Source organism: Betta splendens, chromosome 3, assembly GCF_900634795.4.
Source record: "Betta splendens chromosome 3, fBetSpl5.4, whole genome shotgun sequence".
NCBI classification, from domain to species: domain Eukaryota; kingdom Metazoa; phylum Chordata; class Actinopteri; order Anabantiformes; family Osphronemidae; genus Betta; species Betta splendens.
The window spans coordinates 18030277-18318634 of NC_040883.2; the positions used below are offsets into that span (position 1 = coordinate 18030277).

Here is a 288358-nt window from a genome sequence, read left to right on the forward strand (position 1 = left end):
ATTTTGGGTTCATTATGAGTTGATAAAGTCACATGTGTGATCTTAATAATGTAATAATTTTGTTTTTATCTAGGACACGGTCGCCTGCAGCGTTCCCACCTTTGACTTTTCTTTAAAACAACCTTTCTCACAGCATTAGGAAGAAACACCTCTCAAAGTTATATGCCAGGTGGAGTCAATATCAGGTGACACATGGGTCTTCCTCAAAAACTGGTCAGGAAAGTAGGGTAAATAAGGAACAAAGTCAGTCCCAAAATAAACTACGTGCACAGAGTCCAAAAAAAAAACAAACCGTGGCATTAAAATGAGGTATAATTCATAATTCAGGCCATTATTGCATTCAGTGCCCAGAGGAAAAAATCTTCAACACAATTGTCTTTTCTCCTGAGAAAATAAATCATATTCTTATTTTGAAACGACTGAATTCCAAGTTGTTTGTCCTACTCCACCCTCAAACACCCCTAGGAGAAACAAGGAGCTAAAACAGAACTCAATCTACGACGGATGATGGCGGCATAAAGAGATGAAGAGAAAAGGCTCGAGACAGAAGAGAGAAAACACTCCGACAGTTAAAACTGGTAGTCAGGGGAATTGAGTCTGGTCCCTGGGGGGTGATGGGCAGCTGTTTTTGTCTGCTCACTACCTGCACTGCTGAGCACTGATGGGATTTATATCCTGCTATCTGTTATGAATCAAGAGGCCACCGAGAGATCCGTCCTGAGAATTAAGGTGGAATCAGCTTGGTAGGCAGCAAAGGCCGCCAGTGTTTCAATAACAGTTTGGTCACTTTAGCCATAGTGAATAAAAGGACAAGCGCAAATGAAATAACTCATGCACAAAAACAAGCCACTAAAACACTGTTGGGACACGGTACATGGTGACTGCAGTATTGTAAAATCACTTAGCCCTGGTAATAAATATTAATAAAACATAGCAACATTAATTGTTGATGTGAGACGGAACAAGAACCCTGCTGTCAGGCAGCATCAGGCATTTTCCACCGTACTAATAGAAACAGGAAGATGAGCCTTGTGTTCAGAAGATTGTCTGCTTTAAGCAAGATTGCAGATTAATTGTGCTCAACACAGTTGTTTATGAAATGTCAGACATAACGTTGCTCAACTACAGGTTGCAGACTTCCTGAATTTCAGACTACCTGACATCATCTATACCGTTTTCCCATTACTTGTACAGTAAGAAGCTAAGAAAAACCAACCACTCCCTCATTCTTGCTCTCTCTCTGCTGTCCAATCATTTCTGGGTCTGTTCTGAAGCCTCAGGAAAGCTCCACTTCTGTCTGTACCAGAGCGTCTTTCTGCTAGGCTTCCCTAACGCAGACTGAAAACGTACACACAAATGCCATCAGTGCCCACACGCAGCCAGATTGGCCCTGTCAAGCAGACACACTCAGCCCAGACGCTCTCGCTTACTGGATGCGAGGCAGACTTGAAAAGTGAAACGATTCGGGGATATTGCGACCCATAAGAGACGCCGCTTCATGAAATCTTAAAGGAGATGTGTTATAGCCTCGGCAAAGATAGCATCTCGGTTAACTGAGCAGCTAACCGAGAACTGTTGTCCTTTCTAATATGTACACTACGCACTGCTATACAAAAGCTATGTTACGAGGATCAAAGCTCTTCTTAGTCTGGAAGTTTGAAAGTAAAAGATTAACCAGTGTGACACTTAAATATGAATTTTAGTAGATTTAACACCTTCCAATTTACAGTATTTTGTATGTCAAAATACAAAAATGCCCAATTTATTCATGCCCTGTATTCACATTGGCATGATACAACATAGCATATAAATTCATTGCATCGTAAACGCATCATTAGTTTTCCTGTCTCACATTCAGCCACAACGTTTCCTCCTCATGTCTTTGTTTCCAGGTCAGTGAAAGCGGGCCACCACACATAACCATCTCTCTCACTCATTAATTAGCAGCGATGGCACCTTTCTCCACAGGATCAATCAGTGTGTCTAATACAGTCATTGACCTAAGACCCTCTCCAGCTGCGCCTCCCCTTTGTGCTCCCACCAACCCTCTCCAGCAGGAGGGATGTCAGCCTGTCAGAAATACTGCGCCCACCTTTCCGCTGGGAGATGAGTTTATGTTGGCGTCAACCAATAAGCAGCAATAAAAAAGGGAGGATTTTAGATGAGTGGCAGTCTCATCTGTGGCTGTGTGAATAGACACTCAGGGTGTTTGTGTAGTACATATTTTTTCCAGTATGTGAATCTGTCATTATTTAAAGCCTAATATTTTAACACTTTCTTCTAAGCAAAGTGAGACATGAGTGTAGATGTGTCGTCTCTCAGTTATTCTTGCTCGTTTTGTGTTTTCTAAATCTAAGCTTCTTATTGTAAAGCACTGTTCTGCTGTATAGAGGGGGCTAACAGCTACAGTAAACAGCAGAGGGACACAAGGCTGTAGAAACATGGTGGGAGAGGCTGTGGTACAGTATATATTCGTAGACAAGCAGTGTTGACCTGGGGATGGTTTGGTTCTCATGGGGCCATGTGAGGTTAGTTATTGGGCATTTAAAGCAGAATCCAAAACCCTGTAAGACTTCATCATCTCACCACCTTGACTCAGAGCTGAAAGTGTTACTTTCTTTACATCAATAGGTCTCATAGGTCTCTAATTGTTCCTCCAGCTAAGCATTATTTTCTACGAACAATGTAAAATATAGTGTACATCAAATTGACAAAGTCAGTCAACAGGTGTTTGTCACACGAGCCTTTCTTCATTATTATTAAAAGTTTATCATTCATCTTTTCCTTTGCCAGCTTCTAATCTTTACTTTCACTCTTTGTGTTTCTCACATTTTCTCTTCATCCGCTGCTGACATAGCCAAGTGGACATGTTGAGTTATTGTGCTGGAGGCGATGCTACTCTGCTGTGCTTCACAGATGATCATTTCCCAATTCCACAGCCGAGGAGCGTAGGCCTGCAGTAATTGCTGCAATGCATCCAGCAGCCGGTTCTTATCTGATGCTGTGACAAGAATAGGCCCCATTTTATTGGTCTCACACCCTATGTAATTCAGTAGAGCTTGCATCATTTTCTGCAGTAGAGATGACCATGATGGTGTCACCCTAGGGTGCTTGATGCTGATTGGATGCACAGTGTGGCCCTGAGCAAATAAATCACTTCTCCTCTGTTCAGAGTAGAAACATAAGCCCTATGGGCAATGGGCCACTCTCGTCTCATGCACACACACACACACACACACACACACACACACACACACACACACACACACACACACACTTTGCTTAGAACAAACAATTACCGACTTGATTCCCTGAGCACTAATCAGAGCCAACACAAGGAATATGCAGCATACTGGTGAGATCATAATTAAAAACTCTCTCTTGGCATATTATGTGGCACATCCCAGAAGGAAGACTCTGTGACTGTAAATATACATCACAATAAACAACCAAACCACCACGGGATAATAATGCTAATTTATACGACAACGTAATATTCATTGTCAAAATCTGAAAACACACCTCACCCCTAGCAGTAAAGAGACAGACAGCCTTCCCTCTGCACTCACACACACTCACTCGCTGGAGTGTATTCAGAAACTATATCTGACATGCAACCTACACCCTCAACTCTGCAGAGTTTGAATCTTTGCGACCTTGAGTGCAAAAGCCTTTTGGATGAGAAGTGAAACATCTTCAAGGACCTGAAGAAAGCGCAGCTGCCACTGAATGGCACCTTTGAGATAACGTTCTGCACGGCCTCCTGTATAGCCACTGTACAGCATCGTGTCCAGCATCGTCGGTCATCAACAGAGAACAGAGAGAGAGAAGTTATTGGTAATGTTATCCTCCTGTCTCACCTAGCTCCATTTTATTATTAAGATGGACTTTGCTTACAAGAACTTACCCTTAAGCGAGCTCAACCCTTGAGACAGTGGCCAGACATGTACTAACGAGGGAAGGACCCATATACACGACCTACAAGACAAGACAAGACATACTGTAGTGACATAAATGATTTAATGAGCTAAACACAATTAAAAGTTAAAAAACTTAACAGGAAACAAAAGTTAACACTAAATAAATATCACTGCATGAGCAAGAGACCAGGGTAGAAGCAATAAAACACTAAATGCAACTAAACTAACAGCAGAAGTCACTGCTGAGAGGAATAACAGAACTCACACACAGGTGTTTGACAATAATCGTATCAGACACATGAGACAAGAAATGACACGAGACCAACAAAGAAGACAGGACCACAACAAAGCAAAGGTCCCTCCGACAGGCTGGAAGAATGAACTACCACATGTTATTGAAAGCATCTTAGAAAGCTGGATGGAAAACCTCCTAGAACTAATACATATAGAATACATCATTTGGGAATGTGGTTACGAAGCGTCTGGAAGCTGGAAGTCCAGTCTTTTCAGAAAAATTTTCTTCTCACACGTTTTTGTGTGAATTTTGACATTTTAGTTGTCCCACCACTATATCTGCACAAAAGCCTAAATGAATCATCAGTGCCCAAATAGATTAACATTTTTCAAATGCACATCATTGCTACAGTACAGCTAACATGTTGCTTGCTCAGTCCTCTGTGCTGGTCAGGTTGTCTTTAAGGTCCAAGGAAATCGTATTGCATTTGATGTAATTCCTTTTGACAGGTTGATGGGGCGAGGCATTAGAGAGAAAAGGGTCTCAATTACGTTTAAACCAGGGGTGAGCCTGTTATGTAGTGAAGACCAGTTACCTCTGATAGGACAGAATGGAATCGCGATTGTTAAAAACTGGTGAACTTATTGAACTATTTATAGTCTCACATCCACTGGGCAGCACAAAGCCCCTTTGTGTTCATGTCAGGGAGTCATACTGCGCTGGACTGTGCTTGATTACAAGTTGTAGTAATTGCTAGAAAGAGCTTCTACTTCTCTTGAGCATATTCAAAAAATGGCATCTCTGAGGTCCAGGTACAGCACGTAAAAACACAATGGACTGCTTATCTATTATAGCAGTACCTGTCAGTCAGGTCTAGTCCTTGGTGAGGAATACTTGTGTAGCCTTGTATGTCAGTAGGATTAGTGAGGACAGCTGTACTATACATTCATAGTATTTTAAGTGTATTTTATGTACATGCACACACACACAAACCCACGGAGAAGAAAGAAAAGAAAGAGCAGTCTAACATAGTTGAATATCAGCCCAACACGCCTAAAGGATTAGACTGCTCTCGTTTGATCCCTTTTGCACAACATGTACCAATGTTAAAATATCATTCTGGTTTCCTGGGCTTTTTTTAACTTTTGATTGAAAAAGATTGTCCCTGTATCTTTAAGGCTTATCATGGCTGAAAACAAAGAAAGGCCATTTAAAAAAATGTGTCACATGATAAGCTTCCACACTTAAAACAAAGTCTATGGTATGAGCTCAAATTTAAATTGCAATGTGGAGAATAATATGACAGCCAGATGAATACAACTACTAGACATACAATTGTATGTCTATGTATTGTTGTATACGTACAATTTACAAGATATATTGTATTCCCTATAATATAATCTACCTGTAAATGTGATTATTTAACAATATTCCAAATTCTTTAGCTGTATATTGGAAGTGAGAATCAGACCATCACTTGTTTCATCATCACAGAACCACTAAATTTAAGATTTTGGTTAAAGTTTTGCCCCACACAAGCTTTGCTATGTCAGTCAGTACAAGCTTGTTCATTTTAATAGCCTACATGTTCTGATTTGAATGGTACCAACTCAAAACTTTTTAGTGTGGCCTTGGTGTCGTCTCACAAGACTCAAGACATTCCCAGTCCAGATGTTCAGTTTAACAACCAACAGGGAACAATCCAGGAGGAGGTGTCCTACACACATGACTGATCCATGTCAATGTCCTTTGTTTAATTTGAAAAAGCAGCAGTTAGACAAATGTGCAAATGCCACCGAATGGGAGTTGTCGTCTGCTCTTATGCCGAAACAAATGTGAACAGCATCTGGCAGCTTATACTTTGTACTAAATCACTTGTACTAAAAGTAGTGCAATTCTGACATAAAAAGAAGCACAGATGTCCTAGGGAGAAGTGGACAGAGTGACCTGCAGAGAATTTTAGAGCAAAGCAAACTTCAGCTACCTGTTAAAATGATTTTCCATATATAGCGGGTGCATTATCATTATTATCATTGGGCGGCTGCTCGACATGCTGTCCAAATGCAGGTGCAATAGCCACAATTCTGAGTTCTCTACTGTACTGTACTAGTGTTACTGTAGAAATGATTGGGTCACAAAGGAGACTTCTGAGGTTAACGTAGGTTACTATGTCTCCTTGTGTATTTTTGTCTGTTTTGGCAAAAATGGCATCGCTTTCAAATTAGTGGCTGGTTCTCATTTTCCAAAAACAGGATGAGAGAACGAAAAAAGCTCTCTAACCTTTAAGGACTCTCATTATTTAGCCTCCTTAGTAAACCTATTGACAGAATGGAAACAAGAATTTATGGACCTATACATATTTATTTTACTTTACTCTCCCTGTTCGAATGAGCATTTCATGTGTTTGTAGAAAGGGCATTTAAGCATTAAGTATGAGGGTTGTTACTGTTAGACACATTGTTACCATACAAGAAAATATTAGTGGCTGACAAATATGCACATTTTCCTGTTTGTGATATTCAAAGGCAGGATATGAAGCCACTATCAAGATAGTGGGAGTTCCTGTAAGTCATGTTGCGATGGCATCTCTGCAGATAATGATGTCATCAGACCGTGATCTCAGGTGTAATATTGATTTATATCTCCTTTTGTGAGACCTCCGCAGAGGAACAGTAAACAGTCATTATTTTGGGATTTTTTAGGGGCAAAGGCGTGTAAGAAAGGAAAAGAAGCAAACAAGAAGGGAAATACAGTACATTAGAATGAACAGGAGATTTTACTTTGTTCTGTCTCATCAGTGTCGAGAAAAGAATCACTCTGACATCCCCCCGTTAATGTCCTGCAGTCTCCTCCATCAGTAGCACCCGAGATGTGCCTATCCTCTCTACTCTATAAACCTTTTATGAAGAGGGAGGGAGAGAATGTGGCTACGAGAAAATAGAGAGAGGGGAACTGCCAAAAAAAAGGAAAGATAAATCAAATGTGAAGCAGAACCGAGGGAGAGACAAAAGAGACTTTGAAAATAAAGATAAGGGAAAGGTGAAGGGGGGTGAAATAAAGCAAGAGCCCAAAGGGAGAGAGGCATAAAAGCAGGAAAATGAAAAGGGAAAAGAAGTGAGAGAATAAACAAAAAGGCGGGAGATTTAGAACAAAAGAGACGGACCAGGTGGGTCATAGTGTTCCAGCCGTGTCTGGAACTACATATCTTTTAAATGAGAGAGCTAAATATGCTAATACTCTAGCATATCATCCTCACAGCGGAGCCTGATGTACAGTACCTTGCTATCCAAACCTATTTAATTGTTAGTTACAGCGCGTTCATGCTAGTCCTTATGTAAATCAGACTGCTGTGCTAGCACCGGACAGATGGGGAAGAGGGCCGCCAACAACCGCACAGTCCACTTATAAATATGCAGAATGTGCTTCAGCACAAGATGCATGATTTCTACTGTATGTGAAGTGTTGTCATTAAACGTATCAGCGAGTGCTTGCTCGCAGTTTTCTTCAGTTCAAATACAGTAAAATGTGTTCTCACTAGGTGGCCCAGATGCTTTCAGAAGGAAAGTCTGCCTTATTTCTGCTGAATTTCCTCAGTTCTCAGAGTATAGGTAGAAACACGCCACAGTTTATTATGTTCAAAACAGATGTGGCTACAGCATAGGCAGCACTGGACATGACGTAATTGTTTTGATTGAGGCAGGGTTGTAAATTAATCTGAATGTCTGGGAGGTGGATGGATTTTCTGCTTCCTCTAAAAGCCGTGGGACCAGTATTCTCAAGAAAAATGCGTCATTTTCAAAGGAAGTTTATAATAGAAGTGCTTTTATGACATTTGCTCCCATGCTGGCTTACAAATGACTCCTGCTCGCTTCTGATATAACTTGTATACATGCTCTGTGATTAATACTTTACTGGAAATAGCAGATGAGGTTGTTTTTTTTTGAGATGTGAAAATCAGATAGAGGCAAGCAGTGGCACTGGTGCAATTTTTTATGCCCATAATGTATAAAAGATTATCTAATCTAGATAACGTAGAAATAAATTATCACAAATGAATCTACTTGGAACATTACTACATCAAATAACTTGTGGAAATAATGTCTTTTTAAGAATAGGAATCTCGGGCATATGTAGATTTCGTACATATTGCATCAGTCCATAATTCTGCTGCCAGGGACTTTCATTTTTTGTCACAGAAAATAAAAGAGTGAGATCTAATACAAAGAAAGGGCATACATCACACACAGAGTCAGGTCTGATCAGCTATGAAGTTTGGGAAAGTCATTAAAGTATTTAAAATATGTTAACTCTGAGCAATTTGATTTTTAAAACTTACTTAGACATAAAGATAAATACCAGTATTTTAGGAGCTGCATTGGACACATTGATTAGATGCTTAAGGATAAACAGGCGGCACTCATTTGTATAAACAAGAACCATATCATCTGCTTTAATAAAAAAAAAAAAAAGCTCCTAGGCTCAAACGTCCCCCATTACCTCTCAGCAAGTAGATAAAAACGTAGCACCTTTCAAGTTCCCTCTGGATAAATGCTTGGTTAAATGTTCTTTCAACTAGTATTTTTTATTTTTTTACACTATACAGCATGCTACTGTAAGAACGGCAGGCTTCCTACTTGTTGTCTCCTATCACTTGATTCTTGCCTGTTTAGGACAGAGGGGAATAAAAGAGCACGACACACTTTCTTTGCCCTCTGTTAAGCTTCGCCTGGAGCCTTTCTGTCACATCTGATAACGCGATTTAGACCACGCCGTTGCCAAAATGTGAATTTGTTCCTTTTCTTAGTATTTTTGGCCGTATAACTACAGTATATGTTTTATCCATGTGCTGTTTCCCGTTCCACAACCTTGATGCTATATTGTCAGCCAGAATATCTTGAAAGACAGACTCGACGCGTCACCACCAAAACCTTAAACAAAAAATCTCATATAAAATCACAACCTTTGTGCTCGCTCGCTTTGTATCGTGAACACGTGATGTAGAACAGCCAAACTGCAGCAAACTTAGGGTGTAAATCACAGATCATGCATTACCTTCACATACTGTACGTAAACACCAGGAGCATCTCATCCTGTGAACGTTACAGGTCAATTCAAGCTGATGAATCTGTTATGATGATCTCATCGTCAGTGCACAAAAACAGCTGTGTATATTTACCCCATTGTTCCAGCAGCGAAGACAAACTCACTGGACTCAGCACTTCTCATACAGTAAAACTAATTTGTCTCTAAGTGAAGTTTCAACAAAACAAAAATCAAAACAATTTTAGTCAATTGTGTCTGTATACAGATCACTGCAATATACCGCTCATACATATTCTCTGCAGCCTTTGGCTCCTTGACTGACATGCTGTTTTATGTGGTGTTTATCACCATGGCGATTCTCTAAATAGACCTTTGAATACAGCATGGACATGCCAAAAGTGACAATATAGGATATGACAGCTCTATGAAAATTTCAGATGCTAAAATGCTTTTAGAGTAAAAACCGATGTCGCTGTATTAAAATTGTAAATACGTTTGCTGAATGAGATGAATTTGACATGTACTTGCAGGTGAGGTAAACACAGTATTTGACCCTGATAGACTGGGTAAACTAATAAGCATGAGCTGTGCGCGTACGCTGGAAACTTCCCAGATTACAAGGAGCTGTGTATTTCTTTTATTGAGCGGAGCCACTGTGTCAAGGGCGAGTTGCTGAAATGCATTGTTCTGAATGTGCCACGTTAAAAGGGATTGATTTTTGACAATGCAATAACTTCATATTTAACCACTCGAGCAAAATCCCATTTCAAAGGCTTAGCCATTAAACACTTGATCATATATGCATGCAAATTTGTGTGAATATCATCAGAGGGCGACCGTAAACAACGCGGGACAAACAACAGCGCAGCTTCCCAATAAATAATGTGCCGTTAGAAAGACTTTATTTTATTGGCAGCTGCATCGGTCACAATAAAAACGTGCTAAGCTTTCATCTTGCAGCAGCCAGGCCACGGTCGTGCACTCCAGACCAATCAAATGGCAAACTACACATGCGAGGATCAATTTCATCTTCAACAAAATGTCCCAGTAGCTGCACGTAAATGGAGGATTCATCCCGCATCATGTTAGCTGATCCTACGCAATAATCCCACTAAGGCAACGCGTCCTCGGAAACCGCAGTGACACCAAGTACTATGGTTTTCCATTAAGGCTGAGTTTGACTGGGACTTTGTGGTTCAATGCGTGTACATGACAAACTACTTCTAAAAGCTTTGGTATATTCAGACAGTTGGGGTTTCTGAAACCAACGCTCCAATACAGCAACATCTGGCTACATGCACCCGCCCACCCGCGAACACACTCAACATCCTCTGTGGGCTGACGTGTGATGAAACACTGATAATGACTAATGGTTCAATCTTACATTTTCTTGTGTGCCTGATAGGTGCGGCAACACGGACGACACGCACTAGACGGTATGTGTGGTGAATCATTAATATTCACCATGAATACTAGATGGCTTTGCCACCCAGTGAAGTGGTACTAATACCCCAGACAGTGACGTTGGGTGCTTTGATCAGTGTGTCTTTCTATCCTCAAATGCTGTGAAACCACACAGCTATTCTGTAGCAGGCTGTCATTTTCCCCACCACGGCAACATATCACAAGTCTTTCAATAATACATGCTGCTTTTAAATTTTGCAGAAGGGTGATCAGCCCGGATCAGCATATTCTTTAAAATGGAAACAATTCAATGTCTTATACTTTGACAATAATTGGACTTTTTAATGTCAAGCATTTTGCATTTAGAAGGGGATTCATTCTCTTTAACAAGCTTTCCTCAGTTACTTAGCATTTAGTCCGTGTTGAGGTTTATTGTTAATACGCCGTCCTTAACCCCTCTCCTTAGTTGAATGTCATGGGTTGAGTGCGATGTTAGAAATAGCCACAGGATGTTAATTTGAAAAATCAACAAATTAATCAAGACTGAGTGGAGCTTTTGTCTATCGGAGAAGCCTTTACTGTACATTTATCTGGACAGTAAAATGCCAGTGAAAACGCAGTGGAGAGGGGCACACTGGAGCAGATGGTTAACACCCCCCTTTACTCGCTTTACTTGTGCTATGCCAGGCAGACAAAGCTACAGGTGTTACAAGATGTCCAAGCTGGATGAAGGCCCAGTCCCCGGCGTTGCCGTCCTCGCTCGCTCGCTCCCTGGCCTCTCTCGCTCTCTCTCCTCAGCTCTCTTCCAATTCAAACTCCCCGGCCTTGCCATTTCCCTCTTTTCGCTTTTACTTCCTTCTTCACTTGCTTACCTCGAGCCAAAGATCAGCTGGCTCTGTTCACAGGCCAGGTGAGGGGAAGTCAACTGCAGCCAAGGAGAAAGCTGACATATCTGTTAGCCTAAGGGGCCTGTCCAGGTGGCTGCTTCTGTCTGTAACAGCCAGCTGCTGACGGGAAGCATAGCAAATAAAGAAGACGTAATGTGGCTGTGATGTGCTTCCAAAGCAGCAGACTGGGGTGTTGTCAAAATAAGCGACTGGAAAAGAAAATGGTTTAAGACATAGATGAATGGTGTTTTTTTCACTCTGTCAATCTTCGTATCTTACAAGCGAGATCCAACAAAAAAATGTATTCACTTGAATGAAAGAGCCCACATTAGGTTTACACATTAAATAGATGATACTATTGAGTATGATTACTGTACTGCACTGTCAGTGTGTGTGTACATGCTGACAAACGCAAACACGGAGAAAGTACGGCTTCAGATTGTAATAAAGTACAGTTTAATCTGATGACAACTCCATCCTGTTGGGAACATAAATGTCCAGCATGTTTTCATTCCAGCTGTCATCTCATAACTAACATAAAGGCTTTTTATTCCACACTGCTTAATGTTATGGCAGCTGACATTAATCAGATTTGATCAATGAAAAGGTGGAAACATTAGTTTACGGAAAGTTACAGATAAATTTAACAAATTAAGGGTTAGACTAATGTGAAGTGCCATAATGGACCTAAACTCACGTTGTACGCATCTGCAGTCTGGTTTGTGCATGCAGTACAGTATATTTGAAAGGAACATTGAGCTTCAAGGAATCTCACATCTCGCAGGCCTTCATGCCTCACTATGTGCCCAACACTGTCCCATAAAATATCTTGGGGCCCATTTTCATGTTGGTGCAAATCAAGTGCAGTGACCTCGCACTGGCACAAGTAGCGGTTTCATTGGCTGAAAGCAGATTTCGCTTAAGCCAGCAGCCACTTATGATTCTGCTTGCACTATCACGAGCTACAGATAATACAACAGTGTCTTTAGGGAGATAAACGCGGCTGGCTTGATGTTGGAGACCGATGCAGCCTTTGCCTATTGTTAATATTACTTACATCATTTCCACTAAATATGTGCCACACTTAAGTAGCCTACACATTGACCTTTTGTCATTGGCTGCACTTGATGCATTGACAAGAAAAGGGCCCCTTCAGGGAAGAGGCTTCGCAGTTTTCACAGTCATTATAGATTAAATGCTACAGTAGTATTCTCACAATGAACGCTATTTTAAGAATTTAATATTAGTCCAGTCACATACTGTATCTCAGAGGAAGGAAAGACCTCACACAACACAGCCTTTGTCCAGAATTCAGAATGTATTAAGTATGAAGTATCTGAGAGAGAAGTCACTGAGCAAAACAGAAAGGAAGGCATCAAGAGAAGCCTGCGGGACGGAATCAAAATGGTTGTAAAACCACTTCTTATTTGGGATCCTCGGGGAAATTGAAAAATTGATGAAAACTGTATTCGTTTATGGTATTAACACTACTGAGGAAAGGGTTGTTGTTGCCAAACAGCTCTCTGCATATTCCTTCATTCAGTGAAAATATGAAACAGGCTTTCTTCTCATACATTTTATTCATTCTAAGTGTTCTCTCAGCACTGTAATGCCACCCATAATGCCCTTAATACCGTGGATAAATACCAGCCAAACCCAAGACAAAATACAACATCTGCCTCTTTGGCCTTGCCCCTTCCTGCAGTAATAAGCATACATGCATCTGAACATTGGGTCAGTGCCCACAAATTACCTTCTTTGTGTTCGCCTGGCTGAGACTCAGAAAGCACCAGGGCCACTGCTTAAATACAGCAGGTGTGGAAATCCTGCTAGACCTTCAGAAGAAACGGACCAGTGCTGTAGACGCATAAGCTGTGAAACCCCAGGGCTCTGAGTGGCATTTCAAACAGCAACTATAGGTAACAAGGCTGAGGATCGTAAAAGTAGTTGGCCGGTAATGGAAGCAGCGATTTATGTTTTGATGTCATCAGCTGTGGTTGGATGTTGCAAGTATTTTTGCTTTTAGGTTCAGCGGAAAAGCAGGTTTTAAGAAATACATATATTATTTTTTAGTTATATTATTAACTATTATACATTGTAACATTCTTTTAAGGTGTCCCATGGTTTGTAATTTGTACACATGCATAATTACAGCCATACTCTAGCATAGAGTGTTATTTGTGCCTTGGTGGACTTACTGAGGCTATGCTGGTGTGTGTCTGTCCCTCAGCAGACTTGAACACGGGCAGCTGCCAGCTCTATGGCTTGTTTCATTAACAGGAGACATTTTCTCTGGAAAATAAACATGACACATTGAGCCAGAGGGTATAGTGACCCATTCGCATGGCAGTGCATGTGTGCTCATTGACGAGGGATTCATCATCTCTCTCATGTAATGCCAAGTTACGGTAACAGCGCTGACAGGCACCGACTTTGAGTCTGTGTACCTCTGCGGCTTAGACGAGGGACATACACGTATCTGTACATCCAAAAATCAAAGAAGATCCTAATATAATGTATAGAGTTCAGCATCTGAGAGGAAAACACCTATGTGGTGCATTTTCATCAGGGTGCCTGCCCAAAATCCATTAGTGCCTAAAATGAAATATCCACAGCATGGAAAATACAAGCAGTTTCTTTGTTAGACTTTAATATACTTGGCTTAACAAGACGCCTTAAAATGATCTAGCCAAAAGAAACGAAAGATGGATAAAACCATTGAAGGTGCCTTCAAATGTTTTAGAGGGAAATGCTGTGTACAGTATAGCGTATGAAGCCGTTCAGTGTAATACAGTTACTACACGAGTGGAGCACACATCATCGTGTGGCCAGTCTAGATGACTGTATTGAATAAAACTGAGTGCATCTGTTCCACCGGATGCAGGAGCAGGACAACAGGAAGACAGCTGAATGCTATTCTGTGAAGACGGCAACAATCTGACGGAGACATTTTGCAAAAATAATAAGGCCTAATTAGTATACAGCATGTCTCATTTTATTGATATTTGCCAACTGTCATTTTGTCACTCAGACAGCATTGTAACAGATTGCAGTAACCCAACGTTGACATGTACTGCTGCTGCAGACAGACTGGAAAACAACAGAAAAAAAGCAGAGCAACAATACATCTTAAGAATATTTATCAGTCAAAGTTGAAAATAAAAAAAAGTTATTTTGTTTAGTTAGTTTTGGCTTGTGAGCAAATACATAAATAGTCAGAGTGATCGCTCCATGGTGAAGTAGGGGAGATATTGAAGCAAAATCTAAAGTAAGATACAAATAAATAAATAACGCTTTTGTCCTTATGCCTCATTAAGATAAATTTAATTTATTTTGATGGGATTTGGGCTGTTTGAGTGCATGTAAATCAAAGTAGTTTTAATTCACCAGGACCTTGCTTCCTAGAGAATTTTGGCCTTTTCCTCCCACTAGGATACAAGTAAAAACAACTTTTCCCACAATCCACCATCTCCTGCACTGGAAGAGCTGTTAACAGATACATAAAAAGGCAAAATAAAACACTGGAGTTACAATCACAGCTTTTATTAATCTTACTCTAGGAAAATGAAAGAGTGATATTTCAAAAGGCAGCAGTGGCAGGACATGAATAGTCATGTTTATGCCTGATAAAAATAAGATGAGGCCAATTTTAGTCTCTTATATAAAATAAGTGAGATGATTGAGGTTCATTCAATGTGAGGGCGTATGTTACACAATTAATTAGGGTTAAACCTAAGATGTCGATATTATGGAGGAAACATATGACATGAGACTGTATCTAAATAAGATTCTTACTTGTTTAAGTGAATTTAAATAAAGTGAACTTAAATAAAGTCACGAACGCCTCTGAGGTTGGCTGAGCTGCTCGGTAAACATGATGCGTTCACTCGCACTGGGAAACAGTGGTGCTTAAAATGTGTTAATTAAGAGAGTGAAATCAACACTAAATCTTGGCAGTAATTAGATTATTGATTATAAAGTTTGGAGATTCAGGGGTCTCTGGCCACGTCACAAATTAGCATCTAGGAATTAACTAACTGATAGAAGAACAGACACAGTGGGAAATGATGTGAAACCAAACCACAAGAGATCTGGTCCAGTCTTTTTGTACAGTTTTACATCCTTAAACAATGAAGACTCCCAGAGCTCTAATATCATTACCCTGCAGCTTGTTTAATGAGCACTACACATTAACAATAAACAGTAAGGTGATGTATAATGTCATTTTGGACAGTTATACCTGTTATAACATGTACAATGTATTTCTCAGCTACTGATGCAGTTTTACTGGATGCTCAATTATCCAGGCTAATATTACTAGAGCCATCTGAAGCTTATAGCAACTCTTATCTTTTAAGATAATAAAGTTACCAAGTGCTGCTGGTTAAAACAAAAACTGTACCAGGTTTTATTTTGAAAATGAAAGAAGACACTAAACCTTCATTTCTAAGTCAAATTGGACCAGTGACACTCTCAGCTGGGGTTTAGGCTCAGGAGATTCGCCAAAAGTGAGCGAGATTGGCTTTGATCACTGTGGGAGCGAGGATCCCTACTGCTCGCTTAAATGTAGTTACACAATTCCTTTTGCACGCACAAATCTCCCCCCATGCTCTCGTGTGTCTTTATTCCTCAGTGTCAAACCAAACCCTGCTCTTACAGATCTATACCTGCTCTTTCTAAAATCTTATTTTGGAGAAATCTGGTTTGTGTCTATAAACTAGCTGCAATTAAACCCTTATATCATAATCTCCCCTGTTAGCAATTCAATAGCACTTCTTAATAACATCTAAATGATACATCTATGTAGCCTTGAAAACTCTTTAATTGCAATGTAAAGTCATATCTACATTTTAATCAATAACGTCATTATTTTGAACCCTACAATATGCAGTACAGACAAACTCATCAATAAAACAGTCCCGAATGCAACATTATGCTACTGTAATGTGTGCTAACAAATCAGTTCAACATTTCAACTATCCAAATAACAATAACACCTTTTAACATTCAAAATTTAGATGTGCGCTGCATCTTTGTTCAACCACTAGAATTTAGAAACACTGCGAGAAAAAAACACAAACGCAGTTTGTTCCCCCGAGGAACTGAACATTCAGCAAATCAGCAATGCAGCAAAATCATTTGCATGTTTTTCCATCGAATTCTGACAAGCTGGTAGAGCAAGGCGTGAGATGAACAGTGCCAAAGGTTAATTTCTCTTCATGATTTTTATTCCACAAAAGTAATTACAGCGATTTGACATTAGTGCATGAATGCCTAAAGGGACTGAATTACACAAAGTGTGCAATAAAGACAAAACCAAAAGCTTTTAATTAAAATTATGTTCACATATGTTAACTAAAAAGGTTTGTAAAATGCATAATACATCATGAACACTCACAACACCTTTGCCACACTATTATTATTATTATTAATAATAATAATAATATTATTGGTTGGAATTAGTACCAAAGGTTGTAGCATCAAAGAAAATAATGTCTGCACCTCCGTGTAGAAGTTTTTTTGATTGACAGTACCTGATTGTAAAATGGCTGAATCAATGAAAACAGGACTGTAAGCTTTCTACCCAAAGGGCACACCTTCATGGTTTGATCTCTTGTCCTGCATACATTGCCTGAAACACACTGATCCCTGTGGCCTTGATAAAAGGAGACACAGATATTACCTTAGATTCATTATGGGCTGCAGGAACCATCCTTGGGAACAAGAAATAATTGCAGCTTGCTCTAATGGAAGATTCATAGACTAACATCAGCATGTGTGTCCTCAGGTGAACAATGTGGTGCAGGCCACATGGACATACAGTATGTCTCTTTCATTGTTTTCTTTAACAGGCACATGAAGATAACAAGACAAACATTATTATTATATCATCATGACTATTGTTATATACTTTATTTGCAAAGGGTACGATACCGGACGCTTGACACGTCCACAATTATATGAGCCAATGAATCTACAGGTCAGTGTTTTGTCTTGTCTTTGTTTGGAGACTTCCGGTGCGTTCCAGGGTGATTTCAGGATTTATTTCTCAGCTCTTCACTTCCATTTGAGCAGATTGGATGCAATGGTTCCACTGAGCAAACAGCAGATAGTATTTGACATTTATTCAGGGGCACTGCAGTGTGAAGGTTATCGGTGGAATTTTTTAGGCTTGTGCCATATCTGATGACTTTCTCTTTAGTAAGCCTTACATTTGACTTGAAAGGCATGTTGCTTCTTGTGCTTAGATATCAGCTTCATTTTGTTTCACTGGGCTGACAAATGGCTGTGAGGCTGCAGACAGTACGCTGTGTAATGTCATCAAACATTATTACAGTAATACTGAAATGTGCATTTACAAGGATGTTTAATTTCATTTTTCTATCGATGGGTAGAAACAGACCAAAACAATATTAATGACTGCTGTTTAATTATTTCTTTACACATGCCTCAAGTTTAATCATAATATATCGTTAAAAATTGTTTTTAGTTTTTTAAATTTATATATACACTGTAATGTCCAAAACTCAATCTCTGTTGTGCCCTGAAAATACAAACTCAGGTATTATGTGTATAACTTGTAAAGCATAATAGAGCTAACACTCTAGTCTTGTTTAAGTATTTTATGTTAGATTAGGTTCAAATAAAGTGTAAAAGTACATAATGATCCACAATCACTCATTGTTTCAAATGATGTCGTACGATACACTGTAATTATAAGCGATCATCATTTTCAAACATGAGTGAGTGAGAGTGCAGCACATCAAGAGCAAGAGTGTCAAAGCCTCATTTTATTGTCTCAATTGCCTTTTCAAAATATTGTAGTTTGTGTAGTATGACAGGATTATCACTTGTAGAAAGAGGGTGTCTTTAAAAGGCGCATCCGTCACTGTAGTGGCAGAATAATTACGCCTGGGTTACTCTGGGACAGGCTGAGATGAATACATTAAGTAGCAGTAATAATAAGAGCTTAACTCAGAAACAGTAGCGGGGCATTGGGGGGGAGGGGGTTCAAGTATGTCTTTAAATCAATAGAACAGAAGTACTAATTCTCACGACCTTATGCTAAGCAAGAGTAAGTGTAGCAACGCCAACGGTCGCTCACAAAGCAACACGGTGATGACTAACAATCCAAAACAGCATGACACAAACATGATATGAACCTGCTTTTATTGGACAAATGCTACAGACAAACTGCTGTTTTGCTAGAGATTGATTTCTTATCATAAACGAAGGAACACATTGTAAATGATCTTATAAACATAAGGCGAAGAGATAAACACACAGAGTAATAAGTCAATGATCAAATAAACGTTCAATGGAGGAGGAGATTATCTTGACAGCGTGCAGATATCAGTTTGCATCTACAGTTTATGACTTAAACGCTGTCGGGATTAAAATGACCACGAAACCACATCAACACAAACATTACAGAAACCCTGGGCCTCCATCAGTAATTAGCGTAACACAGCAGTGGATCATGGTGAGAGACATTCAAATACTGCTTGGTCTTTATATTTGTATTGAACTTAATACGCTTCTTGACCTAAACTTTTCTGAATGGAAATGTAAAAAAGAAATCATCTGTAAAAAGTTGTAGAATAAAACCATCAAACCCATGCATATTTAATTCAGTGAATCTTTCATGTTCTTGTACTACTACAGTAGGTACAGTACAGTACAGGTATACTGTAGGTATGACTGAGTCTGACTACACAGGACTTATTGAACTTTGAACTGGTTTGAGGTCTGCGAGCGTTGACAGCACGCAAGGTAAAGTAAAAGACTTTATACTGTGTTTGAACATGATTGATTGAGTCTGTGACTAAAACAAGCAGCATCAGGACAATCTGTACGTTCCAAAAATGATTCTGTAATTAGACCAGAGAAAAGTAAACTGCATGAATGCATCAGTCAGGTATTACTGACCATATGAACTGCATACGTTAGACTTTTTTAAACCAAAGGCTAAACTATTCTGTGCCACAGAGCTGAAAACCCACCCAGTGTACTGCCATGCCCACTGACCCATGACAATAGCATAAAACCACCACTCCCAACATGAACATGGCAATTAACTCACTCATTAGAGCCAACTCATTAGAAGTGGTTAGACTACAGTATGATGTCACACACACACACACACACACACACACACACACACACACACACACACACACACACACACACACACACACACACACACACACACACACACACACGGAAGAGGAAAATGGCCAGTTAAAAGTAGTGGAGAAAAGGGGAAGCTATGCCATAAATAATAACGCAAAATTTAACTCAAATTCAGCAACATTTTAATTTATACTGTACCTGTCAGAGACATATTATTTTTTAAGAGCACATCCTGTCTGTCTTAGGACAATGCTTCGCATTGGAGGACAAAGTAAAGAGACAAACACACACGTCGTACCTTCCCTTAATATAGATGTGCGTCACATTAGGCTTTTCTTTAGTATCACTGTGACTGCTTTAAAAAGATAAAAATATATTTCCCTAACCATATTTTTTTTGTTATTTACAGTGACAGAATAATCTGGTTACACTGCTGTGATGCACCTTTCATCAAGTTTGACACAGTTTCCCTTCCCTGTATTACAGGACAGGTACGACGGTTGCCTCAGGGAAGAGGTCAGTTTTCATTTGATAGAGTGATGTTTGGATTTTATGTGGAGCAGCGTTTCTCAAGGGGTTAATTCAAAGGACAGCAAATGTAAAACTGGCTGACACAAAGCATTTTCTTTGCTGTACACGTACAGTCCTGTTCTTTATCTCTACCCTGTGAATCCGTTAGCAGCCAGTAGGTCTGACGAAACTCTGACATAAAGTAATCCTCTCACTGTCTTTACAGTGAACAAAAAATAGAGGAAGGAAGGAAGGAAGGAAGGAAGGAAGGAAGGAAGGAAGCTTTTTAGTCTCCATTAACAAGATTATGTGATTCTTTTTTTACAAACAAATCTAAAAATGCAGAATATCTGCGCTTTTTTTTCTAAAAACATTAGCTGATCTATATCTTTTTTTTGAAAATGCAGAGCCTCATTTAATGTGTTCTTGACATTTTCATAAATCTAATGATCACTCCTACGATTAACAAGGTGCACCCAACTGTAAAAGCACCTAAAGAAGCGGTTGGTGTAATGTCATGTCCCTCTTTCGCACATTTCTACATTTTAGTTAAACCTTAGAAAAAAGACTCATTTATAAGCCTATGCATTGTTAAGATGGATACACAGTAGTGTTCAACAGTTTGGGCGACAGTGTGTAAATTATTTTGTTTTTGCCAGAATAAAATCATGTTTGTAGGAGGATAAGAGGATTTTATGGCCTATATCTATATCTTTTATTTATGAATCTGTCCCCTGGTTTCATCACACAGAAGGCAGCAGCAATGTAATGCTAAGCAGGCTTGACATGTTTGAATATCCCTAAGCAAAAGTGTTGGTCCAATGTGTTAGATCACAGAACCACAGTATATCACGTATTTGTTCTGTAGAACATAATCTGGAGTTTGTTGTTTTTTTTTTTACTTTTTAGGGTTTAGATTTCACCCCTTGAAAAGAACCCACACAAGAGTTCCCACTGAACTGCAAGGTTCAAACATTTTATTGATCAAATGTCAACATAATATACAGTAGTTATGTTTCAGCTGCAGGTTGGATAGATTGAGGCCAGTTATCACGCTAACAAGAACTAATAAGTGTTCTTTTTTGAAAAAACACATCTTCAGACTCCATGTAGCAGTAAACATAAGAACGCTCACTGCTGCTGCTTCATTTAATCTCTCTATGAAACCATCAAATGATTCGTGTAATGTCACTTGTAATGTTGTGTTACTTACGCATTAGTGCCTCGACAAGACTTTTGACATGTAATGTCATTTACCCCTTGATATTTCACTCCTTTTGTTTATTAAAACTCAACAGAGTAATAAAGACTTGAAGTATGCTTATCTGCAGAGAAGAAAGGGAAAAGCGGCAAATACTTTAGGGACACTGAAGTGATTCAAACATTTCTGTCAACAGTTGCCATGGTGAGACTCAGACGACGGTGCAGAGTTGCTCAGATTCTGAGCAGGAAATGATTGAGCAAGAGCTATATGTACTGTACCCGCAGAATAACTAACATATCCCCTAAATTCCATGTGAATAATGCTCTAGTTAATGGAAGACAATGAGCAAACTTTCAGATACTGTACTGTATGTATATGACATACAAGGAATTTTGAGTATCTTTAGATATTCTAGTAAAAGATGTCACTAATAAAGATACACTTGTCATATTGTACTTGTATTGCTAAAGTACCCTTTTACTATTTTACTACTGTACAGTAAGTACTGTACTAGTACAGCTGGCTAAAATGTTCAAAGGAAGTGAAAAGCCGTTATCAGTGAAGGTCCCTAATTCCACATTCTTTTGATAGTGGGTGATGAAAAATGGTATGGGCACGCTAGCTGTGCATTTTATACAACAATCACAGTCTGGAGGAAGACTGACACGTAAACAGATACAGTGTTTGATGAAACTATGTCTTACATATATTCCTACTTGTGTGCGACTTGACACTGGAGTCAGAGAGACGAAACCAGCGGCATCTTTTTCAGAAGTCATCCATGTTCTGTTGTCTGGAAAGCGCTGACTCACTCGGCAGCGCCGTAAATTACTATTTCTCTTCAGAAGCAAAGACAAAAGTAAAGTTATATTGTTGTTGAACTCTGTCTGACTTTGGCGACAGTCAGCTTCCTGTTTGACATGAGCACAGTCTAAGTAAATACTTCTTTTATTTCTCTGTTCGTTCTCTGCTCCCAAGCATTAACCAAAAACTTTAAAGCCTCAGCCTTTTTACACATTGAGGTCTGTTTGTTCTACAAATAAGGGAAATGGAATGCAGCATGTTCTGATTATAAAGAAGCCAGAACTGAACAGATCACTTTAAAAGGTTGGTTCACACATGGGTCTGGCTTCTAAGGATACCTGGACAAATGAATGATTACCTCAACAGCCAAAACAAGTCTAAAAAATAAACTAAAACTACTAAAACAAATCTGCACCAATTAGGTTTATTATAAAAGCAATGATCAAATAATCAGATTCTTATTTTGCCTTAGGGCCAATTAAGGTTTTGTCTCTTCTCTTCTTCCAATGTTCTGCATTTCTGTTTCATTGACACTAGGGTTTTATCCTGTTTTTTTGTCATTCTGATACTGTTTCATATAAACGACCTCTCTCACATACAGTGGTCTACAGTTGAACCATTTTACGGCTTTGAAAACTTTGTTTTTAACGAAGAATTTGCACTTGTCCGCAAATCCGCACCATGATAAGAAAAATCGAAGAGGTATTCAGTAAAATTAATTTAAAAAAGTACAACCAAAGAATTTTGACGCCTGTCCTGAAGCCACTCTAATGCCTTCATCACATCCTTGAAGACCAGAACCTCTGAGGTGATTAAAATTGTACAAAAACCTTACTGTATCTGTGGCCTTTTGGCCTTTTTTGTATTTTCACAAACTTTTCAATTTTCGCTATCATTTTTTCCAGCACAATGAGCAGGAACAACACTCATTTTGACCATGTCCTAACTGCCCACAGTAGAAAAGTGTGCAGCTATTATTTTGTTATTTTGTCTATAAGAAACTCAAGATTGATAAACAAAGGCCTTGGTAAACAATAGCAATGATATCACACGGCCTGTATTCACTTGTTCCTGCTCATCATTGAAGCTTTGTATTTACCCGCATCAAATGCTGTATCTGACACTAGAGTCAATTATTATACAAAATATTAGGATATAAGTGATAATATATTAGGAAGCTTGTGTCAATTTATCAAACAAACATAAATATGGATTATTTGACCGTACTTATGTGACCTTTTGCATTAACTTGAAGTAATCTAGCAGCACCATACAGTAGCTTTGAACTGTGGAATAGATTTCTTATTTCAACTGTATGTTGACTTTTATTCGAACTTGCACTGCTTGGTTTGTAGATCATCACTGTTTGTGTTCTGTGTTTGTGTAACACCAGCCACATGCTGGTTGTGTCAGTTATCAGTGGTTCAGATGATGCAGGGTTACAGTGTAAATCTTTGTGTCATAATGTAATGTGTAAACTAGGATATCTTCACTAACATGTGAATGACCTGTGGGTGGATTTGTAATTGCCAACTGAAGTTAGAGGAAAAAAAAGAAGCAAATCAGGATTAGGGTTAAGTACTGTAGGTTGTAAACAAGAGACAAGAAGTCACTAGACAATATTTCCAGACTGCCCGACAATGTCTCAGCTCTGCGGTGTCGTCTGGGTTGGTTCAAGATAAGATAATAACCGTGGGCAGTGTGACTCACTTCTTGTCAGGGACGAACATAAAATAATTTCATTTTTTTGTTGAATGTTTCCCCTGCAGTGACCTTTCAGACCATTTACCCATTCATTTTCCAAACAGTTCATCCCTGGGTCGTGAGGGTCTGCAGCTATTCCAGCATTCAGTGTGAGGAAGCCCCACTGGGCAGGTAAACAGTCTACGGCAGCGCTCATGCGTACACAGCACATGGACGCATGAGGCCAGCAGCAGGAAAATTCTGCATACAGGTGAAGCGGGACCGAATCATCACGTCGTCATCACTGAATAAACTTGTGTTTTGCTTCTTTCACCACTGTTCAACAGCAAGACGGACCCTAACCCTAACCTATTCATCCAGTCGCTGCACACAATCAATTTCAATGGAGTCTCTTCTCATTTGAAAACCAACTCCAACAACACGTGCCACCAGAGGGCTCGAAGGGTTCAGCTGAAGTAGGCTTGAACGCCTCCTTGCCAGGACCTGACTTAGCAGTGACAGAGTAATGGAGTCTGCAACGAAAACCCATCCGTCCATTATCATAGTAAGGGTCACCTAGAGCTAGGGCAGCTGTCGTACACGCTGGACAGCCTGCCGGTCCATCACTGGGACAACACGGACAGACGGACAACCCTGGACAATAAACTCTTCCATTTGAACCTGGCTGTTTCTTGCTGTGAGGTTACAGTGCTAACAACCGCACCACTATGCCACCGCTCTGCTCCAGAATTTTATTAATAAATCATGTTTGTCTCTGTCCCTGTGTTGAAGACTCCTAGACAAATTTTAAAAGATGGTACCAATGACTTTTTTCTGAAGTGTTACTTCAGGAAAAAAATTGATCTTCTTTAGTTTGATTTCCAGTAGCAAAATCAAAGCTGGGCTCAGATAAAAGAAATGATTGTATGCACACAATACAGTAACAGTGCCATTGTGATAATAGACTGTAGGTTACATGAAGGGTCCAATAAAGTATTGAATGTGAGATTATCAGAACAAACATTGTGACTCTTGCTATAATCACTGTTAGCCGGGCGCTGCTAGCAGTTATGAGCCCTATAAAGAGTTTGAGGGTAGGCCCTGCAATTTAGAAATAGTACTGACCATTACTGATTGTTCTTAGCAGGTTGGTGCAGTTAGTTAGAGAGTGATGCTGGTAGTAATCACATAGCACATCTTAGATGTATTTTCCCCATTTGTGAAGTAGCTTCAGCAGTAAGAAGAGAAACGGTAGCAGCTCATATTCTACAGCCTGTAATATAATGAGAAAAAGGATTGCCTTGTGTGGACATTTATGTTGTGTTCGCTGGCTGTCTAGCAGCACATAGTGCACGCGCTGCGAGGACAGTACATTGAGTGTCAGCTATGAATCAGTGCTAACATTATACTGCAAAAGAAACTCTGTGAATAAACCTTTCATTTAAAAAATTTGAACGTTATTGTCGGCCTTTCTCCTTTATCAAGCCTTTCTTTTGGCCGGATTTATGCTCTGTTGACCATGAAGACGTTGCTGCTTTAACCGTTGACGATCTGAAATTCTTAGAGAAATGTGTACATTGTAGTCTTACGAGGCTGTTTCAATTACTTTATTCAGAAATGCTCAAGCCAACACAGTTACTTACATTTGCAAAGCAGAGGTGTGATCCTGACAGACTACCTACCACATGGTCTGGATAAAGTGTGGATGGGCTTCAAAAACTGTCATCAGACCCCTATAAAGCATCTAAAGCAGTCTCTGTATTAACATAGTGTACAGGCCTGTGTACTTCTGAGTAAAAGCAGTTAACTTTTATGCTAATGCCAGAGAAAGCGTCCATCTCTGTGTGGTAAATGGACTGCGCTCATAATGCCTTTCTATCCACCGGACGAAGCGCTTTTATAATTGGCCTCTCATTTCTTTCATGGTGTTCTCATTCTTGCTTACTCCCTTACACGCACGCACGCACGCACGCACGCACGCACGCACGCACGCACGCACGCACGCACGCACGCACGCACGCACGCACGCACACACATATCCTTGTTCTTACATAGAAGTGAGGACCTCCATTGACATACAGTACTGCCTTCCCTAGCCCCTTACACTAACTATCACAATCAAAGGCAGACGTCTTACCCTTGCTCTAATCTGAACCAAAACTCAATTCTAACCGCTGCCCTAAAATCACATCTTAACCCTCAGGTCTTCAAAGAAGTCAAAATGTCCTCGCTTTGGTAGGAAAATGCAAGTGCACGCACGCAACAGTGACAGCAGCACCAGCTCCCTGTGGACGATTGTTTCCGCCTTTCTGCTTCTGGGAACAACTTGGAGTTCAGTGTCTTGCTCAAGGACACTTCCACACATAGTGCCTGTTGGAGCCTGGGTCGATTAGCGGACAGCCTGCTCTACCTCCTGAGTCACAGCTAAGGGCAATTTGTATTTTCCATTTGTGCTCCAACATCTGTACTTATACTGTACTGCACAGACAGTTTTATGCTGCCCATGTGCGTCCAAGGAGGCCATCTGCATAGCCTAGAAAGCTTTGAATAGGCTTTGTCCTGAGTCTTCCCTGGGGCCTCCTACCGGTGGGACATGGCCTTCCCAGGGAGGTGTCCAGGAGGAATCCTAAACTGATGCCCAAGCCACCTCAGCTGGCCCCTCTCGATGTGGAGGAGGATGTCTCAGGGTGCACCCACCCACCCTATAAGAAGAAAATTTGTACCCGCGATTTTGCCCTTTCGGTCATGACCCAAAGCTCATGGCCATAGGTTGACCGGTACATTGAGAGCTTATAAAATCATCATACAGTACATCAATATTTTTTTTTGCTTTTTTATTTTGTAAATCACTTAAACAACTTCAGACCTGCCCAAATCTATTCAAATAATAACCAATCTAATAAATTTTTATGTGCATGGCAAAAAAGACCACGAGGGACTCCAGTGTATACAAAATGTATAACTTCTGTATAATAAAAACTCCCTTCGGCTTATCCCGTTAGGGCTCGCCAGAGCGAAGATTCCTCATGATTGATTTGGCAAGTTTTTACGCCTGCAACAGGAGGGCAACGCGCTAACCACTGCGCCATGGCCGGGGCCTAAATTGTATAACTTCTGTATGAATGAAAATAAAAGTAAGTAAGTCCATTTATATGGACGCCTTTGTGCTGAAATCCAGCCTCCATGGACAATGAGTTAGGTCACACTGTGTCTACAGGAGCTCAGCTTACGTCTCCATCCTGATTTAAACGGACACTTTTGACTGTGGCGTTTTTTATTGCTTTAACGACTTCGGCCAGTAATTGAACTGTTTCCTACATTTCTTTCCAACAACTGGGCATGTTTGAAGGCAGGGCATGGACAGGAATTTAAAGTCAAATTGCATTGATGGTGGTCAAGAAAATGGAGCACGAGATTGAAGGAAGTGCCCTTTTATCACAAAGACGGCTGGAAGACACAATATTTGGTGCTTGAAAGCAGTGAAGCACCGAAGTAATCAACAAGGTCTGCGGTCATTTCCATCCCATGCTGGACGATCCATTTTTAGAGATGTGCAGTGAAATAATGAGATGTGCACTTGAGCACGTAGGGTGAAGGCGCGACAGACAAGTCAGCGAAGCAGTTAGAAGCAGTAGGAATAACCACGACTAAATGGAGAAGGAAAGACCAAGAAGAGAAGACATAAATGACCTCCCGCTCATGATGGGGCACAGCCAAACAAAACATGCATTATTTGCTCCTCGCGTGGAACATAACACATTCCCACAAAGGATGGTGGTTTTTCCACTGTGAAGGATTTTGTGTTGAACTGCCCTCGCCCCAAAGGCTGTTCGGCGTGACAGCTTGTATCCAGGACGAACTGTGCAATAGTCAGTGAGGGATTGCTAAAGTACACGGACAGGGAAGCTGTCATAAGTGATGTTGAAAGACAGTAATTGGGAAAATAATCAGAGAGAGTGATGGTTAAAGAATGTGTACTATGAAGGTTGACACAATTTCCATTCTAGTGGAACCAACATCAATTATTTTCCATTTCAAGCACACTTTGGGTGTTTATGTATATTTTCATGTTCATCTTTAATGTATTAACAATAAAGTGAGCAAAAAGGGAGGATACGGGCGAGTTAACAAGGGGAGGACAGCTTAATGCCTTAAATTCATGTTTTTATCCTCTCTAACCGCAACAGCCTCAAGAAATGTTGTCAGGATTTCCTCATCTCCAAAATCTCTTTCCTCTCGCTGAAAAAGCCCAACAATTTCTGTCCTGTGGCAGCCATCCTCATACCTCCTGCCCAGAAAATGCCATGTTTATAGATGGAGGGCACTCCACAGTGGGGGCACGCTCAATGAGTCATTACCGAAAGAAGGAAGTGGCGGACAGATGTGGTGAAAGAGACAGATGAAAAATGAAGTGGCTGAAAGGTAAGAGGTAGAAATAAAAAGGATAGAATGGGGCTAAGCTGAGTCACGGAGGGTTTGAAGAGCATTGCCACAAAAACGTGTTTCCCTTTTGCTCTCTCAGTCATTTGCAGGCAAAATAGAAATTTCTGAGTGTTTCCAAAAATGCAAGTAATAAGTTTTCTTCCACGTACAGCAGCCTGTGGTTGCTAAAGGCTCCATCAGTCCAAATTAATGAGCTCCTTGAGAAAAAAAAAACTACCATCAGTCTCAATCCTTCCCTGCGTTTCTCCCCGTTTCATTCATCAATATCTTTCCATTAATCTTCCAAGACTTAAATGTGTTATAATGTATGCGCTAGTAGACTGGAGGTACATCTCATTAGGGACAAATTAAATCTTAAATCTCAGAATTTATGAATTTTATTATCAGAACATACATTACACAAAGCATGAAGACAGTTTACAGTTTTTTACTCTATACACTATGTCAGCTGTTCTACCTAATGAACTCTAAACTGGACCTCTTAGGGCGCCTGTCGGACAAGTGGGCTCATTTCCGCTTTCCACTGAGTAAACCGTCTCCGCCCTTAAGGGAAATATATCTTAATAAAATCTGACCTTCAGAATCATTTCACTACTATTTCTACCTCTTCTTCCTATAACGAAAAACCTTTTCTTTTGGTTCACTGAGCCCTAAAGTTATCATCTTTCCTCCTTTTTTTGGACTTAAATTAAGTTGGCCAGAGTCTCCATACTGTAGCCTGCATACAGTATACCTATAATAAGTTACAGCCTAGTTATGCTAGATTTCATACATATGAATACTAGTCAAACTGTCTCGCATTTTGCACAGGAAGTATTCAGACTAATTGGGAGGTGGGTTGACCAAATCAACCCCTCTGTATTTGTGCTCTGCTTCCAGTTGTGATTTTCTTTTAGCTTTGATCTTGTTTGTATATGACAAGTGACGATTACTTACTTACTTACTACACAAAGAGCAAGTTTTAACCCAAACCAAACTCCTTTCCAACCATTTCTTTTTCATAAAATTTTCTGTGTACAAAAAATACTAGTTTGTTTGATTTGAGTGTTAAGAAATTAAGAGTACATTTAAAAAATAACTCACATTCTAGGTTCAAGATACAAGAATGTTTTCTTATATTGATTCCTGAATTTCTGAAGCGGATTTATTTTTGCAGTCAGTACTTGGTCAGGCTCCTTCAATTAGTGCATCGATATGTATGCAGCTGGTCAGTTGTTATTGAAGTCCAGGTTGCTTTAATAGCAGCTGCAGCTTCGTTTAATTGTTGGGTCATGTGTCTCTCCTCTACCTCGTAAACATTTGGCCCAGATTCTCTAACGGGCTCCAGTCAGTCGGGTCGGCTGGCCAGTACAGGAATAGTTGTGGTGGTTTTGGCACCGTGGCCAGGTGCTAAGCCCGGCTGGAAAAGCAAATTTGGCAGCAGATGGAAGCAAGATTTGCTCTAACATCTCAGGGTTGATGGCTGCGTCAACCTTGAATTTGATAAACCAGAGTGGACCAAAGCAGCAGATGACTGCTTTACTTGAGTATCGTCAGGTCGTCTCTATTTTGGCGGGTTCCCCTCCTAATGGTAAGCTCCACCTTTCCTCTATGCCATTCTGTGGCTCCTCACTGATCAACTTCTGGACAGCTTTCTTTGTGCTCGTACCTTTAAGACCATTTTCTTTGAGGATCCAAAGTGCCAAGACCTTTTTCAGCTCTTTAAATATACCAATACGTAGACGTAACTTAATGCAACAGGCCACAAACAAGTTGAAAGGGCTGTAAATGTGAACAAAGCCAGGGGGTTGAAATGAGAATGAAAAACTGCATCTTAGGTGAGAACACTGACATGTGCAACACAAAAACCGCAAGAAACACTTCTTCGTTTCTGACGGCACAACGAAGAAATTGAAGGCAGCTTGTGTATCCCATCCAGAACAGAGTCAAGGATGTAGAAAAAAATGCAGCTAGCAACGAAAGGGGTCACCTGACATGTGAACCTAACACATGTCTGGTGATTAATTTAGAATATAAGGTTCCCTTTTTAAACAAAATCCTTGCATTGTAGTTTTTGAGATTCACTGGTGTACCATGTGAATGATCTGTGTAACCGCTTTGTAAGACACAGACAAATGATTTGATCCGGGTAAGTGGGTTTCAGATCACAAAACAGTTCTGTGTGTGATGGTAACAGGAAATTACAAACATAATGCATTTTGTCTGCATCACACTGCGGCACCGTCGCGTCATCAGGTGCAGTCTGCCCACAGAAAACCATGCTTTGCCTGTAGAATGAGCACGATCAACCAGCAGCTTCCATGTTTGCTGTAAAATTTAACACCCCGTCCTGAAAGGCAGACATTTCATCAGATAACTGCGCTGTAGCACGTCGAGCATCTGAATTAGTCAACAACACCCAAAAGCTTGTTGTTGCAGCTCTTGTATTGCGTGTTGTTTGACTGATTTCCTCAGTCACCACTCACCCTCCACCTCGCCACTCATCAACCTCAATAAGATTTCACAAACCATCCGCTGAAAACACGGGGGTTTCATTTATCACAGATGATGGAAACATCTGTAGCAGATACGGCTGCAATCCCCTATGGAAATCTACCAGTGTCATGTTTTCTAATCAACTTGCCAAAAACATTATTCCCTATGCAGATTTATGCACCGCTGACGTTTGTTTTTTTTTGTTTTTTTCCTAGATTGCTACTGAACAGCCTCTTTTTCTCAATTATAATGCTGAGGCTTTGGACACAGTTGAATGTGTGTTTTAGTGTAATAAAAGTAAACTGGGAGAGAGAAATCTGTAAAGTGAACGTGATTGAGACAGTGTCATAATTCATAGCTTATGAGTGAAGAAATAACTGCAATGTCATGCTCCACCTCCCTGAAATCTGTAGGTGTTTCTTTAATCATTAAAATCTCAGTATCCGAACCAAAAGGCGGTCGCTAAAGAGCCTCTGCATAATTTTACTTTTAATGTCAGATTTCAAACAAAAGGCCCTTAAATTACCATTTAGTCAGTGTGAGGCCCAGCAGCAAGCCTCAAAGTTATGGCCTCTACTAAGGTAGCACAGATAATAGAGGTTTATTTAAAGGACTGTACGAGAGAAAAAGAAATAACACTAAAGTCATTGTACAATTACCTAACAAGACGTTGGAGCCGTGGATACGTCGAGCCTTACAGCCCCTGCTCCTCCAGCTCGTCCATCAGACTTACAAAATGGAAAAAGGAGCTTTTATTGGTCCCGTTTAAATGAGATGTAAAGAAGACTGACAGCAACAGTGAGAGCGAGGCAAGCTAACAATCATGAGCGAGCTGAGCGGCTACAGCCAACCGTGGTTCATCACCCTGTTGGGAGTGGGATGGATGTGAGCGTGCCCACTGAAAGGTGTAGCTCATGTGGCTGACTGAAAAAGCAGGAAATTAATTGTTAGCTGACGTCTTTCAGTTGTGTGAGACATCAAAGTGTCAGCCACTGACCCAAAACAACATGTTTACATTCAACTCAAGCTCTCTAGCGACTTTATTAATGATAAGAAGAGCAAAAGCGAGTGAAGCAACGTTGTCAATGTGAGTGTGGAGAATTACGATTCAACAAAACAATGTTTTTTTTCCCCCAATTTAGCTTTTATGTGTAATTTAATCATTTATTACTAAATGGTTTAGCAACTCCTGTTGTTGTCTCTTGTTTTTGTTCACATTAGAATGGAACAAGTCCAGATGCATCCAACACTTGCACAAATAAACAGGGATCAGAAAAAAACTGCATAAAGTCCATATCCTGTCACCCTGTGACAACAAACTACTACTGTCAATGTCAACTTGCTGCAATACAAGATGCAAATCAATTAGTGTTATTGCCCACTTTAATATCTGAGATTACAATACAGCAGAACCAAAACAACATAAACTCATGAGTCCAGACTTTTATGTGAGACGACTAATGCAACGCAGTAATGCATTTTTAGCATTATTATTTGGGTTTGACCCAGTAATAAAAACATATCATCCTTATGGCTTTTCATTAAGCTGCAGGATCAATAGAGTGCTAGAATGTTTTCATAACCCATCTGTGCTATAATGTTTTGCCATGAGATCGCTTGTGCTGCCTTTTCATTAGAACAAATTTACTGTTGCGTTTATTTTGCTTTTTCGCCAGATTGGCAACATCGTTGTTTGTGTGATCATCTTCCTTTCAGCTCTGCTTGGAAGACTGCTTACAACATTACAGTGTGAACTTGATCATATTAACATGTTAGTTAGTTAGATTGTTACATATGTTTTGGGGGGAGGGGCGAGATGTGGGAATCAGGTTTCTAGGGCAATGGTGTTTTGTATTTCTGACTGTTATAAGTGAAATGAGTCAATGAAGCTGTGCGTGCTCCTGAGAGGAGGGGGGATAAGAAGATGTAGGACACACACCAAAGAAAACGACATGGAAGCCAAGATGTGCTACACCACAATGTGATTTTATAGAAGGATGTCAAACCAGGAGCTTTTACACCTTTCATTACAATAGTAACCCACTGAGCTGAATTAATTTGAATATTATAAAAACCTGGATGCAATTAAAAGTGAAAACGTGCATCTGATTTACATGCAAGGTCCAGACTGTCGAGCATATGCATAATTCTGTGCTGTACAGCAGTCAGTCAAAATGTCAGCGTCTGTGCATGAGTCAGTCAATGTCAGTATTGTGACATATAGCGATGGCAAACTGAGAGCAGTGTTTAACTGGTGTGTGTGTGTGTGTGTGTGTGTGTGTGTGTGTGTGTGTGTGTGTGTGTGTGTGTGTGTGTGTGTGTGTGTGTGTGTGTGTGTGTGTGTGTGTGTGTGTGTGTCACAGCGGGCGCTGAAGCCGTGGTAAAGATTGTTCCGGTCAGTTAATTGATGCTGTGAAAAAGAACATGTCAGAATACAGTGTCATCTGTCGCAGACGGCTAATTAGATCACACTGTAGGGCCTTCTCCTTTCTCCTTCTCCCCTCATCCCCCTTTCTTTCTCTCTGTCTCTCTTCTCCCTTCTCAGAGTAATTTTCCCCCTGCCTGCTTTTAAAGTAACACCAGCCATGAAGCAGATAAGACAGCAACACAATTATGAATATATTTGCATTCTGCCTTTAATTAGAACTTTTGTAATTGCGGCAGCTAACCTATTTTGTAGTGAGTATTTCAAAAGTTAAATCAATTTGAACAAGCATGAAAGTGGAAGGGGGGAGTGGGGGGGGCAGCCGTGCCTGAATAAATAAATGAAATAGAGCCACTTGAGTTTTAATTATAAAAGGCATCACCATGTGTCGTTGTTTGAAACGAAGGCTGTTGAGAGATTGTCTCGATAACAAGGCGGCGCCACATGCAGAGCCGCTCTCCCTCGGCAGATTAAGACCAGGCAGTCTTGAAGGACCACTACAGTATGTTGCATTTGCATGTGTGAGTGCATTCGTCCGCTGGGCCCTTTCACTTTGACGCTGCCTTCTTCTTTTTTCCTCTCAGCAGAGGATGTCACGGAGGTATTCTGTAACACTGAAAGCTCTAGAGGGCTGAGAATTATAACAATAGCTGATATAAATGGAATGTCCCATCAAGAAATGTGTCACAAGCGTCTGGTTTCGTGGAGTTGTACTGATACATAATTCACTAACCTATTGATCGGAGGCTTTCGGTCCAGCGAGTTCTCCGGGTTTGCATGCCTCTCCGCTATTTTCGCCTTGGAAAATGTTCCCAAAATAACCGTATTGATTTTTGATTGGGGTAACAGGCTCCAATAAAACTTCCAGGAAATGAATCTTATTCCATCTCACCAAGGCAATTCCAGAGGATCCACTTATGAGACATGCAATATAGCATAAAGGACAGAGTATTCTGGTGCTGGCCGTTTATTTTTAATCAGTGAAAGGAGAATAAACACACACAGAACAATCTGTGCAGCTGTTGAACTGGACACTCTGGTCTCTTATGTTAAAACTCTGTCTGAAGGTTAGAGATAAACACAATTTGTGTAAATACGGAAACTTGGAACATGTTTCTAAGGTACACTTACAGAAGGTTCCGATGTTAGGTCATCCGGGCTGAAACCATTCCAAATCCATAGACCCTCCATCGATCCCATTTAAATGGGTAAAATGAGATTTTCCGCGCCAATTGGCGATTCCTCGTTAATCTCTTATGGATTAGTGGGGATCCGAGGGAGGAACTGGCCTGAGCATTGGGAGGATCTGTTCAGGTTGCCCCAGAGAATGACAAGGAGGTGGGGGAGGCACGTGTAGACGTCAATTTTAAACGGGGGTGAAGCTACTGTCTGAAAGGAAGTGATTACATTCTGTCTAATAGATCTTAGAGGGATTGTAATCAAAGGCTGCTCCTTATTCATCAAACAAGCTCCAGTCTCTCCAGAGAAATGTGAAAAAGCAATGTTCTCCACACTTTCCTGCTAATGAATGATTGAATCGCCCATGCTTTTCTCTATTGATAGACTGTTCTGGCCTTACAGTACATCGCTTCATGGTGAAGACGTGGATGTACACACATGACAGGACATGCTGAAGCAATTACAACGGAAACGTAGTGTTTTATGATCCTACTGTGAAAAACGGCCTCAGCGAGTGGGTCGTCCTTATGAGCTCCACAGCATCCTACTGTAGGAGGACGTTCCACATGGACATTACCACCAAACATGGCATGATTATTTGCACAGCACCTTTCAAATGCACGGAAATAAATCAATATTAAATGCTTATGAAATAATATTAATAGCTCTTGAAATGTAAAATAAAACAGCGTCCTTTCCAGTGGGTTTGGTGCTAGTGATGCAGAGCTACTGTTTGTTGTGACTCAACTATCTCGTCAATACACTCTTTATTTAAGCCAATTACCTGCTCTACTACAAACCTGTCAAGGACAGCCAAGCGTTTAAAAAGACGTTAAGGGCTCTTTACGTCGCTCTCACACACCTTTGAGGCTGTGAGAAGTTCAGGACAACAGCTGTGTTATTGTGTTCGCATCCTGAGTCCAGGTTGTGTTTGGGTACTTTGACTAATGTCAAAGAAAGAACATTTTTCCAAGCGACGGTCAAAGCAAATATATGATTATTACTGTCACAGCAGAGTCAGTGGGAGAAAATCTTGCAGATTGTTTCCATAGTTTGACCACATGTCAAACACATTAACAGCTGTTTCCCATGATATTCTCACATAGATAAACCAGCTGACATCCATCCATCCACTTTTCCCTGTTGGTGGTGGAGCCAATATCCAGCCAACGTTATGTTTCTATCAGAAACGTTTTCATATTAGCTGTGCATAAATGTAATTTTTCAGAGACAGTCCAGCATTGTGCGGTGCCCCAAGGAAAACGTTATCATTACTCCTCCCTCCATCTGCATCATCTGAAGCAATGTCAGTTACTGATGACAGCTGCACAGCTGGAAAACGTGTCTGGACTTTAAATTGCTCGGCTGCATCTGTTGTGGCCTTGGAGTTTGTATTTGCACACATAATGCGATTTACTGTGCAAACAGTTCGCAGCGGTTAGTGCTCTTTGTGCCTCTGCGCCGGTCACAGCGGAGGCTGGAGACACAAAGTGGCACAGGCAGGTTTCAGAATGGACACAATAGAGAGTTCCTTCAAACTTGGCTCACATGCTTAGGGAAGGATGAACCGATTTACACGCGGGTGGCCAAAGAATTGAGCTACAGTGTCCTCACATCCAAGTCATTGTGATACAGAAGTGACCTGATGGTGTAATTTAACTATTATAAAATGATCATTTAAATCCTGTTTGATGGTTTAGGATTGATATTCGTGACAATCATGCCAAAATGCACTTTGAAATGAAAATTGAGACATATAAGAAAATACAAGCCTGAAAGATTTTGTCTTTTGGTCCCATAAGGCCTTAAACTTAACACATTTCACAAGTTTAAAGAACCAAAGCGCAGTGTGATGTGCCTCCTGACTAGCTTGCCCACAGCGTCTGCATATCAGGGCCGCGTTACGCTGCTATGTGCATAAAACCAAACATGGACACGTTGCCGATGCAGCAGGCGTCCATCTGAGAAAGGTCCCCGCTGCTCTCCTTGCTCCTCTAAGCACAATGAAAGGAACTGACATTATTTACGGTGGCGGGCTCAATCAATTTCTATGGGTCATGGGAGGACGAGGGAGCGGAGGGACATGAAATGAAATGAGATGAAATGAAATAAGACCTTCAGTGAGCATTAACGGGGTTCGATGTCCTCAGGAGTTGCAGGAGCACGCGCGCACAAGGGAATAACTCACGTACACTTGTGATTTTATTTAATACAGACAACACAGCCGAGGCTCTGGCCACTCTGGCGCGGCTGCGGGCTCCGAGAAGCGCGCTGCTGGTGCACGTAATCGCCAGGAGAGAGACTGCAGACGCACTGCAGGGCAGATAAATAGACAAGATTACTAATTACCAATTTACCTGCAGCTGTGGCTGCGGCTGCAGCGCTGCGCCTCTGATGCCTCCCACCCAGGCAGACGCCGCTGCCACACTATTAGCTATCAATAAGTCAAAACCATTAGTGGCCAAAAGGCTGTCTCGAGGCGTATGCTGGGGAATTTGTACGGCATGAACTGCTAGAGGCTCAAGATGCCATCGTGTGGGTTACTATAACAACTAAGACAGTCTATAAAGAGTTAAACTTTGTGTTTACCATGATATGACACCACTTGCAGTATTAAAGTGTCTTATCTAGATGCAGATGCAGGCGGTGTCATTAGGCCGAGCCAGGTTCATTATGACTTATTACTCTTATCTCATAGCACAAGTTGTGGATTTTAATCTGTCTGGTTTGTTTTGTTGTGTCTGTGAAGGTTTTTTTTTACAGAAGGGGCCATTTCCTCACCAGAACAACAGGGCCTCCTTCTGTTCTGTTGACCCTCAGAGGGCCTTGCTGCACACACACTGTATGTCTTTATGCGGCTGCTCGGTTCGGCCTCGCTGTGCGTACAGTCTGGGTTTAATGCCGTGTAAAAGGCTACATGCCCAGTTAAGATTAACCACATCATTAATTCTGGTCTCTGACATCCTTATCTTTAGGTGCGTGTCTTCAGCTGAGTTTCCTCTTACTGTATATTTCCTGAACATTCTGGATTCCATTCAACAAAAGTCTAGTTCACATTTAACCCGTTTTTGTGAAAAATATTAGCCACGTGTGTGGTTATGGAGAACAGTGTAAATAAAAAGTAAATACAAAGAAGGTAGAGGGAGAAAAGCTTCAGATTCGAGACAGAAGTCAGCAAATGCAACATGAAAAGGCAGCAAAGAGTTGAGAGACTGGCCACAAACGAGGAGCAGAAAAGGCTGCAACAACAGGGCACTATGGCTGCAGTACCGCACACACAGTTGGCCCGACAGAGTGAGGACTGGGCCCACAGAGCCTCGAGCTTCGCTTACCTGACTCCAGCGCTTCCCTGTGAGGTGGCTCTTTGGAAGGACTCCCGTAGTTCTCCAGAGGAGCTGGTTGGAAATGGAGTGAGCTGTCACCGTGGCAGTAGCTTTTCAGATGTTGAGGGCTCCACGGTGCTTGGGTTTTTACCAAACCTCTCTTTTAGAATGCCATTAGTATATTTATAACCAAAACGTTTCAGCACAACTAGTACCACCACCACACGCCTGTTTGAGTAGACCGCATGTTAATGTCCCTTATCAAAAAGTAGTACATTCAAGTACACTATTTGTAGTGTAGTATTTGTGAAAGAGAACATATTCTTTAATTTCAATTTTATGTACATGTATACAAAGATCTACTAAATCAAAGTACAATGAAGAGATCAAGTATACTTGGTTCTATAGAAGTGTTTTTGTCTACATTTGTAATTATACTCATATATATTTCACTTAAACTGACTAATATACAGAAAAGTCTAAATGTGTTAGGTGAATGAGTTATGAGTTAACTGAATGTATAAGGCAGGAATACTATCATGGAAAATACATAGCATGCTAAGTGAACATGAGCTTTATGTGCATGTTAATAATCCACAAAAAAGTTCAAGCTTTGCTTTTATTGAGTAGTCTTCATCTTTATGTGACATACTGTACTGGCAGATATTACTGTACAACACAGGGGTTAGATCAATCAAACATATTTGATCAGAAATAGTTAATATTACAATCCTTAATGAATCACAAAATGAACTTGTGATGACTGTTTTAGTCACATTCATAGTGATCTGGCGGTGGTGTAATGTATATTTTGCCAACTATTTTAACAACACATACTTCATTGTTTTCATTTGTGGCCAGATAGTCCTCTGAATAGTCTTTGCATACAAGCTTTGGGAATTTAGCGAGCACCTCAACTCAAACACAGCAATGTTTATTAAATGCACAGTGTGCAGATATTTGATGTTTACAGCCAAGAAAATCCTTGATTAGACCCATTGAACCACCTTTTAAGTACACAACACTGTTTTTTTCTGTTTTTTTGCCAATGGCCTTTTCGCCTTTTTCCGACAAACAAAACATACATTTTCTGGATACTTTGTTCCATGGAATTGCTTCAATAGAGTGCCCATATTGAATTCAAACACAAAAGGTGATGTACCTGTAGCTCATACAGTAATGGCCCCTGCATTTCATACTTTATGCGCTGTGTGTTAATAAAGTAAAAACTATACTTCAATATGCTAAAACTTAAAGTGTACTAATAATACATCTTACAATTACAGCTGAATTTGTTAACAAAAGTACATAAACTACAGGTGTACTAGCCTGTATGAAGTACACTAATAGTTTAGTTGTTTAGTATACTAGCCTAGAAGTACATAATTAGTATGTGCAGGTTTTTTAAAGTGCATTTTAATGCCGTTAATAGTACATAAAACACGACTTATTCTGTGCTTGAAGTTCACATTTCATATTTCTAAAATATACTTCAAGTGAACCTTTGGGGACTGAAAGGTGGGCCAATTTAGTCCCCAGAAGTATTAAAAGAGTAAACTCATAAGGATATATATATAATATAATATAATATAATATAATATAATATAATATAATATAATATAATATAATATAATAATATAATATATAATACTTTGGCAATATACTTCAGTAACTTGATCAAATAAACTTTCAGTGTACATTGTTTTGCCAAGGGACAGCATGGCCCCAGGTGAAAGCAGCTGCAAAGCACTGAGAAGAGAAAGATCTTTTCTTTGGTGGCAACCTGTAAACAAACTGTTTATTTTGTGACACAGTGAACACACCACAGCACCGTGAGGGTCACTCCCACACCTGACAACCTAACTCACGCTGCTGCACAAAAACACATTATTACCACAGAACACAGCTCTGAACACCTACACATGGAAACCACAAAACTTAATCACCCAAACACATAACTGCTGCATGACACCAGTGCGATCCCTCCCGTCTTTACCCATACTCCTCAGCGTGTCTGGGCCTCGGTGTGCACAAACCAGGGTGGCAGGTGGGGAACTGAGGAGGGAGTGGAGGGCCTGGGTTTAGTGATGGGAAGTGTTCATCCTGCTGAAGTGTCCTTGAACAAAACAGTGGGCATCCACCAGCCTCAGGACTGCGCCTCTCCAGCAGACCCAGCCCTCTGACGTGTTTAAGGGCATTTCCTAATTATTCTACAAACACACCTCTGCCTTGTTTCTTCTGTCCTAAAGGTTCCCTGCAGGAGGCACAAGCATTAGATTGGTGTAATTACAGGATCAGCGAAGCTATAATCAGCCTTACTGGAAGCAGCTCCTCTTGATTCAGTTCCATGTTTGTCCATGTGCTGTATAACCTACTTCACGATCCTTAAAGTCAGTGGAAACTGCATCGACCTGTCAAAGCTCCCTGTGGTGGACGCTAAGCGTTGGAAGGCAAACGCCCCGTGGTGTTAGAAGTCATTGATGCGCGTAAAGCGTTAACTTTGGTGCGTCGCTAATGGGTCGCTCCACCGGGGGCCATGTTAAAAATACCGGTGGAATGAAAGCGGGGGCAAAGACGAGAAGGAGGAAGAGTGACACTTATTGTTATATCCTAACTGTCCCCTCACCCCGAGGCAACGACTTCCTCTCCAGAGCACCGTGAAAAGGCGGAAAGTGGGGACGCTGCAAGTGTGTGCATTCATCTAATTGTCTTCATACATCCTTAGTGGGTTGTCTGGAATTTTAGACCTTGAGGGCTGTCGCTCGTGTCACTCAGACCATCGCCCTGCACTAAGGACGACGGCGAAACACTAACAGGAGGAGATTTGTTTATTTGTACTCTCACTCTTTCGTTTTTATATTGTACAAAAGCGGTTTTGTTGTTGTTGTGTTGTTGTTTTATCAGAGCTTCCAAACGCTGTACAGGCTACGCTCAGTGTTTGTTTAAGGCCTTTGTTGTTCTCTCTTTTTTTTTTTCAGGTTCAGAATAGCTCACAGTCACATCCCTGGTTTTCATCCTGTATTGATTTATGCTTTTTACCAACAGCTTCACAGGTAAAAACCCAGGAAGAAAACCAACAGCAGCCATTTAGAGCTACTGTATAGTAATTGTTTTAAAACATTGTGTTAAGAATAAACCCGCGTACAAGCAACACATCTGTTGCACGTTCCAGTGCTTTTGCAGATAAAAGAGATGTGTTCAGCTGCTGCATCCGTCTTCCCAACGCTCCTGCAGACGAGCGGCCACTATTTCCTTTCATTCTGCCTTTCCGTTCTACATCATCATTGCCGACTTTTTCTCTCAAGATGACCTGAAATGTTTCTAATTATGATTTTTTCCCACAGGAATAACTGGCTGCCAGGGGCTGGTAGAGTTCAATGAACATGCAAAGTGTACAGCTGTTATCGTTGACTGGTGGCCAAAACCGAAATTGGAGCTTTGAAACCAGCCGGGTGTAAATAGTAAGTGTTTGAAACACAGTGGCCCCTTTTTTCTTTTTTTGAGTCTTTAATCTCATAATCTGATGACAAACATAAGCAATAAGCAGTGAAATATTTTCCATTAGGTGTTCAATGAGAAATATTCAGGTTAATGCACAGAAACAGAGCCACAGCTGCTGAGCTTAAGGGCTTGTGCAAACACCAACACACACGTACACGCTCTGGAGAAACTATTAATTCCACAGATATTTTAAAAGCCTCTCCTGCTGTGGAAACACCAGGTACAGTAGCACCTTTCATTGTGTCCTACAAAGCTGTGTGTGTCTGTGTGTGTGTCTGTGTCTGTGGTTTATTCACACTCGTATTTAACCCATTGTGCTACACAAGGCATTTGCTTTCAGTATCATTTCTGTTACTTACTAGGATTTTCTTCTCCTGCTTCTGATCTGCATGTTTAGTGCGGTGGTTAGTGCATTGTGCTGTTGATGGTGATGGTGTGTGGTGTAAAACAACCATGCAAGTCATTTGCCGTAGTGACATCTGATGGGAAAGAGTTAAGAAGGACTTACCTTTTAAAGCTCTCCTGCTTCTGAATGGAACATCGTCGGCCTATTTAGAAAGCTACACACATATACTGTACATGCACGTGAATGATGAATGGACAGTTGCCTGGTGCTTGTGCGGTACCCTGATGTCACACAGCACAGACCTGTCTGTCGCCGGTATCTTTTTCACGCGGTGTTGTCAGTCAGCTTGTTTGTTTGTGTGTGTGTTTGTTTGTTTGTGTGTTTGTTTGTTTGTTTGTGCCTTCTGTGTATTTCGTCACATTTAAACTATTGTTTTGTTCTCAAACACCTGTGTCAACCTGTGTCAATTGCGCCTTTTTATCCAGGAAGCATTTAGCCGTGTTTACACCGAGGTCTAAATCACCTGCAACAGGCTGCTCATCTCCACAGTTGGACGCGTCACAGAATGCTGGGTTTTGTTGCAGAGCACAACAAAATGCCTTGGCAACCGCTGTGCGGCGCGTACCTGCAAAGAGCACCTTGACCAGCTGCATCTCTGCCACGCTCGGCCGGGCTCTGACACGTGTGCGCTCAGGGCCCACACTGTGGAGTTTAAAGAAGGCCGAGGCACAATGTCGCAGGTGTTTTAGCATTTGTTTATTAATTACACTAACTGTGGATCCACCAACGCTGGAAACGCGCCCCATTCAGGGGCTCCATGAAGGCGGCTCCCACCAGACACGCGTCCGAATGCACATCCGACATGTTGTAATGTATGAAGTCAACTAGTGTGCGGGAAGAGTGTTCGTGTTGCCTAGCAACAGTAGAGTCCCAGCCCTGTTGCAGAACTACGTGTTGAGACGGAGCCAAATACATTGCAACTTATTTATTAAACAAACTAATCATATAATTTTTCTGTTTCATCCTTTATTCCTTTTAGTGGATGTGAAGATGAGCTTGTGATGCTGTGTTGCTAAAACGGACACGGTCTGTCAGGAATCCAGCGTCTTGTGACTGTTTAGACCCATTTCTGGGTTTTATTTTGTCAGCTCAGGTCTTGTCCGTTGGTTCTAGTTACTTCCTGTCATGAGTCTCTCACCTGTACAGTAATTTATTAATAATCTAGATGCATATTTAAGACCGCTGTTTCCACTCACCTGTTTGTCTGTACTCGTTCCCCTGTCAGTCACCACTCCAGCATTCACGCTGTAAGTGCTGTGCTTTTGATTTCTCTGCCTGTTTTCTGCCTTGGCCCTGCCGGTACCTCAGCCAGTGTATAGAATTGACCCACACCTGCTATTTTGGATCTGTCGACATTAAAGCTCAAAACCAGTCTTTGAGCTGTGCATTTGGGTTCAACCCATAGCGAATCCTGACACGGGAGTTAAAAAGCAGCTAATGCTACAGTGACACAACTCAGGGACTGCATTTGTTGTTTCGACCAGGAAGAGGAAATGAAGCCTTGTCTGAGTTTTGTCTAAAGGAGCAGCGATGACTAGACGACTAGCAACTAGTCAGATGTGGACGGGTATAATTACAGTGATGATTTCAGTAGGCAGAAGGCTGCTGTGAAATCCCTGTTGTGTTCCATTTTCCATATCTGACAGCGTTGACCTCTTCAGGAAGCGCACGTTGCTCTTGTTGCAATCTAACCTTTATAAGATGCCACTTTCCTTTGTATTATCGCCATGACTGATGCTGATCGCCCGCCCCTGCTCCCTGTCATTCATTTAACACCACACTGAGTTCACAGCACGTCCAGCTCAGGCACGTTCTGCCCTGCAGCTCCGCCGCTGCCTCCGTGGAAGCGTTGGGCCCGTCTGATCGGGCGGCGCTGCAGCTAGGACATCTCCCCGGTGCCGTGTAAGCACCTTCCCCAGAGCCAAGAGTTACCAGAACACATCCCAGCCTGCATAATGGTTCTGGGGAGGCTGCGCACAGTCACATTACTGTCTTATAAGAGCCTCAGAGGTACCGTAGCCACGCGTTTGGGTCCCAAATCACACATTCACGAGGGCGACTGTGTGTTGAATCCTTTTAGTTCTAGTCAGGATGAGCTGTTCACCTGCTGCAACTACAGTAGAGAATCACACATCTGCTCGTCTGAGACACCAAACAACCAGACGCTCTTTCCCCTTTTATGTTATTTTCTTCTTAGATGACGACATGATTGTACTAAGAAGCGATAAACATGTTGAAAATGGATACAGCCGTAAAATTCCAGGCAAATATGACCTGAAAAGGCTCAAAGGAATCGTGGATGACACAGCAGCATGTCAGGGTCCTAAAGGTTCTATTCTACATTCTCACTCTGTTTGTTTATGTTCTGTTGTAATATCATTTCATATAAGTTAGAATATACAGTATTAATGGCTTGTTCACAATATGTAATTATATAAAAGCAGCTGCTACTTTACTTCACTCTTCTGTAAAAATTTAAATTCAGCACTGCCAAAAATAAAATACTTTGGAATGTTCCCACTTAACAGGAACACGCGAACAATCTCATCCTGCTGATTGTTTTATCATCGCTAAGTAAATCATTTCATCATTTTAGCTGGTTTAATTAAAACTGCAGTTAATGTCTCAACACTTTTAATTTAATAGTTTAGAGACCAAGGAAAAAAAAAACTAAAAACTACATGCTGGAGGTAACTCAGCTTGGGCCTGTCATGAATTCTACACGTATTTACAGGGAGTTACGTCTCAACAGTCGCTCGAACGTAGCGTGAGAAGCGTGAACCTCGTGAGCTGCTCGTCGTTAGATGAGAGAAAGCTATGAATTAAAAACGACCGTTTGTGCCTTCACTGCATGTGTTCCTCTATGTGTTTCTTTTTGTACTTTATTCTGTAGAAACGCTTGTTAGTCCATGTTCAATGGGAGAACGCGTCATTCACAGCTGGATCTGTGAGTGAAGTGCTGCTGCAGCGACGCTCTTCCTGGTGCTGTGGGTCCAGCAGTAATGAGGCGTGGCTGGAAGCTGCTCCGACCCACTCGCCCTCGGCCACAGCCCTCTGAGCCGTCGGCCCGTCGCTGTCCAGGTGGTGAAAAGCTCCTTTCTTCGCCGCTGTCAGGTGTGGTTTCAGCTCCACTTCTCATGTGATCTCATCGGATCACGTCACGGATCCACCTTCAACCGTGGCGTCTTTACCGGTACCTCCTGCGGTGAGCACACTATTAAACAAATCCCCACTCGCTGCTCACATGACGAACAAAGCAACTGTTGCATCTTTCTCTCCTATAGCCCAGTGTGAAGCGTTTTGCTCTACACTTTGCATGCAAAAAGAAAAAAAGCAGCAGCATTAGGGATAAACAGAGGTTATTGTTTCATTTCACCTTGTTCACGGGCAAAGCCTCATTTTAAAGGGTGCCTTTGAAAAGCGTGCGTGAGCGTTTCTCACTCCTCCAACCACTGGGCTTTCTTCTGGGTTTGGGTTTGCGAGGGTCTGTGCTGACCCTGACAGGAAGAGAACCACCTTTAATAACAGCCGTCTGACTCTGCAGGGAACTTCTGTGATTTCATTGCTTGAGGCAAAGCTGTCTGAATATTACCCACGCTCCCCCTGTGCCGCAGCAGAAAGCTACGTCTCACTGTCTTCATTCCTTGTGTTTTATTGGCAGGAGCAGGACGAGGGGGTTGTGGAGGAGGGCGGGCGTGACTGGATGAGGCGTCCCACGGACACGCGGCCGACATGCGCCGCGGCCGCCACGTCGCCGCCCTCGCTCGCCGACCGCGGTGCCGCCCTGTGACACGGGGGTCGCGCGTCGCTGGGGCGACTCCGTCTCGAGGCAGAGCAGCGGAGACCGGAGGACGCGGGCGCTGCCGGACATTCAGCGCCGGCCTTCACAACAGCGCCGCTGATTTGTGGCAAACTTCCCGGTCTCAATCGCCTCATCAATCAACGCTGCAGCTCGGCTGATGGAAACGCGAGCGCTCCCAGATCCAATGGCCTCTCATGCGACGCACATGGCATTATTGCACTCGTATTTTATTTACGCCCACTAACAGCTTTACGCCCCAGACCTTGGGGATGATAATGTCCATGTAGCTATAATTTTAACGTGATTCTGAAAGAAGAAATCAAACGCGCTGCCTTTCCTGGGAACTGTTCAGAAAGTGTGGAGCAACGAGACGCGTGTGTGAATACGTGTTTCTGTAGCTGAGTGGTTAATGGGCCGCTTTATGACAGATCAATAGCACAGCGATGTATAGTGAGGCAGCCTTGCATGATGCAAGCAACGGTGTGTGTGTGTGTGTGTGTGTGTGTGTGTGTGTGTGTGTGTGTGTGTGTGTGTGTGTGTGTGTGTGTGTGTGTGTGTGTGTGTGTGTGTGGTTGTGTGTGTGTGTGTGTGTGTCTCCAGCTGGAGTAAGTCTTTTCCTCTGCCTGCTACTTATCAAACGACAATAATTACCAGTAATGACACAGCAAACTGATGAAGTGCAGACATTCATTTTTAGTGGCCGACCTGAAGTTTTGTCAGAATTCAGAACACTCATGAATCAGTTACGCTCTTGTTTCCTTGCTCAGATTTTGGCGCCACTGAGCTTTTTCACTCACTTTGCCCGTTGCTCGGCTCATTTCAGTCCCAGACCACGCCGGGCGGTTACGGCTAGCCGTTTCCCCAACAATGGTCGCCTTTGGCTAGATGTGAGCCTGGGAGTGGGAAGGCTCAAACTGTGTAATAATAATGAGGAACAGAACAATTAAATAAAGGAAGGAAGGAGCCGCAGAGTGGAGTGATCACTACTGAGGAGGTTCTGCTTCATTTAATGCAACACATCAAGAAAACCCTCAGTCGAGTTTTAGAGAAACTGAAATAATGCCTACACTCAATTAAATATAGCTTTTTTTTTTACATTTGTTTTATTATTGTTCACCTCTGCTCATGTTTCTCCTGTGCTTTAAATATGGGGTGAAACTACTGGGTCGAATAATACGAATAAAGCGTTTGTTATTGAGTTGCTTTCAGCCAAACTTGCTCAGCCTCTTAGTCCCATTTGCAGCTGGAACATGTGGCTCTCTAGTAAACTCTGTGCCCTGGTGTTACAGCTCTGCTGACCTCATTTGAAGCGCATCAGGCTTAATAGCACACAGTCCCCTTTAACAGCTCTCTTCTCCTCCTTCGCTGAGCTGCCTGTGCTCAAACCCCCCCCCATAAAGGAGACGTGAGGCGCTCGGCTCCTGCACCAGTCCAGGATCACGTTATCACCAGCCACTTAGTCCTGCAGCGGGTTCAACAGCTTCTAACCAGCAAAGTAACCGTGATGTCAGTGCTGAAGCCAGACACCGACGCACATGAGGCACTAATAATAAATACCTTGAGCGTACTTTTAGAAATGCAGCCATTTGTTCCACTCAGCCCTGCTGCTTCCTTTAACATGATAGAGGAGGAAGCGCTGAACAAAATGGGACGTCTTTAATCATTTCTATGCAACTTGTGCCAAGACCTTATTGGCTTTTATCTTGCCAACACACAATCGTACATCAAGTATAATTCAAGCATAACTTTTGTTTCCTGAAAAAAAACAACAGTTAATAACGTCTTTGTCTGTCTCTTTGCACCCACTGACAAACAGTCAGTGTCAAAACAGTCAATTTCACTTCAACGGTTTTAAAAATGTATAAATAGTCTCTTTCATCAAATATTGACTACAAAAGACACAAAGCAGGATCCGCGTCAACTTCGCGATCTGTCTTCAACTCGTGGAACTTTTATAAATCACTGTGTAAGTGGTTCTCATTAAGGAGAGCGCGCTTTCTTGTCTCGGCGCTAAACGTCGGGCCACGTCTCACGGCTCCGTGACAGACAGCCTAATGCGAGACACCGAACATCAGGAGCGCGGTGGCGGTGGCGGATGTGCTTCCTTCAGCGCCGGGCGTTTTGATCCACGCCGGCGGCGGCGGAGGAGAGCCCAGGCTGGAGGCGTCACTCCTCCCTCGCGCCCACGCAGCGCTCGGCACGTGCGCTCCTATTTATTTAAGCACTGGATCTACCTTTAATTGAAAAAGAAATGAGTGAGTGCGCCATTGAAATGAGAATAATTGACATGCTTGTGAAGAGCAGGCATAAGCCTTTAATTCAATAACATGGCAGATTATAGGGGGCTTAGATTCCACCTTGGCTTGGAGTGCTCCCAGCAGGGAATGCATCCACTTGGCCTGGAAACATGTTGATGGTAGAAAAGGAGCATTGTCTAATAATGCTGCAGTAACACTATGAGTGGTTAATGGCACCACGAGTCACAACTATCAGCCAGCCGTTCCTGTGCATGAATACAACTGTCAGAGGACAGCGTTCACATCTCCACAGGAGGCCTCTTGGTTGTGTGTTTTACTTCATAACCTCTCGGTGTCTCACACCTTCTCCAGGCTGAACCCAAACCTCGTGGGTTTTTGTTTAATCAAATCCCAACTAAGACGTGAACTCGTGCATATTTTCCTTCCCGTTTTCCGCGTATCGACAAACAGTGGGAGAAGAGTTCCCGCCGTCTGCGTGGGCGGTTGCCTCAACAGCGGCTGACAGATGTAGTGTCAGTGTTGTCAGGAGACCCGTGTTCACGAACGGGGATGAAAGTTTCGCCTCCTCTGTTCTCCGCGCAGAGTCGGTTTCCACAGTTAGCGGTTTAAGCTGTTTGCACTTTAGCACATCAGACGCATGTGAGGATCCCTCACTCTCGCTCCTGTTCTGAAGGGATCTTTTTTCTTAATTGAAGTTTTCTGACTTTTGGAACACAATCTAAGCAGACGAAAAAAAGCCGAAGTAGCAGAACTGGATTTTCTGCCGTGTGCGTGTGTGTGTGTGTGTGTGTGTGTGTGTGTGTGTGTGTGTGTGTGTGTGTGTGTGTGTGTGTGTGTGTGTGTGTGTGCCCACGCAGACATCGCACCGCCAAATTACAGTCACAACTTTGCACAAGTGAACAAACTTCAGTCGATACAGAAAAATAAATATGACTTGATTCTGATTCTTAATTACATTTATGTAAAAAAAAAAAGATACTTAATTTGCCTGCAACCTTTCTAATGCCTAAATCCCTGAGAGACACTGAACCATTGTTTTCTAATGTATGTGCAATTTAAAATCATCTCTCAAATGAAATCAAAGGTATTATTAGGAATCCCCTTCATTTCATTCGTTAGTGCCCCTGTAGTGTCCTGCCACTATACAAATTTATCTATTAGATTTATCTATTTGTGCATTAAGCGGCTTAATCCGACGTGTTTCCTACTGTCACTACATGTGCAGTAATGTGGGAATGATGACACTAATGTGCATGGATCATAAATTAGACCTAACCATGTGTGATCTATAGGACGTCGTGGCTCAGAATGTGGTGTGTGTACGTCCCTGCTTCCTGTGCCGGCTAGTGGTATTTACATGCAAAGCAAGTGTGTCAACATCCTTTCACGGCTAATGAAGCGAGTGGCATTAGGACCGCATACATATGTGATTTATTACACGTGAACAAAATCATACGCAAATGCCATGAAACGTAATAAATGTGATGCAAACATTAGCATGTGGGTGTTTTGGGTTTTTTCTGCTGCCGCTTGTTGACTTGTCTCGTCTTTATTCAGGGGCTTATGTCTTAAGTCGCTAAATTGATGCCGGGCGTCTCTGACTGTAAGAGACAAGCTCAGTTGGATTCACTTCATAACCAGCAGCAAAACAGAACGAAGACAAAGAGCCGATGACTGTTATGGGACGTACGGAGCAGAAGAAGCAGAACGCTGCTCCTCTTCTCTCTGAGTCATCTCCATTGGTCTGCACCTGCTTTATTACTGTTCCCCAGTGATTAATTCTCCTCCTAAATCCTGATGACTAATTCAAATTACTAATCTACTGTGCAGTACACAGGCAAAACACGAGGATGACCTTTAAAAATAATGGCGGTGACATCAGCGGAGGTCTTAACACAAAACCGAGAAGAAAAGATGCACAACCTTTCACACGGCAATTATTTCCAGGCCTCCGCTCACAGAAGACGCGAGAACAGGTGCTCTGCGCGCTGCTCACGTGTAATGACCGGGCGCTGAATACGCTTTCAGAGCCTCTATCAAAATGTTCCATTTAGCGTCTCGCTCTGTTCAGATGAAACGGGAAGAGAGCGGGCGAAGTCGCCAACCGAGCATGAAATCTAAGGGCTGCGTGCACGAGCGACGCGGCGGGTTTAATGAATTTAAAGCTAGTTGACCTCAGAATTTCTCGCATTCTTCTGCGCTGCTTCTCGTACCTCGTCTGCAACGCTGACATTTTTCATATAGTATTTCAGCAAGTCCCACAAAGGCTCCGCTGGCACAAAATGACAAGTGTGTGTGTGTGTGTGTGTGTGTGTGTGTGTGTGTGTGTGTTGTGTGAGACAGAGGGAAGGCATTTGTCCATGAGTGTGTCGTCTATAAGGCCTGCGCAAACACAGATAAAGTCACTTGTGAAGTGCTCTCAAAAGCACATGCTGCCACACAGCATCATGCTGGAGTGACCAGACAGGCAGCGCGCCACGTGCACACCCCCCCCCCCCCCCCCCGTTTGCCCGCCTTAATGCTCAGAAAATGTCCTCTATTATGCTAAATAATTCACACTGCTCTTTTCAAATGGTGTGTAGTACGAAAATATACGGCTCTAGGAAAACAGTGCGCACGAGGAAATGTCAGCCGCTAAAACCAACAGGCCTAATAAAATTACTGGACGCCGCGTTGGGGAGGTTTATCTCGGGCTGCGTGTTCAAAATCCAAGGCGTCACGCAGCCACCGGCCGCGCGGCCGAATGGCACCAAATAACACGACTTGTTAGCTTTAAAATTGGCCCTAATGGCTCAATTGAAGGAGCGAAATTTGAATGCGTGTGATGGTCGCGGAGCGGCCGGGCTTTTGCAGCAGCCTCCTTTGTAATAAGTATAATGGTAAAGTGTTTTGGGGTCGCGCTGTCGCGTAACCTGCAGCTCCAGCTCGGCTTAGCGCATGCGTCTGCAGGCGGGGGCCTGGCCGTGGAGGGGTTGTTTGTCTCAGCGTTGTGGACAATCACACTGGAGCCGGCGCAAACTTCACCGCAAAGGAAAACAAGGAAATGTGTGACGGAAACGAACATTTAAGTGAAGTTTTTTTGGAAAAGTGGGCGCCGGTCAGAGCCTTCATCAAAGGCGGCGCCTCGGTGCATGAGGGGGCGGAAAGAGGAGCAGGAGGTTCAGTCTGCATGTGTGCACGTCTCATTATTTCACACATTGAAACACACGGAACGGAAACACGAGCGCTCCACTCACTGTCAGCCGCCGTTTCCGCAGTAGAACCCGAGTGATTCCGATGCTGCGGAGGCGCAGGCGAGGCCGACCGGACGACGAGCGGCCGCGTTCAAGCGGTGGAAGGCGACCCGCTGTTTGATCACGCGGTCCGGTGCTGCGCGGCAGCAGTGTTTGATGCTAATTGGGCAGATTTGAGCATAATTTAAGGGGTTGGCTCCACGTCGTAACCGGACAAACGGACGATACAGAAGCTCTGGCCCTGTTGCTCCCTGAAAGACAAACACGTGCCTGTGTTCATATCAGCGCTGGGTTAGTGACGTTTGCGTCAGCACAGATCCCAGTTCAGATAGAGCCTCCTGGCCGTATCTGAAACCCCTCTTGTCATTTCCTTTTGACACCTGTTATCTGACACCCCCTCGCCGTCCAACCACTCTACTCCCAGAGCTCGCGGAGCCGAGCTGAGGCAGAATTCAATGCGGGTTTGATTGTTGGTTCCTGGTCGACAGAAAAAAAATTGATGTGCTCAAACAAAACTCTGTCTTCTCCCAGCCAAGGTGTAAAATATATTTTGCACATCATTGTTGGGTTTATTATTGACATATTTTAATGTGTAAACCAAAAAATATGTCCCTCCTTGGATAAGAACTTAAAAAAATTCAATTTCAATGTGAATGGAGTTTGGAGTTTTGAGTCTTCTCAGTAATTGGGCCATAAAACTAAATACTAGACACCAAATATATAACAGACAGAATTCTGAAGTTCCTTGTGGGAGAGAAGAGGCTGATGCCTTGAAGAAGACATGTGACCTACTTGGCTTAACTCGCCTTTGTTCAACTTGGGTCTCAGAGCCAGCTGTGACACGTCTGCAGCTGTCAACCGGAATCACGGGATGTAGGGCAGACGGATGAAGAGGAGACAGTCTGCGTATCTGTGTTTGCTCCTCAGCTTGTCTGCGTGGGCGAAGACGGCACGCTGACCATATGCACGGCAACGCCGGCTCGACGGGCCACGGCCGAGGCCAGAGGAAGGCCATTCGACGTAGGAGCACCCGGAGACCGGGAGCGCCTGGAGACCGGGTGCGTCTGGAGACCCGGAGCGCCTGGAGAACGGGTCCACCTGGAGAACGGGTCCATCTGGAGACCAGGAGCGCCTGGAGAAGGATGCACCTGGAGAACGAGTGCGTCCGGAGACCGGGAACAAGCGGAGACCGGGAGCGCCCGGAGCACGCATCTCGCATGTTGTGGGTGCTGCGTTACTCCTCTGGAATGTGTTCTTTTGAATGGGTCAATTAAGCCACACACAGACAGCTCCCCCTTGAGTGATTCTAATTTCACAAGTAGACTAAGCTTTACAGGGTGAGGAAAATGAATTTAGCTCTCCAAAGCATTAATAACTCACAAATTTGTTCCTACAGAAATGTGAACTCTGTGAATTTAAATCCCCGTGTGAGCACAAAAATCAAGCCTTCGCTCAGAAATGCACTGTAAACGAAGAGCGTTGTGTTGCTCCAGTCCTCTGTAAATTGCTTTTGTGTACTGAAAATGTTCATCAGCTCCACGTCTGGGATTGTTTTTGCGACCCCCGAGTCGGTCTAATCACCGGCCCAGTGTTTTTACAGTAATACCGTGTCTCATCCTTATCTGTCATGACATTTCACATGCGGGAAATGGAACTGTAAATGAGCCGGGCTTCTCCTCAGCAAGACAAAGCTTCCTGCTTTAATTGGAGCCGCGTACTGTATATGAGGAGGAAAGCGTCTGGCAGTCACTACGTCTTTATTCATTGCAGCCAACATACAGTATGTGGATTTTATTCACAAAGGGCTTAATTTTCCTTCCACTCGCTGTCAGCTCTAAATAATTTTTAAACAGGGAGCTGACAACCCTGCAGTTAAAGCGGATGACAGAATGGCTGATTTAAAAAGTTATTGGAGACAAGAGCACTGGGAGCAAGAAACACCAGCAAGCAAATTTGATGAAGACCCAAAAATATCCATCCATTTTCTTAACCGCTTACTCCCTAGTGCGGGGTCACGGGGGTGCTGGAGCCTATCCCAGCTGGCTACGGGCGAGAGGCAGGGTACACCCTGGATGGGTCGCCAGTCCATCGCAGGGCAACACATAGACAGACAACCATTCACTCACACACTCACACCTACGGGCAATGGAGAGAAGCCAATCAACCTAATGCACGTCTTTGGACCGTGGGAGGAAGCCGGAGAACCCGGAGAGAACCCACGCAAACACGGTGAGAACGTGCAAACTCCACACAGAAAGGCACCAGGTCCGCCTCCGGGAATCGAACCCAGAACCTTCTTGCTGTGAGGCGACAGTGCTACCCACCGCACCACCGTGCCGCCCACCCAAAAATATCATGCAAATAAAAATATGAAAAGAAAATTCACATTTACATTTGAGCTGAACAAATGTTATAGGTTGTACATGTATGTTCTATGTATTTCACACTGGGTAAAGACCAAAGCTCAAGGTACAATTACTGTCAATACTGGTCCTACTGGCCGTCACCAGCTCACACGAAATATACTGGGAAGTAAAAACATGTTCCCAAGTACTGAGTGCTTTATGATTTAGCAAATATACATTTCGAGCGGCTGGATGACATTTGGAAAAATAGACGTGTTGCTGTTTTAGATTCGCTTTGGAAAAGAACGAGAGAAAGAGAAAGCAGTGGGAACACTGTCCATCAATACATTCTAACATGCAGGAGTTATTTTACGCAGTCCAGCGACGCTGTGAAATTCAACAGCAACGAAATCAAAGCAAAACAAGACACTCTGGGGAACGAATAATCAGATATTCTGCAGTGGAAGAAAACAAGTTCTCACTTATAGATTTTCCAGCAGTAAGTCGGCCGCTCCACCATCAGTGGCATTTATTTACTTAAAGCCCTCATTTAAGCTGCTCAGCCACCTCCACGCATGGCAGCCGAGCGAAGCGCGGCTCGCGCTCGCACACTGTTCTGTTGGAATCAGCCGCCGCATTAAGTGATGCTCTGAAGGCGCGGACATGCTTCCGTTGCTTCACGCCGTCTGACCCCCTGAAAACGCCTGCGTGAGCGCGAACACGCCCGGAGACGGCGCCGCCGCCGCATCAGGAACCTTCAGTGTACTTTTCATCGTCCTTTTCAAAATCTAAATATAACTTGACTATGACTTTTCAAAATTGCTCCAAAGAGAAAATTGAATGCAATGAAATGCACCCGCTGACACGCGTCCCAGAGCTGCAGATGAGGTCCTGGCCGTCGCCGGGCTCCGAGGCGCCCGCGCTGGTGTGATGCTTGAGACGGACCGTGCTCTGCTGCGATTTCAAACGAGCGGGAGCCCGGCTGTTCCCAGAGCAGCGCTGCCGCTGACTCAGACGCTCTGACCCCGGCGCCCCAAATCACACAGCAGTGTGACACAATCAAGGAAACACATCAAAGTCGACCCCGCGGAGCTGCTCCGCTCACACGCGAACCCACAATATGGGCCTCGTACGCGCACAAGCGCGGCGGCATCGCTCGCTAATTGTACCATAATGCTCTGCAGTATGACACGTAATGAAAGAGCAATTAGGCCTCGATGGTTGGCTCCCAACCAGGCGCGGCTCCGACTTTCACGCAGCTTCCAGGATCTGCAGGCCGGACGCGTGTGTGTTCGTCTGACCTGACTGTCAGGCGTCAGGGAGGGTGAACGGGCTTCCTGCCCACAGCCTGAATGTCAGCGCGGGCCCTCCCTCACTCCCTCCCTCTCTTTTTTGTCATCCATTTCCTCCTCCTCATTTACACACACCACCTCCTTGCTCCTATTAGCTGTGTATCCATGTGGAACGCCGCTGGGACGCGTTCCCACGCCCGGGCTCCCGTCCAAAACCGACGCTCGTCCCGCTCCCGAGTCGGGCTTTGTGTCCGCGTGTTGCTGCTCGCTCGCCCCGACTGGATCCTCGTGTCGCGTGTAATCCCCGCTGATGATTCTGTGGGAATTTGCTTCTGCAACAATGCGCGCATCTCGGCGCGTCCGTCCAAGAAAGCAGCCCAGTTTGTCCCAAATCTTGTTGACATCAGATTGCAGGCAGCCTTGACATGGACATACATATTAATGAAGCCGTGAAGTCATTTATTCAGCGGCTGATTTACATTGCAGAGCAGAGAGGTCCTAAATCAAAGGGATTTCAAAAACACTTTACAACATTTGCAAATTAGATGAGACAAGCTGTTTATTTCTCTAGCATGTTGTAGCTTTCAGCCCTAAACTTCATTTTAATCTTAATTCCTTCATTAGGCAAATATGACAGTGGCCCCGTCTGCATTAATGCAATTTGCTAAACAAGTGGAACATTGAAGGTTTGCATGTGAACACATGCATTAGACATAGCCTCAAAACAGCATCCGGCACGCGGACAATATGCAGCCATTCCCTCTTCTTGGCTGGGATTCAGTGAACGCCGAGCATTGACTCGCCGGCTTTTCTCTGATCTCAGGACAAACGCCCACGTGCACCGCGACACACAGGACCGACTCGGGATTTGTATGCGACGGGAGGCACCTTTAGGAGCAGCGTTCTAAACTTCTGGGAAGTTGTTAAAAGCTGTTGGATTCTTTAAAGCTGCAGAGATTATGGCATCGATAGCACGTGGTGTCAGAGCCGCTGGGTCATGATTTAAAAAGAGAAAACATCATCACACACGCGCTGCCCAACAGCAGACATAAAGATCACAGGATCGATGTGGAAGTCACCGGTGCACACGGCACTTTTACAGGTCTGTGTTCTTAAGGTCAGTCCGGTGACTTGTGTTTCTTTGGATAATGATACTGTACCCTCCATCATAACAACTCCACGATTAGCTACAGTTCCACGAAGTCAAACGGCACCAAAAAGTTCATCTGTGCTAAGTGAACTGTGTGGGAGCGAACACGAGCAGGAGGGCACGCTCTCGTGAACTGGGAGGCTGAAAAATGCAGACTGGGGCCAGAAGGTGACGACTTTGTCTTTGTTCCTTTGCTTTTCTCTCTTTGCGTCTGCAGTCGCACGCGTCGGACGTGGAGTCATGAAGGTGACTGCAGCGGCTCCTTCAGGACGCACCGTCTCGCCGCTCCGTCCCGCCCGAGTGTGCTTCAGGTGATGTGTACAGACGGCGGCGTCCGCATGCTAATCAAGCCGGAGTCCGGGTTCAATAAGCCGAGCTGCCCGCACCGCTCCCTGTGAGCCACAGCCGCCACAGACGAATTAGCAGCGCCGGCTGTCGGCTGCTGTTAAACACCGGGCTGTTATGAAGAGAATCAGCGCAGATGTGTTATTTTGGGTGGGTTTCATGGAAGCAACCTGGGGCTGAATATCTGGAAGTAGCAGTTAAACAGCTGGTGGTTCACTTCCTGGCAGCACGCGGCGCCTGACCCCCTGTAGCGGCAACACACACACACACACACACACACACACACACACACACACACACACACACACACACACACACACACACACACACACACACACACACACACACACACACACACACACACACACACACACACACACACACACACACACACACACACACAGGGAATGGATCCTCCTCAAAGCCCCCGAATGGCTTCACGTGATGAAGTTCAGCGCATAAAAATACTAACACTAAGCATAATTATTAGAGTCTGGGCATTAGACGCTGGCTGAGATGTGGAAATGCAAATTTAAGGCTGATGTAAAAAAGTCACTGGTACAGAAAGAATGTGTGCTCCTCTGAAGACGGGCGTGTCTCTGCAGGGTTTAAAGGAACGTGTGAGTTTCTGATTGACAACTGGTAGGTTCCTTAGTGTAAGTTACGTCTTAGCTTGAATGTAACTGAATAGATCTTTACATGCTGCACTCATACCAGCTGCTATAGGAACCAACAGATCACATGAGAATGATGTTCATTTAACTTCATAAAGCCTCATTTACATTGTTTCTTTAGTGGATACGCTGCTTTTTCTCCAGATGTTGTGAATATAATCAAACTGAACAGACTCATCTTTAATAATAAATAGCGGTTCAGTAACGTCAGCTTGGTTGTGATTGGTTCAGGAAGGATGTGATAAAGCAGCTTGACTGACAGGTGTCAGAGAATCGCAGGCGTCTCCACAGGGAGCCGCTGACCCTGATCCGCCTCCTTGGTACCGGTGACGCTGGGCTTGGATCAGAATCACGGCCCCTGAAGGATGCGTTGAGCGAGGCCACGCCCACTTCCTCCTCTGTGTGTTGGCGTGAGCTCGCGGTGACGTCTCAGTCGCTGTTGTGGTGAATAGCGTGGAGGTCAAGGTCGAGGCGCCGCTGCTTTGTAACGGGGGCGCTTCATTTATCCACAGCTGAAGCGTTCCCTTCTTTCGCCCACGGCCTCGTCCACGTCGCCGCGGAGCTGGAACACGGACGTCCACCGTTCATCAGGGACCCGTGTGCAGACAAACGCCGGAGAAACTGTCCTGTTTTAAATTCTGGACTTTTCTGGTTAATGAGGAACGTAATTAGAATTTCACCAAGTTTAACATTTCTAAGACGACTCTTTTTAATCAAACTCGAGGGAGTCAGCGCCGCGATGTGGCTCAGGCGGTTTGTTGGGCCTCTAATCAAACACCATTCTTTGTGTTTGTCTTCACCAGTTCCCCTGCAGTTCCCTCTGTTATCTTTGTAGGCTGCCTACAAGCAATTACGCGCCTGTGTGATTAATGACTAACGAGTGGAACTTTGATTTTTAATAGCGGGCTACATTCAGGGCCGCACTGTAACGGCCCCTCATGTCCCCTCTCATCTTCTCCTCTTCCTCTTCCCGTACTGTAGGTGCTGTAGAAGTCTGGCTGTTTTGGTGCTTTTTTGGCTGCGTGTGCGTTTTTACACAAGGACAGCAGCTACATGTAGCCGAGGTGCCACACCTTTGTCGATCATTAGGCTTCGCTAAACAGGATAATGATTCCCCTGTGAACGCGTCCCCGTCTCTCTGTGCGCCACCATCGCCATGGTGATCAAAGCCAGATGTGCTCACTTCTGTCACCGCAAACAAAGCGTCAGTGTTTTTAACAGTGGTGGGTCTGCTCCGCGCCGCGGCCCCCGAGGGGTCCATGACGCACTGTAACAAGGTGAGACGGGGCTGCAGCCAGTCTGCGTGCGACGCGCAGCCAGTCTGCGTGCGACGCGCAGCCAGTCTGCGTGCGACGCGCAGCCACTCCGATGCATTCATCCCTGTCAGTTTACACGGTGACACGTGCAGTCACACAAACGATGTTTGTCAAGCTCGCCTCCACCTGGCTGATGTTTTCCATCTCATCTGGAGTATTAGCGACTCTCGCTGTTTTACTCCTTTCCTATTTACGGCACTATTTGGAGCTCACGCTGGTTGTGACTCCAGTACTGCAAGCCAGACTTATTAAAATATCAAGAAAGCAACCAATCCGGATCAGCCGCTGCTGGGGAAAACAACAGCGCAGCCAAACCTTGCTAATTTGTTGTGACTTCAGACAAACGAACATGCAGAACGCTCAGACAGCTGAGATATCACTCAGCTGTTAGAGGAAGGAATAAATCACCCGCACAACAGGACGGACCCACAGCTAGTCAATATCTGGTGTGATATTTTTGCATGATTGCCAAATACAGGCAATTTATTTGAAAAGTGGCGAGGTTTGCGCTTAACAACAAGGAAAAACAACAGCCGACGTCTCTGCGAGACAGAAGAAAGACAAAAAACAGGAAAGGGCACAGATTTACAGCAGTTAGAGCACAATAGTGATCAAAGAATCGCACACGAGAAACAAAAGACACACACACACACACCTGCTGTGACAGATGGAGGTAACCCCAGCACAGAGGAAGCACAGCACACAGCACCGCAAGAGGAAGTGGGAGATAAGAGTGAAGGCGGAATAATAAAGATGGGAGCAAGCCATCGTTCACTTAACTGTTGGGCCACAAACACCGCGTCAGCACTTTGTCCTGACACGGAGACGCCGTCTGAGGCCGCGCCGGCTCCATCTCCCAGCAGGAATAAAACACACAGCAAGAGGCGCCGCGTCCCCGGGTGACGCTGCTGTGGAGCTGCTCCACCACCATAAACATCTGCTTCTGGATGGGAGCCTGACAGCAAGGTGACCCGGCCTGGCTTCACCCTGATTGGTCGGGTTCCAATACAGCTTCACGGATGAGGAGAGGACGAAGACGCCGCGGGACGGGTTTTTAAGGAGCAGCCCCATTTCTCAGCCTCGATGAACAGCAAATTACAACCGCTCTCCTTTTTGATTCCGAACATATGAACGAGCAAGAAATCATCTGCCAGGAACATGAAGAGTGCTTCATGTCTTTAGTGAATCGCGGCTCACCCTGTGCCCTTCATGCTAAAATGCTGTATAAATATAAATACATTTGGAGGAAACGCAACACTTCTCACCGAGTCAAAGTGAATTTGAGAGAGTTCTCCTTATTTGGACACATTTCATTAATGCGTAAATAAAGAATAAAATCCAGTCCACACTTTGTGACCTGTTCCTGAGCGGGACCTTCACCGCCATCGTCAGAGCACCAACGACGAGAACATTCGTATTTGGCACATTCGGAAACTTTTTCCTGCCAACACAACGAATTGCAGTCCTTTCTGAACCGCATCTGCATATCTGCTCTCCTACACTGTCAGCTCCTGCCAACTGAAGCCTGATGAGTGCTTTTATGGGCCAACGTTACACAGGTCAGAGGAGTTAAGGTCACGAGAAGACTGATGGTTAACACTGGAATAAAGACAACGCCGGCTTGAAGCGCGACGAGGGGAGAGGTGACCTTTCCCACATTTAACCAAAACCATGATCCTCCACTAACCTTCAACAAAGAGCGGCCCAAGTCAAAGCCACGCTGTGACATGTGATGCCTTTAAAGACCTGAAACGCACCCGGATACGTACAGTTCAACATCTACGGCCCAGCGTATGACTCATGAATGAACATCACACACGCCACTGGCAGAAGAATCCAAAGTACATCTGCTGAGGCGAATTAGCTGCATTTCAACAGACTTTTCAGAGCGGGACGGGTACAGTAGCTCCATCCGTCTGAACTCCATCTGCAACTGTGACTGACACCATCAGCAGTAGATTAGAAAATGATTCTGCCAAACAACCTGAAAATAGAAAGTGATTTTTGCGCCATAAAAATCCACAGCATGATGTGCACAGGCAGTTATAAATACTGCGGTGCTCAATCTTTTACTCTTGGGAGAACGAAATGGTGACAAATGTGTTGATCTGCTTTGTACTTTCCTCCTCCTCCTCCTCTACAAATCCTCAAACGCGCTTTAACTTCATCTCCAATCAAAGAAAGCAAATTGCAATCTGCTGCTCAATATGGTTCCTGTACTGTACGTTATTGGGCCCGTAGATGAGGCTCGTGGCGGGGACGCCGACCTCCTTGCTCTCACTCTGCTCTTCTTCTGTGGTGCCTGTGAGTTCAGCGGGTCGCTTTCCCGCTGGCCTCACAAACAAACAGGCGATGGGCAAAAAGCAGGGATTTGGGGATTGTGTGTTTCCAGCTGGCGTGCATTCCTTAGAAATATGTAGAAAGATATTAGAGAACACCCACGTACAGTTGACTGGATCAAACTAATATTTAGAGGAAAAAAATAAACTAAACAAACTGCAGCAGCAGAAATAGACATGGAGGTAATTCTCAGCGGCACAGAGAAGAAAAAGGCAATAAAATAAAAGAGAAACTTTGTGCAGCAGAGCTTTGTACAAAAAGCCGCTGTATCAACTAAGGCGACTGCTGTTCCATTCCTCGCAGAGAACCACAGATGACCTTAAAAAGAAAGTGGTTTGGTTTTAAACTGTTCGGTGAAAAGCGTGTCGGGGCGAACTGCGGCTAAATTAGGGCCACTGGAGGAGCTCGGTTAACGACAACTGCTCCTCCCCGTCCGTCGAGGCAGCGCTGGAGGTGTTTGTGTCTGGCTCTGCTCCAGATGGGGACGCCGGCGTCGAAGCTGCAGGAACCGCCAGCAGGGGGACGTGTCAGCTACTGGTTTAACTGGTTGCCAGATAGTTGTCCTTCGCCTGTGAGCAGTTTAAAGCAAAGTGCATCGACAGACATTGATGAACGAGTGGATACAAGGAGGTAAAAAGTGTAGATTTATCTACCGCATTTGAACATCTTGGCACAGATTTTATGAACAATTGCTCCCAAAATACTGTAGCAACCATCCATTAAGAGGACTCTGTCTCCCTTTGCCCATCAGCACCAAGTTATTATGTAGGAGAAATTTTTTGAGCGACACCTATTAAATAAGAAAAGGAAAATAACTTCACACAGAAAATACACAACCTTTCTTTTTATTGTTAATCAGGCTATAAAAGTGAGCAATATGAATAAACATACAACACATTGTACTAGATGCAGAAAATGTAAGAAAAAAGCGGTGCCGGTTCCCACCGCTTCCACGTATCAGACACTTTATCAGTGCGTTTAAATGTTCCTGCTGAAAATGAGCCGCAGCATCAGTGCCACCACAACCAACGAGCACATCTAATTACTGTACAGTATGCAATTACCTGCACATGAATGACACCTCGTGCTTTCTATAAAAATGGAATCTAGATGCAAACAATATAAAGTAGTCATATCAGTGATGTGAATAACAAAGACATTTCATCACCCCCCCCCCGAAAAAAGAAAATAATTAAAAGCTCAAAACAAATAAACTAATGGTCTGTGAGTAAAACATGAAAGTGAAAATAGCTAATGTGCCTAAAAAAATTCAATACATGTATGATAATAATAGGATGAAGGTGCACCAACAAAACAGATTTATAGGAAACTGTATTTATATATTTATTTGTTGCATTTCTATCTAATACTACATATGTCTAGACTACAGCGAAAGTGCTGGGTAACATTGCATCTTTTAATTTCAGAGAAAAGCTATTATTCTTATTATTATGATCCTGTTCTTAGGAACGTGGCCAAGTGTTACTGGCAGTGCACTTTGAGGATCAGGTACAAAGGCTGTTTGGCCGTATTTCACGTGGGTTTAACTTCAATAAATCAGTGTCTGTCTTATGACGTGACCTCCCGTGACCCCTGATGACATTCTGTGGACCAGCGTGTGACCGGCTCAGACAAAGATGATATCATGAAATGTATTTCGATTAAGCTTGGAAAACCTCTATGTTCCTTTAATACCTACATCTTATTATATGCTCATATAAACATACTCTCCTGTGGACAACATGCTACTTCAGACAAACCTCACAGGGCCCTGAGTTTGGCCAGCAGAGCCTCCACGTCTGACTCTCCGTTGGTGCCACAGCTGCTGACTCCAGCCCCAGTGGAGCTTGGCTGGAAGCACGGCGGCTCCGCTCCAGCCTCCTTTTCTCTACGTTTGGGCGTCTCCCTCTCTCTCTCTATCGCCCTCTCTCTGTCCGGGCCGTAGCCGGGACCCGGGGCGTTCCCGGACCTGCGGCCCAACTCCGTACACGCAGCAGTCTTGGCCCTCGCTGCGGATGGATGGGCCTCGGGCTGGATATGGACCTCCTTGGCGGGGGGAGCCTTCACCGCCGCTGAGCCCACATTTATATTCTGCCTAGAGCGAGACCTTTGTAAAGGTGCCTTGTTGTCTGTGAGTGAGATACAGAAACAAAACAGTGAGCGCGTCTATGACAATGAGAGCGGAGGCCTAGGAGAAGGTGACGCGTGGCCGACTGGTTAAGTGAAGACAATGGAAGGGGTTAATCAGATGAAATGCAGCGAGGAGGAAGAGGGTGAAAACATAGCATCAGTTTTACAGCAGCAAACGCAAGAGGACGGAAAAGCATAAATCATCGAAGAGCAGACGCACTTTGCTAAGTACAGGCACATGCAGAACAAAACAGAAACACACACACACACACACACACACACACACACACACACACACACACACACACACACACACACACACACACACACACACACACACACACACACACACACACACACACACACACACACATCAACAAGCTGAGTCTGGATGGATACACAGCAGATGAGGACACACTCTCTGCAGCAGACGGTGGCACGCAGCCAGCTCAATATGATGAAATGGATATGGCTGATCAACCGCAACAGAAACTCAATAACGTTGTACGTCGTCCGTTTCCAATCTCCCAGTCTCTTTCCCTTTTCTCTTACATGACAGCCTCCCACCCAGCTCCACCTCCCCCGATTCCACCATCATCATCCATTCTCCTGCCTCCACTGTTCATCTCGGCTCTCCGCTCCTACAGCAGTACTCTTCATCTTTCTTATCCCTCACCAACCAGCCCCCCCCTCCCCCTCCTCCTCTCCGAGCCCACTTCACCATCCACCATTCTAGTCAGCTTCCCGCCCTTCCCTCTGCTCTCCAACTCAAACACACAGCCAGACAGACACTGGAACAGAGCGTCGGCCAAGATCAGACCTACGTTCTGAATTATAATCCCTCTTAGTAGATCTTAGACTTCATCATCAGTATGTGCTGGAAGGAGAGGCTAAATCCATATTCATGTGACCTTGAGCGTGGGGGCTGAGGGGAGTGGCGCCAGGAAAGACACCACCGCATTCAAAGTTTCGCGAGCCCGGAATATCTGGCAAACGGGAGTCAAACACAGCGGAGCAGAACCGAGCGACCCGCTCTGTCAGCCAATCGGTAATGAGTTTGGAGCTTGGCCAGTCATGACAGCGTGTTTTATGGGCCACACTGACGAATGACAAGGAACGTCCCTGAACACGCGCTCTGACAAATAAATAAGGATAAAGGAAGGCAAGAGAGTGGACAAGAAGCGAGAACGACAAAATTAAGCCACAGCAGTCAATAATCACACGCACGCAGACACACACGCACACACACACCAAAACTCGTTAGGCAAACAAGCGGCAAAGGGGGTTTTTAAAAGGACAAAATGAGCGGAGTGTGCTGCCTTGCTGCTGTGACTGAACATTTACCACGGCTAAAAATCCAAGCCTCCTCTCATTATCTCTTCCTTTCTGCTCGCTCGTCCCGTTGTTGCAGTCACAATTGCAAAAGACGACAATTATTCCCCCACCAAGTCAACCCTCCTGCTCCAGAGTCCCCGGTGTCCTCTCTTCTCCCTCTAAAGACCTGTCATCCAGCCCCCAGGACGGGCCTGATCAGTGCCTCCGCCAAACACACTGTTCCCTATTAACCACAAAAAACATCACACCACACATCTAGAGGAGACGTTGGGAAATGTATCAGTTGTGGTATCAGCGATTTTGCATTTTAATATCTTGTTTACACTTCTGTCGAAATTTTAAACTGATGCCATTTCTGTCATGGTGAAGAGAAAGAACATCTGAGGGGGTATTATCATACATCAGTTATGACAAATTTCTTTGAACTGACATTTATTTGGGTATGTATTAACATGAATTATCATTTAATTATGCTGTGCGGCGCGTGAATGCCTAATAATTATAAATGAAAGCACGCTGGAGGGAAATAAAAAGTACAGTATCGATACATGCGCATTTACACTTCAAAAGGAGATTAAAAACCACACACTTCAGTATAACCTCTTATCCAGAAGTGGGTTCCTTTTCTTCCTAACGGGGCTCTGGCCTTTAGTGCTGAACATGATCAAAGTGCTGGCAACTCCAGTTCTTCTCACTCTGCCCGCCTATGACACCTAGCCGCTCCTGCCTTTGAAGCCGCGCTCGTGTCTCGGCGCGCGCCTTCATCCGAGCTGTAAAACACGTCTGAGGGATGTAGAACACGTCGTATGGCAGGTTGCGCTGCTTTAACCAACAGCTGACACCACTTTCGTCCGAGGGCTTCGCCGACCCTCTGGTCGAGATGGCAAATCACCCGATTTGGCGTGGACTGTGACGCGTGCGCAGGGCTCCGCCGGAGGTTCAGGTGCGGCGCCTCTGCGGCCTTCGGTCAGGAACGATTGGGACCTTTACTTCCATTTTACTCCACTTTCAACGCTGACTTGCTACAGTTTATCAGACTTTGCACAGGCTCCCTCTGGAACCATAAAAGGCTTTACACACCACTTCTCCACGTACCGCGTGTGTAGGAGTTCTTCTCAAGTCCTGTAAATACACTTTGATATATGCAATCATTCAGGGCTCCTCCTTACAATAAACAGCAAAGCACAAAAAAGCACACGATGCTGGAGAGTTCCCAGGAAGGACACGGTTTTAATTTAAATTTTGGCAACTGCGCATTGTTTGCCTCGGATGCAGGGCCTCCGTGATCCGTCTATCTCCCACAAAACTCAATGGCTGCATGTCCTTGTAAATAAAGCAGCTTTCTGCTTCAGTTACTGCCTTTGACTTGAGGCTTTGTTGATGTCATTATTTTTTCGTGGCCTCAGGATGATGCTCCTGCAGGTGAGATTTCCATCAACACTTCACTGTTACAGTATTTACACATACCAGTTCCTATATTTAATTTGCCACCCGACAGACTGGGACAAATATTCCTCCATTTTGGTTTGACGTACCGCTCTAATTCTGATAGCTAGCGCTAAACTGCCAGGCTGTGAAACACTCCCTGTCCAATATTAGAAACGCGAGTGAAAGGTTCTACTTTATTCCCTCCACAAATAGCAGCAGAGAGGAGTTCACCCTTCCTCATTTAAGATCACTTGCTGCATTTATTTTCGCAGCCTCGCCTGATGCAGATGAGCTTCCACTGATCTCTCCCTCCCTCCGCTCGTCTGGTGCGCTCTTGAAGTTTGGAGAAGTTAGCAGGCTAATGCAGCGCCGCCTGCCACCGCCGCTGACGATGAACTCGTCTGTTACGAAATCGGAGGAAAACAGTCAACACACGAGGACGTCTAGAGACTGGTATTTGTTTTTTGCACGAGCGCAGTGTGATTTTGCTAAGCTACGGGTCTATCACAGTCCTCAGACCACCGCCGCCGTCCTCTCCTGTGCTGGACGGCAGAACGGCGGAAAAAATAGTGATAAACGAGCTGGTAGACAGGCTCGTTGTGTCTCGTTTGCTCTCAGCTTCGCTGCAAAATGTACCTTTGAACTGCAAGTCTCAGCCCACAGCCTTTAAACCAGCTACTGACGCTGGTTATTCCGCAGAAGACAAGTATAATCTCAGACTAAACAGACTAATCACCGCTGTGAATGGTCTGAGAACATCATTGGGAATTTGGAGATGGAACCATGGTGGTTCATTTAATGTCTGTGAGTATTGCATTTGGTTGAAATGTAAAAGGCTCCAAGAGAAAAAAAAAAACGAGCTTTTCTTTTTTTCCCCTGTCTGCAAATAACTGGAGAGAGGAATCCACATTTTCCTCTTGTCAGATCATTTGGTCCATTTGCATTTGCCACTTCAAATACAGATGCAGATGAGCTTTTCCTCTCATCTCTCGCTCCCTCCCCCCGTCTCTCCACTTTTATGAAGTTTGCTGTATTTGATCACTTTAAGAAGAGAGAAGTCATGCAGACTCAAGAAATACAGCCAGTGAAGTGACTTCCTCTTTGCAGACTGAATGACAACAAGTTGAAGTTAGCGAGATCAAACACACCGTCAGAAGACACAGCGCAGCCAGTCAGCTTGGCAGCGTGTTCTGTCTAGTGATGACTGTTTGCCCTGTTTATTGCATTTATAAGTGGAACATCTGAAGTCGATTTTGTAAACAAGAATCGGGTCACACACATGAAACGACGCGATTCAATTTAGTTTTTTGAGCTAAATGAGCGATCGCTGTAACGGCGGCCTTGTGGGTTCCTGTCTCTGGACTCGAAGCGTCGTCAGAGACGCAGTGTGTTTGAGCAGAACGGGCACGGAGTCGCACTAGACCTGCACGATCTCCTCCTGTTTCCTGTTCATCCTTCACAGGCTCACGCAACACACTGCATGTGCTGCTCACCTGTTAGACATAGTCGTACAAACTATAAGAGGTCACTTCTCCAATGCGTTCATTGAACCAATCCCCAATTGATCATTAGGTCTGTAACATTTCGAAAATAATGAACAACACTATGCAGAGAAGGAGCCAAAGGCAAAAGCGTTGCTACTGTAATGTACATACAGTACAGTACAGACCTGCGACACATTGGATTTGCCATTTACGCACATTTGCTCAGAAACAAATGATTGGAAGGTGAAGCAACAAAACAGACTTGATGATGGTGAGAAGTGTGGAAGAAGCAGAGCACAAACAACTACTTTTTTAATGGATGGCTGTACAATGCCACAGGGGTCAGATCCGTTTGTTTTGTGAGCTTGAGACTGTGTGTTTTGTGGTGGACAACTGTGATTTAATGCATTTATGAATACAGAAAATGGGTAAACAGGAAAGCTACTTTTAAAACTTGAAAACTTAGAGTGTCATAAACGTGTGTGATTCTCCCCCATGAGTCTTTTAAAAGCTAAAAGCTGGAGACAGCTCGTTAGCATGCCTGTGTGCATTGGACTGGCTGTAATTAACGCTCATTACCTGGCAACACAGTGGCGACCGAAGGTTTGTTCCCCACTTGTTTATGGCAGTCGACTGTGTGCAGAGAGACTGGTCTCGCGTCTCTGTCTCATAGAAGAAAAACAGCAGACGAGGCGAAGAAACAAGCGGCGAAAGGACTGAGCGAAGGGGGACAATGGTGGAAGAAATGGGATGATGGGTGAGAAGATGACAAGACGGGCAAAATAAACAGCCTGGAGACAGTGGCATGATTCGGAGGCAATGATTGTAATTTGGACCTGCCTAAAATAGACGGCAGAAAAATAGCGGGGCTGAGAGGAGAAAAGAGGACGAGTGGGGATAGATTGTTGAAAGAGCACTTTAACAATCCCTGCAGGTAATGTGCAAACTAGCACTGGTGCAGCTCCTGATCTAATGCATATCAAAGTGTGTTCCTTCGTTCAGATGTGATTTCATGCCCTCCTCTTGTGTCTCTGCTCTTTCACACCTAACAGCACGATGATCGCTCGTAGAAAGGCAACAGCACACAGTGGCCCTTCAGAAGGACGTATGCGTTCATGACGGGTTTGTCACTTATGGTTTTGTTTTTGTAAACCTAACAAATGTTTCAAGATATTGGAACCTTTATTTGAAGTCTTTGGATAAAAAAAAAACATTTCTTTAAAATCTATGAAATCGACAGGATGTTAACTGATCATAAAACATTTGGTGACAGTCCTGGGGACATGTGTGACCTTTTGTCAGGTCTGCCAGAGGCACAAGATGGAGTGCAGTGACAGTGAGTCAGTCTTGGGGGGGGAGAGAAATAGACAACCAATTTGTAAAGGCTCAACAGTAATTTTGGAGAACTATTACACATTTTGTCCTTTTGAGTGGGGCTTACATAAATAGAAGGGCTTTAATTTGTTTTTACCCTTTTAGCAGCCTTTTATTTTTAAAAGCAAAAAACTTTATATAATTCAATTATAAACAAAGCCATTAAACGGTAAGTAAATACCTTAAAATATTCTATGGACTCAAATGTGCAAACTGGATTAGGGCTAAACTGGTTCAGAGAAGGATGGAAAGAGGTTACGTGACATTTATAGGTCACTATGACTCATCTACACACCAATCTATAGTAAACAGCCTTGTAAATATTCCTGAGATGAACATGGCAAGGGTCTGGGCACAAATGTGTGTATGAGGGACCCACTTGTGACAACATGTCAACACGTTTCACCTTCAGTGCCTAAACAGACATGATTGAGTCATATTAAAAGCAAGTGTACATGACAAAGTGAGCGAGGCGTGGGGCCGGGGTGCTCGAAACTAAAAAGAAAGAAGGAAATTGACGCGTGGACGATATGAAAGGACGGAGCTGGATGTCCCTCACGTCTCCTGCCCCTCAGTGTGAACCCCAGTCACTGTGAGCTGCAGCCAAGCATAACATTGCATTAGCACGCCTTGGTGCATCTAACAATGCCTCAAAAGTGAGCCTGGTCCCCCCACTACTGCTGCTGCTGCCCTTCACACAATGGCGGCTCACGCGGCACAGGAGGCTCCACGACGGCTACCCTTAATAAACAACATAACGCATCTGGTTTTACACCTCGCCGATGAAAGGCAGCGATGAGGAACTCTACATGAATAACACTGTATTCATAAACCCAACTGACAGGTGCACTCGCATTGAGACGCAACACAGCTCACGACCCAAAGGTTGGAATCCTGATGTTAGTCCTGTTCTACACATCTGTGCTTCGCAAATGAGGTTTATTATACAGAAAACATCAAATCAGAGGGAGGCTGATATTCTCCACAGCCCTGTCAGTCTCAGTCAGTCTGGGACACGCTGCACTTTAATGCTGAGCTACCGGCTCAGAAATCATGGCCTTTTAGCTCCTGACTGCACTGACACACGATAACAGGAAACGGGAGAAGCAGAAAGTTGAGCTTTGTAAATCCGCATTCTCTGCTAAACCACACTCAAATTTATAGAAGGTAAGGTAAGCGCCAGGTCACGTACGTGTCGCAACTGCATGCAAATGTAGGATTTTCACCAAACGGGACCAAACATTAAGAGAGAGGTATGATCTTAAACGAAGCTGTGAGGCTGCACAACAAAGAGGAACTGCATCTGGCAGATGGTTGAGGCAGAGCAGCCTCTAACTCCTGCTTTACTCTAATTATATCTACATGCAGGGTAATGGACTGAGAATGTTTTCCCACACAGGGACAGCATCACTTCCTGGGTTCTGTTTTTGTCCGTCACTCCCTCTCAGTCTCCCCCTGCGCGCAGGCACACACACACAGACACATGCAGCCCGACACCCGACAGACACACATCACTGCATGGAGGCGGAGGCAAAGACACACACACGTGCACGCGCGCACGGATGCACACAGACTTTTCTAATAAGCACTGGCTACTTCACTGATACAGGTGTACAGCCAGTGTACTCTGCTGCCGCTGGCATGAATTAAACATGTCTTGGTTTCAGGCTCCGCTACCTGTTGTTGTTTGTGTGGTTACTGCTGGTAAATATCCCCAGCAGCCGTGGACTAATGCATATGTATTCCCCTCAGTGGCTCCACACTAACTAAGGGTTCCTATCAGCTGCTTTTCTCCAGCAGTGTACACCTGTCACACTGGGAGAGGAAAATATTGATCCTTCACACGCCTCCGTACACACAAAACCCAATGCATCTGCAGATAGACAAACGCACAGAGGCGCGCGTTTCTGCGTTAGCGCTCAGCGACTTGGTCGCAAAGAATAATGAACTCGTTCCCTGAGAAGCTGATACAATAGAAGAGACGCACAGAGACAGACTCGAGGCAGGAACTACAAAGGGCGCAGCCAGCAACGGCATCCAAGCTTTTATTTTACTGATCTCCTTTGCAATCAAAGGGAGACGACTCGATTGTGAGCACATTCAAAACTAATTATGCTGTAGCATGCAAATGTAGTATTCAACATAAAAGGGACTAATACCTGATTTTATTACTGTATACAGCAGCAGCTCAGGGATGAAATACAGGTCAAGTCCCAACCGCTGTTCAGTCATTTAGGATTTTGAATCCTCTGTGAAAACAATAAACGGTGAAGTGACAGACAGAACGCGCATTGATTGTGCAGCCTTCGGAGCTCGGTGCCGTCCGTAAACGCGGCCGCGTGAAGGATGGCCGTTAATGCTCATGTTAACACAGCTGAGGTGAACGTAATCAGAAACGCGCCTGTATTATTTATATGCAATTGGTTCATCAAACCAACGCGAAAGGGACTCAACATCATTTCCTATTATGATTTACAGGTCTGAACGCACGCGAACAACGTGCAGACGCTACAGGCGTCAGCGCTCGGCGCCTGCTCCGGACCAGCACAGACCACAGTCAACAAGCCGCTATGACCCGCAATCGGACAAGACTCTATGCAACATATATAAGTTTTATTGTGTTTTCTGTTTTTCTGGCCATTGTCAGTTGTTACAGTACCAATCGGTGATTTACTGTAGCATCGCTTCTTCATCTAGTGGACATTCACACCCAAAAGCGAAATACAAGACAGAATCAGCGTCTGTCCTCCGTTCCCACAGAGGACGTCCATTTCTGTCCTGGACTGAGGTATGTCTTATTTTGCCATTGTTTCTGTTGCAAGCTTAGCACTTGTGTTTAACACTCAGGCCGACTCTGACAGCTCTCAATATGCACGGCCAGTCCTGCCAAACAGACTTATGAATTCCAAACAGCCCGGAGTCATGCTCCATATTTCATTGAAGTTGAATATTTAAAAAGATCAACCCACTCAAAACCCTATAAAACCTATCGTTCTGGGGCCTTGTGTCCTAAAAATAAAATCGCATCTGCCATATCGCATTACAGACAGCCACATCAGCCTCCATCTCTTAACCATTTCCCTCTCTCTGTTCCCCTCTCCCTCTGACAAAACCCATCTGGTAACCAGCCTGTCTCCATCAACACGGGTTTAGCTCTCTCTCCCTCTCAAACAACGACACGCTTCTTCCTGTTTCCTTTAGATCATTCACTCTGCTCTGCTCCTCTGCTCTGTGGAACTGTGGAATACTGGTACTGTAACTCTCACTCCTCCTAATGGCCCTTCAACTTTTTATCTTAGGGGATCACAGGGACGACCAAACAACAGATTTCTCTTTTTTTTTGGGGAACTGGTTTACCGTTTGAAAAAGTGAGCAAGGACCCGACATTTGACAAAGGGCAGCAAAATTAGTGGAGACAGACTGCAATGTGGCCTGCTTGTGACAGCACACTCTCAGTCATATCAAAGAGGTCTGGACCAATTTAAAAGTAAATGAATACAAATCAACACTGATATACTGTGTGGGAATAAAGCTGTTCTGGGAGGTTTTGTCTGACTAAAACAAACAAAACAGCAAAAAGAATTAATTCATGTAAAATAAGATTATGCCATTATAATCACTATACAGTTTTTTTACACTGAATTTAACTACTATACATTTTATATTAATAAACAGTCAATGCAAATATGTGACAAGGAGAAACATTACAACTTACCTAAGAATAGAAATATCAGAGTATATACTGTAAAGACTGTATGTAGTGACTGTGCATAGTACATCTGGCTGTTTAAGCCTAATGACACTAAGTGGAATTCAATATTACGTACACGGAAGTCTCAGGTTAACCTAGCATTAATGAGGCCTCTTCAGAGACCTACTGACGCAAGCCGCGACAACAACTTCACAATTTATACCCACTGAAGTGAACAATATGATAATTCTATGGCTCTATTCGATTTCAAACACACTAAATAAACATGATACACACGTGCAGGAGGCTGAGGGCGTGTGTGTGTGTGTGTGTGTGTAAACACCCACCCACCGCACAAATCTGATGAAACCTACTTATAGTGAAATTACACAGACAGGTGAAGCTGGAGACGCCTCAGTCATATATAAAACTATATTCATATTGGTTCTGCCTCTATTAGAGTTCCAGGGGTGACCGACTCTGTATGGCTAAATAAGGGTACTTGTTGTACCTTGAACCCAGAAGAACACAATTTTTGGTACCCATAGCATCACGCTGCCTCAGGGAAAAAAACACAACCAGGATAGTTTTTTGTGTATACAAGTGTTGGCCTGTCTGTCCCTTCTAGACAGCTCGACTCCATGATCCATCAGTGAGAAGAAAGCTAAATTCACAGTGCAGCACCACAGTGCTTTGGGGTAATATTGCTATGCTCTCCTGCAGCCACTGGAGCTCACTGACATATCAATGCAATTAGAGTCATGGCTGTGTCCCAGTGAAGGTCAGCGAGTACTGCTCAGCCTAACACAAAAACAGAAATGGAAAGACAGTGGCGGGCCCAGAGAGTGAGAGAGGTGGTCAAAGGGAAAACAAATGAAGTGACAGGATGACACGGCTGAGTTTAGTGCAGCATCTGTCCAGAGGCCTCATCCTTCTCATCCTTTAACTCTCCTACCGGCCTGGCAATTAAAAATACATGCATCAGTGGGCCGCACAACTGAAAAACATATAATAACACATTTATACATACATGTAAATGAACACAGCCGTTTAGCGCAGCGTGTGGAGCCAAATGCATGTCATAGCGAGCACGCACGTAGAACTGATGGCCTGTCAGCCCTGTTCTATTTAACTAACCTCTAATCAATGCGGTGGACAAATCACACGGTGAAGCACAGTGTTGCCCACTTCATGGCTCAGGGGAACACATTAACACAATCACCTCAAAAGGTATGGATCTGTCCCGAGCTAGCTGTAGTTCATCACACGCCCGGAGTCCCTTGCAAGACAGACACCAGTAGGCCAAGGACAGTGCTGCTGATGAGATTGGACCTCACCGATTCCAATCAATAGCTGGGTGAAGAGGTGTGTCCCCCTTAAGTGGAGAAAACACATTTAAATTGTGGCCGTACGTTTTGTAGATTGAGGATTTGAAGACACCAGAGTTCACCGCGTTTTAATTCTAAATTCAACCAAGCATATGTTGCCAAACTCAACATATTAAACATTTCTGACCTCATAAAGGCCTCAGAGTGCTATTTCACAAAGTCTGAAAGATTTACAATACACCCAGCTGAGGCCTTTCATATATTACCTTGCATTTCAGCCACACAGCCAATACTCTAGATCATCAGTTACTACACCAATAATGTTGTCATCACCTTTAGTAAACCTTCAGAGGTCGATGGCTTTTATTTTACATTTCCAATGGCTGGAAATGCCATTGAAATGTAAGTGCTGTCAAATATTTTGTGCTGCAGTATAAAAAAGTAATAAATAAACCAGCATGTACTGATTTAGATTTTTGTAATCACTGAATTACAGTTTCTCACTGATATTGAGAGCAACATGAGAGACACAAGCTGAGGCTAAACACCTGTGTTATACATTCATAAGGATACTTGTATGTTAATATCACGTCTACAATTACTTCATCAGTGTCCCATTGTCCTTTCTTACCACAGTAGCTACAGTATTACTAGCTTAAACAACAAACAGTGTTTTAACTTTAGTTAGTGAATATACCACATTCCGTGTGAAACATAATATATAACCTCACGTATAAAATGATCCACTTTAGCTTTAGCTGCAGTCATCGAGCAAAATCTTTTATTACAGGTGAACCATTCAGGGTTCATTACTCCTGCTATTCCTGCCCATATGGTGACAATATCAGTTTGAGCGATGAAACTGGGATTGTGTGACATCACCTACCAGTCACTTTGTGTAATACCTGTGCCTATGTTAATGGCCTTACTCAAAAGCATCCTTACTGGTCTGGCTGGAGGGGACTTGAGAGCTTCAGCCTAAGTGTGTAATTCATTTCAGTCCTTCAGAGAGTACCCATGGGGCCAATAGTGATCCATGACCGCCCCGACATGTTCTGTTTTAACACCGGATAGAGTCAATGGTGGTGTGGACAATTGAATGGGTTAATATTGAAAGTGGCTCACGGACAAACACTAAGTAAAGGATTGCCACGCATTCTAAGTCTGAAATAAAAGCATGCATGCATCATGCACATGAATGCATCAGCAAACACAGACTAAAACGGTCCTGCTGACAAGGTATTCGCCTCAGACACAAGTCCATGGATGGATATTCCACACTCGCATTTGCCATGACCTACGGAAACAGGTGGAGCAGATGTGGAACAGGAGGCGCTTGTTATGTGGTGTAAAAACGTTTCACAACACTGACATGCCTAAAATCCACATCCAACGTCTTTAGTGGATAAAACCCTTGAAAGAAATCAAAGCAAACACACATATGTCTTCACGCCACACACACAGGGTGTCACAATTCACCAACTAGAATCAATACGTTGGGCTTAATGTCTAAGATACAGCTGCATCGATTCAAACTGCTTGAATCAGGGCAGGGCTGGGAGGGAATCGCAGCCCAATCGATGCAGACATTTCTGTATCAGAAAAGCTAGATATGACAGGCGTAGCTTTTTTTAAAGCGGCTAATAATGTCTTTTACTGTGTTCCCCTCTCTTGAATCTCACAGTCTTGTTAGCCCAGTGAAAGTTTAGATCATGTGTTGACCACTCTTAAAGAAGGAGGAAGAAACTTTTTGTGCTGAGGTCAAAGAAGATAAAGTTTTAGGTAAAAGATAAAAAGAATACTAGAGTCTAGAATGTGCATTAAATCAGTGTTGGAGGAAACTGTTGCATATTCACATATTATAAACCTGCACAGTTGTGTCATTATTCAGCACAGTCAGATGTGTATTTGTTTTCTTTAATCAGCCAATAAAGACAACAATGGCTCAGTGTGGAACATCAGAGCATACAGGAATGCCTGCGGCACAATCCTACTTGTAATTATCACACCACCAATCAGCAAACACACAAGACAAACACAGGAACAAAGAAGAAATCAAGGGAGAAGCGAACAAGTAAATAACTTTAGAAACAAACATGACAGCATGAGAAACCTTCTGTTTGGGGAAGAGAAAAAAAAAATAAGGGAAGCTTTGGCGCTGTCTGCTGGAAGTATTGATCACACGGGAAATTTGAAATAGGGGGCCAGAGCAGGGCTATACAAGCAAATGCACGCGTGGGGTGGGGCTGAATGGTAAAGTCAGTTAGATGCCAGTTACTTCTAGCTATAGCTGCACGATTATTATGTAGCAAAAAAAAAAGAGTTCAGGATATATGCCAATATATTCACTAAAAATTACGTATCATGTAATGAATAATGAAAAAAGAACCCACTATACAGCCACTGGGAAAAAAACACTGTCCAACTGAAAATAGGTGTATATTAATATGGCAAGAAATGCGTTCTGCATAAGTTAGGGCACACAAATAATGACCAGAGCAACTGGTATATGAGGAAGCAGGACAGGGGAGGGAAGCAAAGCATTTATTACTGGAACAACAGCCCAGGCTGAGCGCTTTTCCTCAGTAAAAACAACATGTCACATTAATAAATGGAACAACAGACCTCAGCAGAAGCAATTATGCAAAACTGCAGAGAGATTCAACTAGTTATGCTTCGGCTTTCAGATGGAAAGGAAGCGAGTTTTCCATAAGTTCAAAAAAGCAACAGGTGGCTCTGGAATAAATTCTCACATGCAAATACGAATCATCGTACATGTTTTTCCACGATAAATCAAACTGGCTGTTATTAACACAGGGATGACCAGTATTAACAGTGCAAGGTAAACATTTGTACCTTGCTGCGATGCAAACAATCGTGAAGTACTAATCAAGTCATTTAATTGTGGGGTAAACATGTTCACTCAGTTGAGATAATGACTTCATCAAGACTTTGCTAATCTCTTTCCAACTAGATGAGCCAATGAAGCTAAACCAATGACTGCAAACCTGTGACTATAAAACTTTTTTTGGGGGGAGTCTTATTGTCTGCAGGTTAATTGAAAAGTATCAATCCATTCTCTTCTACCAACATGCATAACTTTGGATCTTTGCAATGAACTCTAAAAGCAGATGATGGTGCTAGACAAAAGGCAAAACAGTTAAGGATAATTTGTAGTAGGTAACAGTTTTACAACACCCATCACCAGCATTATGGCAGTTAGCTCAGTGATGCTTGGCTGGAGCCCTGGCCAGGCACAAATCAGATTCTGTTTGCACAGATTCCATATCTGCCAAACCACTTGGTGAGGAGGCCAAGCTTACATTGTTATTGGAATTGCTGCAGTCTGGACATAATCAGACATCTCTAAACCCAGAAAGATGATAAGGGGAGAAGAACCAGCTTACACATCCCAAACGATGCTAAGGCATTATCCCAGTGTGTGGAATGCCCACATTTGGCTTGGAGTCCAACAATAAAGCAGTGTCTGTAGTAGCTGAATAAAAAAAACATGTTATTTGACATCCATTAATGTTTCGATGTGTCCTGAGCTCTAAAGTTACATCTGGCTCATCACATCACCTCAATGAGCTCTCTCTCTCTCTCTCTCTTTTTTTTTAAGAGATTAGAGAGTTATTTATGTTCAGTGGGTACCAGCTCCTGGCACAAATGATGAATAGACAAACATTCACTGAAAACAAACAATGTGCACTGAATGAGTTCTGCTATAATTATTCCTTTGAGGAAAATTATATTAAATATAGTCTTTGTATGGTTAAATACACTAAAGTGAGCGTGACTTTGTTATAAATTGAGGGGTGCTGCTAATTTCAATGTCTGAGTAACTTTAGTCACTAAATGATGGTGAATATTATGAAATGACTAAAGATGCCATTTTAAAAACCGCATCATAGCTTAATATGATGTGGGAGGCACTAAATGGAGTCTCTCTATTTCTCCCTTTATGCATTAAATAATTAGATACACATATCTATTTGTGAATAGAACTGGCTTGCAATCACAAAACCTGGGTTTATCTTGAGGTATACATAAAAACAAACGCGTGCAATCCTACAGACAGATGTACCAGCTCCGATCATCACAGACACCTAGTGGAAAAAAAGGCTGCTGTGTGGTGACTACTAATGGGTCATTGCCATGGGTGGGCGGAGGAGAAGAAAGAGAGAGAGAGATGATCTTTGTAGAGCTCATGTTTTCCACTCAGTGTGTCGACAGACACTGCTGTGAATAAAACACAGAGGACACAGGGAAAGAAAGAAAACAAAGCTGAAGACGAAAACAAAGGGAGCTGTGATAAAAGAATTACCTTTGTTTTACTTTATCACGACCGCAGACCTCCTGAGAAGAGCGAGGGGGAGGGAGGTGACTAATACCATTTGAATGCACATGGAAATGTTAAGATGTGCTAATTGATGCAGTCGACGGCAGATACAATATACCTTTCAAAGTATACAGTCCATGAATGTACCTATTCATCATTGCAACAGCAACCAAAGAACAGCAAACAAGTGCTTATGTCCAACTACCTGGGTCTAATTATAACCTGATTAGGTCACCTGTTTGAAAAACAGCTGAACACATGCAGCCGAGCTAAAATGGCCCCAAGACACAGAGGGGCATATACCCAGATAAACAACATGCTAATGTCTCCTCCCCTGTGGCTCCTGTTCAGCATGCTACTGGCATTTTATACCAGAGGACTGTGACGAATCTTGACAACATCTCCCTTGTTAGTACTCTTCCTCTCCCCCGTCCGCAACCCTTAGGTGTTTCACGGGCAAACACCTTGGACAAAACACCTATCTGGAAGGGAATTTGGCATTTGTATACACCAAAACCAGGAGCATAACTTTAAGTCTTTATCATCTGCCCGGTAGACTGCAACTGGGAAGACGGGATAGAAGAAACTGGGCTGAACTGGTTGTTCCGCTGATTGTTTTCATACTCCTCTCTAAACGGTGACAGCGTGGAGAATATCAAAGGCGGAGGAAGATAAAGAGCATATACAACGAATACAATGTGGTTAAAACGAACAAGCACGGAAATGGAAAGCTGAGCTGCAGGGGTGATGGAAAAGGATGATTTGGGGGAAAGAAGAAGGGAGAAAAACATAGCCAGGGGAAAAAGTACAAAAGCACAAGGACGGAGAAAAGGAGAGTGGGATTTATTCGCACCTGTCAAGGCCATAAACACATACAAAGCCTTTGCCTTCGGGGCATTGGGACAATATTGGTCAGTGTATGTTTATGTGTGTGTGATGGATGGCTCTTCATATTTACTGCATGTAGTATGTCATCACAGTGTTAAACCATGTCAACAACCGAGCTGATTCTAATCTTCTTTCAGAAATCACAAACTTGTGGCTACCAACACACCGTTTATCAGTGTGTGTCTAGTGCAAAAACAATAGTTTGCGCTGACGGGAGCGACAGCCTTCAACGACCTGTAGAAGCCACCGGGACAGTTATAATAAAGGCCAAAATTTTAACTTTGCTGTAGAAAGAAACTATAGACAATATTTAATAACCAATAAACACAAGCAGAACTTCTAAAATCATACTCACCTGATGTGTCAATTCTAGTTTCATGAATATGTCACAAAGACATTTCCTAACAATAAACATCTATTATGACACGGTTGCAACATCTCCAAACAATGGAAAATAAAGACTAAACTCAGCCTGCACGGGGCTGAATGAAAGGTGAAGAAAGAACCTTTTCACACCGGGGATCAAAGACAAACACAGGAAAATGACATCGAAAAATGACTTCATTCATCACCTTTACAAAAGCCTTTCCATGAAGGCTCAGTGCCTGAACCGCGCTTATGCTAATTAAATACCAAGCAGGCAAATACTGTATACTGTGAATAGCGTCGGTGCGGACAGAACCCTAGACAAAAAACAGAAAAAGACAGTTGATTTTACGTGATGTCTGCGCCTTATGTGCCTCCTATTATCCTCTTGTTCTTTCTACTGGACTCTGCAGGGAAAAAATTGCCACTAACATTTGAAAACTGGAACATTGTCTTTCCTTCACAATGTGGCCAATTAAGAGTAGCAAGGAAACATGAGATTATCTGTCTGAGATCTGCACGAGTACGAGAGCGAGGGAAAGAGCAAAGAGGAAGGACATGAAGAAGAGAGAGAGAGAATCTGACAGTTACAAATGCACTTGGGAAAATAAATCTGAAACCATAGGTGTTTTATATCATTTGTCAAAGATGCAAGCAGAACATGCTATAAGGAACAACATGTAAATCATGAGGTAGTTTCAGTTTAGCCTCAAAGAAATGAAAGCTCTTTCCAAGGATTCCTTATATTGTAGGCATGAAAAAAGGACTAATCACTCCAAGGATGCGGAAAAGATGAGTACAGAGTAGATACCACTAAAGAAATCCCGATCAGAGTCTAGCTTTGCCTATAAACAGTCAAAACAATAAAACAACCCAGCCCTCCAGTTATGCTTGTTCCCCCGCTGATCAAATGTGAGCTAAATAATGTAACGCATATCATTTACTGTACAACCATCGATAATGCCTGTGTTCCAGTGTGTGGGCAGCTGCCTGTATGTCTGATTAAATGAGTGAACAGAAGGAGAAAGACACTGCAAAATAGAGAGAGAGAGAGAGAGAGAGAGAGAGAGAGAGAGAGAGAGAGAGAGAGAGAGAGAGAGAGAGAGAGAGAGAGAGAGAGAGAGAGAGAGAGAGAAAGAGAGAAAGAGAGAGAGCAATGCCTCAGTGGCATGCACATAGCCTGCCAGTTTGGCTCTAGTGGACAGTGACCTTGTTTGCATGATTAGTAGAAGCACTGGGGCATGACTGGCCCTGCTACATTATTCTTCCTCTCTTCCTTTTTCTTTCTGTCATCTCTTATTTATCAGTCCGACTCTCCTTCATTTCCCTTTTTGTCTTTTGGTTGTGGTAGTTCCACCAATTGTTTATCTAGCTACAAGCAAACGCGTTTCCATCACACCAGCAAAAAACCTTGTTTGGTTCTGTGAATTTTGAAAAAAATATATTAAAAAAAGAAAAAAAAATTACAATCAACCTTTGATCAATTATTAAAACTGAAATAGCTGCAACTGGAATATTTTAGTACAGTAGAGTACAGTATCTGCAATCATTTCCCTGTCATGGTTTCCTAATGAGCTAAACATTTTACTATTTCTCAGAAGAAGAGTAAAAACAAATTTGTCTTTTACTGCATTTTGTCTCATTACCTTAGTAAAGCATCTCCTTACAGGTCCTGTTCTCTTTTGCTACAGTATTTTAAACATATTTACAGATGCCTGTTCTGTCTTCGTATTGTCATTGTGTTTAAATGTATTATTCTTATAAATATATTATTCTTTTACTGTTTACTGTGTTGTTGTCTTTGAGGTTTTCCCTAACTTCCTTTTAACCAGAATTTACCGAGATACTGAGTAATGTATACATGAAGTTAACAATATTATTAGAATTTTTTGTCTGAAAAATGCACACTCTAAAATTGAAATGGAACAGCTCTGGCCCAGAGGTAATGATTTGAGATGGGCTGACATAGACTGAGCCAGGTGAAGACATTTGAATGACAGGGACAAAATGGTGCTTGACGGCCAACCAGTTAGGGAGTGGTTTCAACTGTCATCTCTGTCAACATGGGAACAGAAGAAGGAAGAGTGTGCGTCAGTGTGTACTAACAGTGTGTATGAAATGAAAAGAGGGAGGAAGAGAGTGGAATGGAAAACGAGAGGGAGGGAGAGAGAGAGAGAGAAACGAGACAGCTGAAACACAAGACAACAAGAGCCTGATGCGATTCAAATTGACAATAGACTTCCATGAAAGCATTGCGGGGATAAAACAATAGTTTAAACTGTGGACATGGGTGAAGAGGCATGTGTCTCTTAGCCAGTTTCATGCTCAATGAAAAAGAGAAACAGATTATAATGTAATCTCAGGTTTAAGTCTCAATTTAAACTCTAGAACTGTATGAAAACCAGAAATTCACCAGCTTGCTTCTAAAACAGAAATCAAAGTCTGCATCACCTCAGGCCCAACAGAAGCTGCATGCGATCAGATCCCTACTGCAGCTTCTCATTCATCTCTATCAAAAGACCCACTCCTGTAGCTGCCCCCCCCACACACACAGTCTCTCTTTTTGTTACAACTTAACTACTTAGTAAAACAGACCATAACAGTTTAAAAGTGTATCCAAAGTTCTGCTTTTTTAGTACCAATACAGAGCTGAAAACCAAAATACTTCTACTGACGGCAATGAAAACTCAAGAGGCTACCAAGTAAAGCTAGATTTGCTACATATTGGATGTAACCCATTAGAAACTGGTAAAAGACTGAATGTATGACTCCGTACTTGAGCTTAAATCAAGTAGTGAGTGCTGCTTGTTGTCTAGTGTACATGAGAGAGTCTCCCAGGAGAAATAACCCCAGCAGCCGCTCTCACAATAAAACATCAACAACGTTTTACTCCCTTTTACCCTCAACACCAGACCAAAGCGCACGTCTGACAATTCCTCTTCAAGTGGCTTAAAGGAAGGTCAGCACAGATCCCCCTCATGCAGCTTTTATTCAGAACAACTCTTAGATCCGACCCGAAATACTGACTTGTAATATATCTTTTACCTAAATTCTGCTTTCTACTTGACTTTTGCACTATTTCAATTTTATTTCATATTTATGGTCTCATTCTTCTTCTCATGCACAGGTACAACCTTTGCGCAAAAGGTGCCGCACAAATGAATAAACTTAATGTGGCAGTGACACGTGTTAGCCAAAGAAGTGGAACGCTGTGAAAAGGACCCGAGAGGTGTCAGACGTTCAAGTGCGAAGTAGACAGGGTTAATGAACGCATCTGAATGAGGCTTATTCACTCGGCGACATTGAGGTAGGACTGAGTGCACAGCAGGAGACATTCACATTAGACCTGTAAAGTGATTATACGTTTTGTAATGTCGAAGTGACAAGTGTCAATATTTCATCTACTGCCTCAGAAGTCGCAGAATGGCAAGAGCTTTCCTTTCTCTCTCCATTTAAATAGGATGGAATGGAAAACATACTGTACCGTACGGTGCTAAATAAGTGTGATTCAGCAAAGGCAACGACTACTGTCTGTATGGTGCCATTAAAGTCGCTACTGTATACACTGGCAGCAGTTAAAAGTGTCTACCCCCACCGTGGTTTGCTTCCGATTCCGCCGCGGTAACGCCTTGTATGCACTGCGTGAAAGAGTGTGTTACGTCCTTTTGGCCTGTAGGTGGCAAGTGACTCCCACTTTTGGTCCTAAAACATCGTACAGTAGTTGACTATGTCATAAAACCTCTTGTAGAACAGCCACTTTTCCAGTCTTAGCTGGCCTAGTGGTGAAGAAGGGTGTCTGTGAAATACAGTATTTCGTCCCGGGTTCGAGTCTCGGGAGCACTCTTTCAAATTTAATTATTGGAAAAACAGCGTCTGATCATTATCATTTGACCCATGAGATAACATTTTCGTAATATTTAGTCCATGGATCCCCATGTTATGTAAGTTAGTTATGGCAAATTACGGCAGTTCAAAACAGAAAATAAGAAGCTTAAAGGTGCGACCTCCCGCGTGCAGCGTTCGATTTGTGGCAGACAAGCTACTGTAACCCTGATTTCTCGCTGTTGGTACCAGCTACAATTTTGATGATCCAAGTAAACCCAAACCTTTGCACACACAACAAATACTGTACATTGTGCTTATACCCAGCTCCATCCCACTAAGTGTAATGGGTCCTCTACAAGATTTTGACAACTAAGATGTTTCAAACTGTGTCCAATGATCTTCTCAAGCTCTCAACATACTAGATACTGTAGCAGCTTAGACAGCTGTATTGTAATCTCCCCAACCATACCTTTATATATTTATATATGTACACACACACAAACACACACAAGCTAGTGTCCAGGCAGCCAGTCGCGTGCCAAATGTTTAATGAACATCGGCTGGCAGACTATCATGAGCAAACTCTGGCTCACACCACTGTTTGATGATTAGCCACAACCCAGGGGGATACACACATACGCACACACAGGCAGACTTATTAATGGGTGTTTGAAAGACACGTGTCCATTACAGAGTCCCTGTTTTTATACCTAACTGCTCCTGTTAATGTGCCAATTTACACTTGTTTAGTTCTTTTATTTTTACTCATCTGAACTCATTTTTCCTTCTTCTGATTTTTATATTATCACTTTTTTCATGATATTGCACCTCTCTGTCTCTGAACACTATATATCTGCCTCTCCACTCTGCTGTTATTATTTTTCTGATGACAGACAGCTACTAGTCAACTGAGGCAGACAAACAAAGAAGCCTATTATATTTCACCAGAGAAAAAGTAATCTCTTCAGTAAGAAATAATAACAGGAAAAGGGGATGAGTTTCACAATGGTCCATTTTACTCCTGCTTTGAATGCATCGATTTGTAATTTACACAAATAGCATGTCAACTTATGGTTATGTTGTACAGTAGTACTGTAAATTAGTGTAGCGTCTCGATCTTGTGTGAAACAAGTATGCATTACCGCTCTCAACTGTAGACTGAACATCATAATGAATGAATGCTCATAACGTCGGTATTACTATGACAATGTTGTCCTACCTTTTCTTATTAGCACTGATCTATAGAATTAGAAGATAAGAATTATGACCTGATTACTGGCAATGACCAAAACCTCAAGCAATTAGCACATCCAATCAGTGTTTTGAGACAAAACTACAAATTCAAAAACAGCAGAGGGACGGCATATATTACTCAGTAAGAGTTACACTTGCTCGTTAACACCAATCCGTAAAACACATGGATCAATCTTATTTATTAATCCAGTCCTAAAAATTAATTAAAAATGGTAGATTTTGTGAGTTCACTCCTTAACTCGTCATTAGGTGATAATTTAATCAAAATTAAATTACCTAAAACACATTTAATACACAGTTATGTTAAATGGCAGCTTTGAAAAAAAACATCACACATAAAGTTCAGTTCTTATTACTTGTCCCACTAATGAGGCTCAAAGGACGATAAGTAAATAAACATACTAGAGATTCACTGCTACGTGTACAGGCAAGCATTCATTTTAACACGATGTAACACATAGGCTTGATGTTGCATAAGGTTGCGTAAGATAAAATAACTAACGTAAAATAAAGTAATTGGCCATAATATGTTTAATTCAGGGTTTATATTTTCTTCTATATTTACATGTATTCCACTGGTACAAATTTATCACTTTCAAGTTTTTCTTACAATCAAGCTCCTTTTGCCTTGAAACTGTGTTGTGAGCGCACTCAGCCCTTTCTTTCAAAATTCTGCTGTCCGTGATTTACTGTAAACACATAAGAGGAAGTTACTTGCTAGCCTGTCAATGCATCTATTATTTATTGCTTTTGGATTCTTGGATTTCCTCTCAAAGCTGATACCGCTGATATACAGTATGTGGCTCTCCAAGAAGGTGGCCTAGACCTGAGCCACTTCTCAATCTCCACCCCCCCTCTAGTCTAGTCCTGGAACTAAGAGTCAGAACTTGCCAAGTCTGAATCTAAAGTACAGTATGGGAGCATGACCCTTGCCTCCAGAGTTGATAGGGAGTCAAGTTGTATAGTGTAAAAAACACAAAACAACAACTTATTGGCCAAACTGAGACCCCGAGGTTTTACTGCCAGCAAACGCAGATCCACCGCAAGCTCTGGGCCTCTGACCATAGTTTGTGTAGCATTGCTCTTAACATCACAAAAGTATGTGTGTATTGGAGCACATAAAGCACAGTATTATCCCTTTATACAATTAGAATAACAGGCTCTAAATACAACACGTTCAATCAATAATCACATATTAATGTTGTCCTCTGGAAACACTTTGATATGAGCATGAGAATTCCCTAGTCGTTTCTGAACAGCATACGGTGAAAAAGATTTCACCCTGGTTTCAAAATAAAAGAAAAAAGGTACAGCCAACAGCTCTGTGGTTGGGTTACATATACAGATAGGTAAATGATGAAATGTGCTGCAAAATATCTTGAACACACACTTGCTGAGTTTCCCTTGATTCACACTGTGATTTATTTATTCAAAAAGTGCAGAGCCTCTCTGGTATTTTAGAGCGGGAATCTTAAGGAGAAACATGGCTAACAAATGGAAAAACAAAGTCTCCAGGACGTTGCCAGCGGAGCAGAACGGATACCACGCTATCAGAATGAGAGGAGATTAGATGGTCGGGCACCAGTGTTACTGTAGGTAGCTAATCTAAGGCGGCAGGATGCCCGAGTTATTCATCTTAAGCAGGGCTTTGTGGAGCTCCTTGGGTTTCTGATTACAATGTTAGAGAGTCATTTTAAACTGTGGGCATTTTATCAGCAACTCTATCGCAACTTCTAACAACACAGCAGTAAAACCCAACAACCAACTACTTCTACAGTATCTATCTATACTGTATGTTTGCATGTGAGTGCCATTTGTCTTTGTGGCTCTCTATATAATAGTTGCTACAGTAGGAGACATTTTAAATTTGACAAGGTCTCTGTTTCTATTTAACACCACCTTGAATAACCACTGTAACCAGGTTTACACACACGGACTTGCACATCGTACTGTATGGACTTTATGTTTTCTCAAGTCTTTGCTACATAATGTCAATCATCAAGAATATATTGTGGCAAAGAAACCAACAGTTTAAAATCAATTTGAATCAACAATTCAAAGTCCTGCTTATTTCATTTATATGCTCTAAAAGTATGTTTCTATACACAGCAGGTTTCTGTTTCTTCCTTCAAACAGAGCTGACAGGCTTTCACAGTTCACAGCCTTTAATGCTTCAGGTCACTTGTTGCTATTTTGCAGTGAAAGCTTCACTTTGGTGGCTAAAAACAAAAATCGCACCAGCCTCACCCTACTGTCGATTTAGCTGACAAAACAACTTAACAAATTAGTGCTTGCCAGCGCAGAACTTCTAAATACATCTGTAATTAAGCAAAAGCCTGTCATAAACTAACAATGGGGTGTGATTGTTGTCTGTAAATGCCACGTAAAGGGTATTAAATAATATACAATTAAGCACGGCTCTTCCTCGCAAACGCTTAAATCAACACCGCTCACTTTGCATCAGTGATCAGCAGCTGTATAGCGTGTTGCTGACAGCAGAAGCCAAGAGTCTCCGCATGAGCGCGAGCCACCTGTGAAATCTGCTTCTCAGTTCCAGTTTAGAGGCACTCGGGCGAGTTCAAGAAGGTGCTGTTCTCACCCAGGAGTCGATATATGAAACAGACGGCTGCCATCAACAGGATGAAACCATAAATGTGTTGTGTCACTTCCTGCTTGCTTCCATGACAACCTGTGCTGTCGGGGAGCTGGCAATCCTTTAAACTTTGTACTGACAGCGACAGTGGACAAGGGAAGAGACTGTGATTGATAAGCGGAGCTGCCTACCTCAGGCTCTACTTTGCTCTGGCAGGGACAAAACAGCAGTCTGCTGCGCCTGCCACTGACGTTTGTTATAAATCACTGGCAAATTCATCAGCGGAGAGAAAGAGCGACAGCGAAAGCCACGGAGAGAGCAGGGGGAGCGTGACAAAAAGAGTGAAATCGGCACCTGTCTCTTAACGCTGTTTACTCCATTTGTTTTCACTTTTCGCCTGGGTTCGTTTTTCCTGCTCAGAAACACCTCCAGTAGTGGTTATGCAGCGCGGAACAATATCACAGAGCATTAGGTCAAAATAGCTACACTCCGAACAACTGCGCTGCAATTCACCTTGAGTTTTCAGTTTACACAAATGATCAGAAGACAGGCCGTATTGTTGTACCTCACCCACGAGGGACGCGTACAGTTGCTCCTTTATCTGCTGGGTTTTCAAACACAGTATCTGTCTCAAAGGATTCTGAGGAGACAGCGATAACACAAATTCTGTGTGATTTTCCAAGTCTTACCCTTTGACCTTTTCAAAAGAAAGAATTGGAAGCATTTTGTTTTGATAGAATACAATCTGGTTGTTGGCTGGTACAGTAAACTGCACGGTTAAAAAAATAAGCTCTGCTGTTGAGCTATAGTATGAGGCACATGATGAAAAGGTCTGTTGCCAAGGACAACTACCACTCAAACGGACAAAACCACATCAAGTCATTACTTTACGAGAAAGTGTGTCATGAACTTACAATATTTAACACAACACTATACAGTATAGTGCCCGTTGCTTCTGCAAGCACTATCTTCATGTATTCTAACTTTATACTACTCCTGAGCCAAGTTTACCTTCAGGGGGACAGATGTGCACACTATATTTCATTCCCATATCTCTGAAATCTGAATTAGTCTGTAGTCAGTGTTTTTTGATATTTATTTATCCCAGTTAGGATCTTCAAAGAGGACCATTTAGGCCTACTAAAGCAGGTGGCACCTCCTTGACCCCCCCTTTCATCGTTCAAGTATTATTCCTGCACAGTCTTGGGAACTGGGACAGGACAGGAAATAATGACTTACATCTATTAAAAAAGAAAAAAAAAAGATGACATACAGTAAGATTCAAACCAGTCATCTACAGAGCCAGCGTGAACTGTCAATGTGTGAGGCTGAATTTGCACATAAAAAGCACAGTGGTTTAACGTTAAGTGTTTCATTATTTGATTCCACTACACTGCCGGGAGATCAGAGGCTTTTCTCTTTCCCTGATCTATTTTGGTGCTCATCATTCCCCCTTCTAACACCTGAGACAGATAATTATCCATTAAAAAAAATGAAAAAAGCCACATTTTGTCATTTCTTTCCAAGCAAGTCATTTTTAAAATCTGACAGAGTGGAGAGATAAGCTACAAGGCTATGACTAGAGTAATTAGCAAAGAAATGAAATCACAAGCTAATACATGTACAGTGCAGAATGTATATCCTGAAATACATTAGAAAAAAAAACCTTCATAAAAGATAGAACCTTTATAATTTTCTCTTTTTAAACTTAAACTAACTTACTGGTCATTCATCCCCCATGTCTTCGTAGCCATTTGTCACAGGCACCCACTGACTACTCTTTGCATGTTTCATGAAACGATATGGGGACATCTTTTAGCTCCAGCCCTCTACACATAATCACTCACTTCTCTGATAAATTGTGTCCTCGCTGCTGTGGCCCAAACACCTTCCATTGTCAGAGCTCAGGCTCAGCTCGCTGGAGAGGCTGATGGATGATTTACGGGGAGTCAGCCTGGAAGCCTTGTTCATTAACCCTCTCACACTCCTGAGCCCATGCACGGTGACCAGATTCACACTTTGTCTGTACTGTAAGAACAGAACAATAAGTGCGGTGATATCCGAGGCTTGAAGCATGTGTTTGTGTTTGAGTGTGTGTGTGTGTGTTTGCAACCAGAGTGAATAGAAGTTCTGGGCTTTTTGCTTGTAATCTAATCTACAGTAAGTCACAGAGCTAAGAGGCAAAATCTTACTTCTGAGGACCAAATCCAAATGCCCTGTTTCTGTCCCTTACCTTTTATTACCTAATCATAATTAAGGATGCTATAAAGCACTGAAGACAGATTTCTGTCTAAGAATTATGTCATCGCAACAGAGTATGCATATTACAGTATGTACTGTACTGTAGCAGCCTCATGTTAACTGTTACAATTTTCTAGTGCATGGCCCTACGGGGAATTATGCATGCAATTATATAATATTTACATTCACATTATGCAATTCAATTATTATATTTGTGGGAATATAAATCTGATTACTTTGACTGCATATCGCTCTAATACAAGGACCCTAAGTAATATGTAATAATAAATTATAAATAATGTGCAAACGTGTAGCTCTGGCTGAACTAAAGCTTAAGTGAAATACTTTAAGAGGTGCCCATTATTTATTTGCGCAGATTAACTACACATTGACGCTATTTCAACAATCATGCCACACGCTTTTGAACAGTGGTGTGAACTTCCTGCGATTCGAAAAAAAACAATAAAAGATACATTTAGACTGCTGCTACACTAGATGGGCTGTTTTTATTTTACAGCACAGTTCAAACCACTGTAGCAATTTGAGGTTTCATTATTAAGAAGCTCTGATCTCCCCGCCTGGTATCAAGTTCAGACAGTGCACTGAGGGGTCAACGCGCACATGAAAGGCAACGAGAGGGAAGCGAAGATGCAAGCTGTGAGTTTGAAAGGAAACATTTAAATAAACACAAATCTAAAAAGTACCGTGTGCGGTTAAAATGCCCACAGACCAAAAATGCACATGATAAAGTAGAAAAGTGTCACTGTCATCAAAAGACAATGAGCCTGAGCAGGAACAGCAACAAAGCAACAAGGGGATCATCTCAGCGCATCCCTGCTTGCGAGCCAGTAGCAAAGCTGTGTAAATAATTGGTGTTGGGTATCAGAGTTAGAAGAAAAACATGCTATAACTAATTAATTTACTATGTTCCAAGCTGAACTAAATATTAAACATAAGCAAAAAGAACATGAGGCAGGGTTTAAGTGGGACCCAGTAACATATGCATGTCTTCTTTATTTTTGCATTTGAAGAAAAATTAAGTGACTTGGTTCTGGCAGCATTAAAAGCTCCCCACAAGACTAACAGCGGCAGAAACAGCATTATGAACTGAACCCAAAGTGAGATTAATGAGCTACACAACACAGTAGAACCAATACAGCCGGCCTCACGTTCCTGCTCAACTTTCCCACTTCCTACTAATACCAGAAAATTGTACACCACAGAAGCAGAGTAGCACGTTTCTGTGCATGTTACGGTTTATCAAAAGAAATGTTATAAATAATTGTCTCTGGCAAGAGATGTCCCTGCATATTGAATAGACTGTGTTTATGATTGCACACAATATCTTGTGGCTGGCAGACTGTGTGGACAGAAACTATCTGTGAAATACATTTAGACAGCCCACTTTTCTCTTTGTGTGTCATTGTAATTATTATTCCAACTCGCTCAGCTAATTACTGCCCCGTTTAGAAAAATAATCAGGTTTGTACACAACTCCAGAATAGCCACAGACACCACAGCCTTGACGTCTGCTACACACGATTATTGAGTTTTCAATTTAATCAAAACATGCATAAAGATTTAAAGTAATTGTTTTCGAAAGCTTATAGCTTAAATCTCTGTTGGAACTCCCTACACCTTAGGTATTAGGATTTAAGATGATCAAATAATTACAGGTAATGGATATGGCTAAGAGGCATCTGGTTCACAGTCAGTCAGGTAACTGCAGTGTGGATCAAACAATAACACTCACAACAACCTTACAACCGCCACGAACAGAAATGAGGTTGTTTGTTGTCATTGCTTCATCATTGGCCAACCTATGAAAACCAATGTGGCAGTGCTAAAACTAACAACTCATTCATGTTATCTTACTCGAACGCTAATACAATGGCAAAAACTAAACTAAAGCTGACTTGTACAGCATGAGACAACCCTGTGGGACACCTGTCTAACAAAGCAGTCAGCAGCAGCACAGGAGCTGATCAAATATGGAGGAAAAATATTAGAAATTCAACAAATGTACTGGTATAGAATCACTTCTACACAGTGGATACATACTGTAGTAAAGCCAGCTGCTTTATAATAGGGAATACTTCTTTGTTACTATTCTAATTTTTCTGCCAAAAGAAGGCGCTAATGAAAATTTACAGTGCAGCAGCTTAAAATTCTAGAGAGAGGAATGCAGAAGCTGTTAAAAACACCTCCTCTATACGTCTCTAATAGCAAGGCAGACTATTTTAAAACAGTTTTTGTCCATGGCCTTTGCCAGCCAGCAGCCATTTCCTTTCCTTTATTCCTCTGCCCCGTATCTGCTTTATTGTGATGCTAAACAGCGGGTTTTGACATTCAGAAGGGCCCAGCCAAAGGACAGGCCAGTGGATGTAGTAGAGAAGAGAAGGCCTTAATGGGTTCAACTGGAATGGAAAGCATCCGCGAGTCTCCACCAGCTAGGGGAGAGGAAAATGTCAAGTATGGTTATTATGGAGCAGCCAGCAGGTCTAGGAATTTCCACCTGAATGAAAAACAGTCTCAGACAATGCGCGAGCACAAACTACGTCGCCACACATTTACGTCCTCACTGAGGCGGTGAATGAATGCATTCACACCCGGACGGATGTGTTGAGTAATGTGACTTACGTGCACAAGGACATGCAAAACTATACACACAAAGGGAAAAATGTTTCATTACTGTAGGTTGTTGATGCACCTAGTCTTTTAACACTCTGAACATCACCTTTTTGTCATGCTCACTGGGAGAGAATCCTCACCAAAAAAAAAATACAAGCAAATCTTATGTCAGCTGCCACCTCACGGATCAAATAACACACTACTGAAGTTTTCATACATCCGCAGACAGTCCCAGAGTGATCATTACATCACAGGGGCACTTGAGATTTGTTTTTTTTCTAATTTGTACCCCTGAGGATCTTAATCAAAGCAAGCGCCAGACTAATGAAGCTCTTTAGCCTAGAGACCACAGAGTTATACGTGGCCATTTGCTTCAAGGATGAACGTCTACAAGTGTTCACAGGGGTGAGTGTGTGTGTGTGAGCATCTATAAATGCTACAGCGAATGCATGTGGATATGTATAGAGTCAAACGTGTGACTGAGTGAGTCTATGGGCATAAAAGGGTGGAATAACCACAGATCAGCAAAGCCCAAATCCCACTCTCTAAGGGGAATCCAGCATCAAACAGATCCTGCTGCCCGAGGGCTGGCCTTCCCGCTCTGTCGGCATAGAAACTCCCATCGCTGCACTTACAGCTGCTGGATCAGTGAGGAGACCGAGCAGGTGGAGAGGCAGGGAAAATGACAGAGTGAAAGAGGCAGAGAGAGATGAGCCCGTTTGGAGGAAAGCGAACGCTTTATTGCTACAGACTAAAGTGGTCCTGGGAATCATCAACAGCAGGAACCTCGCAGATTGTTCCTGCTTATGTATGAGTACGGTGGAATGGAGGATCATACCTGGATGTGTGACTGCTCACAGGTTATAGCAGGAAACTGATTCCTGAGAGGAATTTCAAATCACAAATAGTCCCTTTTTTCCTACTGTGTCTAAGCTCATCTTTAAGTCAGAGTCAAGGCAGCTTAGTGACAACCATAACAATGATTGCAAAGAAACGTGTAGCTCCTTCTGTAGGACTAGTGTTTGACCTGTTGCTAAACTTAGCCTGGAGCACAAAACTAGTGAGCGGGCCAACAGACAAAAACAAACAAACAAACAAACAAACAAAATAATAGGAAAGAACACAACTGTCTGACATGATATAAGCAGGATGGGGAGATGTGTGAAATGATACCTTCTCCACCAAAGGCAGGGAGACAGAACTCAAGCACTTCTATTTGTAGAGGATATAGATATGAAGGGGGATAGCGCTCATTTCCCTCCCATAACAACAGGAGTTCATATAATCATCTCCCTCGTGCCTTTCTCTCCCTGACGGATATGTGATATGGCTGCTGGCGTTGGTAAATGTGGGAGGACCAGGAATGTGTGTGGCTGGGTGATAAGCCTGCTGCAAAATTTAATTAGCACAAAGCCATGGTGAAAATGACTTCATTTCTCATTGCATTATTAACTAGAGTTCTGTGTGCGAGCCTGGTCTCTGGCAATGTATACAGCAAACTGATGGGAGGACGGGGCTGGAGAGAGACACAGTGTCTGAGCTGCATCGCGCGCACACCTCCAACCTATTGACCTGCAAGCTTTTCTGCTGCGGCCTCTTGCGAAGCAGGTGAGTTACCGAGCAGGCGCTCGAGGAGCCGGCGAACACGTGAAGAGAAAAGATTGGGAGGATCACAAAAGCCGACTGAATGGTAATCCTGCATTAGCAGCTTCTCTTGCTGTTTGGGGCCTGAGCCGGTGTGAATGGCCCGATTAGGGTCCTTGGCTTAACATGCTGAACGCCGCTTTCTATTTCACGAGCCACGGCCTTCATTACGTCCCAGCCTCCTCATAATCCCGCTAAAAGTGGATATCGGAGCAGCCTGATCGGCTTAGGAGCTGGCTGGAAACGCCCGATGTACATCAGAGTGACATGGAGCACTGCCGAGAGGTGGAAACTGTCCGCGGGTCCACCCGCTGACCTTTCTAACCAGCAAAGCAAATACACACCATTTCATGCCGCTCACTTTGGACACGAGTATATTTACTAGAGGAGCTTCAAGTCTGCCCCCTTGGCTCAGAGTTCAGCGTGTGTACATATCAAAATTCAGCACACTTCAGGGAAAGGGGCTCTGAATATTCAGAAGGCAGGAATTGCTAAACACGCGTGGGACCCATTAAACATCATTTTACATTATTCGTGTCCCCGCACAAAAAGCAGACACCACACTGAGTCGCATGCCACACGGAAAACCGTAATTTATGTGGAACAATTTTCAACACGAAACATATTTCACGTTAACTTTTTGCAGACACGAGCCGATGACGACACACAAAGTCTTTGGCCTTTTCGTTCTTTGAGGATGAACATAAACACAGAATAAGACCTGGTGTGGACACCTACTTCAAGTTTTACAGCTTTTTTTTATTTCAGGAAAGTGTGGGACATTTAATCGCTAACTACCCAAGAAGAACTGTTAAGTGGCTAAAGGATTTGACTATTGTAACAGAATGATTCCCTTTATGAATTTTCCAGGAAAAAGACAGTGAAGAACTTGAATAAAGGCTTCAAAGCATCTTTCCTTCATCACTTTCTAAAGCCCTTAATTACTATTACACAATTTCCACCACACAGACTGGAGCTAATTACACCAGCCTCTTTGTTAAGGTGCCCTTTTTGCACCATCTGTTCAATGCATGTGTGCACAGGCTCAAACGTGCACGCGCACGCACACGCACCCACGCACCCATAGACACAGCAATTTAGACAGAGGCAGGTCAGGGCACATTCTCCCATCTGGACGTGCCTTTGTCTACAAGGGCTGTTAAATATCCAAACCACCAATCAAGTGTAGTGATGGGACACTGCGACTCCACTGTGAGTGGCCCGATGATTGTTGACATGAATGCAGAGCGTGGTACACCTGTCCAGGTCTTGAACATGGCCAGTTTCTCCAACCCAGGAATGTCCTAGAACCTTTTGCTTGCACATCATAAGTCACAGGATTTAATCGGATAACTTTTTTGCATGCATGAGCTTGTAGAGTCCCTGTCAAAGGTAAAGGAAAGGCAGGGGGCTTTATTTATGCTTGGTGTACAATGAAGGCATCCATTCAAGTCAGACCTGTCAGTCATCCAGCAGCTGACACACAGCAAACACTAATTAATGGTTGCGTCATTCCAATACTTTTAAGTATGAGAAAGTCGAAAATAAAACATTGTGTTCAGGAACAGAAGCTCCTTTGTGATAATCTGTCACGTTAATGAAAAGTTACACCGGCTGTGTGTGTGTAAATACAGATAAATCAGGTTCTAGAGTTACAGTTTGAAAACAACAGTGCATTGCATTAATTCAAATAGATCCAGGGAAGAGAACATCTTTTAGTCCTCAGTTTAATGTCCTTAGAAAACTGAAATGAATTAATAACCCTAGTTTTTTCCTGCTTATGTCTCGAGCAGCCCGGCTAGATATGAAATACAGACGAACTTTATCTGTGGATGGATGGGGAGTTTGTTGTAAACGACATTAATATGAATGGACAGAAACGAGGAAGAGGAACAGAAAGGCACACAGTCAGTCTACAGGATACAGTAGCCTGCAGTGGAATGCACGTATCAAAGTCTAAAAAAGGCTCAATCAGAAAGGCAAGCATCAACAGAGGATTCAGCCAAAGTATCCTAGCCCCAGGAAGGCGCAGAGTCCGAGTCTTACCATTCGTTTTCCACCGCTGCCTCAAAATGTGAGCACATTGAGGCCACAGAGCTGGGAGGAAACAAACTTCGTGTTTTATCCTACTTTTCTGACTCTGGTTTCAACTTCACACCACTCGCACTTCCGCCTTTAATGATTTTCTGCAGCGCAGCCTCTCAAAAGATGCTGTGGGTTGAGCCTCAAATTAAGCCTATTAGTCATATCCTACTACCATTTGCACCTTTACCAAAGCCATTTAAAGCCTGCACTGAATAGCTGCCTGTGAGAACCAAAGACTCCACATCAGAGACATACAGTAAAGCACAAAATGGCATAAAGTTGACTTGGCAATTACATAACACAGAAGATCACTAATAACCACAGGCTTGCCTTTAGGGTGAAAACCTCGACACCTTCTACTACCAGTAAGAACAAACAAGCCTTTATATTTAGTAAAGGGGGTTAGCGAGACTGTGAAGTGACCTTTACATCTATTTCAAGCTCCAGTTCAGGACTTTATCACACATGATAATTGTTAGGTCAGGTGCAATTAAGGGCATGCGAACTAATTACTCCTATGGACAATTAACCATTTATGTGTTTCTCCTCACACTTCTCATATCGAATCCCTCTGCACCTCATCCTGCTGGCGCTGTCTTACACACTTTCTTTCGCCTCCACATATGTATTCGCTGTTCAACACCGCCTGGGCATCAGCATGTCTGTGATGAGGGCTCGCGAAGAAGGCTGAAATGAGCAGACAGTGCCTGGAGAGATGTTTGCAGAAGGACACAGTTAAAAAGCTATGGCTACGCTATAGATTCAATAAGTCTCTTACACCTGTGTGGCTAACCAGCATCGATCCATCATTCTGTGGAGCCCAATCCAATTTAGAGTGTCGAAGAGCCCCAGAGCCCCGCAGCCTTATCCTAACCCGGGCCACATTCACCGCAAAGCCTGCTTACCTTCATCCCCTGAAGTCTGCGGGTGTGTCTGTGTACTTTTACGGCTGCGTGTGTATGTGTGCCGAGGGAGACTGCAGACCAAGCTAAACACCTTAGCTGCTGGCTCATGTTAAAGTGTGCTGAGCCAATTTATGGCTGGGGGTGTGGAGGAGATGAGAGACAGAGGAAGCCGAGAAACACGCGAGGAAGTGGAGGGCAGAGAGGAAGGAGAGCAGGAAGGAAGGGGAGGCAGAGAAACCGAGGAGGAAAACAGGCAGGAATCTTTTAATCACATTTTCAGCTGCATGGCAATCACACTCATCATGACAATGAGCCACTATGGCCATAATCGAACTACTCCACAGTCTCATCAATGTCTTCTGATGGGGAGCACAATCTATTGGCAATCTGATTTGTTTCTGCAGACAACAGACTGCTGCACTCGAGTCTCCCCCTGGTATGAAAGCTTAATGGCAACATGCCTGCTCAGATTGACCATTCAAATCTCCCTCCTTCACCGCTAATTACAGTATCTTCTGATGCAGACGTTTCTCTTTTAATTCTTTTTGCTGCTCCGCTGGAGTGTAGCAACACCCCTGGGATCAATTATTAAGGGGTATTTAAAACTGTGGGAAAATGAGGTGGTGGAGTGGTGAAAAAGTGAAAGCAGCTGTTTAAGTGCTTGCGCTTCTGACTAAACCACCTCCCAACTAAACTGCGAGTATCCTGTGGGTTTCACTCACTCTGCTGACTGCACCCAAGGCAATTAAGGTCTGGATTTCCTTAGGAGAGGAGAAGGGAAGGGGAATGGGAGAGAAGGAGTGGAAAAGGCGAAGTGAAAGACTCCATACCAATAAAAGGCAATTATGTTAGGGGAGGACCATTGTCAGGCCATGAGTGTATAGAAGAAGACAGTGGGGATATGGCATGGTGGGGAAATCAGGAGGAGTGTTATTTAGGAGGCAGATGGCAGAGAGGGGGAAATTAAGATGAATGGGCACTGAGAGGGCTGAGCTGGTGCTTGGGCTGGGCAGAGAAAAGTAATTAGCTGTGTTTGCTATGGGAGGCTGGCAGTGAATGTGATGCCTGCAGTGACAAGCTACGGCCCTGAGCTTTATTAGTCAACAAAGCCGTGTCTGAAGCTGCCAGCAGGGGGCGGCGGGGCCAGCCACCTCCCAGGACCCCCTTACTGTACCTGCACGGCGCACCGTGGGGCCTCCTCAGAGCGCACACAGAGCAGCAGCTCGTTCACACACTAATTTGCTTCTCTTCTAATCTCTCGTTACCACAACAGAGTAATGGCGTGTTGTTGGGGTTGCTTTTTTTTTTTTTTTTTTTTTTTTTTTGCAGTGACTGTCTCATGATCACACACACGGACGAAATAGTCCAATATCCACCCCCCCCCCCCATACACACACACATTATCCCTTAGTCTCATCCTTACCAACAAGCTCCATCTTTTTTCCTCACGCCATTTCACTCCATTTCTTATGTTACTGCCACCTCTATCTGTCTCCTTCCTCCCGCCCTGTATATCTCCCTCCCCCTCATCCCCTTCCAATCTAATTTCAGATAAGTCAGAGCAGAACAACAGCGCAGGGCCCTTTATCATTGCCATCAATGATGTGGGTGGACTGAGCGTGAATAATTTTATTCATGTGTGCCTGTACCCAGCCCACTGGGATTCCAATTACACGTAATAAGAGGTAATACAGTTACAATGTAATTTTTTAAGTGCCGTAGTAATGATTGTGGCGAACCCTTGACAAGAAACGAAAGCAGCTGTTTATTTTGGTAACATCTTAAGTACAATATCTGTTTACAACTATGAATAATGTAGGGCAATTTAATTTGGTATAATTAGTATCCCATCCAATCATTACTCCCAGGAAGTCATTCACTTAGACACACAGCGTTTTGCTGTGCTCGAAGTGCTCCAAGCTACGACTTGTTTATACATCCCCACACTTTTGTTCGCATATCTAATCCTAGTGCACACATCTTAACGCCGCACTTCCATCTCATAAAATTCACAACAGACATACATTAAATTCTCTCCACCGCGTTCCAGCACTCTTGACTCATAGGCGCTGAAGACATTCATGACTTCCTGACTAAATGATTTCTAAAAATGTGAAAGCAGACCAACTACAATCAGGAGTTGAACAAAGCAAGCTGCAGTTTCTGAACAATTTAGGAGCCTTATCAAACGGAGCTGCCAGAGGAGCCCACACACTGCTCACATAGAATCCTGACCCTGCTTCTCTCAGCCAGCGCACAGCGATGCCTCAAACGGGTTAGCTCTAGCCTGTTCACGCTGTTAGAAGGCACTGGGCTCCAAAAGGCAAAGGGATAACAAACTGGACACACGGAAAAGCAGCACAAAAAGTATCGGAATTGAATGCATTGGATCTTTAAGGCAGATTTCCAACAGCAAATAGAAGACAGAGATGAGCATGCTGGAAGCTCGGGCGGCTTGGTTTACTTTACCATGGTTAACAGGCCTGAGAACCTGGCGGTAGGAGCTGGGGCTGATTGTCTGCTGCCGGTTATCTGTAAGGAGGGCAGTGGACAAATATGGCTAACACAAACAGTACTAAGAGAGATAGCAAAGACAAGGAGGAAACATTCACCAGCTGAAGAATGGCTGTGGAGTGAAGTTTGTTAAGAAGAAAACCATCATTTAGCCCGGGTGTCAATTACTGCTGCAACTGATTCAAACCATTCACAGATCTTGTGTAGGATTCCCAATATACGCTTGGGCTTTCACTCCCCCTCCCAGTTCCTAAATTTGGGTTTCAAAGTGCCAAGAAAACGTTGAATGTTTTTGCCTTATTGTGAGCCAAACGTCAAACAAGTGTAGAACTGTTGTCGGGCTGTGGATCCTCTGGCATCATGCTGCTAGCAAGCAAGTGCACAAACAAGGAACTAGTGTATTCTAAAAATGAGTTTATGAAGCCCAGGCATACAGAGCAGAGCATACATTCAGTGCACTCAGACTTTGAATACAAGTACTGTAATTAGGCATCCAGTTACTGTAAGAGCAGTAGGCTTTCTTACAGTATGATGCCCATACATTGTCCTGAGGTTATGCAGGACATATCAGTATTAGACTGTATGTGTGCCTACTTGTTTGCGATCACATGTAGGTTAGAGAAAATGAGACTCACCTCTGGGCCTTGGCACTCTTTTCCTGCGGTCTCTGAATGCAGCTCCTGACTGTAGGGCTTCCAGCAAACTATCCATCACACCTGTCTCATCATTCTCTGAAAAACCGAGGAAAGGAAAAGGGATGAGGGGATGGTAGGAGACAAAGGCAAAATCCAAATCAGATTAAATGCTGTCTCTTTTGGTGGTGTGGTGCCCAAAGCTGATTGCAAGTATTTGAAATTAACAACAGCAGACAATGAATAATTTACTTAATTCACTTAACTACCACATTTCATTTTAACCCACGTATGTCTACTTTATTGTAGGCTACAGGTCAAGAGCATTTTTTAATTGACTTACATTATGAAGGAAAATAAGCAGCAACAGAGTGACAGACCCAAAACGAATCATTCAAACTGACAATTTAGCATTTCACAGAACGTATTTTACTTCTGACTGAAAATATTAGCTCCTTCTTTCGTAGAAGCAAGGGACAAAGATGATTGCAGATACATTCCAGAAAGGGAAAAAGTTTTAGAGATTACATATAATTCATACTCTCTGTTGGTGTAGCTGAAAACCTGGCCCTGACACAGGGGGCATAAAGACTGACCTGACTAGTGATTTGAAGAGAAAAGCCTCTAGTAGAAGAGAAGGAAAATGGATAGTGGGTATATGGGAATGTTCGGGTACAATATACACTCTCAATAAAAAAGATTATATTGTGGTCCTCATGCAAATGTCAGTGTGTGTGCTTGCTATTCAGTCAGTGTTGCCTATAGAATGTGAGGTCTTTGTGAGTGACGGGAGTTCAATGACAAACAGCCTTTCACATCTGCATAACTGCTGACACGCTACCATTAAAAGCTACATGATACAGTCAAATCACAGGGGTGGTTTTATTACATTTGTACGCTCATTCTCACAGTGGAGGTTCAAGTGACTGTGTGTGTGTGTGTGTGTGTGTGTGTGTGTGTGTGTGTGTGTGTGTGTGTGTGTGTGTGTGTGTGTGTGTGTGTGTGTGTGTGTGTGTGTGTGTGTGTGTGTGGATATAGTAAAAGATATAGATATAGTAAAAAAGCAGCACAATTAAAATACATTTAGGTGTAGAAGCAACACGTGGCTACACAGTATCTTAAGTTATGGTTAATATGTTGTTAAAATGTTATTTTACTTTAATATGATGTATTACAGTAGCTTCAAAGATGCCAAACTATACAGTAGCATCGCATGTTACTGCTGGGTACCACTGCTGATTGTCGTGAAGGCTAGGAAGACATTGTTCTGATTACAGAGGTGCAGTTTTTACAAATACATACATTTCCCTGTGGAAAACTAACAAACACGCACACATGTGCACGCACAGAGTATGATGCTGCACTTTACTGGGCCAAAGGTCATCGCACCCTATATTAATAACATTTGGAACCTTCGGTACTTTGACAAAGATGGCTTAGAACACACACAAGCCACAATCACATTCTTTACAACTGGTTAAACAGAGACACGATGCAAACTAAAATTACAACGTTACAGTAGCTGAAGGTATGCAGTACCCTGTGGGAGGTTTCAGAGGTGATCATCAATCAACACACGCTTCCTTAATGGAAAAAAACCCTGAACTGCAGCCACTTCATGAGGAACATCTTTAACTAATAAAATCAGGTGCAACAGCTTTAATAAATCAATGTTTAATGAAGCTTATTTAGGGCAAAAATACTGCACTGACCCATAATGTCTGCAACATATTTAAATATTTTGAAGTATAAATAAATGTAGCATGAGAAAACCCCTCAGTGTCTTTGCCTAGCACACAATGATTGACTGTGTGTGATGATCAAAGACCAGTTTGTAGTCATCACAACCCGACCGTGAATACACACTGGAAGTATGTTTATTAATTACACCTGATAGAAATGACAAGTGCCTGGAATAAGATATGCGATCCAAATGCAAAATGGCTAAACATACTTTAACACCAACCGGGTTTGATGCACTTATGTTTACGTACAAAAAGCATTTAACAAGGACATTCCTGACCAGCTCTAAAACGCTGCAGTCAGATAAGACATGATGCTCAACACTGTTGGACTGAAAGAGTCCGACAGTCATCATCTGTCAACAGCAGCAGCAGCAGCCTCGCACTTTACGACGGGGGCAAACGTGGCGCCAGCAGCGCCACTGTGGGCTTTCTGCTCCAAACAGCTCCGAACGCCTGCGCTCAGCTCCACGGTTTGCAGTCCCTCACCGAAAACCAACGTCTACACTGAAGTTCCAGTATTGAGGCCAGAGGATCCCCAGGGTGACGGGGCTGTGGTTGGATCTAAACCCCAGCCCAAGTTGGGACTACGCATGCAGTAACACACACACACATACACAGTGGATACATCATGGCCCACTTCCCTGCATGCCCGCCTCCACGTGTGCATTTCTGTGCTTTGTTTCTGTGCTCATTCGTAACCGCGGCGTTTTCTCCTCTGGCTGATCTGTGCCTAGTTCTTCATCATTACACAGAGCGGAGAGGCAGCACAAATTTCTGAGCAAAACCAACGCTCCTCGACGTCCACATTTGTCTCCACCGCAGTGGCAATTCATCACAGGCTGCAAGTTTCACACTCGCCACAATACACATCCGCAAAAAAAAATAAATAAAAATACAGACAGCACACAAAACAAGCAGAAAGGAGCAGATCAATCTATTGCAACCTGCAGTGTGTGCCTTCATGTGTAGTACTCCGTTTGACTCCAACCCACAAGAACATGAAACACTTTGTGTGCCTCTGGAGGCAGGGGAAAACGAAACCTACTCAGATCTCCCGCCTCAGGAATATATGGGAGCAAAAACAGTCCAATTTTACACATCAATCACAAGTAACTCAGACAAGCTCAGACGGAAAGCTGCTTTATACAATGTAGACAAGAGACGGCTTCAGACAACGCAACGCTGAAAATCATACCATATATTTAGATAGTCACACACACACACATGCTCATAACTTGGTGGTGGTTAATGATGATAATGGAAAAGGAAGAAGCAGCAGAAGGCCGTCCGTCAAGCTGGTGCAGTAGCTGTGGAATGCGGAATCTTTCAACTTGTGAAGGTGGTGATGATGATGATGATAACACGATGAGGGACACACTGCTAGTGAGCAGCATGGGACAGTGGCATCCCAGCTCTGGCTGTGGCGCTACTGATTGTTTTTGATGTGCACAATGTGCCTGCCTCCTACTACCCTGCTGCATCTGCGATCAGAGCGCCCGTGACAGGTGCACAATGCAAGACTCTTTACTTTAACTTCCACAAAATGTGACACTCTCACAAGGCATTTCTAGTCCTTGGTGATATCTACATGAAGAAAGTAAAGTGTGTAGCGTCGTATTTATATGCTATTCTTTGTGCATCACTAAGTCCCACGGTGCAGTATTGAAACTAATGAGCTCTACTGCGAGATGCTCGACTTACTCCTCCTCCTTGTTGGGACGGACATTGTGGAGAATTGTGGTAGGGTATAAAAATGCAGAATAGCAAAGATGAAAACAGAGAGATGTTAGACCCACCAAAAAGAAAAAAAAATAAACCCAAAGAGTGATTTCAAGGCAAACCTCCACCTCTGGGAAAATATATATAGTTATCCTCCCCTGTCTGTAGAAAAACTTCAATCACCACCTATTTAATCAGAGCTTGTTCAGAGTGGCATTTTCATTGTCTGGACACGCGGGCTGTCTGTGTATCGATGGCTACCCTCTATTCAGACCTGGAGTAATGCCTCCAGCCACTTCACTCAACAGGACGTGGTACTTGTCATCAAGACAATGACCTGGTTGTAGCAGAGGTGGGCCAGAGCAAGTCGAGGAATAGGGTCAATTGGGCTGGGATGAAAAAGCCGTGGAGAGAAAACTACATGCCTGAGTAAAACCAGTGACCACTGGGTTTCCTTGGACACTTAGAAGGCGAATGGTGCAATGAGGCTGATCAGCTTCCGTCTGTCACATCTCCTTTGATCCCCTTCAATCACAGTTGTCATCCAGTGATTGGTTAGACTACTTCATGAACGAGGAAAAAAAAAAACTGCATCCCAACCTGCTAAACACCGCAGGTCACGGGTAATCACTTGTGGAAGAAGAGTTCCAATTATCAGGGTCTGCTGGCGCTGCAGGAACGGTTCATGTGACCTGTGTCACCTTAAATAAAGAGTTCATTTAAAACATTTAATAGTGCATATATTCATAGCACGATCAAGGTTATACTTCCCTTATTACTGATGCTCACAAACTGCATGAGTTGAATCAAAAGGCTTGCAACACAAAAACCAAGTAGGAGAACGAGAAAGGCTAAAAAGAGGTGCTTTTATTTTCTGAGATACAGTGTATAGAGATAATTTGAAAAATATTTCAAATAGGGCGGTAAATGTAAAGTAATGTACTGGTTATGGAAGAAACTCTACTGTATGTCGGCACAGTCCATGAGTGATGAATAAAGACATTATTAAAAAAGGCAGACTGTATATAATAATACTTGTCACACACCCAGATTTTGAGCCCTGATAAATCTAGTGTCCTGTTACTTTTTAACTACCACATTGTGTGTAGCACATTCACAACCCGTGAAACACAACAGACCCCCATTCAGGGAACAAGAGAGAATTGTTTGTCAACCCAGGGAGCCATTCATCTGTTCAGGGGCTGCTATAGTGCGATCCCAGACTAACTATTGGATAAGTAAACGTATAGGCACACAGTACTGACAAAACTGGGAACAACCATGTTAGCGCCACTGCAATACTAATACTTGCTCCAGAGGGGCATCGCTTTGATTGCAGCATCACCAGGATCCTGATTCCTTTTTCCGTTTTCCTAAGCCTCTCCCATTATTTTCACATCTTTTGCATGCAGGATTGCAGGTCGAGCTGTTCTTCGATTTGACGTCTTAATAGTTCATTGCTTGTAGCCATGTAGGGAATGTTAAATAAAGCTCTGATGTGTAATTTGTCGCTCCACAAACATTCACGCTCCCAGTCTACCCTGGGAGTTAATGCAACAGATTTGTCATATACAAGCCAGGCACGGCTAGAGGAGAAAGAAGAAAGAAGAAGGAAAAAAACACCTATTCAATTTGAATTTCAATCTCCATAGGGCTGTATGCAAATGCACGCAAGCTGATGCTCTGTCAAACTTTCCGAATGTGAGCCGCAGATGACGAGACCATGCTGAATATTATAGTGTACGTGGAAGCCCAGTGTGTGGCAGGTAAATGAGACAGAGACAGAGAAGGAAAATGAGAGAAAGTCACACTTGGGGAATGCATAAGCAGGCAAAGTTAAAACCAAACTGAATGCAGATATGTGTGAGCAGGTAATGAAGCTAAATCCATTTTGATCATTTCCTTCAGGAAATCCCTTTCCTTCCTGGCTCTCTTGTCGTGCCCTTCAGCGTAATGTGCACATGTAGCCTCTCTCGGGCTTTTTAGGGAATTGATGGATAATCAGATGATTACACACAAAATCTCCATTGAGGACAATCCACCCTGACAAACAAAGAGAAAGCTCTTTAGTTAATAAATAGGCTGAGAGACAGACGGAGTGAGCGACAGGGTGAGCAAATCCCGTCCACAATGCCAAATCACATATTCATTCCATCCCAGCAATCTGCACGTGTGTGTGTGTGTGTGTGTGTGTGTGTGTGTGTGTGTGTGTGTGTGTGTGTGTGTGTGTGTGTGTCTTAGCTTGTGTGTCATTACACTGCCGGAATTACTTCATGGGGATGTCACTGAGTTTGCCTTCAGCTTTATCTTAATTTGAGCATATCTAAATAAATTTCAAGCTTTAGGCACATTTATATAAGCCTTTCTGACAAAATTTGGCTGAAGTTCGCGCTTATGATTTTCTTATTTCTGGGCTACTTTTCTGGAAAAGGAAAGTTTTGTGAGGAAAAAAAAAAACATAGCACTGTGTGACACAAAATAAACATGCAAGAGTTCACGTAAGGATGAAAATAAACATTGCTAAGATGACATGTTTATCTCCATTTAAAATACATGAATAGGGAGAAAAAAGCAAAAGCAAACGTGCTCCACTTATTACCTCTAGGAATGAAAGAAATAAAAATTGCCCTAAATCAAGCACAAATATCAAGCTTTATATTATGCGTCGTATCCATCACTCAAGCCTCATAAGACGACGTCACAGCTGTGCCCACACAACTGACACAATTTCACCATGTCAACTCTGTTGTCAGCACATAACCAACCAAGACCCGTTTTGGACGGGCCTGAAATCATAAGAAATCAAAGCCCAGGTCTCAACATTAGCATGTACTCATCCTGCCCGACTGGTGGTGAGCATTCCTCCAGTGGATGCTAGAGGCAGATGATTTTGCCAGATATCATATCTGGAGAAGACGCTGCTGTTGAGATTTTTGGTGAGCTTTCCAAACAACGTGTTGGCTGTTAGCTAAAAAAACAATTCCCAGAGTGAGTCCTTTTGGAGAGAGAAATCGGCTGTGGGGATGCTTCCTCTGTAGAAGCCTGGAAGGCTCGTTAAGGTTGATGCTTTTAATCTGGAAGAGGGAAGCTTTCTTTTAAGTAAATGTGGCTGGGGAAACAGTTCAATTTTCAGCGAGACTGTTTTGAAAACAACTCCCCTAATGAATCCAAATTCAAAACAATTAAAATATTTATTTTCACGTATGAATCTACAGTAATGCACTGATGCTATAAAACAAGGTTTAAAATATACTGTAGAGAAATCCTGTCTGTTCAAATGGGCATTGCCCTTAACTTAGAGGTGCCTAGTGCTACATACTGTAACTTCAGGCACTCTGTGGCAGAACGTTTCCACTAAAGAGCATCCAGACTTGAGCTAAAGTGAAAAGTGTTGGGCCTTTGTTTCTATGCAGCCTCAGCGCACTGGTCTGGACGGGCCAGGGTGGTTCTGTAGGTGCACTCTGACTACAGGACTCCACAGGAGTGCTACAGTGGCTGGCAGAGTAACGTTAGATATTGATGTTGGTGCAGGGCTGCGACTGCCAAGCTTCACTGCTTTGCCAGCTTTGGCACTGGAAATGGGTCTGGAGGCTGCTATGCTGTACAAGTTTCTGGCATCAGTGGCACTCAATAGGGAAACAGCAAAACAAACAAACAAACAAACAATCAAATGAAATATCTAGTAGTTGAAACAGACGTTATGTTAAAACCTACACGGTAACACTTATATTTATGACCCTATTATTTTGCAGTGGGCAGTGCTTGAAAAGAACAAATTGTGTGGAGAACATGTACCTTTATGTGTCAGGATCACTACCAATCCACTGGTAAGAAGGACTGGTACAGTATATTTGGAAACTAAGTGATTCAGTAATAAAAGGATTAGGAATTAGAACAGATATTAAATGGAAGTATACAAATACAAGACGGACTTTAAACTGTTGCAGTTTTACAAACACTACGGCTGAGCTATGCTGAGGCGAAGAGAGTGCAGCTCACTGGGCGAAGGGCTGAACACACACGCTGTCCCTCAACCAATTGATCGGGGGCTAAAGTTCACGTTAGCAATCATCTATCCCGCTAAAACGTCTTGTACCAATGCACCCTACAACCCTGAGGAACGCTGCTTGGCGCTGACGCCGTACTTTGACCTCCGAAGGAGGGCGGAGCAATATGTTAATTCCTATACTTGGATCAATAACTAGTCAATAATCATTACATTGCCTTCACATTCCAAGGTGGAAAGGTCGAGCTGCACAATACAACAGGACCTCGCCTTGTTAAACTGCCCACAAATCAGGGGATGGCAACACAATATGAATGTTGCCCTCATATGAAACAATAAAACGGCACGCAGCGTGTTGCTGCGTGGTACGTGCCCAGTATGCTCCTCGTCTGGCGTATTATATTTGACAGGGTAATTGGCTAGAAATATTAAAAGTGCCTGTTATAATGTCAATGTCAGGGCTGGAATAGACCTTATAGCCTTTTCTGTTTTAATATCAGATAATTGTATTTAATTGCTTAAATATTGTCCATCAATGTAAAAACTATTTTTTTCTATGTAGGATTTAATTTTATTCTGCATAACATAGGGAGAACAGTTTTCCACTCAGATTTATTAAGACTTGACACGTCTTTGAATGATCTCTGACCCCATTTGACCCACCATTAGATCGAGCTAATCCAGACGCCTCAAGAGCGTACAGATTGACAGGAAGTGCACATCAAGCGTTCTCGGCTGTACCTGCGTTGACTTCCAGCAGCCTCCTCTTCTTCTGCTGCTGTTTCTCCTGCTTCTCGCGCTCGGCCTTCTCCCTCGCCGCCCGTGCTCTCCTCTGCTTCTCCTCCGACTCCCTCTGCCTCTGGTTCTCTCTCAGCGCTTGCTGTGTGTAGGGAAAATAAATGACAGGAAAAAAAAAAAAACAGTAAATCGCATTGTTAAGTGAGGTTAATTACAGCACTGTAGAGTCTGTGAAAGGAGGAAGCAGCTATCAAGCCCTATAGAATGTTTTTTTTATCAGTGCTGGCACAGGCTAAGTTGCGCAATGTGATTTTGACAGACATAAAACATCTTGACACTGGGGAGCTTAAACACTAAAGACACGAACAGATGAAAAGATACTGGCCTTAAAAAAGCATTTTTTCAAAATTAATATGCCTCTGCATATGATCTCCCTCATATTTTCCTTGTTCTTATTTGTTTCTCTTTTACGGGGTTTTTCAAAGCCTGAAAAATATGTCAACAACATTACAAGTTAAAATGAAGACTGGGAAAAATATTCCCACATTACAAAAAAAGCCAAAACAGAATCAATGTATAAAGCTAAAAAATAAAACACGAATCAGGCCACCTTGTGTGTCTCCAGTGTTGAACTGCTCACTGTACGTTTTTACAGCGTGTCTACACAAACAGCAGAGCTCCAGTGCCGCACGTGTCACCGGAGGTGCTCAGGCACAGAGTGTAGGTCACCTGCGATACGCAGCCTGCGACAGCAGCTGGCTTCACTGAATACGAGTGCATCTGCTTTGTGAGGCAGGTAAATGGAAAGAGGCTGCGCACACGTGTTTCTGTCAGTCCGACAGCGTCACTATCAACTTCAGTCACTCAGTTAACTGCAGGCGGGTTCATCAGCGCTGCAAACAGCACTAGGGTTCAAAAGCAACAGGCTGTTCGGTTAGAGCACCGAGCTCCATGCAGATTACAGATGTACTGTATAGGTGGATGTTTACAGTATGTCTAATCAAAGCACCAGTGTGATGAACTGTGAACAAGAATCCACACTGTTGTTAAACTACAGTAAGAACTACTAGATTCACCTGAGTGTACATTATTAAAAATAGGAACATCATGAAGCCTTTGATGTTACATTATGGTTAAATTTGGAAAGAAAATGAACAAAGGGATTCTCCCCAGACTTAATCTGCAGTAGTGGCATTCTAAACACTACAACCCCATTTTTGGCTTATTTCCAACCTCGCTGTATGAACTCTGAGTCACCCGCCCATGTGCCCAAATTTTCACATTCCCACAATCTAATTCTCACTCCGCTATGCAGCACAATGTGGCAGTGTAGTACGCCGCTGTGAAGAAAGGGATCAGCCCCGCAACACGAACAGACGTCCCACTATAGACTTCAGTAGGAAACCAATCAGCGGTGGACGCGCTTTGCTCTAGCTGATGCACGTTAAATTAGGCCTGAATCCAATTAGGACATATTTAGACAATCGTATTGATCAACTTTAATCACACACCTTTTGGTTACACAGCAATGGAACGTGAGAACAGAACAGACAGACCTCTAGTTGGACCGTCTACAGTCCCTGTGCTAGAGGGCTTTGTTACAGTACACATAGCTTAATAACACAACAGTCGAGAGAAATTTAATAAATGACATATTATTTAATAGAGTGCTAGAATGACTGACACCTAAAACAATATCCAGTCACTTAAACCAAGGTAGCCTGGGCTTTTATCACTCCCCCAAGTCCTCCTCCTCGTTTCTCCTCCTCCTGCACGGATCCCACGGACCAGCCTGACACGCAACTCAGATCAAAAGCCAAAACCGGAATGAACATGTGTACATGAACAGGCACACTAGGTGAACTCTGCCGTACAAAGACAACATCAGTGTCACAGAAAAGAAGAGAAGTGACTTATTGAGGCCCAGTGACAGCCTCTTAAGTCCACATGTTAGAAATAGAGTCTGGGCACATTTAAAACAAACCAACATACTAAAATGTACTCAGCAAAGAAGCATCCACTCAGCTAAATGGTAACTGAAAAATTACACTACATTACAGGTTTCCAGAAAAATCAGGTGGAAAAACAGGGAGGAGAAGAAAAAGAAAAGGGGAAGATGGAAGCTAAATGACTGAGATTGAAGCTTTTGAGAGTTCGATTTTAAATGAGACCAACTCCTCCACAAAATTAACTTTGATTTGATGGAATGACTGTCAGTTGCTTGTGGCAACCACTGATTTACACATGACTATATTTTTTAATGGGTATTGAATCTGGTAATTTTTGACAGAGGGAACGAGGGAAAAAATAAAAGGAGGAGAACAAGCGTACTGACACGTAATACATTTTCAATAAGGAACAATTAAATGATCCCATGTCACCAGGAGACAGCCGTGATGGATGCCTAACATGAGCTCACTTGGAACTCCGATCCCCCGTTTTCTTCTTGCTATCAAGCAGCTCTCTGATTAAAAAGTCAACTTCAGTTAATGAAACTGAATACAAACATACTTTCACTGTAACAGCCAAGCAGAGCTGTCATTATTCTTAGTGTAGGCAATTTTATATAGTCTTCTAGTAAGTGGTGATTCAGTGTCATTAGCATCACAGGATATTTTAAATAAAATATAATGAAAAAACTATGTAAAAAAAAAAAAACATACAGTAGTGGCCTGCAAACTATGTGTTTAAAAGACACCCAGGCCAAATTGTGCCAGTCCCAGAGATTAAAAAACAGAAAACACCCACACACATCTGTAATATCTAATAAGTTGCACAACGAAAAAGTAGGCAATAACAGATCCTACATTAGCGCACGCCAAGGCAAAATCAATGTTGAGCCGATTCTCCGAATATTTCTCGGATACTGTACATCCATCCATTATCCGGACCACTTACTGTAGTCTCGTCAGGGTCACAGAGGTGCAGCCTAAACAGGTTGAAAGGCCTTTAAAGGGCTGCATGGAGACATACAGCCACTCACTCTCACTCCTATTGACAGGAAGCTGAATGCATGTCTTTGGGGGAGGCTGGAGTAGATGTCTTGCAGATATTTAGAGAACATGCAAATTCCACACACAAGGAGTGTGTGGAATTTGCATGTTAAAACCTTAAAACCTAGGTCCTTCTCGCTGCGAAGCAACAAATGAAACATTGTTGTCCCCAGACCCACACCACTACCTCTGGACAGAAATAGGTTCCAGGTGCTTTCAGTAATATGGCTGTGCAGTTCAACAGAGGAAATGTGTGAAGGCAAAATGACATCTTATTTAAAATCTGGCACTTTACTGGTTCCAGGAGCCCAGAGTAAACAATTACCTGTCAATAACAAGTCAATACAACAAGTGAGGCTGTGTAAGAAAGGATCACTTTTAAACCTCACAAAGCGACTGGTACAGAAGAAGAACAACCAAAGAATAGAAGATCTAAACTAAAATTATATGACCAAGGTAGCACAAAAGGAGATGCGTTGCCTTCGTAAATCACAGAACAAAGCCATATAAAAATCACAAAAAGGAAAGAAAAGTCAATGTGGACATTAAGTGAATGCAGCAACATAAAAAGCCAATTTTAAGCACAGGCCGAGGAGATTTCATTTAGTTTATGCAATCCAAAGTCAACAATAAAGGTAAGAACAATCTAAATACTAATCAGAAGTAGAGGAAAATCAATTGTGAGGGATACTGAAGAAGCATGAAAAGATGAAAATGTATGTGGACCTTGTGTGGGCTTTGAGACGCATTCATTGTACGGCAATGCTGCGCTGAAGGAGAGAGAGAGAGAGCGGCAGAGCGAGGGGAGGAGAGGGAGGCAGAAAGGGAACCAGCTCTCTGAGGAAATTGCCCTCCGCTCTCCTTCATCACTGCAGGTCTGCTCCCCCCTCCTCCTCTCCTGGATGTCCGCCATTAGACACGCTCAATTGGATTCCTGTCAGATGTGCGGCCTCGCCCTGGGTCTCCTTCCTACGGGTGAGTGAGCAGGCTGTATGCGAGAGTGTGCGCGGGTTCGCCTGTGTGTGTGTGTGTACGTCTTTGAACGGGAAAAGCAGCTTTCCCTATGAAAAATTGCCAACACAAAGTGACACACACACACACAAACACACACAAACACACACAAACACACACACACACACACACACACACACACACACACACACACACACACAAGCGGCATCCACGCGGTTCAAGGCTCGGCTCACTTTAGGCAGCGGTCTGGAGACGGCACGCGACTATTAGCATGGGCCTTGACACAGCTGCGTAAATGCTGACACAGCTTTGACCCAAAGGTTACCGTTCGGAGAATTACTGTATACTTGCGCTGGTTGACCTCGCCTCGGCCTCCTCCACAACGGGTCTGTGAGATGTGACCACTGGCAACGAACTGCTGAGGTTGTAAGCTAGTTACACCTTGACCCATCGCAGGGGAATAAAAGGCTACCTTGGGAGTTTTGACCATATAATGCAAGTCTTTCCAACACTTGGCTTGTTCACCTTTCACTGGCAGAGTCATTTGCTATTATGTTTGGTCAGACCGTAAACACTGCTGCAAAACACCAGCCCGAAGCACGGAGCTGATGTGAAAGAGATTATAGCAGTGGAATGAAATATTACAATAGCATTTTCAATCATTTTAAAGCTGCAGGACATTTTTTTTGCTGAATTCCACTTCTTTTCACAGTTTCTCTTTAGGTTAAGTTTCTAAAAAGCTAAGAGGCAAATATGCTTTTCCACGGTGCCATTAGAAAACAAACTCCTTCACGTGTGCTTCTGCATCTTAAACAGATCAAGTGTCCATTTACTAGATTAAGATTTTACAAACATTATTTCAGTAATGTGACCAGTGCAGGGACAGCACCGCAATATTATGCTATGGCAAATTAGTGGAACTATGACACTCCCAACAAAAACAGCAACAGACAGTGTTTTTTTCTGTTTCTGTGGAAAATATTTGCAAAATATTTCTAATCAGGAACAAACGCTGACAACCAAGTTTCAAGACAGTTTTAGCCCCGATAAGCTGAAAGCAGAACTGTAAATCCTATTATATACTTATGTAAAAGCACATCACATAAACCAAGTAGGTTTGATAATATTAGTGCTGCACAATTAATGCAATCACAATCATGCAGTCAGCCAAAGCAAATACACATAATTGCAAAATGTTCAGATTTAATTAGACTAAACATTCAGAGGTTTAAACATAACAACTGGTTCTAACAACTGGCACTGGCGCGTGCGTGCGTGCGTGCGCATGCACATGCGTATGGATATTTGGAGCAGGTAGAGATAGAGGCCAAAGCACAGACCAGCTCTGAACTTTTTTGATATTCAGTATGCAGGCCCAACGCCTAAAAATTCATGTCGGCATTTTCAGTATCACAGATAAAAGCATATTGAAGGCCAACAGTAAAGGCACTATAGTCAGTAAAGAAAACCAGTCTGTAAGCAGAATGAAATCAAATACAGATTGTTGTATTTGCGAGTGTCATAGAGATGAATTACAGGATGTTACATGACACTGATAGAAAAGAGGTTTAAGAAAATGATTCGCATCCTGGAAAGGAGGTAGGAGCTGTGTGTCAGCATTATACGCAGTACCTTTTCATTTATTACAGTATGAAACACAATTAAGCTTCTGAATCCAACCTCTATCCGTTTTGGCCAGAGTGATGACCTTTTGTGTCACATTACAACTAAAAGGAAAAAATCAGGACTGAATTCACCGGATGCCCCCCCCCCCCACACACACACACACACACGCTGCTGCTGGCAACAGACTGACGTGGAAATACAGTCATTTACAACAGCAAGCGCTGCGATAATGACACCATACTGATGAATCTAACTTTAAATGTACACATTTAAATGTGTGCATCCCTTACACACACTGTGCTGGGTTTGAAGACAGACGCACAGTGTGACAGTGGGACGTCTCCCGCTGCACGCACATCGTTTCATTTCTGTACAATTTCTGACATTGCAGAAATCACCAGAGGATTCAGCTTACTGTGATAACACTGTCGAAAATAACCGCGGGGAAGGTTAGGTCTCATCAAAGTCTGTCAAAATCCAGGGTTTTTACATATGAACTGGAATAGGATCGGAGAAAAGCGTTGCCCACTCTCTTTCTGAGAAACACGCCATTGTACGTCCAGAGACCGGGGAGCAAAAAAACATAAAGCGCAGCTAATAGTGGTTTAGGAAGATGCACAAAAAGGCACAAAATCCATCTGCGTGTGTGCTGTAGATGTTAAGTTATGGGCAGGGCAGGAACTTCAGTAGGGTAATTAGCTACTATTATCTGTCGCACCCAGTGGCCTGTGCCACTAATCCTGCTGATTAAACACAGTGGGTCTCCACAGCGCCACAGCACACAGTAGCAGCGGACTGATAAGGCCACAAAGTCCAGTGATGAAATAAATGTCTGGGTGGGACTGGATTATATACTGTAAGACTGGCACTGTTCTGCTCGGCTTTATAAGCAGAAGGCGCCAAGACTTACATAAATAGGCCCAGGTTTTGTCTCCATGCAGCCAGAGGATGGAGTGAAAGTTTAAAACAGACACCAAACACCAGATTTACAGCGGCACTTCTGGACCCTAACGGAATACATTACAGCCGACTGGAAACTTCCACACCGAAGTGGGATGGTTTACGGCGTGTTTTAAAAGGTTGTCTTACGCCAGAGATGTGCATAAATGCAGCACTGGCGAGACAGGCCCGTTTTTCTCGAGCGCGTTAGCTGACATCCGTCGAAACGCGAAGCACGGGCACAACTCAAACCACTTAGTGTCATTAAGTAGAACGTTAAAAGACTAGTTCAGATGAATTTGCTTTCCAGGGTCACCCCGATGATTTGTTGATTCTTTCATTGAAAAACAGCCTTAACGCGCTGCTTAATTGGTCAAATTTTATTTAAAGGACACGAAAAGCGCTACTGTACCAAAATCCTAGCAATAATCTGTTTATAAGGCTCCTTCCACATAACAGGCTCACACCGAAAACGCGTCTGCGAAGGAAGAAGCCGAATCACAGTACTCACAGCAAACATGGAGCGGAAGCTGCTGAGGTCGGTGAACAGCTCCTCCACAGAGGTCTTCTTGGGATCGATGGCGAAGTACTCCAGCACGTTCTCGTACAGCGCCTGCATGTTGCCGTGCATGCTCGCCAGCTTGCCGTACTGCTCCCGCGCACCGTTGCTGAAGCTGTGAGGATCCCGGTCAAGGTCAACAACACATTCATCATGGCAAGTGTTAAACGCCGCTGTGTGTATCCGTGTGTTTGACATCAAAATGGGAACTTTCTTGGGAAAGAAAAAAAAAAAGCGCTTTCCCATTTGTTGTCATAAGGAGGTGAAGCTGGAAAACAGATTGCTAGTGGTAAACTGCAATGATAGTAGTGTCAGTCATGTTATTGCTACAGCGTGCTCACTGCTATGACCCCCTGCAGACGACAGCATCTGTGCATGTCTGCCTGCTGGCGAAGTGCTTTTTAGTGGCTTGACACACACGGATGTATAACAGAAAAAAAAAGCAAATATCATCGATTTTCCAACTGACAGTGCAGTAGGCCTCTCCAAAACTGACAAGTATGAATGACTGAATCCTCTTGGTAAAAATGTAGCGAAGCAAAGACACTTCTTCTATAATATGTACTGTAGGTAGATTCTACTCACACCAAACACTTAATGGCTGTTTGATACTGTTTGAGTGCATTTCACAGATTCCAATGTAAGAATCCAATAAGCACATATTTTCTACAAAATTATAGCAAATAGAATGTACTTTTTTTATTTTATTAAATGCTAAATGTCGTTTAAAGTTAATTTATATAAGATAAAAAAATAAATGATGTGTCTATTCTAACGATACGACACACAGACACTTATTAGCCGTCAGAAAACAATTTCGGCAGCCTGTGTGGTTCCTATTGTGGCTCAGCATTATCACCCAATTGATGGACTTGTCAGAGGCCTGGCCTCATTTAAACCTGGCAGGAGAGGTGACCAAACTATTCGCAGCTGGGTAAATGCAGTCCGGTCAGCACTACTCCCAGATTGACTCGTCAGCCGTGTCTTTCCTAAAGAGGCATGAGGAAAGCCTGAGCACGTGAAAGGAAGACATACAGTAGTGGAAGAGCCACAGACTGCAGCATTCTGCATGTCTACTCTTCATGTCCACCCTCTCTTAGAGAAAGGAGAGGTGCACTAAAATCATTTTCAAGAATCCCTGTTCTCTCTTGCTTTCTTACCGACTTTCCCTCCCACACTAGTGCTTCACCTATTCATGTCCTTCAGCCCCCTGCTCTAATCCACCTTTCCAAAGAGGTGGTGGATTTCAGTCACTGGTTACTCCAGAGCTGCGTGAAATGGCACCATTGTGGTTCCTCCAGACTGCTGCTTTTCCCAGGTTGAAGTACTATGACAACTGTTACTTGCAAACAGTTTGATAAATGATGTGTGAACAATTAATTAAACATTGAGGATAAAGTCAGAATGAAGCAGTATTCAGCTTTAATCTAGTACTTTTAGATACAGTATAATGGTTGATTGGGGTCTTTACACCTATAACAGCAATTATTACAGTAGTAACAATCCCTGTTCACTTACGTTTGGCAATAGTCTAAATTTATTTTATAGACCCTATTGATACCAGTGTAGTAGCAATTGAATCTAATAATCATATTTACAATCAAACTGCAGTAAAGATCAGTACTATTTGTTTTTATGCTATGGTAGCTGAGAATAGTAGCATCAATAAAAGTTATGAGTATTTTTTATTGAGTTTATATAAAAAGGTGCACAAAAGTCACACACCTTCTATTTGAATGAGTTAGGTCCTTGTGTAATCAGCGGCACAAATTATGATGCTTAGGATTTATTTTCAGGTTTGCAGGTTGCGATGAATTACATACTCCTGGTGAATCATGTGCAAACGTGAAGCACATTGTAAGCAAGGCTGAAAAACTGGAAAAACTGTTTGACTTACATGTATGTACATGTGCAGGGATACACATGATTTTCAAACTTAGACTTTTTTTAACATGTTTCTCTAAAAAAAAGAAATTTTGGGAACGACGGCAGAGCTGTCAAAGCCATTCTCAGTGAACCTCGAGTACTCCGCTAACTAGTACGGCACAAGCCATCAGCGCCTCAGCCCCAAGGCTATTGATCAAAACTACATGAAGGAGGCTAGGTACAGGGTGTATTATTGAACACACACTTGCATAGTCTGAGGCATAGCCGTCAAGCTGATCCACTCGCAGCACCTCAGAGGACGGCTGCCAAAATGACACGGACAGCTGACAGCCACGAACCTAACTCCAAGAATGGCAGGGGAAACTGTATTATTGACCTGTGTGTTTGCGTTTTTCGACTTTCTGTGTGTAATTACCACAAAGTGACAACTGAATAAAACATGTTAAATAGCTCCTGTTGTGTCTCTAAGAGAACACAGAAAAAACAACCCACATACTGAGAAAGAAAAAAATATGAGAGGATGAAGACAAAAGAGGCTTTGTCCCAGTTCTAACTCTCAAACCCTTCCTCACTTTGAGGTTGTCTTCAGTGAGAAGCATCCTTCAAAAAACAAGTGACACTGGCAAGAATATCTCGACTATAGAATAGGAAGCTACTCATGACTGTGAACTCTACGTGCAAGACTAGAGATGGGAGGACTAACCCCTTTCCTTATAAACACGTATATAACATTTTCTAGAGGTCTCAACAATAGGTTATGAATATTTAGATTTATATGCAGCTTGAAGGAGAGAAGCAGCCTTTTTTGCAATAAAACAACAAATAAGAAAAATCAAGCAGTGATGTTTTTTCCTATTTTGTTCAGTTCATTATTATCAAGTGACCAAGAAATACATAGCAGATAAATTGCAGCTCCATTGTAGTCCATTTAACCTCTGCTTCTGATTCGTCCACAGTATAGTCTCTAAACATAAGTGAATGCATATGAGTAAAGGATATAGCCATTTTAGTGAAGAACATGTCGTTGGGGTCATCTGGGGAGGAGAAAGTCTCCAGATCTCTCTCCAGCTGCAGCAGCTGTCTCTCCATCTGCCGGAGGCTCTTTTCCAGATTCTCTGCAGACACTGACACACACCCATATATATATATATAATAATATATATATATATATATATATATATACACATCCATATATATCAGCACACATTGGTAAAAGCACGCAGAAATGCCCCCACATGCCAGACAAATGTAAAGAAAGAAGAGGAGAGGGAATAACTCAATTGCTCGAACAAGTCAATGCTTTATTATTATTTTGAGGACTAAAAGAAGCGGCGAGGGTCACCATGCAGAATAAATAAATAAATATCATTACAGGGCAGCCGTAAGGAAGACAACTCTAAAAGCTCACAAGCAAAACATGCTGTTCACAAGGTGACAGAATGACCATGGGAATAAACAATGTTGGAAAATACGGCTGTATTCTTATTGCTATTGTTATTTTTATGGATGGATGCAATCTATGTTTTATTAATCATCATCCGTTGTATTAGCCTCAACAACAGGTGCCGACATCTTGCAAAGGGGGGGGGGGGGGGGGGCTGAGGCTGAGCCTAACTTTCATTTAAGTTGGTCATGGCTGACACTTCAAGCCAGTCATTTAATTTAACATATGGCTTAAATTACCCTGATTAGACACTGCTTGACAAAAAGAAATAAGCTTCTTATTTTTAAGTAGTTTCACATTTCCCTTGATCCTAATACATACTTTAGGGAAAAAAACAGACAGAACCTCAACGCGGCTAAGCTTCTCATTGAATTTATGGTATAAACCTCATTTACTAATGGAACTTACTGTCTTGCATGCACGCACGCACGCACCATCTCCAGTTATCCTAATATACAATATTCTGAAAATTGTCTAATTTCTCTTTGACTGGGTCTGATTCACTATACATAAAAGTACATGCAAAAATAGAGATTTGTGCCTTCAGCTGAGAGGAAAAATAAACTGGGCAACCACACAACACAATGATCCTGTAGTTTTGTCCAGTGGTGCAGCAAGTAGTTACTTCCTAATGGTTGTTGCACGAGCAGACAGTATTTTCTTTGTCAATAAAGCTCTCAGCAATTTGTCCACACATCCTTCCTCTATACTGTATATATATTACTTTAGATTCTCCAGTTTCCCCATCTCTCACGGTGACATTCATAGTTAACAGTCAATCGAAGGCACTGAAAATGCCACATCACACACTTCTTCTAAACACCAGGTCACAGAGTGCACTGCATCCACTGATGTCTTAAAGTGCTCCTACTGTATATTGCTGCTCTGTAGTCACTGGCTCTACCTGGTTTTGTTAAGAAAACACTGTAACAGTCTGGGCATTTACAAGGAAGCAAAGATTCATGTTACTGTTACATACAGATTATTGACTTGTTCACTTAATTTTTTTTATATTGGCCAAAAATAGAGTATTGTCAGGTATGTTCAAAGTACATTAAAATAGACCTCTGTGTTACAGTGATACATGTAAGGCCAAAAGTATTTGTGACAACATCTCAGACTAAAACTAAAGCAACCATGCAGGACTGAATGTTCCAGGGACCTACTCTTGTAAATAGGATATATCAAAGATAACAGATAATAACTGCCTTGCAACATCACATCAATTCAAAAGAAAGACGAGCTGGAAAGCTAGAATTCGGATCGACAAAGTTCATTCTCTGTTTTCCTAAGTTTTCTAAATAACCAAGCAAACAAAAAAAAAATCAGCTGAACGAGGTGTGGGCAGCATGAAGAAGTGGGAGGAAGCCAGACAGGCAGTCTGTTAATAGAAATGATTAAAGCCCTACAAAGTTGCACTGACTGAGAAAAAAAAATCAAGGCAGGGCATGATATAAACCAAAACAGATTGGGAATTCTTTGCTTCACAATCCAAACTGCAAGCTTTTATGGCGAGGCTCTCTCTCGTGGAAGGGCATATGAACAAGAGGAGACATGTAGGTGACAAAAAAATTAAAGCAGATGCTTTGGGAGAAAAATCTGCTTGGGACCGAAGAGGAGCTTGCGAATAGCATCTGGAATGTTTAGTTAAACACACAGAAATGGTTGAAAACAGATGATGTCAAAGCTCTTAATGAAATATGCATCTGTCACACAAAACTGAAGACTTGTGCAATAATAACTGTGGTTCCGTGCGTTGACAAGCAGCGAACAAACAAATGGGAGTTCCCAAGTCATCCTTGGACTTTTTTGGCAACTCTGTTCTTTCCTTTTCCTTCAGTGCCCCTGTGATCTACAGTGGTTGAAGACAGTTTAAGAAGAATAATAACTGAAATATTTGTAGAGGTCAAATCCCATGTTGAAATCCTTTTATCACTCTGCCAACTTGCTGTGCTATAAATGAGAGCGAGGCGAGCGCACAGCCATGCATGCTCGCTCACAAACAGCCCGGCTCCACGCAGACCTCTGCTATACATCATTGTCTGATGTATGGAAATAGAGAGAGTGAAACAATCCCCGATGTTCCTTCGGAGGCCAAAGCCTGACAGCCAAGTGTGACGAGACTGATGCTGCCGGAGACTGTGAAAACACTAGTGGACTCAATCAATGGCCTGAGCATCTACTACATACAGTACAGTACAGTACAGTAGGAAGAGTGTGGAAGTCTATGAATTGTACTCGCAAATGGACATGCAGTGTGTTTGTTCTGAGCCTTATTACGCAAAATGCATGTGGCAAATCTAAAAAAGAAAGCCTAAGCGTAGAAACCCATCCAAAAATATCGGTATGCTCACGACTTCATAATGACTCCTCAGGGCTAAGCCCTAGAAATTGAACAAAAACATCTTTTGTGTTTTTGCTGAAAAATAAAATGTATGCACACATGTCTATTTAGTATTGCACACTGATTTCCGCACGAGTCATTTGGTGCTGCTGACAGACAGTATTCATAAAAACACACACAGAAGCTCAAATAAGCTGCTTGAGCACATTAACGGGTTTCCACATTTGCCAGGTTCTACAATAAAATCGGCACCACGTTACAGAAAAACAATTCGTCCTAATTGCACAAACCTGCCTGCTATGTGTGTTTGCATGTGTTTGTGAAATAGAACACAAAAGACAGATAGGGGACAGAGAGCAAGACAGAAAAACCGAAAACAGACAAACACAAACAGTAAAGCATCCAGACAGAGATGGACAGATACCGATAGACAGATAAACAGATACGTAGAAAAAGCAAAACTAGGACCGCTTCTCCATGTCAGGAGAATTAATGATTGTTGTGGTGAAAAGGGGCAGAAATGAGGCCGACACAAAGGGACCCTGAACTAAGCTGCAGTTTTGCTTCCCTTAGACAGGAAGGCTGTCTTATAAACAGTCAAAAGACAGGAGTTTTTGCAAAAGATACACAAATCATTACTTTTACCTCTATTCAAACTTGTTTTCATGCTCGAGTATACAGTGGGGTTTGTATCTGTGAGTGTAATGCAGCCTTTTAGTGTGTCTTCAGGCCTCCTGAATGGCTGTCAGTCCTGATGAAAAGCAAGCCACTCAAGAGCATGGCTTACAAAGATGAAATGAGATTTGTGTGTCTGAATACTAGATACCGAGAGGAGAGGCACTAAGTGTATGCATTGCGTAATGGTGCAGTAAAAGATGGGGACATAGAAGGAACACTGCATCCATATAGATGCAAATCTATATTCAGCTTGAGGTCCGTAAAGTGAGGAGGTGAACAAAAAACATCCAAGGACTGAGATTTTATTGATCTCAGCACTGTACTTATAAATCTTTGCCAGGGGCTTGTGGACACAAAGCAGAGTTGGATGGAATCAAACACTCAATAGGAGCATTGTTATCCAAAGACTATCAAAGCATCAACAGGAGCTACATGGTCCTTAGGAAGAAGAGCCAAAATAATAAAGTCCCATATTTCATCCTCACTGTTTTTTATTCCTCACACTTCACTTCATCCTGCTGGGAACACAGACGGGTAAAATCTTTATTGACACAGCTTGAGAAAACACGGCCGCAAACATATCTACAGTAGCAAATACAAACTGTACACACACTGACGCTCGCTGGAATGCAAGAGATGCCTACTGCAACATGGAACACAACAACAACAACAACACTACTAATGGCCTCCTGCCCATCGGTGACCTTTGCTGTACCACAGTGGGCACTCACTAGAGAAAGGCGCAATGCGGTGTGGGCACGTGTTAAACGCCTAGACCGCGTCAAAACAACGGACAGCTGACAGATTGTGTTGACGCGACATAGAGGGGTGAAACACATATAAACAGCCTATTGTTCTTCAGCTGAGCAGCAGATATGACCCGCAGTATTCTGCTGAAAAACTAGCCTATAACTCGGAACGCGCCACAGCACAAGATTAATGTCGGTATCAAACGGCGGTGCAGATGAGCACGGTGTGGCATAGATCAAACACTAAACTGGTAAAATACAATACGTGTTTACAGAATCAACAAGCATCTAATCCCACGATAATCCCCAGAGAGCAACAAAAGTAGAAAGGTAAGAGTGAAGTACAAAAAAACACAGACAAGCAGAGAACAATGCTCCATTTCTGTCGAGCTAAAACATTTCCTAGGCAGGTCTTTGTTTACACCTTACTATCTCATTCCCGGAGCTCTTTAAATACAAGAATGTTTAAAATGAATGATCTACAGTAATACTGACGGATCCGTTTCATTATATAATTCATCGTTATATAAACTAAAAGCAATTACTTTAAGTTTGGTGTTAGTGATTCAAATATTCAATTCAATTATTGCTATTTTATCTACTTGGGCTCACAGTTCCAGAGACCCAACACTGCCATTGTTCATATTATAGGTCATAATGTCTTCTATCAGACAAGGGGCCAACGTGTTCTTTAAAAAACATTTTTAAATTATTCGGTTTTCAGTTTCAATAGCATCCCCATGGCTGCTTAAGCAACACGTCGGTCAGAAGGTAACATTAAAAGGTTCTTTTCATTGAATCCAGAGAAGCCAGCATTGGGAGTTTCAGAGCTAGTCGCACGAAGCCGAAAGACACAGCGGGTACAAAGTCTCATTTGTATGCTTTTCATTTGTCCAACTATGCGATTACTCATTTAGCATTTGTAAGAGCAGCCGGCAGAGTCCTGCTGCTAACATCGTCAGGGATGTTGATTTGACAGGGAGTGGATGAAACTCCCTGTGGGATGTGAGAGCCAAAGAACTTAAGTCGACGCCAGCAGGAAACCAAAATAACAGCAATAGCCGCACTGTGATATGGCCTCCGAGAAAGTGGGAGGTAGACGCAGTGTTAAATCAAGTAGTCATAATCAAGCAGTGTAGTAGTAAGCAGCAGCCTTGCATGTTACAAAAGTCACTGATGTGCAGCGAAGCAGCAATGTGGTTGTAGAAGATGATAATGCACAACAACAACAACACTGATGACAGCAATGTGTTTGGTGCGTATGATGATAACTGTTACCTCGGCTAGCTCGGTCCACATGGTCAAGGTCTTCAACAAACTTGATCACATCTGGAAATTCCTCCTCACATACTTGTGCCAGGAAGTGGAGCAGCGTGGTCTTTTGGTCTGCTGACTTTGTGTCCTTCAGCTGCGGTGAAACAAATACAATAAATTCACTGTACAGAAATCTACAAGGCTGTATGGATTTTTAGCTTCACAGAGTAAATGTTGTGTTGACTGGGTTTCACGCGATTTTGTCAAACACAGCAGAAATATATTCATAATGTGATGACCTCTGCCGTGCTTTGTAGAGCTCTCTCACTGTAGAAAAGACCATTTTTCAAATATTATGATAGATTTTCATCATTGCTCTTTTACAGACTAATTCCAAGATGTCTCTGGGTATCCCTGCCAAACATCCCTCCTGTGGAGTGCATCGCGGCGTATCTCTCTAGGTGATCTATTGGTAGACAGCGTTGTACTCAGCCCCGCTGGGTTTAATCATGTTTATATTATCTTCTCTAATCAAACATTCTCATCTTTCTTTTCTTAGCTGTTTTGCTCTGTTTTTTCCTTCCCGAAAAACCTCAAGTGCTTGCTCATAAAAGGTCCGTCTTTGAATTGAGATGGATGGTAATCATAGTTGACAATGTAAACATTTTGCTTTTTTTAGTTGGACTGGGTGAAATTTTCCTGTGCGCCACCGTGTGCCATGGAATTAAACTGTCAGACTCGGAAGTGGGCACGAAGGTGATGTCTTCCTCTGGATATCCTGCCTCTGACATCACATCACAGTCCCCCAGCATCGGCGTACAATGATAAGAGAACAGGCGCAGGAACAATAGCATTACAGTGTGCTGAACACCAGAGATATTGCTTCACAGACTTTTATTAACTGATTATATTACTGCTGCCAATGCAACTAATCCATCATGTATATGTGCACGAGTCAATGTTTATGTACACACATAGTCTGGTGTTTATATGAACATAAGCACCCCAGTCTAAGAGGGCAGAGAGGTGGCAGTGATGAATGGCTGCAGCGGTTGTTACTGTGGAAACTGCAGCAAGTCCGCCAACAGGTGTAATGTAGCCACTGGAGACGACTCCTACTCTGAGATCACACTCTACCCTCGCCTCCACTATCAGTATGGTACCCAAAACCTAACGTTCCATCTTTAGCTGATGCACACATATACAGCCATAGGTATATTCTGAGTCTGACTCAAGCACAAGCAGGTCTGCAGGAAGGCAAACTTTCATTGGATACTGACCGTGGCCTCAGTTATCTACTCTGAGCGGGCAAATTAGAGAAGAAGTAGTCCCCTGGTTCAGCTGCATTGATAGATTCTAACAGATAGAGAAAAATAAGTCTTCTGGGGCTGATAGTGTTCAATCAATTTAAATAGTTACAATAAAAAGAATCTCATCACCACAGCCACTTTAGATCGGCTTGCCAGATGGAAAACATACAAAAGCTTATCTAGTCTTTTTTTACTCGTTCCGAATCTCAACCACCAGAGGAATAAAGTGTTACATACTGTACTGTAAGTGAACAGTTGATGCTAGGTCTGCATTACAACCTCACCTTGCACAGGGAACTGAGGTCGAAGCCATACGACTGGGCATTTCGAGAGCCAGCATTCATGTAATTCCCCAGCAGCAGCACCAGCTCCAGCAAACGGCCAAAGGAACGGCTCTTCCTGACCTCATCACAGGCAGCATTTACAGCCAGGATGTCTGGACGCAGGTTGTTTACCTGCTCCTCGAACTGCAGCCGGAATAGAATGTGGCTGAGGCGAGGGCGCAGCCGTTTCACGCTGCTCATCTGGGTGAGGAGAACAGTGACACGAAGAGGTGAGGGTGAGATGCGAAGATTGCAAGACGGTGAATAGTACAGAATATAAAATAATTAGAAATTAAAGAGAACAAGAACATTGTGTTAAAGGCAAAGAAAGTCAGAGAACTGAGGTAAACTTAACATAACTACAAACACAATCTTCAACATCTAGCTGATCTAATTTAAAAGACATTTATGCAAGCAGCATGCTGGAAAGTGTTGCTAGGCAGTAGTAATGGATGCTGGCAGTGATTTGATTTGGGACCCAGGTCTGGTAAGTTAATTGTGGAGTTAGTGTCCATATAGGGCAGGCATCAGAGGAGGTGGAATATACAATAGGCTTCCTTGGATTACCACTCTCACATAATTAGAGAAAATTGGAAAATATTGCATTGGGCCCAGGGCCTGGCCACAACAGCTACTGTGTATGTGTGTGGGGCGGTAGGACGGGGTACAGGTTGAAACTGTCTGTTTCATACAACAGCTGGCTACGTTTGATGTCGTCCATCAAGGGTTTAATTATAGCTACTGTAACGTTATCAAATGACTATTTCAGTCAGCGAGTGAATGAGTGAGCGCATGTTTGTGTATGTGTGTGTCTTTACAAAGGGGGGTGAAGGCACAGCACAATAAAAATATAATGCTGAAATAGAGCTGAGACAAGGAATTAATTTGGTGATATGGATATCGCCCTAATGAGGAAATAAGAAAGGTATTGCACCGGGGCATCTTCAGAGGGAAGATGTGCAGCTGCTGTTTCCATAAAGGTTATGAAGTACATTAGACTAAACTGATGGTTCATGACATTATGTTTTCTAATGTACTAAGGAATGTTGAAGATCAATGCACCACACCATGTAAAAACATATCAATACATGCAGGTTTTTGAGAACCTGCAGAGCGTCAATAAAAAGGTTAATCTAAGTGCCTGGTAAAACTGTACGTTGCTAATGTAGGTGTATAGCAATCAAAGCAAAAGTGCTGCATTAAGCTGACTCTCGAGCTATTCTGATAAGAGGAGATCTACAGGCCTCCTTGACCCACAAAGGCAAAGAAGGAAATTAAACTCTAACAATTTTTATCCTTATAGTTTGTAGCTTCCAAGGCAGGCATCAAATCAAACAATCAACAGGTGTAAATGTTCTACTTACAGGCGCCGAAAATGATAATTTTACTATGTACAGTATTGTCAGGGAATTAGTTGCTAGGCAGAAAGCACAAAATGTGATACACCACTTACACTCATTAAGCTTTTTTTTTTTTTTTTTTTAAATAGGCTTGGTACAGACAGAATTAGGCAACAGTGCTGCTGTTTAATGTGCATGCATTTAGTGTTTCAGCGCACAGGTGCCTTGCCTTTACTCTGAATGCTGTAAAACATAGAATTCAAAAAAATCTCAGCTTCAAGATCGATGTGTGTGCTTGCAAGACAAGAAAAAAAGTTACTGAGGGAAGCACATGCAAATATAAGTGCAGTTTACATTACCATAAGATTAAGTAATAATAAATCATAATACAGTACATATTATTTGCTCACTGTTTGTACAATTATGTGCAATCATACATTATATTACATTTAGCTGTTAAAGAAAGTTTATATCTGAGGGTTTCCATTGTGTGTGTGTGTGTGTGTGTGTGTGTGTGTGTGTGTGTGTGTGTGTGTGTGTGTGTGTGTGTGTGTACTTACCACTACCCCAAATTGCTCAGGCTCTGACAAATTTGCGTACTCATTTCCATACTTGGCCAAGGCGTTCAGCTGCTCCTGCTCTGGGAGGTGCTTTACAAGGTTCTGCAAATAAGAGGCAGGAAGAAAGGAGGTGAAAGAAAGCAGGGAGGAAATCAGTGCACACACAAGCAACTGAAGAACAACTGTTCATCTGTTCGCTGTCACTATAGCTTAGTGATAATGGTGTCACACTGCCCGACACAATTTGCTTTAGTAATGTATCAATTTCGCGATTTCTTACAGAACCTTATCTAAAGTGTCCAAAAGTCACGCTGGCAAATGCAGGCTATGGATTTCAAAATGCGACTGCCTGCCCTCCAGGCCAGATAAGCAATGAGTATTTGTGTCTTAATTGAATTTAAACTGTTTCCTTTGTCCTGAGCTTGAAGAGAAATCTCACCTACTAGTGTTCTGTTTGCCAAGCAAGCCTTGGACGGAAAGCACTTTCAACTGCAAACAAAATGAATTCTCTTGAAGGTATATACACAACTGCTATTCTACCATTCTAATTAGTTTTTAAATTAAATTAAATTGAGCAGAAATACAGTGTAGACATGTTGATATTGTAGATGGCAAATGTACCTGGAAATGGCTGATGTTGGTACATTCAGGCGTACAGAGGCTCATTACTAGCTCGCATTAAACCTGTGTTCCAGTGGCACGTTATGTTTGCTACTGAAGTGAACTTAAAAGGCCAATTTGCAATTATGTGAGCACAGCTGAAAACATGAATGTTTGCATGGAAAATGAGGACTTTTCAAGCACATTTTAACTGTAGAATCTGCATTCAGACACATACTGTATATGCACGCGCCTACCAACCTTACAGTGAATTTGTGATTGGGCTTATTAAAGTCAAGTTGATTACATTGCCTTCTCATCTAAAAGTAATAGCCACCAACTGCTACTGTGCGCTAAATATGCCGAACTAATGCATTTAAATTAGGCTGAAAAGCTGCTCCTGATGCACCTTCCATTACTCGTGTTTCTATTGATGCACTATAATAGAAATTTGCTTAATGAGTATTCATTTTTGCAGGTTCAAATTAACAATTATTGATTAAATTAATTCTTTAAAATGTAAATCCATTCTTCGAGCTTGTTTCGGACCGATTGCAGTTGAAATATCTGTAACTCAATCAACTCCGTCCACGTCTGGCCAACACCAGCAACTGCATGACTTCAGTGACATCTATAGTTTAAGCTGCAGAGGATCCGATAACTAAAATGTCCCCATTTGAGCCTCCTTGCACGGCTTACTTTGTCCTTCCGAATTGATTTTGAAGGTTCTCTGCTCGTTTTCCCCGTCCTACACTAGTGACCTGCTCTGTTCCTACACTCCTGTTAGTAGCCTACAGTCGTCTGGCCTGTTGTAGCTGTCAATTCCCAGGGCTAAGCTGAAGACAAAGGGTAGTAGGGCATTTGCAGTTTGGCGGCTATAACAGGACTCCATTTGTATCAGGCAATTGTGCATCAGTCCTCTTCTAGAACTTTCCTCCACAAATTGACTTTTAAGCAGTTTTACACAAGTTTATACACTGGATTTTATTTCATTTAAATTATTTTACCTTACCTGAACTATACCATGAACACAGTTCATTGCTTTTGTGGAAAAAGAAATCTTACATATTATACTTATGCAGACCCTCTCTTCTATATTGTAAAATTGAGCAGAACTGTAGTAAACTGGAATCAAGTGTGCCTAAAAATAAAATGACACCTTCTAAAGGTGGTCTGGCTCCCATCGATAGTGTAACTGCAATCCATACAGTGTGAAAGCTGCTTTTGTAAAGCAGAAAGGCAAGTTGAGAGGTTAACTCAACCTCTTTCTTCAAACTTAAGCAAGCACAGAAAAATCTAAAACCAGAAGCAGCAGTGTAGCTGAAAATTCTTCCTCCACAAAATGGTTTAAAAATGAATGATGTAGGTTCGTTATGTCACTGCCGAAGAGAACAAGAGAATGAAAGAAAGAGCCAGCGAGTCAGACTGGCGCTGTGCCTATTTTAAGCATGTTATACAAGCATTTAGGTAAAATATGACCTTTAACGCATACAGTACAATCCATGGCCACAAAGCTTAGAGGTAATGCTGTAACACGAAATGAACAAAATAAAAATATTATTTAGAAAACAGCGCTAAATGTTGGCACGGTACTTATTTATTTGTTTATTCACAGATTGCCTCTACTCACCAACTGTTTCAACACCTGTTGTACTGTAGGCTTTACAGATGCCAGATACTTCAGCCTAAGGCAAAGCAGACAACTAATCAAGGCGATAGACAAGAGAAGGGGCATGAACTTGCGCAACTGAGTAGGAGCAGGGCAGCGCTAAAAATATACTTTCTGCCTCAAGGAAAAAAAGTTGATCGTGTTCTTTTGCGAAAGTCTTTCAATCTTGAAGATGCGAAGGGGCACATCCAAAATTTAGGTGGTCAGTTCAAGGGCGCCTCTGCTGATGTCACACAAGTAACTGGTGCTTTAAGCATTTTACACAGCTGCATGGTTTACCTGGATCATAGGTTCAGTGAGTTGCTCCTCATCCACCTCCAGAATCATGCGACGGATCTCTTGGTAAGGCATGCGGAAGGAACCGAGGAAGATGGCTGTGCAAGCGAGAAAAGTGCCCAACACAATATGTTTAAACACAAAAGACGTCTAAACGGGCATCGGTTGGTTTTACAAATACATGATGGGAAACAGAACTAACCACAAAACGGAAATCAGTACAGAATTTAAACAGTGATTTAAAAGATCCCATTGGATTCCCCAAGCAACTGATACTGTACCACAAGGGAGTGAATGGCAAATGCCTTGTCAGGATAAGTCATTAGTGTAGCAAGTGGAACCATCAATAAACCTCGTATCACTTAAAAGATAAGTGACTGGGCTCGAAGCAAGATGATGCAGAACTTTAAAGGCCTTTGGGAATATTTTAGCGTACAAACTGTGGTGGTGCGAGTATGATGCGATAGCCCAGCCTTACAGAAAGTAAACTAGATTTAGGTACAACTGGACAAGGCGTTATGTTAAACAATACACACACAAATGGGGATCAGGGCTGCGCTTTTGAGAACACGTTTTGCAGAAGTAGGCCAGCTCTGCATTCCAACTCCCTTATATTCTTGCTAATACACGACACAACAGTCACAGCTCCTCTTGATATAAGCCATCCACATGCAAAGACCTAAGAGTGCTTAAGAGATCAGCTAGGTGCTCATTAATGCTGGGTGTGCTTTTAGAACAGTCATTTTAAGAGCACGACTGTGCGAATGTGGGTGTGTGTGAGCGAGAGACGGAGACAGATGGAGATCAATGTGATCTACTTTTCTTACTTTTCTAATGGTTGCCTAACATGGTTATTTAGCTCAGTGCACTGTACGTGTAAACACAAAAGCACTGGCACCAAATCCACCTTAGCTGTTGCCTTATTTTAATTAATGCAAATGTGTACTGTGGCTGACTGCTGGCCAAGAGTCCCCATAAGACTATGTGTTGGCAATAACGTTGGTATAGTATGAGATATAGTAGCATAAAGATACTGAAATACATCATGAAACCCAGAGACATGATGTGTATAAAGTCGGTCCCGGGGAGAAGAAGTGTGCTCAATAGAAGCAAGTACTTACAAAGATTCTGAGCAATCTTGGGATCGAGCACTTTGAGCTCTTTAATTCTTTTCTTTATGGATTTCTTATCCTCCAGATCCTCTTCTTCTCTTTTGGCTGATGAAGACAAAAACATGAGATTGTTATCAATACAGAAAGACACTAGTCACACAAATGCATGCACTTACTGTATTGCTGACTTATTATTGCTTAAACGCAAACACAACATAGAGCTTTTAAGATTTAGATATTTCAGCGTCAGCCTCACTCGAAATATGTAGGGACAATGTAAAGTGGAATGTAGAGAGGGTATTTTATACATTGCTGACTATTTCCCAGAGCAACTGAAAACAGCGCGCCATGACAGGATGCCATGCAGCTAGGAAAGCATGGAGAAAGGGATTATGACAAAGTGTTGTGATCACATCACTGACAGAGTTTATGGGTGAGCCATAGTTGTTCCAGAAACACAATGTTGTACATCAAGAAATCAGATTATAGAAGAGGGCAAATGTGTTCTGTGTTACCTGGGCGCACACAGGGGGAATTGATAGTACTATTGGTACATGGAAAAAGCACTGTGACAAAACAAGAAGCCAATACGGACACACAAACACCTCTCGAGCCACACTGCAATTGGAGTTCATGGATGGTTTTAATTATTTAAGACACCATATTAAGAGAACTAAATATGCTTCCCAGGAGTATGCTGGGTAATTGTCTGATGCTGTAATTATGAAGAGAGGAGAGGAAAGGAGAGGAGAGATCTACGGGATAGGTACATATTTCTCCTGTTCCACATGGACTTGGTCTTCTTTCAGAGATCCTGTATCTAATTAAAAAGTGAAGAGGTATGCTGGGAGCTCCTACAGAGAAGACAGTTAGCATGTCCCCAAACATGAACACCTACAGTACAGCCCACCACGCACACAGATGCACAAACACAGCCACACGCTGAGCTATCCTTGGACTTACGTGGCTCCTCGGTTGGTACACTCTCCTCAGTGTCTTTGAGTGTGTGCGAGAAGGGAAAGCACAGAGGACAGCCAAGTAGGACAATGGGAAATGTGCAACATAGGAGAGTGAGAGGAGAGAGAAGGGAAAGAGAAAAACCTTAAATTCACAGGACTGCACACCATCCTCTACAGTATGAAATATGAAGAGACTCAGCTGAGGATGGGGTACATGGTCTCTGAGAAGTAAGGTATAAATGTCCACATATACAGTAAAACAAGCGAAACAAAAGAACTAGGCCAAAAATAGTAGAATTCTCTAAAAAAGATTGAACAAGAATTTACCAGATTACAGCTATATCACATATAGACATGCTATTAAACCTTGCTTGGGGCAGACGAATTAACAAATTTGGTGATGTCAGCTTTGTGAAATGGTGACTTAGATTTTAAATCAAGTTTCGAGTAGATGTCAAATTAATAAACGATTGCTTTTGCAGTGCTGTTGATGTTGGCCCAGTGACAATGCAAATGCATTCAGAGGTGACAGGGTAAAAAAAAAGGAAAATGTTTACACAAACAACATTAATGGCTTTCACCAATTCTTTCACAAATTGTACAGTAACGCTGCCATGAGAGAATTACTGATTAGGATTGTACATAACTAAGTTTCTGCCTCTGATCAACCGCACTTCAAGAAAGTAATAAATAAATAATAACAAACGTATGTCCATAAAAATGTAATGAAGTCAATATTGGATTAAAAAACTAGCACAAAGACTTAGAGTATTTATTCATATGGGAATGTTACTTTGATTGGATATTTGAATGCAATATAAGAGTCTAGCCTTAGAAAGCCTCCAGGTTGTATTGATCTAGAATCCTCTTCATAACTTCTAGTCTCTCATTTATTCCAATAACTCACAGATAAAACATAGCATTAGTATTCGGCCACCTTTTTTTCAGTGCATATATACACACCTGGCTGGGTCATTTAATCTATGATCCACCCAACTGATAATACTGGCATGCATCTATCGCCATCATACTGTACAAGGCACAGTGATAAAATGGAAGTTATAAACACACACACACTTTTACCAAACTACCTCAGGTGTTATCAGTAAAATCTGCTAATTAGATTGCCCCCTTCCAACATCACCCTTCATCCTCCCTGGCCTTAAAACTGCTCTACTTCAGGGAACCCTGCTCATTATACACCAGCCAATTAAAATGCCCCGCAGGGGGTCAGAGGTCACTGGTTAATCAATCAGAGGGAGCGCCAACTGTTGTAGTTATCAGATTGCGCCATCACCCAGGAAGTACAGGAGATAAGGATACACTTGTGAGTGCAAAGCACTGGGGAGTCTGAATAGCATCAGAGGTCTAGCAAACTTAGGAATAAAGCTTAGTACAGCAGAGTGTAGGTGTGGTGTAAATGCAGACACTTTCACTCTTTAATCATGAGTGGATTTGCCAGCATTAATTCATCTGCAAAGATGACACACTGTTAAAAAAAAAAAAAAAGGTTGTGAGCCGCATGAGACAGAGCAAGAGAAAAGCAGAGTCAGTGTGGCAGGAAGTTGCAAACCGAGCCATTAACAAAGCTAACATCAGAAACTAAGATCAGATATGACACAAAGGGGAAGCAGGACCCCATCACTGATGGGAGAGCAGTGCACAGACGGACACCAACGCTGGGAAAACCGTCTCAGTTGAAAGGCCTGCCCTGCTCTGCCACAGCACACACTGTGCCAGCAGTCTGCCATCTGAGCACTTCGAGGTAAGACCTCTTAATGAAGGCTTTTGATAAATGTCAAGCTGATGGCAGTACTGTGGTTGACGCAGAAGCTCAGATAGATATGAAAAACACTAAAACTGACCCACCCCAAAGTAGAAAGAGTAGAACTCTAACAATTTGCATTTCTGCACTTCTTACTAACATAAGGTCTTGGGTGTAAAACAAGGCAAGATGGATTGTTTTCTTGGAAAAAGACTGTTGAGTTGAAGGGTCATATGAGGATACAAGTGCAAAGTCATCTAACATTCGTACCTTTAATAATTCTACGGATTGGTTTCGATCCAATCTCTGTCAGAGTTTAAAGGCACTTGACAAAAATATGACAATATGTAACGAGCCACGCACATGTGCTTCGCAAATAGAAGCACTCCCCACAAGGCGGTATCAGTGAATTGTGCCATCAAAGCACTAAAGGGAATGGTGGGTGAAATAAAACTGCTGTGAAAGAGCATGACTGATGCTGTACATGACAGGCAGGCCTCAGAGACAACCAAGTAACACCTCAAATCCCCCCCCCCCTTGCAAGCGCGCGCGCACACACACACACACACACACACACACACACACACACACACACACACACACACACACACACACACACACACACACACACACACACACACACACACACACACACACACACACACACACACCAAACTCTCCTCCTCCTTTCCCAGAGTCTCTTACACTCACAACAGCACTCTATCTTATCAGGATGGATTCCCAATCAGAGAAAACACCTTACTGGAACTGTCCTCCTCTATGCACACACATACACTCGCAATAACACTAATGGCAATTGAAAACATTACTACTACAAACATCCAAATGAGTGAAATGTTGTGACATCTGACATCTGACTGAGACAGTGATGAAATGGATGAGATCTGTGTGCACTTATGTCATTTTATTCATTATTTGTACTATCTTACTTCTTGAAGAACTCCATCCTTGAGTTGACTTTTCTCTTAATGAGGCTTCATTATTTATGGCATGTTTTACCGATATGATCGTCTCCCCCTGAGAAAGCAGATACACAAGCACCAAGCGAGGAAACTTTCAGGGCAGCAGTTTTAAAAAGGGTAATTAAATCACTGTGTTGTTTTCCAATAGCCAATCAAGCCAGTCATGCAGGTAAAGCTTAAATCACTGCTATTAGGGGAGTTTCAGTAGCAGGTATAATTTGGGGGGGGGGGGTCTTAAAATGTGGAAAAAGAAACACCAGGGATACATACATAACACACATACGCATACACATACGCATACACATACACATACACACGACTGCCTGAAGCAAAATCCACTATGAGACATCTGATGCACAGGAGGGAGGCTGTCTGCAGCAAGTGAACAAATCCACCATTCCGACACATCTGTCAACTCCACAGTCAACAGAAGAGAGATGAACAGTCAAACCAGCCGCTCAGTCTGACTGTTGACTCACTGTATGGTTCTGATCCAGATAAGTCCTGAATTTGAGTCAGCCTGACAGAAAGCACTAGAGACATCCAGTACAGCACGTCCAGCAGCCACTTTTGACCAGCCACACCTGGCCTCAACCTCTCGCTCCTCAGCGCACACGCGCCGACGTGGCAGCCTACAGTAGCGAGCTGGGTGTGTGAGTGAGACGAGGAGGGAGCAACGAGTAATGAAATGAGAAGCTGTGTTGTGAGCGAGCTAATCAAAGTGCACGATACAGGGCCACCTCTCTCTGTGATCCAGACTAGATGACCCAGGGCCATAATTAGTCTGAGACTTTCATTCCGATAGCTGCAAATTAACAGACTTCATTAGGGTTTTTCTCTTGCCTCGTTACTTATTCCAGTTATACCAAGATCGTTTCGAAGTCAAACCACTGAATTTTCTCCTGCATGAGCATCAGTGTGCCAGTCAACAGCACTCAATAAAAAAAAGGGACCGCTATTCACATTTGAAAGCAAATTCACAATTACTAGTGTACTGAAGCTACACCAAAAGACTCGCATTGAATTAGAAACCTTTAGTTAATGTTGTGTACTGACCTGTGCAGATGAATTTGAGCCATACCCGTATTCTCAGTGGACTAGTGCCCTCTAAAGGCCTCATGCAGACCTACCAGCCACATCTAAATATGTATGCGTGTATGTGCGCGTTTTAAAATTAGTATTTTCTGACTACTCTGTCATATCAGGTATGAAGCATTATTATCTCCTTTTCCTTTCAGTATGTGACAGCCCCAGTCCAATCTGAACAGTTGTTAAGCCCACCCTAACATTTTCCAAGTCATTCAGTGGATTGATGACAGCCTAAATCATTCATCTTTGAAGTCATTTTCCAGTTTTTTTCCCCCTGTGCCGGTGCAAAACACGGCTCTGCCCGCCCCTTCACCGCTTCTCCTGTCGCATATACACAAACCTACATGTGTGGATGAAAAATCACCACGGAAAAATAAAGTCACAAAAGCAAATATGTTTTTAACGAGCGAGCCTATTACTTTGGTGATGTGAGAACATAAAAACACAAATTGGGAATAAATTGAGGTGCTGATGCTTGAGAAACTGAAGTGGAAGAAAGAAAGGGAGACAGGAGAAAATAATGGAGGAGAAAAGGTGGGGGGGGGGTGTCGGGGAGAAGAAGGTGGAGCAAAATGTGTGTACGTGGGTCATAAAACACAAATGTGTGACGTGACATTTTTAAGCATTTCAGGACGCCCTCGCAGGTAATCTGTGTGTCTTTGATAACGCAAACTAATGGTCCTGCAGCAGCAGCCAATTTACTGCTAAATATGTTTTAACATGGAAAATTTCTAAATATACTGTATATGAAAATAAGATGGACATAGTGAGGAAGAAAAAGAGTAGCCATCCATATGTGATCAGATGCCCTATTCAAAAACAATGAAAGGAGGCTTTAATGATAATGCATTTGATGGTATCCCTCATAATGGCAGCCACATGAAAAGTCATTATAGAACTAATGGTGTTCTTCAAAATGTCACAGCAAAAGCATAAAGAGTATGAAAAAAAAGAGGAAAACAAGCAAGATGGAGGGCGAGAGAGCCACAGAGGAGAGAAAGCCCATTTGATGTGAACAGATTTATACCAGTGGAGAGCAACACTAACTGCTAGACAGCATGAGATGGACATCCTGCTGCTTCGCTCAGATACTCTGAGTGGCTCAAAACAAATTATATTTACAGTTTTTAAAGTCGCTTTACCAACCAAATCTGTCTCCTACCTTCAGTTTTCACCTCATTTACACATTGCGGCTGCTTTATTCCAATTCAGATGAAACAATACAGTAATAAGCTCATTTGACTAGACAGACAACTGAAATTATAAATGCTTTTGAGTTCTATAAATGAGATATTTGGCTTCCCAGGCTTCCTTCAGGCGGTTAATTAAAAAAACCCACGTAATGTCCTGTTTTTTCATCTATTCATCCCGCGCCTCCTCCAGTAATAATTTTTCTGCATCGAGGTCCACCGTCATCCTAACAACACTCTTTTGAATTCAAATTTCTAACCCCAAGTCTATCACTCATCTAAAACATACACCCACGTTACACAAGAGACCTATTAGCCATCCAATGCATAGACACGTGAAGTGGCTCCAATTTAGAGGCAGTCTGAGGGTTTTCTAGTGGACACTGGCAGATTAGAAGCAATAGTTTTGATGATCATGAGCGTTTAATGTGTCACATCCGTCTGAGCTCGACAAGTCGCCACAGGTTGACTCCGACTGTGGTCGTTAGCGCCGCGTAGGCCCACTCTTGATCAGTTGCACTTTTTAACCACCGGTATGAGCTTCACCCCCACGCACACACTACTGTACAACCAGCACTTCCATCAAACACAGCCATACTATCTTTGTGCAAACTGATAAAACCCACACGGAGATGTTTCTTTGCAGGGCTATTATAATCATATGGAAATGGGCTGTCTAATTATCTCATAGCGCTAGCCAACAGACAGAAGGGAGCTTGTCGTTTGTCAACTTTCTCTTTAACAGGCTACATTGATCTGACATTGTTAATGCTAAGGCAGGAAACATAAAAAAGAATACCCTTTTAAAGTGTAGTTAGTTTGGTTCTGAATAAGAACTGCCTGACTTTAAGCAGTTTATTCAGTAAATTCAACTTGGTCGATAAAAAAAATTCTATCATATGCAGAAAACACACACACATATATATTATCTATCTATTTATCTTCATACTATAGTGTATTTATACACTATATTTATACACTGTACAGCGCGCACACACACACACACACACACACACTACTACTACACAACTACACTTTTCCTGCAGTGCCGTTTCTTCAGGAGGTGGTAGGTTATTAGCAGATGCCTGTATCCCGGAAAAGAAATGGCAAACTGATTTTGTGATCTTTGAGGGTTTTGTCTAATTGGGTGTTATTTATTAGCCAAAAGGAAGCCTCAGGAAAGGGCAGCTCTCTTCATGTTGTTGCTCATTTTCCTAACACTATGGCGATAAATGTCTCTCTCTTCCATCTCTTGATGGTCCGTAGCAGATGTCAATTATGCTCAGACCACAAATGCAGATATGTCACCATGTAAAAAAACAAAACTCCATTAAAACAGTATATCTTAGATTACATGTCTTGCTGTGGATTCCACATGTTAGCAGCCATTATTCAACGCTGACAGAATTAAAATTGATGAGAGGCACATTTCTGTTTGACTTCAAATTCTAGAAGAAAATGGAACAAAACACACACAAAGAAGGAGACAGGAAATGGTAGAAGTAAGTGAATACCCACGACCGGATCAGTTTAGAAAGTGTAAGCACAAGTACAAGAGAGGACAGATTCCACACAGACCTCCACTCCTACCTGCCTGTCTCTGAAACGTTCTGTGATTTTTACACTTGTCTAGTAAACACCCACAGAAAAGCCAAGCTATACATGTTTTTTCCTCTAAATATTGACATTGATGATGTCAAAAAGCTTCTCCAGAGGCTATCTATGAAATCACAGAATCTGTGGAACGTTCTGAAAGCTGTCAAGATGTTTCATTGAGCATTTACCCACTACACTGCTTGTTTGTTTCTGTTTTGAGCTAGGATGCGTTGACTGTATCATTCTTGTAAATGTTACAATCTACAAGTGTGCAGATCAACAGAATATTTATAATGCAAAGAGTGTCAAGAGACCACGCAACAGTTCCACAAGGCAACACTGGAACCACGGCCTAAAGCACCGCAGGTAAGCAACCTATGGGGACCAACTCTAGACAAAAGCAGATGAGCATCAAAAAAGAACTGAAAATGCTGCAGAGCATCGCCACGAGTATCACAGTGGCAGAAGCATATGTCGGGTTTCTTAGTTTCAAGGAAAAAACTAAATGTTATGGATAAACAACTAAAAGCACTGAACACCTTCAAAACAAATAATACTAACATGAACACATTCTGTCAAGGACATGGTTGATTTCTTTACACACAAAAATACATAGATAAGTAAGAACTAAATAAAGCCAGAGCAGGGGCGAATCAACTTGCCTGCTGGTCAAGAAAATCACTCCAGCCTGACATTTTAGTTCATGGTTCTCTGAATAGGCTGAGTGGTCCTGTCATGCACATAGGACTGTTACTGTAGAAGAGTGTTCATCTTTTTACTTGTAAAACATAATTTTGTATTTACCTAACCTAACTTATCTTACATTGTAGCAGTTACCATACATATATCTGGTGAATAGAGGATGTGCTAGGATCTGCTTTATACATTTTACTGAAAGCAGTATCATAAAAAGCATATTTGCATTTATATCTCATGATGTATGAAGCAATCCTGACTCCACACTTACAGATACTACATGTATCTGTAAGTTTTATATTGAAAGAAAGATATGCAAGACTGAAACCCTGAAAGTACTGAAAGTAAGTTTTTATAAAGAAATAGATTAATACTGTACACAAATCTCATTAGACGCCATGACGCACCTTTAACAAGTCTCAGAGTACACACAATTAGTGAATTCTCCTCCTTTTTTGGCTAGACAGAAAACCTGTCATGCCTGAGTCAATAGCTAGTTACAGTTTGACACAAACATGACATATAAAACTTGCAGTTAGGTGTGGAAAGAGACACCGATACCATACAAAAAGTAAATACTAACCTTTAGTTTCTGTTCCAGAGCAAAGTCAAGGCAGATCATGCAACCATGAAGTTAACAACAAACAAAAGGAGAAAAGGAAAGAAACACAGAAAAAACAGAGAAAGAAGAAAAGCTAGTTAGCATTTAATTGAAACAAGCATTAATCAGACATTGTACTTTAAGCAAAGAGGCAGCTGGAGACATTGTATTCATTACTAGAAAGTCTTTAAATAAGTAAAACAGAAAAGTTAGTGTCTCACAATCACAGCATGTCATGAAATTCGGGTTAATAGAGAGTAATTGCAAGTTTGACCCCAGTTCCTAGTAGCTTTACAGTTGAGCTCAAATTTATTCAACCCCTACTGCAAATCAGGTGTTTTTGCAAACGTTCAGCTATTTGCAGTCAACAAATCAAAGACAGGCATCATCACATCAAACAACACATACTGGACCCACCCTCAAAGTGTCGTAAACTATCATAAATGGAAAACAGAACATATTGTTCAGGTTGATTAACAGATGCCATTTTTACTTACTTGTTGATATTTGAATGTATGTGAACATGTTTAAGCATTGACTGCAGCAAAAGAGTCAGAACCTCACTTATTACATAGAGTTGAAATTCTGTCCATATTCTGTTTGTGTGAAAAAAAATAGCTTGAAATGCAATTTTCTCTTTTCACAATTTCTGAGTGACTTCAAAATATCAGATTTGGGAAAGAACATTTTCTGCAGACATAAATTCCTCTAGTCAGGCCCAAATGTGTTTAACAGGATTTTCATGAAATTGAGACTAAAACCTACTCTGTACTGTATGTGTGTAATCATAGAAGTGTATCCATCGACATATAAATGCAGATTGCTGTAGTCACATCACTGTCTCTGACAACACTGCTTGGCAGACAAGTCACTACAATGAATTACAATGTTCAACTTTCAGGCTTCTCTTTTAGAAAGGTTTCTTGGTAAGGAAGGACTTGTCTCTATCAGCACCAGCTCTACTCTCACAATATGAGCCAGTAACCAAGACTGCAATCCAACTTCTCAGATGCCAAGGGAACAGAATAAAGATCAGTTTTTGCAGGGAGGCTTTGTAGCATCAGTAGCTATGCTTAGATTATAATCTGTGATTAGCAATGACAATGAGACATACTGTACTCACTCGTAGATATAATAATTCACTTAGTCGGGGGGCATGTAACCGAATGACAAGTCATCAAATAACAAATGATCTAGATTGTTATTTACAATGGTCAAAGAAAAAAAATAACCAACCAAATTGATCAATAAAGGTTATTTGATTATTACTGGTTTTATTTATTCCATCAGTTGCAGTTATTGTTTAATAGTTCTATAATTTAATTAAAATATTTTTTTAATTTAGAAAGTAATCAGTTTTTAAATTAGGTACACTAAATCTTTTTTACTATTATTATTATTTATTTATTGTTAGCGTTAGAGTTGCATTAATAAACTAAATAACGTTACCTTAGGATGTTTATCTGAGATCATTCTCTAATTGTGTAGCCACAATAATGACTAAAATGAAAAGAACAAGAAACCTATAAATATAAATAGGCACTCATCATAGCCTCTTAAAAAAAAAAGGAAAAAAAACTGTGCTTTACTTTTAAGTCTACATGACCCTTCTCCTACAGAATAGCCAAAACAACCGAAATGAGAACAAGGAGAAACAATGTGTCTCTTACATTACATTTTTTTCCTTCTAAAAAAAAACATTTTGAAAAAAACTGTTTAAAAAAAAAACCTGCATGGAAGAAATATTTGAATTGCTGCTGAAAGAGAAAACTTCAACCTTGAAAAAAATTTGGTGGAACGCAACCTTTTCAAGCACAAACCACCACAAACAAGCACAAAATTTATAAAAGTTAACTCTACAGCATGTTGCTTCTATTTACTGACACTACCAGGCACACAGTCAACTGCTCAGTGCTAACATTACTCTATTTGCAAGGTTACGTTTTTAGTCTAATAGAGCATTTTCAGAGACATATACTCCCATTGGTTTACCTCCAATTGAAAAATGCCATTAATTTTTATTGTTTAGGACAAGACATTTACAGCACATTTGCGTCAAAGGTTTACGGCTAATGAGCAGAGACTTGAGAAAAGAGCACAGCAATCAACTCATTATTCAGTTTGGACTTATTTAATTTTGCCTGCTTTGACCTGCATGCACTAAAGTTAAAACACTCATTTGCTGCAATTTGCTCATTAAGGTGATGTGTTAAAGTGCCACTAACCCTTTGCCAAAAACTACATTCCACTCTGAATAGATAAACAGGGGGAGCCATAAAGAATATTCCAACTGTGACAATAATAAAGTATAGCACTTATTCAAACAGTGTGTTTGACTCCACCAACTGTGATCATTTATGTTCTTGAGTAGGTAGTTATAGCCTTCTCTTAAAATACTGATCATAAAAAGACGATTTGGTTTATTTTTTTATTTTTTCATTTACACTTAAGTTGAGATCCACAAAATGACTGTCTAAAAGCCAACTGTTCATAGTTTTCATTAGTAGTCTATGTACAAGATAGCAGTGAAAATGAAAGCAAGAGTCATTAACATTAAGCTGGAAAGGACATTTCAAGGGATATAAATTAATATTTTATGAGATTACTGTTTTATGCGGTGTCCTGTTTAATGTTTAATGCTGATCCAGATGCTGCTGCTCTTAAGTGAGATGAAACATGATGCCACAGCGCTGTGTTAATAAGTCAACAATTCCGTGCACACGTATACATACTATACACGTAAACTCTCTGTCCCACTGCTGCAGGAGAGAGTGGGTATCGGAGCAAAACCCGTCAAGCTGCTCCTACAACCTCCAGTGGGACGGGAAGAAACGCGAAGAGAAACACTTAAGAGAAGAGATTCAATCCAACCTTGCTTTTTCTCAACAAATCTGAAATTCAATACCCATGAGCAGTGACACAAGAATACCACAAAAGCAGAAGCGTTTTTACCTGCCTCCTCTTCATGGTTACTGTACAATACAGTACCATGTTTGATCACGTGTAAACTCTGGGTAATTACCCTAAGAGAAGAGTGCAATTGTCTGCTGGTAGATCCTTCCTTTGCCCTCTCCAGAGAACACCTGCTTGACTGTATGTCTACCTGTTTGCTATTAAGATCTCCCTCCATTAATCAACACGCTGACGGTGGGGAGCAAGGGTGTGCTGGTGCGTAGGGGGATCTTGTGTACCCCGAGAGGAGCAGCATAAAGTTGTGACAGGCAGATAACACCTGGATGAATAATTCAAATTGGTGTAAGCTGTAGCCGAATCACTGACAAGACCAGAAAGAAAATACGAGACATGTGAATAAATCATCAGAGAAGGGACTAATAGACAAAACACAGGAATGGACAAGACTGATAACATCTCCCGCTACCTGCTGTTCTAGCCTTAATTCCTACAACCTTGTACAAGAATATTCCACGACTTGCCAGCGATACCGATGTGCAAGTATGTTGCTATACGGCTCTTACCATGCAGCATTACACCAGAAATAGCACCTCTCAAAAATCCAAAAATAGGTTAGATTAAATTGGTTAAAATTGGACAAAAGACTTGAGACACAGTGAGGTATTATATTATGTCTCACAGTTGACTTTTACTAAATGGATTCTAGCTTTTAACACATGGTTTTTATGACCACATATTTGGTCTCATTATCTCTCATTATCAGTACATTAAAGTAGCTCATCGGGGTGGTATTAACCCAGACACCTAAGAAATAAATGAGGCATTAAAGAGAAAGCAGCCTTCTTCATTTAGCATTTACAGTATAAGACCTCTATCTCCACTTAAAACAGCACGTCTAATAAATCGGATACATTCTGTCATGCTTTTCTCAGTACAAAGTGATAAAATCTGTTTGCTAACAGTTGCCTAGAGGGTATGTACAAACAGTCGCACGCTTGAACCTCTGTGATGCAATTACTCCTTAATAAAACATACAACCAGTTCCTCACTAGAACAGACATGCGTGTAACAGTGAAGAAGTACGGGAAGAAGTTGTGAGTCTGACCTGATCTCTGCGAACCGAACGTGAGGGTAAATCGGGTAAGTAAGTCTGGTTTTGCATACTGGTCCTCGTCAGCCAGCACCCAGAAGCAGCCCTCTGACATCTCCTGGGGACGGATCTGTAACACATATGCACACTATAACATTGTATATAAGTAACGAAAGAAAACTTGAATACACATCGACAGCCGATGTACAGTAGTTAATTAATGCATCAGGAAAGGTTGTATTTATGTTTACAATTGATCAATTCCTGTAATGTGAAACCCAAAACATATGCTGTTTAAGTGATATGAAGTGAGACTGACTTAACACTAGAATTAATCTCAGAATCAGGTGAAATGTGACAACAGTAATTTACCAAAGTGGTTCCATATGTGTGATTGCTCAACAGTTGGCCAAGAAGGCAGGTGGAAAAAAAGTGACGCACCAGTTTGTGGATAGTGTGCTTTTTCTAGGTGATTCAAATCACACAACTCTAGTCTTCACAAGGTGTATTCACTGACCACTAAAACAAAGCCGCTCAATGGTAGTTGGAATATTAAGTTTGAAATATCAGTGTAGAAGTTCCAGAACAGCTTTTCCCCAAACACACCCAGATGTGGAGGTCCCATACAGCTGTACCAATAAACAGGTTTCCTTCATGTCCTACTAAAAAGCTCAGTTGAAACTGCAAGCATATGGCTCCGTGTGCCCAGCACCTGTACCGCCACACACCCCACCATAAATTATTAATCAAACCACAAACTAATATGACTTGAGTGTGAACTAATATTGCTCTACAGGGAACAACATCTGTAGAGTTACCACTAAGGCTGCTCTGACAATAGCCTCTGATCATCTGTTATTTTCAATTACTGCTTGCTTGGCACAGAGCCTTAAATACTTGTTTTTTAACTCCTAGGAAAACATCTGCACTGTTCAAGCACTGCCAGCAAACATCAGACAAAGTTAAGAACACAAAAAGGACCACTACAAATATCTGACCTAAATTTTCATATTATGTTAAAAACTTTTTGTAGACTTTTGTCCAATGTAGTGTTTGTTTGACTACTTGTATTTACCTAATCAGTGAGGTAAGTGAGGAAGTGATTTCACCCGAGTGGTATGGTAACTGCAAACAGGACTGAGTCATTTAAATATACTTTATTAAGCTCATGCAAGAAAGCAGGCAGTATTGCTTATGTTGTAAATCTTACCTTGGACCAGTTCAGGCGCTTCATGGAGGTCTCGAGCTTGAATTCTTTCTTGGGCCTGAGGCCATAAGGCAGTGCATGGTGAGGGGGAGAGGCTAGAGCACCCCCAAATCCTAGAGGAGGTGGCGGAGGGGCACCAAACGGAGGAGGCACTCCCGGTGGAGGAGGTGGTGCAGGACAGCCTGGTAAGGGAGGCGGAGGAGGTGGAGGAGGTGGAGGAGGTGCTAGAGCAGAGGGGGGCCCAGAAGGTAACGCTGAAGGAGATGATGCCTGTCCACTGTGGGTGGACAGACTAACGGGTACAGCTCCAAACTACAGGGAAAGGCAGAAGAATAAAAATGTCTATTGTGACAAATATGTTTCCAGATTCTAATAAATTATTTCATCAAACATTCTAATACAATACATTGTCTGAGAACAACTTAATGTTAATTTAATTACCCAGAATGTGGAAGCACTGTTGAGCTGCCTTGGGGTGAAACACATGTTTTTAATTTTAGTGCCAAATATGAGTTTAATGTTTTAATAAGTGTTCTGTGTGTCACCAAAGAACAATATACTGTAGCTCAGGGTTTAATGCCGTAGAGCGCCACTGGCTTCCAAGACGATGAAAACACATTAAGTAGAGCTGAAGCTTGTTACTGAGACATATTTATTATTGACTTCGATCTCATTAGGGCAAGTATTAAGATAATACCAGTTAAGCAACTATAAGGTTATACTCCACGACTTCTCTGCTCCAGCTTAGCAAACACATTCAATTTTGGCTGCAATGGGCTTAATAGGACCCAACTGTGGTGTGTTGATGTTGGTGTTACTGATTGTTGGTTTCTCATCAGAATTTTGTTTAGCGCTGTTTAGATTTTTCACAATATCTGGAACAATGTGGTCCATGCATGGTCTTTGCTGTGAACCAGACCGTCCACAACAAATGCATAGCACATTAAGTTTTCATGTCTAACACTAGCTGTGCTACAGATAACGGAGGCGTGTTCTCTCACCCATCCAGATACCAAATCCTCAAACAGTTCATTGTGACTAGAGCATACCTACAATGATTAGTTTTTTCCAAAGCTCAAAATCAAACGTTATAACCAGGCCTACAATGCTTTGTGAATTGTATCATATAGAGCAAATGGCTTATTGATCCATGCACCAGTTTTAGATTAAAGACACACACTAAAGGTCAGCCACCCTTTCTCTGCCACTGCCCTCAAGAGGGAAGAACACCTTTGTTGAATTAACAAGTGTTTATGTGTGTGTGTCGCTATCTCACCCACACGTATAACAAAGACGGTGTAACAAAGTGTGTGTGCCTGGGTGTGCATCCACAATGGCTAAATGTACCATAGTCATCCGAAGCAAAGTAGTGTTTGAGTATTCTTTCTGTGTTTGCCTTCTCAAATTGAAAAATTATCAGGAAAATAAAAAGGAAGTTCTCCCCTCTCTGAGTGTGTAGTTATCTTGCAGTTTCAGGGCGTGGGAGCAACTCTCTAGAGTGGTGGAACTGGTGGGGGATGTTGATGAGAGGCCCAGTAGTGAAGCTGAAAGGGGTTGTCAGAATAAATTGCTTTTTAGAACAATTTCTTCTTATGGGATAGGGATCTGAGAATTAGAAAGGGCCAACATGGAGGACTGGTCAATGTTCTCATTAGACTTAGTGTCAGCCAGCCAGCAGAGCAGCCTCAATGTCAAACCAAACAGCAAGCTCCAGTGGATAGTGCCCCTACATCCTGCTCATCCCACATATCACATAATAGAATGGAAAGAAAGTTCCATGCTGAATTAAAAGGCATTGTTGAGTAATCAAACACTAATGAGCGCAATTTATAGAAAAGTATCATGAAAACTCAGAGACTCAGGTGTTGTACCTGTGACCTGAAGGCCTGCAGCTCTGCTTGGAGTTCAGCTATTTTTTCTTCATACTTTAAAAGCTGAGCTTGTGCCTCCTGTCTGCTTAGAAACTCCTCATCACACTGAAACGACAGCGAATTCATGTAAGTACATATTAACAGTAAATGCTAAAGTAATTTTGTAGTTATTTCACATCATTAATCACAAACCTTAATTATCTGCACTTGTTAAATTTCAAAAAGTTTAAGTACCATACACTTACACCAATCAGTGAGCCATCCATCTAATCGGGATCTACAACAGGCTGACTTTTCTTAATCTTAACAAATTTAAGTCATGCCATTTACCAGGTGGCAAAAAGGGAAAACCGCATTACTTATGTGTTACAGAACACTAAGTTCCATGAACTGTCATATTGTATCCATTTTAGACCTAAGATGTAATAATAAAAACAGTTGTTACTTACTTTCTCTGCCAGTTCTGAAGCTCTTTGTTCATACTCCTCAATTCGGGCCTTTTCCACACACACCTCTGAAAAAGGAAAAGCATAATGAAATGCTTTATAACTTACTGAAATATTGTATTTCCAGGGTCGAAGATCTGCTGACTGGTGTGACTTACCTAAGAGGTGGCTGAAGTCAACGTCGAGGCGCTTGCGGTAGCTAAAGTCTGGGTCAGTACCACTTCGGTGAAGCACAATCTGAGACACACACTCTTCAATGACCTTAAAATATTGAGGCCTAAAGGTGAAGAGAAAGAACAAAATTCACAGGGAGAAATACAACAGAATTAGCTTGGTTCAATTTAAGTCTTGGTTTTGTGTATACAGATGCACAGATATAGGGGGGGTTGCTGAAGTTTATCAACCTGTACAGCTGTTCATTTAGCTATTGATAATAAATTAATGGGGGTTAGAGAATGTTGAACTATTTTACATCCCAAACAACCTAATCAAAGCCCGAAAAATAAAAAATAAAAAGATGGCATATGCTAGAAAGGTCAGTGGAAAGCAGAAATTATGTATATTTAACAAAATGAAAACATTAAGGCTGCTCATGTTTCTTTTGATACTATGTGTTTCTGGTATGCCAACATTTACATAACTATAGATCAGTCTGGAAGAAGCTTAAAGAATCACATTTAAATATTGAGCCTTAACGTACGTGCACATAGTGAAAACTAATAACGGCACAGAACTTCTTGAGAAAGGCTTGCACATAAATTCTAAGAAATACTTGAAGCTAATTGTTAACAGTCTAAAGAGCCTCCCCATATGGTGTAAGCAGAATAATATGCAATCACCCATGCTTTCAAATGCCATAATTTTTAAAATCATAAGACCTTATGGTTTACACAAAAGTACGTCCTCCCTTGACAGGATAGTGCTAATATGCAAAAACGGAAAAGGAAACAACTTCTCTCAGGATTAATTCGAATTCAAAACATTTCCGTGCATGCAAATTACATTAAGTGTTCATAACATATCCAGGAGCGCAGTCTAAAGTCATCTTAAGAGTTTTAGGTCGAGGAACAAATCCTGTATATACAGTATACTGCCAGTCAAAGGTATGATGACGCCTTCAGTTATAAGGTAAACAACCCAGAATGTTTCAAATTCATATATTTTAGATTGTCCAAACTGGCTCCAGGGATAGCGACTTTGACTGACTCCTGCTACTCATCAGATTCACAAGGTCAGTGTCTCCTTTAGTGGCTTCGGTCCACAGACTGCCTTGGCAGGAGTCAATTTCTGACATGTTTTGTCTCCTTAATGTGTTTTACGCCACACATTGTCTTGTGCAGAGGAAGGGTGAGTGCAACAGACATTTTATTTTTCCAAAGGAGTCTGTGCATGTCAGACCTTCATGCTTGACTTGCGGCAAAGAATCCATTACTTCAGAACAACAGCAAGCAAGCAACACGAGTGATGGTCATTAGATCAGTGGAAAACTGCCCTTTCAACAGAAGTGGCCACGCGAAATGTGCTTGTTGTTAGATGTGCAAAAGGCAAACCGTGCATCTGTAGATGCGTGGTTCTCACCGTGAAGCATAGAGGAGGTGGTGTGATGCTGGTGGAATTGTTTAGGATTTAGTCGGTATTAAGTGAAAACCTAACCGGCATGACTACCACTAGATTTTACAGCAATATACCATCCCATCAGTTTTACACTTCATTGTTTCTAAACAGGATGTTCTTCCCTAAACCAGCTTTATTTTTACAAGAGCTATTAGTTTTAGTGTGACAGAGTGCTACTTCAAAAGGTCTGGCCTCTATAGTCACCAGCTCACACACAAAGGTGTGTCTAAACATTCATCTAAATAGACTACCAGTCAACATACTTATGCCACATGCTACCATGAAAATCCAGTTTGGCTTCTACTGTATCTTCTATAAACCAAGTAAGGACTGAAGTGCTAATGTCAGATTTTATCAGGTGGGTGTAGCTCACAAATTACCAAAAGCTACTGTGTGAAGCATGAGGTGGCTAATACCACTAAACAATCCTCACCAGTCTCTTAAAATTAAGGTATTTCTCTCCAAATTAAGGGTGTGGTTAAAACCTATATGTCAGAAGCACAGGTAAGATCATACATTATTTTTGTTTGTTAATTGGATCCTAAGTACACATCGTTGGAAACTCATTTTGCATCAGTCTTTGTTTTGGATTTTTTTCACTCTTCTTATTAAAGGCTTTAAGGAGCTTTAGCATAGCATTAGCATACAGTTGCTAGGCTAAGATGGGTAATGTGTGTGCAGTAAATATTCTTATGCTGCTATTAACACTTACAAAATTGATGGCACTTGTGTTGGCAAGCATGAAGACGTTGATGTTAACACATCATAATCATTTAAAAAGAAGAAAAATCCAGCATCACTAGTGCAGAGCAGACACTTTAGGTGTTGTTTTTGGGTGGGAGAAAAACTGCAGGTGATGCATTTCATAATCTTCAGATTAGGATCCCCATCTTTTGATCAAGATAAGGCTTAACTCACACCCAGCTGTGAGGGAACTGACATAAAATAAGCCTTTGAAAATTACCATAGGGGATGAGAAATACTCTGGAGCTGTAGATGGCTGGGACATGAAAGAGACAGCATTCTCTTTGTGAGCCAGTGTCAGTGAGAGGGTTTAAGGCAAAAGGGATGAGACCCCCACAAACATTAGCCCTTCATTCAATGTTCAAAGGTGCTTCTGTGTACATTTGTTTAAGATGTGAGATGTCAGCCTTCATTATGATCACAAACAGCACAAATTACATTACTGTGAACTTATGTCCAGAGCTACAATGCTGTGGGCCCCCCCTAAAAAATACTGAGCTAATATTTGGAGCTACCCAGGCAATAAGAGACACACTAAGGTTAAATAAGAATAGGACATAATGAACAGGAAACAAAAAGAGGAAAGTGAAGCACGATTTGTTGACTTTATAATGCTATAAATAATCAAAGTTGTGTGTTAGAGTGTGTGTTTTACCTGACAAAGTAGTCATTGCGTATAAGCATCAGGTGCTGCAGTATAGACAGAAAATGAGGCTCTGCACTGCTGTCCTTCACCATGCTCATCACAATACTGAATACGTCCCCCACATCAGTGCAAAGAATCAAGGATCCATGCGAATTGATCCAAAGCCTTTACAATTAAAAAAAAACAATCCTTCTAAAATAAAAAACGTTCAGACACCTGAGTTTTTATGTTAGCTTCAAAGTGTTTTGGCCTCTATTACCTTGTCAGGAAAAATTGATTTAGGTGGATATTTTAGGAGAGTTCATCTAATATACAGTACATTAGACACATTTACAAACACGTAATTGTTCCTTGCAGTTACGGGCCTCTGGTTTGAACAATGAAAAGGATATTCGAGTTCACTTTTGATGTCTTCCAGCCTGTGAGAAAACTCTATCATGTCTTCTTCTTTATGCTCCTCAAACACCTTCAGCTGGATCTCAAGGGCCTCATTCCTGATGCTTGCCAGTTGCTACAGATGTATTAAAGTAGAACACGAATAAAATGTGAAACAAATGTAATAAAAATGAAGTAAAATAAATGATGTGAATAAAAAAAATGGTGTCATCACCAAAAAAGCATTAAGTAGAAATCAAGTACAAGTCACTATACTATTCATCGTGATATACAGGTGAGCAGCATCGCCTCTTTTTAATTTATTTGTTTTCTTGGCAGCTACAGATGTATTGTTTACAAGATAAACATGTTAGGTAGCTTGTATAAAACTCAGTTGAAAGATTATTAGCCCAGGCAATACTTTATTGGTTTCTGGTTGCTGGCACAGGCGGAGGACGTGCAAACTCTCCTCTGTGTTTCATAAATGATTTGCTGAAGCAAATCTACAATATTTCACTGAAGTGGACAACTCATTTAAATATTAATACAAGGTGAGTGTGAATTTATATTATGTGTGCTTACCGGCAATATCTCTTTCAGACCGCAGCGCATAAATTCATTTCTGATGTGCAGCCTGAAGTCCAGCTCATCAGGAGATGTTACCAGAGCATTGATGAGTTGCATGCATGCCACCTGCAACATGAAAGGCACACAGAACAAAGACAGGGACAGAAGGAGAGAAAGAAAAGTGAGAGCGGAGACTGGAGAAAAAGAGACGATGGACTACTTCTTCCGAAAGTTGATGAAAAACATGCCGGCATGCATTCTAAATGAGTTATGTCCCTTGGAAGCAGAGGACCATAACTAATGCATGTCTATTTTCTCCAGTCGCCAACTAGGGGGGTTGATTTTAATATTAATGCAACAACTGCAGACCCATACACACAAAACTAACAGTCAATTTAAGGGCAAACTCGCTCTTTTGGAAGTTGTTTTGCACTCCCCTCTGAGTTTGGTTTACTGCACAGGGACGGCTGCATCCTGTGACGGACAGAAAAATCAATTATTGATCAGTAAAGTAATCCACTCAAGTGTGAAAAGATGGTATGGCAATGCGAGAGCACAGAAGGGATATTCTGATGCTTGAGGTTCACTGTCAGTTTGATAGCAGACTATTATGTCACAGTCATGGCACTAACGCATAGTAATTACCACTTTAAATAGTGTTATTTTAATACCCGAACACAGGTTGTTATTGTAATATCAAACTCTTGTCTGGACATGAAACTGTAGTGCAAGGAAACTGTGACATTGTTACATTAAAACATAACAATGGTTATGTGAATGATTTTCAACCTCCCCGTAGCCTTTATTTTTTCACTTTTACTAAACCAATTTCCTACCTGTCCCGTCCTCACTTCCCTCTCTGCCACTTTCTTATTCCTGCCTGACTTTCTTGAAGTCCCCACACTGTTACACTTTTCCATTGTAGATAATGTAGGCACAGCAAACCAAATGCAAATGTTGCTGATAATATGACAGAGGGCAAAAAAGATATAATCGTCTAATGAAGTCACTACTGGTCATTGTGTGGGAAAACAAGATAACTAAAGAAGATGATCATGTGTGTGCAAAACAACCTATATTAAATGTCTTGAGTGTATCAGCGGCAAAATGATGAGGTGATGTAGATGGTGAAATTGACAAGTTTTAGCCGCCTATGCACATTGTGTAACTATAAATTGAAATCACATCAACCATCAAAATCCGTTTAAGGAAATACATGGAAAAAGGAGTGTTTTTTTCACAGGCTTAAAATGGTTTTATCATTAAACAGAAAGCAAATAATGTGTTCACATTATTAGTATAGGGTTCATTGTTTTTACCCTTTTACTAGAACAGGTCACTATTGTTCATTTAATCAATCATTCCGATCACATTTACAGAAGTACAGTACATACAGTACAAGAAATATAGTATTATATGCTACAAAAGTATCATTATGTATTCATGATTTACCATACCTACCAACTGGTTTCACCTAAAAGAAAAACATCTATTCAAAAACCTGGTAAGGATACGCTGAAATTGTCAACTTCCCACACTGAATTCAAATGCCATTTAGGAAAAAACAGAAACACTGGCTGTATATCATCTTACCTGTAATTGAACTGAGCGATCTCGCAGTCCTTGAACAATGGGGCTGAACCTCTCCGTGGCTCGCCATTCCCCTGCTGTGGTGATGGCTTCAAGGACCTTCTCCAAACTAAATGGGAACATGAAATGAATGAGCAAACAATAGGGGAAAAACTGAAGAAATACATTATTTTAAAAGGGATTTGACTATTCAGCTTCATTCAGTCTCTCTGGTTCTGTTTTGTTCTACAGCATGCATTGTTGCCTTTCATGTCAATGTTCAATTTTATCATCCTTACAACATTATTAGGGAAGATTTTCTTAAAAAAAACGTAAATTTGAGCATTTATTTCCAGACAATTTTTATATAATTTTAATTATATTTGTTTAAATGTCGGGGGTGTTTCGTCTGTTTTGTTATTTCTCTTAAACAATAGAAGATTAAAGAACTTGCATATTGTCTTCGCCCACAATGCAGATGGCCGACAGTAGTTTTACCACATCGGTCATCATGGCCGTCTGGGTGGGATCAATCGCTCTTGCCAGTAAAGCAAGACTTTTCTCCTCCCCTAGGATCCGATCCAGGCCATACTGTCAAACAACATAATTATACCATTACCCAATATGCAAACACACAACCAGATTCACTCAAATCCTGTACATTCACTTGAATTACTGTATAGTTCTAATGTTGCTGTTGCTTTGTTATGAATCAGAACGCTGTAACACGAGCTCAGAAATAAATTAAAAAAAATCTTATAGATAAATTGTTTAGTGGGCAAGTTTCCAATGTGGTAAACTTTTAGCTTTTACTGACACACAAAAAAAATTTGGAACTGTGACTTGACACAGGAAAGCAGAGGAAGAGGCTGTGCCGACAGCTGGCAGAGAACACCTGTCTTCCTGGCACTGCAAACATCCTATCCCAAGACGCCTCTCTAGCCAGGGAAAGGTCTGGGCTGACAGAGAGGCCTACGGGTAAATGCTGGCGTCTGGCGCCTGTTGAGACGCAGGATTACATGAGACCTTACAGCACACTTTGTGCCAGAGTGGCTGAATATCTGTCTCCGCTGGGTTTTAGTTCCACGTGGCAAGAATGTTTTCCTCTATAGCTTGTGCATGCTGACAGTCCACGAGGAGACAATGCTATAAGCATATAATATAATATTACATATTTTTGTCTTATTACATGTTATTGTCTTTTGTCCTTAGATGAAACCACTTTTACTAAATAACATACTAAAGTGTATATTAAACTAAAATGTTCTCCATTATTCAAAATGCAAACTCTACTGAATAAATTTAAGAGCAGAGTCTTTTTGAATATTCAAATGAAATTTTCAAAAATATCTAAAAACAAAAAATAGACTTGTTCCCTTGTAGGAACTTTCTGTACATGGAAACGTAATCAAATGAATTAAAGCACAAATCTATTGTCATTACCTTATTGTTCATGATGGCTTTAAGACACTGGACAACTTTGTGTTGGTTCCTTTTATCAATCTTCTCTTGCCTGGAGACACAGAACACTAATAAACACAGAAAACTACCTACTGCACATTTTCCTATACAGAGAAGTCACAATCAGATAAGTTTTAATAAACAAAGTTGCCTATTATGTGAAATTGGGTTTGCAAACTTTGTCTATAAAAGGTAAATACATAAGCTTACTGTTTTTTGAAAAGCAACCGCTCCAGAATGTCCATCAGCAGTCCCAGGCCCTCGTGTCCAAAGCTCTGCACCCAACTGAAATAACAAATACTGAATCAATACCAGTGTAGGACCAGAAGCTGACAACACCTTCCTAGTTATTAATCACTGTAGAAAGCTTTAAGAGAAAAGTACATGTAGAATTCAGGATTTTGTGAGAAGTAACACTGCACTAAAATACTACAAAAAACCTCAAAAAGAGTTCAACAAAACCTACACAATAACCTTGTTCTTCTAAGGTATGGCAGAAAGACTTTTAAGACATATGGATGACATCAGATAGATTTGGAAGCGACATTTGCCACACACTTGAATGAAAAGTTTAGTAGATAAACACTGTTGCATCTAATAAGCTAAACAATCAACAACAACAACAAATCAAACAATATTTGCCTTATAGCATATACAGACAGTATACTTTGTATATATACACAGTACAAAATATGAGGGGGTATTAATTATCAAGTTCTGATGGAAATGCAGAAGAACATCATCTTTATTTTACCCTGAAATGAGTATTTTCCATTTTCCTAAAAGACTGATTTGATTTATTGATTGACATCAACAGAATATTTTTAACCCCCAAGCATTTTTTAAGTATTATAAATAATCTAACTAAACTAATCACTTCCTTTAGTTGCCCTGATTCAACAATCACAATAACAGCTGAAACCTAAAGCAAATGAAAAGAAGGAGGGTGTGTTTGTGACTAAATACTGCTGGTATTGCCTTTTGAAACCAATTTCAACATTGAGACTTCTCGGACACAATGACAATCAATAAAAACAGTTTGCAAACACTTCTCCTCCTTGCTCACCAATAATATGCTACTATTCTGAAGTTTCCGCCCAAGACTGGTAAGAACAGGCAATATAGTGTTATAGTGCAATATAGAGTATAAGTGTTTTTTTAAAGAGACTGTACCCCCTTCTGAAATTAAAAAGATCCCTAACATTAGCATGTAGTGTTTGTACTGTTCTAATCAACAAGCTGCATGGCTCCCAGCATGAAATCTACGGATTCTCAAGGTGACAAACCAAAATGGGAAGCTGTTATCTGAATTTAATTTCTTGAAAATTAGCATGGAGCTGTACATGGACGTGTTGCTCCATAATCCATGAGGTTATTCGTCTGTTGTTACACAATTGGGTTGGATAATGACAGCAACATATACAGTTTGTATGGGTTAAAAATGTATGAAGGCCGTAGTAACAAGATCATCCAAGAAACTGGGGATCTGTGCTTTGATTAATGTCTATATTTTAAAAATGCATCCATCGATCAGCCAGAGATCAAAATGGACCGGTTGTCTGATCAGCCATGACCAGGACTGGCTGCTCAGTTTAGCATATCCAGTACTGTGCTGGTCATTTAACTACACGTGATGGCAGAATGAAGAGAATCTGCACTCCTGACTCAGACCTATTCACCTGCTTTCTCTCCTACTGATTATCACTAAGCACTCAACTCAGATTGCTTTCCCTTCCACTCAAATCGTAGCAACTACCTCCACAAAAGAAAAAAAATATATATAAATTCTGTCCACTCTGCTTAGATGCTTTGCTCCAGACCCACTTACAAAGGTTCATACTGACAATCAGAGATACTGTACTGTATGTGCTTAACGTCCAGCCCATTTCCTGTAAGATGGATGTAGAAATCTAAAAGCTATTTATGGGGAAACACTTGCTACTTGATGTATTGTATTCTCTGCATTTCAAAAAACTGCTGTATATAATATCATTGGTGGATCCTGCAGAAGTACATTGAGGAGCTGTGCTGTGCCGTTGTGGGCTGGTTATATAGGTTTATACTGTATACATTCAGTGCAATTCTTTTGTATAGTGCTTTGGTGTTTTTCAAACTACTTCCCAGTTACAAACATTATACAAAACAGTATAAATGCAAAGAAATTGAGGAGCAGGACATTGGTTGTTACCCCGGAGGAAGCTACAACAGCAGGCATGGACATACTGTACCAATGACACCACAAAAGGGTGGGGCGCCCCCAGCTAAGAGATGGGACTCAAGAAAAGCATTCCATCAAGCACACACTTCTCACTGGGCCATGGACCAGGCCATTCTGGTTATAGAGTAGGCAGGGCAGGAGTGCTGACAAGAACTTCATTAAAATTCATAGCTCAGTGGCAATGGCACACTAGTTTTTCATCATCAATAGGTGAGGCAGGGAGTAAAGGAAAATAATCAGTTGATCCATAGCAGGAATTACTGCGTGGGAAACCAGCAGGTCTATGCTATCACAGCCTGCTGTAACACATTTTAAAGAAGAAAAGAAGAAATGGACAATGGTGTCGGTCAGCTTTGACAGTGTTCTAATGCAGGGCCTGATGACTTTAGAAGATTTCAGGCCAATGAGGGAAAATATTACACCCTTCTACAACATCTGGAGAGATTATAATCTTTAAAAATAGAAACGTGACTGAAGCAATAATTTATTTAAAAAGAGTGTATGCATAATGGCAGGATGTCAGGAAAAAGAAATAAAGGCACCAACTGCATCAGGATTAGAAAATAAAAATCAGGCTTTGTGTTGTTGAACCTTGAACCAAACTAAAAATTGTTCCTCATTGTCCCTGGATAGATTTGTTTTGCAAGGCAACATGAATGATAAAAAGATGAAAGGCAATTTTGAAATAAAATTTCCCCACCAATGTAATGGTTTAATTTGTTAAACGGATTTCTTTTAAAAAGATGTTTAAAAAAAAGGTTCAGGAACTTTAACTTCATGTATGAAAAACTTCCCATTGCCCATCTCTGCCCAGTTACAGTTTATGGTTCGATTTGACTGCCTATCTAGACTCTAAAGTGAGGATTTTAAATTCTGTTTGATAATCTTGCATGCTCTGGTAGCCCTTGGGTGTCATTAGCTCCTAACACCCCTCCCACATCCCAACTGAGTAACTTCAATCACATTCCCTGCCTAAATGTCCTCAGTGTTTAGAGATGTGTTAAAATGATCTCTTTCTCTACTTTGCAAAGCTTTTCTTTAACACACAAACTGTCGCATGGCTTATGTCTTTTACCGGTTACTTATCTCATGTGTCTCATTAATAGGGTAGGACATAGTAAAAAAGCATATACCCACAATTTAGTTACTCAGTTAGATAGCTGCTTATGTAGTAAACATCATTGCATTGACGTGTGATGGAAAACCTGAACCAGTAGTAAGGATGACGGTTTTACACAACAGCTTCAAATAATGATCCACTGATGAGCCAACTAAGTAGACATGGATAATATGTATGTACTTTACTGACTGATGTGTGCATCATTACTTAAACCTGAACCATAGGCCATCAGGTCAGATCTACCTGTAGTTACGTGTTTTCTCAAGAAGCTCTATTACGTATAAATGTATCATCTAACTCCTGAAATTACTGGAGGCTTAACTCAAGCCGCCAAATGTTATGAGCCATATGGATTACTGGTGATTGTCTTACTGGAAGAAATGTCTAAAGAAAGAAAAAAAAGAGAATTGCTATTAATGTTAGTCATTTTAAGATCAACTACTGTAAAAAGTGTCATCCCCATTCTTAGTCCCAGTTGCAAAGGTTTTATGAGCTTTTGATTTTCCCTGCCATCGAAAATTGGTGTTATTTAATACTAGTGGACTGCAATATTAAACAATTAATGCTTTCCCAAAAACAAAATTTTACATCTCACCTTACCATCCACAGATATAAAACACGAGCAGTGTTATTAGACTGAAGACTATCAGCTCATGAAGGCACCAAGAAAGCACGAGGGGGAGAGCATTAAAAAAATGAGGAAAACAAATTCATCACACCATTCCCTGGGAAACAAAAACAGTCATAAATCAAAGAGAAAAATGAGGCGTCTTATCTGGCTAACTTCACAGCTAAGGTAGCCTGACTTCTAACAGAGTCTCAGGAGAATGTCTCCAAGGTTCGCAGGCAGAATAGCACAGCGCTGCACTCCGCTAAAGCGGTCATGAACCAGAAATAAAAAATTAACTTGAAATGTTGTCCCAAGTATAGCAAGTTAACCGGCGACAGAATGGTCCTCCAGGGACTGAAGAGTGAGCCGAATTCAGATATGTGGGACATCTGAATTTTATTCAGTATGGACTGCCAGTAGTAGACTACCACCAACATTAGGTCATGAAAACCAGGCAACAAAAGTCTGTAACGTCTCAACTGTTAAAATGCCGTAAAATGTTTGTTTATTCAAAGTTATTTCTTTTATAATAAATGTTAATGGCTAGGACGATAGTCATCAGATCTAATGAACTAATTATACAAAAATGTCTTTACAATAAAAATTATCTAGGTGGTATACACACACACACACATCAGCCATGTCCATATCCATGTTTCCCACCTCATAAAAATTAGGCCTATGCCTGTAATAATTTATATGTCTAATGTTCCTGACATATCCAGTAACTGTAAAATTATTATGTCATTGTTACTGTTGTAGAGAGCTACAGCCCTGCTCGTTTTCCCAGTAGCCCTGCACTTACAGTATAGCTTTGGTTTGAATGAACACATCTGAATGAGGTAGTCAGCAGTAGCTTGGGCAGGAATAGCTGGAAAACATCCAGGACAGCAGCTTTTGGAAAACCAGGGTTGGCTTCCCCCTGATGCATTACATTTTGTTTCAAAAGGTTTTTGTTTCAGATTCCTAATTTGTTCCTAAAGGTGGCCACTACAAAGTAATTGCCTGTTAAGGCATTTGTTATGTTTATTAGTTTTATATTTCTGACTCCGCTATCAGTTTCAGGCACTGGGAGTCTCTCTGTGCAGCACATGGGTGGGCAAGTATATAAAAAACAGAAAGAGCAGCCAAGGTCAATTTAAAAAAAAAAGCTATGTAAGGATAAGGGATGCTAAACTTACCTTGCTTTATTGCTTAACAGAATAAAAAAAATATATGCGGGCCTTAAACCTGAAAGCCAGTTACATCAAAAACCAATTTCCACTTGTTTGTCAGATCCATTTATCAAATCCAGTTAATATAATTACATTCTGTAGCCTTACTGGTCCTGTGGGCTGATACTGTGGCCTCTGTTCACAAAAAGAAGGGAGAGCTGAAATAGCTTAGGTGGGTGAGGTATACATGGGTCAGAGGCAAGCATCACAGGGTGACACTTCAGAGCTGCAGGAAGTACCACATTACCTCCAAGTCATTCTACTTCACCACAAGGAACCTGATGAGGAAACCTGCAGGTCTGTTGGCAGATACAAGCAGAATGCTCGTAAATTTAGAGGGTGCTGCAAAGACAGTGACATTGATCAGCATCCAAAAACAGTTGCAGACATAATGGTGCTATTAGATACAAAGAGGTTACCACTGCTGGCCCACTGTTTGGGAGATTTGTGATCAAGTCAAACTATGTTAAGATACATGATACATGGTAAGTCAGTTTCCATCTGATCAGTGGTGACTTGACGGAAAGTCAGCCAATTTCCCTCGTGCACCACAGGTGGGGGTCCCATATAGGGAGGTAGGTATGAAAGATCTTTTATTGTCCTAACATATGTTATGGCTATACTCTAGATCTGAGTTTTATCTGCGGCGCCTGCTTAAGCAAACTCTGAAGGTCATTAAGTGAATGGTGTGTATAAGACTGTTACAGTTATTAACCTGAATGTATTAACCAATACTAATCACAACATTAACTTATTGGCCTTTTATTAGTTTTTATGTCAGCTAATAAACCTTTTAATCTCAAAATATTACTTTAATCAAAACAGGGAACGGACAAACACATGTCTTATAATTACTGCAAACATAATTAATTAAACACTTCAATATGTTTAACCTGCTTCAAGTTCTGAAGCCCATCAGTGTTTAGCAGTGTTTGTACATTTGTGATAGTGTCATTGATTCTAATCAAAATCAAAGTGAAGCTAAAAAAGTGGCTTCTTAGTGATTAAAAGCTCTCAATTCCTATTTTCTCTTGGCCATCTTGACAGAGCTGCGCTGCTCAAGAGGGTCTAAAAAACATAATGAAGTCTGTGTTCTTTTACTCCTACGTCCAGGCACCGTCACTCATGCATTATTGGCCAAGTACGTGGGTGAGAGCAGTGGTGGGCAGGAGTACCTTTACACACAAGCTTAAAAGCTGAGCCTGACAGTAGACATTATCGGCTATACAAAGGCTCAGACACTGGTAAAACTAATGAGATGAAAGATTCCAGCTATGCTAACAAAATATACAGTACTTAAACTGGTTTTCATTCACTGTTGCTGAACAAGTGAGCACAAAATGAAAGGAAGATAAAGTAGACAAACTATTCTAAAAGGGGGTTAAGGGAGAAATAAAGGGCTGAAACATTTCATGTTAATAAAAATAGAGTAGATATTATTAGATTAGGCCAATTTAAAACTAATAAGAAAAAATCTCTTCTGAGCAATTTCAACAGCTGTACACAGATACAACTGAGCAGCATTAAATGAAGTACTGCCACAGCTAAAAGAGCAACTCACCAACATTCACTGCTGTTTACAGAGTGGCACTAAATGGATCAGTTACCAACTACGCAGTATTGGGTTCACTTGGCCTCTTAATCATGTAACAGCCAAGGTAAGTGGAGGTTTTTATAAGACTGGAAGTTAAATGTTGAAACCAGAAACACAACAATTAAAACCATACAATTTGTCAATACAACAGACAAAGGTGTTGTGTATTATGAAGTATGGGCTGCAATAACACGCTCTATTAAATGTCTATGTGAGAGCGGAAGAAATCATTTCATGAAAGTCAATTTATAATTGGTGAGAATTTAAGTCACGTTATCTAATTGCAACATGACTCAAAACAGGCAGATAGCACGAAAATGGATAGTGATCACTGATTCAGACGTATACCTTTAACAAACAGCAAACAATCACGACAGGATTCCATAAGATGACGCAAGTCATAAGCAATCAGCCATATAGAGCTTGACAGAACCAGAAAAGCATAGTGAAAGTCATTCATGTACACACTCTGCATTGATAGCAAAAATGGCTAAGTGAGGTTAAATTATATCACTTCTGGGTGTGCGGCAACAGGAAGTATATTAATATTAAAATCTCAGTAAAGGCTAAATGTATGAGCTTAGGATTCTCACTGCCTTTAAAAGGGTGATCGGATGGAGTATATAATAACATGAAAAAAACATACTAATTCCCCAGCTCAGACAGAGAGAGCCCAAAGCAACAATATAAATCTAAGAGACTGAGACAACCAAGACAAGACTGTCAAGGATTTACCCGTCAATATGCCTTAGACAGCACCAAAGGAAAACCTACCCTCCTTAGTCACAGAGTCAAATCTACTTCAATTAAGAGCTGTGACACAAAACTAGCTGTTTTACCACAAACAGAACAATGATGAGGATCTGCATGGTTATATGAATAGATGAGTAGTAGAATGCGTGCAACATTTTCTAACAAAACTATTATTGACAGGCCTGTGTTTAGCTTTGTATGCAATTCTGAGGAACAAAAAAAGTTCCCCTAAATGGACAATGAACTAAATGCATGAATTAACAGCTGCATTTTATAATGGAAGGCATGTGGCCTTGTAGCATTCATATTAGCTAACAGGAATGCTACAATGTGTACAGTGACATTTAACATTGTTAACAGAATGATTGAATATGAAGTTTACATAAAGAAACTGCACATTGAACGTGCAAAGTGCACACAAACACCTCTTCACTTTGCTGCTCTCTGCTTGATTCATCCCATTGTTGACAACTTTTATATATAAATATTTAATAAAACAGCATTTAATTGTAACATAAAAGGGAAAGTGTTTAATGAATAGATTCCTCTTTTGGTCAACACTAGGTTTTACTGTACCTGACAGGGTTGCTTGTGAGGGACACTCGCAATGAGTCGAGACAGGCAAAAAGACGTTCGTCCATCACCCCTGATTTCAGCTCTCCCAGAAATTCCTGGGGCGAAATCTGATGGTTGCTTCTTAAGCTTCCCTGGCAGAGAAACAGGGAGATGAAAGGAGAAAAAATGATCAAATCAACAGGCCAAGGAGGGTAATAGACATTAGTCTATAGCAGTAGTTCTCATAAAGAACAAAGAAAAACAGTTCACTTAAACAGAGTCAAGTTTCTCTGCATGAATCATTTTTAGTTGTGATATTTTACATTAGGATCATTAGACATTGTCGCTAAAGACCATTCAGTGTTTTGATCACCTTATTCTTTCTGGATCAAAGCCATGACCCTAAAACCTTTAAGTCAATCCAAACTTTTACTTCTTTGTTTTATTAAATATGAGACTTAGCCAGATCTTTTAACTAGTTTCTAAAGTGCCAAAATCTCTTCTATTAATATGACAAGTTTTTCAAAATTTACAATTTCAAATAGGCACAAAGTATAAAATCCTGTCATGTTTGAAAAGATCAAAATTTTGTCATTGCAAATGATGGCAAAAATCATAGCAATTAACTGTGACAGTCATGATTACCATCATTACTGTAATGTTCTTTGATTACATGCAAAAAAAGCAAAGTCACACATCTGTAATATATCTTAACTATTTTGACTCGGGCAGTTACAAAACAAATAAGGCCATCATGTTTTCTGACCCCAAACGCTATGTACAGTGGCTTGGGTTAATGCTGCTAACAATGACTCAGAGTGGGGCCTCGTCCTTGCTGGTTCTGGCTGGTGTAGAAAAGCCCAGTCTACCTTTTGTGGATGATGTTTAAGGTTCAAGGCATTTTAAGAATCTGTTTGTTGTTCCTGACCACTGACTGTTTGTGTGATAAGGTCTACAAATGACACCAGGTCCAGCATTTGTAAAGGTTTTGTCCTTAGGAAACTAATTTAGTGCTGGTTAAGTTACATGTGACCGACATGTTCTTGAACCATCTGTGTTGGAACAGCTTTTCCTTCCTTTTTACCCATGCTTTCTTCTCCTGCTCTTTTACAGTCGCAGAGTAATAATTGTACTAAGACTTTCTGTGTCTGCTGTTCCTTTCCCTTGGATGTCTATGATAATTGTGCTTTTTAGACATCTCATGACAGATCTAATTTCAGTTCCTAATGATTCACATCCACTTTTCTTTACAATCAGTAAATAGTAAAACTAGTACGTGACATGTGTAAAATTGTATCAGCTTTGAAACTAGGTACTGTAGAACTTCTGTTGTTTGCATCTCAACTTATACCTTAAGTGGTTCCTAAAAACACAAGTTTTCAACTGATTAATGCACCACTCGCAATGTTCCTCCCAAAGTCGGTGTTATGAAGTCCTTCCTCTCACATCTGTACAAAGATTCTTTGTAATCTGGGTGCTGGTAATACCAGAGGCCCTGCTCAGTGGCAGCTGAACTTTGGCTTTTAATTTTTAAAAGCGTTTGACCTCTGATCTGACTGTCAGGAGTAGCAGGCTTATAAACTCTGTAGGATTATTAAGTCATAACATCTTGATACTCACCGTGTCATTGTTCCACAGGCCTTTCATATGTGGAACAGAAAAATGTTTGGCCATCTTGAATTTCACAGTAAACATAGATAAAAACAAAAGTCTTAACACTCCGTTATTTTGGAGACCCATAATACAGATCAGTATTTACTCTAACCACCCTTTTGACCAGGCACAGAACATGCCTGCAAGAACAAGGCAAAGCAGAAGGAACAGGGAACTAAAAAGAGCAAAACAAACAGACACAAACTGAGCAATGAAGTATGGTATATACAGTTCAATGAGGTGAACATATTTGTATATAAGACAAACTAAAGAACAGCCTCAAAATCAGCAATCGGGAGAGCCAGCTCCTCAGCACAAGATTTAGCAGTGCTGCTGTACCTGAAAGTCAAGGGCCACTCTTTTGACTACTGTGACATTCGTGTTCTGGAGATGGAAGGTAGGTGGGGCAATAGGAAACCTATCATCTCAAGAAACAAAAAAACAATTTAAAAAGGAAACTCTTTTTAGCACAATAATAATCTGGTAAAATAATGAAGTACACAAGTCATTAAAGATTGTGATTTAGGGAACCACTAGAGACAACACATCAATGGATTTAAGTCACAAAATAAAAATGGGACTTTATTTTAAATTTAAAAACAACTCAGTTTCCTCTCCTATAATGCTCTCCAGCTGGGTCCATATTATTATTAGCATGTATGAATCACCAGTATTTATACAATATACCACTGCATGTCTAGTACTGTAGTGATAGTACAGTATACCAAAGTGCACACATGAAATGTCTTCATAGCAACAGTAACTAAAAGGACACGTCTTTCACAGCAAAAATATAAACAGCAAGGTCCAGTCGTAAGAAGTAGTAAGAAGGGTTATGTGACAACAACTACTGCTACAGTACACACGCTGACAAAGGTCAGCAATTATTTAAGAACTAAATAAATGACAGCAGTTTCTCTGCCTACAGTAATCCACAAGCCACAACTACATTTGACATTTGTGGCATACATCAGTTTAGGGTCTAGCATTAAAGGTTAATTGGCAAAGTAGCATTGTAGAACCAAAGGGTTTATCCATATACTGTATGTGCTGCCTTTATTTAGAAGTGTAAAGAAGGGAAGAAGAGAGGGGTGCTTGAGGGATGTATAAGACACAGTATGTGTCTAATACATGCTCAAATTATTCCTTGGGAGACTTTAATAACTCAATTGCTACAAATCATCATTGCAAATTCTGTCATTTAAACCATATAATTAATTACACTTAACTGTTTTTGTTACACTGATTAGTATTGTCACACAACACATTTACTCTACATAAAAATGGAAAATAGCAAAGGTCAGAGGAGAAAACTGAGGATTGCCTCCAGTCAGGCCAGCTTAGTATTGTTAGGAATACACAACCACAATAGACTTAGCGTTGATTTCAGGGTCTTGAATTTCCTGTCCTGGAAGCTAGTGGGGAGTAGTAACAGATGGAACAATTTCATGCTCTTCAACTAGAGGGCAGTATTGTGCCAAATATAAAAGTATATAATTATGCTTAGGTAACAGCCATACATAAATATTCAAAAAGAAAAAAATTGTCTATCTGAGCTCGGTCCTGGGTATAATACCTTTCCTTCAGGGTATAAGACAGTTTCTTTCACAATATAAGTGAATTCAGTAAGTAGGAGGTAGCCGAAAAACCTATATTAATATTGTGCATTTGTACGAGTAAGATTCAACGGTTAATGAAGAGCAGATAAGATCAGAAGATGACAATGCCTATGATGAGCTAGCACAATTGTTTTACTTGTATAACTTAAAACAATAACAATGTAGTTTACAGACACCTACTATAAGTATTCTGTGTAACTATGCATTTCACCTGGAGCTGAGTACGTCTGTCATGTGTCTGAATTGTACAGTAGGTTAAGATCCTCAGACAGGTTGTCCTGCTCTAAACAGCCTACAACCCGTGTGAGTGTTAAAGTAAGTCACTATAGAGCACGTTTAATTAACATTAGCTTATGAGTCAAGCCAGGTACAAGTTTGATAAAACAGTATGCAATGTCACCTCCAAACGGCCCTGTTGCAGTAGTATTTTCCTCTTAAGGGTAACAGAAATGATTGTATAGTATGGCCCTTTGAGTCTACAGGAGGAAGGCTTCCATTTCTTTTGAGATTTAATCATTTGCCCCTGAACACTGACAGTTTTATCACCCTCTATCAAGATCTGTCTGTGCGCTTTGAGAAGTACAGGGACGGCTCAGGGCTCATTTCTGAAACTTTTTGAAGGAAGACCAATCAACTATGGCAAACTCTCGTACACAAAATCGAATCTATTATCTTCCAGCACTGAAAAATGCTAGCAGGACTTAATGCCTTAAAAATAATGTGTGCGCTGTGATGCAGTGTTATTCAAAAACACCAGCCATTTCTGTTGTGATGCACTACCACTCAAAAGCACCAGGAATTATTAAAGCTGTAAATCCATCTTGATCACCTTTACGAGCAAGCTGTGCCAACAGCGTCTAAACCATTTCTCAGGAAGCACAAAGCGTTTCTTGCCCACTGAGACCAGGTACACACAGGTTTCTTTTACCACAACTTGTGTGACAAAGGTTTGTGGACTTGCCTTTTCATGGCATTTTACTACAATTCACTCCTGCCTTCAGCACCATTCATCCATTTTGACTTTTACATTTTCCATTTACTTCTGATGCCTTGTTTCCCACAAAAACAAACATATACCTAAGATACTGTGGGAACAATGGCTGCAAGTTGTTTTACTTGCACAGTTACTGCCAAAAAGATCAAACCCAAAGCGTTGAAGTATAATACTAAAGCAGGGGTGTCCAACCCTGGTCCTCGAGAGCCACTGTCCAGCTGGTTTTCCATCTCTCCCTGCTGATTGCCTTGATCAGGTGTGTCAGTTAGCTGCTCATTGGAAAAGCACACCTGGTCAAGGTAATCAGTATTAGCTGGGGCAGGGAGAGATAGAAAACCAGCAGGACAGTAGCTCTGGAGGACCAGGGTTAGACACCCCTGCACTAAAGGATCAAGGACCCAACCTTTGACGGGTAGGATTCAATATCAACACTACAAAAAGTATTGAAATTCAAAATAATGCCTAGATTCTGAATATTTCCAGAGAGAGATCAAAACATTAAAAACATGATTTTAAGACTACTACATACTATACTTACTATACAAGAGAGTTTAACAAATGCATGACTGCATGAAATTGTGTGACTTGGAACAGCCTATAAATAGTAACAGTAAATAATTCAATATATTTAACACTTACAGTTTTAGAAGCAGTAAAAATATACTGGGTGACCATTTCTCTCTTTGTGGTCAAGTCTTTTTCTCTCAAAGGCGTCTTTTTTTCCTCATTTAAGTTCATGTCCTCCTAGAAAAAAGACAAAAAAAAAAAAATTGTGTAGTACAGTATACAGTACTTTTAGGTTATACTAATACACACTAAGGACAACACACAACATACTTTAATGTTTTTTTCTTTTCAGTCACTGACACTAAATAATGTCCTGCTGGCTTATTATTTCTTTCTTTGCAATAGTGCAATGATGAAACAGCATACCATCATCTTTTCGAAAAGAGCCAGAATCTCTTTCTCTGTAGTGATCTTGGATGAAAGTTCCTCAAACAGATGGGAGGTGGATGAAGAAGAAATGGACCAATCGCTTGCATGGTGCTTAGACAGCGATAAGGGTGGCCGCTCCTTTTTACTGCCTGGTATGCGTATACTGGCAAATCTGTCCAACTGTAAATTACAAAGATCATAAATTAAATGAGGAAAAACTATACAGCACTGTTCGTTGTTAGGGTAAGATACTTAAGAGATGAGTTGCACAAACTTCGTTATGGGTTATTAAAATGGACAGATGAAACAACTAGTTAAATGAGATCCAAAAAAGTTATTAGTTGTTAGTGTGAACATGAACATGAAGGGTGAACAACAGTATTAGTGAGAAAACAACCTGTGCTGCAAGTGAGTCCAATGTTAAAAAGCTATTTTCTTGTATGTACTATAAGCAGAATAAATTACATCTAGTGAAGCAATGTATGTTACACAGATGGACTCATGGGAAAAGAAAGCACACCTAATTCACCATCTCATCTTACCACATCGTCTGTGATGTTTCTAAAGGGTAAATGCTACAGGCAGGGAACAGAAAAAAATCAAATCAGGGCACACAAAGCAAATGCAAAAAATATTTATTTAATTTTACTATATAATATTTATAAGCAGTCAACAGTAAATTATTATTATTACACTTGATATGGTGTGCTTTTAATAGAGAAACACATTTAATGTGAAGACTTAAATACACTACACATCTGGCCCAAAGTGCCAAATGCCAGTGCTATGCCAAATAGCATACCACTGTTGTAGTTACAATTAAAACAGTTCAGTATCATTTGTACAGATGTTTATTAGAACTAATAACCAAGAATTAGTGTGAATGACTGTGTCATTACTGTTACTTTACCAATAATTCCACTGTGATTTTATATCATGGACGGTGGAACATACAGTATGGTTACCAAGTCTTTGCTTCTTAAGTATTCGAAGGTCACAGTCTATGACAAATGAATAAAGTCCAAACAACTCATCACTGAACACACTGCGGAACTTTCTCTTCAGAAAAAAAAATGTGGTGTCTAAAATTACTGTCATGTTACTCAATATTAAACAAACTAATCCTTTAAAGAAAAATGTTCGCTAAAAAGTGCTTCACTAACAAGTCTGCTTGGTATAAAGGACCCACTTACACAGTGAAAGACACTGGCATTTGGACTGTTGTTATCTGTGCATAACAGCTACCCCCGTGTATGCCAAGCAATTTCTCTCTGCTGCTTGTTCTGCTCGAGGAGATTTTTTGTTTGTTTTTTTTTCTGTAGACTTTCTGGAAAGTTGCCAATTGTACTTATGAACAGGTGTACGAGTTAATAATGCCAAAGGACCGGGAATAAATAGCAAGAAGAAAATATATTAAGAAAAATGTTGTCTTAATGAAATGTTGAATGAAAAATACAAAGAAAGCCTCCCTCAAGCATAACCACATGCTTGAAGAACCGTAGAAATAAATCAATGCAAAATAGGCTAGAATAAAATATGTCAGTGTGTCGATGAATCATTCCCCATAATGAGGGTCCTGAGAAATGTGCCTGTTGTTCTTGTCGGTTTAGATGAAAAAACATCATACTGAATGACCACTTCCACTTGCTTACTGAAAGAAATATTTGTTATTATTACTTTTACCTCACTTACCCACATTTCATCAGATCATTTATTTTAAACACAAAGACCTTAACGTAAACACCTTATATTAGACACCAACTCTACTAAATAGCAAAAGGGGTCAAATTACCTCCCTAAGTACGCTGAATGGAAAATCAACTGTTACATTAAGAAAAAAGCACCACAGAACTCATTTACAGTCAATGCCAATACCAGCATAACCGCTGAGTTAAACTGAAATGTCAATTAATTAATCAGTTGATCAGAAAATGAATCAGAAACTACTTTTCATAATTAGGTAATTGTTCTTTTGATGGTGCTAAGCACAGTCGCACCCATCTTAATGTGAGGATTTGCTACATGTAGTTCTGATGTTGGTCTTGGATAACTGAACAGCTATAGGTTAAATAAGACTTTTGACATCACCTTGGCTTCTCAAATGTTGTAATGGACCGTTTTAACAGTACAACACTAATCTCAATATGTGACACATAAACTGATTGTGAGGACATTGCTATGGTCAAATAAATCTGTGGTGGAAATATAAACACAACAGTGGTTGCTTCAACAGCAACGCTTTAGTGTTTTGTCAAATCGAACTCTTGCAAACAATTTAATTTAACGGACAAAATGGCCTGACAATGGTTATTCATAAAGGCCACTGAATTCACTCCAATTTCCACTATTGCCTTGTTTATTTAATTAAACTATGATAACATCTTATTCAATTAACTGAGACAAGTAACCCGTCAATCAGAGAGAAAACACTGCACGCGTAACACACAAACCAAGGGATAAGCAGACAGACAGTGTGACGGTTACCAGGGAAAAAAAAAATGGAGAACATACAACCTAGTCTAAACTGAGACAGCCTCCAAGAGTTCTGTCTCAATCCATGGCCATTAACTATACTAACAAGTACAGAGAGTACCTTTTTAGAACTTTTAACCACAAGTACTGCACATGCTAGTTCTAGTATATAATTCACTCTATCTTTTATAAATAAAAAACACCTACCTAAATACATATATAGACACAGACACTCTCACACACACACACACACACACACACACACACACACACACACACACACACACACACACACACACACACACACACACATATATATATATATATATATATATATATATATATATATATATATATAATGTTTTTTTCTTCATGAATAAGCACCAGCCTGTTAATATTGTCCATGACTAATACATGAGCCCAGAAACCCATAAACGAAGGGAATTTTTTTTTCAACATGTAGTTGACAAAAAAAAACATGATCTTAAATAAACAGTTAAGCAGTTCATAACTTGAATCTTCTGCTCCATTCTGTTTCTCTGTTATAATGCTCTTCTTGAACAATAAGCAACCTATACATAAGGTGGCAAATAGGGTTATAGTAGCAAATCAGGTTTCTATAAATTGCTGTAAATACTGTGGTACTGCAGTGCCACCTACTGAGGTGACAGTTAACCAAATAAATCAGCTGTACAATAATATATGAGGAAATGTTGTTTCAAAATTCATGGTTCCTAAATCAGAACCTCAGTATCTACAATACTTTTACTTCAGCAAATTCAATTTGTCATTTAAAGATTTCACCATTAGCTCATGCACAAAGGCTCACATGTAGCTCAAAGCTGACTGTGTTGAAAATAACCATTTACAGGTAGACCAAGGAGGCTGCCAATCAAAATGAGAAGTAAAGAAGAATTTAGCACTGACCACTGTAGTTGCTGTTTAACAGGTTAAATCGGCTGTTGCCAAGTAACATAAAATCCATTATTTAAAACAACTGCTGACATCCATTTATGCATCTCTGTACATGGAAACACCCTACCTTTTTAATAGGCTTCACAATGAATTTACAAAATATGATTGTGAAATTTTTGTAAGAGTTGAGGACATGGTGGAGCCTGTTTGACCAAGACTGGAAAGATCATCACAGGGCAACACATATTGTATAGACAGACAATCACCCCTCTTGCACTCATACCTACAGGCAACTTCGCATCTTCAGTTAACCTGACTGGATGTCTTTGGACTGTGGGAGGAAGCGAGGGTACCTGCACATGCAAACTTCACACAGAAAGCCACATCGGCAATGCAGATACTGTTAAGTTGGTGTTATTGCTGTGAGGCAGCAGTTTTAATCACTATATCAGTGTGCTACTAGACGTCTTCTTGAAACATGTATTTACTACTATAACTACAAAGAAGCAGAAAACTAAAAATGTCCACCCATTCATACATAAGTGAAAGTTATTGTTTTCTGGCCTCTTGCTATGTACCTCAGAAATGGACAAGCCTAGAAAATCAGAAAACAAATTGACTGGATGAGCTCAGTCACACTGGTCAGACTGATCAGCTTCGGCACATGCGTTCTCTCAACAAGAGAATTTGGCAGGGTCAGTAATAAATGTAAAGAAATCCAAGGCGCTTTTCACAAAGAAGAAAACCTTATATATTTACTGGCCAAGTCACATTATCAACTGGTTGTGGAGACCCCTAAACATTTCTGGGCTGAATGTGGTGGGTAGGTTTGAGACATGATCACCTGCGCCACATGAACTAAACTCAAAGTCAGGGCCATGACTAGGGAAAAGTATTCTCAGGGCCAGTTACAACAACAGTAAGTGAAAACGTGTTGGTAAAAATAAATGTTAGTTACTTAAAACTTCATCAGTGCATGAAGATAACAGTCCGGACTAAGAATTCAGTCCTGAACACATTTTTTACCATCGTCTACAATCTCTAAGTTAACTTATGCCAGCACTCCAATAATAAGGGTCAGAGACAGGTTGAGTGTGCATTAGGTACTGTAGATCTGTATCACACAGGATACTCCTGGGGGATAGAAATTAGTCTATCCTTAACAAACCTAGCCACAATACCAATGAGACCATTATAAAGAATTGTGTATAATGTTTAAAGAGCAGTATCTCACGTTGACTGAAAGAAGGCAGAAATCAATATCCAAGCATACAGAATGTTGACAGGTTTGTAGTAGTAGGACCCACATGGATTAAGGTAAAGGCTAAACCCTGTGCTAATTATAACCTTGTAATTTGGTGCAAAACAAGTCAATAAACAGTCAAGGTCACTGTTCACATTGTTTCAGGATTTAATAGAGAAAGCTGCCATATTCTGATTTCTTAAACGTGGGTTATTTTTAAGTATAGACAAGACACTGTTAAGTAAGCGTGTAGCAACTGATGGAAGATGTGCATGTTCTTACTGCTCCAGTTTACTAAGGTATAATCAGGCTAAACATTCTTTTAATGAGACAGGAACCGAGATAGAAGTTGGAAAAAAAACAAATGAGACTAATAACTGATGGTTGTACTTACAAACTTAGGTTTGCGGTCTCCTTCATCGTAGCATGACGTGCTGAGATGGGATGAACCCTTCTTCTTTTGAGATTTACTGTCTCGTCCCGTTGTTGAGTCAAACCGATGACTGTAACTATCCATGCTGATAACTTAACTGACTGGCTTCTAACGTTACACGGGCTGATGGAAATTAAGTTATTACTGTCAACCGTGTATTGCCACTAACGTAAATCCGTACGACGACAAAAAACCCTGATATATTTTAACGCTTCACTAAATAACGTGTAGTTCTGAATCAAATCAGCTCCTCTAAGTAGCTGCGTTATGGTTCACTCCCAGCAGCTGTTTTAGCTAATCTACTGTAGCAAGGCTGCTAACGTTAACGATCATTCACAGGTAGTCGTACTTAGCTCTAATCCAATTTGTAGAGAGTCACGTAGCTAACGCTTGAGTTTCCGCTAAAATAAAATAAAAAGCGGCACAAAGCAACGCGGTTTAAAGTTCACAATTTATATCTGTCTGAATGATGACCTAAAACTGTATAATTATGACAACTAGTAACTACATAAATATACGAGGCAGATACTTTTTGACAAACCCGCGCAATAATGACGTCCTCTCTGCGCGTTTAAGCTAACCAATAGCAGCCACTGAGCTGCGAAAATAGAAACGTCATTGGCAAAATCACTACTGTTTACAACTATACGTGCATTTGATTGGTTTAGAGTAACTGCCAATCACCAGCATGACTTGACGTGTGTTTTTTCTATCAAACCTGGGTCTCCCTGGGTATTTAGGCTTGTTGGCCGTGCTCTGTCTACCTATTGTAAGAGTGGTAAAACATGTCTGTTAGTTGTTGTTGTTGCCTATTTGCAAAACAAACGAACCCCTTAACGATCGTAACTCGGTTTATTTTTTTTAATTTATGGCAAATTGTTTGTTTTTAATTATGGATGTTAGGCTTCAGCTCCCATAGACATAGCTACAGCAGGGAAAGTTCTTCAATAGAAATAAAGCATGAAACATTTGTGAGCCAGCTGAAATTCATGAATCTAACAAATGAAGATAGTGTATAATTATTCTCTTATAAGTATTTTAAAATCTACTCAAATAAACTGACACATCAATAGATTGATTTTTGCAAATTTAATCTGTAAAATTTGATGAAAACAAATGTGGTATAAACATATGAAATATGTTTGTCTTTTTAAGGGGAAACATTACAATTACATATCACAAACCAAATTCAAATATGACTTCCTTTTGATGCTGCCTCTTCAAATCTTATCATTATTAAGGACCCTTGTTCCTTGAATCACTGAAACTCTGTCTGCATGACTAGCAGTGTGTTAACGTGCTTCTTTGAGCCTGTTGTGTCCCACTAATCCTCAGACAATGAGAGATTTGCCCTTCCAATTCGATCAAAGAATTGCCACAAAAAAACAACAATATTTATGCAAAAATAATACAAATCATATACAAGGCACAATTGTTCAAAATTATTTATAATAAAATTGGTTCATTGTAATGTCCTTACAAAGAAGTAATTTTGTGCTAATAATAAATAAATCAACTTGTGCGTCAACAAAAGGGGTGTGCAGTGATTGAACTAGTGAATAGCTTCACCTTTTTATATAAAGCAATAATAAACATTAGACCATTAATCAATTGAGAGTAAAGAAAATCTTGACTTCACTATTTTTTTCTTTATAGCCCTTGAGACAAGGTCAGAATTAATCTAAGGGCTATGACTTAGTAAGGGTAACGTTATCCTGACAATAAAGCTGCGTTACCACGTTGACTCATTTTTGCTTACAGTAAGTGTGCCTATACTGCCATCATGTGGGTTCACCGTAAGTCTATCATACCAAAGGCGTATCGTGCCAGACAGTTTAGATATGCAATATATCTTTACGTTACATTAAATATTTTATAAATTATGAGTAACCAGGTTCGACGTTTACTATTGTAAAGCTGGTACTAGACGGTTTTAATATTTTTCCCGAACGCACCGGCTGTTCCTGCCCTATTATGACTCTCTCGGTACCCGTACTTGTAAAACGCGATTCGACCTATGACGTATTTTACGTAAAGTCGCCGAGTGCTCACGTTAGCTAGCATTATCATTGTTAGTGAAAGAGGAGGGTAATATGTATTACAGGATCAGATAATTTTTATTCAAGTGTATCCGCTGTAAACGTTTTGGTGTTGTTATTTACATACACAGTTACAGTTTGGACGAAAATGAGCGATTGGTCAGATTCACTGACGAAAGAGGGCTGGTAGGTAGCATGGTAACTAACGTCAATATAGCTAGCTAATGTTAACTTAGTAGCAACATTGATGGTGACTAGTAGCACCTAAAATAAATCCTGAGAGTTTTACGTTAGAAATAAGCAAGAGTACAGACGTTATGGAAGCACATACGACCATTTCTCGCTGTGCAGACTGTATCAACGTTAGAATTTTTACTGTACTCACACTGAGGGTAATTCAGAAGCTACGTTAGCCAGTTAATATACGTATAAAATGTCATTAAGAAATCGCAAACTGTTAAAGTGACTTGTGTGTCGATCGCACAGCAGTAACACAGCGACGTCGAGAATTGGTCACTGATACACAAAGCCTCGGAGACTATTTAAATAGAAAGACATCTAATGTGTCCCTGTAACAGTTTCGTTTTGTCTGACAATAAAATGAAACACACTAAGTTACGTTAAACAAATGGGCATATATTGAGAAACGTTTCCTTCTTTGACGGTGTTCCTCTTTTTGATTGTAATAAAAGTTTATAAAGACATACAAAGACTAAATATACCTTCTAGGGATATTTTCTTAAAGTGATATAGTATTTAAACACAGTCCTGTTGTCATGTAGATACAATTGTGGGGCATAATTATATTAATAGATACCTGCTTTCCTTTCACTCTTTCGACTTAAGCACCTATTGTAGAGGATCTTTACAGTTTCTAGTTTAATTGTTCTTATTACATATGTTCACCTAATACTTAAAACTCTGTTTTGTCTGTTGCTTTACAGGCACCTCAGTGATGAAGGCATAGCAGAACTCAAAGGATCTGCTGGAAACATAACATCCAATGACATCATTCGTATTGCACTAGATGTGAGTTCTACACGTGCAACTATGACATTTATCTGTGACTTATCACACTGTTGTCATTGGTGGGTTTGCACAGTAAATGCAGCAAAGAGAGAACCTGCTGGAAAGAAAATCATTCCGTTGATGATAAAATGGCTACAGAAAAGCCACTCGACTTATTGACTTACTGTTTTATTGATTCATCCGTTCACCAACTCCTCTATATTCTTTTTCACCTAACGACACTAAATAGACTCTTTGGGTAAATGTCAAAAGTGTAAGTTTGGGGGCAGCTAAATACAGAGCAGTCCTAGAAAAAAATATATTAGCTATCAGAACTGAACTGAGTGGCTTTATGTGGCCCTACAAAGCTGATGGTTAAAGTCTAAAGAACACCTGGTCAAAGACCTGAAGGCAGTTCACAGATGTTTCTCATCCAGTTTGATGTGGCACTTGAGAGGATCAATCCTTTCAACTGTCCTCTGGACTGCATTCTACTATCAATAAGTTTGACTTTTACTTACTATTCTACTACTACTAGCCTACTATCAAGTAGAATGCAGTCCAGTGTTTCACTTCAGTGCCGAAATCTTAACAATGTTAAATGAACATGAACGAATATATATATATATATATATATATATATATATATATATATATATATATATATATATATATATATGGCAGCACACTGCTCCCCCAGGGGATGGGTTAAATGCAGTAGACAAATTTTGTTGTTACATCTTCTTTCTTCTCCTATATATGAAGAAATTATTATAAATACATTTCTGTAAGGATAGGAACAGCACTTAACTGTTAGACTGTTTTAATGGCACTGCCTGTCTGACCTGCAGTGACAGTGCAGAACATAGTGCATTTGCTGCCAGAGCTATGACCTTTACGTTTTGGCCCTGAGTGATGACCTCAGTCTACATTTGGACTTTTTGCATACCTCCTTGAAAGTCAGCATTTTTACTCAGTCGTACTATCCTTATGTGTATTTCTACTTTAGAAATAATAAGCCCTGGGTTTCAAATATTGTCAGCAGCATCATACTAGTCACCAGATGTGTGACAGAACAATTGATGCAGGAGGATAGAGATACTTTTTTAAACAGTTTATTGTGAAAATCCTTTTTCAGTTGCATTTCATGTAAAAATTGAATTAAACACATATAAATGAAAATGATGCTAAATGTTACACCATATATGTCATACAGTACTGCAAGTCATGGTTACTCCTTTAAGTTATCTCTGATATTTATTTGTGGGAGTGTAGGACCTCTTTAGCATGGGATTCAAAAGCATTTGGCAATTTTGTTTAACATTCATTTTATACATTTATATTTTTCATTATAGTATTTAATATTGCATTACTTTCATTTTGTATGCTTGTTATGCTACAGTTATTTCTGGATTATTTTCTTGTATTTAATCTTCTTTGCAGAGTGATCTTCGACCAATTGGGAAAAAAAATCTTCCGTGTGATATCAATAGTGGAAGAACTGAGACAGTGAGTGGCTTGCAAATTCCCTAAATGATGAAAAGATTAATTTCTATGAAAAAAATACACTGTGGGAAATTACATGCTATGTTCACTGTTCTTTATAGCCAGTGATCAGAGCATTGCAGGCTGTTCTCCTCATTAGAGCCACTAGATGGCCCTAACGCACCAACAAACGGGTCAAAAAAATGCCTTTTAAGCTGTGAAACTGGAGTTGAGTAATTGGAGAGAAAACGTGTTCCAAATATCATCATAGGATTAAAACATGTAATTTTATATGAGCTTAACCCCTGCTCCCATTTGGCTTAGCATGAGAGGCACACCCATGTCATCACAGACATGTACTCAGCATCTCAGCATGTTGCCTTGTACTTATATATATTATGACTACATGAGTGAAATCCAGCTTCAAAAATTCCATTAGACAACAGATAAGGTAGTATTACTTATTCATTGTTTAAACACATTTTCACATAGTTATTTTACTGGATTGATTGAGTAAATATTTTTGTAGACTAGATAAACCCACACTGAAACTGTTATATGTTTTGTATGTTGCAAGTCATTATTGTATGATGTCTTAGTCTTTGTCCTATTTTTCTGTTGCTGCACCCCCCACCCCTAACATGCCCCTGATGGGCTTTTGCAGCCATAATTCCTTTGTTGTCTCTTTGCACATGGCCAGTTGGAGGGTCCATGTGTTCTCCAGTTGCAGAAGGTGAGAAACATTTCAGCTCCTAAAGACCATGAAGAGTCCCAGGGTGCGCCGAGGATGCTGCGCCTACAAATGACAGATGGCCATACCACCTGTGTTGGATTGGAGTTTAAACACCTGTCTAAAATCAGGTACATATAGACCAGTGCGGTTGTATGAATAAGGTTCAGTGTAAATAACTGGACGTGTTGTATTGTAATTGTACAAGGTATTGTCACTTTAATGTGCCTTTGTACCTGCAGTAATTCACACAAGTTATAGTATTTTAAAAAATACTAATTTAAAATAAATCCTTCATGCTAATTTCCTGTATATTATAGGAAAAGTGTACAATTCTTCACACCCACTTCTCCTTCACCTCTGTGTCAACACTTTCACCCCACCACATGCCTTAATTTTCCCTTTATCTGCAATTTTCACGTTGTGGCAGCTGATCTAACAATTCCCAGCCTTAATTACATCTCCATCCCAGCAACAGTGGCCTTGGTGACTGCTGCCATGGTGACTAGCCAGTCTGTACAGGTGGAGTGGCTAGAATGTGGGCCTTGACTTCTTAATGGGAAGAGAGGAGAGAACAGAACAAATCCCCCCTTTATGAGCAGCGCACACACACACTGGCTGCCAACAGCGGTGGTTAGTGTTTCTTATGAAAGTGTCTGCTTTAGTGCTCATAAGGCCGTAAGTGAGTGCCAGAGAAGGATGAAACAGATTACAGAACTGTTCAGCATGTGAAACAGTGATACAGTGGGATGACAATTAAGCACTAAGTAGCAACATTGATCAGAGAGCGATTGGGTGTGTGTGCTTATGCACGATTGAATCGAGGATAGAGAGGGTCTCACTTCTGCATTGGCCACTATCATGAGAACAGCATCTATCCCAGTGGTTTGGAGTGAAATCCCTAATTGTTGCTTTGGCATCTGGCATCAGTAGCTGGAAATCCCTCTAAGTCCCTGTGCTTTCCTAATGAGAGAGTCAGAGGCCTTATCAGGCCTGATGAGATAGAGGGTCTTTTAATTTTCCATGAGGATGGGTGAGCAGCTGGGATTATTAATAGTCTCTCCTAGGCTTGGTACCCATCTCCTGGCTCTGCTCCATATCATTTATAAAGTGGCATGGGTAAGGCAATTGGTTGTGGGGCTCGGAATAGGAAGTTCTGTCTTAAAGTTTCTGAAAGCGTTTGAACATTGACAGCTGAATGCACATGAATATATAAAACATTTGTTAATAACCACAATGTATTGTGTTGTTTGTTTTTTTAGTCTAAATACTCCACCTGGGACAAAGGTGAAGCTCATCGGTACGGTCCAAGTTAAAAATGGTGTTTTGCTGCTTGATGACTCAAACATTTTGGTCCTTGGAGGAGAGGTTGATCACATGATAGAGAAATGGGAACTACAGAGGGTGAGGCTGTATTTTGTACTGGTGGCCCAGCTACATTTTATTAATCACCATAAAAGCTAACGCTAGTCTGTCATCCTGTGTGTTGATATAAGATTGCATAGAATTGTCATTCGCTAGAAGTGCAGTTTTATAAATGTTTTTTTTTGTTTTAAACCAATTTGCAGAGTCTGGCAAAACACAACAGGAGTAACATTGGAGCAGAAGGCGGACCGCCTCCCTTTGTGCCATTTGGTCAGGTATGTAATAATATAAACACTTGAAACAGAACACCAAACAAGATAATGCAGGTGCATAAAAATGAGATGTTAGCAGTGATTGAATGGTCACATACTGCTGAATAACATTAACTTCACAAACATATCAGTGACAAACAAGGCTCCATGAGTGGGCCTTGATGTCTCTGTTCTTTTCTGTACTTGATGTCTCTCTGATCTTTGAGACTTCATGAATCTTTAAAACGCTCCGCTACATTTTAATTTTAATTTGTTTGCTTTGTTGTGAGTCCCTATGTGTTGCAAACAGGCCAATGACAGGTTTTTCTCCTCAGATAATATATGTTGTAGAAATTGTATTACACACGGTTGAGAGATGGAAAACACTGACATAAATATTCACAGATTTGAAAAGCAGTAAACAGGCATCTAAAGCACCTCATCAAAATATGCATCATAAATATGCTCATAAAATATACACCTGTCATATTGTCAACTGGAATGTATGGGCTTAAAAGTTTTATGCTTTCCCACATTATCAGTAGTTTAATTTCTCCTTTGAAACAACCTCTGAGCCTGAGTCAATACTCCCTTGGCAAGCGTCGTAGCTTTACAGTGACATACATACATTTTCCTCTTGATGCTTAAAAATTGGGATTTTCACCCATTCTTTGTTTCAAATTTGCTCGATCATTAGAAAGCTGAGAAAGGAGCATATGGGAACTATGAATAAACACTCTCTATATTCTCAGTGCCCGGCTATTTCTGGTCTAAGTGTTGATTTGATTTCTGCTTAGGGTTTTCCTTCATGATGGTTACCTTACTCCAAGATAATTAGAGCTCTTCTCTGAAATTGTGCCTCCAATTTTTTTGGCTCCATGTTCAATCAGTCAATTCGTTCCACTTCTCTCAATTCCTGCTACTCAGAAGCTGTTTTTTTCCCAGGAGTTGCAACCTTCATGCTTCACAGCAAGAAAAGTGATATGAGTCAGTGGGTTTTTACTGCATTTTCTCCCCCCTTAAGGATATAATTTTAATCTTAATCTTTTACTCTTGATACCTAAGAGGCCATCAGTTTAATCCTGTCATCAGCCATAGGCTGATCAGACACTGTACATCACTTTCCAGTAAAAGTAGAGGTACGCTCATAAGCAAAGATTATTATCTGCTGACTCGCCAAATTAATGAAACAGACAAGTTCCACCCAAGTAACTTTCAATATTATTGAACACAGTATAATAGTACAGTTTGTTCACTTTAGAGTTTCAACATTAACCTGACCCAGGGCTTCCGTGGCTTTGGTTTGAAACAGATTTTAACAACAGTACACACAGTATTATATACACATAATCACTCTTGTCTAATCTAAATCTGTAATTCAATAAGACATGGCTTGAGGAGGCTCTCTGGTCTTTTACTTATTTTTTGGATCTTTTACTCTTGATATTTGCTCTTGCCTGTAGAAATGTTCAAGGAAGGATGAAGTAGACAGCAGAGAGCTGGACCAGAGGAAGACTCTCCAGACTCACAGTGTGCTTAAAAGTCCTGATGAAAATGATGAATTTGAAAAGCAGCGAACAGCCGCTATTGCTGAAGTGGCCAAGACCAAAGAGGTATGTTAAACTATGATGGATGTACATCGCTTTAGCTTTTATGAGGTGTTATAGAGTTTATAATACTGGTATAATATAATTCTCTATAATATAATGTAAGTCTCTCTTTTTTAGGGTCCCCGCACATTTGGGGGAGGAGGAAATGCAGGCAGTAATTTGTCCAGTGCTGCTTCCTCCCGGAGCCGAGACTCTTACCAACAGCGAAGACGAGAAGACAGAGTGGAGAGAAATGACAGCAGACAAGACGGAAACTACAGAGAGCTGGTGAGAGACAAACTTGGTCAAAACCTGTGGAAAAATTTAGGCTTGTGTTGAAGTGATGGTAAAGGCAGTACTTTACAATACTAAGGCTCAGAGTCTAGAGTCATTGCAACAAAGCATTTTAAAGGTCGGGGCTTGTTCTGTGCTTTTTTCCTTTGGTTTATTTAGTCTTTATTGGCCTACTTCATGGCTCATATACGGTGTAAGGCATTGATTGTGATATTGCAGAGATCGATTTAAGAGTCTGGTCGTGTTTACAAATCAAGTCCATTTGTCTAGCTTTGTGTGGCGACCTGCCGATTTCTAGACTCACCTACCGTGGAACATTGTGTAGATTGATAATGTGTTTAATGGTGTTTGGAAACTAAAACCTACGCCAGTCCAGTTGAAAACAGTTTGATATTTGAAAAATAATTTTGCCACCCCCCTCTCTTCTATTTCTGCTCCTTATTATTTTGCTGTTAGGTGGATGAACGTGCCCTGAGAGACATCATGGAGATGGGCTTCAACAGGGAGGCTGCTCGCCAGGCTCTGATGGACAACAACAACAACCTTGAAGTGGCACTAAACAGCCTACTGACTGGATCTTATAGTAGCAGACCTGGCCATGCTGCAGCCGAACCTAGCAAGCCACAACCCAGAGGTACACACACACACACACTACCTGCTTTTGCCTGAAAAAATGAGATTGGTGGTGCAATGTGAAGGTCTATTTAAGTGCAGTATAAATCGCCAGTGGACTAGTTAAAGGCCCAAAATGGTTGTTTTGCTTGTTTTAGTCCATTTACTACAAAATTGCACACACACTTTACTGCAGGCTGTTTTCCCAAGCAGACCATAAGGTTTCAGATTAACATTGTGCTTCGCTCCTCTCGTTTTGTATTTGTTTCAGTACTGACAATCAAATTGGAGCAACTTGTTTTGTCACTGTAAAGTAGCTTCTGTCTTTTTTCATTCAGTGGTGAGACAGCCAACATTCGGACTAGCTCCTACTTTACTGCTCAGCTTATACAAAGCAGAATGTCTGATTCAACCTGGTTCACACACATACAGGCAAATGCCTAGACCCAGAGAGCATTGCCACATGTACACTAAAATGAAGACTTGTACAGGACATCCACTTTTTTTTTCTACATAACTTTGTTTGGGCTCTTCTCAGCTAGAGGAAAAGGAAGGGGCAGGTCCAGAAATGAAGAGGACGAGGAGAGAGCAGGAGGAAGACCGTCTGGACCAAGCACCCTGTTTGACTTCCTAGAATCCAAGATGGGAGTTCTCTCCATTGATGGTGGGTGAACTGGTCCTACCTCTAACTCTGTCTTGTTGCCTCTCTTATTTCCATTAAGTGTGTTTTTCTTTCACCTTAATGTATTTTGGGATTAAACATGTTACGGTTGTTTGGATATTTTAAATGCATGTTTCATTAGAGATATTTTGTTTAGACATTTACTTTAAAGTTTGTCGGCTGTGCTTATTAGAAAACTCACTTACAAATATTCCTTCTTACAGTTTATTGCAATAGTTTAGCGTTTTCACGACTACACTGCTTTCATGTTTGTTTTGTTAGAGTCAAAGAGCCAGGCACATCAGAGACATCATGAGAGTAAAGCGAATTTCTCCAACTCAGATTATTTCTCCAAAGAAACACCTCAGACTAAGTTCTCTTCACATAACGACCACAGACAACAACGCAATGAGAGACCACCTCGTTTCCACAGAGAAACTGATTTTCCCAAACCCGGCCAGGAGCCTCTCTCTAACTGTTCAACCTCCCAAACATCAGCTCAACCCCAGCAGTGGAAGGGCCAGGAGAGATGGTCAAGAGGACCAGTAGACAGATTGCAAAATGACCGGAGAGACATGCAAAATGATCAGGTCCTCCCTCCTCCTTTCACTACAACTTTCACCCGTTCAAAAGAACCTCAGCAGCTGATGGAGTTTAGCTGCTCTTATCCCCAGCGATCCAGAAATGGAGATGGCGGCGTTGGAAACATGGCTGCACCATCTCACAGGAGAAGTGTACGAGACAGTGGACCTACATCTAAGCCGGCTAATTTACCAGGTAGTGAGCTGGAGGGAAGAGGACAAAACAAACGTACTGACAGAACTGAAGAACCTAACAACAGCAGGAGGAAGGGCAAGAGTCCGAACTCAGAATGCTTTGACCGACAAAAGGAAAGTGGCTTAACAAACTGGAGGGGAGGAAGCTCAGGGACATGCCAGGAAGTAGGTTTATCACATGATTCCCAAGTCACGACAGGGGATTCTTCACACTTCCAAAATGGAGATATGGAACACAAACGAACTGGGCCAATCAAGCCAACAAACTCATCATTCCCCCCCAACAGGGAGCCGCCCCCCAAGAAAAACACTACTAATAACGCAGGACCTAAACGAAGAACAGGACAAATCAAAGGTCAAGGTCCTCGAGGACCAGAGAAAGGTCATGTGGTGGAACACACATGGAAACCAGGTGACCCGTGCCTGGCTTTGTACTGGGAAGACAGCAAGGTAAAGGATCCCTGCAAGGATTAACGTGGCAGTGATTGAATAGATGAAATGTGTTTGTATTGAACTTGGAGTAAGTTCAGTCGCAGAATAGATTACACAAATTATTGTAGTTCATAATGTGACATTTATTGGACAGTTGGAGAACTACGACCCAAATTTGTGACAATTAGCTGACAGACACAGTGCTTTCTAAAACATGACAAATGTGTTTTATAGTCTGACAGAAATGATTGCGGCTCATTTTCCCTCAGACACCACGTTGACAGCATGTTACATTTGTTCCTGTTATAATTAATTGACATAAATTTATCTGGTCTTGACACGTTTGAAACATTTGTATTAAAACAGTTTCTTTTCTGTATGTGCGTGTGTGTGCGTGTGCATGAGAAGTTCTACCATGCTAGAATAGATGCTGTGCATCCGTCAGGCTCCACGGCTGTGGTCGTTTTTAGCGATTATGGGAACTGCGAAGAGGTTCTGCTGCATAACATCAAACCCGTTCCTGCTGATGTATTGGTACGGACTTACCGTCATTCATCATTATTAGGTTTGGTTAATGCTAAGTGGAGGCAGCCATTGATCTGTATTCAAGCAGGTTGAGGGGAAAGTGCTAAAATATGAATGAAGTTCAGTTTGATTACATCCCAGCCAATTTCAATGTGCCACGGCAGGAGGAAGATGATGGCTACTATGACAGTTCGCTAGAATTTCGCCGAGGGGGAGATGGACAGCCGAGACGCACAAGACCTACACAACAATATTATCAGCCACCCAGGGCACGAGATTGATGGCTCGGCCTTTGCAATGGCAGGTAAATAGTATTAATATTAATAATTAAACCTCAGTACGTCTTGCTGTTGGATGTGGTTGACGTATAGACACAGAATCTTAATATAAGTGTCTGTTCATACTTATTTATATAAAGAAATTGATCTTCATCATCATCTTTATATTTAACCTCTATTTTTGTCTTGTTCTCTCCCGTCAGTGAGCTTTTCTAACGTCCTTCACCTGTGGAGATGGTGTCGCTGTCTGCAACAATCCAGAGTGCTTCCTGAATTTCTGTGTGTCCACACTGTCGGGACGTACTGAACCTTCCAAAGGGCTTGGACACCATGCAAAAAGAACTAACATGATCTCATGTTTGGGTTTTGGGGTGTTTTTGTCAAGGACATGTCTACTGTATATGCTGTGAAGTTGTTTAATGGATGCATAATAATAAACAGCTATTATAGTACGTAGTGGATTTGTTGTTTTAATGTGTTTTACTTTTACCATCTAACATAGATGATGAATAAACTAATGCGAGCGGAGGAATAACCCTCTCAGGGGTCATTGGTTTTCTTTGTAATCTCCAATCGTAGTCATAATGTTCATTTGGTCTGAGTTCATCACTGCAATGATTGAAGTGAATTCCAACTTTTGTCATTGTAATGTTCTAAAACCTGCTGACTAATTTCCTGATACGTGTCTTCTAGCTCCCATCTGTCATTTCCCCTCGTCGAGACCGGCGTGGGCCCGCAGCGAGCAGCTCGGGCTCATTTGTTGTGCTCTCTGAAGCAGATCCAAAGGGTAAGACAATCTCTTCCCCTGTAATAGAGACGGTTACACTGCAGAGATATCATTTTGCACATTACAAAAGCGACTGTAACCAGCCCCTCGGGCGCCGCGCACGCCGACCGTGCGGACATGTGCTGTGTGAGCGACACGTTTTACACATGAAGAGGTAATCTCCACCTCATCTCCATTTCCTTGTTACCGACAGCGTGAGATAAACAGACAAAGCGCGAGGGTTCAGCGCAGAGGTCGCTGTGCTATTCTATCACTGCTCCAAAGGATTTGCTTTATTTTCCAAGCGAGGCGCCAAGCGAGCGAGGATGAATAATTAACGGCGAGTAATATGGAAACCGACCCGTTAGCGAGGAACTGAAAGTGAAGCTCCTCAAAGTCCTGTTGGGGACTCGCTACCAGATAATCACAGACGATTGATTTTCAATCACACACTTTTTTTGATTTTAGTTGGAGGAATAAATTCAAATAATATTATGCAATTCATTTTACGCTGAGGTAAAATCCAAAACTACAAAGGTTGTTACTGTATGTGAGCGATGGAGACTGAAATGAAGAAATAAAGTCGGATAACTGCTACCAGGCTTAACACACTGAGTTATGGTTTTGTAAATAAATAATGTGCATCCGTCCAAAAAATTAAGATCCACCTTAATTAAGGGCCAGTGATGTTCGTGAAGCCACTGTTGGGCCTGTTGAGTATTAGACCAGACAGTGAAACACGACTGCCCTGTCTCTCTCTCCTCGTCTTGTTAATGTCACTCCACAGTTGATGCAATCTTGTTGATGCTGTCACCGGACTAAAGGCTATAATTCACTGCATGTTTGTCATATTGTCATATTTGCATATTTTGCAGATGGGCTTGCGACAGTTCCAGCCCATCTGATTAGCTGTGATTTGACGTTACGTTACGACGGGATTGGACATTGGAGTGAATCTGAGGCGGCAGCTCGTCTGTGCGGTGTTCAGGCTCTGAAAGGTTAAAGAATAGTTTCAGCTTTAGTTAGTTAAATGAAAAGAACATCTATGTTGCTTTATGAGTGGGTGCAAACGCTGCTCGGCGCTGTCACATCAAAGCAAAGAAGTACCAGCAAACGCTAAACACACAATGAAACGCCAAAGAGAAATTCAGCATCGCAAACTGACATGTTTTGTTTTTTGCCCTTTGCTCAGTGATGAGCTTGAGCATGAGATTATTCAGTGGTGTTTTATTTATAACAGTGAGTCAGACAGTGGCAACCAAATACAACTTATTCACTGCCGCGACTAACGACGCACACAGGCTTATATTGTGTGATACATACAGTGCTGTACATGTGTTTTCATCACTGTTAATCCCCACAGTTACAGTAGGATCCTTCCACTGGGGACCAGTGCTAATATTTGAACAGTCTCACTGGTCCAGGTTGCACGTGACCACTGATTAAACAACAGCCCTGGTAAAATCCCTAATGAAGCTCTGAAGAAGCTTGCTGGGCTCTGGACTCCCTTTTCCAGGCCTCTCTCTCCACCTCTGCAACCCGAGAACCATCACCAGGAGGAATCTTTTTTCTCTCCTCAAGAGGGAACAGCCTTCCTTCTCACATGTGCATTCTCTTTCTTCCCTCTGCCCTTTCGTTTCCCACCTGCCCGCCTCTCTGCATGTCCCATTCACAGCTGCCGGCCCATTGTCTTTGGGCTCACCTGACCCCTCACCCTCCGTCCCTCCACCATGGTGCCTTTGTGGCACTGACATCTGAACCCTGTGATCCTGTTAAATGTGTCCTTTCTTACATCATTTCTACAGCGCCAGCAACAACCTAACCCTTTCTCTCGTTGCCGTAGATGGGAGAGGGAGAGCAGAAAGGAGGTCAGATGAAAGTGACGGACCGGGACACTTTTCTTCGCTGCCATATTGTAAAACAGATGCAAAATGCAGCCAGTATAGAAAGCCTTTGTGGTGGATATGTGGGGATTTCCTATGGTTACGCAATTTAATCCAACTAATACGACTGTAACATCAAGTATCAGTCAGATTTGAGTCCAGTGCCTCGTCACAGCAAACATTCCGTTTGTTTCCCTTTTCGTTGTGAACGTCTGAAACCTCTGTCCAGTCTACGTCATACTGTTTATAACTAACATGCAAAGCAGCCGCTTTGTGTTTGCTTTGTTGGGACCCGTAGGTAAATGTCATTTGCTTTGCAAAACCTAGCACTTACTCACATGGGTGAAATTTTAACAGCTGTGGCAGTGGAGCACACATTTCCCACATTTACATGCAGTCTGTCAGCGCGTTGGGAAGCGTGTTTGATTTGAATACGGTTTCTGCCACATTAGACTGTGTTTTACATGCTATGAGAAGCTGGAATGTTGTGTCCCACTGTGTGTGTGCGTTTGTGTGTATTTGTGTGTGTGTGTGTGTGTGTGTGTGTGTGTGTGTGTGTGTGTGTGTGTGTGTGTGTGTGTGTGTGTGTGTGTCTACAGTGTCTTCAGTAGGGCTCTTGAAAGCACTCTTGCTCATGTGCTACAGTTCTTTTCTATTTATGTTTCACCAGTTAATTCACAAGTGCTACAAACTTCCTGAGTTCCTATTTGTGCAAAGATGACACGACTGTGATTCAGGCACGAGTTTCAGGTGTGTGATCAGATTTATTCAGGGAATTAATCCTGGGAGCACCTTCATATTGCAGTTTAAAGGTCACACACACGATGCCAAAGTACACAGACCATGAAGTGATTCACTCCTAATTGCCCCTTTTGTCACACAACTCACCGTCTTTCCTAAATCAGATTGTGGGACCTGAGTGGAAAACTCCACCCGTTATTATTAAAAACGTACAGTAAACTGTGCTGTGATGTGAATAAATGAGAACCCTTATCTGATACAGCTGCATTATACTCAGTCATAAGTTGTTTTCTGTTGTATAAATATTACAGATCATATGTTTAAGTGGCAACATCATAATTTGAGGCAATAAGTCTCGGTGCATTCATTCCATTAGCTGACACCTTGATGCGATAGGACTAATAAAGGCGCTGTAACTCCAGGGCCCGTCCTCTGCCGCGCTGGAGAGGCTCAGCCTTTAATGAGCAGGAGAGGTGCTGCCTGTCAGTGCTAATAGATGTCTTCAGCGTGCAGCAGACCGTGCTCCGCGTGGGTCATTCCTCAAACATCCTGCCAGCGTTTGTTGCCAAGCACCCCTTGTGTTACTCATAACACATGACAATATAATGGTCAAAGGGGGCCAGTTATTCTGACCAACGACAGCACGGACTAAGGGTGACTGATGAATCCGTAGCTGGGTATTGATCTTTGCTATTACCACATGCGGCCACGCAGCCGAGTAAACACAGGGTAAAGCCTCTCTCCGTCACTTTTATGGACCCTGTCCTGCGCCGTCCATGGCTTTGAGCCACGCGAGGAGGAAGTGCCGCGGCGTCGGCTCTGGTGCCGCTGCCCCTTTCTCGTTTTTGATTGCCACTTACAACCAAGACCCACGGGGTCATATTGTGATTATGTCACCAACTTGTCTCGGAAACTGAGCGTCTCTCAAACAGAAGCGCTGCTATCGCGCTCATCAAAAGTTGCTGCGGCGCTGAAGTGAGCTGTGAAACCGGCTGTAATTGACAAAAGTCCATCTGCGGGCGCAAACAACTGCGCTGCTGCTACCTGTTCATCCGTCCACATCAGCTTTTTATTGTGTCTCGGGGGTCACACTTTGGTCAGGTTGCTGCTAACAGAGCGGCTTCTGCTGCCTTCTCTCACTCCATTCCCCCCCCAACGACAAGCACACCTTCAATAGGAGAGCTGCTTGGTTTACATTTACATTTAAGACCAGAGGAGACTAACGAGTCAGCGGCTGAGTTTGCTGATGAAATGCCTGTGAAAATGCAGCTTCTGTACTTGTGAGGGGTTTAGTTCTTAGATGTTGTTGGTGCAACGTTCTGAGCTGTGCTGAGCCGAAGAACCCAATGAGAGGTAACTACTTATTACATTATATTGGAATTAAAGTGTTTGAACTGGGGCTGAATTTAACAACACCCAAACAGACTCCAAATGTGCAGCTGCACCTTCTTCCCCTCTCTTATTGCTGTACAGTATATGTTTTCACTGTTTCAACTTGAAACGTGATGAAAACGACAGGCGACGCTGATCAACGAGCCCAAGAACAAACAGGGACCATCAGCTGTTGTCTACAACATAACCTGCCTTTTAGTCTGGGTCTGACCACACACTAACGCTTAATTGTACTTTAACATGAGCTTGTCATGGGTTAATGTTACCTCATGGTTGAAGAAATGGCCGTGTTTATCATGAAACAGAATGAGACACTGGCTGCGTGTCAGGCTGCCTCCATCACAACACAAGCACTTGATCTCGTGTTACCTCTCTAGCCTTTTGTTCCGTGACTTTAACAGTTAGGCCATTTGCACATATTGCACATGTTATTTGACCTTTTTCAAGAAGTCTTTCTATATTTTATTCCTGTCATTTGAGATAAAGCCCTGCCATGAACAAGACAAATCGCAGAAATCAAACTTCAGAAAAAGTAAAATAAATGAAACAGACAAGTTTCTATCAATAAAGAGACACGGAGCCATCAATAAGAGGCACTGTACTGCAACAGGCCTCCCTCACCCCCACTCCCACCCCCACCAGAGAGCCTGTTCTCACCCTCATCGAACTGCTGTGTTACAAATGACTCAGCTCTGTTCAGATGCCCTTGTCTGAGCTGTACAGTGTGGAGTTTGGAGATGACATTGAGCCGGGACTTGATTATGAATATCTTTATACTTAATCAACAGAATACTGAATCTAATCCTTTAAGCACTGAGGACAGCGGGGATGTGATACTCCAAGTGACCGCCATAGTCCCGTAACAGATATTCACTGTCTCACATACACACACACACACACACACACTGTGTCATAGAGGGGTTCACTCACTCATAGTTCAGGTTTGGGATGTTGTGTAACATCATGCTCCCACTCTGGTGGAGTTTAATAGATTTTATAGTTTTCACAGTTTCAAATTTGGGCCCAACATTCTGTTTGTCTGCTGAAATTGTCAAACGAAGGAAGCAAAGTCCCGTAAATCTTAGGATTAACCTGTGGACCACCCAGACACAAACCCACGATCAACATGGATGATGAGCGCAATAAGGGTTCTCGCCCCTTAAGAGGCTTATGTATCGCGCAAGGTTATTTATTTCTTCCTGTGTTAAATGGATTTCACACTACAGCTGTGGTGCATGCACTGTGGCATTGCTTTCTCTTCAACCTATAATCATATAAGATAACTTCAGTATTTGAACGGTGCTGCTCGTTAGTTCCGCTGACGAGCTTTTCCGTCGCCCAGGAGGCAACTATCAAAACAAGCGTGGAGCTCGTTTGTTCAGAATTACGTGGACAGGAGCAACCAAGCACTGCTTGCTAATCAGCAACACAAAGTACCAGGCACTGCGATGCTGCTCTCACACAGTCCAGCGACCTTCGTTACCAAAGGACATGATGTCATACTTGTTAAAGCTGTAGTGTGAGAATGTGGTATTTAAAGATTATTAGCAACAAGCTCATATGTTGTCTCTAGGGTTCCAGTGTTCCAGGTTTAGACCTAAAATTACATCTTATATTAAAGATTTTTATTACAAAGACAATACTAGAACTCAGCCTAAAGAAGAACTAGATTTAAAATGAATCAGTAGAGTTTTAAATACGTAGTCGCTTTAGTTAAAATGAAATCCTACAATAATAATTGATAAGGTCTGTGCGTGACCTTTGACCTTGCAGCCGCTACTCTGTTTACTCCTTATCAGATGCCGGCTGCAGCAGGTGGCTGGTGAAGTTCCACGGCTTTTGCTGAAGACAATTCGCAAAACTAGTGTCTGACGAGGACCAAAGCAAAAGCTTCGGTTTGATGTAAAGCAGTTAAACGTTTAAGCGAGAGACAAAATGAAACGAAGCCTCGGGTCAAACGCTTCAGGTGCAATGAGAGGCAGAAGCGTTGGCTGAACTGGTGCCATATGGCAGACGGATACTGGCCCTCGCTAACAGGAAGCGTCGCGGGCACTTATCTCTCAGCCCACCTGTTTATAGCTGCCTGTGCGTCCTTTAATCGGCCTTCCCGCTACACTTCCTTACCTTCCCACCTGCCTTTGTGCGTCTCTCTGTGATTTTGTGTTTCCGCTGGTGTCTGTCGGGGCACGAACCACTAGCCGAGGCGCTAATGCGTTGCCTCTCCATTCCCCATCGTTGCTGCGGAGCCTGTGGAGCGGCGTTAGCTGCATTTTCTGTCTCACCGCCGAGTAGGAAATGCTAGAAAATGAACATGGCATTTTAAGTTTGTTCAATTAGTCCCTTGCTGAGAGCGCTGAATGGGGCGCGTGCTTGAGTGTGAATGCGTCTACTCCGCTCACCTCCACCCGGTTTCAGTTTACAGTCTCGCAAATCAGTGATCAGCATCGATGAAAATTATGTTTTTTAAAAAAACAGTTGCAGATTTGCTTCGCCACATTAGATTAGAAGACTTAGTTCCTCTTGACAGAAGAAAAGCCTTCCTGAAATGCATGAGTGGCTGGTATTAACAAGGAGCACTCATCTGGTGCTCCATTATCTCAGACTGGAGCTGCAGTCAGACCATATACAGGCACTTCTCTGAAGCTTTTTGTCCTGTTTCCTACTTGTGGGAGAAGGAATACATATTTGGGCATTACAGGCTTGATCAACACTCTTTCAGTCTAACTAGGGATAGAGAGAGTGTCAGTGCCTCCTTTAGTGCTCACTCTCTCTTACTGTATTTTCCCTTGAGGGTCACGCTCCCATTTACAGCAAAAATAAAAGAAACTAAATATTTTACAGGGTAACTGTTCAACATTGTGTCACAAGAAGAAAAAGAGCAGTCCTTTAAAGCTAATGACGGACATGAAAGGTTGCTCTTGGGTTTTTCACGTCTTCTGTAAAGCAGCTGGTGGTTGTGTCCATCTGAGGTGCACCTATGCTACAGTATGTGTCAGATTTCAGTTAAATAAAACATGACCTGGGAACATTTAAAATGACTGATCACCAGCCTGCACCTGAAAAGGATCATTATGTTCCCTTTTAACAGTTCCGCTGTCACTTCTTTAAGGGTCAATGCAGCTCTGTTTCATATCAAACTGAAGGAAACCGCCGGAAAAAATGGAGTCAGCTGAGTAAGGTAGAGGAGGGGGGGTCTAACACTATAAAACCAACATACTGTAACACAAACACATTGTTCCAGCTGGTCCCTCAGCCTAAAAAACAAATCCTATTTCACTAAAGGTCTCTTATTGTTAGTTACACAGGTAACAAGTTCAATAATTGGTCATTGTTGTTCCAAGAAATACATGGTTGAGTCACATTTCAAGTACTGTACATGTACTGTAGCATTATTAGGCTTGAAGATGCAGCACTCCTATGTAAAAAAATTGAGACTTACACTGTCAGTGTGTCTTTTTCACTTTAGGGTGGAAAAAAAGGCAGGATGGGAACAAGGCTGTTGGCAAAATGACATGTTCCCGGGCCTTGTAACTGGTAAAGACTCTATTTTGAGCCAGATAAGTGATGGTTGTATGTAAAACCTGCTGGTGCGTTATTGGTGGTGACGGTCTGGAAGGACATGCCCCGAGGACTCGCATGCGGAGCGACGTCCTGCTGACTCAGGCCCGCTGCACGTGCACCGCGGCTCCAGCAGAGATTTGCAGGCTGTTTCATCATTGTTATCACTTTCACCTTCCTTCCTGTGTCTTTACAAAGCTCCGTCTCCCACTTCTCACTGTCACTTTGCTGAGAATAATTAACAGCCTTATTCAGATTAAAGATAACATTAATTTATGCCTTAGAAAGAAGGAGGTGCTTTTTGTTACCACTGCTACTGCTGAACTTTCAGTGTCTTAGGCTTAATGAGGATTATAAGACGGTTTACTAAGTTATGCTTTACACATAAGTAAAGCATGATGTGACCTGTACTGGAATATATGGATTAAAGCTTCAGCTGCAGCAATATAATGTTTCAAAGTACGTATGATACAGTACATATTGGTTATGTATTCCAAGATTGTATTAATTACAAATTGTTGAAAAAAACAATTTATAGTAAGAAACATTATTTAAACTTTATTATTAAATGTTATATATTTAAATATTATATTATTAAAGCGAATGTAGTAAGTGAAAAATAATTGTTAAAAAATGCTATATATCAAATCAGTTCTATTTCTTCCCCTCCAAATTGCTAAATATGTTTTGCTAAATATTATTTGAATAAATTGGCTGTTTACCCGCAAGCTGCCACATAGAGAAGACAGTCTGATGTTAAGCCCATAATAAAAACAAAGCAAATGTATTCCTAATTAAAAGCTTAATTGTTTGTTTGTGCAATTATAATACATTTTTCTTTCATTTTTAGCATAATCACAATATCATTTTGTGACACTGCAGCGTCTCCCTGAAATGTTGACAGTCCACATCATTTATATGTTCAAAGTATGAATGTCAAAGCACTAATCCGTAATTGGCTTTTTTTCTTCCTATTATAAACCATGGAAACCAAGACAGCGTTTTCTAAATGAACTTCCTTGTGGCAGAAACAGGAGGAAATGCATTTTTAACAGTTGTGTGGGGGGGGAGCAAAGTTGCTCAGAAATACACTGCTTTCATTAATTCCCTGGAAGCCCCTCTGTGTGCTATGCTGGGATGAAACTGGATGAAACTGAGAGGAAAATAGGGACGGAAGAAAAAAAACGGAAATTAGTAATGTAATCCACAGCAGGATGAAAAGAGTGCGATTTGATTATATTTTGTTGCATCATAGAAAATGAAAGAAGTTTTAGATCAAAGGCAGTGATTTTCAGCAGGAGAAAACAGACATGCATTATTGAGGATTGTTAACAAAGTGTGTGTGTGGCTTGTATTTGATGTCATAACTTGGTAAATGTAGCTTCTCCTATTCAGCAGCCTTGTGTAACCGGAGCCGGGCCTCTCATTGTGTCTTTATTTGTTTGATTTCAAGGCAGGGGCATTACAATAAAGCCAATCTGGAAATGGGATCGGGCTGTGACCGATGGTAATTACTTGCTGTCTACACCATTAAGAATTTAATGTAATTTCAGATAGACTTTCCTGGAGAGAGAGAGTGAGTGAGTGAGAGAGAGAGAGGGAGAGAGCGAGGTCACAGGGGCGACTGTGAAGCTGAGTCTCGATTCAGAAACAAACCTACAAGACAAACACAAAAACACATTTGTGGCCAGTTTGATTCTACGCGGCCTTGCGACGTGTTATTTCAATAAGTACAGTTTGAAGTTCACAATCACAAACATCGCAGTGGGTCACGAGAACCTAATTCAAGCCAGACCCTTTCTCCTCATGTCAGGAGAATTAGGGCGGTGGGAGGTGATCAGCTCTTGGTCGGGTCCAAGCTGATTCTAAACCTTGTCGTGTAAAGATAAGTGTTGGCTTTGGGTCGATCGGTGGAGTCGTGTTGAACGCCTGCACAAAGAATTTTTAAGGTTGAGAAACAAACATCACAGCTAGTGAGCGACGCCTAACATGGAGGAGCTGCTGAACATGCTAATATTAGAGACATGCTGGCTGCAGCTCGTACCGTCGTTAATGGTGCTGCTGGTCACCGAGTGGTGTGATTATTGCTATTTATACATACAAACTGTTGGAGCCAGAATGACTTCATGCTCAAATCGTGGCATTCATTGCCCACAGCCACTGTGTTGTTGTTGCACACTTCATCACGGGAACAGCTGGGTTGGGGCCACGGTCGAGGCCGTAGTGCTGGCGTGACTGCTGCGCGCTTCACGTCTGGAATCGCTGAGGGGAGCGTGACTCAGAGCAGGAGAAGGGGAGCGATAGGTTGAAACGGAAACCTCCATTGTTATTACTGCAGTTCATCATTCTGTAGTTGTTTGCTGGTTTTAAAAATGTAAAAATGTGCAGAGGCCGTTGTGAAGTCACCTGCTGCCTGAGCGGCCTCACACATCAGAGTCGCAGGGTCGATGGAATCATCACTGGACATTTGACTTATTGCCTCCTAATTTTTGACAAACACATTTGAATCACATCTCAGGACACACTAAGCCCACACCAGGTCCACTCTTACAGAACTTCCAAGAAGTTTGTGTTAAATCTTCGCCACGAGCCAGTCGCACTGTCTTGAAAGACACCAGTGGTCATACGCTGCGTGATCATAATCTTTCAGCCTATTTGTGTAATGGCCAGAGGTGATTACTGCGGATTACACTGAGCTGCCTCTAGCTCCTGATGTGCTCTGTGCTTACATGACATGCTTCTCTCCTGAAAGGCTGGTAATTGCGTGAGAAGCCGCGTGTGCGAGTGGCTCCTCAGCACAGGTTTGTTTGCATGTTTTCTGTTTCCACCCAAACAGGTTTCAGAGGACGCACAATACCAGAGTTCCTCTGGTGGGAGTGTGCATGGAGGAACGCAGAGTCCTGAAGCCTTATTCTGACCAAACCCAGAGCGAGACCAAGGCGCACATGCGCACGCAGGTGACATGTTGACAAGTGAACGCAGCATCTTCTAAGCGTGACTGCTGTTACGTCACTGATCGTGCAGGTGGTGACAGGAACAAGCCAAGCTGTCAAAGGTCGACTCGAGGTCAAATACAGCAGCAAATGTCTACACCTGGTTCAAGCTTGTAGAGACAGAAGCATCAAAACCTGCATTTGGTCATACAGTGGTATGTAGGGAGCATTGCTTTGATCCTATCTGTGCATTAGATGTACCAAAATGTAATAATAATGTAATAAATCAGCACCTTTCAATTCCGCTGTATCTAGTTGTTTCTGGTAATTTCCTTTGCACAATCAATGCAAAACATATAAGCAGAAATCCATTGTGCTGTAAAAATAAATTATCTTTAATATTTACTTTGATTTTCTTTCACAAATACTGAAGCATTTTTTTCACAGACACATTGAGAGATCTCAGAAAAGAAGGATGATGCATGAAACGAATGCATTCAAGGAACGAAAGCAGAGAAAGTGCAGTACGTGGGAAACAAGTGACTCTGTGCCGAACTGAAATGGCATTAAAAGGTTTTACACACTGTACATGAGCAGTAACTACAGGAAGTGGGGCGTCTGGTTACTCGGCTCTCACATGTCACCTGGAATGTTGAACAAAATCGCAATTTGAGGTTCGCTAGTTTTTTTTTTCCAAAGATGTGAGTCACAATAGGAGAAACTATAGAAGATGCATTAAGTGGGTTTTTGGTCAATTGGTTTTCAGAGTCTGGAGATTCCAGCTTCCAGGTGTGAATCTGACAGGTTAAGTGAAGGGACAGGTTTTTCTGAATGGACAAAGAAAACATGGTTGTGCCTCGAACCGTCTTTAGTCCTTTTCATGTCAATGCAAATATTTTATATAAAGTTGTAAAACGTACTGTACAATATGTACATGGGACTTCAGACTGAGTGGTCCTCAGTGATTTGCTCTATGACTCCATCATGAGACTGTTATTACATTAATGTTGATTTTCTGGCTTGGTTGCACATCTCACTGGTAACAACTCTAGCAAGAACCAAGTCCGATCACACTGTATTGTAATAATAACAAGCGTATGACGAGAGAGCACCTTCATGTAAGAACCACATTTCTTACAGCGACCTTTGTAAACATTTGTGTAAACGGGTTTTTTTGGTGCATTCTGGAGCATCAGATGTTTGAGATCTGCCGAAGCTTCCGATTCACGAGCTCCGCTGAGTCATTGTTCGTTTTCAGCGGGAGCTCCACTTCCGGCCTTTTCTTCCTGTGCTTCCTAAACCTTTTGCAGCATATGTACGACGTCAGCAGGACGACCAGGACCAGCAGCCCCACACAGGCCACCGACAGCGCGATGAGGACGGGCCGACAGCTGGACTCGTACCTCTCCGGCCCCTCCGTCATCTGACCCACGTACCAGGGCCTCTCCTCCACCTCGATGTCAGCCTCCCTGGTCAGCAGGCTCTGGATGTAGCTCTCATTACTCACTGTTTCATTCACAAAGAGGTTGACCATCACTGTTGAGTAAAGGGGTTCGGGCTGACCGTGATCCGTGACCTTCACCAGAAGGCTGTAAAGGCCCCGGCTGCTGAGCTCCCTCTTCAGAGTGATATTCCCTGTTTCTGGGTCAATGGCGAAGGACCCCGGCTCGTCGCCTTTCCTCCTGACGATGCTGTAAGCGATCACAGCGTTCATGCCGGTGTCCTTATCCACAGCGTACACCTCTGTGATGGAGGTTCCTGGTAGCGTATTGGGTAACACGAGCATGTAGGACTGATTGGACTGGGGGAAGAGAACAATGGGCGGGTTGTCATTTACGTCCAACAGCAGCACGGTCACCATGGTAACGCAGGAGAGCGCGGGCTCCCCGCCGTCGCTGGCCTCGATCCACAGCTGATAGGTTCCCTGTTGTTCGCGGTCCAGTGGGGTCTTGGCCCGCAGCGCCCCCCGGCCCGTGTCTATCAGGAAGATGTCGCTGCCGTTGAGGATGGACAGCGCCACCCAGCCGTTCTCCCCCGCGTCCGCATCCGTCACTGACAGGACCCCGATCTCACCATAGCCCGGGAAGTTCTCTGGCACGAAGAAAGTAAAGTCCTTGTTGATGAAGCGGGGGCTGTTGTCGTTGCGGTCCTGAACCGTCACCACCACAGTAGCGATGGACTCCCTCCTGGGCGTCCCCTGATCCAGAGCTCTCACTATGAACCGATACGTCTCTTTCTCCTCGCGGTCCAGCGATACGTTCACAGTCAGGACGCCCGTCACCCGATCCACCACAAAGATCCCAGGAGCATCACCCCCAAGGAGATAGAATACTTCCCCTCGACCTTCGCTGTCCTGGTCGGAGGCTTGGAGCTGGGTCAGAAAGGTGTTCGGGGGATTGTTTTCCTCAATAGATATCTCCACCAAAGACTGCTGAAACACCGGCGCGTTGTCGTTCTCATCCAACACCTGCACCTTGAGGAAGGTCTTGATGACGAGCCCTTGGGCATTCTTAGCAACCACGATCAGCTCGTACTCGTGCGTCCTTTCGTAGTCCAGGGGCTCTGTAGTCTCCAGTAGGTATTCGTTCTTGAACAGCTGATAGGGGCCGAGCCTGAAGGGTCCTGTCCCTTCCAAGTGACAGTCCACTCTTTGCTTCATGTCAGTGTTTTTGATTGTAAAGAAAGCAATGGGGGAAAACGCTGGCTCAGACTCCCTTATTGTTATCATGCCATCCTTCTCTGGCGCAATGTACCTGGCGATGACAGCAGGGGGTCCACTCACAACTTTGATGACGTGGACGGCGACCGTGGTGACAGCAGGGATACAACTGGGTCCATTAGCGAGAACGGTAAGTTTGTAAAATGTGGCCGTGCCAGTGTCTATTTTCCCTGCTAGCTTGATCACTCCTGTGATTCTGTCCAAATGGAACAAGCTCCTGGTGTCCCTTGGCACACGCTCGCTGTAAGCATAGCTGATCTGAGCATTAGCACCAAGGTCGGGGTCAAAAGCATGCACGCGCGCCAAATGTGCCCCTTTGGTGGCGTTCCCATGCACGGTGACATTAATGTGTGACTCGGAGAATCGGGGACAGTTATCGTTCACATCTGTGATGACAATTTTCAAAGTAGCCGCGCCGAGAAGAGGAGGGGACCCTCCGTCCTCGGCGATTATGTCTGTGACATATTCAGGGTGCGTCTCTCGGTCCAGAACGTCTGTCACGATGAGGAACGGTGTCAGCTCACCTCCCTCGTTCTCCTCCACGTCCAGCGTGAACATGCCGAAGTCATTAACCAGCCAGTAGGTCTGCACCCCGTAAAGACCCAGGTCCGGGTCCACGGCAGACTGCTCCACCGCGTAACGAGAATTTATGGCTGTGTTTTCTGGGACAGACATAAAAATCACATCCACGGGGAACTCTGGCCTGTTGTCGTTCACATCCTCAATCAGGATCTTAACTTTGATGAGCTGGAAGTGCTCCTGAGGCAATATGAACACATCCAGGGAGAGGACGCATCCCTGGCCCTCCGGGTTATCAGGACACAGGGTCTCCCTGTCAATTTCTGTGCCAGATGTATAAAGATCCCCAGTGGTATTATTGAGCTTCAGATACTGTTCGCTGACCTTCTTTTGCGGGAGATTGAATAAAAAGGGGGGCTCAACAGTGAAATCCAAATGTAAGTCTACTCCAATTGCCCCTATGAAGGTCCCACTGGGTAATCCCTCTTTTATCTTATAGATGAGCTCCTTTGCTTGGCTGAAATGTGCAAAACAGGACAGAGGGCTGATGTACAGCAGGAGGATGCACAGTCCCTGTAACACAAGAGAAATAATGATGACAAACTTTAAGATTCGGAAAAATAGAAATAAAGTTTCCAGAGCAATTATGTTGTGTGTTTTATACTGTGGTGTGTTTTACTGATGTGAGGATTAGTGTTTACTGGAGGGATGAAATGATGCAGAGCCTTTTGGAAACCAGTAACAATGATTTAAAGCATAATTACAATCTACTCATGCCAATAAAATATATCATGTATTAATATATAGATATATGTGTGTGTATCGGACCAAGTCATGAATATTGGTTTAAATTTATTGTGAGTTTAAAGTGTATGTAGCACAAGTCAAGAGGATAAAAGCTGTGTAGTGTGGAGCAGCAGAGGCCTAGTCCTGCCTCAGTTATATGAAGTATAGTTACCACAAAAATAAAAGTTGAATTTTATCTGTGAGTATAAATACGATAGAACTTACCCAGGTTCCTCCTCGTTCTCTAAGGCTCAGGTGTCTGCTGATGAACATGTTTATGTCCCGTTCCAGCACTTTCTCACAGCAGGAAGAGCGTCGGCGTCTCGGAGCCAGGCATTTTGAACGCTGAGCAGCGCAGACCTCTGCTGAGTGCTTTGCCTTTTTCCTCTCTGACTTGAACAAGTCATTCATCCCAGTTCTGGCTCAGGACACTCCCACCGTATGCAAATCAGGCCCGCCGCTAACCAATGGGGGCCAATGAATTCTACTTTGGTTCAGAGATTCCCTTTCAACGCACGCCGCCGCGAAGCGCTGCGAAGCACACACCTACTCCCTCCGTCCACACCCATGTTGTCGCCAGCGGCTGCATACCTCCTATTCCTTTGGCGACGTGAAATAACAACACAGGATGTCAGATATTCACCCTCTGGGGATTACTTTAATCTCGCATTAGTTAACACTGCAAATTAAAAACAACACTGAAGGTTCGATTCAAGCAAAGTTGTGCGACATGTGAGTCATCACGATGTGCTTTGAAACATGCCTGACCTTTGACCTTTCATTTCCTAAATGTGTTCTTTTCATTTATTCATCAAATACAAACAAAGCCAGCAGAGAGAGGTGATCTTGGCATCGCAAGTGGTGCTATGGTCTGATTCTGGATTGAGCCTTTAACTAAATCAACCCCATAATCCCCGTGTGTTCTAAATGCTGTGCCAGCTGTTTGCTGGGATTGCAAGCATACTGCTCAGAGAAATTGAGTGATTGAAGTCCTCTGGAAAATGGCAGCTTTAGACTGTGGCACACACTCAGCCTGCGTCGGGCCGGTGAGTCCCGGTTGTCGCCGCTCGTCATAAAGCTCCGCTTGATGGACACGTCTCCCACCTGCAGTCGAATTTTAGATGTGATTCAGAGGAATTGTTAGTCTTTCAGCGACATGGGTCAACAGTATCATAATATGGATCGTTTACAAATCCATCGTGTTTCCAGTAGCCAGTCATTTTTTAAATCTCTGCGCTAAGCTCAGCAGCATTTCTCTAACACCCATAGGTGCAGTTGGTTCCGAGTGTGTGAAAAGAAGCCACGGAGGAAGCGAGAGGCTTTCAGGAGCTGCCTGGAGGTGCAGATCCGCTGCTGACTGACTGGGTCACGTTAGGTGATTCTTTCTTAGAGGCAGTTATTTGCAGTTTATCCATGAGCATCGTTTGTAATTCCCAGCTTTGAGTCGTTTCTCCCAAAAGATGATGTCTGAGGCAATATTTTATTAGGCCGCTGTTAGATTTGACAGATGTTTTATGTTCTTAACGTGACACTTTTATTCCTGCGTTTGCCACCATCACCTTTACCATGAATAAACTCCCCATCACCCCACTTGTCTTCACATCATGACGTAAAAAGAGAATCGCATGCTATTAAATCGTCAGAAAAAGGTAGAATGTTACTTCCTGATGCCGAAGAGATGACCTATGTAAAATTGTTTTATTGTGACCTTTAGTTGTTTAACAGGTCAGTCTGAACTTAGCAGCATCAAAACACCAATGTGAGATGTTCGATGTCCGTCTGTAACAAAGCTTCAGACAGACATCAAGGCGTAATAATTCAGTTGACTATCTCTGTCTGCTGTGTGTGTGTGTGTGTGTGTGTGTGTGTGTGTGTGTGTGTGTGTGTGTGTGTGTGTGTGTGTGTGTTACAAGAAGACGTCTGAAATGGTTGCTTGTTTTCCTGTGAGTTTTGGAATATTTATGTGTCCATATGGTACCAGGCCAAAAAAACTACTACAAAGGTTCAATAAAGCCAAGAGGCTGCATTGCTTGGGTCTTAATTGCGTCGTTTGCTGCTCGGAGTCAGTGTGAAATGAGGCTGGGTAATCTCGGGCCAGATTCCCTAGCAGATGTCCTGTTACCCTTGGTCTTTTCTTTTAATCAAAGAGCTGCTAAGCTATCTTGATAGCTATGAGAGAGGGCTCCATGGCTGTTAAGTAAGATAGATGTGACCACACAACGGTCTAACTGCAAATCTGTTCCACTGTGATGACGTGTTTACCACAAGCTTTTGTATGTCATTCATTTCAGATGGATGTCTCTAGGAGTCGTATGTTGCACACACTTGAACAAATGCACTCACTAAAACCCACAAATAAAGTTTCTTTTAGGCCGTAAACTTGCCAACACGACTACAGTACAGTATATTGTATCAGCCGCCCTTCAGGCCTAATATTGTAACGTGATGAACATCCTTCAGATGTAATCAGAGAGATTTGTGTCATATTTAATGTGTCGTTTATACAGCGCAAATGATCCAAATGGTCAAAAATGTGCATTCTGCTTAAATGTAGAAGCACAGAAGGAGGTCATAATGAAATGTGTGTGAAATCGGCTCTAGGAAAATCGATGCGTTGCCGTCAGAAATGTGTTTTCTAATGTCTAATTAGGCATTTCCTGTGTGTATCGCGTAGCTGTGATCGCTGCAAATTGAACAGTAGGCACGTGAGGACGGCACCACTCAGAGCCCCGTCACGTCCGCTGAAGCAGGCAGAAATGCATTCAGCCCCCGTATATTATGTCAGTCAGAGTTAGGCTCATTCTCACCCGCTTTCCTTTGCAACACCAGCGTGCATAATGGCCATTACTGCACATTTTCACTCTGGACAAAGTCCCGGCTTTGAATTTCAGCACCCAAATGGGCACAGGCAGCGTGAGAGGGCGTCAGGCAATAAATAACCTATTCTCCAGCCTTATTCCTGTTTTTCTACAATATCTTCCAGCTCGGTGCGCCGGTCTGCATCAGCCGCACTGCAGCTGCACTCCTCAGTCTCAAGGGGACAATAACGCTCCCCACTGTACTAATAAGTGGAGCCATCTCCAAACAGGGGCAGAGAGGAGCATCTCTGATTAGTTCTGCTCCTTGTAAAATGGGACGAGTTAATGAATCTTCGCTGCTTAGATTGCGCTGATGTTTTTGCACTATCACTGCCATCTCCTGGTCGAGTTGATACAATAGACATAAAAGTTATGTCGAGGTCACTAAACAGGAACCTAGTCGTCCATCACCCAGAAAGCTTTGCCGTCTGTTCTTGTTTTGTGGCTCCCAAAAAGAAAGAAAATTCAATATGGGACCAAATCTATGCTTTATTTCCATGACACTTACAGGATTTGTACAAATGTAAGAGTTGAGTTCAAGGTTCAAAACCGGCAAAAGTACTTATTCCTCATAAGTAGGTGATTTGTTATTTTTCATGTGGAGACCCAATTTTCTCAAAGAAGGAAAGGTACAAAGGAAAAAAATACTTAAAAATGCCTCTGTGGCTCGCCATCACGGAACCAATTTTGGTGTAAAATTGAGCTGTCCTGACATAATATTATACAGCACGGTTTCCAAACCCCAATGGTCTATTTCTATTAACTGAAAAAAAATCTAAAGCGCCCTCTCGTCCTCCTTTCCTCGCACCTTCCCTCTTGCTCCTCTCGCCCGCCGCTCTCTCTCTCTCCCATCGCTTTCTCCCGCTCCGCTCCTGTCAGCTGCGAAAGGTGCGTCGCGGCGCAATTGTGGGAGAGCTCATCTGGAAAGGGTGAGGCAGACACAGGGAGCGGGTCTGAAATAACAGGAGCAGCGTCGCGGGCTCATATGTGATGCGCAGACAGAGGGAGAGCGAGGCACATGGTAACGCGGTGCAGGCGCGTTAAACCCCCGTGTGCTGTGAGCGCGTCTTGTGCCTCTGCAGGTGCACACTGGATGTATCATTGAGAACAGGTGCTGCAGGAGAATGCGTGCCCCTCACAGCTGCAGCCAAGGAGATTACTAGCCAGGCTTCCCAGTAATGAAGTTTCTATCGATTGGCCCACCTCAGCTTCTTGTTTCTGCCTGCTAACAGTGTGACTATTTCAAAGCCTCAATTTGGGGTTTTGAGTACATCAATTAAGGTATAAAATGGAGTTTCCAGGAGGGTGCGATTTGCTGATGGAAAATAATTGTATAGCAACTTCTTGGACTTCCCTAATCCAAAACTTAAGTCAATTTTAGTTTCAGCAACATTAGAGAAAATCCATCTTAGCTGTGGAATTGCTCACAAGCAACACTTTCACTGCAGTTTGTTGGTTGGAAGCGACCTGATAACGCCTGTCAAGTGGTTTAAGGTGTAAAATGCTGCATGCTCAAACTCCAGCAGTTTTGTAATGAATCATTATGATGTAAGTCACAATATTCAAGAAGAGTCATTTGCATGTTCGTAGGTGAACAGTTTTCTGCACATAGAAGGAGAGAGAAAAACTACAGTAGCCACACACACACACACACACACACACACACACACACACACACACACACACACACACACACACACACACACACACACACACACGTGAATGTGTGAATAAGCCTCGGTGAGTATTTCCATATCAAATATTAATTTGTCTGCAGTAATTATATTAATTTCCCCTATGATCATGCAGAAGGATTACCAAGAAGCTATACAGAAAATAAAAGGCAAATGGGGAACAGTGAAAGGAAATAGAAAGTTGGCTCAAATCAGTAATTAGTTAAAATCATTGCAAGCTGTCCCAGTGGAGGAAATAGCCCGACTGTCATGATTTGCTGAAGAGGAAATGGAAGAATCGATTTACATTTTGTTTTAATACACCTGAATTAACAATCTAAACCTGCATTCTTCACATGAACGATAATTCTCAGGAAATAAAAAAAAAACTAAACTAATTCTAAGATAGTATCTAAGATAATATTTAATACATTGTGAGTAACAGTAAAAAAATGTCCCTATATTCTTAAAAAAATCCAAAAATTGAAATCAAACTAAATGTGAAGATTTTCTTCCATTACCATAGCGTCTGAGGTCTTTAATATTGGACAAGTACAAGATGTTATTCTAGATGTACAGACTCCTCCACACCTGCTCATTAAGGCAAACCGTCAGCCAGATACGTGTCAGTAAGAGCTGCCACCGCTGTTCAGAGCAGACATTGAGCCTTAAATGACGTTGAGTGTGTGAGGACTGTTGGTGCCAGACGTGTTGCTCGGAGTTTCTCAGAGGCTGCTGATCTCCTGGGATTCCAGCACGCAGCGCTAACTGGAGTTTACTGGGAAAACGGCATCCGGCGAGTGGCAGTTCAGCCTCGTTAGTGAGCGAGGTCAGAGGGGAGCGCGCGTGGGGTGGGGGGGGGGGGGGGGGGGGTCAGAGGGGAGCTCTGTCAGCTGATGGTGAGGACACCACAGCTGGACAGCAGCAGCACCAGGACGGGGTCTCTGACACTCAGCTCAGCAGCTCTCTCACTAAATCATTAGGTGTGATGCTCAGAATCAGAACATGAGCTGCATCACAGTTTTCATCAGAATGATGGGAAAAGACCACGGTCTCCTCATAAAGTTCAGTCTGGCCTTTACGCTCGTCTCCAGATGTTAAAGGCTGATGTTTTACGGGTTGGTCTTTCCAAGTCTTTGGGAAAGTTTTGTCTCCCCAATTAATTCTGCAGACTCCTCTGTTCTGCTTGTGGCCTCCTGAGTTGCCTCGGTGCCGAACACAGTCTAGTGGTTAAGTGCACATCACAAGAACATTAGGAGGGAATGTGAAAATTATGGATTGAGTCCCAGCAGGATTAAAGAGAGTCCAGTTTGTCTGACAGCTCTGTCTCTTCTGGACCATGAACCTGGCTCCTGCTTCAGCCGCTTAATTAGACTCATGCAGTTAACCCACCTGCTACTCCCTCTCTGGTTCTGTGTTCATGTCCACGTTCAGGCCTTGCTGATGACTGTCTTACCTGCTGTCATGCTCTGCTGAAGCTAAGTAAGCGACTCTTCACGTCAAGTAGACATAAAAGATGCCATTTTAGGACTTTTTCCCCCTTCCGCGCTTTGGAAGCGTTTTTTTCTTACTAAAAATGACCTTTGTTTTGTGTCTTTTGAGTCTCGAGTCCTTGTTTTATCGGAACCTGATTCATGTTAAAGGAGAACTCTACAAAGGGACGTGTTGTGTTTGCAGACCACATTCCCTCCGCTGTGGTTATACAGCACCATGTCTATACCTCTATAGATTGTCCCGTCTCCTGTTTATTATTACATGCTCTCACACTTTTTGACCCACGAGCACCAAACAGCCTCAAACGAGCATCACATATATATATTATATAAACATATTACAAGTTTGCTTCGGAAACCCCTAACGTCTGAACCCGTGTCAATACAGACGAACACCTCAGAAGCACCTCCTCCATGTGCTGCCTTCTTAGCGCGTCTCCGGGTCTAAACCCCCTCGGATCAGAACACTTTACCCTTTTGTGCTGAACAAACCACTTCGTCGATGGAGCCGCAGGCAGGTGAGTGCACGCTTCCTAACAGAGGAGGTGTTACTGCAGAGAGACGCCGGCAGTGGAGGTCTTACGCTGGCCGACCCACACATCGGCACCTGTGTTAGTCTAACGACATCGCACGCGACCTCTGCGTGACCTTGAGGCCTATTCCTCCGACAGTAAGAGCCTGGAGCCGAAGCCCAGCCACAGAGCACAGTGTCGTGATGTGGAGGCTGAGGTTGGTGCCAAAAGAACATTTACTTAGACGTTCTTTAGAAAAAAAACTAAACAAACAAGAAAAGCTCTTTGCCTTAATTTGAACTGTTCTTTTAGTCACACCCCCACCGAGCCTCTCCTCACACACAGCTCTGTGCACTCAAGTGACTCACTGTGACTGAATCACCAAAAGGCCACCTCCAGTAAGTGAAGCCTAGACTCAACCAGCACCATCAGAGGTGAGATTCTGCCTCATGGCTCAGAAGAAGCATGTGAACCTGTTAAACACACATTCAGCCTTCAGTGAGTTCAGTTAGTGCATTACATACATAATGGTTATGATTATCAGCATAACAAATCATGTTTGTCCTGCATGTTTAGAGACGCTGGTTACTGTTATTACCAGTAAAAACCAGTTCAAAGAATAATAGGGGTGGAGTCATGGAGATTTAATTTGAAGCCGCTATCATGTACAGCTCCAATAATTGGAAATGACAAACCTCCCCCTGCGCCTGCTAATGCAGCAATACATCATTGTGATGCTGATGTTGTGTTGTTGTTTTTTTTGCCTGATGTGACAGCGTGAGTGAAGATCCTTGGAGACAATGGACTCGCTCAAGGTCGTATCTGACAAGACACCGTGGGCAGAGTCCACCTGACTGAGGAGGGGTCGGGGGAGGGGGGGGATGCGCTACGTGCTTCGCGTCCTCTCCCTGCATCCTCCGCTCATTCCTCTGTGCTTCGCATGCTGAGCAGGATCCGTGTGGCCTCATAGTCTCAGATGGCCTGATGCTCTGTACTTACTGGCTAACGTTTGCGCCACGTGGATGCAGGCAGCTGTTTCTGCACAGCGCGCCTCCCGTCCCTTCTCCGTGCACACGGGTATTATGCATATGGATCAGCATGGGAGCAGCCCGCTCTAAACAACATAATTCTATGCCAGCAGACTCTGTAGGTGATGTATGTCCTTCTGCCCTCTGGAGAGTTACGAGCGGGACCGAACGAGGGCAGAATGTGGATCCTCTCGTGTCCTTTCCGTGGCATCTTTATTACCTATTTGTGACATTAGATCCAGGGCCCAAGGAAACTGCCCGAGAAGAACAGGCTGTGGGACTGTCTGCTCCTTGTATCTTTATGTGAGTAGAGAGGAAAAGTGGGGGGTGGGGACAATGAGGGCAAAGCAGTGGGTGGTGCCGAGAAAAGCAAAGGTTAAATAAAGACGAAGTGGACACGAAGATACGGGAAAAAAGACATAAAGGAAGTGCAAAGGAGGCTCGATGAGCGGGGCAGCGTGGAGGAAGGCCACGGGACGGAAAAAAGCCTGTCTTCTTTCCCAGGGGTCAAGCTGTCACAGTCGTGGTGGCATTTGTTGTCCCACCTTTCCACCGTGACCTTACATTAAGCCAAGGGGAAACAAGAGACAAACACAGTGACTTACCGTCAATATCACATCTGACGCGTCCTCTCTCTCTCCTCCTCTCTCAGGCAGACACACGCCCGCCCATCACTCCATCATGTAGAGCCGGGCTGCATCCTGCAAGCTCAGGGTCCCCTCCACGTGTTGAGCCCAGCGAAGCAAATTACGGCTCGTGTTCCATTAATGACGCGACTCGCTCCCTCTCGCAAGCTCAAAACCTCCCAACAACAGTTTTTGGCTGCTGTTGCAGCGGGAACTGCATTCAGGAACCGCACAGTATATTTAACGTGCCTCTTCCAGATCTAATTTCATAAGCTAATTTATGACAAATTTGACATTTCAGGAATAGCTGCCAAGGTTTTTTTTCCCGTTTGGAAATCATTGGTAAAGGCCATTGACAGCCCGGTGAATAGTGCATCCAGTCTGTCAAATGTCCTATAGGAAATGTTAATACGGATGTCTGGCAGAAGAAGAAAACTGTCAATCATCTATTGTACAGTCTACCTGAAATAATGTCTCATCTCAAACAAAAACCTATTAGGAAATGCCTGGTGCCTCAGGCTCCGAGCTGAGGCTGAATCTTCCTGAGCTGCTGTAACCTATCGCTCCTCTGTGGCCACGACGCCGCGACGTCAACCCCACAGACGCCTCAGAGTCACAGCTGATTGGTCCAGTGACTCTCTCCTCTCCACTCGCCATTTATGGAGGGATTTTAATGCATTAGGTCCAAAACGAGGGAGTAATGAGAAGGTGACCGCCTACTGTACATCCGCTTCAATCCACCTCGGTCACACTCACGTTCCTGCTCCCGTTGGAGGAAACCATCCTTCATCAGCCTTTGTTGGTATTAAATAACAATAGGGTGAATTCCCCTGTAACCCATCTCACCGTCCTCCCCCTGCGTGATTGTCAGCATCGTTTACCCCTGCCATATTTTCTCACTTTGCTAATTTACGCACAAGGTGAGAGGATGCTGGGAAGCGTCTGAAAGTCCTCTGGCTCCAGATGTCTGGACCAGATGTCCCATTTATTTTTGCAGTGGTCCTGTGATTTTATTTTTATCCCTTTCCAGCTCTTTGCACCTTTACTAACCCCTGTCCTCACCCTGGACACATGCATACGAATGCATGCAAATGGTGTCAGTGACCGAAGCCTCTCGTTTTTTTCAGCTCATGTTTAGGTTTTATTAAGACCTAAACTTAATGACTTAATTAGACTTCTAATTATAAGCTAATCAAAGATTGCATTCACTGTTTTTACAAACACTATTTACCATATGTTCTTTTACAAACTTCAGTGTTATTGTTAGAGAATCTAAATTAGCCTTCTAATTATGCACTCTTATCCTCTATAACACCGTTAGGTACAGTGGCTGCTATACAGTGGATGGATAATCAACCTGCTGTACAGATGTTCAATAATCAGCCATTGTCATGACATCATTCCTTAAACGATCTAATTAAAGTGCTTTACTCAGTTTGTCACATATGATTCTGTGGGTGGTTTGACAGTGGTGATTCGCTGTTTCCTTTTAATAAGCTGCGTGCCGCGCTGCCAGGCTCGGCCGCGCACTGAAACACTGGCATTTCAATAAACAGCTTTCTTCCAGAGAGCCCTGAAAGGACAGTGAAGCAAGGGAGACACATTAAAGTGTTCTGTCGTCGACGGGCAAATGTCTGTTTTTTGGTATAAGATGAGTTTTTTTATTGGCAGTGTGCGCTTCCTATGCCTGACAATGCACCAGCTCATGGGGAGAACTCCGGCCACAGAACTCTGATCTAAAGTCTCTGTATCAGTATCACAAAAAGTGGGAAATGCAAACCTTCTGTCACCCGTCTGAAAAATATAGCTCTTTGAAAAGAAAAACTTCACCCTCTGCCAAAATGCTGTGCTTTAAAAAAGCAGAAGTTTTCCTTAAGTGTTTATATAACAATCAATGTATCTTGATTGTTCATTGAGCTTTCATTAATTAACCTACAGGAGATTAAAAGTTGTGAGGAGGTGGACGACACCGTCCACTCACTGCTTGATCTTCTAGTGTGTGGGTGCACGTAATTTACTCCCAGTTTAATTATAGGAGATGCGTTCATTGGAAATGTGAAGGTGAGTGGGTTCCAGTTGGAATGAATATCATGCCAGTAATTTAATAATTAGATCATCCCCAAGACTTACTCAACCATTCACTTATTTAACTTTGAGTACGTCTAATTTATGTATTTACAAATCTGTCACGACTGAATCTGGACATCAAAGCAACAAGCCTGAGTTGACAAACTCTGCTACAGTGTCAGCTACTGCTGTTAATTCTGAATGCTTAATAAAGCATAGTGTTTCATTTAGCCGCTTTCCTTTGCACGCGGTGACGCTCGCTGGGGTCCAGCGGCCACTAGGTGGCAGTGCAGCACCGTTCGCGGCGCCTGCCTCTCCATTGTGTGTTTGCCGTTGTCACTGTTGGCTGCTCCTATCTTATCTGCGCTCAGATCCCTCTTTCCCATTGTAGCGCGGGGAGATAAAACCTGCCAGTGCACACCGGTATCATTTAGGGATCTGTTGCTGCTGACAGCACATGGATAGTTGGAGCAGCGATAGTCTAAGTGTGAAAGAGGGAGAGGAGAAGAAAGTGAAAGGAGAGGACACCGGGAGGAGAGGAGCAGAGCTGGAAAAGTGCTTTAGCAGCAGAGTAATTGGGCCGAGTCGTGCCGCTAATGCAGCCTCATCTTGGCCGTATTCTTTCTTCAAGCACTACTTCTCCCCCTCTCTCCCGTCTTTTAACCCCATGTTCCTCCTCGCTCTTTCTTTTCCTCTCCTTGACTCTCTCCTTCAGCGCACTCGTCCCGAGCACTTTCTGTCCTCGTTCACCTTCTCGAGTTTCTCGCGCCTCCGTCGCCTTTGCATGCGGCGCCTCTTGGTTTGTCTTCTCCCGACACCCCCAGAGAACGAGCATCGGGGATGAGCACCTAGAGGTCGAAGGGCGAGCGCGCCTCCTCGGGGACTTCTGCTCGGCTCTGACCTCCTTGTGCTCCCAGGTTCTCCGGTAGCAGGAGGAGGAGGGCGTGAAAGGACTCAACGTGGTCTCTGCATATTTTAATTTAATGAAGATGTTCTATCAGACAATTAGAACTTGTGAAAAGTCTGCAAGGAAGCCTGACAAATTATTCTTATATCGCTATTCATCCGGGGCTCAAAAAACTACCCGCTAATGATTTCTGCTTTCTGAGTCCAGAAGCTCCGAGCAGTTTGGACCGAATATTCTGTCGTCCTCAGAAGTGCGAGCTTTGAAGATAAAGACTAAAACGGTTCAGATCCAATCCCTGCAACCTGGCAGCGAGCAAACATACATGAAGCAGCGTCCTCCGGGAGGCACACGACACACACCCGGCACTGAGCAGATGAAGGAGGTGACATATTGCAATAATTCACAACACAGATTCCCTTCTCTTCATGTGCCTCGCTGTACGGCTGACGTGAACCGTATCAGCTAACTGCATGGTGTTCGGCTGCAGAGCCACACTGTGCGCTGTGATATTTTATGGTAACAATAACCCACAGCCTTGACCAACGCTAATGCGATTTACGTCTTGACCTGCTGTGCTCTTGTCTTGGTCCATCGCTCCGTGCTGCTACACCTCCTGTGTGACGCTGTCCCATCAGTGATTTAGGATTGTGGTTGTAGTTACGAACAATATTATCTCATATACAGACTGTATGTCGCTTTTCTTCGCTCAGTTCGCCCTTTTAAGCAGAAGCTTTATTTTCAAAAAGATGATACATTAGTAAAAATTGGGCTAAAGCAACCAGAAAAAACAGGCTAGACTCCAAACTGTTAAGATTCACATTGTTCTAACCCCAACCCACACACAGACACACATAATTGGATCCTACACACTGCTCACGAGGGGGGACCCATCTGGAGGGGATGTTTGTGTGAGTGTGTGTGTGTGTGTGTGTATGTGTGTGTGTGTGTGTGTGTGTGTGTGTGTGTGTGTGTGTGTGTGTGTGTGTGTGTGTGTGTGTGTGTGTGTGTGTGTAAGGTACATTTCTTGCAGTCCACCCTAAGGCCCTGGGCTACATTTGCTCCCATCCATCAGCCAGATGAGCTGTGTCCTTTTAACATTGCTGACAGAATGGAAAAATAAATTCACATAATATATTTATTCCCAGATTAGGACTCAGAATCAATAAGGCCCCTTTGGAAACAACAGGTAATATTGCTAATTGGAGCAGATGGCTGAAATGAGAAGTCAATAACGACAACTAGTTCCTTCACGAGTATGAAAGTTTGTCCGTCTGAAAGTTGTGCACTTCAGTGACAGCTGGGAATTTAAGGCGATAATCAAATCAGTGAATGCGTTTGCTGTATTTGTTGCTCTCGTTGACCCCTTCACGTGATTTCAGCCGTCTCCATCCACGCGCTGTTATGAGGCACGAGTTGCTGTTTGTGCTCAGCCTCCATTTTGAAGGATTACGACACACGTTTGTAAATGCAAATGAGTGTGTAATGTTGTTTGTGTGGAGCCCCAGCAGTCTTAATAGGATGTTTATCTGCAGCACACAGTAAATATTTCCCTGTAATGTTAATAAAGTTTGGAAAGGTGCAAAACACAACTGACGTGCAGGGATGAAGTATGAAAATGGTGAAATTCACGTGTACATTTCCACAAATCTTATGATGCACGATATTCTTTTTCAAAGGTAATTATTTTGTTCTATCCCTTGAAATGCAGCATTGTCAGAGAATTACAGTAAATGTCCATAGCCATGAAATGCTTTACATTTTTTCCTTTAAAAAATGCTGTAGCCCACCCACAAGCAGGGCCATCCACACATTTCCACCTCAGTGGTGCACACCAAACAACTTCCCTCCACCCTGCAGGCAACAGTTGCTGATGTGCCTCCATTTCCATCCTGATTCCCATTTGCTTTCAAGTGCCACCACTTCCCATGTCTACGAGTCCGTCCGTCTCCCCGGGGGGTACACACATCTCCCGAGCCTCCGCCTGCTCCTCTCCCTGTTTCGTTTCACCAGACACTTTCTTAAAGGTCAGGCTCCGACAGGGCCGTAAAAACGCAGGGATGTGAAAAAGAGGGGACGGCGTCGCAGCCGCAGCTCGTAAACAGCCCAATCACAAGCCGGAGGACAAACAACACAATGGTCAAATCAGATGGTGGAGTGTCATCAGTGGCAATCAGTGTGGGGACGAGGATGAAGTGTGGGCTCAATGAATCATGTCAGGAATTAGTTATGTGTGCGTACAGTATGTGGACGGCATGTTGTGACTAAGTACAACAAATAGAGAGAGGCAGAAAATGAAATTTTCTTCTTACAGTATCTCCCATTTTAACTATATATTTTATATATATAACCAGAAAACAACAATACTAAGCACCGTCTAGTGCTTCCATAGATTTATGAGGGTGTGCTGCAGCCAGGTGCTGCTAATAGTCAGTCTGATTAATTGATAATCAGCGGGTGAACAAACCTGGACTATGTGTAATTACAAATAAATAAATTATTAAATTAAATCTGTCTGTCTTCAGCTGCTTATTCATGATCACATAGTGAGTCCAGTGTTCCCACCCGGACACGTCTCATCCTGGGGGATCCCACACGCTCCCAGGCCACATGACATGACAAGACTGAACCGAGGCCAGTGGAGGTAGTTGGAGCGTTCTGTCTGGACGCCACATGGGCGCCGTCCATTTTGGGGACGCGTCCAACTGGGAGGAGGCCCCGGGGGCAGAACCCAGAATAAGCAAAGCTCCACAGAGGCGCGTTCTCCGCCTGGAGAGGCTTAGAAAAGCGCTCCCAAACAATTTGGACTTGAGCATTCTACAGAGAGTCAGATGATACACAGGTGGACAGCAGTCGAGACACTTCCCACTTTCCCCAGGAGTGAAGTCTCAGCACATTCACCCCGAGGTGAGGCTGTGAAGTGTTGAGGGGAAGGAAAAAAGCCACGAGCCCCATTTACCCTTAAACTCTGACAGGTCAATCAGAAAGGTGAGCAGGCACATTTAGTTTGGCCTGATGAGGACGAACCCTGATACGCAACACGTCTGTGCTGTATGTGCTGTTTTCGTAGTAAAAGCAGCCCTAGTCTGATATAATACCATAACGTTTCAATACAATTCAAAGACTAGACGAGAGTAGAAGCTGAACAGAGACACTTGTCAAAACAGCTGCTCTGCCCATTTACAGCTGCATCGGTCTTCACATCTCTTTTCAGGTAACACTATACGTTCCTCCTGAGAGCATGCGATCGTTTTCCATTATCTGTCTATTGTAACCGGCTCCTTTAACGGCGCGTCTCTGACCCTTCTGTATTTTGTTTTACATTTTGCTCTAACTCTTTATCACTCCATCCACCCCATGCGTCTCCGCGTCCGGTCTGTTTACCGTTTCTGCCGGTTCCCACCTTCTCCCTCACCCCTTCACGCTCCCAAGCCAATTTCCCTACAGTCGCCTCTCCAACATCCAGTTCTCTCTCTACATCGCTGCTGATCTACCGTTCATGCTGGGCTCCTACACGCTCTGATGCCCTCCCTCTGTGTTTATGCTGCCTGTGTGTTATTTGGATCCCCTGCCCGCCGCAGTGAAACTCATTGCTTTTGTGCAGGGCCCAGCCGGCCCCGCCCGAACCACTCACTCCGCCGGCTGTGACAGGGGCCAGGCCACTGAAGATTACACTTCACTGAGCAAGTAGCCTCTCTGCAGGCCCATTCCCAGCAGATGTGGCTAATGCAGCCTATTATCACCGCGGCCCCATGCTATATCTTCATGTCTCTTTTTCCAAGCCATTTTGCTCTTTTATTTCAAGTTCCACCGGTTACATGAGCAGAGGTCATCTCTGGCGAAGGCAAACTGCTTGTGTTGCGTGTGGTGTGCGTTACGCCGCCGCAGCCTACGGCCGCACGTCGCACGCTCCGCTGCCGTACATCTTACTCCTCACAGCTCATGTTATGGTAATGGCGTCATTTAAGAAGACGGATAAACAAGACCCCTCCTTGTTACTGGATAATCTGTGTATAATGGCTTCCCTGTGTCATTCTCACTATAAAATGCACGTTCAAAAAAGAGCATGCGATCATTAGGTACGACGGCACGATGTGATGGTTATGTATGCGGCCGTGACCTTTGGAAGAAGCTGCAGGAATCTATATGTGGAGCATGTTTATCATCAGAGGCCATAAATGCCACATTTTCCCCGTGTAACACACCAATGTTCATTTTCTAGATTTTCACAGCGAAATTAACACTTAATGAGGGCGACTGAAGTTTTCACACTTTATCACTGTTCGTCGGAGCTACCTGAATGTAGCAGCATGGATCTGACATAATGGGCTTGATTAGCATCAATTAGAATCAGCCGCGCCGCCGTCTCTAATAGGCCACGATAACACGTCAAAGAATTATTCATAAAACAGTGAATTATTGCATTAAATAAACACAGGCACAGTTTAGGGAGCGAGGAAGCGACGTGTTGCAGCGGAGTTTCTGCTCGCAGCGCGTTCGTCCGTCCCTATCGCGAGTCTGCTCCTCAGATCCGCTCTAAAAATGCACACTCGTTTCAGGGGCCACCTGGTTGAACGCATGCAGCGGAGGTCCGTGGCCTGGACACGGCAGCAGGCGGGCGGCGGCGGCCAGTTGGTCGGGGCCACGAGGGTCCGCCGCCCCCGCGTCACCTGCTAACACCCTCCTTTTGTCTTACAGCTGAAGCCTCCGGCACTTTAGAGGACGCCGCGCTCCCTTCACCCTCGCAGATGGCAGCATCTTAATAAATTAGAAAAAGATCCGCAAATCTGATGCTACGAATGACGCGATTTATTAACAGACATGAATGAACTTCCCATGAGAGTAGTTTTGAAAATGTATTTAATTTACTCTTAATAAATGATATCTGAGCGAGCACAGATTCAGGATTTCCATCGCTCTTATTTTTCCTAGAAGCAACATGAAGCCAATTATTTAGCTGGGGTGTTGTGCTGCGGTGGCCAGAGTAAATTAGTGCGAGGCTTGTTTCCACTTGCTCTCACCCTGGCATAACCCTTCTAGTAACTAGTCCCCAAAGCCACGGGCTTAAAAACACCTGGCGCCTCCCCGCACCCAGCACTGCACGCTTCGCTGGCTGATAATAAGACGGCTGATTCGCTGGAGAAGAATCTGCCGCTCTACGTGGCCAGACTGCATCTTCATCCACTCTCGCGGAGCTTCTGGAGCCGCCCATTTCTTCTCACTGCTCTGAATGTTCCCGGTGAAAGTAAAAGTGTGATTAAGGGCACATCAGGCCCTGCAGGGCTGTGGGAGTGAGCTTCCCTACACTCGAACACGGTTAAAGTGACCCACTGGAAAGGAGGTCGGCCAGATTTGAAATCATGCCCGTGGTGCGGTTCACAGCGCTGAATGAGAAACGCTGACTGCATCGATCAGACTCGGGGCCTCGGTGAAATGTTGGCTTTTCACGTGCGAGCGGCGAACGCAACGTGGGGGCGTGAGCCGTTAACGTCTCGTTAACAGCCTGTCTCTGGCCACTGGTCACTGCGCTGCAGAGTTGATAAGTGGCAGGACACCTGAGGCCAAAGAAGGACACGGTAACTTCATTACACACACCAGGTCCGGTGTCGCTGATATTTATGAGCGTTATGAGCGACATTTAAGGCCCAAGGCCACTGGTAATGCATGTTAATGTTCTCTTAGAATCCGCGTATAATGAAGGTGTTAAAGAGGCCGTTGAATACAGTAATTCACAGTAATTAGATAACAGCTCTCCCACAAGATTTTTATGCTACGGCATGTTTTAAAAATCAAAAGTGAATGTTTCACCGGATGCAATTAGTGTGTTCCGAAATGATTGTGTGAAAATGTTGTGTGTGTGTGTGTGTGTGTGTGTGTGTGTGTGTGTGTGTGTGTGTGTGTGTGTGTGTGTGTGTGTGTGTGTGTGTGTGTGTGTGTGTGTGTGTATGTGTGTGTGTGTGTGTGTTGTGCTGAGCAAACCCATCCGCTCCTGTACAGTTCCCGTCCCATGTGCATGTGTGCAGGTCCGCTACCTTCCTTCATCAAGTCCTCTGTCAGCGCTCGGATCATGCCTCCATTTCATTTTGTCCCAACTCATCCCAGCCACCGTAGCTGTCAATCATCCACAGCTTCATAAATAAATATTTACTGCAGGCCAGGGATATTGTCTTATTTAGAATATTCCAAGTTTTATTTGTTGCTTATCGCCTGCCCACTAAGTAGAAAACCATTATGTCAGAGGTGTGTGTGATATAATAGATGACATGAAAAGTCTAAAAAGTCATTCTAATCGTTTCTCTACGATTCAGCCACTGTTAAACTGTGAGATCATGCAGCTTGGTGTTTCCCTGTTTGTACAAAAGAGCAGATTGAATAATGATCAGATAATTTTAATGCTTTTATCAGAGTATCTGGTTGCTCCGAGGGCCAAAGGATTGGCCTGTTCCTGGTTTAGCGTGACAACATAGCACTGCAGCGTGCTCATCCACACACATCAGTCACATCATTATGTGCTGAAACAGTACAGAGTGGGTGGTGAGTCTTGTCAGTCATCTCAAGCTGGAGAAAAAAAATGTAGAAAGACATGTTCAGACAGGCAACAGTTGTTGCCACCCAGGCACCGCTGCTCGCACACTGCAGTCAATTGGAGTTTGGGGAATTCAGGGGCGGCGGCGGAGAGAGGCTGCTTTCTCCCCTCATTTCATCGTCCGACTCCCCTGTCCTGCCTGATTGGCTGTCTGTCAACAAGTTTTGTTGCAGACGCAGGTGTGAAAAGGAATTTACAGGTTGTGCCACATGCAGCCAGATGCAGAGGAAGTCTTCCAGTCCAGCAGTGAGTGAAAGGCTGCTATTGTGGGAAGCCGTCTATTTATTATCCCACTTCTTACCGGTTGTTGGGGTTTTGCTGACAGCACAGCTGAAGACGGGTGGCGGAAGAAGACCGTACGGGACGTTTAATGTAATAGGCCTCAGCAACAACTTTTCTTAGCTTCAGTTAGAAGATCAGACTCTGACCTTGGAAACATTTATTCCCGTACGTGTTTCTCAGGCTCCGCTGATAAATATAGCATCAAAGTATTAACATGTTATTTAAAGAGATCACGGAGCAACGCGGACAACAACACCTTCCTACATGTACATGTGTAACATCTAATCCTGCGTTGGGTGTAAAATGTGTGGTTGTGCAGCCATGAATTGTGGAGACAATGTGAAATAAAAGGTGGTAAAACCCATATGAGGCAATTATAGCTGTCAGTATACACAGAAGTGTAGACATCTCAAATTCTACAAACAACCTTGCATGGCTTTTATTTTTTTTGCTTACTAAAGCAATGATGACAAATGATAACAATTAAAAAAAAGTCAGTTTCAGTTGTTTTTTCGCTGTGGAGTCAATTTTAACGCAGCCATCAAATGATGGCGGTGTCAAAAGGTCGATGTTGCAGCCAAAGGAAAAATCTAATTGTAAGTAAGTCGATGTTCAGGTGACCTCTGTGATGCTTCTGCTGCTGTATGAGACCTGCAGTGTTCTACTGTCACATGCACAAGTTACTGTGGTGCCTTGTCTGTTCAGTCTCTGGTCACTGGTACAAAGGGATCATAAAAGCGTGTGATGGTTGTCCCTAAAGTCTGAACAAGTCTGAACAACATGTTACTGTGCTGTTTATTCATGTAACAGATATAAATACAGAAAGAACAAAGGTCGTCTTTACTGCTGCTATGGGTTATGAGGTGCCTCTAATCACCAGGCCTGGATTAGCTGACTACAGTATCAGCAGGTGAGCAGACCTCTACTAAAGCAGAGCCTTCAGGTAAAAACCCTGGTAGAGGACGTCCCAGCGTCGCTGTTCCAAACTTAAGCTTGGCAGGAAGCAGGTCATGCAACAAGATGAAGACCCAAATCACCAGAGTAAAACTACACTGGTTTAACTGGAAGATGAAGGATCCAAGGTTCTGAAAGGTGATGCACTGGATCCAAGTCAAAGCTTCTCCCTTCGTGAGTGTCATTGTGTAAGTGCTTAACTAGTGCGATAGTCATCAACAGCAGCCTGGAGTCGCAGTAAACGCTATGAACGTTGAACATTAATGATGGTTGTGCTTTTGTAAGTGTTCCACAGAATAAGACGCAGTAGCATGAGCTGGAAGAGAAGATCATTGTTTTGAACTATATTTGTGTTTCCCCTGCTTTGCCCTAAAGAACTTTCTCATAAATGGTTCTGGCTCTTATAGTATGTTGGCAGTCCATCACTGAACTGCTGCTCTTTGGGGGAGATCGCTCGGGGAGAAGTTAGATTCTATTTTATTTTTTTGTTCAGCTCAAGGCACTTTTATATAAAAGGTTCTACAGCTTAGCTGGACGATGTCTGTGATGTGCATATTCACACTCATGACTCCTCTTTTTGTTGAAGAATCATTCTCTGTCATGTATCTTTAATTAAAATATTTAATAAAAATATTTAGCACTGCTCCTGGAGTTTATAATATTGCACGAGTTACAACCTTGCTTTTGCATTTGCCAAGTCTGAAAAAGCTGTTCTACAAAAGGAGCAGCAGTGATATCAAACTCTGGCAGTAAATAAGAACTAACCAGAGCTGAGCCTGTGAAGGGGATCTGCAGGGCAGCGGTGGAGATTCAGCAGCTACAGCTAATGACAGTGACCTGCAGCACGTCTGTGCACAATGTCTCCTAATGCTTTCTCCCAGCGTGGTCAGCGCTGGGGTCTTTGACTTCTGGTGGATTAGAGTGAAGGGTGGCTGACCGCTGGTCTGTGGAGATGGGCTTTTTGCATGTGCTGGATATTTTATCCTGCTCAACGCTTAGGGCACATTCTGTACAGAGGGGGGCTCACGAGGGCGGAGCTGAAGTCCTGAGTGTTTTAATGACAGAACATCTCAAGGGCAGGCTCTCAGTTTGGCCCGTATTACCAGGCCTGCTTGTGCTGTACAGTGCAACTGCATCAGTAATTAGCGAAGAGCGATGCCAATAAAAGGGGCCTGTAATGAGTTTGTGGTTCCACACAACTTAGAAAGGAAGCTGAAAATAGTCACAATGAAAGTCCAGATGATATTAAGAGAATTACTCAATTTATGCTAAATCGCTCTTGGCTTTTATGCCTGTTGTGACTGCAGGGTTTCTGAAGTTCTGCTGGTGACTGTGTCCTTGCGTTGCCCTATGGTCAATGTGTATTATTTGAAATATTTAGGTTGCACTTCTCTGTTTGAGTATAAAAATAATCACAACACAGTAATAGTCAACTTTTTTAAAAAGGGCACCAATTTGCAGAAAGGCTGGACACTGTGTGTGTGTGTGTGTGTGTGTGTGTGTGTGTGTGTGTGTGTGTGTGTGTGTGTGTGTGTGTGTGTGTGTGTGTGTGTGTGTTTGTGTGTGTGTGTGTGTGTGTGTGTGTGTGTGTGTGTGTGTAGAGAGAGATGATGTGTGCACACTTATGTGGCTGGCTAGCTGGGGGGCATGATGCAGAGAGTAGGGCATTATTACAAACCATCTGCTTTCCTGTGGAGTCAGAAGGCCGTCTGGACACAGTCTCCTAACAGGCCTTGTTTTCCTACATGCCCACAGGCAATATGGCAAATTTAAATGGCCAAACTTCAAAGTAGGCAGCAATATTTCCAGTAATATCAGTCCGTGTATGTGTCTTTAAACAAAACAGGTAACGCATTAGATGCCCAGCAGTTCAAGGTTATAGCAGCTTTCGGGCATTGTGCTTTATGGCAACAGAACAATTCAAAAGGTGGGAGCATTTCAACAAATATGATTAGTCTTAAAACCTTAAGAAACAAAAATCATTGTGGATCATTATGGGCTGAATGCAGATTTGAACACAGGAGTTTCAGATGGTCGGGCCATTGATTCCACGGCCTGTGGAGTAAAACGTCTTCCCCTTCTGCATTGAATTTCATCCTTCCAATCTGCTGCAGGAGCGGTTAATCCTATATCCTTTATCTTGTGTGTATTATGAATGTGAAGGTGTTTTGTACTTAAAGGAAAACGTTACCAATTTTCAATGGGGGTCGACCCAAACGATGTCAGGCAATATTTAAGAATGAGGAGATCAGAGTCCTGCAACACAGGCACACACGTCTGGACCTTCTCGCTGTGAGGCAGCAGTGCAACCCACCGCACCACCGTGCCGCCTACCCTGAAACATCTCAGAGGCCATGTGCGCATAGACTACAACTAGTGCTTCCTGTTTTTTCTGAACCTGCCCCAGCAAGAGGGGGGCGGAGCTAAACGACATGTAGATCCAATCACTGCAGCTCAGGAGATTCGTCAGAGCACAATGCATTTTGGTTTTAGCATCCGTTTTCCCTGTTTTCTCTGCACACAGACCATCAATGTTAAATATTGTTGCACATTTCTGCTGATAAGATGTAAAATATTAACAACACATCTTTCTTTTTAGCGGTGAAGTGTCTCTTTAAAGAACTCATTCTCTGTCTGTTTTTCGGTTTGTCAAACTAGTTACCAGTGCTTTCATTCATGCCCTGTTTTTTGTTGTGGTAGTGTGTCAGTGTGTTTTACCTGATTAGTTATTGCTGTTGTTCATCTTAGTAGCCACTTAGCTACTTAGGTTTAGTGTGGCAGAACGTATCATTCTGTGGCTGGGTGCTTCATAACAAAAAATGCATTTGGTTCCAGATCCATTCAGTGCTTCAAGTTGAAAATAAATACAGTAAATAGAAACTTGTAAAGTTGTTGTTAAAAACATTTAGCTCACATTTATAAACTCTATTTCCATGAGTAACAATTTCAACACAATATCAACTTTGTTTTGTTGTTAGAATTACAAAACTACGCTGAGCATTTATTGCTTTACTTTTCTGTTGTAATGAGCGAGATGACTCCCTTTGTCTTTCACTCACGAGCCGGCGCTTTTCCTTGGAGTCGGCCCTGTGAAGAGTCCTGCAAGGATGCGGCAAAGTGAGCTGAACACAATGCACCGCTGCTGCCTTAGCAATTGCAATCAGTTACACTTGCAAGTCCAATCCTCTCAAAGACGTGGTCGTGATTTCACCGAGGTGGTCCATGGCGAGACAAATGAGTCGAGAGAGGCCCTACTTTATGCAACAAACAAGACAAGCTTGGTAGCTGTTCCTCCAACTGCTCTTGAAAGCGAATTTCATGCAACTACAACACGGTACCTCAGACATGATGGAAATGGAGATCCCCTGATAATAACACCTTCAAACGATGAAGCCAGTGTAAGTGATATTACGGCTCATGATAAGGTTCAGACAGTCCTCCCATCTTTTGCCTGTCTTTATTTGCATCACAGGACAATTTCTTTTCTGTGCTGCTCAATGACCCTGTTTCCCCCCCTCTTCTGTCTCCTGTTGGCATAAACAGACAGTAATGGCGTTTGCGTTTTCCTTCCCCCTCACTGGTCCTTCACATGGCTCAGCAGCTTAGCTTGACAGCTCCACTGCATGTGGGTTCAGTTGGTGGAGTTGAAAGCCTTTCGTAGCGTTGGGGTTTGGACTGATAGAATCCTCCATTTACCTTTTGCCCCCAGGCAATGAGAGAAAAGGAATAAGGTTAAAGCCATGCTGGTAGCAGAGACTAAATAGAACATGATCCCAAAAAAAACACATGGAAAAATGCACGTTTAAAAGTAGGAGCGGCGAGAGGGAAAACACAGAGTTGGTAACAGGCTACAGGCTAAAAACGACATGCATTTCATCAGTCATGTCATTGATGTGAAGGTTTTTTGACAGCGTGAATGTATGCACAGACGCAAACAATCCAACTGTGAGCACCTACGCCATCACTGGAAAGAAATTTCAGATAAGAAGCAGCTCGCTTAGCTGTGAGATGGAAAGCAGGTGATATGATGCCTGCAATTAACATCTGCAGGGAACCTAATAGCCAAAAGAGGAGTTTTATAGATTAAACGTATAAGAAAACTTACTACTGTGATGTAAACTAGCACTTCCATATGTTAAACATCCACTTAAATTCACTGAGCACGTATGGAGCCTACAAGAGTCTTATATCCCAGTGCAGAGCTCTAGACAAAGAGCTGAGTCCCTGGTGAGACGGGAATTGGCTGATGTGGAGTTCTAATATGCAGGTGTGAATTGTAGTTGAGATGGCAGATTCCTCCTGAAATGACAGCCGGTTGTCAAGACGCACAGAGAAATTGTTGACAGGCGGTAGGGGTCACTGTAGTGTTGTTAGCAATGATGGAAAGATCTCGCAGAGGGCAGAAACAGCCTTGAAAGAAGAGCACTTCACTCCTGTCAAGGCTGAACTTAAGGTGGTGGGCAGGCATCCATACAGAGATGTCAACGTGGCATCCACAAATGAATGCCTCACGCTGATTCCTGCCAGAGGGAAGGGGAAGGTTAGGCTGCGCGTCATCAGCATAACAATGCTAGGTAATATTAGCGGATGACAGAACAAGGACATGTCTGGTGTAAAACGGAAGGTGTTGCTGCCACCTGGGCCGGATGCCTTGTAAAGGAGAGGGGGGTGTCAGTGACGTCAGCGCTGGTCAGGTGGAAGATGACAGACCTGTGTTCAAGGCAGCAAACGGGAAATGAGGACGCTAACGAGCCGCCTGAAAGTCCGCCTCTGAGGGCAGCCATCAGTGACGAGATGATGAGGACTGTTTGCTGTAACTGGGTTCAGCCATTTTAGTCTCAACTTTAGCCTTCGTGTTCGAATTGCAGCGAAGAAACAAGAGGAGGAGACGTGCGTGAGACAAGAAATGCATCAAGGAAAAACTCTTATTCGATCTGATGAGTGGAAATCGAGGATTGGTAATTTAACGTGGTGGTGGTCAGTGCAGGAACAACGAGGTTCTGAAATTAATAAGGATTTGGTGAGAAACTCCAAGGGTCTGACCTTGGAGGACTCTGATATTCCTCCCACACATGGTCATACATTAACATTTGACTCACCAGCCTGACTAATAAGTTGCATTTTTGTTTCAGTATTTAATAGAAATAAACAGCAAATCTAACAAACTACTGTGGGGTCAGGGTTCATGAGCAGCTGCTGAGACACACTGATGCTTGACTACGGGAGCTACGCGTTCAATCCACTCAAAGCAGTACAAGCCGGCACTTTCACCATGCTTCTGAGAAACTGAATCTTTATCTTCAGTAAGTGTTTCGCAGCAAAGGTACTAAAAATCCACCAGCGCCACAGGAAGCATCACGCCGCTACTGTGGATAACTCAGATGCAGGTAATCCTCATGAGACCATTTTGTTTCATTTCATTCAATCACTCAAATTACATGATATCACTGGTTCCCCGACGTCCCACACTGACTACTCCACAGGTATTAACTCTGGATGAAGCCTCCAGAGTCTCTGAGATTTAAAACGTGCAGCCACTCCATTGTGTGGAAAGACACGCAGACCCTATGATTGCACCATCAACCTGCTGCCAGGCACGAAATGACTCTGACTCTGAGTTGAGACTAGAAGGTATACAGTACCAGGAGGAAGTACCAGATAATTCCTGGAAGCTGGAATCATCAGTCTGTCCTCATCTTTTTTTCTACCTTCACTCTATGTCACGCTGAGGAAAAAAAAAAAAGGACCGAGTGTCAGAATTTGGATTCTCGTGCCAATTCAACTGCCCATTAGCGCTCGTGTCTGACTCATGACAGCAGTCTGGTGTGAAACACTGAGAGGAAGAAGTGGTAAAATGTTGGCATTGATTGCAAGTCTGATAGCTACAGCCATGTTAGCAGCTAGGCTATGTGAGCACGGGAACGATCAGATGCTCTGATACGGTCATTTTCTCCATGAGTACGTACGTGCTGAGTGCGTATGTGTTTTAAGCTGTGCTGTAAAATGTAGATGTTTATTAGAGCTGTGACGCTCTGAATAGAGGCACTGATGCTTGCAGCTGCTACAAGAGCCTCCTCTGTGGCCTCAAAGCGGCTGCTCACTGCTGGATGGGGGATTTATCAACTGGGGCATGTCTATTGTACAGTACATGCCCTACACAATTGGGCTATATTGGCAAAATATGCAAATGAATGTAAAACTATATAATCTATCGTCTGATTGTTTGCAGGTCTATGAAGGGCACAACAATCCATTTGTTAGGTTGCTCCCCTGCTGTGTTTTTATACAGTGTAAATTGCTATTACTTTTCATGTTGGGCTCTTTTTAGCCAGAGGCTTCACCGGTCTGAATGACAATAATACGGTTAAATCCAGACTCTTTCTGAATATTGTCGCTTTTGCTGGAGGCAACGCCATTGCAAATTCTCTGATTTTGTGGGTCAAATAACCCAATTAGGGTAAAGATATTACAAAAAGAAACAATGACTTAGAAAATGCAAGCAGTGCAGATTGGCTGTTTTTTCTTTGTCTACACTGTTCCTCATTCTATCCATGGAGTCATAGTAGAAACCAGGATTGGTCAAACTCACATCACAGGTGCATAAACACCTACGTCAGCAGCTGTTGTCTTCATCCCAAACCACTCAGTTGAGTCCAGCCGCACTGGGTTTCGAATCTCCTCATGAAATTTAGCCTCAGATTCGTTTAAAAGAAGCATTATGCAATTTCTGTGCAAAAGCGGGAATGCGACACATGTTGACACTGCAGAGAGCGGCAGAGAGAGACCACGACACAAATTAAAACGCCATATGTGCCGCGAAACATCTGTTGCCCCAGGGGGTGGCAGGGACTGATGGAGCTCCATTACTCCCATGCATGATACATTATTATGATTGAATAAATAAATAAACCATTAAGTCACTTAAAATTATCTCAAGCCTTGAATGGTTTTGGAAATTTTCATTGTTCATCTGTCTCGTTATGGTTTCCTGCACGCCGAGCATTGTAGCAGCGATCCTCCCTGCGTATTGTGTAACTGTGTACTATTTTGCACTAAAGAGACAAAAGAATAGGAGGAGAAGACGGGTTAACGTCGTTCCTGATCTATTACTAATTGCTCGGTCATGATAGACAACGGGACAAGAACAACAGAGGAAACATTTAACCTCTGGTCTTGAACAGATTGAACACACAAATGCTTTTAAAGGGAGACTGAAGATGGTGCAGTGAACATGAACGTGTCCTTAGGCATCACAGCTGCAGCACACGTCGTCTCTGTTGTTAGTTATTACGAGCGAACACTACTTGCAGAAACGCTTTGTTTTATGTATGGCAGCGCTCATGTACCCTGTTTCCATCCACAGCACACACACACACACACACACACACACACACACACACACACACACAGCGCGTCTGAGCATGTGCAGACCGAGGCCTGTCCTGCAGAAATATCCACTTACTTCCCAGCAGAAGACATTGGCTTGATGGCAGCACATTTCTTTCTAAAAACCCAATATACGCCACTGCTTTGATGGTCCCCTCACATATTAAAGTCACCTGCGCCTTGGGCATCCATCCTGGCTTTTGCACCATTCGCTGATAACAGTGTGTATGGTCTTTTTCATCCCCAGCGCTGAGAACCTAACATCTAGTTTTACCAAAAATGATCCATCTGACACATGCTTTAGCAGAATATATGACTTATCTACATAATAGATAATACTGATAATAATAGATTAAAACATGAGACACTGGTGCTGTATTTTTGGGCTGTGGGCTGTGTTAACTCACTGCAGATAGTTCTTTTGTAATAGCGTCTGAGGGTTTGAGCCATCACCCTGTGATTCCCTCGAGGTTCCTTCATTTTTTCCACTGCACTATTTAGAACTGTGCTATCTGAATACTTTTGTGTGAAACTGTTGTATATGTTTTTTAACCTTTTCTGGATGCGTTGCATCAGTTGGTCAGTGACAACCCTCATCCTTTAATTTCTGCCAGAAAATGGCTGAAGAATCAAACTAAGATTCAGTTTTTAGTTTGCATTTTATCAAAAAACGCAAACATTTTCCCGAAATGATATTTGTAGGTTGATTCTGGGTCAAATTTAACCAGAACAAATAATAATGTATCATTTAAAACAACTGTATAACCTTTGACCTGCACCATTAATTAAAGTGACAGAGGCAATTGTACTGTTTTTATATTACTATGGTTTAATTTGACCTTCACTTCAACCATTACACTGTTAAAATTTAATTAGTAATGAAACAAACCACATACAGTATTTCAGTGCAGACTATTCGCTGACTCCTGAGTACATAACATTCTGTCCTCATGCTAGTTAAATGAAACGGTGCTGGCAGATGTCAGACATGATGCACATAAATAAGACTTTGATGTGAACTTGACATCTGTTTGCATAATGAACCACTAAATGACTGATAGAAAATGGAAAAAGAAATTTAGACGTTCAAAAACAACAATGCATTTAGCAGGACTAACAGCTGTGTCCAACATGTGGCTCCTAATACACTAAAGGGGCTCTGTAATAAGTGGCTTCAGGCTTGTTAGAGGCTGTCTGTATTTGTAATACCCCTTTAACGAAAATATCAATCCATCAGTGTGAGTGAGCTGACCTTGCCTCGAACTATCCAGAGCATAGTGTACAGTTATTTACCCTCCAATACACAGACTACACTATTATTTTAGTAGTCTGTAGAATAACCTCAATATAAAATGTACATGAGAGGAGAACTAATGCCCACAACACTAAATCTTTTAAATCTCAGCTGGTATACATTGATGTTTACCGGCTCTTTATTGAATACTAGGAGCACCTCAAACTAGATAAACCTATATGGATTCGCTCCATCATCAGCAAACACCACCAGCAATCTAAGCTCTGCCTTCTTGGTTTGTGTGATCAGCTGTTAGCATTATCACTTTGTAGTCCCAGGTTCCCAGAGGAATCATCATTGGAAGAGAAATCAAAATAGCTTCCAATCCTCCCACTCCCAAAGACCACACATCCATCAGTGGAGGAAATGAAATTAAGGCCCTGACATCTTGATAATAAGGATTTAGCAGGAGAAGGCTTTGAGGGTGTAATGAGTTCCCGTTACATATAAGGCATAATTGTAGGAGAACGTATGTGATGACAAACCGTGCGGCCGTCTTTGTTGTGAAATCACGACGACAGCTTTGTATCGTTGCTTGTTGCACAGTCATTGGTGTTTGGTTTTTATGGAGGTTTTGTAAAGTATTCACTTGAATAGCTTTATCGTCATTATTGAACAGCCGCCTGAATGAGACGCTCCACAATGTGTAATCAGACGTTCGTACAAAACCGCTGCCCTAATCTTTGGGTCCGACTTGTGACAGTAAAGCAGCATTGTTAATTATTATGGCGAAGTTTCAAAAGATGTCAACACGTCTTTATTTGTTTCTTCCCTTGACATCAAAGAGTTTCTCCCCACCACGTTGTTGCCATGCATATGTATGGTTGGAAGTTGTTTGGATTTCTCAATATGTTTATTTTAAGTCTTTTTTTAGCTCTACTCGTAATTTTGTGTTACTCCAAAGTAGATTGTCTTGATGTTGGAAATTATAATGAGATTTATGTTTCTAGGACACCATCGGAAATGAGGCTTTAGTCTCAGTAGGATATTTCAAGCACTCATCTGCTGTTTTCTTTTTTTTATTGAATCGAATAACAAAACAAAAGATGATAGACAGGAAGAAGGGAAACAAAGGAGACTGGAAGCTTCATTTGAGTGCTGAACAACTGGAGAAGTAGCCTCGCAATAAGGGATGAGACGCGAACAATGCTATCAGTCTACTCCTTAGCATTTCATGGGTGATGAATGGAAAATGTGGAAATAAATTAATTATTGATATACGATAAGAAAATACTACGCAGCCCAGTTTATAAAGTGGCTCTTGGTGGTGTTTGTTCGGTGACGTTGTGTGAATCAGGCAACAGATTAATCACTGCACGTGAGCATATTTCCCTGGATTTACCTACTGTATGAGGCAATTTTTCTCCATTTCAATACCCAAAAGGCAAACCTCGTAAGATCCTTGGTGCAGGAGATTGCACATAACATAACCCAGATGATACATAGTGTTTCTTGCAGCCTTTCACAAGTTGTGCGAGATGCGTGAGCGATAAGGGAAAAGGTGCAAAGAACCCGCCTCAGCATTCACCTGTCAGCACTAACAGCATCGTTCCTCTTTCACTTGTGGGCGGAAGAGTGCTCGGTGCCGCTCCGACAGAGTAATGCGAGTACTGCGTAATTGTGTATCTCCATGGCACACTACATGTGATAAGTGAGCAATAATTCGCGGCTGTCGCTGTGTTTTTTTTTTTTTTTTCGTATTTTTTCCTTGACGCCTCATGTCTGTGGGGTTGTGCCAGTGACGGGGAGATTACTCAGCAAAGTGGAAACGTGTTGGTCTCCACGGAACAGCTCCCGCAAGCAACAAGCAACAATGCTGTCAACAGCTGAAAAGATAAAGGTTTCCTTAAAGACGAGCGCTTTAAAAAGACTGTGACATGACTAACACAGGAGAGTGAATGTGGCTTTTGACTCCAGTCATGACGACACCGCGGTAATATGTGAGGGGGAGCAGCTGACTGTGCCTGTTATTGCTTTACTCAAGGCTGAACTCCTGAAACATCTTGAGTCTAATGAAGATGCCTCTGATGTTTTGAAAGAAATGGAGCGTGTGATGTACTGTAAGAGGACCTCTCTGACGGATACTCTGATCAAGACACTCTTCACACAAGTAAGCCAAGGTTATACATTTTTGCTATAAATGATTTGTGTGTGTGCATGTGTGTGTGTGTGTCTGCGTGCGTGCGTGCGTGTGCTCTAATAAATTTTCTTTTTTAATCAGTAACAGCATTTGTCCCTCACATCAAAAGGAGCGCATCTCATTGAAGATGCTGGTACGCTTGACTAGCTGCTGAGGTGAATGTCAACTAGGTAGGCCTACAACAACAACAACAAGAGGAAATTCACCACAGTTAAGCTGCTTTGGAAAAGGCTCATTAGGCTCTGTCACAGTCTGCTGGAGAAGCATGACGGTGTGTTTGCTACACCTGATTCGATAAAGCTGAAGTTTCTACGTGAGAGAATAGCTCGCGTCTTCCCCGACGGAGGCTGCGTTCGCGTGAAAGATGCAAAAGGTTGAGCGTGTAGGATGAGCACTACATGTCCAATACATGCATTTTAAATGATCTCAAAGGGCTGTCCTAGAAATGCTTACATCCCATAATACAATCAGACATCAGTTGGGAACCCCAAACGCAGCATAAGCGCACGTGGCCCCTCCAAGGTCCTGCTGGCCATGTGCTTGAGTTAGGACGCCTGAGGGGGGGGTCCCGAGGCCTGGAGGAAAGCGAAGCACCAAATAGCAGATGTTAATGAAACACTGAGTATCCAACGCTGAGCGATTAAAGCCGAGGAACGCTTAGAGTCCCCCAAGTGAAAAGAAGCAGTTTATATCTTAACATTTTTCCAGAAACTTTTGGCTGTGTAGCATATTAATGTTGCAGGCAAACACTGGAAGTCATTTAGCCTTTTTGAACGATCACACGCTTAATGCAGAGCAAGGGCCACGCAGGTAGACATATATATTTACCCTGCAAATCATTTGTTCCCCTTCTGCCACGCCGTAATCAGTCAGTATCCATATTTACACAGCGGAAAATGTCAACTATATGCATTGAATGCCTTTTAGAGTGTGCACTAACAGCCATGTTTGCATAATGAAGCATATCGTTAGGAAGTCTTTTTGCTGTTTTTCTAATTGGGACAAATATTCTTCCTATTGTAAAGGCCTCCTTATTGCCAGGGAGACGTCCCCGGCGCCTTCCTTCCTCTGCTGCTTCCACCGTAACAATGACAAACACGCCGGCTTTTAATACATATAAAGGAATGTTACGCATGCTCCTTAACTCTAACGCAGTTAAACAAAATGTGCCCTGTGGTGCCGCGGAATGAACGGAGGAAGATAAAGTTGCTGATGAACAAAACATGCTTGGAATCAAAAGTTCCCGAGGAAGTCAGCTCCGCCGTCTGCCGCTAAAAGCAAATGTTACGGCTCTGCCTGACGAATTATTAATCGCTCGCTCACTCAAATGTTTTCTCCTCCCTCTCTCTCCCTCTCTCTCTCTCTCTCCTGCGCTGGCCAGTGTTTCATTCCTATGGCGAGCACGAGCTGCCATTTACAGACTACAAGAGCAAATGTTAATTTGCCCCGTGCGCATTTCTTTGCCAGAGGAGCCATAGGGCCGGGAGCGGACACAGTGGCAAAGAGAGGGGAGCCGACTTGGGTATTTACATAAGGTAATGTGATTGAGTTGTTGCCATAGATTTATCCTTTCCCTCCAAAACCCCACGGGTGGGGTGAGGAATGAGAAATGAGCGAGGGCCCAGACGTTAAAGAGACACGCTTCCAGCCGGTCGCCTCACGCTCTTCTTCTTCTTCTTCTGCTCCGCGTGGGACAGGAAGACGCTTCCTGTGATGTAACCCGGTCCAGATTGCTGTCGGGATCACTCGTAGTTTACAGACGGTGCAGGTGCAGCCGCGGGGAGCGTTTAAAATGTCTTCAGCAGGTGTTGGAGCATTGTCTTCTCATCTGTTTCAAATCTGTCTCAGTCCTTTCAGACTTGTTTTTGATTAAGGTCTGCAGGAATAAAGCCGGCGTTATGTTAATTTGCCGTTTGGGACTGGAGATCCTCTCCCCCCGAAGGCTGGTCATCACAGCTGAACCTGAGCGTAATGATACACTTCCGTTTGATGCTGATTTGCAGGGTTTCTTTTGCCGTCGAGGCAGATGTCGACTCACTGTGCTTGAACCTATATTTGCAGGGTACTGTTATTGCGGTACGTGTTTTTCTGTTAATGCCAAGCTTTATGCAGCGACAGACGTGCAGCATAGCACCTGATTAGCAGAGCCTCATCGTCCAGCAGCAACATTCACACCCCAAAATCTGCACGTCCTGTCACTGTGTCGCCGAACGTCCGGCTAAACGTAGGCACCGAAAGGCTCCTCTGGATCCAAACTTCCTCCTCGGCTCCTCCATTTACATATAAACTGTCAAGATTTCCAGCCAGCAAGTGTGTTTTGTTCCAGCCTGTCTGTCCGGGCATCGGAGTGACGAACGTGAAGATTGTGCCTCACGGACGAAGTGAGTTTAACAACACTGCAGCACATTAGAAATGAACATTTCCAAAGGTCGATGTGATTGATTTTAAACTTGGGCTGCAATATATATATATTTTTTTCTTTGCACAAAGTGAAAGTGAATGAATGGTTGTCTCGTCCCAGGCTAAATGGTTTTACACGGCGGAGGAGGAGGAGGAGGAGGAGGAGGGAAGCAGGCAGGAAAAGCAGGTCAGTTGTTGACATGGACTAATGGGGATACAGCACAACAGCGCACACCGTAGTGACCCAGATAGGACGGCGTCCAATGCAGCACAGCATTATATTATATTACACTACATTATCATTTAAAGCGGGTCCTTCTCTTCTGTTTAGTAAAGCAAAAACATATCGCATGTACAGGACGTGTTGCTGGTGACGGATGCAACTTTGTGCTGCTGCGCACGTGCTCGGAGCTCAGACTGGACGTTCAGACGCGCGTCCTGTGCTTCCTGAAGCGTTTGATGAGTGCGGCTCCCGCTGCGCTGGCTGCGCCGGCGGTGGCTCCACATGGTGGTGCTGGTGGACTGCTGACCCGCCGCCGCTCCGTCTGCCTCAGCGCCGCCTTGTTGGCGCCCCCCCACCCACCCACACACCCACACACCCACACACCCACACACACACACACACACACACACACACACACACACACACACACACACACACACACACACACACACCGTCCCGACTTATCACACCCCTCCTCTCACTCCCGCTCTCCTTCCGTAGCATAATGTGTGACTGGGTGAAGTGTTATGGCAAATTAAGAAAAATTAAGACGGGGGCCGGGCTCCATCACCTATGTCACGCGTGGTTTTTATGGCGGCCGGTGACAGAGACCTGCCTGAGCCGTCCTTGGCGACAGGCGCTGATGACGGAGAGCAGCCCATGAAAGGAGGAGGAGTGTTGCATTGAGTAGAGGTGGAGGTGCCTGCGTAACACATTATCATTCACCCTCTGTGGTTTGTTTTGTTCTCATTCCCTTTTCACACTTTGTCTGCTATTTTCTCCTCTCCCCTGTTTCCATATCCTGTCTTGGGCTGTGCCTCCCTCCCCTCACTCCTTCACTCCTTTGTCCTTCCACGTCTCTGTCTCGTCCTGTCATTCGCTGAAATGTGGAAGTCCTCCCCATCTTTCCCGCTTCCACACTTCCTGTTATCTGTCCAGCCACCTTTTTTTACCAACATCTACCTTTCTTCCTCTTCCTGCCAACCTCTCCCCATGGCACCTGTCTAATTCTGCTTGTACCCACTCTGTGGTGCCACTCATAGCCTGCTCCTTCACCCTCCCCTTCTTCCCTTCCTGGCTTTCTCTGCCCTGGCAGCCTGACAATTGTTGGAGCATACACTGCTAAGCAGTTATCACCGGCTCACAGAGGTGTGTGTGTGTGTGTGTGTGTGTGTGTGTGCGTGCGCACGAGAGTAGGTACGTTTGGTAATAATAGAAGGCGAATGCGTATATACGTGAGCACATGTGTCACTGTCTGCGTTTTTCTATTTATATTGAGGCGTACGGCTCTTGTGTTCAATAAAACAATACAAACAATGTCAGACAGGTTTCTATTATAGTCAAGCTTTTATGACTCTTCTACTGTAGTGTATTTTTTTTGCAACAATGAGGGGTAAAATGATACTGAAAGCCTGCAACTGCTTTCCTACCCCTGCCAAACATCCCCGGTGTCTAACTGCACTGGATCCATATAAAAGGAACTAATTTCTTTGTCTTCAAGGATTTTTTTTTCTACTTTTTCCTCCCATCTGTCACTGGGAGAAGGTTGAAAGAAAGAAGGAATAAGCCCAGCTGGAATTCGTTGTCTACTGGAGGTAGATCACATTGTGTTGAGACCAGGACAATGCTTCTTTGGCCTTATGGGTACTGAGAAATTAGGGACACAAGCCAGGCCTCAGACCTCTGGAGCCGCACATGCTACACAATCATCCTGGAGGAGAGTGATTCAGGAGGGCCGCCTCCTGCAGTAGTGGGGGGACGTGTCACTGTGAATATGCGTTGCCCTCGGCGTAGCGCCGGACGCCAGCGCTAAGTCGCCGTATTCAGGTTTTTTTCCCCTAAATGTTCCAATGAAAATGCTGGGCTCAATCAGTTGTCATACATGTGGTTAAGGCAAATAGAAATGTGACTTTACCAAACCGCCCTCCTTGTTACATCCCAAAGGGAGGGCAAGTGCATTAAATTTATGGTAATATTGGAGAGAAAATCCAGTGGAATGGTTTTCCTGACCAAGTTACACAGAAACGAATGAATGGAATTGATACGTAACAGTCACCCAAGGTTACGTCTGGTAATTTTACGCTCCCACTATAATGCAAAAAAATGATGATTAAAAGGTTGCTTCTTTCACAGCTTCGCCCTGATGAAAACCATCTAATGCAGAGCCACTGTTTTTCTCTACAGGAGGGCGTGAATGCAAAAAAAAAAAAAAAACGTGTAACCATTACTCATGTGCCGACTGGTTCCCTGCTGTGACTGTGTGAATTCAACATGATAAGCTGAGCTCTTAAATCACTGGGATCAGGACCTAATTTGGAGTTGTTTTGTCAGTCGGTGAGTGCAGCTCCAGGTTTTTGGTTTGACGTCCGCAGCAGTTCTACGTGGAAGTTCATTCCTCTCAGTTTGTACTCTAAAAACAGTGAGAGCAGCATTAGTAACATGCAATATAACAGTCATTAAAGTTGCATGGGGGAGCTGCAGCTTGTGTGCAGCTGTGACTGTTTAGGCTCCGTGTTTAAAAGGAAGTACAGCAAATCTGAACCCATGGCTGTTTAATTTGTTGGAACTCATATTGTAGCGTAGGTGAGTCGCCTCCTCTTCCTGAGGACTCTGAAGAAGCAGCGGTCTTCAGCCATCCAGCTGATCCTCTGCTGTGCGATGGAGAGCGCTCTCACCAGCAGGGGAAGCGTCTGCTGTCGCTAAACGCAGGGCACAGCGGCGGGTGGTGGAAAGGACTCCACTTCCAGCCGCTGAGCAGACCCACAGGACCCACCTCCCCTCACTCTTCACATGGACTGCTTGCCCTTTATTAGGGGCCTCCGGACCAGGACCACCACACTCAGAACCAGCCTCTTTCCCACAGCTGTTTCCTTGCTGACCTCTGACCTCTACCCAGCATGCCCCTCTGCCTCCTCGCCTCTCTCGCACATGCAAATGCTGAACTGTATCCATCACCACTGCACCAAGTCACTCTTTTATATTAGGCCATCGCCTTATGTGACGCACTATCAAGCTCTGCTTACTGTTGTGCGACACTAAATGTCCACTCAATTTGCACAAACTGTACTGAATATTTTTTCTTTTTTTTCACAATTTGCAACTTGCACTGCAACTAATGTTTATAGATTCAATGTCATTTATAAAGCTGCACATTAATCTGTACATAGCACTGCCATCTGTGTTAATATCTGAATATATGAATGTTATACACTACTGTATGTCATAATAATTGTGTACTTGCTGTAGACAGGTACAGACTAAAGTTTAGACTTCTAAAGTAGAACAAAACTGTCTAGTGTGTAACTCAGCGACCAGGTAGTTCAAAAACAGACTAGATCACTTACAGTATGTTTCTATCTCCTCACAGCTGAGGAACGAGTGCTCGTGGCCACAGCAGCAGACGCGAAGCACAGCACATTAAAGAGGTGTGTCTTATCCCCCTCCCCCACTGCACAACTTACAAATTATCAATGTTTTTATTTTTGTCTTGCTACATATTGGTTGGAAGGCCCAGGAGACCTATTAAGGAACCCAGGGAAGAAAAACACCAGATTTCATCTGATTCCCTGGAGGCTGAAGTCTTACAATATTAAGAACACTTTCTGGAGAGAGTCCATAACACCACAGAAGTTCTACTGTAAGTTTTCTTCCTACATGTTATTGATCCACTTAGCATTTACTTTCCCTGGTGTCCACCACCATAGCACAACTTAGGCAGGCCTTAAGCAACCTGCAATTTAAAGAAGAACAAACCCAATAATAACGATGACCAGCTATAAACGCATTGAGAGAAATGTATAAATATCCATTACATAACACATAGTTAGCACAGTGGAGCAGCTGTACTAAGCTCTGCATTTATATGAACTTCAGAATTGTGTCAGTTAACTATAGGAACACAAAAAAACATTCCACACATAGCCACAGTACAAAATATTGACATTTATTTATTCTAATGTTTAATTCTTTAATAACTGCACCTCTGCTTGTGACTTGACCATAGTGCTTCACTCCCTTTTACTAGACTTTGGTATCACTTTTGATGAGAGACTTTGAATTGCCTCGAATATGGGGATTGTTTAAACGAAACCCCAGTCAAATCACTGATTTACATGACAAAGAGTAGTATTAAACATGGGCTCCAAGATTATAGTCTAGAAGTGATAATTCCATAGATACAGATGTTGAAACACAGCACAATGGGGATGTGGCATTAGGAAATGTGCATTTTTCTGTTCGTGTCAGAGGTTGAAAGCAGATGACTGAATCCTTTGCAAGAGAGCATTTTGCCCATAGGATTAAGATTGGATGGCTGGGTTTAAACCTGTCAAAAGAGCAGACTCAAATCCCTCACTCACAAACACTTTATAGTTCTCACTCGAGGTGCTTGTGAGCAGTGGTGGAAGAAGATATTTCTCTTTCATGCCACTTACTTCAGAAGCCATTCAGCACATCAACTGGATTGTGGAGGATTTGTAGGGCATTGAGCAAAGAAGTGAGATTGAGGAAATTAGTTATCACGTTTTTTTTTCACACATGACAGTCCTGTTACAGTTCACTCCAAAAAAACAGTGCCTTTGCATATTGTATGGTTTAGCATTTAAAGTCAGAGTAAACATCTGAACACCGCAACTGTCTCTAGGAGAAACACATTTTAGCCTCATTAGGATTCACCGCTCTCATCTGGGATAAAGAATTAGCTGCACACATTCTAAGTAATGTCACAATATAGTGTGACAAATGCAAAAGTACAGTAATTCATTACTGGAACCTTTATTGTGTTTCATAACCTTTCGTTCGCTCAAAGCATCATTGAACTCGCAAATAATATTTAGTCAAATATAGAAAATAATTAACTTGAGCATGAGAATATTTGTGTGTGGCAGTGCTTTTTGGCTGTGTCTTTAGTGTGATGGTGAGCAACCAAGGGGGAAATTGGAGAGGCCAAACAACAAAAACAAGAAATCATTTTCTGAGGAGAAGTTATTTGAGTGGAATTACAATGTCTTGTTATTTTGCAAAATTATACTGTGTTTGCATAAAGAGCACAACACTTGGGAATTGCCTTGTGTATCATGCAAATATTTGCCTGTATACTCTATTCACCAGCTCCTGGTTATAATTTGGAATATCTTCAATGCCGTGAATGCTGATTTATCACTTATAGTAAACTTTTATATCTCGCAGGTTTCTACAACCTGCTCGATTTGCCACGGAGAAAAGGAGAGCACACAGGAAAACTGCAATGAAATAAGTTTTCTTTTATTAAATCGTATACAATAACACAACAACACAGAATCAATTATAGGATGTGAAAGCGAGGTTGTGAAGAGCATTCCTGGATGAGCCGGGACGTGTTGCATGTGTGGGGTTGGAAACAAATAGGAGCCGGACAGCGCAATCACGACTCTAGCATCTTATTAGCACCTGGATTCATAGTAGAAAATGAAAAGTACACAGGTTGACTGCCCTCTGACAGAGTCGTAGCCTCCTTCTATGCCTATTTTGCTACAGTAAAATACCAATACCAAATAGTAAAATAGTATTAGTAATAGTCAGCTTCCATAAAGGTGAAGGCTGAACAGCTGCTTCAATCTCAATTGCAATCTAATGAATCTATAAGGTTTTCATTCTTTAAAAAATGTAATAAACATCTTTATATAGTTAACCTCATGTTACATTCAAGCTGGTTCATCACCTTAGACTGTTTAGATGAGTGTTTGCCTTTCAGTGAATGAACACAGTATGTTCCACAACGCTTCGCCGGTTCAGGGCTCCTCAAAGGGTCAGCCAACTTCAGAATATACTGTAAAAGTGTCTTTGCAATAAACATGACCTCAGCGACGGTGGATTTTTAGAGATTTATTTATTATACAAAAACATTTACAGTTATAAGGACTTGACAGTGTAAATAAAATAAAGACCCAGTTCTCTACAGGAAGTTTTTGTCTTAAAGTTTTGTTAACTAATTATGATCAAATCCTAAATCACAGGAGTGATTTAAGATCTGAAGTGTATTCTGTGAATTTGTCCATCGGGATTTTTCCACCTAAGGTTTAAAAATCATTGAGCCTGAGCCAGTGTTTGTACTTTCCTGCATTTAAATGAATCAATATCTAGCGTAAAAAAAGCCAAATGATGTTTGGCTGGGACAGAAACAAACAGCACTTTAAAGGATTTCTTTATGACAGGTTGACATTTTGATGACGCTGCTGCACTGTGATTTGGCCAAGTTCTGAATTTTGATCTTGCACACGGTAATTTCTGAGGTCGTAATGATCGTTGTGTAGACGATTGTACATTTTGTGTGTATTCTAAGCCTCTAAACTGTTGGGGGTTTTCGGTTTGCTGTAACTTCCTTGGCCTCTACAACCACAGCTGCTCTATTCAGACCAGTTGTTTGAGCAACAGTAACAATGATGATGAAACTCTGGGAAAGTTTTGGAAAAGACCAGCATCAGGACTGTGCTTCCTGCTAAGCAGAGAGTTGACAGATAAGTCCCACACAAAAGAATAAGTAAACTTTTTGATGCCTGCGTGTAGTGCACACACGCACACACACGCACACACACCACGCTGCACATGGCTTTGTGATTAACCTGTTTCCCCATTCAGTGCAGGGCTGCAGATGAAACTTCACATCAGGGACAGGCAAGGTTGTGCAGTGCTTTCAGTTATTTGAGCATTTCTGCCATTGACATAGATCACATCTTCCCTTGGCAATAAAAACACAATAAAAGGGCCTGTTCCCCGAACTCAGTTAATTGGCATAACCGGACTCACCTCTGTTTGAACTTGGCCCGGATCGATTGGAGCTATTGTTATGATCATGTTCAGATGAGCCTTGTCATAACAAAGAGGTCAGATGTATATATTGTGTCTTTCCATTTATTATGAATTGTTGCTCTGGAACCCTGCTGTCAAAATAGGTATTGATTAGGAAGGGCTGATGGTAGCTGGGTTTGATTATTCATGTGAGGACTCACCTGGACAGAATCAATACAGCCCCAAGGATGGAAACTGCACACACTCTCATACGCGTTGACCGAGGTGCACACAGGATTGGAAAAAACAAAACATGAATCATAAATTAATCATATTTTGCAGCATATGAATTTCCACTCTTTAATTAAGTAAATATTTGGTTTTTTTTTCATCTTTTGTTTTCCACGTTTACACTGAGCAATTTTGCACTCAGTAGAAGGAAAACATGTCAAAACAGCAGCGGGAAGCTTGCGAGTAAGCTCACAATTAACTACTGCGTAGCACTATCACATTTCTTCTGACAGAAATGCACCAAATAGCTAAAACCTACCTCATGTCCTATTTGTCAGTGACAGAAATAACAAACCTGAGAAACTTCCTGTCGAACACACTGCGCCTGTGCTCACCTCCCCGGTGCCGCTTGAATGGTAATGGATGGACAGTGGTAGCAATGGAAGCAATCTCCTCATTGTAAATGAATGTACATCTGCCAGATTGTTTCCCCCAAAGAAATCAAGAGGAAAAACCCCATCAATTAGCAGCCGCACACAGAGGAATGATGTGATGCGACTGACAACAACCGAGGCCGCCGCCTCTTCCACAGCAGCCAATTTCAAGAAACCAAGGGCCCATCAACCATGCATTCGCTCTCTCAAAGCAAGAAACGCATACTATAATAAGCGTAGCAATTTGTTTCATCTACACGGTTCCCTGTGTATTTGGGTGTGTGTGTTCATTTGTGAGGGTTTGTTCCAATCTTCTATTGTATTAATATGACGTTAACAGACCAAAACCGCAACACCTGAATTCACTGAGACACCTAGAAGTCACGATACGGAAACGGGGAAGTGGGCGCGTGTGCGTGAGCGTGCACGTGCAGTCACATGACAAAATGGGCACACAGAGCAGCAGGTGAGCCTACTCCCACCTGAGGATCCTGCAGCGAGGCTCCAGATTTGGCTGAGGAAGAACAAGAGGGCTTATCAAAAGCCTGGGGAACAACAAAAACCTCAGCTGCACAAAGGACTCCTCAGAGAGAGAAGAATCTCTCATTTAAAGGAAAGACTGCAGCATCTGTTTCCCCTGTTTGTTCTAATTCCACACAACTGAGGCTCTAACTGTATTTTTCCAGGGCGAGAAATTGGATAGGAATAGAAAACACACAGAGCTTCCCTAATGCCACAGTCTCTGTGGCTTTGTCACGATGTGACAGAGCAGTATGCCCTGCGCACCCTGACAGAGCATCTCCAGCAAATAAAGACGCAGGCGCCGCGTTTAGCGTATGCTAATCTGTTGTATTACCTAAAGGTGATGGCTTTGACATGACTACGGAAACTCTTAGTCCAAATCCTCATTTTCACATGTATCCAAATATTTTGCCTTATGCTCAGACACTGATTTTTTTTCCTCCCCCCCAAAAATAGATGTTATGAAAAAATATAAAAGAACAAAATACAACACACTTCAAAAGTTCAGGACACATTTTGTGTACATGCATCCACTGGCTCTTTTCCCACTGCGGGCTTAGAAAACATTTAATCCGATACGCAGGTTTATAAAACATATTTTCATGCAGCAAGTATGATGAGAGTGCATTTCATTCTGTAGTGCTGCTCCGTTAATCCCCCCACTGTTATTCACCCTGTGCTGCAAGTGGAGGCTACAGCATGTTGAACAGATTAGAACCTGAAAAAAGACGGTTGATTTTTATACAAGGGGCTCCGATTAGTTGGGGAACAACAAGAGTTGTGCTTTTACAGCAATATAGTAACAGACAAGACACCGAACCTAGACTGACTTCGTACTTTTGTCCCTAATTCCACTTTCGCTGTGGAATAAATGCCTCTCCTCTCTTTTGATGTGCTGCGTATTGTGTCCTCCTTCCTGGAATGTACACTCCGTATCTTCTTGGTAACTCTTAACTCACAACGTAGCACCCAAGGTCGGCCCGGTCTCCCTGGCAACAGTGTAATAAGTTTGGCGCATTGTCAGGCTATTTAATCAGGACTGGCTCTCTGTGTGCGAGAACATGGACATTGCTTTTATCTGTAAAACTGCTGAGTGAGGCGTGAAGTCCTTTGCTCAAAGTGCGAGGGATGGGGAAGGGGAAGGGGAAGGGGGGAGACACGTCTTTGGAGAGGGAATGGGAGAAAGTGAGACTGAGGAGGAATCTTGTGGAGTGTCACTAGGGCGGCCGTTAGAAGTCCTTGATGATGCCTTTGTATTGATCCCACTGTACCGTGGTCACTCACAATAAATCTATTCACAGATGACCGCTGCAGTTGAAATGCTTTTGGAAGTAGGGCGGCAGGAAAGAATAAACAGAAGCATTCCGCCAACTGATTTTCAATCCACTTAACCTCCCCGCTCCTCATTCGAACAATAACAGCACAGGAGAAAGGGACAGAGAAACAACGGGGGGGGGGAGGGGGGGTCTGGGGCGGAGGCGGTTGGCGAGGGGGGTAATTTTGCATCTCATCCGTTGACAGTCAAGTATGTTGTTATCATTGTTTGCTGCCCTCTAGTTTATCTCCCTCTAGAAGATAGTGGCCTGCTCCTCATGACTATAGAGCCAGACAACCAATTATCTATGTGCCCTCTATCAGATGTGATTTATATCACTAGGCTGTCCCTACTCTGCTGTCCCCTCGCTACCTGTAATCAATCATTCCCTGCACAAACACAAAAACAGGCCCTTAACAAAACAAACAGTTAACGCTGTGGATGGCCTGCGAAGGAGACTGAAGATGTTAATCGTCTCAGATCTTTACAGAAATAACGCTAACATTAGTGGAGAGCACAAGGTGGAGAGCGCTAGATTCATGTTTCAAAGATGATTTTTTTTTTAATTCATTTTTATCATGGACAACAAAACTTCAGTCTTTTCCTTTCAACCTCTCATCTAACTTCTTAAACGTTTATACAAACTTTTATTACCTATATATTTTTACTATTTCTATTAAAATAGTGCATACCAGCAAAAAAGGCTAAAATCATGTGACTATTTAGCATGAGATAATAGTGCTAATAAGATTCCATTATAAAGTTGAGGAGGAAAACATCAATACATAGTAAATATTCAAGTAACCATAAAGACTTGATTTGAAAAAAGGTTATTTCTCACTTGGTGAATACACCCTCTCATTTTGGCCACGCCCATGTCTTTAGCCACTCCCACTTCCTGATCTTTTGCCCATCTCCCCTTACCAGTGTCATCAGTTAATCCTACTCATCTGAATCTTCCTAGTCTAGAAGGGACGTCAAGATGCCGACTGTGCAAGTCCTCAGCTCATGCCATGCAGAGCGTCACTCTGGGTCCATGCTTATTGTTCTCATGCACCATGCCAAATCTAGTTACAGTATGTTTTTATTCCCATGCCATGAATTCATGTTTTGCCTAACGATGCCTGCCAAGTTGCCGACCAAGCCACATTCTCAGAGTCACGTGCTGTTTTTGTGTTATAGGCCCTTCGCCCTTTGGTTTTACTGTTTGGTGTCTGCTGCCTCTGCTTCTGCAGAAGCAGCAGACACCAAAAGAACATCCAAAAGAAGAAAATGGATCCAAAAGAACGTTTAAGATGTCAAGACAATTCTAATTGTAATGAATTACTGTTATGACCAATTACAACTAATGTGTAAGTGCACGTTTAGATTCTCTAGTTGTTTAATATGTACATAAAATTGTAAGTACTGTAAAGAAATGGTATTTCTTTACATGGTTAGGGAAGAGTTAACATCAGCAGAGTGTTTGAATTCAGCTCAGTGCTGTGCTGAAATCTACGCACCTGACCGTCTGATGAATGCGGATCACTCTAGGTCTCTGCCTCTGGACACTAAGAGCCCACTAGATTGAATAGAACTCTTTCAATAGTACAGGTATAGAGAAAACATCTCCCCTATGTGTTTTCGTTATTGTGAGAATGTTGTGAATATTTCAGGATTATGAGGTGATCAATACCAGAAGGCTGGCTGGTTAATGATGCAGAACCAGAGCACCGGCTAAGAGAGGCCAGATCGGTAGAGTCAGCTTTGTGGACTCCGCTCTTTCATTAAAGACGTGATCAGTAAGCACAACATGCCTCTCACCCAAGGGCGACGTTTTGAGAAGCTTCATACTAAAGGAACTTTTCTCACTTTTATATACAGTAAACGCAGCCTCATGCGTGTGGAAGGAGTGAAGGAGTGGTGCGAAAGGCGATGCATGAAGAAAGTGAATTTCTTATTTCAAATCGTGCTGTTTTTGTCTTTTAACTAAATAGGTCATAGTCCTCAGGACATGATGCCTGATGAAAGCCTCACCTGGGCTCAGTTTGGTCGGTAAAGCTGAGATTTGCTTCTCAAGAAATCCCAGTTATAGCACACAACTGTGCTTATTAAGGCATAGGCATTTTGAGTAAATTTAAGGTTAAAGTGATTTAGACTGAATTCAGACTGAAACTAACCTGATAACACTGACCCAGTTAGTTTGTGGATTGACAAGTTAATCACTGAATAGGTTACAGGTGTGTTTGAATAATTTAATGTATGCCTCTGTTATTATTGTTATTTTCCTACTTATGTTATTTACTTGCCATAGTTGAAATTAAATTGTAATAGGTCGCAATTAAATGATGTAGGAACAGAAAGGTCATCTATGCAGCATCCTCACATGCTTCCACCTGTTTCCAGTGTCTCATTATGCTCACGCAAGCTCTGCATATAAAGCAGATTCTGTTGGGGATTAGTATATTATTTGTCAGATATTTTCCGTTATCCACGTCTCCACATTTCAGGCACATTTCTGCTCTTTAAATCCTTCACAGTCTTCCAGCAGAGGTTTTTAGAGTTGTTTTGGCAGCTCTGCGCTGATGCCGACTGTCGTTCTTCCCTTTTTTATGGGTTTTTTAGTAAACAAAACTATTTTACTAAACTGTCACTGCAACAATGCGCTAATTTAATCAGACGGCAGCTATTGTCAAAACTGCATCTGCACACAAAGAGGAGGGAAAGCAATCACACTTTCAAGAAGGTAAGTGGCGTCTGGACGGAGCTGCTGGCGCTGCAATTGTCCCGACCACAAGAAATGAAACGTCATCCGAGAACTAAGTCCTGCTTCTGCAGCTGCTCAACTGTAATACAGTAGCTCATATTCTTACATTACTTCGGCTAAAAAAGTGGAAAAATACCGTCTTTATTTTCTTTTACAAGGCCATCATATTTTCTTGAAGCTGTCAGCAGGGTGATAATTCTCTCTGTTCATCCATTATCTAACCGCTGGCAAGAGGCGGGGTGCACCCTGGACAGGTCGCTAGTCCAGCAAGGGTGATAATTCTGCTAAATGATTTTTAATGAGACCGTAGTGGGTGGTGAAGTGGGGCTGGAGTGCATGGATTAAGACATGTTTTGACTAAAGAATAACAGCACACAATCAAATGCAGCTCTTTTTTGACCTATTTGTAGGTAGGGTTTTGGAATTAAACCTGTTAAACACAAACTCAGAGTTCTCTCAACCATAGGGAAAAGCACAGTGTAAAAGATGCTGTGTAAGACTTTCATGAGTTTAATGTTTGAAAGCAAACTTTTTAATTTTCTCCACTTCACTCTCCCGGAGATCTCTTTCTGCCTCGTGTCCTTTTTCTCTCTTTGCTTAGCCCTCACACTTTTGCGGCTAAACATGAGTGCCAGGCAAAGGAATTGACAATGCTATAGTCTCTATTAACACAAAGTTTGTCCTGATAAAAGCAGTCACGCTCCCACGCTCCCACACCAATACAATGGTCAGACTCTGGGTTCTTTTCTGAAGTGACAGTGGAAATCTGGATAATTGTATGATTGATTCTCTTGTGTTCCTCCTCCACTTCACTGAGCAGGCTTTATTTAGGAACTGAAGAGGGAAAGAAATCTTGAGATACAAGATGCTCAAGTCTGCAGAGACACGTGTGAGCGGCATGCACACTTAATGCGCCCCGCACACACACAAACCCACCAACTATTTTTGGAGTGTGGTTGCACATTGTTGAGCGTGTGTGCGCATCGATGAGTCAACTGACTCTTTCTTTGCCCTTTGTCTCTCTGCCACTTCCACCTCAGAAAGCCAAGAAAGATCACATTAAGTGGGGCTGCTGTTGCGTAGCTGCACTTGGCTGAGTGCTGAGGGAGATATGGGGCAAGGCATTACTCTAAGTCAGTCCCCACAGGCTTCCGCCAATCCAGAAACAACAAGGCCAGTGTAATTCACAGAGCCAGACATCCTCACTTCAGTGGTTCAAGGCCTGTCATAAGCTCATGTTCTCTTTTGAGACAGGACATAGTCACAAACTGGACAAATCACCACGTGTCATGGCGCAAATTTGAAAAAAAAAAACAACAAAAAAATTTTTGTGTGCCAGTTTACATTTTAGACAATGCAGTTCAATCACATTTTATTATTGAAAAGTATGAATACTGTAATTTAAGTCCATAACAATAACTCAAGCAATGTTAGAGAATTTCTGTATATAATATAATTTTTTTTAAACCCTTTGTTCTGTCCTGCAGCGTAGCATTAGGTATGTACTGGGCTAAATCACTTCTTGTGTTGGTTTGTTTTTTCAGGAATGGAAATCCACATCAGATAAGATAAGATAAGATAAAATAAGAAGCGTTCCTTTCACATAAAAATGTGTTTAAAGTAAAAATTTTCATCGTTCAAAATTGCATTGCAGCAGCTGCCGCTGTCGTGCTCCTCCTTGGTTCACACGTCTAGCTAGATCAACCTGTCACCACAATCACCACTGTAACTTGGTGTTATGTTCAACGGTTCCATGTAACGTAACCCCTGCCCTTTGTGCAATTTCCAGTGTTTTTGTTTTTCCGGGAAAAACTGGTTCAAGTCACTGATGAATGTCTTCGCTAAGAGTGATATTTTTTTTTAGTAAAGTAGTTTATAAAGTCATTGCTGCTGAGATTTAAGGGGATAGTAGGCTCAACACAACTATGACTGTTAGTCAGACTGTTTACAGTGCTGAAAAGAAAGAGGGTTGCTTTTGTTTTCCTAAATTAAGGAGGATTAATATGTTTTTCTAACAGCATAAAATGTTTTTCTTATATATTATTAGACTGTCCTTCCATGCTATGCAGTTTACATTTATTTTGTTGGAACACCACTGTCTTTCTAGTTGTCTGGTCCTGTGCCTCAGGCTGCGGATCTCTGAGTTATACTACGGAGCTAACCTCCTCTGATTCACTGCCTTCTTCTTCAGAGGAGCCACTGTGTCTAACATTGTACGTAGAGAAGCTGCAGCATCATCTACAAGACAGTCAACCTGTTCATAAGGATTAAGGTGACTGTTCTCCTCTGTGTAGCTACATGACAATAAGGCAAAAAATTATGGAATCCTCTGCTTGACTCTGGTAACAAGGTCGTCTGATAAACATCTGCTATAGTAACATTTCTTTCGAGCTGCTGCAAGGTCAATTATGGTAAATTCAAAAGTTAATAAGAAATGGTCAGATAACAAAGGGTTTTGGGGAAAAAATATTAAATTATCAATTTCCAGTCCACATGTCAGGACAAGATCGAGGGTATGGTTAAAACGATGAGTGGGTTCATTTACCTGCTGATTAAAACCAATAGTGTCTAACAATGAGTTTAAAGCAGTGCTGAGACAGCTGCTGTCAACATCTACGTAAAAGGTTAAACTGTCCCACTACAGTGACTTTGTACTTTTTACTTGACTTTATCTGTGCTAAGAACTAAGTCAGATAATAATTCAGAGAATTCAGTTAAGCGCAGGAGGACAGTAAACATTACAAAACACAAATGGCTTCTGAGTTTTAGAGTCTGGATGAAAAAGACTCAGTGAGGCTCTCAAATGAGTTACAACTATGTTTAGGTTTAGGAGTAATTAGTAATTCTGAGTTATAAATTGCTGCTACTCCTCCACCTCTACCTGTACTTCTAGGAACATGATAGTTGATGTGACTCATTGGAGTCGACTCATTTAAAGTAACACATTCATCCTGCTGCAGCCAGGTTTCAGTGAGACAGAATAGATCTATTTGATGGTCACTTGTCATTTATTAGCAAGGATTTACAATAGAAGAGAGAGATCTGATTTTTAATAAACCACACTTTATTAACTTACTGTTTGTTCTGTGAGGAACCGTCGTTTTGATGTTTATTACATTCTGGTAAGTCACTCCTCTTTTGTTTGTGACTTGTATAGTTTAGGCTGGTCACATTGGGGAGGGGTCCAGAGAAAACTACGGAGTCTGACATTGTTTTGGCGAACGAACACACCAACTTAATGTTAGTTTTAGTGACTTGCGATTGGCGTAACTGGGCACCATTAGCTCCTGCGTGTATTACGATCTTAGCGTACTTACGCTCACTAAAGGAAGAAGAGAATAAGCTAAACATAAGACACACCGAGGAGGCAGCAGACCTCAGTAACTGGAAGTGACGCAATACGCTTATCGTCAGTCAGCCAAGTATAGGAACTACCTCCTAATGTCCCAATAGCTAGATTTGTAGCCCAGAGATTGGGTCTGTAGGCCCCCACCTTCAACGGCTGCCCAATCTACTCAGCACCATCCCCTTATGTCTCCTCCTGCCAGTGCTTGGTCTCTCCTTTGGGCCATGCCTAGCATGTCCTGTGGGAATTGGCCCGGCCACCAGGCGTGGCAAGCCTCATGCCTAGGGCTGGCTCCAGGTTGGGGCCCCGGCTGCGCCATATCGGGTTGATGTCTCAGCCCTTGGCATGAGTTTTCTCATAAGGGTTTTGCAAACAGAAACCGGCCCAAGACCTGTTAGCCATGGGAGACCCTACCAGGGGCATTTACAGTAGCCACCGACAACATAGCTCCCAGGGTCATTCAGGCACACAAACTGCTGCACGATAAGGTCGATGTACAAAGAGGAATTGTGAATGACATTTATGTACAGTATATGTGGGAAACATCAACCAGGCATAGACATAATAACATGAAAATAAAGGAACAGCTTTGAACCTCAAACGTGGGAGTACCAGGCCAAAGAACCACAAGGTCATTAATTTCTGTCTCTGGATGTTATCTACACAGACTTTCTTTCCACTCGACACAGCAAAATGCTGGAACTCAAAATTAATGATTCACATTCTTTCCACACCCAATAATAACTGCTGAGATGCCATTCAACAAGGTCCCTAAACTCCAACCTGTTCCCAGCTCAGTAGTCAATAGCAGAACAATGCGGTTATGGCTGTGCTGTGTCTGACTTTGTGTGACTGAAGAATATTAGTGCAAACAGCAGTTCTAGTTCTCCCTAACTTGTTCCGTAATGAATTATAAAAATAATCTTAAGATGTTTTCTTTATGTGCCACCACGTTTAAACCAGTCATTGAACAGGATGGAAAAATCTATTTCATATTATCTTCTGTTGCTGATGGCTTAAGCAACAAACATAGTCTTTAAGACCATAAATAAAACTGCTTCAGCTTTGTGACACTGATGTATATTGGTTTACACAAACACACGCACATGCACAAATTTATGATAATATTAGAACCACTGCACTGTTGCTGTCAGCCTCTGCTGCCTTTATGTTTGAGTAAGGTTGAAAGCTGCTTTTAAGTGTTTCATCTGCAAATGTTTATAAGTTGATGTCTAAGATGTCTTATTGTTAAATGCACTGAAAAGAAATGAATGCTGTTATGTCTATGAATAACTGATTTATTTAGTTTCTCTCAGTTAATGTGAAAGAAAACAAACAAAAAAGACATACCGTTTATGTATATTCTGCTAGAGTTGATGGCTTTATGTAAAAACAATTATGTCACAGACATGGATGGTGAAAGTATTTAAATAAACACTTTATTGGTGCTATATGCCTGACTAATGATTGCCACAAATTATTTACTGGTTTTGTGGGATGGAAAATCAAGTTTAAACTGCCGCCCTTTCCTGTCGCATAACAAGAAAACAACACCAGTGATGTCTTTGTATGAAGTAGTGATCAGTATGAGAGCTTGAATGAGTTTGCAGGAGTGTTTACTGTTAGGATTGGTATGAATATGAGCAGTCAGACCAGCATCTGGCTGCTTACTGGGTACAAATAATCAGGTTTTAGGATGACCTATCTCACAAACACAGATCCAGTGGCATGTGCATCATAACTGATGACATAACTGTTGCTAAAACATCTGAACACATTGCTTCTGTCATGGCTCAATCGGATCAAGAGGTTTTATATTTACAATATTTCTGCAAAAATTTGTATTTCTGCATTAATAAGTATTTCTGTTAAAAATACAACACATTATATTTTTATTAGATTAATAACACATACATTTGGGGTTATTGTTTGATCTAAATAAACCCTATAGCATGAAACAGTCCTTACAGTAGGTTACATGGAATCTGGACAAGCAAAACAGATGAAGTTGCGCTTGTGGCATTGCACTCGAGATGAAAACAGCAGCTTTTCCATCTGATTAAGCATCTGTGTAAGCGAAGCATGTACTGTCTTGATTTTTATGCTGAAATAGCCATGTGTGTTTTGACTAAGAGCTCACTGCTGACCAGTGCATATTAAAAAAAAAGGCTTTTGCAGTTCTGGATGCACACACGCGCTTGCAGTGGATGTGCTGTGGAAGACATTTGAAAAAATACTTTGTAATCCAGCTGAGGCCAACTAAAAATGATTTAAAGCAGCTTGACTTGACATTCAGTTGAAAATGTTCTTGTAATCAGTAACTCAGAGGTTACATGCAGCATGTTGCTTGAGTTGTTTCACTCGCATATTCAAGGTGAGAGATCTTTAATAAAGTGATGCATATTTGCTTATGATATAACAATGGATGAGTAAAAATTTACATTTTATGTTGCCTGAGCTTTATGTCAAAATTTTGCATTCGCCTTGAAAGATAAACAACAGCCTCTCACACGTGTATCTATATTCAAGTAGTGTATTTATTTATGTGGCATTATTCAGAAATGATGCCCAAGTTGTAATTCACATTAGTTCAGCACTTGAATAATTTGTTTATACATTGGTAGTTAATTTGGCTCACTCATTCTGCATCAACTGTATCTGTGCAAAGTGCGCACTAGGTCTGAGGAAAATCAAGACATCAGCAGTATTTTACTGCGAAAGTGAGGCATGTGCCAGTGTTCCTCGAAATGAAGCCTTTTGCTCATTCTTCCTCTCTTTCTATGTCTCTCATGAAAAATACCCAAATACTGATATTACTATCACTATCCGAACAAATGGGTCACAAGGCTTTGTGCTGTCGCTTAGATTACTGTATAATAACACAGCCAGTGAGCCGGGAAGGTGAGGGAGTGGGGGGTTACTTTCAGCATCCCCGCAAGCCCACAGCTGCAGGTAACTCTGCAGTTTCACCCTATAGAGCGAGGGCACACCCTCAGGGAGATGGGGGAGGAAACGCTGCTTAGCCTCCACTATGGGTTTTTCTAGCCTTATCAAAGAACTTCATCCTGTTCTGCTTTCCTTCTGAAATGTCTGCAAGCAGGCAGCTCAATCAGATACTGCACCACTGGTTATTCCTCAGGGTGTTATACCGTACATCAGCTATAAGGCCAAGCAGATGTAGAAGCTCTCTTTACACTGGCAGTACACAGACAGTGCTACAGGCATACAGCCACAGTAACAGTGCAGTCGTTAACAACAAATGGCGAATACAAAGCCGCTGGCATCTCTATTTGCAGTGGATTTAAGCACGAGTGGCAGCAAATTATCCATATTCTTCTTAGTGTAAACATGTATGAATTATGCTGTCTTATTTCTGGTCTAATTATCTGTTAATCACACTAAAGGCTGGAATTTATAAAGACATGCATACATACATTTTATAATAAGTGAAATCAGCACAAGTTGACACCAGTAATTAGGTTGATATATGCATGCATTATATATGTGAAATATTTTAGGCAATACACAGATTTTATGCAGTTACTATACAAATCTGTAGTATAATAATCTGTAATAATCTGTGTAATAATCTCATTTTATGTTGTTATGATGTGAACATTTAAAAAAACGGTTTTCTTATTGCCATATTAAATCCACATCATTAAGACCTTTGTGTGTTTACTTGGTGAATGAATTGAGAAGACTGGTCATGCAATATGAGCTATTTAATGAGGCTTGTGATTGGTAAAATAAAAAAAAAAACACAGGCAAAAAACAGTAGGAAACACACTTAAGGGCTACTGTTATAAGTTTTGTTTAATTGTACTGTATGTTCATAAACGAGTTCAGTCCTTTTTATTGAATATTTTAAATTCAGTGCATATAGGCTCATATTGACAACATAATATATGTGGCCAATTACCAAAAAGTAATTGGTCATTTTTGTCTATTGTGATTATTTTGAAAAAACATAAAACAAAAACAAAACTCTAACACCTCTAGTGTTTGTTTAAACGCTGATCTCTGTGGATGTAATAATCAAACAAAGCAGATAAACAGAATAATAAATATAAATTAGAGTGGGAAAATAATTGTGGGGAGCAGGACAGAATAAATGAATGGTTTTTAAAAACAGAAGACTTTGGAAACTGCTGTTGGTTTTCCTTTGATCATTTTTTGTAAGATCACAGTGATGGACCTAACATTAATAAAGTATATTTTAAAACCCCAAAGCAAAATCTTTGCTTGTGTCAGATTTCGGCAAGGATCGGACCCACATGCACAGCGATGACTCGGTAGACAGTGGATATAGTTAAGAAAGTCTTTAATGACAGAATCCAAGTCACAAAACGGTCCAGGTCATTCACAGAGTAGCAACACCACAGGGCTTAGGCAAAATCGGGTCCGAGGGCAGGCGGGAGTCAAAACCAGAAAGGGCTCAGATCACAGGAACAGAATCGGCGGGCGTAGACAGGTCCAGAAACGAGCAGAGTTCAGTAACAGCGTGACTTACGAGAGTGGTCAGGATCAGACGAGAAGCAATGGTCAAAAACGTAACAGGGTCGATAACAGGGTAAGCTGAACTAGACAAAATGCTGGAACGTGAGAACAATGAATCAACGATCTGGCGAATAACAACTGTCACAGGTGGTGCTTAAATGTCCTGGGGAGTGATGATGAATAGGGTACAGGTGCGTGAATAAGAACCCGGAAGTAAAGTTAGCGCAGGCAGAGTGATGTGACAAACTGGAAACTGCTAAACTAAAACAGGAAGTGAAACTGGAGATCTGACAGTACCCCCCTCCCTACGGCGTCTTCCACGACGCCCATTAGAACCACCCCCCCCCCCCCCTCTCGACCAGGGCGGGCGGAGGGAGGACTCAGGAGGAGGGACCGGGTTCCGACCCCTCGGTCGCGGCCTGGTAGAGGCGTCGTGCTCCTCCCGGGGAAGGGGCCTCCGGGTGCGCCGCATGAAAGTCCCGGATGAGGGACTTGTCCAGAATGTCCCGAGAGGGGACCCAGGAGCGTTCCTCCGGTCCGTATCCCTCCCAATCCACCAGATACTGGAGTCCTCTTCCCCTTCGTCTGCAGTCCAGGAGTTCTTGCACCGTGTAAGCCGGAGCCCCCTCCACGACCCGAGGTGGTGGAGGCGGTTGGTGTGGAGGGACCATTGGGCAGGACCGGAACGGCTTGAGACGACTCACATGGAAAGTCGGGTGGACTCTTAGACTTCTGGGCAGAGAAAGTCTCACCGACACAGGGTTAATAATCCGTGTATGGACCTATGTATTTGGGTGCCAACTTACGCGGCTGTCCCTGCAACCGTAGGTCCCGGGTCGAGAGCCAGACCTGGTCTCCGACCTCATAGACAGGGCCTGGAGTTCTCCTGCGATCGGCCGTTGCCTTGTAGCGCGCCTGGGCTAATAGCATGGTTTTCCTGGCTCGTAACCATGTCTGCCGGCACCTCCGGACCAAGGCGTGGGCCGAAGGAACGTGGACCTCCTGCTCCAGAGCCGGAAACAGCGGCGGCTGAAAACCATATGCACACTGAAATGGGGTTAAGCCGGTGGAAGTGCAGGGCAAGGTGTTGTGTGCGAATTCTACCCAGACCAGCTTCTGGGACCATGATCCTGGGTTTCGGGATGCTAGGAGGCGCAGGCCCACTTCCAGCTGTTGGTTGGCTCGTTCCGTTTGCCCGTTGGACTCTGGGTGATAGCCAGAGGATAAACTGGCCTCAGCTCCCACTAACGAGCAGAACTCCCTCCAGAAGCGGGAGACAAACTGGGGCCCTCGGTCGGAGACGATGTCCCTGGGGAACCCGTGGAGCCTGAAGACGTTCTCCAGCATCACCTGCGCCGTCTGCTTTGCCGAAGGTAACTTGGGAAGTGGAATAAAGTGCACTAATCTCGAAAACCGATCTACCACCGTCATGACCACCGTCTTTCCCTGTGACGGTGGCAGACCGGTTACAAAGTCCAGAGCCACGTGCGACCAAGGTCTGCACGGAACGGGCAGGGGATGGAGCAGCCCAGCTGGGAGCTGGTGAGGCGACTTACTCATAGCGCAGGTAGGACAGGCGGCGACGTACTCCCGTACGTCCCGCTTCATGGATGGCCACCAGAACCTCTCCCCCACCCTGAAGGAGGTTCGCGGAGCTCCTGGGTGGCCACTGACCGAGGATGCGTGAGCCCAGTGAATTACTTCTCCCCGAAGGTCCGGTGGAACAAATAGTCGATTCGGAGGGCAAGCCGGGGGAACTGGTAGGTCTCGTGCTGCTTCCCTGACGTGGCGCTCCACCGCCCAAGAGACCGCCCCTACCAGACACTCTGCCGGCAATATGGTCTCGGGTTCCGTGGTCTCCTCTAGGGAGTCGTGGAGTCTGGATAGCACGTCGGGCTTGGTGTTTTTGGATCCAGGTCTGTAAGACAGGTGAAAGTTGAATCTACTAAAAAACAGAGCCCACCGGGCCTGACGTGAGTTTAGCCGACGAGCCGACTTCAGGTATTCCAAGTTCTTGTGATCTGTGTATACGAGGAACGGCTGCTCCGCCCCCTCCAACCAATGCCTCCACTCCTCTAGGGCCACTTTAATGGCTAGCAACTCTCGGTCCCCAATGCTATAGTTGCGCTCGGCCGGCGACAGCTTCTTAGACATAAACGCGCATGGGTGAAGCCTACCTCCGGTTGGGTCTCGCTGCGAGAGTACGGCTCCCACGCCCGTGTTGGAGGCGTCCACTTCCACAACAAACTGACCTGCGGGGTCCGGCATCCGTAGCACCGGAGCTGAGACGAAGCTTTCCTTGAGCTGCTGGAAGGCGGCGTCTGCGTCTGGAGTCCATAGAAACGGAGACTTAACAGAGGTTAATTTATGCAGTGGTGCCGCAATGTTGCTAAAACGCCGTATGAATTTGCGGTAGAAGTTAGCGAACCCCAGGAACCGTTGGACATCCCTGCGGCACTGGGGAACTGGCCATTCTTCTACCGCTCGAGTCTTGGACGGATCCATCTGGATCCGCCCCTTTGACACAATGAACCCTAGGAAGGCTACGGTGTCCACATGAAACTCACATTTCTCTGCCTTAACAAACAACCTGTGCTCCAACAGTCTCTTGAGCACCTGACGGACATGTGAGATGTGCTCCTCCTTGGAGCGTGAGAAGATGAGGATATCATCTAAGTAAACAAAAACAAAATCATTAATCATGGGCCCGAGAATGTCATTGACAAAGGCCTGGAACACCGCCGGTGCATTGGTGAGCCCGAACGGCATAACCAGGTACTCGAAGTGCCCGTTGGGCGTGTTGAAAGCCGTCTTCCACTCATCACCCTCGCGAATGCGCACCAGATGGTACGCATTGCGAAGGTCCAATTTCGTGAAACACGTGGCACCGGAGAGAAGTTCGAAGGCCGAGGAAAGTAGAGGTAAGGGGTAGGAATCCCGTATCGTGATGTCATTAAGCCCTCTGTAGTCGATGCATGGCCTAAGCGAACCGTCTTTCTTTCCCACGAAGAAGAAACCTGCTCCCGCGGGCGACGATGACGGCCGTATGATCCCTGAGGCTAGTGCTGTGTCCAAATACTCTTTCATGGCCGTTCGCTCCTTTGGGGACAAGTGGAACAGCCTTCCCTTGGGTGGTGCCGTGCCGGGCCTTAAGTTAATTGCACAGTCATGCTTCCTGTGTGGTGGTAGGGATGTGGCTCTGACCTTACAAAAAACTGTTCGTAGGTCGTGATAGCACTCTGGGACGTCCTTGAGGTCAATCTCCTCCCCTCCCTCCTGCTCCGTTGCCTTCTGTGGGTCTGCTGGCTCGAGCGTGGACTGGAAGCAGGAGGTCCGACAATCCTCACTCCATTCCCGCACCTCTCCACTCCTCCAGTCGAGTGTGGGGTTGTGCCGCCTCAGCCAAGTGTGCCCTAAAACCAACGGATTATAGCAGGATTCCACCACTAAAAACGTGATTTTTTCCAAATGACCATCAGCAAACATCATGGGAACAGGGACGGTGTGATGTGTAACCCTCCACAGTCTGCGACCGTCCAGTGCCTCCGTTTCCACTGGCGACGCTAGGGGGGCTGTCTGAATGCCCAAGCGCTCCACCAACCCTGCGTCCATCAGGCTGGCGTCTGCTCCGGAGTCGATTAGCACCGCCTGCTGGAGAGAACGGGTACTTGAAGATAAGGTCACGGTAGGTAACGATCTTGCGGCGGCCCCGCCGAGAATGGTTCGGCTCATCGCTATCCGCCGCTCTAGTGATGAGCCTGGCCTTTTACTGGACACCTTGCTGCGTAGTGTCCCCCCTGCCCACAGTACATACACAGTTGCTGGGCGCGTCGCCTCCGTCTTTCCTCCTCAGTAAGACGTGCGCGCCCGATCTGCATGGGTTCCTCTGTATTACGGGTCTCGCCCGTCTCTCTCTGACTTGCCTGACCACTCGTTCCTCTCGACGACCTCCGTGGGCTCTGAGCGGGAACGTAGTGAGGTTCCCTCGTTCTCTCCTCACAGTGATGTTCTCGTTCACTGTTCGTCAGCCGTCGGTCGATCCGTATGGCCAGCGCGATCATGTCATCCAAAGCGCTGGGAAGCTCGCGGCTGGCCAGGCAGTCCTTTACCCGACGTGACAGCCCGCGAATAAAAACGTCTCCGAGCGCGGTGGCGTCCCAACCCGCCTCCGCTGCCAGCGTCCGGAATTCTATGGCGTATTTGGCCGTCGTTCTCCTCCCTTGGCGGATGTTCACCAACCTTTGCGCAGCCTCGCGCCCCGGAATGATTTCCTGAAAGATCTGTTTCAGTGCTTCCGAAAAGGAGGTGAATGTGGCCACGCAGGGAGAGTTGTTCTGCCACTCTGCTGTGGCCCACGCTTCTGCCTCGCCGGTCAGATGAGAAATGGCATACGCCACTCGTGATCTTTCCGTGGGGAAGGCAGGTGAGTGCAGCTCGAAATGAATCTCGCATTGTGTAACGAATGCTCGGCAATCGCCGGACTCACCCGAGAAGCGTGTGGGCGCTCCCAAACGAGCGTCGGGAGCCGGGATGACAGCCATGGGTGCCGAAGCGATCGCGCTAGTCCCAGTGGCCGCTGTGGGCACCTGGATCGGCGTCTTGTCTGCCGGGTTGCGTTGAATCAGCCGGCTCACCGCCTCCGCCAGTCCTGCCACCGTCTCCTCTTGTCGCAGAGCGCAGTCCGTCAGCTTCTGCAACGCCTCGTTCGTCCTCTCCTCCTGCTCGCTGAGCCGCTGTCCCTGAGCGAGGAGCGCAGCACGGAGGGTCTCAACGCTGGCTGGGTCCATGTCTGGCCAGATCGTTCTGTCAGATTTCGGCAAGGATCGGACCCACATGCACAGCGATGACTCGGTAGACAGTGGATATAGTTAAGAAAGTCTTTAATGACAGAATCCAAGTCACAAAACGGTCCAGGTCATTCACAGAGTAGCAACACCACAGGGCTTAGGCAAAATCGGGTCCGAGGGCAGGCGGGAGTCAAAACCAGAAAGGGCTCAGATCACAGGAACAGAATCGGCGGGCGTAGACAGGTCCAGAAACGAGCAGAGTTCAGTAACAGCGTGACTTACGAGAGTGGTCAGGATCAGACGAGAAGCAATGGTCAAAAACGTAACAGGGTCGATAACAGGGTAAGCTGAACTAGACAAAATGCTGGAACGTGAGAACAATGAATCAACGATCTGGCGAATAACAACTGTCACAGGTGGTGCTTAAATGTCCTGGGGAGTGATGATGAATAGGGTACAGGTGCGTGAATAAGAACCGGAAGTAAAGTTAGCGCAGGCAGAGTGATGTGACAAACCGGAAACTGCTAAACTAAAACAGGAAGTGAAACTGGAGATCTGACAGCTTGACCTTTTCCAAGTTCTACAGATATAATTGCATGTTTATAATTGTAACCGTAATGGCATATGTGTTATGCTGCAACTGGTACATTTCATTGTTGTAACCATGACGGCTACGAAAAAGCATACAGTACCTGTAGCCATAGCATTGTTTTACATGACACCGTGCAACCACAGGACAGGATAGTAGGAACAAATGACCTTCATATTTGTTTAAATTGTTTTTTTTTTTTTTTTTTTTTTTCCTTGTTCTGTCCAGCAGTTTAGCAAGCAGCATATATTATGCTGAATGCCACATTGTGATGGACAGCTTTGCTTTAACAAGAGTATATATAGAATATATATACTCTTCCTGATTTATGGTTTATTTAATGGTTTATTTAGCTAATCCAAAATGTGTGTGATGTTGCTGTGTTGGTGGACAGGTTAGGTTTCTGCTTTAGCGTGTGTATGCGGGAGGGGGGGGGGGGGGGGGGGGGGGGGGGGGGTGGTTAAGGGGTGCAACCAGCTGCTGAAACCAAGCAAATCTGTTAAGTAAACAATCGGAGCAAAATAAATAAATAAATAAATAAGAAGCATGGATGTACCTTAGGCTAACACATTCATAACTAAACAATTTTTGTACTGTGGTTTACCTTGGAGATTAATACTAATACCAATAATACTGCTAAGGTATGCGCACATACTAATACAAACATATACATACAATATACATACATATGTGCATTATTATACATATCCCATACTACTTAATAAAAGTCATGACATACAACACCACAAATTCCATATTCACACATTATTCATATTGGTAGTGATAAGTATCAATAATACTTACAGTTGGATTTGGAAAGTGGCCCACTACAAGGTTAGTAAGGCTGTAGCTTAACATTATTAACCCAAAGGGTGAGGCAGACGTTGGTGCATGAACAATGCCACTTGTGGAAGCCAGGGTGATGTGAGGGGCTCCGCCCCTACGCCCATCCAGCAAGCAGAGGAAAGAATCCTAGCAGCCAGGGAGCCCACACACCTTCAGTTCCAGGAGGGCAGGTGTTGCAACCCAAGCCGCCCACACAGAGCCCCCCAGGCAGAGCTGCAGCAGCCACAGAGACAGCACCCGAGGCCAGAGTGGGCCACCGGGGGTCAACGCTGTCCGCCCCATGAGAACCAGGGGCAAACACTCCCCCCGGCGGGAGGGTCGGCCTGAAAGAGTAGAGCCCGAGGACCCACGGTCCGTAGGGAGCCCGCCAGAAGATGCCCCCGCGCCCAGAGTGGGGCCCGCCCCCAGTCCACCACCCCCACATGGGCGGAGCGGGGCCTACCCCATCGGCCCGACCTCATCCCCTGGCGCTACAGCGGCCTGCAGCACAAGGCCAGCAATTGGTGCGGTCAGCAGAAAAGAGACCACCCAGGCAGACGATCATCGTACCCCGGGCGAAAAACCGGACCCCCCACACTTCAACCGCACCACACGCATACCAACTCACACAAACACAGATGCATACACCCACCCACATGTGCAACACACATCATCACATCAACACACACACACACCATAGACTCTCTCACAACAAACTAGTCAATCATACGTGAACCAATGCACTCTCAGATACATTCTCGCACCCACACCATTCGCTTGATCACATTCGTGGGGAGGGTAGGTCTCCGGCCTGCCATCCATGTGGCCCCAGGCAGGGACCGCAGCTCCTCCCAAGCCAACCAACCCCCTCCAACCCGGGGGAGGCAGAGGGCAGCAGAAAAAGGTCCCCCAGAACCCTGCAACCCAGCTTGGACGCGAGTGTGTGGAACTAAAGTGCACTGAAGGTGGGTGACACCTCCAGGAGCACAACCGCTGGCTGACGGTGTGTCCCCCGGACAGTGCCCCCCCTCGCCCTAAATGTCTTTTTGCAGTTAAAACTGGGTGGTGATCTCTCCATCAGGGCCAGTGGCCGAGGCCACAACTGGCCTCAGCCCCAGGCCCCAGTGAAAGAGCCCACCCCCGGCCCTAAATGTATGTGTATGTAGCTAAGTATGAGGAACTTTGGGAGATACCCAATTCTCCGGGGGGTCCAGCAGACAGAGCCGTCAATGGGAAGGCTCCGTCTACTGGCCCCCCCGGAAGGAGCCCCCAGATTCCTGGACAAGTGTGTATGACTAATGCAATTAAAACTGCAGAGCATCCCACTTGGAAGGGACGGAACCACTTCCCAGTAGCCCCGGTCCCTCCATCAGCAGGACACCCCTTGCAGACCTAAGTGGATGAATGCGGAGAAATGTAGTTGGGAAGCAGAGCGCCAGGGTCCGCAGAGCCAGGTTCCCGACTGGCTCCGCTACCTATCCCACCACCCCCCACAACCCCCAGCCAGGAAGGGACAGCCGAGACCCAGGGACCGCAGTACTACTGCCCAGGCGCCACACGCAGCACAGCCAGAGCCATCCTCACCCTTCTTTCACACTTACCCATTCTCTCGCTCAAGTATGCCCATGCTCGCCCCGTGTAGTGTGACACTCAAACCCACACACATACTCTGCGGTTGTGCATTGAGGGCCAGCCTCCGCCCAGGGCCCAATGAAGGTTCTAGCCTGAGTAGTACGCCAACCCCCCCTGCAACAGGCCCGAGCAGTTACCAGAGGGCGTCGGACCGCTAGGGCAGGCAGCGCCCCACCCGAGCAGGGGCAGCGCCCCAGGGGAGAGACACCCCTCCGGGCACAGGCAGGCACCCCCAGAGGGAGTCCCCCGGACGCAGGTCACCCAGGTCTCCACCCCCAGGTCCGCCCCCGCACACCGGCAGGGAGGCCCGCCTCCAGCTCCCCGGAGACAGGCACACGCCAACCCTCAAAATGGTCCCACCCCGGCACAGGGCCGCCGGTCTCAGCAGTCACCACACCCCCGCCGCAGGGGACCCATGCGGCCAGCCCAGAGTCCACCAACCCGTTGTCCCGGTTCCTTAGGCAGGCAGGCACCACCAACCACCAGTAACCCCCCCACCACTGTGCCAGACATGACGCAGCACCCGAGCCCCACGCATCCTTACCTGGAAATGGAATCAATCAGAGTATAGTTTTGGTCATTGATTTGATGAAGCAGACAATGTGTCTAATGTGGTATAATCTAACAAGCTGTTCAGGTATTGAGTAATGCTTAATTTTTTTTAAGTTTTCCAGTTCATGAGGATGATTTTCTTTGCGACACAGAGGGCAGAAAGAAGTGTGTGTGATGAGTTTGTCTCTAGATCAAGCCCACTTAGATCTCCTAGAAGACAAAGTGCAGGGGCTGCTGGGATTGGACAGCTTAACTGGGTTGACAGGTGTTCACATACTCTTTGCCAAAATTGCTGCACAGGTGAACATGACCAGAATGCATGTAGGAATCTATCTGCTGTGTTATCTGTACAGTGAGGGCAAATATTTGAGTTTGTGAGACCCATTTGGAACATCCTTTGTCCTGTATAGTGAGTTCTATGAAGAATTTTGTATTGTATTAGTTGTAAATTTGTATTTTTTGTCATTCTGAATAAATTAGAACATATGTTATTCCAGAACGTGTAATTAGTGGTGATATTGAGATCAGCTTCCCATTTAGAGATCGGAAGGCTCACTGTCTGGTCTACATTGGAAATTAAGATAAAGATTTTGGATACTGTCCTTTTCCCTGATATATCAATAAATCGCTCTATTACTGGTGGTGGTTGCATGTGGATGGCAGTATTCTTACTTTTTGCATTAAGTATTGACTTTAGTTGTTGGTATTGTAAGAAATTGGCACTAGTGATTTCATAGTGAGACACTAGTTCTTCAAAAGAGGTAAACTTGTCTCTTGTGAAAACATGTTTCAGATGTGTTATCCCTTTGATATGCCAAGTTGGAAAGTGTATTGCCTTTTTGTTTTGTATGATGTCTGGATTGTTCCAGAGAGGTGTGTTTTGGCAAAGAGTAAGCGAAGACCCATTAATTTTAAGAAACCCCCACCAGGCTTGCAGAGATGCTTTTATGCTAATGTTCTGGTAACAACTATGATGTTTGATTTTGGTGCTGATAAAGGGCAGATCTGCAACTTTAATATTTCCACAAAATGTTTGTTCAATGTCTATCCAGGAGGAGTCTGCTGGCATGGGTTTTATCCATTTGTGGACATGGTTCAGTCTAGTTTAGATCAATAAGCTCTGATAGCCTAGACGACAATTCAATGCCCAAGTATTTAATGTTCCCTGAATGGAGTGTGGTAGAGGAGATGTTAGTCACCTTAAGGTTAAGTGGTAGCACTATCGATTTGGTCCAGTTAATATAGTACTCTGAAAGTCCTGAGAATTCATCTATGAGGCTGATAGTTGTAGGAAGAGACGTCTGTGGCTCCAGGAGAAACAGTAACACATCGTCAGCATATAAACTTATTTTATGATTTACTGATTTGGTCGATATTCCAGTAATTCCTTCATGCTGTCGTATTGCTGCGGCTAGAGGTTCAATAAATATTGCAAATAGTGATGGGGACAGTGGGCAGCCCTGTCTTGTCCCTCTATGCAGATTAAACCTTGGTGAGATCTGGTTGTTTGTTCTGACTGCAGCGTTTGCTGAGTTGTATAATATTTGGATCCAGTCTATGAATGTTTCCCCAATGCCGAATTTGTGCAGAGTGGCTAAAAGAAACTTCCAGTTTACTCTATCGAAAGCTTTTTCTGCATCTAAGGAGACGATGGCTGACTCTAGTTTATGGATGGTGACATAATCAATTAAATTAATTAGTCTGTTCATATTGTTTGTTGACTGTCTACCTTTAATGAAGCCTGTTTGATCAGAGTGAATTATATATGGAGTGATTTTTTCTAGTCTTCTAGCAAGTGCTTTACACACTATTTTTAGATCTACATTTATTAGTGAAATTGGTCTATAACTCGATGGGAGTGTAGGGTCTTTTCCTGGTTTTTGGAGCAGGCTTATGAAGGCAAAATTCATATTTGTGGGTAATGAATGTTGTTGTTTAATTTCAGCTAACATTTTGTAAAAGCTGGGTGCCAGCATGGACCAGAACTCTTTATAAAATTCAGTTGGGAATCCATCTGGTCCTGGAGCTTTTTTATTGGGCATCTCCTGCAGAGCTTCATGTAGTTCTGCCAAAGATAACAATGAGTCTAGAGTTGTAGATTGTTCTTCATTTAGCTTTGGCAGTTCTAGTTTATTCAGAAACGCCTCTATGGCTGAGGTGGGTGGATCTATTTGGGACGTATATAACTCTTGGTAAAAGTTTTTAAAGGTATCATTTATTTCATGGGGATCACGAGTAATGTTGCCTTCCTTATTAGTTATTGAATGGATGATTTGTTTCTCTTTATTATTTTTTAATTGGTTAGCTAGAAATTTACCACATTTATTAGCATGGTCAAAGTTCTCCCAGCGTAATTGGTCTATCTGAAACTGAGTTTTGCAATCAATTATATTATTTAATTTCAGCTTTAGATTCTTTAGGTCTTCTAGGACATCATTGGTTGGAGAGGCTGCATATTTAATCTCTAGAGATTTTATTTTTTGCTCTAATTCTAATTCAAGTAACATGTCCTTTTTTTTCTTGTGTGATGAATATGAAATAATTCTACCGCGCATAACTGCCTTCCCAGTCTCCCAAAGAACACAGGGTGAGATTTCCGGTGTATCGTTGATTTCTATAAAGGTTTTCCATTCTCTCCTGACATAGCTGATGAAGTCTTGATCATTGAATAATGATGTATTAAACCTCCAATTCCTGGTTGATGGTGTGGCTGTCTTAATCAACGAAATGTACATTGGTGCATGATCACTGATTGTGATAGAGTGAATATTGGTGTCAGAGACATCTTGTAAGACTGAGTTATTTACTAAAATACAATCTATACGGGAGTGAGAGTGGTGAACTGGTGAGAAAAAGGTATATTCCCTGGATGTAGGATGAAGAGAACGCCATGTGTCACAGAGACCAAAGTCATCCATGTACTGTTTTAAGGTCTGTACTGATTGCCAGTTCCTGTTGCTCACAGCTTTGCTTAGCCTGTCCAACTCTGGGTTAAATACTAAATTAAAGTCCCCTCCTACTATAAGTTTGGAACCAGAGTGAGCAGACAGTGATGTGAAGAAGCTGTGAAAGAAAGAGGGGTCGTCAGCATTAGGGCCATACACATTAGCTATGCAATATTCAATGTTTCCTATCAAGATATTAATGATTATATATCTCCCTTCTGGATCTACAATGGTATCGTTATGTGTAAAGTTAATCTTTTTATTTATCAGGATGGCGACCCCTCTTTGTTTAGAATTGTAACCGGCTAAGTAAGCATGTGGGAACTCTGCTGATGCCAGATTGTAATTTATAATTTTGGGAATATGAGTTTCCTGTAGTAAAACAATGTCTGCTTGTAGGGTTTTCAAATGGTTAAATATTTTAAATCGTTTCTCCTTCTTATTGATTCCACGTACATTCCAAGTGACAATCTTCAGTGGTGTCATATCTTACTTGACTGCTGTGGATCACTAGTCTTATGTGTATGTAGTGTGACAGACTTTAGGTGTGTGGCTAACCTTAAGTACCTGTGTATTCTGAGTTGTGTGTTATCTATGTATGTGCACGTGTTTCCCCTGTGCAGTAGATGTTTGTGTGTGGCTGCTGGAGGGCTACATAGCTGGCTGACTACGTGGAAGAAGAATAGAGAAAAGGATGTAGACAGTGTGGAGTGAAAGTAGGTAAAGGAAAAAGAGTAAAGGGAAGGGAAATTAAAGTGAAAGGAAAGTGAGTGATTACGTATGGTGAGCGCTTTGCAAAGTGAGTGAGTGAGTGACATTAGAATGACAATAAACATTTACATGAAACATCTGCGAGAGAACGAGTTTGAATACTGGATGTAAAGTTATAACACATAGTTGCATTGCATCTATTATTTTTTTAACAAACCTTATACATTAAACCATTGTTTTTACATACCACCTGCTAGTACAGCCACGGAGTTGCTTCCCGGTCCGGTAGAGCTCTCCGTTGACGTACAGTTTGTCGACGCTGATGACAGCCCTGCAGCCTTCTGCCATGAACCTCTTACGGATGGGGAACAGTCGGCGGCGGCGGTCGAGGATCTCCTTGGGGAACTGGTCGTTAACGCTGTAGTCGGTTCCCTTCAGCTGTCTGCCCCGGCTCTTAACCAGTTCCTTCTGCTTAAAGTCATGAAACTTGGCAACGATGGGTCGGGGGCGCTGGCCATCCGGTCGTCTTCATCCAAGTCTATGCGAACGGTGGAACGCCATCTTGTCGACAACTTCCGCTGGAATCTTCATCTGTTGTTTAATGAAGTTTTTAATTGTGGTTTCAGTGTTTTCCTCTGCCTGTTCTGGAATCCCCGAGAACACCAGGTTGTCCCTCATGCTGCGGGCCTGCAGATCGATGATACCTTCTTTTATTTTTTTATTTTCGGCCGCTAGCTGAGCCACATCCTCCGTCAGGGACTGCACCGTTCCTTTCAGGGCCTCGTTCTCGGTGGCGAGAGAAATCACCTGCTGCTGGCTAAATTCCAGGGAGTCGCGGAGGGCCATAAACTCTTTGTGGAGGAGTTCCACTAGCGCCAGACGTGCGTCGAAGCTTGATATTTTTTTCTCGATTGACTCCAGGATGTCCGTGATGTTTTTATCCGCCGAGCTAGCTCCAGGTGACTCAGGTGAGTCAGACGGACGGGAACGCTTGTTGGGAGCCGTCTCCTTTTTCCCTATTACCAGACGCTCGAAGCACTCGTCGATATACTCGAAACTTTCTTCGGTGTTATCCAGAATGGTAGGGTGGTTGATTATTTTCCGTAAAATAAGGTAGTTATTTATTTAAATTGGCGGATAGTTTGTCGCGCTGTTGTTTACTACCGGTGTCGCGCCGCCTTGTTGAATTTCTTGTGCTGTTCTCGCAGAGTCTCGCGTTCTCTCACAGCATCGCGTCCTCTCTTTATTTGTTTAAATTGGTTGATTGTATAGGAAGGTTGCAGTGGTGGGCTGTCGCGGCTAGCAAGGTCTTTTTAGCTGGCCTTCAACATACATATAACACATTTTTTGTTAAATATGTAAATAACATTTTGCTTCAATGGTAAAAATTATGGTGGAGGGTTTGTCCAATCATAATTCAACAGGCTTGTGTTGCCAGGTTCTATGAAATCTGCCTGAGGCTTTATAAGCATCAGAGCAGGCTACGGTGTGAATAAGTGGAGACAGTCAGTTGCGTGAGCCAATCAGATCTCGAGTCTTTGACACCTATGCCAGTTAAGAGTCCTCACGCTGCAACGGACATGTAAGCATCCTGTGATTGGATGAGATCACGCGAGAGCTTGAAAGACGGCAATGGCTAAACTAAACCAGAAAACTTAAAAAGAAAAACACAAAACCGGGAAACCTGTTAGCTACTAACACTTATGGCTTTATTTGTAAACCACGAGGTCTGAACCAGGAGGCGCTGTGTTTAAGACGGAGCCTTCGTGGAGACCTGGTTCTTTCAAGAAGAGGTTGGTCAACCTTGTGTTATCCAGTCACTGTGATGTGATGATGTCACTACATCATCTGTCTGTACCCTAGTGTGTCCAGTGTCCAGATGCTACCGTGTCAGGGACCTTATAATATCATATAGGAAAGATGCAAATTAGTATGTATTAGATATTGAAAAAAATTAAACCAGTTCCATTTGTTTTTCCTTTTAAATAGTTAACTTAAACCCAAACACTTTTGGTTAAAAGGCAATAATTACATGATATGAATTAGTCCTCTTCATTTTTAAATGCTTTATCATCTCTATGACCTGGTTGATCTCTCCACTCTTGCCTATTGAAATATGTTAATTAGGGTTTTTATGTGTCAGTTTTCAAGAGTGTTACTACAATCAACAGTCATCATTTTAGTGATTAATTTATTCACATCCACAGCCTCTCAATGACAGTTTCTCTGCATACCATTAACAACAAGGTGAATCAATTCCAAGGAAGATACCCTTCACCATTTACTAAAATCTCTGGGACATGTTTGGAGTTCAGCGGCTGACATCTGAAAGCGCAGTGAGTCAATAGACGAGGTTTCTAGTAATATTTACAGAAAAGCTACACAAAGTCACCATGACTGACTCGCACGTTGCTTCATATTGAAAGGATGAATAGGAAAATACAACAAAAACATACAGTATTGTACAAAATGTTTTAATACTGATATAATATTGAGAATATCAGCATCATCAGAAAAGACTAAGTATAAAAAGTGTTGAAATGTGTTAGTTATCCATTTACCTTGTCTGAAACTGAGCCTGGATTTGTTTCTTATTCGGTTATGGTTTAGAAATTTAATTTTGTTATCCAATATTCAGAATGTAGTTTGGTTTGGAGTAGGGAAGAAGGAGTTGTTTCTGTTATGCTGCTCTTTTCTGTTTTATCTGCATGTATTTTGGGACAAGGACAAGGAACAGTATAAATAATCTCATGGGAGGTCAGTGGTTTAAGATGACCCTTCTTTTTCACTTATGGGATTTATACATTACATATATTTATTTAATTCTTGAGTTTTTAGGACATAGGTCAGATAGGACTTTGTGCATTAGGTTAGTGCCAACATAAAGGAGACTGTAATATTCCAATTTTGTTTAGGAGAGATACTCTACTGTAGCATTTCTTCTTTGTAAAAGTTGTGTAACTGAAGAATGGGACAATATTTAGACAGTGCTGAGCTATAGATTAGAAGACTTTTGATCAAATACTGTTCATCTGGCACCTTGAAACCTTTAATGTTCTCTCAGTTCTATAGTAGTATAGTTCTATAGTCTTTATCCCTTTTGCCATTTCTATGCTGATATTTGATATGGGTTTCTATTAGGAATAATGCAGTAAAAACAACAGCAACCAGTTTGGTATTTAGCCTCCAATACTCACCTCAATCCTCTGCCAGATTGTTGTGTGTTTTCACCACTCTCCAGCGTTACTTCTAGTCAGTCTTGTTGCCAACCCAGTTACTGAGCCTGCACCTTGCATGTACCTTCGCCGACTGATCACTTGTGAAACGGCATCTGCCTGTACCTTGGATTACAAGATTGCCAATAAACCTTACTTAGCTGTCATCAAGCATTCTGACACAGGGCTACTGGAATGCATACCATGGAGTTTCATGTTTTGTGTTGAGCCATGTGTTTCTGTCATGATTAGAATCAAGCACTGCTGTTTTTTCACCCAGTAAGAGTCACTTCACAGTCTAAGGAAACTAGGCTCAGTGAGTAGAGCAGTTTAAGAATGAAACAATTTTAGGTCCTCTGGGATCCAAGACAGATAAAGACATTTAGCTTTAAACTTTCATGGCTGAGGGGGGTAAATGGGCAAAAAGAGAGGGAAAGTTTTTGTGGTTCAGTGGAGAGGGCTTAATAGTATGAACAGTTGGCCCAGCCATTTTTTTGCCATCTTGCTTTGTCTTAATGAGGTACTTCAAGAGAAACATGAAAACTGGCATTAGGTTAGGATAAAGTGGATAAATGCCATCTCTGCGCTTTGATCTGCTTTTCCTTTATGATATCGTGGACAACTGGCACAGTAAAATGTAGGCTCATTCTTTTGAATCAGATGTTTCATTCAGTCGTGCAGTTTTCTCAAACAAATAATATTAAGAAGGCAATTATCCATTTTGTACGGCATAATTGCTATCATCGTTTAGCGAGGAGGATTTAATGACATAATTGTTTATAATTGTTTTGTTTAATTCATGTAGAGATTTAAAGATATGCAAAGCATTCTCTCTTACATTGACAGGTTGATTGCATATGCTCATATATTCTTTATTCACTAGCCACAGGACAAGGATTCCTATGAATAGCACATAACCTATAACTGGAGGAAGTCCGCAATACTGTGATCTCACAGGAAGCACAGGTGCCATTGACTTGCTCTACAGAGCAACTCAGACGAAACAGCGGAAAGGCCTCAGGCCAGTTTTGATCAAAGCAAAAACTTATACAGTAGCTATAGTCTAAATCTGCACTGTAGTTTTTTATCACTATAACCAGTTCAAGTAAATTAATTCAATATGTACTTGTGACAGAATTCATCCATGTACACTTGCTTTACTTTTGGGGTAATTTAGAATACGATTATGGAATATAGATGCTGTATCATGTAATCAGCATTAGAAGCCTGTATTGGCACAAGTGAACATAACCTAATGAGTTTAATCTTGCAGTCAGGCCAGTTTAAAAGAGTGGACCATATAGTATAAACAGCTTTCTTGTTCTTCACTTCACAAAGCTTTTCTGTCTCCTTATAGTTGAGTGAAGTGCTGCCAAGTGAACTGTTGAACACAGATTTTTCTCTGATAGATACTCTCTCATGAAAAGACCCCTCAGAAAAGCAGCAATAAGGCACCAGAAGGAGGGAAACCCCAATGGGAACTCAAGAAGAAATATGAACAAATGAACATGTTACCCAGCATGGTCTTGGCCGTCTGCTGTGCTTAGCTCACACACACTGTCTGACTTTAAGTGTTTCACTGAGTTTGACTACATTTTGAAGCCTATCTCTTTTCTTTAAATATCACTGAGGGAAAAATGTCATAGTTATGAACCTGACATTAAAATAAATCTTTCATCCTAACCTTCAGATGTAAGTAATAGGAAAAGTAATCCTTAACATTGTTGAACATAAAAGTTAAATGATGAACAAATAGGACCTTATCCACCATTTTCTGAGTTGTCAGACCTGGTCAGTGTAATTCTCTAAAAGCTGTCTATAAAATCTTTGCCTACACTCACACTCTCATTCACAATACCTCAGCTAGACAACAGTCGACTAGCCAGAAACGTCACGGTGCCAAGTAGGCAAGTCGCATTAGGGATGCTGACACCTGGCCAACACGTTTCCATTTTGGGAGCCAGTTGTCATCATGGAAGGGAGGTGAATTTTAGAGTCTGTCAGTTATTACACATCGCCAGCTGTGCTGTGATCATATGGTACCATTACTGTATATGGCCGACTTTACAGATCCTCTTAATCATTATCTATATCAGTTGTAGTCAGCACAGTCAAGGCCCATTTTATGAGAAGCAGTGATATATATATATATATATGTATATATATATATATATATATGAATTCATCAAGTGAATTTAAAAAAAGACCAGTAAAAGTAAGCAGTTCATTCAGGTTATAGCTTTTGGAGCATTTTGGAGATTTCAGGTACTGTTTGACACAGATGTGCCATTACATTGACAGTTCTAGATGGAAAGACTGCTCATCACGAACATTTTGTAAAGGAATTCAGTGACAAGTTGACAGTAGTGCAGCATGATGTCAAACTATTCATTTCATATTTAACCAAAATGACCTCATAGAGAAGACACACAAGAACAGATTATAAAAATTCTGCCAAATGCAGAGTGTAGTTTATTCAGACTAAATAGACTACTGTCAGCGGCAACTTCAGTAAACGTCTTATGTCTCTGAAATACATACTGACCAAAATTGGTTCACTTTAAATGAGGTCTATCCTGTATAACCTGTCCTTCATGGGATATACAGTACATGTAAGTGTCCTAATGTCTGCCTATTTTCTGACAAGAAGCAGTAACTTTAATTAACAGCCCACAATAGTAGTAAGTACTAAATCGTCATTAATATGCTCACAAACTATATGCAGTGTATGTAATGTTGATATAGATTTAATTGTTTGGAGGGCAGCCTGTCTGTTTTTCCTCTAATTCTAGATACAGTAAGCAATAGACAGCCAACTCCTGGCCCTTATCAATCCTGTGATGTTTACTTCTACAGGGAAACCAACAAGTGTAATCAACTTGTTGGACTAGTCCTTTTGAAGACATGAATGTCATTTTTGCAACAAAATCCATTGTTTTACATTCTTAAACTGATTACCAAGCCAATGAACAAGTGCTATTTTCATACAAACATGCCTCAAGGAAAAATTATTCCTAATACCTCAAGCTCAGAGTTTTTTCTCACCCTCAGGGGGAATTTGGAAAGGTGTTGTGTTTTATTTGAGTCGCTGGCAGCTGGATAAAACCTCACCAAATCTGTATCAGTAGTATTTTAAATACCACCATGGGGCTTGCTTGGCTTGGTTTGAACCATTAAGAGTGAAGGCATGATATATGAAGCAAGCGGTGAGACTAACTTCTGTATGCTTTGCCTGATCCCAAGACGATCCCAATTTAATTGTGCATTAAAGAGCATGCACTGCGTCATTTGTTACATTGTTTATTTAGCCCACCACCCCACCCTCACTCCCACCCCTTATTCCTATTTGAGCTCTAATTAATCCTGCACAGAAATCTCAACTTCATTAACTTGGGCAGCTCCAGGCCTCAACTGGGGTTAATTACTAAAATAAAAATGGAAAAGATTTTGTTATATGCAACCAAATGGTGGATGTGATACAAGAAAAATTTGCTACAAATTTAAAAGGTCAGTTTTAATGTTTTCCACAACTGGATATCAAAATACTTCATGATAATTAATTGCTTTCTACCAAATTAAAGAGATCATACAGTTAGAGCCATTAAACAATATCAGCCAACTTTGACCGCAATGTGACGCAAGTGTAAATCCTGAGCCAGATAAAATGGAAAATTTCTAACAAATAGCTGAAGAATACAAAGGTTTTTGGAAAAAACTGTTAATAATAATTTGGTACTGTTTAAACAGCAGCTATGAAGGATGCCAGCGGCCACAAATAATCTAAAAACAGGTCTCTAAGAGTAAAACTAGCATTATTGTGTCATTGTTGATTTCACCTAAATTAAAATAAATACATCAAATTAAATGTAGTTCATTAATATTCATAAGTAGCTTCCTCACAAGGCTATAGTGCCCCACATTGCCTTTTGTCAACAAGGTTGTATATTCCAGCTGCAACAGCTGGCTCCCATACACAAGGGCATAACGGAGTGCTTAAACAAATTCATTCAGCTATGCACATATTTACACATCATTACAGACACAGACGTGCGCGCACGCACACACACATACTACACAAAGAAGAAGGTTCAAGGGATAAAAAAAAAACATTGAATTGGCTCAAACGTTAACAGCTGTATAATATCTGCAATGGGTCTCAGTAGATGCATCCCCACAGTAAGGACTCCACAATTAATTATCCTGCTAGACATTCCTGGCAGCCTCTTATTTTACTGACGAGTGCACTCCTGCTGCTTCTTCAAAGATTAACATTTAAAAATTCATCAGCTGGCTTTTCCAGGGCACTTAAAAGTCTTGAATATTATTCCATAACAGTATGTTTTATTATCTCTATGTGCTTATTACCACCACCATCACAGCTATGAGGCCAAATTAGGAGCAAAATGCTTGACTTACTGAGCCAGTTCAGAAGAAAAATGGAGAGAATCACCAACCAATTTCTTCTGGGCTTCAGGCAATGGCTTGGCTGTGTGCTACAGTACTGTACCTGAATGTGTTATATGGAGTGCATTTTTTTCTTATTTTAAATGAGGAATCATTCAGTTTCTCCATGTTTACTGTAAAGCTTTTTGCTTGTATAGTATTTTATTTTATTGTGCTTCTTTTGAGCACAGAAGCTGTGATCTAGTTTCATTATGTGCTGACATTCTGTAAGAAACAACATTTTGCAGTATCATGATTACAATAATTTATTGATTCAATCAAAATAGAACTGATTATGCTTATAAATGTCTCTTTTATTGCCATATAGAACCTTTCAACACCCAGAAACTAAACTAATCTATATTTAAATCTATTTATATGCTGTTTTTCAAACAAAATTAAATTTATCGTTATATAGAACATGTACTCAGTGTATCAGTCATGGAGGAATTGTGAAAAACATGGCAGCTGATAGCATATTTTCATATTTAATGTGAGGAAGAGATTTAAACAACTCTGGCATTAGCGGGGCACTGGGGGCTTTTAATGGTTAACAGCAGATGTTTTGAAGCCTTCACTTGTGCCCCAAAAGGCTTATCTTTTCATCAGGCCAAAATTAGCTAAATTGTTTCACCTCATGTGGCTCAGCATGGGGTAAATAGGTGGGATGATTTATTATCGCTTTAATAAGTACTATCAAGTGTTGATTGTAATTGTGTGCACAGACTTAAATGTAGCCCTCAAGTCAAAATATACAAAAAATATAATATTGTTTTGGCTTTGGTTTTATGTTGATTAGTTTCATTCAGGAATATTTTATAAAACTAGTACAACTGTCTTTAATGCCTATAGTCCCATGACCTACAAACTGTTTCATACATTGTAAGTCAGAGCCTGAGGTGTGTCAAATCAGAAATGACTTGTTATTGGTTGCAGCCACACCCGAGGCTTTTGCATAAGGAAACAAGCGTTTTCAGTTTTATAAGGGAAGCTGGGAAATAAAGACTCCTCTGGATGTTGTTTTGCCACCTTCTTGTGCTACGTTAGCCATTAGCCTAATCAGCTGCCGTAATTACATGCCCACAAGCAACTAAAGCAACACACATGCAAAAGATAGAGATATAGTATTCAATTCCCTTAGATTCAACAGTGTTGGATAATTTCAAACTGAAATAAAATCATCATTTGTAAAATTAAATTTCAAAACAACAACAAAATCAAGCAAAATACTGTAGAAATCCACTGGTCTGTGCGACCAAAATGCTCACTGAGTACAGTATATCATTACATTTATATATTATATATATAAATGTATAGTATATTACCTATTGCACATTACACTTACAAACAGAAATCTCAGTTCTTGGTTAAAAACCACCAAGGCCAGAGACGTCGCCCGGTATGGCGCAGCCGGGGCCCCACCCTGGAGCCAGGCCCGGGGTTGGGGCTCGTATGCGAGCGCCTGGTGGCCGGGCCTATTCCCACGGGGCCCGGCCGGGCACAGCCTGAAAGAGCGACGTGGGGCCGTCCTCAAGTGGACCCACCATCCGCGGGAGGAACCGTAGGGGGCCGGTGCAGAGTGGATTGGGCGGCAGTCGAAGGCGGGAGCCTGGGCGCCCCAATCCCTGGATAACCAATCTGGTTATTGGGACATGGAATGTCACGTCACTGGGGGGAAAGGAGCCTGAGCTTGTGCAGGAGGTCGAGCGGTACCGGCTAGAAATAGTCGGGCTCACCTCCACACACAGCCTGGGCTCTGGAACCCAACTCCTTGAGAGGGGCTGGACCCTTTTCTACTCTGTAGTTGCCTGCGGTGAGAGGCGGCGGGCTGGTGTGGGCTTGCTCATAGCTCCCCAGCTTAGTCGCCATGTGTTGGAGTTTTCCCTGGTGGACGAGAGGGTCGCTTCCCTGCGCCTTCGGGTGGGGGATAGGTCACTCACCGTCATTTGTGCTTACGGGCCGAATGGCAGTGTGGAGTACCCGGCCTTCTTGGGGTCCCTGGAGGGAGTGTTGGAAAGCGCTCCAACTGGGGACCCCATCGTTCTTCTGGGAGATTTCAACGCCCACGTAGGTAACGACAGTGATACCTGGAGAGGCGTGATTGGGAGGAACGGCCTCCCTGATCTGAACCCGAATGGTGTTATGTTATTGGACTTCTGTGCTAGGCACAGTTTGGCCATAACTAACACCATGTTCGAACATAAGGGTGTCCATCGGTGCACATGGCACCAGGACACCCTAGGCCGGAGGTCGATGATAGACTTTGTAGTCGTTTCACCTGACCTTCGGCCATATGTTTTGGACACTCGGGTGAAGAGAGGGGCTGAGCTGTCAACTGATCACCACCTGGTGGTGAGTAGGATCCGCTGGCAGAGAAGGAGGCTGGAACGACTTGGCAGGCCCAAACGTATTGTGAGGGTCTGTTGGGAACGCCTGGCTGAACCCTCTGTCAGACGGACCTTTAACTCACACCTCCGGGAGAGCTTCGACCAGATTCCGAGGGAGGTGGGAGACATAGAGTCCGAGTGGACCATGTTCTCCGTCTCCATTGTCAACGCGGCCGTTCGGAGCTGTGGACGCAGGGTCTCCGGTGCCTGTCGTGGTGGTAATCCCCGAACCCGGTGGTGGACGCCGGAGGTAAGGGACGCCATCAAGCTGAAGAAGGAGTCCTACCAGGTATGGTTGACCTGTAGGACTCCTGAGGCAGCTGATGGGTACCGGCAGGCCAAGCGTGCTGCAGCCCGTGCCGTTGCGGAGGCAAAAACTCGGGCTTGGGAGGAGTTCGGGGAGGCCATGGAGAGTGTGTTCCAACTATAGGGGGATCACACTTCTCAGCCTCCCTGGGAAAGTCTATGCCAGGGTACTGGAGAGGAGAATTCGGCCGATAGTCGAACCTCGGATACAGGAGGAACAATGTGGTTTTCGGCCTGGTCGTGGAACGCTGGACCAGCTTTATACCCTCAGCAGGGTGCTTGAGGGTTTGTGGGAGTTTGCCCAACCAGTCTACATGTGCTTTGTGGATCTGGAGAAGGCATTCGACCGCGTCCCTCGTGACATCCTGTGGGGGGTGCTCCGGGAGTATGGAGTCCAGGGCCCTTTGCTAAGGGCTGTTCGGTCTCTGTACAACCGGAGCAGGAGCTTGGTTCGCATTGCCAGCAATAAGTCAGACCTGTTCCCGGTGCATGTTGGACTTCGGCAGGGCTGCCCTTTGTCACCGGTTCTGTTCATTATTTTTATGGACAGAATTTCTAGGCGCAGCCAGGGGCCGGAGGGGGTCTGGTTTGGGGACCACAGGATTGCATCTCTGCTTTTTGCAGATGATGTTGTCCTTTTGGCTTCATCAGGCCAGGACCTCCAGCGTGCGCTGGTGCGGTTTGCAGCTGAGTGTGAAGCGGCTGGGATGAGAATCAGTTCCTCCAAATCTGAGGCCATGGTTCCTGACCGGAAAAAGGTGGTTTGCTCTCTCCAGGTTGGAGAAGAGTTCCTGCCTCAAGTGGAGGAGTTTAAGTATCTTGGGGTCTTGTTCACGAGTGAGGGAAGGAAGGAGCGTGAGTTTGACAGACGGATCGGTGCGGCGGCTGCAGTAATGTGGTCGGTGTATCGGTCCGTCGTGGTGAAGAGGGAGCTGAGCCAAAAGGCAAAGCTCTCAATTTACCGGTCAATCTACGTTCCTACCCTCACCTATGGTCATGAGCTTTGGGTCATGACCGAAAGGGCAAGGTCACGGATACAAGCGGCTGAAATGAGCTTCCTCCGCAGGGTGGCTGGGCGCTCCCTTAGAGATAAGGTGAGGAGCTCTGTCACCCGGGAGGAGCTCGGAGTAGAGTCGCTGCTCCTCCACATCGAGAGGAGCCAGCTGAGGTGGCTCGGGCATCTAGTTCGGATGCCTCCTGGACGCCTCCCTGGGGAGGTGTTCCGGGCATGTCCCACCGGTAGGAGGCCCCGAGGAAGACCTAGGACTCGCTGGAGAGACTACGTCTCTTGGCTGGCCTGGGAACGTCTTGGGGTCCCACCAGAAGAGCTGGAGGAAGTGTCCGGGGAGAGGGAAGTCTGGAACTCTCTGCTTAGACTGCTGCCCCCGCGACCCGGCCCCGGATAAGCGGATGAAAATGGATGGATGGATGGATGGATGGTTAAATTAGACCTTATTCTCCATTCAGGAGTTAATCCATATTTTCACGTTTTGTAACTATAAATAAAACCTATGCATGACATCGTCATAGACAAGTAATTCACTTACTGAGGCTGTTATTTACCCAACTTTAGATCATATTGATAATATATTTAACATTTTGCTGAGTAAATGCTGTATTTGGAACATGACAAAATCTGTTTTTCTGTTTTTAGTAGTAGTACAGCTGTAGCATTTACTATAGTGTGAGCCTCTATTGCAATTTGTTACCATTTTCACTGCATTCTCACGGCATTTTAACCAAAGTTTGTTATGACTTTTTGGCCTGTAGGTGGAGGTATTATTTACTTTGCCTTGAGTTTAGCCAGTGATTTATCGATTTTGATGAGTGCTTGACTTCACCCTGCTGTAGGTGGTGAACCGTTTTACTCAACTCCATGTTTCTGTTCAACAAAGTTCATCACGTCCCTTCCCCCACTGACAGGCGCATTCATATAATAATGTATTCTCGCCTTGGCTGAAAGATCAGTTGGAAAACACGTTGAACCGTTACCAAACCCACCTTGAATGACATCCATGAACTACAGTTATTTCTTTAATTACTCGTGATTGTTATTGGAAGCAGTGTAAACCATTGCCAGTCATTGTGAAGTAATCTACTTCTAGTTTGTTTCACTTATTTAGTTTCACCAACATTTTTGAATAAAGTGAGCCGCCAAACACATTTCCTTGGTCAAATCAAGTGTCACTGTAATTTATTTTGCGATTGACAGCATAAACTGTCTTGTCCTTGTGTAGTGTAAACATATGTAGAAGAAACAATAATGAGTTGTAGATCTGCTGAGTCCTGGCATGATGACATGTCTCACAATTAAACTACTGTACCACAACCCCAACTGGAACGTGTAGCAAATCGCATACACAGTCCATGGCAGTTCACGTTTAAAGACAAAAAACTGAGGAGAATGAACACAACACAGTTTTGCAGCTGTGGCACAGGTCTGTCTTGGACTAGAAAGGGCAATAACTTTGCAGTGAACAGAAAATAACACTTCAACTTCAACTTATATTCAAAGAGCAAAGACAAGGAATCAAAGTCACGCTGCGACAGTAGTCACTCAGCTAAACCACTGGGCTTTTTGAGGATATGACACATTGAGATGACTAGTCTTAAAATAGGTTATGTTGAATGCAATGACATTTGATTTAATAAGAAACCATTTTTCTTAATAATTGCTACATTTGAACACACAACAGATACTTCATGACAGAATATGTTGTGTGTAATTTGTATGTTACAGATAGAAATGAGCCATTGGGCCTCAGTAACACTGTAATCAATTGGAGGCCTGTAAACAACTTTGTGCCGACTGCTGGTTGAAACAAGACTAGCGACCTTGATTTTTGTTTAGCCCGCTGCAGGATTAAAGTTCCTTAGGCTGCAAGACACCCATTGCATAGTACTGACGCAACCCTACCGCAGTAAAAACGGTGGTCATTTTAAATTGCTACTTTGCTACTTTAGTTGTCTTCAGGTGTCAAGATGTAGAAGTCAATATTGTACCATCTCAATCGATCTACGGCTTAACATCTCCTTTCTACTGTTTTCTTATTACTGTACAGGAATCAAAACAGCTGTCATGAAATGTTATGCACAAGTCACAAAAGACTCCAAGCAGTGCAAGAGCTGTTTTTATTTGGATATGTGTTTCAATCAATATCTAAAAATGTTGTGACACACTTACTCAACACTTTGACAAACAATAGATTCTGTATGTTGCACCCTTGCCATTCTTACTGTAAGTGCAGCATTTAGTGTAGTATTTACTGCACCAGTCATTTTGCTTTTCCCCTTCCTATTAAATATCTGTTGTCAGCTGTTGGCATGCTTATAATTATGCTTAGGTCAGTAGGTCAGAAGGTGCATATCATTGCTATCTGCTATAATTAGTTGACCTCAACAGCAGAAAATAATTGTAACCATCAGGCACCATCAGTGACACCGTATAACGTCAGACACGTGGTTGGATGCCTCAACAAAGAACTTTAAAATAGGAAATAGTCCTTGTCAAATTGATACGGAGTGTTGTTACTTCATGTTTTAACCCAAACAACACTGTGTCTGAATTTTGTCACAAACTGTTTTCTTGTGTTGCTTTTGGTAACCATAACAACACTGTTTTGACACAGTGATGTCCTACTGATTTGACTGGGAGGTGGAAAAGGACCGTACTTACCCTTATTTGTGGTGCCGATAACTGAGAACCGCAATTGAATGGCATGACAACTTCTGAAATGCATTTGGTCCTCACAGGGGGTGGCAAGTATAGTGGAGAGGATTAAAAACAAAAAGCCAAGGAAATGGCTTACATTGCCCCCCCCAAGCAATCAGATGCTGAAAAACCTAGCAACGAGCACTTTACCCACTCCCCCAAAAAATGAAAGTACATGAGCCCAGTGAATTACACAAGGCCACATGTGGCGCCCCACTTTGCATTTGAAAAGCACCTAATTTTCATTTCTTGGTGTGACTGGCTCACAGTCTGTCTCACTGGAGTTGCTGGTGAATGACATTTATAAACATGAAAAGCCTAAACATGACCCTGTGCTTTTAGTGCAATATTTAATGCATTTGATATAAACCTATCCACATCGTGCAATGGATACTGTGCAGAGTCCTTGTCTCATCAAATTTTCACACTTTTGTTTAGATTTGGATTTAGCCATTCAGTCCACATCCCTTCCTTTCTCGATTACTGCTCATTCGCCACTCTCTCTTCTATAGAAATAGAATGAAGCAGTGGCTATAGATTGGTTGAACTGGTTTAATACTGTGTTGCACAAAACTTTGTCCTCCTGTGTTATTTTCTGTAATGTTCCATTACAATATTACTGACCACTGATTATTAGCTCTCGTCTTGTTTTATCCATCTTCTCCTGATGTCATGAAAAAGTTTTGTTGCCATATGGCATTCCACCCTTGCCACCTACTCTTCAATAATTTGGTAGTTGTTGCTTGGTTTTTAACGGCTTGAAACCCCTGAGACTGACTTAGCTGATCTAGAATCGAGAAGCGTCCCCATGTTAGCAGAGACGTTGGAGGTCACGGGGCTTGTTACTTCTGTCCAGCTGCATCTACCAACAGATCTCTTTAGACACTGAAGTGCAGGATGGTGAAAACAGTCTCATTGAAAACCCTCCTTGATGAAAGTTTAAAACATGCATGCAACTCAGCTCAAGCATTGCATGAACCTGTAGCATGTGAGCAACATGCTTTTATATTTATATATTTTTTTATTGTATAGTCATCATTTAATCCAGTAATATAAATATAACAAATCAAATTGACTGTCATAAAGCGGTGCATTTTATTTAATAAGACAGTTCATGAAATGTGCCCATGTTATGCTTCAAACAACAAAATCACAGTTGTGCCAGATTGAGGGTGACATGAGGGTTCATTAACCAAAATCAGCAGGTTTGCCCCCCCAAAAATCTGCCACACAAATAAAGCTGTGACCCAAAATGGCCTCCAGATACATGTAGTGCCATAAGGAATATGGTAGAGCTGAAACTTCCTAAATGATGTAATTAAAATACTAAACTACCTAATCAAAGCTTTATTTCAACTAATCTGAAGTCAAAGAGTTCCCTTTTCTATTATGGCCTAATTAGCCAGGAGTATTAGCCTATCAGCAGTACAAAGACTGAGCAGCCCCAAGCCAGTACAGGCTTTTCTGTGTAAGACACATTCTTTCTCCCTCTGTGTGTCTCTGTCTCATTCCTACTCCTCCACTATCCTCCCACATGTAACAGACATGCAAATAAGATGAATAAAAGGCTGAAACTTGGTAATAGGCGTGTAAATGACTCGATTGGTAGTAGTACAGGTCCGAGTGGCAAAATCTTGTCATTTACCCTAGTGTATTAAATTGTAATTGACTCTTTATTCTGTCTTGTGAAATCAAGTCATATCTTACAGGTGAACCGGTTGATGGCAATTATGCTTTTTTGTTTGTTAGAGTTAATCTCATAGTTGTATTGCACCCTCCCTGTTTTGCAGTATGTCAGGTTATTAGCGAACTTGAAAATCAATGTCCTCGTTTGACATTTAGAAGTTTTATTGCATTTAAGAATAAATAAGAATAAATAATAATAACATCTACAGTCTTTCAGTCTTGTCAGTCACTCTTTGCATGTTAGGACTAGGACTAGGGTTTCTGGATGGTTTCTTACTGTAGTTTAGTTGGACCATGAAATTTATTGTCCAGTATTGAAGTAATAGTTATTTCAAGCTCTTCTTGCAGCAAGATACATGCAAAATTTATGCTTTCCAATATCAGATTGAGCGATCACATCATTGGAAATCAAATTTCATACTTTCAGACATTGATTGACATAACACTGATTATGTTAATGTTCTAATAGTTTTGGTTTGATTGTTGTAATTACAATAAATCCCATGATCATGTGATACTAGTCGGTAGATCTGCAAGTAATACCTCACATACACCTAAAAATGCTCTAAACTACCTACAGTACTTGAGGAGGTGACATGATGACTTTTTTGTAATGGATAAAATTTTCAGTGTGGCTGAAATAAATTCTGCTTCATTGCACAAGATCTGATTATTTCTTAAAAAAAGGGAACCATTCAGCCTTTTCCCAACATTAATCTGCTCTGCTGCCATTTGAAGGGGTTGATTGGTCCCACAGTTGTATGTTTCTGTCTGTCTTATGAAAAACACAACCCTCTGAAATTCATCTCGCAACCCAAGCCACATCAGCTAATTGACACTCAAAGTCAGCTAGAAAAGCAGCAGTCTGCTGCACTGATTGATGGACGAACATGAAAAGGAGCCTGCCTTTCCCCATTGTGTGACTATTCAATCAAACCTGGGCCAGTGTGGCTGACTGGCATCAATATGCTGGGACCACTTTCCTCTGCTGCTATGTAAGTCTCTCCTTTTTTTCCCCTTGTTTGCCAAGGTGCTATCCATCTGTTCACTGGTGAACATTGCAACGAGCGGCCCTACTGCACCTACTGTAGTCTTCATGATTTTTGTTATTCTAAGAATAGGAGGTGAAACCTTCAGGAAACGTTTTTTACATTGCTGATTTACTTGTGCACGTGAATTGAAAGACTGCTCATTTCAAGTCAATAAATGTCTCCTATGAGATTGGTCATTCAGCAATAAAGTGTAAACAGTTGTAGGGCTTAAAGAAGTGTTTTTACTTCAGTGCATTTGTGGGGCCCTTATGTCCTTATGACCGACTATGTTATATAAGTTGCTTCTATGTCATTGTAGCCTACAGCAGCAGCCTGTAACACTGCAGCACGGTGGGACATACAGTGGATCAGACATATTGTTTTATATAGTAATATTACTAGTAATAGTAATAGAGTATGTGATGCAGTACACAACAGCTGTAAAATAAGAAGAATAAGAATGTCTTTATTAGTCCCACAGTGCGGAAATTGCACCTCACAACTGCTCTCCACAGCAAACAATGGGTCCAGAGCGCAGCCCATGACAGAGCTGGACTTTTTGATGAACCTGTCCAGTCTCTTCCTGTCCCTCACTGTGATGCTGCTGCTCCAGCAGACCACACTGTACAGGATGGCTGATGCCACCACAGAGTCATAGAAGGTCTTCAGGAGTAGTCCCTCACTACAAAAGACCACAGTCTCCTCAGCAGGTAGAGTCTGCTTTGACCCTTCCTGTAAAGTGCGTCTGTGTTATGAGTCCAGTCTAGTTCATTGTCCAGATGCGCACCCAGGTACTTGTAAGAGTCCACTCTCTCAATGTCCCTCCCCTGGATGTGCATCAGTGAGACGACAGCAGGCTGCCGTCGGCGAAAATCCACCACCATCTCCTCTTGTTTTCCCTGCATTGATCTGGAGGTGGTTCCGCTGGCACCAGTCCACAAAGATCTGAGTAAGTCCTCTGTACTCTGCATCGTCGTCATCGGTGATCAGTCCGACGATCACAGAGTCATCTGAGAATTTATGCAGAACACAGCTGTCTGTGTTGTGTACAAAGTTCGACGTATAGAGAGTGAAGAGGAACAGGGGCCAGTATAGTTACCTGTGGGGCCCCCACACTGCAGGTCAGGGTAAACAGGGGTTACTTTATTATTGAAATAGGTTAGAACATAGAAATATCGAATCACCAATAAGGTATTGAAACTGAGGTTTAATCAAACCAAGAACCAAGCCAAAATTAAAACATTCCTTTTTTATGTCAGCTCTAATGTGTATTTATACTTCAAAGTATGTCCTTTTATTGGCATATTCGGGACGATTACAGCTGAAATGTCTTCTAGATGAAACCTTTTCACATTTAGAGTATATACATTTTGTGAGCAACTAAAGAATTCAGGAAATATTTATGCTTTGTAAATAGGTCACAATGACAGCTAAAACCAACACCTTATGTAAAATGCAACCGTTACTTCATTAGTTATTTTTTGTGATGATTATTATCATTAAGTAATGCAAAGGTGGGGCGGCACGGTGGTGCGGTGGGTAGCACTGTCGCCTCACAGCAAGAAGGTTCTGGGTTCGATTCCCGGAGGCGGCCCTGGTGCCTTTCTGTGTGGAGTTTGCACGTTCTCCCCGTGTTTGCGTGGGTTCTCTCCGGGTTCTCCGGCTCCCTCCCACAGTCCAGTCCTTAGGTTGATAGGCTTCTCTCCATTGCCCGTAGGTGTGAGTGTGTGAGTGAATGGTTGTCTGTCTATGTGTTGCCCTGCGATGGACTGGCGACCTGTCCAGGGTGTACCCTGCCTCTCGCCCGTAGCAAGCTGGCTCCAGCACCCCCCGTGAGTAAGCGGTTAAAAAAATGGATGGATGGATAATGCAAAGGTGATCTAGTTGTTTTCAAGTTGTCTGTGTAAGTGTCACCATGCACTCAACAGTATTTTGTGGTGTTTTCCGAACCTCCTGCTGGTTCTGATGCTACTGCAGTTACTGCTGCATAACTACTCTGTGCTGCTTTACTAAGAAGAGCTGTTGAATAACACCGTTACCATTGGATTGCATCATTCACACACTCAACTCTTAGAGTTTTGACCACAGAAATGTGAATGGGGTTTCACTTGACCACAAAATAAGTCAAACTAAATTATGTACTGACTTAACATCTCTGAGATCATTGGCTGATAACTTGAGTGTAATTATTAACTTACAACAACAAGTAGGTGTGTCTCTATATGCAACTTCAAGAAAATAACTAATTACCTTTTGGCTAATTTTGTTTTTAAACTAATAAATAATAATTATAATAACTCTACATAATACCTTGCATTGAAACTAATATGTTTGTGAAAACAAAAACTCTTCATACTTTTGTGACAGAAGAATGTTCCTGGTGAAAGAGACGCAAGCAAACAAGACTTGTCATTCTGTCTCACCGGTGTGAACACCTGTCAGCACTCATAAGGCAGGAAATAGGTAACTTTAAAGACATAATCAATTTTTAGGACAAAGGAGCTTCTTTAGCCTTAGAGTGTCTATGGTATCTTTTCATTTCTCTGTGGGTCTGGATGTTTAAGAAGTCCAAATATCTGAAACCAGTGTGATCTTTCATCAATTGACATTCTGCACTTACAGCGTGTTTCATTGAGTGATTGGTGGTTTTGTGTTAAAGGTGGACTTTAGTGTTGGACCAGATGGATGGTTCTGACAATAATCATCTGGTGAAACTGCTGTCCTTAGCCCTCTGTATATGTGGAAAAACAACCTACTACTATATACAGTATGTAGGGATAAATGTATTTAGCATCATGAGAACACAGCACTAATCATCTAATAATGTATCACATGATTCATAACATACCATAATCATATAAAAGTTATGAAATGCATTTAAAAACTAGCCATAGGCAGCAAAAATGTTTCTTTTTTTAAACTCGGCAACCTTAAACAGTGTGTCTGACGTCCAACATAATGGGGTTAAGTGATGGAGAAAAACCATTGTGCATGTCATCTCTATAAATCACAACTTGGAAGACAGCACATCCCAGTGGTCAGAGCCCTATGCAAAGGCTGGATACACAGGGCATCTGTTGAACTCAGCACTTTAAACGTTTCCTTGGCTGTCTCTGGTAGATCCGTCCACTTTGATGTGTCTTTAAAAATTCAACTGATTTGTGTGTGAGATGAAGCCACGAGGATGTTAGAAGTGTTAAAAGGCACAAGAAATGAGAAAAAGGGAATATAAATCTGTTTTCTAAGCATTTGAATAAATAATATGAATAAATATATATAAAAAAAAAAAAAAAACTCCCTTCTCACCCCACGCGGGTGGTCTCATCCACTTTCCAAGCTCGGGTCCTCTACCAGAGGCCAGGAAGCTTGAGGGTTCTGCGCAGTATCCTTGCTGTTCCTAGGACTGCACTTAATATATATATATATATATAATACAGTACTTCTACTTTATTATTTTATCATAGCCCTTATCAAATAATGGTGTACATTCCTTTCATTTTATATTAGTGCAAGGATAGTGGATGGGGTTTGAGAGCATGGACAATAATGGAAAAAAAATATTGATATTAATATTGTTACAAAATGTACCCACCTTTGTTGGTACACAGTGGATTTGGCAGTGAGTCCAAAAATCCACTCACACCCCATGCATGCTGATTGTGGGGTAATAAATCCCTTATTTTATTGCATTAAATATAATTTGCTGTGCATATCCTACTGTACAATTCGAATTCACGCTATTCTCATGGTTCTGTTTGGCTTTTTGCCTGATCCATTGGACCGGAGCAATACATTAACCCCTGCCCATCATTGCTTGGTGGTTTATTTACTCATAGTACGTACTTTTGAAAAACAGACAAAAAAAAACTTCAATTTTCTTCCACTAAAAAATTGGTATCAATACTTTGCACTATTTCCTTACACTTTAAACTTGCTAAAGCTTGGTGTTGATGAGGTTGCAGCATTTGACAGAAAAAAAAGGGATGTAGTAGTAGTGTAATTTCCTATTTAAATGGTGCTGCTTGAATCAGTCATTTTTGTGTTTAGCATTCTTTACTGAATTACTAAAGATGTTAAATTGTAATCAAATGCATTATTTGTTTTTATGATAAAATTGAAACAAACATCTATCATGTGTAAAATGTCTATATTATACAGTCCCACGTCATGATTTTTTCAAAATGAAAAATGTACGGAACTATAACGATAGGCAATACATCCAGTAAATGCCCAGGATCAATACAAAGCGGGTGCTTAATGACGATATGGTGGCGTGTTGTGAAATGTAGTGTAATTCCCTCCACATGAAAGCCTATTTACTGGTGCTTCCATTACTAATCAATGTGATGCCAGTCTGCAGATTGCTTGTAGTACATACACTGGCAAAGAATTTTAACCATTTTAACCATTTACTCAACACCCTTAAAAACTGGCAAATATGTCTGACTGTATCAAGAAGATTTCAGATAATGCATAAAGCTGGGGATTTTATTGTAACATATGTCATGTTAGAATACATTGTAGGTATAAATTCTATTCGTCGTACCTTTAGTATTTTGTTTTTTTTCCCAGTAATCAGCACAATTTCATTTACTGGTGTAGTTCTTTGCTTTTTATGACCAACCCCACTTCCAGTTTGAATTTCCCACGATGTCTGATCCCATCAGTAAAAAACCCTCGACTTTTCTGACCTGTTTGTGAATCTGCTGTAATTGAACTTGTAGCCTGCTTCCCACCTGGGTTCCTCTGAAACACTGTAAGGTTAATTTAGGTTTAATTGGCCTCTGAGTCTGGAATTTCTGTTCCTCTAGAACTCTCTGTTATGTCCATTTTTTTAACATCACTTTGTGAATAGGTTTGTTGTGTATTGCTTGACCAATCAAACTGTAATGATTAGAAGAGCATGTCTCTCTCTTTCAGCCCCTCCTGGTGAGGTGGAGGAAGTATTACAGCCCAAACCAATCTACCTAGTTTATACAGGACACAATCCATAGGTTGTCCTGAACAAAGACTTTTCAGTGCATGTGGTATGCATCAGTTGCTGCCTTAACAAGCTCAGAGTATCATCTGAGTCTCTGTAACTGTAAGCAAGTGAACTTCATCAGAATTTATTTCCACATTTGAGGTACCAGTCATGACATTTTAGGTGGGTTTTTAATTGAAATCTGACAGACAGACAGTTTGACACAGGTGAGTTTATGTTTATTTGAGTGAAAGACAGTGTGATAAAATGAGATGTAGGGCTGTGGCCTACACTGCACTCACTGACCATTTTGAGCTTTTTTGACAGTGATCAAGTATGGCTTACTAAGACTGCTTAGGCGATTCTGGTGTCTGTGGGGGCAATTCATCATAGTTGAATGCATAAAGATGACTTTACACTTGACACAAAAGGCATCAGCTGCTTGTTCTTTAATTACTGTATGTGGTTTTGTGGGGGCTCAAGCAAGGGGTAAATTTCACCTCTTCACTTAATTTTTATTTCTACAGTTTTATCATTGTATCGACTACTGCTAGATTTTGAAAATCTAAAAAAACATTTCTGTTGCAGAGGTTTTAAAAATGTTTAAATGGGAAATGCCTGCCGAGGTTTTGAGGGTAACCTTGGCATCGTGAAAGGTTCTGGCAACAGACTCCAGGAAGGTCTTGTTTACTGCAAGAAGGCTCGTGTGCTATACTGTAATATTGTTTTAGAAGTGTTCTAGTGTGGCGCTGGGGCGGTTAGGCTGATGTTTTATTGGATGTTAACAGTTGTGTTGAAATCTAATAACGGGTTAAACCTACAAGTTGGTTTAGACGGCAGTGACTACATGTCGAATTTCAACGATTTTTCGTTTGAGTATAAGATTTCTTTTAGTGTGTTTTATCGGCGAGCGACACCACAGCTATTTTTGTATTGTATTGTATTTTGCACTCATTTGTATGCAGTGTTTTTATGTCAGCAATTCTGCTTTTTTGTGAAAATTGTGTCAATGTCTAGTGCAACAATTCTCATAGAGCAGAGTGTGAACTCGTGGTGCTACATCAAGAGATCTTCCACTGGATTTTGGTGTTATACTATTTACTTTTTATTCAACCACAAACCCATTTCTGTGCTCTGGGCTGATTCTCTGACACCAGGCTACACAATTGCTATAGTAACAAAATTATAATAATAATAATTGTCCATCACGACAACTGGTCAAGGCAGATAGCAGCTCGACCTTGCTCTGTCTCTGCCAGAGCTTTCTGGTCACTGTTGCCAGGTGCTGCTCAAGTGAGGTTTACCGGCTTCTCTCTATATGGTTGTACAGATTGCTATAAGTATAATAATTTACAGAACTGAAATTATTCATTATCAGTCATCAATTAAAGGGAAATTCAATTAACCATTAAAATAAGTCTCCTGCAGCTTTATTTACTACTGTATGTAATTACAATACAGTACACTGCACATTAATGTGGAATGTAATTCATTTAGATTTTTTTATAATCCCTACATTTTATAATTTTCTGGGAAAAGGGAGTTTCTATTGAAATGGGTTAGATTCCCAGGCCAGCCAGGGTGCCTTTCTGTGTGGGGTTTGCATCTTCTCCCCATGTCTGCATGGGTTCTCGCCGACTTCCCCTGCAAGGGACTGGCGACCTGTCCAGCAAGCTGCCCCCCAACCCCCCCAACCCTGAATGGGAAAAAGCGGTGGAAAATGGATGGATGGATGGATATCTTTGAAAATATTTAAATTAAATAATGCCTTTGACTCAAAACAGGTGTCCTGTACAGAAAACCTACATGTATAATTTCTTCTCAAATTACTATGATTGCCTAAAACAGTGGATTATTACTCAAGTAATATAATGCAATTTGACATACATTTGTCTTGCAACAAACCTAAAAACATTTTATACAGTATGGAGACTAATATTATTATTGTTTTCTGCAAACAAGCATTCTATCGCTTTGTATCTTTTAAAAATAATGGATATTTGCCATATACTGTATCTAGTAAAGTAAAAACAACAAGCACACAAACCAAGTTTGTTACAGATAGGTTTAGTTGTGTATTTCAAGGTAATTGTTCTCCTGAAAGACTAGCTTTTTGTTCTTACAGGGTATTGCTGGATAAATTTTATGCCATTTTAACTACATCCCATCTTATGGTGAAATAGAGCAATGTTCATTGTCAGCTGTTCTTTAAACGTATCAAGTCAGTTAAGTAAACGCGATCGCTAAGAGACCAATTATAAAAATAATTCAAAACAGGTCTAAACGGCAGAGCAGGTGATGCCTTGGAGTCATGTGTTTATCAACTGTCAGATGTCTCCCTCAGCTACCTGCAAATCACTCACCCGCGTACACACAAGCGCAATCACATCGCTTAGCTTTTTTTATTCAGCAGAATATCACTGTCGGTAACAGGGCGCCAGTAATGCGAACAACACATTCAATCAATCGTAAGCCACAGCAACAATAAAATGACATTAGCATTTATCAATAATCAGCGCTATGGAAAAGGAATGTCAGCTATTAGGTAGAAAGACTGCTGAGGCCATTGTGTTGCAAATTGAAATAAAGCTCCAAAAGTAATATGAAAGGAGGGAGAACTATAAAACTAATAGGCCAACAGGTCTTGTGTAAGAGGATAGACAAAAAATAGATTCCAGAGTAAGAGTATTAGTGGAATGGCATGCAAGAAGTGCATCTCAGCATCCCGCAGGACTGTTTGTGTAGTCTGCTCCAGTTAAAGACACTTCTCTAGAAGACAACAGAATCATTTATTGAACTGACATTAAAATTTAATACTAAATGGCACTCCCATGCTGTTTCCTATTGTTTTTTTCAAATGACTTGATAGCTTTTTATTGTTCCCATGTCGCTATGTTATTATCTGGGGGCGCTGAGCTATATTTCCTGTTTGCCTTGTGTGTGTTGCCCTCCCCATTCTTTTACAATGCCTCTCTCCCTGCTTCTTCCGCCTGCTACTGGCCTCCATCTGTTTCTCAGAACATCTGACTGGATCGTTTTTGCTCACTCTGTGGCTTGACTAGCCGTCTCATCCTCAAGAGATTTTGACAAGATATTATGTTATGGTTACGAGGTAATACTGTGATGTGGTTCCTGGGGGAAATCTCTGACGTGCTGTTTTTACTAGAGGAGGCAGGTGTTTGCCTAGCTAAGCCAAACAACAATATATTTAATTTCAAAAACGGATAGACGATATCACCTTTGAGTCACCAGGGGTTTTCTTTCTGGGATAAGATAATCTTTTTTCCCCTCTCAGCCCAAGAGGATGTTAATTCATTGACAGAATGAGGTACGATCCAGCAGTGACTCGTGTAGACAAAGGCAGGTGCTGTCA

The 288358-nt window shown here is 42.5% G+C and overlaps 3 protein-coding genes and 1 long non-coding RNA gene across 8 annotated transcripts; 2 read left to right on the forward strand and 2 right to left on the reverse strand.

The window, feature by feature from the left end:
- Window positions 1-61159: 61159 nt before the first annotated feature.
- On the reverse strand, window positions 61160-172146 carry LOC114852343 (protein diaphanous homolog 3-like). Of its 3 annotated transcripts, XM_055507431.1 has the most exons (28): window positions 171536-172146; window positions 167054-167086; window positions 166509-166691; window positions 166215-166319; window positions 161331-161461; window positions 153456-153530; window positions 153228-153297; window positions 152239-152375; window positions 151809-151914; window positions 150231-150341; window positions 149666-149784; window positions 149283-149399; window positions 146428-146546; window positions 146273-146337; window positions 145824-145928; window positions 143956-144264; window positions 142761-142875; window positions 129873-129968; window positions 128755-128849; window positions 126207-126308; window positions 124268-124507; window positions 122698-122827; window positions 117203-117328; window positions 114270-114433; window positions 107232-107370; window positions 99024-99119; window positions 98344-98406; window positions 61160-62459 (listed from the first exon to the last, which is right to left on the reverse strand). In XM_055507431.1, the coding sequence occupies exons 1-28, from the start codon at window positions 171656-171658 to the stop codon at window positions 62092-62094; spliced, it is 3642 nt and encodes a 1213-aa protein (XP_055363406.1). In that variant the 5' UTR covers window positions 171659-172146; the 3' UTR covers window positions 61160-62091. The 3 variants fall into 3 exon arrangements, with proteins under 3 accessions (XP_055363406.1, XP_055363407.1, XP_055363408.1); XM_055507432.1 differs by lacking the exon at window positions 167054-167086; XM_055507433.1 differs by lacking the exon at window positions 98344-98406.
- Window positions 172147-173588: 1442 nt separating this feature from the next.
- tdrd3 (tudor domain containing 3) lies at window positions 173589-184080 on the forward strand. The gene is made up of 14 exons (XM_029145053.3): window positions 173589-173799; window positions 174558-174642; window positions 176065-176130; window positions 176807-176967; window positions 178099-178240; window positions 178405-178476; window positions 179916-180065; window positions 180180-180329; window positions 180792-180969; window positions 181486-181611; window positions 181891-182834; window positions 183225-183350; window positions 183506-183645; window positions 183823-184080. The coding sequence occupies exons 1-13, from the start codon at window positions 173762-173764 to the stop codon at window positions 183620-183622; spliced, it is 2355 nt and encodes a 784-aa protein (XP_029000886.1). The 5' UTR covers window positions 173589-173761; the 3' UTR covers window positions 183623-183645; window positions 183823-184080.
- An 11975-nt stretch (window positions 184081-196055) lies between these two features.
- LOC114852803 (protocadherin-20) lies at window positions 196056-199427 on the reverse strand. Its single transcript, XM_029145455.2, has 2 exons — window positions 199142-199427; window positions 196056-198703 (listed from the first exon to the last, which is right to left on the reverse strand). The coding sequence occupies exons 1-2, from the start codon at window positions 199325-199327 to the stop codon at window positions 196085-196087; spliced, it is 2805 nt and encodes a 934-aa protein (XP_029001288.2). The 5' UTR covers window positions 199328-199427; the 3' UTR covers window positions 196056-196084.
- A 28221-nt stretch (window positions 199428-227648) lies between these two features.
- On the forward strand, window positions 227649-237296 carry LOC121202138 (uncharacterized). Of its 3 annotated transcripts, none has more exons than XR_008694259.1 (6): window positions 227649-228689; window positions 230101-231100; window positions 231241-231306; window positions 234710-234767; window positions 234851-234979; window positions 236530-237296. It is a non-coding gene; the product is annotated as an uncharacterized LOC121202138 (long non-coding RNA). The 3 variants fall into 3 exon arrangements; XR_008694260.1 differs by having other exon boundaries at window positions 227649-230254; window positions 230832-231100; window positions 236530-237293; XR_005897498.2 differs by having other exon boundaries at window positions 227649-231100; window positions 236530-237291.
- Window positions 237297-288358: the final 51062 nt, after the last annotated feature.

Bases quoted from the DNA above. Each gene is read 5' to 3' on its own strand.
- LOC114852343 (XM_055507431.1), bottom strand. From the start codon at position 171,658: ATGGATAGTTACAGTCATCGGTTTGACTCAACAACGGGACGAGACAGT. The intron at 129,969-142,760 runs GTCAGACTCACA...TGTCTTCATCAG, and splicing joins GTTCGGTTCGCAGAGATCAG to CCAAAAGAGAAGAAGAGGAT. The intron at 128,850-129,872 runs GTAAGTACTTGC...TCGCTTGCACAG, and splicing joins CAAGATTGCTCAGAATCTTT to CCATCTTCCTCGGTTCCTTC.
- tdrd3 (XM_029145053.3), top strand. From the start codon at position 173,762: ATGAGCGATTGGTCAGATTCACTGACGAAAGAGGGCTG. The intron at 176,131-176,806 runs GTGAGTGGCTTG...GCACATGGCCAG, and splicing joins ATAGTGGAAGAACTGAGACA to TTGGAGGGTCCATGTGTTCT. The intron at 181,612-181,890 runs GTGGGTGAACTG...TTGTTTTGTTAG, and splicing joins GGGAGTTCTCTCCATTGATG to AGTCAAAGAGCCAGGCACAT.
- LOC114852803 (XM_029145455.2), bottom strand. From the start codon at position 199,327: ATGAATGACTTGTTCAAGTCAGAGAGGAAAAAGGCAAAGCACTCAGCA. The intron at 198,704-199,141 runs GTAAGTTCTATC...CTTGTGTTACAG, and splicing joins GAGAACGAGGAGGAACCTGG to GGACTGTGCATCCTCCTGCT.